The 280910-nt window shown below is 39.7% G+C and overlaps 6 protein-coding genes and 1 long non-coding RNA gene across 13 annotated transcripts; 4 read left to right on the top strand and 3 right to left on the bottom strand.

The window, feature by feature from the left end:
- The first annotated feature begins 2467 nt into the window (after positions 1 to 2467).
- arrdc1b (arrestin domain containing 1b) lies at positions 2468 to 40935 on the top strand. The gene is made up of 8 exons (XM_061062069.1): positions 2468 to 2665; positions 22006 to 22116; positions 28881 to 28931; positions 33736 to 33890; positions 34158 to 34340; positions 35261 to 35437; positions 35789 to 36236; positions 37109 to 40935. Exons 1-8 carry the CDS (start codon positions 2548 to 2550, stop codon positions 37171 to 37173), a joined length of 1308 nt encoding a protein of 435 aa, XP_060918052.1. The 5' UTR covers positions 2468 to 2547; the 3' UTR covers positions 37174 to 40935.
- Positions 40936 to 41728: 793 nt separating this feature from the next.
- On the top strand, positions 41729 to 49523 carry slc31a2 (solute carrier family 31 member 2). Its single transcript, XM_061061642.1, has 4 exons — positions 41729 to 42142; positions 46364 to 46430; positions 47147 to 47369; positions 48991 to 49523. Exons 1-4 carry the CDS (start codon positions 42137 to 42139, stop codon positions 49157 to 49159), a joined length of 465 nt encoding a protein of 154 aa, XP_060917625.1. The 5' UTR covers positions 41729 to 42136; the 3' UTR covers positions 49160 to 49523.
- Positions 49524 to 50141: 618 nt separating this feature from the next.
- niban2a (niban apoptosis regulator 2a) lies at positions 50142 to 84552 on the bottom strand. The gene is made up of 14 exons (XM_061061641.1): positions 84284 to 84552; positions 77097 to 77227; positions 71915 to 72043; positions 71718 to 71823; positions 70426 to 70593; positions 61917 to 62032; positions 58044 to 58148; positions 57770 to 57932; positions 56094 to 56281; positions 55201 to 55356; positions 54830 to 54943; positions 54454 to 54561; positions 53226 to 53337; positions 50142 to 53135 (listed from the first exon to the last, which is right to left on the bottom strand). Exons 1-14 carry the CDS (start codon positions 84336 to 84338, stop codon positions 52210 to 52212), a joined length of 2577 nt encoding a protein of 858 aa, XP_060917624.1. The 5' UTR covers positions 84339 to 84552; the 3' UTR covers positions 50142 to 52209.
- Positions 84553 to 85609: 1057 nt separating this feature from the next.
- On the top strand, positions 85610 to 114996 carry stxbp1a (syntaxin binding protein 1a). Of its 2 annotated transcripts, XM_061060666.1 has the most exons (20): positions 85610 to 85763; positions 97067 to 97116; positions 97658 to 97739; positions 97824 to 97900; positions 98837 to 98915; positions 99208 to 99311; positions 101233 to 101381; positions 101895 to 101979; positions 102092 to 102222; positions 102311 to 102418; positions 102516 to 102576; positions 103157 to 103222; positions 103309 to 103389; positions 103478 to 103616; positions 104132 to 104241; positions 104491 to 104592; positions 104953 to 105038; positions 106604 to 106758; positions 108199 to 108356; positions 112704 to 114996. In XM_061060666.1, the coding sequence occupies exons 1-19, from the start codon at positions 85727 to 85729 to the stop codon at positions 108306 to 108308; spliced, it is 1812 nt and encodes a 603-aa protein (XP_060916649.1). In that variant the 5' UTR covers positions 85610 to 85726; the 3' UTR covers positions 108309 to 108356; positions 112704 to 114996. The 2 variants fall into 2 exon arrangements, with proteins under 2 accessions (XP_060916649.1, XP_060916650.1); XM_061060667.1 differs by lacking the exon at positions 108199 to 108356 and having other exon boundaries at positions 85611 to 85763.
- Positions 114997 to 115077: 81 nt separating this feature from the next.
- Positions 115078 to 128758, bottom strand: akna (AT-hook transcription factor). Of its 2 annotated transcripts, none has more exons than XM_061060664.1 (22): positions 128159 to 128758; positions 126602 to 127355; positions 126203 to 126506; positions 124945 to 125019; positions 122472 to 122628; positions 122169 to 122269; positions 122015 to 122074; positions 121803 to 121921; positions 121562 to 121697; positions 120745 to 120908; positions 120406 to 120570; positions 119951 to 120194; positions 119431 to 119537; positions 119053 to 119294; positions 118794 to 118932; positions 118149 to 118295; positions 117929 to 118068; positions 117587 to 117706; positions 117307 to 117411; positions 117048 to 117146; positions 116718 to 116856; positions 115078 to 116163 (listed from the first exon to the last, which is right to left on the bottom strand). In XM_061060664.1, the coding sequence occupies exons 1-22, from the start codon at positions 128520 to 128522 to the stop codon at positions 115911 to 115913; spliced, it is 4134 nt and encodes a 1377-aa protein (XP_060916647.1). In that variant the 5' UTR covers positions 128523 to 128758; the 3' UTR covers positions 115078 to 115910. The 2 variants fall into 2 exon arrangements, with proteins under 2 accessions (XP_060916647.1, XP_060916648.1); XM_061060665.1 differs by having other exon boundaries at positions 115078 to 116130.
- Positions 116049 to 117154, top strand: LOC132991788 (uncharacterized). The gene is made up of 2 exons (XR_009676266.1): positions 116049 to 116179; positions 116697 to 117154. It is a non-coding gene; the product is annotated as an uncharacterized LOC132991788 (long non-coding RNA).
- Positions 128759 to 144090: 15332 nt separating the features above from the next.
- whrna (whirlin a) lies at positions 144091 to 274750 on the bottom strand. 5 transcript variants are annotated; one of them, XM_061061636.1, is made up of 13 exons: positions 273095 to 274750; positions 211421 to 211639; positions 206146 to 206271; positions 177008 to 177291; positions 174463 to 174499; positions 163331 to 163543; positions 161933 to 162154; positions 156397 to 156471; positions 155359 to 155409; positions 154239 to 154824; positions 153303 to 153469; positions 150140 to 150262; positions 144091 to 145071 (listed from the first exon to the last, which is right to left on the bottom strand). In XM_061061636.1, exons 1-13 carry the CDS (start codon positions 273836 to 273838, stop codon positions 144889 to 144891), a joined length of 3030 nt encoding a protein of 1009 aa, XP_060917619.1. In that variant the 5' UTR covers positions 273839 to 274750; the 3' UTR covers positions 144091 to 144888. The 5 variants fall into 5 exon arrangements, with proteins under 5 accessions (XP_060917619.1, XP_060917621.1, XP_060917620.1 ...); XM_061061638.1 differs by having other exon boundaries at positions 177008 to 177216; XM_061061637.1 differs by lacking the exon at positions 155359 to 155409.
- Between the last annotated feature and the right edge of the window lie 6160 nt (positions 274751 to 280910).

Genomic DNA, 280910 nt, shown 5'->3' with positions numbered 1-280910 from the left:
CAAAAATGTGTTAATGTATGATTTTATTCTTGATTTAAGATTATTTCAAACAAAAAATGTATGAAACTATGACAAAATAATAATTTTCCATCCTTCCTCATGAATTTAGTTATGGAGAAAATGAATAGCTGGGGACCAACTTGATCCTTCTGAAGCACCTTTGGGAGTCCCCTGACTGCACTTTGAGAACAACTGCAGCTTTAAGCCTGATGCCCGATTTATTTCTTATTACTGAACAGATTTTGCCCAAGAATAAAATTTTATAATGTTTGTTTCTACAGCATTGTTATTATTTCTATCTCAATATTGATCATTTATATACAATAATTGTGTTGCAAAATAACTGACAATGATTACAGTTATTTGTCCGAACACGTGTAGTGTGGTGGAAATTTTACTAAACGATGAGATAAACAATAAAGAAATCACTGTCGAGACAAACTTGTTAAAAAGGGTGTAAGCATCAATCTTGTTCAAACAAGCTGGGTCAGAACAGTACACACAAAAAGTGAGCAGGCCGACTGACTGACTTTCTAACACAATCACAATATTTAGGAAAATATGACCTTATCCTTTAGCAATTTTCTTAATCCTGTGGAAGGAAGATACATCCTGACTAGTCTATCCAGATAAGAAACATACAGAGCACAAAGCACAGCTACAGAGCGCAGCTGTACTGATAAGTTCACATGATATATTCAGCAGAAAGTTCACTCCTTTACTGAAGGCAATTACTCTGATATATGAAGAAGACAATGAATTCTGACGTATGGTAGAATCACATATGTTATAATACATTTCAGATTGGTTAATTTAATTTGCTTAAAGAAGAAAATACATTTTCCATTACACATAGTAACATCTGCGGTGCTCCAGATGTAAATTTGCCTCTGGCAATTGTCCACCAGGTGGAGTCATTGTTGTAGTTCTCTTCTCAATGTGTCTCAATATGACACATTTAAACAATTGAAATTCACAAGTCAGAGCAGCATGTTGAAGGTCAGTGAGTGTTACAACACAATCATCTTTGTAACTTTTGTATAAAGGGAGGAGAGACTTGGATTAAAATCATGAAGAATTAAAGCACAAAATCAATAACATACACTGTGTCTGTCAGCAGAGAAGACATGAAGGAGTTTTTTGTTGTCATGACACTCTCAGTAATGGCATGAATTCACCTCGGCCTGATGCTCAGCGTACCTGGCATATGGCATGGACATCTTATCCCGTTACTTCCTGACATACGATGCACTCACTATCATCCTCACAGTGTCAACATGACTCATCACCAAGCTGTTTCAGAGGAGCTTTTAGAAACATGAGTAAACATAAAAACCAGGGAGTTTTTTAGACCTGATTAGATGTCACCACATACCAGATTTCCATGGATACAGGCAGTAGCTTGGCAACGCTGGTGTTTGTCTGTCACCATGGCAACATCTGTCTCGGGGCATTTATCAGGAGCCTGGTGGGATGATGAGAGAGAGTGGAGAGTGAGTATTTAGAATCTCTTCTCTCTCTGTGTTCTGATGCAGTTCTTGAGGGTAATTTTGTAAAAAAAAAAAAAAAAAAAATGTATTGTCAATGCAAGCTGTAAGTGTGTAGAGTACTTATGAACGCCATCAGTGAACGTTTAATGTGGCAAAGTCATCACCAGTTTCATATCTGCCCCACCTGCTGATGCTGCACATTTAGACAGGAAGTACAGTCAGCCACAGGAAGATGTGTCTGAAACGGAAATTGCAGATTCAAATGGGAAGTTTATCAGCTATGGGAAGGACTTCGAGACCTTCAAGATGTGCTTCGAGCATTAAAATTACTTTTTATATATACATTACTTATATGTTTGTGTGACTTGTATCCCACAATGCAGCAGTTTGAATGGATCATACATAATCTCTCTTACTGCTGTAAACGGTAGCTTAGACAAAATGGGAAATGACCTATACTTACTCCTTGCTTAAGACTCAGGCTGCATGCACTACCCGAAAATAAAGTATAGAAAAGCACCTTTTGAAGTGCAGGGATTGCTGTTGGTGCAGTGTCAAAGAGTTATAAGGTTTGGTGCAAAGTGGCTGACTCTTTTGTTAGCCACAACCCCAGGTTCCATTAAAGCTTCAATCTTACTGCTAACTGTTTTGTCCTAAACTAAAAAGTCATGCCGTCTCATGACTGGAGGGAAGGAAATTCTCCCTGTAGCCTACAATGCGCAATAATTTATGCGTAAACTTCCAATTTATCCAGAATGCTGACATATGTTCTTCTCTCATTTCATTATTTTATTTATAGTTTGCAACACAATTATTACAAGCAGGTTTTAATATCCTATAAAGTTCCCTTTTAAAACGTCTATTTACGCCAAATGATTTTACAACTGAATTGTAAAATAATCGTCAAGGTAAAGCAGCTATCAATTCATTCAACGGGTCGTCAGCGTGACGTCACTGGTCTCTGAGGGAGGGGGCTCGCTTGGCAGCAGGTGAGGGCGCAGCATCACCTCCTCGCTGTGTTCACAGACGCAGAGCGGCGGAGGAGCGGAGCGGAGCCATGGGAAAGCTTCAGGAATTTGACATCACTTTTACCAACAATAAGGTGGTTTACGGTCCTGGGGAGTCTATAAGCGGAACTGTGAAGATAAAAACCGGCAGTTCGCTGCAGTTTAAAGGTAAGCTGTCCTTCAACATGTTGTTTTTTTTAACACAGGAAGAGGAACATTTTGTGTCTTACCAACGCCTGCTCAAGTGGAGCGCGTAATGGCTGCATGTAAATAAACTTTTCCTCCGTGATGGTGGACACATGAGGAAGACACGAGGATTAAATTCCGACTGCGTGGTTGCTTCTCGCTCGGTGTAACAGCTCTTTTTTGTGACCGTGGATTTAGGCTCTGTGGTGCGTTCATGACGGATTTTGGTGCTTCTGCTTTGGGGAGTGGACGTTTCCCCATGCGTTAGACTCTTCCTTTTAGAGACATTTCAGCTTGTTGGTGCTGCTCAGTTTAGACCAGATCTTTTTCAAACCACATCCTGGACCTTACACTGCTTGTTGCAACATGTTGCTTCCGTTGTAGCCTGACTAACAGTTTTAACCAAACAATAGAAAATGTCTGGAGATATTGTTTGAGAGAAGCATCCAGAAAAGCAGAACAACAGGTGTTTGTTGGTTTTGTCACAAGTCTGTTCGTGGTTTTCTGTGTTCAAACTCTTATTACCAACAGCTCTGGAAGACTAGTGCGAATAGTTCATGATGGAGGGTAAAGAAGGTTAACGAGGTGAAGAGCAGCTTCTGGAGTTGCCTTGGGAAGAACACAAAGCATCTATTGTAGGCCTACGTGAGGGACTCTAGTGGGGATTCTTGTCTGATAAAAGAGGGCTGCTATCAACATGAAACTAAGCACTTTTCCAAAGGGAGTTTTGCTAGTAGATATGCTAATTGACAGAGACAGAATGCATACACAAACAGGACTTATTGAGAGAACAAAGATGCTAAGGTGATTTTTTTTTTCCTTGCAACAATTATTCCCCATCAGGATCTCTCAAACAGGATCAACATGCAGAGACAGGTTCACATGATGCATACCTTTTTGCAGAATGATTAGTAAGTTGAAAGTAAACTAAAAACAAAAAAATGATATATTTATAACATTTTCTTAACTTTAAGGACAATTTGTAATTATTATGAACACATCGAGTGTTATAAGCAGCTATTCAGCAGCACTCCCACCTGTATGTCTGGCATGTTGAGATTAATTTGCCATAATGCAGAGGCTGACCTCGGGCAGATGGTGTGAGAGCAGAGGTCAGAGCTCCTGCTGAGCTCTGTTAACACTGTAAGGCCACACAGATGCAGCTCATCTGTAGCTACCTGACACTAGCCGTTCTTCCCCAAATGAAGCCTCTGGCTGCTGTGATGGATTTGGTCTGTCCTTGGAGCATACAGACAGCAGGAGAGCCTCTTCACATCAATGAGTCAACCGCTCAGTAAAAGTATTTAGAGATGCTGAAAACAGCATGGGAAGAGATTTTAAGATTTTGGGTTGAGGGTTTTGGAGTAGTTGTTGTATTCCCCGGTGCTCAGCCCCTTTAGTTTCATTTTTCTGTAAACTAAGAGAGACAAATTGCACACCTGCAATAACACCTGGAAACCACATTATGGTTTCAGTCCCCTGCACGTACATCTTACATCGACTAGTGTCGTGCCAATAAGTGAAAATGAAGATGCGGTACTTGTCAGTTAAATGTGTAAGAAGATTAAGCCAAAACCCCCACAGAAAAACATATGACAGGAATCAAACAATTCACTTAAATTAGCTTTTTTGTTGCCACTCGCTGCAACTCTTTTACCCTGTTTTTGAAATAACACTAATGACAGAAATAAGTCCCTACAGTAGTGCTGTATCTCACTCAAAATGTGTCAGTTCAATCAGATTTAGGACCTCAGGCAGTTCATCCATCTTTCGTTTTTTTTTCTAGTTTAGTGCCAGACCAAACTCCTGAATGAGCCAGTAAAGGTGTTATATTTACCTCACGGGTTCAAGGATTTTCCAAAAGTCTGACATTAAGACATTTTCAGTTGACTGTTCACATGATGTTTCATGCCACTTCACTGTCATTTTTATCGGTATCTCTTAACAGATGAAGGAATTCTTCAGATAGTGAGTTAAAGATAGTAGCAGCTCGGCCTGCAGCCCCTGAGGAATGCTGAAGCTTGTTGAAGAAAGACAGATTTTGAGCGAGAGATGGTTTTTATTCAGTACTTTTTACCTGTTTTAACGACAGGGTTTGCTTTTTTTTAACTCAATTGATTAGTCGACATCCCTTTAACACTTCTCGACTTGTTCCCAGCTCAGACAAAGTTCTATCACAGCTTGTCTTTCTAAATGTGATCTCAAAGGTGCTGTTGTTGTTTTTGCCCGTACAAGTCCCAGTACTCCAGTGGAGGAGTCTTGGGCTCCATCTCGGGCTTTCAGTGTGCCCATCAATGTACTGTAAATGCAGAGGCTGCATTATGTGTGCGGTGACATCACCCCTCTCAACCGTGGCTGTGGATGATTCCATCAATCAGGCGGTTTGAATCATTCTGAAGCAGAGAAAGATGTGGCTGTCTGCTCTGTTAGAAAGCGTCAGACTTTCCTGTTTTTGTTTCTCTGGTTGAGAATAAAGAGGAATTGTTGGTTGCTTGTTGCCTGGACTGTCAGAATAGATTTCTCAGTTAACCAATTCCCTGCATTTATTTGATTAAGGACGTCTCATTAAGTCTAATGGTGAGTCACAAAGATAATAATCTGAAAAAACCATTTCCACATTTATTGAATCTTTTATTGATGATGCAGATTAAGAGTGGGAATACTCCACGGGCCATTTTCCTATCAAAACAACAGCAAAGCTTTAAACTGAAGAGTGATAACCCATTTTGAGCAGCAAGATTACATTTATCATCTGCTGCTCTTGTTTAGCAGGGCAAGACACATTTTCAAAGTGGACACAGTCAAGTGTGTTTGTGCCCTTCAAATGTTTATATCCATTCCAAAGATTGGGACGCCATACTGATCCAAGCTGTATGGATTGCTGTGTAGAGTGACTTCACATAACGTTGAATTTCAGTCAAGTGTGTACAGGTCATATGCTGAAATAAATACACAGGTATATTAATAAACAGATAAAAGCTCTTTTAGATGCTGAATATGGTGGAGGCCTAACAGTCAGCCTCCCTCTATTATTGATGATGCAGACCATTAGACGGCATTTCTATTGATCAGCTTCCTTACAAAGACAGCCGCTAAAGAATAATGAGCCACTTATACACATTACTTACACGTGCAGTGTGCAAAGTAACCGCCTTGAAACATTTATTAGTAGAACCTATGTTTGTAGTGCATGACTGAAAACATACAGTAGGAGGAAGTTTTGTGTTTCTTATTAAAGAGGGAGTTTGTGCTGCTGATGGGGTCGACTTTCATGTTGGAGAATGGAGTTTGTGCCCCTCCATATAATGATTGTCTTCTACTAAATTGAAAACAGTAGTTGAATATATTGTTATAGGTGGGGCGGCTGTGGATCAGGTTGTAGTGCCTGTCATCTCTCAACCGGAAAGGTCGGGAAGGTCAACTCCTGCAGCCACTTGCAGATGTGTCCTTGGTGCAAGACATTCAAACCCAAGTTGCTCCTGCTGCTTCGTCGGCGTTCTGTGAATGTGTATGAATGGGATTAGTAACTTCTGATGGTTATTTTACAAAGCAAACCTCTGACATCAGTGTGTCAGTGTGTAGGTGTGACCTGCGGTGTAAAATCACTTTGAGTTGTCGGCAGAATAGAGAAGTGCTATACAAGCTCAAGTCCATTTAATAGCTCTTGTAGCTCTTGTTTTATGCAAAGACTTTTAAGGAAAAAACAATTAAAAAAAACTTGCTGGGAAAGATCCAAAATGTCTTCATACAATCAAAGGGTGCAGAATCACCCAACAATAAAAACAGCTTCTACCTGCATACATTTGTAACACCTCATCTCATTTTAGTCCTGTTATCAACACGAATACACCTAAAGATATGTCATCTACAAACACCCTTTTTCTGATGTTGATGTGGGTTATTGACAGAAAACACGCTCACTGTGAAGCGGGGGATCCCTCTGCGTTAATGCTGCTCAGTTATAGATCTGAAGCAGCCGGTGCAGCCAGCCTGTCTGTTTGGTTTAGTCTCCTCCTGCGTCTAAAAGCATGTCCAGTGTAGTCACCTGATACAGGAGATGTTGCTGTTTTGACTCAGTGTCTCAGCTTTTATGGACATTTCATCTCATGTGGGACATGCCTGTATTGACAGATTACTTCAGGCTCCTGGTGAAAAGCAGGGAGTGTTCGCTTAAACAGAAAGTGGATCGTGTGAAGTGAAATTTCACTTGATCTGTCGTCCTCCTTATTTGTAGTCCTTTTATTCTTCAATCTATTTGTCCATGTAAACAGTGAGGGACAATGAGACATTTAGACGTGTCGTTGTTTTGTATCTCAGGTGATAGGAGGAGATCTCAGTTTAGCTTCCAGCTATGCAGAAACACAAACATTCACTGTAACCCAATCACCAAAATAACACAACCAGCTTTATGTAAACAAGGCAAGGTGTCTCCTCAGGTTCACATGAAGCTGGCCACAGGCATCTGCGTACACACACACACACACACACACACACACACACACACACACACACACACACACACACACACACACGCACACATTACCTGTGCCAGAGATTTTTTTTATCTTGTATGTATAACAAGTAGTTTGTGAAATGCATGCATAGAGACCTTTTTCAAAACTGTATATCATTTAGACTGTGGCTGCAGCTGTGGCTCAGTTGGTAGAGTCGGCCTTATGTCAACCGGAAGGTCGGGGTTCGATCCCCAGCTCCTGCAGCCACATGTCCGATGTGTCCTTGGGCAAGAAAATTAACCCTGAATTACTCCTGCTGCTTCGTCGGCAGCGTATGAATTTGTATGAAATGGGATCTCATGGTAACTTTAGATAGCAGCCTTTGCCATCAGTGTGTGAATGTGTAGGTGTGAATGTGTAGGTGTGACCTGCGGTGAAAAAGTGCTGTGAGTAGGCAGAAGACTAGAAAAGCGCTTTACATGCTCAAGTCCATTTACCATTTACTTTACTTGCTTTTTTGCACAGCTTGCGAATAAGACTAGTTTCAACCTATGTTATCCTATTTAGCCTTGTACATATTAGTCTTTGTTTATTTGTTTATTTTTGTGTTTATTGTTGATATTTAATATTATACCTTTGTACAAAGATAGCACAGTTTACCAAAGTAAAATTCATACCTGGCCAATAAAGCTGATTCTGATTCTGAACCTTGTTGTCATTGCAGAGGACAAGTATGTTCAGCATGTAGGAGAAGTGAGACAATAGTTATGTGTGAAGTACTGTAATTATCTACAGAATAAACAGGAAGAGGTAGATAAGAAAACACTACAAGTCGATTACTAAGCCGTCTATCCATCCATGTGGAAGAGGATTTGAATTTATTTAAATTAATTTCCATTCTGTAGTCGTCTGAATTTGTCCTGACAGCAGCGATCATTTTGACATGGACTTTATGAAAGATAATGATTGTAAGAAAACACAGACTTTTAGGTGCTAGTTTCTGTTAAAGGAGGTGTTGAAAGCTGTGAATGCTAAACAAGTGATGCAAAGGTCTTTTGATGAATACAATTGTGAGGCTGATTTTGTTTGGAAAATGATGAATCATACGAGGAGAGGAGTCTGACTGATATTCAAATGGAAATGATAGCTGAGCCTCGATTTATTAGATTCAGGTATAAAGTTACACATCTCACCATTCATACTCTTCCTGTCTATTGTCTATGCTGTATCCTAAAGGTGCACTTTCCCCACTTTGTTTACGGAGATCAGTTTTCTTATCATAAAAGTAAGAAAATACCCCACGAGACACCACCAGGGCTATCTCACATTGAGGTTCATACTAATTTGAAAAGAAGTACATATTACCTATTATATTACCTTTAGTAGCTTCAGTAAAGTTCTTCACTCCAGTGTCTCTGTAACCCTTAAAGAACTGCGTCTCATCTAGTTCCACCAGAACTGGGTACTCATTTTGGAGGGATGTGTGTCTCTGCAGCAGAGACGCAGGAAATGATGGAGGAGATGCTGGATGAGTCAAGGACGAGCCACGTGAGACATGCATTTTTTTGGGTTGTTGCTGATGTAGCAGGTCATGGATGATCATCTGTGACTTCAGTTGATCTCTTTAAGGCAGAGAGATCAGCTGAAGGTTGAGGAGAAACTGAGCTGAAATGGACCCAGCAAAGATCAATACCTGCAGTTTATGAGTATCTGTTCCTCCTGGCTCATGAAGGCTTCCCTGCAGGCCGGGTTTCTGTGTGAGTGTCTAGACTCTGGGGCCTGAGTAAATGATGACGTCACTGCCCTGAGGGTGACTGACAAGAGATCTGTCTGAGAAAACAGATGAGCTGCACTGAGACCAGGAGGCTGACACATCAAGAGGAGTCATGCTTACTACACTAGGGCTAGGCAATATGGACCAAAAGTCATATCTTGATATTGTTTTACACAATATATATCTTGTTTTTATTTTCTGTAAAAAAATAACAAAAACTCAGTTCATCCACATCGGCCAAATTCCTAATGTCGCACGATGTCAACATGTACATGAAAAATAAACTACCTGTCATGAAAATATTTAATATATTACATAAAATGCTCATTAAATGAATTACAAATGTTCATTTCCAGCATAACAAAAAACATCCTGCTGTGTGTGTGTGTGGCAGGCATTTTTTTGAGTTGTGCTCAGAGAGAGAGAGAGAGAGGCGGAGCAGAGTGAAGAGGGTACGGCACTGAGAGGAGAAATCACTGGTTGTACTGATAACGTCATTTTAACACAACTAAAACTCATTTGTCTTAGCCTACATCTTGTTTGAAAAATACATCAGTATATCTTAAAAAGCTTGTCCTGTGATTGGCTGGCCAACAGTCCAGGGTGTAACCCCGCCTCTCGCCCAATGACAGCTGGGATCGTCTCCGACCCCCGAACGGGAAAAGCGTTTTAGATAATGGATGGATGGATCTTAAAAACATGATATGTAGCCCGGCACTGATTCTTCCACATCAGAGATTTAATAAATAATAGTGACCAGAATAAAAGATATAGCTAAATATAAGCTGTTTAATTTTTATCAACACCTCAATCAAATTGTATTTCAATCAGCACAAAAAGAACAACACATGTTATATCAAGACACTTAAGAAAACGAGCAGGACTAGACTGTACTCCTTGTTCTATTATTTAAAGAGAACCACAGTGAATCCACCAGGAGCAAGAACGAGGCATCATTTGGCATAAATTGGAAGAAAAAAAGCCATGAGTAGGACCAGACTTATGTTGAACAGGCCTCTGCTGCGACTGTGTTTGGCCTTGAAGATGGGACAGAGGGAGAAAGAGAGACTTTCTGCTTAATGGGATTTGTTGTCTGTGTGTGTGGAGTCTTTGTTTCCTCTCCTTGTGTGGCATTGTTTGTTTTCACTGGCTCGTAATGCATAAATGAACCGAAGGAAAAAAGCAGTTTTAATCCTTCTGATTGGCTATCTTTGTCCTGCAATGAGAAACGTGACACATGATCACTCAGTGAGTCAGAGTGACTCCATCCTCTATGCTGCCCTTCTCTGTGGGCGGGTGGCAAAGACCAACATGTACGCCCTCATTCCTGTATCCAGAGATGGGATGCTGTGTTGTCAGACGGGAGTCTTTGCACCAGCTGCTCTCTCTCCCCGTGGTCTTCGTCATGTTAATAATAACTTTCCTTTGACCTCCATAACCAACACGCATCCTAAACCCTGCACTGCTGGTTATTTAGGTCTAATATAAGAGGATTCTGTCTCCCTCCCTCCGCCTGATAAACAGACACAGACACACCCCTGATCACTCCCTCCTCTTCCTTTCTGGAAAAAGCTGTCCCACTTCCTGTGCTGTGTCGAATGAATTTGCAGACGTCTCTGTGGAAGAGGGGAAAAAAGACCCTGATTACTGCAAACAGAGAAACTAAAGATAGAACACTTGTCTGCTTTGAGATAAAAAGTTAGTTTATGTTTGTAAGAAATGTTACGTATCATGTGCTTTTAATATCCCACATAGTGACTGGTTCATCTCGGTATAGCATTGGAAGTTGATGGTAAACTTGGGTCTTATTTCTACACATTTTGGGGTCTTATGATGTTGCTGCATCGTTATCCTTTGGGATAATTGTTCATCTTCAAAATACCTCCAAATGCATTAAAAGTCTGCTGAACAGACATTCTATCTGTTAAGAATTTTTTTTAATAATATTCTCAGCATCCTGACAGAAATGCATCTTTTACTTTAAGAATAAAACAATCTTCATGAGACCAGGACACGCCTCCTTCAAAGTAACCAGATTCTTTGCATATACATAACGTCATTAGATCAGGCTTGCCTATCCCTGCCTGGTTAGGTAAGATGTTTTTTTACTTTTTTGGTTTCAGTGTGATGGATCCAAACCAACCATTTTAAATAGCAGTCACATAATACCAAAGATAAACTTAAAAATCTAGGCTGAAATCTTGTTTTTCTGCAGGGCTGCAGGATGTGCAAAGAGGTGCTGAAGAGGTCTGTGGTTTTGGTGGATGTGGCATGAGAAACCATGCTGTATAACTCTCTGCAAAGAAAACAGATTATATCTTTTATGGCCTATATTTAAATGGGAACGTGTGTGTGTGTGTGTGTGTTTCTTTGTTCCAGCTCATGTGAGGAAACAAAAAGTATCAATCATCATTCCATCTTTCTACCACTTCGACTTCACCCTGCTGCGTATATTCTATCAACTTCTCCTCCCCTTGTCGACATTTCTGAACAAAGCTTGCCTCTTGACGTTGTAAATTATTCTATTACCTGTACCTTTGCAAGTAACACACACACATGCATTGGCTAGTTCTGTCTCCCATCTGCTGTCTCAGTAGAAAGTTGGTGGTTTGAAAGTTGTCTGGTTGGCTCACAGGAGAGGTTGATAGGAATCCAAAGATGAGCATGAACAGCACTCCCCTGTCTATTATAATTATTCAATTCCTTTGTCAAATATGAGAATAAGTAGCTTTTCTGTGTTTATGTTGGATTTTAGGATGTTGTCTGTGCCAAAACACAACAGTGTTGACTGTTGTGTGTCATTTTTTTTTTTTTTAGGAAGGGGCTTTTTCAATAATGAACACATTTTAGTTGACTGAGGTTTCAGGATCAAGAAAATGAAAGTTGAACTTGAGTGAAGCATTTTTATCTTTGCAAAAAAAAAAAAAAATGTCAAGCCATTAATCGATACCGCAACTCAGGAACAGATGACCTTACCAACTATGACTGTATTTCCAATTTTAGACACTAAATTTCAGAAACTAATCGTGAGTGCTCACCTTGAATATTTAGTAAGAGACGCCATGTGCTGTGAGGTTGATGTTGTTTTGAATCATGCACAGTGATGGTGTTGCTTATTGTAGAAACATCCATATTTGGAGCATTCACTACTGTCACGACTTTGTGTTTTACAGGAATCAGCTTTATTGGCCATTCATGTAAACACATACATGGAGTTGGACTCTTTTTTTGTCCCACATGAACTTCACACAAATAGACATAAAATAAATCAAGAACAGCATAGTGTAACAAAGTCATGTCAAGTAAATGTCATTTATATGCTTTGTCCCTGATCACAAATCAAACATCTGTCCTCTATAAAAAGAGAGATGCAGTGGTTTTCCCACACTTGATTTACTGACTAAATATTCCCAGGCTCTTTTTGCTGCTGGTTTCAGGTCTGATTTTGGTTTCAGGTCTGTTGTCCTGACATAGTTTCCTTCAGGCCTCAGGCCGTCAGCAGCTGTTGTCATTGAACCTACTTTGCTTTAACTCAAGAAGGTCACTCATGACAAAACCCCTGGAACTGTGTGTGTGTGTGTGTGTGTGTGTGTGTGTGTGTGTGTGTGTGTGTGTGTGTGTGTGTGTGTGTGTGTGTGTGTGTGTGTGTGTGTGTGTGTGTGTGTGTGTGTGTGTGTGTGTGTGTGTGTGTGTGTGTGTGTGTGTGTGTGTGTGTGTGTGTGTGTGTGTGTGTGTGTGTGTGTGTGTGTGTGTGTGTGTGTGTGTGTGTGTGTGTGTGTGTGTGTGCGTGCATTACACACTGTCAGCCTTTAAAAGAACAGCCGCAACACCTGTCAAAGCTCACCTTTTCAAAGTTAAGCTCATGAAGATACTTCAAGCCTGGAGTTTGTCATTTTTGTTACATGAAGCCAACAGAAACCATAATGAGAAACATGTTGATGCATATTTTTAAACATCTATCCTGTGTCAGAGGTCACATGTAGCCACACCTTATTAAAAAAAAAAACCTGCTTTATCAGACCCGAAAACACAATTAACAAATAAACATCATGCCTTTTTTAAGAAGAATCAAAAGCTGTCATTGAGACCTGAACTCAATTGGAAAATGTTTATTCAGGTAATACCACAGCTTCCAGTAAGGCTTACTTTCTGGTCCTCATTCTGTCATATTGTGGATAGTTATGATGAGCTGTCAGTTTCAAGCTGATACTGTAAGACTAATCACAACATCGGAATAGAGAAAACATGTCTCTAATATTACAATAATTACCGTGAGTCAAGAAATAATGAAAGTGAGCTGTAGGAAAAACTGTAAGTAGTGATCATATGAAGCTAGATGATTAATAATGTAGAAAAAAAAACAGCAGAAGAAGAGAGTTGTTGACCTCTCACTAAACGTTGGTCTATGATTCATAACTGAACATTCTGCTGGCCTTGACTGTGATGAATAAGAATACAAAACTTTGCCTACACCCACTTTCAGCTACTGTTTATTTTTGTTGCAGATTTTTTTGCCGAGTGTCTTTGAACATCTCGATCCTAAAATATTAGATTTTATGATTCTAAGATGAACATTGCTTCAAGACAGGATGAGGCATCGTGTATCTGACATCAGCAGAATGAGATCAGGTCAACCGAGGACATCGCTGATTGCAACACATGAGAAGTCAGCTTTATTGTAGATCTCTGATCAAAAGTGATCCTGAGCGGGTGGAGAGGAAGTGAGAAAGTGATTATTGACTTTTTGCCTTTTACATAAAAAATGTTATGGTCGTGCTACAAAATGTAAATGCTTTGTTGTCTTGTAAGACTGAACACAAACTAAGTGTGTGTCTCCTCAGGTCAAGACATCTGTCTGAATTTAGTATTTCTGTGGCATGATGGGTAACGTGCGAGTTACTGTGCAGTGAAGGGATTACATGACTGCTGGTTGTTTTATGATGTAACTTGTGCAGGGATAAGCCTCTTACACATGCATGCATAAACACGGATGGGTGTGGAGAGTGTGCATGCAACACATTCCATAAACTGGCTGAAGTGTCCAAAGCTCGTCTTCCACTGTTGTAAAGGAGTGTGTTGTTTGGTCCACGGTAGAATGTGAGCAGAGTGTGAAATTAATAACTGTACTGCAAAGAAGTGATGAGAACTAGTTTGACATGGACTTAATGAGACTACATTCAAGGGGATGCAGACCAGTCCTTCATTAGATATTACAATATTTGGTGTTTTTATGATGGTGGTGAGAGACCTATGACTCCAGAATCTGCTCAGATGGGTCGATACAGGGACAGCTAAACCATCAGATAGGAGTGAAATCACTGTAACAAAAACACAGCATGCAGTGAAGAGCTACGAAGGCATTTGTATTTGTCATGTTTTTATAAAGATTGATGTAAGTTTTTTTTCTTAAACTCTTAAATTTGCCTAACCCATCTCTACATTATTCAGTCTATGTCATGCCCATTATATGAAGTCTCTAATATTTATTCAAACATAGCATTATGTAACTTTATGGTGTCGTGCAATAATCAGTTTGAACTGTTGATTGATGATCTGAGTTACATGGTTCTTGGGATTTGGTGGGAAAACAAACAGAACAGCACCAACAGGAGGTTAAATGGCTGAGTGTCTTCTTGTGACTTTTTAGTTCCTGATACTGTACGGTTGAAAAGCTCAAATAGAGGGCATGAAGCTGTGCATTCATTTGAACTTCCCTTTACTGAATCAGCTCTAAATGCTGTTACAGATCTCCCAGAGAGAGGTAGCTCAGACATGTCTGAACGAACAGCCACTGCTCTGTTCTACCGTGGGGGGGATTCCCTTACAGTCAGGAGCGATAGATCATAAGATCAGGTGTCCGTGTTTGACATGTCTCTTTGAGAGGCATTAGAGACGAGGCGAGGGAGGGAGATGATGGAAAAGTGAGAGGGACTAATTGTTTGCAGCGATTAAAGATTTAATGAAGGTAGTAAGTGTAGCATTGGATTACTGGTCTGCGCTGAGGCGAGGTGAAATGAAATGGACATTTTTGTTCTTACGTCTTCAGGGAATAGAGGCCCACCTCCCTCATTGATATGGAAATAGATGGGACAAGAGAAAATACATTAACTTCAGATTCTTCTAGAAAAGATCTTTACGGTCGAGGCTCTGACCTTGCTCTTAAAATGAGTCTTGCAGAGACGTAAAAAATAAATATCCATATAGGCATTGGTGTTTCCACATGAATAATGCTAGCACAGGGTGATTTGTCCTTCAAAGCTTAACCAGTGAGGTTTGAAAAATATGCATCTTTTTTAAATTATCACCTTAATTTAGATGCATTCATTCAGGCTGCATAAATGACCACAAATAAGAATTGTGGGTTGGTTGCAGAAAAAAAGAAAAAGCCCTTAACTCCATCCAGGACCTGCATCTTATCTGTTGTCTGAGCATCTGTTTGACCCCTGTCCTTTGTTCTGCAGGCTGAGCCTTCCTTTTAAGGAGTATGGCCTTGTTGTTGGTAACACACTCCTGTAGCAGCATAGTCCAGATAAGTATCCAGATAAGCCCAGGTTTAGTTATACAGGTTTGAAGAAGGCCATGTTATGTGTTATAGTGGCACTGTGTCAATAAAGCATCTGTTTTCACAGAGTTACTCAGTCAGATAGTGTGCCAGGCTAAAGGCAATTTCATCGACCTAGAGAAACAGCCTGATGCTCGTATACACAGGGGAAAGGAAATTGATGTTGAGTCTTGTTGCTGTTTTATTGACACATGCAGAATCAACTTTGCCCTAAGCATTGTAATTAACAGGTGAATTATCCTTTACATCGAGTTTAAAGGCTTATTATTCTTTATTGTTAAATCATATCTTTAGTACAGTGAGATTTATACATTTTTTTTCAGCGTTGGAAATCCAATTTGAATGAATGTCATTGGTGTGTTATTATGACTAGTCACATTATGGCTTAAAGAGACTGTTAGGTGACTACATTTTTGCTTGGATGCAGCAGTATCATGACCACTGTGTTACGTTTGAGTTTTAGGGTTTGGACCCCAGAATGCAGAAAACGGAAACAAAAGTCAGTCTTAAGATGTTTTAATGTAGTTTGTAGCAAAATAAAAGGCTTGAGGCAGTTGGTGACAATAGAGGACGGGCTGGCGCAGGAGAACTCAAAAACAGCAAGGCCAAACAGAAATCCAAAACAAGGATGTGAGGCTCACCGGCAGGCTGCACACAAAAAGAGGAAACAGGTCAGTCCATGACACAAGAACAAAAAATCACGTTCGAAGTTCTTCAAGGTAAGGCTAGTAGTGTGACACAGTTACCGACTGCAAAAGGAGTTGAGTCTCGATCTGTCTTTAAGGCCTGAGAGATGACCTGATGAGATTCAGGTGCTCCTTGTTCCAGCTCAGCCAGCCACGCCCTCCACTGCACACACACTGCAAGAGAGAAAACAGAAAACAGAAGGAGGGGAAACAAACACAAAGTGACACCAAATGTATCAAAAACTAACACCATGACATCTGAATGTGAGACGTCATAAGTAAATGAGAAGTACAGTAAGTGTTCATCCTAATCTGTCAATGTTTTTAAGCTTTAAGCACACTCATTATTAAACTTTATATTACAATCTTAACCTGATACCCTAGTTTGAAAAGCTGTATCCTCTACATGTAGGTGTTTTTGTTTTGAAGCTTTATTGGAATAAGAGTGGTCTAATACTCAAACAGGCAGAGACTGCATGAGGAGTTCCACTGCCTCATTGTTATACTGGAATGTATACATGACGTCTGAGGAGCCTTTTAGTGCATGTGCTGAATTTTGATTCATTAAATCAATTCAATTCTCTAAATCTTATTCACACTCCCGGGGCCCATGAGGGTGAAATCCAAGTGGTCGTTGTTCTGGTGGAGAAGTTGAGGGGCTTTGTTCTCATAAAGTTCAGACCTTGAAACCAGCTCACTGAGGCTCCTTTGTGCTTCCAGCGGTCAGCTGAAACTGGACTCAGTGTAATCAGTGTAAATAAGGAACCGTCATCATCAGCCCCAGCCTCCCCACCGGCTGCTACAAACCCCCCCCCCCCCCCCCCCCCCCAAGCTGACTCACTTTCCCATGAACTGATGCAACTGGCAGCAAGCTCGGAGTGACTGGTTTTATCTCACAGACACGGTTCTTTTTCTTCCCAGGAAAGTTATGCTGTTGTTTTTTGAGTCATCTTTCTCACTAGATGTTTGGTATTGATGTTTCAAGCCACTGTGCAGTGTGCAGCACATCTTTCTTTATAGCATTAAGCACTTTGTTTTGGAAAGTCAGAAAAGAACAGTACTGCATAACTGACACTGTATCTCAGGGAAGTCTGCCCTGAAGGACAAAATTCCTCTGCGGGGAGAGGTTGAAGAGAAAAGTTGAAATGACTTCCCCAAACAATGCCCCAAAGACATTCTTGTAGGCAAAGAACGGACACAACAGAGAACTCACTTCTGATTGGTTGACAGGTCACAGTGAGTACATGATTGCAGTTACAGATAGCTGTCACTGGAGAAACAACATTTTTTGACAAACGTAAAACACCATGTCTTTTCTTGTTTTTACGACATATAAGCAGATAAAGATGCACAATAATAAGATCCACACCCATCCACAGGGCAAGTGGAAGTTAGTTGTTTCTTTTGTTTGTTTAGGTTTCTGCCTTTCATTGATAGGGCAGCTGAAGAGAGACAGGAGATTCGAGTAGGAAACATTAGGGCAGACATACATTAAACGGTTGCATGGCAGTCTTAGCTAATGGACATAAAGAAGGGATGAGAGTTCTCATCGCATGTTTGACTCTATAGCAACCCTGTGTGAGATGTTCTGCCACCCAACTGCATAAAAACAGGATAGAAGAGACGCACAGCTGAATAAAACAAACAATAAAACAACAAACAAACCTCAAGCTAACCCCTGACTCAACCAGGTACCACACCGCTTTGACACCCACCCGCATCCTCCCTGACCCACCAAACACCCTGCTCTAACCCACATTAGACAACCTATTGATGCAATAAAACTCTGCAGTTGTGTCGAAGCAGCCAGATCAGGAGACACCATCGATTTCACTTTCTTTCCTGGATCTGTCTGCCCACATGGTCTGATTCGTAAAAATCTAATGAGTAGTAACACCAGGATCATGTCCGCCTACAGACTGCCTCATTGAACCGTTGAGAGGGCCTGGACAGACTCCAGTATGTTGGCAACAAATCCAGGCAGCTGCTGAGTCAGAGTGTGCTCTGCTGCTGGCTTCCCTCTTACTACCGAGTGTCTGTCTCGCTCAGGCTGGGGCTCATGCTGCACAGAGCTAGCCTCTGGCGTGGATTGCTGTACTGGCTGTAACAAGGTGTGATCTCTAGCTGCTGCTGTGGAGTAGACAAGTCAGGGACTGGCAACTGCACAAAACCTAAATGCATCTTGGGATTTGAGTTGTACTGCAGGATGTCTTCTTCTGTGAGGATTTACTTGATCGGTACATTACAAATCAGAAAAATGAAAAACTAAAGGACTCTCTCCTCAAATTTATTAGGAAATAGATTGAGTACATTTCAAAACATTTCCTGGACAACCACCATGTTTTTTTACAGAGTAAAAACCTGGAGCAAAGACAAAGAAGCAGAGCTGAGGCAGGTCTTTCAGCCTCCTTGAAAACAGCTAGAACATACTCATCATTTTCCACAATTTCCCAGTTTGGGATCAATAAAGTAATTCTATTCTATTCATCTGTTGTTAGATCAGCCACACTCCTAATTATGATGATATGATAAAATAAAAATGGAAATTTAAAAATCCTCCCCGTACAGTGTGTCCCTGTAAATATATGATCCATTTAGATCTGGACCAACTTTTTTTCACCAGGCTGTACTGTACATGTTTAATTCTGCTGTCATATTAACATGGGTCTTAATATATTGTAATACGGTTGGGGTTCGATCCCCAGCTCCTGCAGCCACATGTCCGATGTCTATGAATGTACATGAATGGGATTTGTTAATACCGATGGTCACTTTACAGTTGTAACATGAGGTGTACAAGCGCTTTGAGAAGTCAAGAGACTAAAAAGTGCTTGACAAACTCAAGTTCATTTACCATTCTTAATGGAACTTCCAGGGCTTCTGCAGCGAGCCTCAAGTAGACACTTGAGGAACTGCAGTTTTTAGGACTTCCACATTGGCTTCATTTTTCAACATTGGAGGTTGCCACTTGTTCATAACTACAGCTACTGATGTTTCATGTATCATACATGTCATATTTTATATTGTCCTACAGTATTAATTTAACAGGAAATGGCCGAATTTGAATCAATTGAGCGGTTAAAGAGGAAATTCACACATAAGATGACCGCTGCAAAAAATGTTAAACTCTCTCAAGGTTATACTCCGACAAGGTCGAGAAGACTGAAGGTTATTTTGAGGGTTTCAGCCTCTATTTCCCACATGGTATCTGTAACATCATCCTGATGTGTGGATGTGGGTCTCATAATAAAACACATCATTACTGTTCTGGTTGTGGTCCATCTGGCTACATGAGTCCAGCTCATTACTGAGCTCATTACATCCAGTCAGATAGTCTATCTGCCATCGCACCCAGTGACACAACTATTCACCAGTCAGCTCTGCTTCAGTCACTCGTCCTGCTGATATTAACAGATTACCCATGAGCTGACTTTTCATTGGCTGAGCACTTTATATTTCCACAGCTGTAAACAGTATCTTTTTTTTTTGCAGTAATGGCACATGTTTTTGTAATATTTGTGTATTTTACACTTCTGTTGTTGCTTCTGTGGTGTGCAATGACTCCAGAAAGCTAACAGGGTGCGTTAATGTGGAGAATAAAGGTATTATTGTAATCCATGAATGAGACAGATGGCTGGAGGAGCAGATTGCGGGGTTTGATTAATGACCAAATAAGTGGACGTTAGTCTGCATGACTGAAGGACACCGCTCAGTGTTGTGGTCCTGGTCTTTGTTTTTACCGGCTGCAGAGGTCCCTCCCTCTTACTCCAAACTGTGCCAGCAGTACTGCCGGTGTGGAGAGCGCAGCCATCTGCCACCATGAATGTGAGTGTGTGTGAGTGTGTGTGAGTGTGTGTGAGTGTGTGTGTGTGTGTGTGTGTGTGTGTGTGTGTGTGTGTGTGTGTGTGTGTGTGTGTGTGTGTGTGTGTGTGTGTGTGTGTGTGTGTGTGTGTGTGTGTGTGTGTGTGTGTGTGTGTGTGTGTGTGTGTGTGTGTGTGTGTGTGTGTGTGTGTGTGTGTGTGTGTGTGTGTGTGTGTGTGTGTGTGTGTGTTCTGTAATGCCAGCACAGGATCCTGCATGTTTGAGAGCCTGTGATATGCCAGCACAGACAGTGGAGGGATATATTTTGAAATCAGAGCCTGTGTTTGGTTGGATTTTTGACCTTGCTTGGACTTCTCAAACTAAACGGTTTATGGAGTAGTTACCAAATGATTTCAGTAGCTTTGTGTATCAAAACCATTCTTCCTGCAGGGTTGGATAATTTGACGACAACAGGAAGATACCGTATTTAGTTTTTTCAAAGATGAACTTCTGGGAGGGGGGGGCTTTTAATGCCATTATTAGAGAGACAGGACTGTGGGTAGAGTTGGATATCGGGGAGAGAGAGCTCGGGGAATAAACTTGACTTTGACTGATGATTTCAGTCAGTGTTGATCTATAGCTGTTTGTCTTGAGGAAAAATCAACTCAACTCATACAACATTTAGATTACATTTTTCCTGGAAAAAAAAAAACAAACAAATGATAATTGCAATTTTTATACTTGATAATAAAGACCGAAGCGCAGACACTCGCGGGTCACACTGGGTCAGCCGAATGATCATTTAGAACGATACTTAGCTTATCTGATAGTCTGACTGTTGTGTGTTTATCAGGACACTGAGATAATGCTGAGGATGGGTCTGTTTAATCCTCTGGCTTCTGTCACTGTTTAGCTGATGTGTGTGTTTGTATACGTTTATTATCGAAGGGTTTTCATTTCCTCACAGACAGATCAACAGAGAGACAAGAGGGTGGAGAGGAGATAAGGCTGTGTTTCTGTCCTTGTTGGTAGACTGCTGATGTCTGTCATAGAACGTAACCAGCATCAGATTGTGAACTTTGGATGGCTCGACTGTATCTTCCTAATCTTTGATTTAAGAATAAGCTGATGATAACATCATTTGATTTCCCCAGAACAGAGGGCCTAGAAAGACACGTTGCATAACTTCAATGGTTTTGCGTTAACCTTATCTACTTGCAGCAAAATTGAAAACAGTCATCTCTCGCTTACCTCTCTTGGCAGGAAGGATTTTAAAATGAAGTTGTATAACAACCAGTAAAAACATGAACTATTGTTTTTAGCAGAAATATGACAACAGAGATGCTCAACTTCAACCTCTACTGAACACAATCAGTCCTCCCTGTTTCATCATCATTACTGACCTCGCAGCAATAAATCTGTCTTATTCCTTGTTGTTGTTGTTGCTGCTGCTGCTGCTGCTCTGTTTGGCCTATCCTTCTTCCTGCATCTCCCTCTATCCCATAGAGCTTTCACACTTGCAGAAAAGTCCTGAAAAACTCCTGATACTCCAGGAGGAGCTGTATGTTTGAACACAAACAGCCATATATTTAACTCGGACTTTACCTGGAGCATCTCCTGCCAGCCCTCTACTCCTTTTCCCGCAGCAAGTGATATGCTGCCGATGTGAGAACGCAGCAGGATAAACATGACCAGCACTAAAGGCCTCTAATCATTAACTTAGGCTCCCCTTTGAGTGACTTATTCTAATGCTCATCTGTACATTGTGTGCCCGTGGTTGGTTTCATACTATGGTGTCACCACTGATTGACTGCAGGTACATTAGACTACTACTAAGAAACAACAAAGGACGGTTCTGATATGTATGGAAAAGTCCAAAACCTTAATGAAGAACATTTGACACAATATTCAGAATGACTGCATCACTGACATGTTTCCACTTGGTGTTTCCTCCTCTTGTAAAAATGCCAGTTAACATGTAAAGGATTGTTTGTTTTCAGACAGTCCATTAACTCTCTCTATTTTTTTCTCTCCTCTTGTTGCAGCCATCAAGGTGAACTGTCAGGGCTCGTGTGGGATCTCCAACAAAGTGAACGACAACTCATGGACTCTGGAGGAGCAGTACTTCAACAGCACACTGTCGGTTGCTGACAAAGGTAAAGACATCAGAAGCTTGAAGCTTTCCTGCTGCTTCAATGTGCTTTTGCATTTATTGAGTCCTTAACAGGCTTTAACTTTCAGCCAGTTTTGTACACAAGCTGAACAAACTCAAACTAACAGGCGTCTAATCCAGAAAGTTTTTACTTGATTTACAGTTACTAACATACAAGTACAATTTGAAAATCCTTTCTGTATTAACAAACTACATTTGGGGGTTACAGGCTTTAAATGTATATGCTGTAAAACAAGATTCACACATATTTATAGTTATTGTGTATATTTGGTGCATACTTACTGTAATGTTTAAAGGCCACTGATTTCCTTGACAGTAAGATAGAAATTTAAATTCAGTCTAACTGACTTGCCTTAAGGTAAGAAAACACTCAGAAAAGAGTCCAAAACTGAGCATCATTTATTAGTCACCAGGAGAACTATGTCATTTGGTTTGCTGGTGTGGCTAACATGAGTAGTACTAGCATCGCCATCCTTCGCTCCTCCCTCCAGATTAACGTCCACATGTCTGTGCTCGCTCCGGTCGATATTAAAGTTTAAACTGAAATACTTTTTTATACTTGTTTTCTGGATCAAAATATGGCCATACCATGCTGTTCCAACGAGATGCTATCCGTTCACTATGCTTGTTTACATCTGGGTAGTAGAGCAGGGAGAGCAGGCCCATTAACCAGAGCTGCAGCAAGTCTATGGCTATTGGGAGTGTGTGCTTTAGAGTTCCAGCATAACATTTGACCGGCATCAATATTAACAATTTGTATAACCAACGAGTACTTCTGGTGCTGACCAGCGAGGATGATGTTTAACCATTAAGTCAACCAAACACACAGATTTCTAGAAATAGGTTTTCTAATTTTCCAGGCAGCAGATCTTCTAACATATTTGAGCCTGCTGTTGAAAATACTTTTTAGACTTTTACCGTTGCGATAATTCATATATTATATATTACACTGAATGAAAACCAATTACTTTTCAGCAGAATTGTCTGACACTATGAAATGGAATTGTTCTAAAATAATAAAACAACACATCCCACACAGCACATCGGGGGCATGAGACTGTTATTCCTCTCCTATGAGAGGACTGAAGTGTCAGGGCCTCGATATCTCTGCCATAACAAAAAGTATGAGGTGTCTGAAGCCTTTCACCATATTTGGTTCATGGGAAATCTGCAGCAAAAGGCTTAATCTCCGAGTGGAAGCAGCAGGTTTTTGCGGCCCTGTGGTAAGGAGCTAAAGCCTCAATCAGTCAGAGTAGTGGTCCCCTGCAGGGAGGGGATGTACCGGCCTCTCTGCACGCTGCCTCCCAGAGGCACATGGTCATTGGTGTCAGCCTCTGTCTGGTAAGAAGGTTGGACAAGCACCACCGAGGACAAGTTTAATGATTTTCCTCCCAGTCTCTTGGTACCATCTTGCTCTGCTGCATCTAGGCCCCCGCTCACCCGCAGAAAGCTTACACAGCCTTTTGTTGTGAGCGTGATCTTCCATCTTTTGTGTGTGCTGCCGATACCGCCCACGACCAGAAGGTGAACTGTGCTGTTCATGCATGAAATCTGTTGTAAAATGCAAATGACATAGTTGAACTTAATGGCAGTCACTGAAGCATGTAATCCATGCTGGCCAAACTACCAAGAAGCAGTCTGATGTTTAACCCTCAGTATTGTACAGTATGTGCTTCAGTATGTTGTATACACCAATCCTTTGTTTGGCATGTTTTGATGCTGGAAAGTATATTTAATCAAGTACTGCATTTAAAAAAGTATGTTGAAGTGCTCATGTCATGTACTTGGGTTTTTATTTAATACAACTTTGACGCCACAACAAGCAAGCAACTCTCCCTACACGACCACATTAACATAACACTTGTTAAAGCATCAGTTTATATAATCCAATAATAATGTATAGAAGGACGCTAGCAAGTGGGTTCATGAAGGCAACTCGAGCTGCACTGACAAACACATCTCCTACTTGAGCGGTTTCTTTGAGCTTCAAGGTTTTCAGTCTCTCTCTCTGCTCTGTTACCTCCACCGCTGCCCTGCTGCACCTGTACTGGGCTAACACTTTCAGTCCCACTAACATCTTCCTGCAGGCTCCCACAGTATGAGTTAAAGATATTATCTCATCACTCCTCAACTTTCTGCATGTTAAACACATCTGCGAGGAGTGATGAGTTCAGGGCCCAGTTGTCAAACACAAACATTGTTCTGTTGCTGCAGTAAAGATTTCAAACAATTACATGTGAAATACGAACTCTTCAGCGGCAACACATTTCAGTATTTTGACCTGATAGTTGCTTACTGTCTGTCTGCTGTTTGGTTTAATCTGTGTTACATGTACTGTGTCTCTCCGGAGAGACTGAGGGCTTCCCCCCTTTATGTTTCATTTTACATTCTTATAATGAGCATATTGTTATTACTAGAACAACGTCATTTTAAATGAGTTATACCCCAGTTAAAACGAGAGTAAGTAGGACTATTGTTGGATAAGATACCCGACAAGAAAGTGAAGACGAAGCTTCGATGGCACAGTGTTCTCAAACTTAGCAAACATGAACATCCAAAAACTTTATGGTGAATAATAAGAGAAATGGAAAATAGAACTAGTATCAAGATTTTTAACAAAATTCAAAACATAGTACGGACAGAAGAGGCCTTGGAATAAGTTTAAAACATATTCACTATTTCTATTTACACGCACGCACACACACACACGCACACACACACACACACACACACACACACACACACACACACACACACACACACAGCTCACTCCAAACACAGATATAAATAATTCATTACACATCCTCCCATGTGCTCTCCTTTATCTCTGCCATTTTTCCACATCCCATTCTTTTCCGAAAATGGGCTGCTCTGCCCGAAGGGACGAGCGGCACAGGGAGTGTGAGACGAGGTGACAGAAGACCACCCCACACACACACACACACATACACACACACACACACACACACTCTAACACAAAGCAAGCATCGCTCACTCTGGCTGACTGATAATGTGGTATGCTACAGATGCTTGACGGTTGGTGGGGCGAGGAACAGTGATGTCAGCGTCTGCTCTTCATCCTGTCTCTTTTCTGTGTTAATGACCTTCAGGAAACGAGGATCTCCCTCCCACCGCTGTAGTTTGATGGTGGTTACCCTGGAGACCTGGTTTACAAACTGACAGCTTTATATTATGATCGGGCTGGAGACAGACTCACTGTAGCATACTTTTATACATTAATTAGATAGTTTTATCTCAGTTAAATGACTGACAACAGACTACGTGAGGTCTTATATAGGTCGTCTTGTTATCTTATCAGACAAGATATGATATGATAAGTGAATTACTGTTGTAGCAGCCATGATGCAACTTGAACGATTGCATTCACAAGTTTCTCCGATGTTTTTCTCACTTTGGTGTGTTCATGACCTGAAAGCTGTTACGTGGCAGCAACATGGACCCTACCAAGAAGACGTGTTATATTTTACTGCTGAAAGCTTTTAAACAAAGCTTCTATTTGTATTTGGTGGTTTTTTGGTAGATTTTGTCTCAGACTTGTTGCTGCATCTGAAAATTCCCTAAAGCGACTCAAATGTATCTCACCTGACTAATAATGAGTGTTCACTACTTTTCTCTCTAATCTACACTTCTGTTTGTTGACAGTTTTTAAATGATATAATCCTTATACCATATTTCATGTCACGATTTCATGTGAGGTCTTGCTTTAATGTGAGTTGGGTTTTTTCTTTTCAAACTCAAAGGGGGGGGGGGTCACTTTAAATTTTTGGAACAGTTTTTCAATAGTTGTTTTACCACTTGAATGCAGCTGTGGCAGAAACAGAAGGTTGGGGATTTCTGGGTGCAGAAAGATGTCCGATGTGTCCTTGAGCAGGTCACTTAACCTCAAGTTAACCCATAGCCTGCTTCGGCGGCGGTGGTATGTGTATGAATAGAATTAGTTACTTCTGATGGTCTCACTACAGAGCAACAGCTGCCATCAGGGTGTGAATGTGTAGGTGTGACATGAAGTGTAAAAATGCTTTGAGTAGTCAGAAGACTAGAAAAGCACTATATAAGCTCAGCTCCATTTATCTTTTGCTTCCTGCTGTGTTTCCTTCAGACATTACCACTTGTACGTGTGATAGCTGAGATAACTCACATTAGCTCACTTTAGGATTAGGAGTCTCTCACAGCTGGCTCTGTGTATGTTATCTGATATACTCCTTTTTCTTTTATTAACTTTGAAAGTTGTTGTTTTTTCATTTGTACTTAAGATAGCTGACCCTCTGCTGCTGCAGTCGAGTAACCTTTCTGTGTACCTGCACGGTTCTGGTTGAGAGCATGACTGCTTCCTCTAGCAGTAAACATAATGCAAATGAACACACACACACACACACACACACACACACACACGCACACACACACACACACACAAACATTCTGAGTACTTCCCCTCAGGAAACTGAGACCAACGAAAAAAAATGGGCCGGTCTCTAATGAGGTGAGACATGTCGCTTGTCAAGAAGAATCTAATGGGGCTGTCAGCTCTCCAGGGAATTAATAACCCGGCTGATTCAAGGTGTTCTCAGACTCAGAGGAACCAAAAGGCACTTTTTGCTACCTTTTTTTTCTTTTTTAAATGTATTTAACCAGGTTATTAACCTTTTGAGATCAAGATTTCTTTCACAAGGGTGACCTGTCCAAGAGGGCAGCAGCACACGTCATAATAACCATGAACCTTATGCTCTTGTTAACAATGTGACTGACCTGAGAAGTGATATTATATATAATATTTGCTGAACAGAATCTAATTAATGTGGCTTGAGAATGAGTTAGAAGATACTTTACAGGTTAATTTGACTTACAGGGATTCAGACAGTCCTGGATTAGATATGATGGGGTTAAGATATTTGGGGCTTTGAGATATTTAAGAACTCTGTAAGATTGGGTTACGAAGCCTGTTGGACAATATCGGGAGGTAGTTTTTCTGGTGAACTTGAAAAATAAACTGTAAAATGAAATGTATTGGTGGAGTACCGAGTCACGCTGATGTCATCTAAACACTGCAAACAATATGTTAACCACACAACATGTGAACAAGTGAGATAAAAGGGATTACAGTTCAGAGCTTTCTTCATATATTTCAAATGGTAAACCTAACCAAGTTTAAACACCTCTTCATGCTTCAGACCACTTCCTGTTAAATCTTCAGGATGCCACTGATATTTCCTGAAACACAGAGAGGCTTCTTTAGTTTTGTCTTTGTTAACAGATAACATCTGAAAAACATTGTGCACACAATTACTGTTGCTCTTCTGGAGGTTTCCTTCTTTGCAGTGCAGCTTGGTTGAACTCTATCCTGATGTGTATAAATATTTTTATTCATTTAGCCTTTTTTTTTTGCTATCTTTTTCTCCTTGCATTGTTCACCAATCAATCTGATTTAAAAATCAAATCCCACAATGAATGGATCCTACTAAGTATTGTATATGTGGGGTTAAGCTCAGTCAGTAGAGCAGGTGCTCTGTGTACAGTTTCTTAAAGTCTGTCACACTAGTCACAGGTTTGACTCCTAGTCCTGACGCTACCAGGTGCACGTCAGCTTGTCGACTTTTCCTCCCCATTTTTCAACTCTTTCTCAAGCCGGCCTACCTAAAAAAAAAAAAAAAGGCAAAAAGAATAACCTAAAAGAATCCTAACTACAGAGATTCCTGCTGTAGATACTCACTAGCTCCCCAAATGTATACAGTATCATTCTACAGCTTCAAATGTTCCAGAAGAAAATCCACTTATTCAAAGTACCCAGCTGCTTTTGTCAAATGGATCACGTATCTCTGACCACCATCTAAAGATTTCCATGCCACAGACGGGGTAGACGGCATGTATGAGTATCCAGAACCTGATATGTCTGATTCCCCTGTGCCACAGAGCTCCATTGTTGTACCAAAACGATTAAAAACACATCAGTGAGACAAACTGTTGCCCTGGGGGAAATAACCCTTCATTATCACAAACACAGCCAAAAGACTTGCTGTAAATACTCACTAGAACACTTAATGAGCTTTCTATTGCAGCGTTAACACACATTCTGAAAGATTAACGTTTTCCACCTGGTTGAGCTGTGTAAACTTTAAGCTTCAGTATACAGCTGTTTTAGGAGATAATGCTCCTCATTTTAGGAAAGTGTTACAGGCAGGGTAGCCAGTGTTACTGGTTTTGATACCAAAGAAGAAGAAAACAACTGTAGAATAAAAATGGCCGACTTATCCCTTCATGTGTTAGAGAAGTTTTTCTACAGGGATGCTGATCCATAGTTGTTGTAACAGGGGACAAGAATGCACTCAGTCTTGGGTCGATCACCGCTGACCTCAATGGGCTTGTAAGTCATTGATTAACTTTCCCTGTGAAACTTTGCCAGCTACACAATCAACAGTTTGTCCCTCTTTCTGACGCTGGTTCTTTGGTTTCGGTTGCAAGTTTTGTTCCCTTCAAAAGACTTCTCTCGGCTCAGCTGTCCGTCAACAGCCAACTCTGTTTGTCTCAGAAACTCCATCCCACTGGGAAAGTAGGTGACACCCCCCCCTCTCAGGCTTCACCTGGAAATCTGACGTTAACTATTATGTGAAGTCTCAATAATAACCAGAACACAAACCCTGAGAGTTTTCATTATTTGTGCAGCTTTAAGTCTACTTTGCATTTGATCCGTTTTACTCTAATGTGTAACTGATAAGTGTTCCTCTTTTACAGCATCTCTGGCGGCAGGCGAACACAGTTTCCCTTTCCAGTTTGTCATTCCAGGTGAGTGTGGGATTAATCATTACATGTCTTCCACCCTTATCCCTCCACGTCAGGGGGGCACACCCTCAGTTCCCGTAATAGTTTCCTAATGGATCTGTTTTATCAGAGCATGCAGGTTTGATAACCTCTGAAAACGTGGAACTTTTCCAAGTGTGTGTACTTACAAAGTGTTCAGCCCAAAGCCCTTTGTCGTCAACACAATGCAGAGCTAATATAACAGTGGTGTGAAAGCTCATTGTTAATGTTTGATAGATTTGTGAGGAACACGCCCCAGTGTGATAATCAGTCATTATTTCACTTCCTAAACGTGGCTCAGTTGATTTTTCTTGATGAGCTGAACATACGTGGCACCTTTGAGGACACAGTGCTGCGTCTGTCTGGCATCTTCCCCTTTCTGAGGCGTGGGTGGGGGCACAGGAGGGGGGGTGGGGTTATTTTTAGTCCACTCTCCGGTTGTGCAGTCACTGTTTAATTGGTCTTCATGCCCCCGTGCTTCGCCCTCCCCTCCCGTCAGGCCCTCAGAATGCAGTGCATCAGCACAGGGCATGTTAACTATCATGTAGCGATAAGGAGCTCATTGGAGGATCTTATGTCTCCTGCTGCCCCCTGCTGGTGAAGCAAATAGACTGAAATAATGGTATCTTTAAAAAAGACTTGCAGCAAAATCCTGAGCTAAATTGGATTGTAATAAATGATTTCATGGCACGTGAAGTTTTGATCCTAATGAACAAAAAATGTCAGCATCAAAACAAATAGAAAATACTTTCACTGATAAAGAATCTTGATTATTTGCTATGTTTGATTAAAATTTAACTTAAGTGATGTAATTTAATAAAAGCGGATATTTAATAGAAGACAAAAAATCACAATTTTGCTTTGTAGTGAGCAGGTGAATCTTTTGTTTTGAGTTGCTAAAAATGACCAGAGATGCACTGATTGGTCAAATCAGGGCTGATATAAATATTAATTCAATAACAACTATGATGATACGTTTAAAATTGTTGCTAGTATGTCTGCATGTCACTGATCTTTCCCAGAGACGGTGTAAGACTCCTACTCTGCCAACATTTTCTTTCACATTTGACCATGATAACAAATCACAGCTCGACCAGCAGGAGATTTAATCTGCTCTATAAAAAAAAAAGAAATACCTCATCTCTGAATCAGCTGATAGGGCAGATGGAGGACGATACCAATATTCAGCAGATGCATAGGTGCATCACTAAAAACTAAAACTAAAAAAATCCTGCAATTGTACTAAATCCTTTTAAACTTAAGATTCAACTCCAAATAACCGCCTAGCTATTTAATTGTCATGAATAAACAGAACCCCAAAGGCAAAACTCGCTTCCTGTCAGGTAGAATCTGCATGAAATTTGATTTGAATCATTGCCAGGAGTTACATGTAAATACACTTTAAGAGCATTCCTACACTGTGACAGAGAGTGTGAGGCCTTCAAGATGTTTGAATGTTTGTTATAGCTTTTGCTGTCATACTTATGATCCATCGTTTTTTTTTAAAGGGAAGTAAAGAGTGAATGATTTAGATAAATACACCAGGAATACTGGAGTGTTCACGCTCTCGCATGTTTCAGAGAGTTGATTCAACTTCATGGCTCTTGTTGTACTGTAGCACTTTAATTTGGCTGTATTAGTTGTAGCTTTTTTTAAACACTTAACTGAGAGGATATTTGTCAGAAGGAAACAGAATTGTATCAACTGGAAAAAGCTAAAATATGAGCAGGTAGTTCAGTAGCTGTAATGTTAGCTTGTTTTATAGCATAGTTCCAGTTATACGGTTTTATATGGAACCTTTATGTCTAACATTTTTAAATAAGTTAAAGGCAGGGTTGGTCATTTCTTCCAGATACACTTTTTAAGATTTTGGTTGAAATTGTCTTTAGGTCCTGACAGACATTGATATAATATTAATATATTAATATTCATGTTCTCTGAAAAAGGAACAAAGAAAATCCATCATCTGTATCAGTTGTAAGCCTGTAAAAACTTTGACCAATGTCTGCCACGAGGTACCAATCTGATGAACCAATCAGACGCCTCCCTGTCTCCCTGCTCGTTCTCTACCCTTTGCGTGCACTAGCCCACACTCAGAGGGAGGGGCGTGGCTTTTGAGGGAGCACAGAGGGAATGCTACTTTCAAAATCATGCTAGTTTTTGAAAATGACCAACCCTGCCTTTTATATAACCTCTACTGTATTGGTAAAATAATGAAGCTTCACAAGGGACGGGGGAAGAATTAGGATTAAAAAGAGCTGTGGATCATCCTGCTGATGTTGCTCGTGATCTAGGAGATGGAGCTTTGGGTAATGTCATTGTTGTTGTTGTTGTTTTTTTAATAAGCTCTACGGGGAAGTACTAAAATCAATTCTTACACAAGCAGAGCTCAGTTACCAGGATTTGAGTCATCAGCTGTTGTTGTGGCCCGATCATTTTTCACTGAGGGAACAAAGCAAAACAAAGAGCAGAGGAAGGAGTAGGCTGAGATGAAGCACAGGGACACTTAGAGGGATAAATAGGGTTACATGGTGTGTGGCCTCATTCCAAAGGGACACCAAATATTAGTTCAGGAAGCATTCAGAACAAAGCAGAACACAGATCATGAAGATGTGAAACATTCATTGAGCACGCCTGCATATCATGTAAGCATCAGTGTTTCATACAAATTAAAAATGAACAACCAGTGAGCAGATGATTATCTACGTACCCCCCCCCCCCCACACACACACACACACACACACACACACACCCCTCCTATCTCTGTGTTGATGTTCTGAAATGAGGCTGTCAACTGTGATACATTTCAGAACATCAGTGCTGAGCTGGGACTCGGGTTTGGGATTTGGGGGGGTGTTACTGGCTGCTTTGCTGGGATCAGGGAGGATACTGTCAGACAAAGTATGTGTGAAATGTTTGCTGCTTCAGCTGACAGCACAGAAATCAAACCGTGTGTTACCTTTAAAGTTTAAAGTCTCCCCCTCCCTCACAACCCATTTACTCCCTCTTCTGTAGACCTCTGGGAAAAGGTTACTGCAAACATCTTTCTTTAAACTGAGCTGAATGTGGATAAACAGGTACTTCACCAGTGTTTGAAAAGTATTTCAATACCAGCATTTGAATGTGTGAGGGAACAACACTGAGGTCATGCTGGCAGCTCCGTGAGACCAATCAGCGTTTAGATTCCCTGACTAACGTGAAATGCATCAAAATGATCGATCCAACCTCGACTGTGAAAACTGGCATTTAAAAAGTTGTTTTCTTCTCATCGTCAGGACCGACTTATCAGAGCTTTTTACTTTTTACAAATCTCCTTCCTGATGTTCACATTTCATCAAACTTAAGATCTTTAAATTGTAATCGCTGGCTTCAGTGGAATTACAGAAAAAATTGGCTTCCCTTGCCAGAGAGGCATATCTAGATGCTGATTGCAGATTTGTTCTGACATTTATAAACAACTGTTCTTCGTTACAACCAACAGAACCCCCCTCCCCCTGCTGGCCATTAAGTAGAATGCAGGTTTAGGCACACTACAGATGTTAACCTTGTAGTGGCACCAGAGGAAATATCTGAATCAGCAGATTCATTTAAATGAATCATCTTGGGACTTTACTTGTGTAGCCTACTTTTGACTCTGGTACCTTGACTTCTTATGACCTGCAAATCAAAGAGTGCTTACCATGATTCTAGGTGCAAATATCCATTCTAAAAATGTAAAACAGCAGGTCTTTATCTGAGCTTCAAAGAACAAGTGAGGCGACAGAATCCTGGGCCGCTGTCAGCAGCCATGTTCAGGTCTGATGTGTCTCCAGTGTAGGTCAGCTTGGTGTTTGAATTTGTTTTTGCTACAAAGCTGTCTCCAACCAAACAACAAGCTGCCACCTCTTGTGGTTAATTCATATTGACAGCAGCAGCAGACTCATGCTGGAGCAGCCGCTCGCCTTGCTGACGTTAACATCTGAATAAGGATCAGGAAAAAAAGGGGACACATTAGAAAAAAAGGGGGCTCAGCATTTCTTTTGACAAAACATGAGTCACTTTTTTGTACATCCTGTTTGCACTGTTGTGCTTTTAGTAAATGTTTTCCTCTTTTCTGGCTTTGAACCTCTCTCTCTCTCTCTCTCTCTCTCTCTCTCTCTCTCTCTCTCCTTCTGTCCGTCTGGCTGCTTCCTCCCCAAATAGTTATTTTTATCTCTTATCTCTCTCCTTAAATTTCCTTCCCTGCAGCCTTTTTATCTGCCTGTTTCCTTGTCTTCTCTGCCCTTTCCTTTGGTCACACAAATAATCAGTGTCCTTCAGTTCAGGATGAGATGTATCATTCTGAACGGTTCCTTACATCGTGTGACAGCTCGGATCGAGGCCTGACACAGAACTTAGTCCTCAGCCTTTCTGAAAAAGATATCAGATCAAATTACATTTCAACCTGATTTATTATCTTTTTAAGCTTTGCATGACTGACATCTTTTGTTAATGTCTAATTGTCAGTTGACTGAGCTTCTGGTGCAAAAATACAAATATGCACATAAAAGTACCAATGTGAATCTGTGTTGGATGCTGAACAATAGTTTATTATATATCCTCATTATGTATTAATATGGGTTATTATCAGGTTTTGCATTACTCACAGTCACATCCAAATCATGTACACTTGTTTACCTTTTGATCAAACAGTTTATGGCTTTCAGAAGTTCTCGTGTAACATGTAAATTTACTTAAGATCTCAGTGACTATCTTCAGTATCAGAGTAATGTCTGTTTTGTCTCCTTCCTCTGTCCTTCCTTCCCCACAGTCGCCGCCCCGACTTCCTTTGAAGGCCCCTTTGGCAAGATTGTTTACCGTGTGAGGGCGGCTATTGACACGCCCCGCTTCTCTAAGGACTACAAAGCCCAGAGGCCCTTCTACCTACTCAATCTGCTCAACCTCAATGAGGTGCCTGACATTGAGGTCAGTGTTTCTTAATCTCTGCCAACATAACTTAAATGTTTCTGTTCAGTTCGCTGTGTAAACCTGGGAGTAAGAAAAGTTGTTCACAAAGAAGCAGAAGAGGAGGAATTGAAAGTAAGCATCATTCACTCTCTTCCTGTCATGACTTTTAGAGTCTCCTAAATCTTTGGAAGAGAGTATAAACCATGTTTAGCGCAGCTCCAGCTAATGATGCCCTGACATTTTCTGAATTCAAACTTTCATACCGCTGCTGCTCTGTCTCCGCAGCAACTGAGTTACGCTGTGACCACTAAGAAGTTCAGCTACCTCCTGGTGAAGACGGGGACGCTGATGTTGAAAGCTCACAGCGACCTCAGGGGTTACATCCCCGGACAGGTCATCAAGTTAGCCACTGAGATCCACAACAAGTCTGGGAAGGACACAGGATGTGTACTGGCCAGTCTCATACAGGTAAACAATCGAAAATAATAAGAAAAGGTGTAAGCAAGCAAAGCAATGTTTTTGCATGGTGTATTTGATACTAAGTCAATGAAAAGAACCGTGTAAGTAGAAAATTGGTTAATTTGCGTGTCTGTGCAAGTAAAAAACATTCAACTGAAGCAAGAAATTAGATGGACGTTTTGTAAAAAATAGCATCTACATTATTCTGCCATTCTAAATTTGTATAAATGTTCATAAAAATACTTATTTTTTTAAATCTTTCTTTCTTTTTGTCTGGCAGACAGACCTCAAAAACCTTTTGAATGAATGCTTGTTGCAAATTTGTATCGTCATATTTATCCATCCATTCAACCATTATATTGCTTTAAAATCACAGCAGATGTGTTTTTATATATTGGGTTCATACCACTGTAGTTCACTAGATTACAGCTGTTAAGTGCCTTGCTGGAAACAGTAAAATTTCCTCCCACCTGTGACTGATGGAAAGGCTCTCCACAGCTAAAATAAAACACTGGTGGTGGTTTCTTCAAGAAATCTTGGTACAGGTAATGTAACAAAACTGGCCAATCAATGTGGCTGCAAGCAAAAGTAACGCTCATTTAGACATTGTCCCTGGAGAAAGTGATAAAGTAAAATGATCAGAGCCTCTCTGGATGATGTTACGAGCCCCATAATATAAGTGTTAAATTCAACCACATATCTGGATTTTTTAATACTAAAGGAAAGAGGAACTTAAATAAACATTAAGGCCTAAAACTTAACCATTCACAGAACTATCCCTTTAATGAGATGTCCAAACAAATCTCCCTATACCTCAAGATAACTGTAATGGAAGTTTACCTGATCTGTTTTAAACTCAGTCATCTTTAAATAATTAATAGGTTGGTAAAGTAGTTGGGTGTAACTATTCAAACTTCTTGTTCACACAGAAAGTGACCTATAAGACCAAGCGGCATGTGTTCGACCTGCGGACCATCGCTGAGGTGGAGGGAGCCGGGGTGAAAGCAGGAAAACATGCAGAGTGGAGGGAGCAGATCATCGTCCCTCCTCTTCCTCAGTCAGCGCTGGCCGGCTGCAGCCTCATAGATATCGACTATTTCATTCAGGTCAGTGAGTGTTCTGTTTCATATTTGAATATAGACACATTTCTGAGATTTATCTCCTTAGTTTCTGCAGTTCTTTATCATTCAAATAAGTATAGCATATTGAAAGGAGAACACTGTGTAATGGTTTTGTTGCGCTGACCGCTCCCTCCTCCCTAGAGTCGATGCTCTGGTGGGTTGCCATGTCGTGGACAATGAAGCTTCAGCGTTTAGCCAGCTCTGAATCGTTCTTAAAACCTTTCTGCGTTCTAACCCCTCTCCTTTTGTAAAAAAGCATCTTGAATATTATCTTAGAAACATAGCGCTGAATAATCATGAACTGTGCTCTCTTTATAAATCCTGTTTGCGTTCCAGGTGTCACTAAAGTCTCCAGACGCAGTCGTCACTCTTCCCATCTACATCGGGAACATTGCTGTGAACTTGTCTCCATCAAGACCCATCCCTTCCAGAGTGACCACTGCACCCAGCGCGGCAGGGGTGACACCCAGCGCCCCACCGGCAGAGGAGGACCCAGAGGAGGGGCTGTGTGCAGGGGGCGTGGCCAGTGAGGAGATTCCCACAAAGAGTCACTCTCAGCAGGACCCCTCAGGACAGCCGGTCACCATGTCCCCCAGCGCCTTCAGCCACGCACCCGGAGCAGCCCTGCCACCAAGCCACAGGCGGCCTGACTCCTCCGCCCCCTTGTTCTGTGTGTCCACCGGGGCCACCATACCTTTCTTCACTGAGGGAGACGTGACTCCTGTGCCCACTTCGTGTTCTCTCATCCTCCCTCCAGAGTATAGCAGCTGGGACTATCCTCATGGTTAGTTCTTTAAGAATCTCTGACAGATGAAGACATGCATTGATACATTTAGGGGAGCACAAGATACTCGTTTGGTAAAATAGTGAATTAAATACATCTTAAGTGTAGGTTGCAGTAACAACAGGAAGTAATCTTATAATCACAACCATTTCCAGTTAGAATAAAATAATATCACACCAGAGCCTCAGTACAAAGTTATATCTCTATTACAGATAACCAGATGAAGTACCTGTAAATCCTAAAAATTCCAAAAATGCAGCTTTCTAATGGTGCAAATACTTGAATTTCTTTTGGAGAATAAGGCATGTAGATAAAAGAAAGCAAAGTGTTTACTGTGTGAAACAAAGTGACCTTGAGGTTGCTGTTTGAAGAGTGCACAACTTTTGTCTTTGTCTGAAGTCTTCTTGAGGGAAGGCAGCTGAAGTTGCAGAGTGATACTGTACACACTGTGTTACTGTGAGGGATGTTGTATGCAAACAAATCACGGTTAGCCATGACAGTTATTTACAGCTTTTACATTTTGAAAGAAAGTAAGTGATGGATGACCTCAAACTGTGCCCATGTGTGATAAAGCATCTCGTCCTTTTACTGTATATGAAACGGCGCTGTACTGTAACCATGGAGACTTTAACTAACTGTGATGTAAGCTGCTTCATTTTCAGGGTCCATGGTTCAGTGCTGCACTGGTTTGGTTTACTGGGACACTTTAATGGATCCATTGTACAAGAACACTTGTTTTCTTACAGTGATGAGGCCACATTTGTGTTGTGAAAAAAACCTTCACTTCTGCTTTATAAAGTAAGATGGAGAGAGACAGGTGGAAAAAAAGGTGAGAACTTTTAAACTTTATTATTTGTCTTTGTGTGTTACAGAGCCACCACCAACTTATGAAGAAAGCTGCAGTAGCGCCAACTCTTCTTTCAACAGTAGACAGTGAAAAAGAAGCACCATGGCCACACCCACTCACACCTGACTGAACTCGCCTCTCAACCAATCAGGATGGAGACACGCTGGGTTTAGGAGGATGGACCATAACTCCACCTCAGGACTTCCCAAAGACTGTTTCTTTGTCCTCTAATAAGTGAAAAAGGGATCCTATCTTATATTGAGTATAAGTTTGAGTTTCACCTCGTGTCCCAATGCTGTGTCAGACAGAGAGGCTGAACATCACTGTGCCTAAAGGATGTGTGTTGGATCATCGTAGAGCATTTACAACTCTCAGAGTGGGTTTGTTTTTTTCATGGGGCAGGTTTAAATCTGTTCACCTTTGTTTCCTTTTTCTGTGACTTTTTGCATCTGGGATGCCTTGAAAAAGATTTTGGCCTCCTGAAGGCTCCTGTTTGAGGAGATCAGACATTCAGCCTTTTTTTGCAGTCCGATTGTGCACTTGTTATTGTGTCCACTTCTGTCTGCTTGTGTCTCTCACCGTCAGCAGGGCAGAGCTGTTGTCACGCTGGATATTTTAAGGAGATTGGCTGAAGTTGTGATTAACAACAGGTTACCCCCCCCCCCCCCCGTGTGCAGGATTTCTCTGTAGTATATTAATAATATAATATATAATATATAACATAATATAATATTGTAATGACCTTCAAAAAAAGTCTCTAAGTGAGCATAATTAAACAGACAAGTCATTAAATCACAAAGCTTAAAATGAGCAAGGTTTGGGGAAAAACTAGGAAAGACAATCATTCAAAAAAGTTTACAAGTTTTAAGAAGAATAAGTTAAAAATAAAGCAGGACTTTGTCCACAGATACATTTACTTTAAGAATAATTTAGAATGGATCACCGATGCTTTATTTTTAAGAAAATGTGACAATGCCTTTGAAAATAATCTGCATACACTGTAGGCTAGTAGCATGCTTTCCTGCTAGCGTCTTTTAATTCTACCAGTCAGAAATAATATGATCCTACACACAGGGGCTTTAAAGACAAATAATATCAGAGCAATACCTCTCAGTTGTGTAATGCAAGTAGCTTTTAAAACAGTAATTTAATATATAAAAAAATATTCTTTCAATGTTGAGAACATTTAAACTATCTTAGATAAGTTACATATCATCTCTGCACCACCTCCCATTTCTGGCTCATACAGCTGAGAGGTTTTTGCTTTGACAGGTTTGGTATTCAGAGGACGGTGTGACTGCAGATGAGGCTCATTATCCTGCAGCTGCACATGAGGACTGCAGCGCTGACGCCCCCTGGTGGTCATCGCTGGTACAGGTTTGCTCTCCACTTGTCTGAAGCTGGAGCTCACTAAACTACTTTACTGAGTCTGTGCTTCTGAGATGCACGGACTGAGGTCTGCTGTATGTTCATACATCGCATTTTCTCACAACGGACAAATTGAGATCTGAGATGAGTGTTTTCTAGTCTCAGTCTGAATGAGATTGTTTTTCTCCTGTTTGTTGCCTTAACCTTCTTTGAGTGTAACATTAGTGAGATGAGAATCCTCTGACTTTTCAGTCAGTGCAGATGATAAACATACATTTGCACAATGCAGCACTTTTAACCATTTGAGTGCATGGGTTTCTTTGTGCACGTGTATAATACGTGTGTGTGTGTGTGTGTGTGTGTGTGTGTGTGTGTGTGTGTGTGTGTGTGTGTGTGTGTGTGTGTGTGTGTGTGTGTGTGTGTGTGTGTGTGTGTGTGTGTGTGTGTGTGTGTGTGGGGTACGTAGATAATCATCTGCTCACTGGTTGTTCATTTGATGCTTACATGATATGCAGGCGTGCTCAATGAATGTTTCACATCTTCATGATCTGTGTTCTGCTTTGTTCTGAATGCTTCCTGAACTAATATTTGGTGTCCCTTTGGAATGAGGCCACACACCATGTAACCCTATTTATCCCTCTAAGTGTCCCTGTGCTTCATCTCAGCCTACTCCTTCCTCTGCTCTTTGTTTTGCTTTGTTCCCTCAGTGAAAAATGATCGGGCCACAACAACAGCTGATGACTCAAATCCTGGTAACTGAGCTCTGCTTGTGTAAGAATTGATTTTAGTACTTCCCCGTAGAGCTTATTAAAAAAACAACAACAACAACAATGACATTACCCAAAGCTCCATCTCCTAGATCACGAGCAACATCAGCAGGATGATCCACAGCTCTTTTTAATCCTAATTCTTCCCCCGTCCCTTGTCAAGCTTCATTATTTTACCAATACAGTAGAGGTTATATAAAAGGCAGGGTTGGTCATTTTCAAAACTAGCATGATTTTGAAAGTAGCATTCCCTCTGTGCTCCCTCAAAAGCCACGCCCCTCCCTCTGAGTGTGGGCTAGTGCACGCAAAGGGTAGAGTACAAGCAGGGAGACAGGGAGGCGTCTGATTGGTTCATCAGATTGGTACCTCATGGCAGACATTGGTCAAAGTTTTTACAAAGTTTGTGTGTGTGTGTGTGTGTGTGTGTGTGTGTGTGTGTGTGTGTCTTTAAAAAGAGCTAATTAGGACAAAATGTTGAGTTCCCTGCGTTCTGTTTTTACTCAAATTCCATTGTTATTTTAATCAGCATATGTGATAAATTAGCTTTGGGACATTTGTGAACAGGTGCATGGTGATCATATTTTGATCAGATGTTACATTATTCCCACATTTATTTTATCATCCTTAAACTGCAAAACTCACAAAATTAAGCATTGAAGTTTTTGTTTTATACACAAATGAAGAGTTTGTATCATGAGGTTTATAAAAGTTTTTTTTTTTTTTTTTTTAAAGTTCATGGCTTTGAAAATTAGTTTGGGATGAGTTTGAAAGTTTTATACCTAATTTTGCAAACATTTGTCATCTGGTGTCGTATTCTAGTGACAGAAAATATCTTTGTTTATATTAAATTATGTGAACCACATCACCCAGTTCTGCTGCATGTGTTGTGAAAGCAGCAGCACAAACTCATTATCTCTCTTCTATGGGGAACTAATGCCACTGGGAATCCTGAGCACAACTGCTGTATTTGAAGTTTGTATGACTACTGATAATGTTGGTCCTATTTTACCACAACCCATTCTGTGAATTAAAAAAAAAGCATTGCTGGTGTCGGCTTCTGACTCTCAATCACGTTTGTATGTTTTACCCAGAATGTGTTTGTTTTTCTTCTGTTTTTACAGAGAAACTGATTTTACTGTTGACATTCACTCAAACTACCATACTCTGACTCGACATGATTGTGAATGCATGCCTTAAACCATCTGAAATCCTGCAACGGCATTCAGGAGCCTGTGATGGACTTCATTCTGATCCACTGGGGATGATGTCAGGATGTGCATGTGCTGACCTTCCTAATTTCGTCTCCTGTGGATAACGCAAATGTAGCTTCTAAAAACAGAGAGAACGCTGGACCTTAGACCTGTTGAACTTTTTTTTGTAGAAAATATGTGCAATTCCTCTCGTTTCCAAGAACCCTGCAGCAGCTCCTTAAAGTCATCTCACTCTGCCTTTGTTGCATCCAGTTCTGTTGAATTCTCTCCACCTAAAGGTACTATAGCTTTATGAAGCCTCACTTGTTCTGTGTCATGTCGTCATTCTTTCTCCCTCACACATTGATGAGTGGTGTCTGGTTTTGTATTTTTGTACTTGTAAACCGTTTATAGGTGCAGTATGCAGATACTAATAGAAGCACCTCAATCAGTAAATGTAATATTTCAACTTACATTCCAAATTTAAAGTTTTACTGTACAGTATAACAATAAAAGTATATGACATGTGTCTGTTGTTTATGTGGATAGAAACAAATTGTGCTCCTGACACTGTGGCTCAGTGTTAGTCATCTCTCCACTGGAAGGTTGAGGGTTCGATCCCCAGCCAATGTAGTCACATGTCTACTTAAGAGAAAACATTAAAACAGGAAATCATGTTGACAAAATAATTAGAGCTGGATTTAAGTGTAGCCTATATAGGCATATCTCATTTGAAAAAAAAAAAGTGGGTAAACTGCAGGAATCACCAAAGAAAGTGAATGGTGAGAAAATTCAGAGCTGTCCTTAAATCTGCATGTTCAAAAATACAGAGGATAAATGTTATAATAAGGGGTAAAAGGTTGTTTCCATGGTGACACAAATCAAAATAAGACTTGGATATATATGCTGTTTGTTGATGCAGTTGCAGTAAATCACATTAAACAGGGAGACATGAAATAGGAGTTACTAAATTAATATCCCTTCTTACAAAGCGGCAAGAGCACTTTGGTTATAGGACATCCCCAAATATTAGAAATCTATATCTTCTAACCAATTTAAAAATGTGCCTCAAGTAGGCCTATTCACCATTAACTAGTCTATAAAAAGAGATTATGTTTCAGAGGCGTATCAAATTATTAACTCTAAAAAAACAACATTTGAAGTTGTCGTGATGCTTTAAGCCTGAAGGCTCACTTTGTGGACTGGGGCTACATTATTTATTTTACAGCGTAGGGAGAATATATACTTCGGGTGCCTTCGGCTGCCTTCGCCTGTCACGTGACCCATGATTTATCCCGGAGGAATTTGATGCGCATGCGTACCTTTGTCTGTTACATTTGTAGGCTCAAATAAGCAACATTATTACGGATTAAACACACATTTACAATGTCTGTTCCCGACTTTATCGACATCGACGATAACATGTGAGTGTCCGGACGACTTCAACTCGGCTTGAAAGAACATTTAGTCGCTCGGTGTTTTTGTTCCATGTCGCTTATGAACTCCACTTACCGTGAGCCCTCTGTTTATTGTTTAAAGTCATGAGGTAGCCTCACACGGTAGCCTCCTACTTTCCGCTGCGTTGACTGAAGAAGCTGGGTCACTTTACAAATGGGACGTACTTGACTTCACTTCAACAATTGGAGCCCGGGTCACTTTGGGAATGGAGAAGTGTGGTCTGTAACTACACAAACTGTGGTGTTAGCCTGCGCTCAGGAGTTCACCGTGATGTCCGTAAGTTGTGTTTCTGTACTCTGTTGCACTCTCTAATATAATGTGTGTTGCTTAAACCCGTTGTTTTTGCATTTGAACTATTCTCTGTATGTCAAGTCTGGCAATGAGATACCCGGTGTTTGCAAAATGTGATACAGAGAGAGAGTGAGGGATAAGGTCACTACACATTGGCACATTTAAAAGACATGTGAAACACTTTGTTCTAAAAGGCAAATGTGCTGAAATATTGTAAGTACGACAACACAAAAGCTAAGTCTTAATAACTGAATTTGCGTGGACTAATGTTAATCGAAATTCAGTCATTTCAGTGAATGATATCTGGTTATTGCCAAGTCCTATAAACTGCTGCATGTGCTAAGCAATATGTCGTTACATTTTCCAATTAACTAATTGCTTTTTAGAAACTTATAATACATTTTTCATTCCATTCAAGAAGCCTTACATTTGAGTATAGTGTATTAGAGACATTTTTGCTAAATTGTACTGCATGCTGCATTTATTAGAGACATGCATTATGACCAATAGGATACAAAGTGTGTGTGTGTGTGTGTGTGTGTGTGTGTGTGTGTGTGTGTACTAATGTTTCAATCAGGTTTTTAATGCATGAATGAAAACAAACACTTTCGTTGATCTTAATCTGCATTTTTATTTTGAAGGGTTTTTTTGTAAAACATGAGATCAGATGATGTAATGTAACACCTCAGCTACTATTTACAGCATCCATGACAATTGAATTAAACTTGGATGCCTTAAGCAAAGTCTTTGTAAATGGGATGCATATGCTAACGATACAATGAATAATAAATTGGATCTGGCAGGTGTGAAAAAACCTGCAAACACCATGTGGGCTACAGTAAGCTAAACCCTGATGGAGTGTTTTTGAAATGTACAGACTGTGACTGTAGCAGACGCACTGCTCTCACACTTTGTGGTCACAACACTCTGCACCTGGAACACTAGCACTGTATCTGGTTTCCTCAAGCAGCTTAGAAGATAAGCTCTCAATGATCACCTTGCCTGGCCTTCAGTTGGATTGTTGACGCTCATTGTCTATATTTGACTTTCCCTGAGATGTTTTCAAGCTGCCTCAAAAACGTCTGTCCTCCGACACTGATACCACTCACATTTAGTCATGTCTCTTACTAACATGCACAACATCTTTTCCTCATTTTCCATCTCTCACATTTCTCTTTTTTTTAAAAGCATAACTCATATCCAAGTAATCTTTTGGGGTTTGCTTGTCATTTTTAATAATCACAATTTGTTCACCATGGTTTCTGAACACCAAGAAGTCATCATGAAACCTGACAAGTCAGACTGTCTTTAACACCATCAAGACAATCATGACCAACAGTTCTATCAAAACCCAAGCATCAATCACACTTTAACAGCCCAGTTCCCGATGTAATGAGAGATAATTAATAGAATTGGGAGCTACAAAAAATTGAGATTCTTATCTTCTGAGATTTTAAATCGATTCATAACTTCCAAAAATTGATAATCTTTTTGGTTAATCAGTCCCTCTCTGCTAAATGCTAAAGCTAGCTTGTTAACTCAGTAGAATGCCAAATAGAGCAACAAGAAATTCAGCCAGTCTCACAGATGACTGAAGTAGATCCTGAAGTATGTACTTATTCAAATATAGAATCATGAATCAAGAAAACTTTTGAATCAAAAATTGATTCTGAATTGAAACGTGAGTCACCCAAAGATTCCCAGCCCTAGTAGTTACTGATATCAATGCTGGCTGAACCGCTGGCTCAAATTAGCTGTTGTAATTGAACGGCCTTCTCTTATCACATTTTAATTTTCTAAGCGTTTACAAATTGATATAGTAAATGACAAGCTGACATCCTGGTTGATGCAGCGTTTGTGTTTGTTTGCCTCGTGACTGAAACAACTTGTTTAAACTAGCACAGCATGGACCGGACCTGCCACATTTTTAATACTCTTATCAAATGTCAAATGAGGCAACATGACCTCCTCACATTGCTTTTTGTCATATCAACATTACAAAACCTCCATGAATTGATGTTGAGGAAGCAGCAAAGCAGCTTTCAAATCCATTGAAAGTCTTGGACTAGAGCAGTGAATCCCAAAGTGGGGCCCCAAAGTTATCACAGGGGGACTGGCCAAGAAATAAACAATACACACACATTTTGTGAGCGGACTTCCAGGTAAAGCTAACAATAAATCTACTCCAGACGTCACATCTACTGAATCAAAGACAAGAAAACATGAGTCATATCTTGAAACACTGAAGTTAATATTCTGTATTTTTTTTGGCAGACAGTCTTTGAGATTAATTCTAAGTATGTAGGAGTGCAGGAGCAAAGAGCTTGACTGACAGTGTGATTAGTGTATATTGATGTATGTCTATGTGTTGATGTGAATGCTGGGGGTGAGGTGGGCGGGGCTCGGAATTATTTTCATCTTCCGAGGTGTGGCAGAAAAAGAAATGGAGCCACTGAACTAGAGCATGTTGGGAACTGTGATTTTTTTTTTTTTTGATCCTCTTGTGAACGGACGAGGTTTGGAGGTTTCATGTTCTGTTGAGACTCTTCAGCAGCCTGTGAGTGACACTCGTCTCTGGACTTGGATAAGCAGGAAAGAGGGGAGAGAGAGAGAGCATGGCAGAGACTGGGCACAGACTGTTTCACACACACACACACACACACACACACACACACACACACACACACACACACACACACACACACACACACACACACACACACACACACACACACACACACACACACACACACACACACACACTTTGACACAAACAGTACATTCCTCTGTCAGTCACACATCTACAGCAGCCAGGCAGAACAGATGGTGGACAATGCTTTCTGTTATCGTGGGGCGAGGTCAGCTGAATGGAACTTTGTCAGGATTAGTGTTTAATTGAATTTAAGTCATTCAGAGATGATATAAAGAACAGAGGAGGTTTTTGTTGTTAACATAGCATGGATTCTTTTTTTACAAGTAGTGTTAATAGGAAAAAAAAAATTCAGACATAAAATAAATAAATAAAATGTGTTTATAATTTTTCATCAATGTATTTCACTTTGCTTTAATGATTGCTTGACTGGAGTGAGCTTTTATATTTTATATTTCTTGAAAGGTTTATTTTGGGGATTGTTTATGTCTTTTTAGAGAGAGGACAGGGGATATAGTCAGAAATCAGAGAGGGGGTGGGGGATGACATGCAGGAAAGGAGCCACAGGTTGGATTTTGATCAAGATGCTTTAGTAGTAAAGAAACAACTCTATTAAAGTATAACATGTTTGCTCAGCTGTGACGCTCGATCACTGGAGCTGCAGACTGTGCCGACAGAATGTTAAATATAAAGATGACGGGATGTTTGATGAACAAACACTTGAAGGGTTGTTATCAGGATAATGTGTCTTGTAAAAATATAACATAAACCACATTAAAGAATATTACAAAAACATTGGCTGGTTCTAATTAAAGACGTGTGTGATTTGTCGATTAACAACGTCATCCTCGCTAGTCGACACCAGAAGTATTAGTCAGTCAAATGTGTTATTAATGGTTTTAGTAATTCAGGCCCACACACCAGCTAATTGGATGGATGGCATCCTGTAGCGCGGAGCCGTTTGGCACTATGTTTACATAGATAATGGAGATAAAGTTTTGTGTTTGGGCTGTGTCAGGTTAAACTGGAATATAACCGTTACAATATGTAACCAGTACAGGTAGATGTTAACCTGCAAGGCTGACTGAAGGCTTGTGGAGCTAGCACCGCTAACGCTAGCCACAGTCTGCAAACCAATTTGTTAACCTTTTTACCTGCAGACGCTGTGATCCCGTGTCCTGTGGCGTTACTTAAATTGTGCTTAGTTTTGACTGTTTTCAGAGTTTGTTCCTCTCTCTCTACTAGTCAACTAGTCTGAATTTAAATTTATTTTTAATCGACAGGGGAATTAGTCACTGGGAACATCCCTTCTATTGGTATTTCTTTGATATGTCCATATTGGCTGATTATACAGGCAGATAATGATATCAGTCGACTGTACTTTTTAGTATTTTGAGGGTCTACGTCTTTAAAAAAAAAAAAGGAAAAAGAGTAAATTGGGCTTATATCAAAGGCTGAGATCAATGTTTCTGCAACAATGAGTTCTGCGTATGTTTTTAAGTTTAACCATCACAGAGCTGTGTAGAGGTGTTAATGATGTTCTTGTTTTTCTCTAGATGACCTTTGAGCTGTCTGACAGCGTGACACTGCTGTTTGACTTCTGGGATGTGCAGGGACCTGGAGGTAGGCGGCCAAATGTCAAACCAGCATCCTCACACAGACCAGCCCTTGGTACTGACAGACAGTAGTGGTAACTGGGAACCAGTTCATCTGCTTAAAACATACGGTGGTGTTATGTCTATAGACTTTACTGGTTCCTGATAACTCTGGAGATGTTTATTAAATATCAGAGGTGAACATTAAGGCTTTCATTGTGAACGCAGCCACAGCTTCATCTGCATTAAAATAAAGCTGAAGCCTCCACCTAATGGGTCAAATGTAAGCATGCTGCGTAGAAAAGCATGTTTTGTTTACATAAAATAATTTCTCTGATTTGTTGTGATACATCCAGACGTAAGCGATGGGTTTATTACCAATGCTCACATCTCCATGAAGTTACTGAACCCTGCCAAGAAATAGTCCAGCACAGAACTTTAACCTTTGTCAACCTTTGTTTCTGCTCAGAAAAATACATGACATGTTAATAAGTGAGTTTGGGGGAGGGGGGGCTTGTAGTTGGATTCCTCTTTAAGCAGAGCCAGGTTAGCTATTTCCACCTGTTAGCAGTCTTTAAGCTCAGCTATGCTAACCAGCCTTTAGCTCTAGCTTTACATTTAGAGCGTGGATATGAATGATCTATCACTCTTCTTATGTGACTGAAAATGTGTTTTTTTTATTCTATACAAAGCATTCAGTCAGTGCATTTCAGCTGTTACCGTCATGTGACCTTGTTTCTTCAGGGATGGTGCTGTCGGTGGTCGTGGTCTTCTTGCTGACCGTCTTCTATGAGCTGCTCAAAGTGTGGAGAGTGTGCCTGGGGGTGAAGTCTAAGCTGGCCCAGCGTCAGGCCCTGTATGGCCACACTCCATCATCACGCTGCGACGACAACTCCATACTGGAGAGCAGCCCCTCCGCATCCTCGCTGACCCCTTTGGACTCCCATCCTGATCCAAACAGATATAGGTCAGGCTCCTTGTGAAAAAACAATAAATCCAAGTAAACCTCATCTCCTTAAGGAGAATTATAATTCTACAGAAAAATGGGAAGCTGACCCTAATCAAATGATCAATTGGAGGTTAGAAATTGGAACATGTAGTATTTTAGACATAATCCCTAATGTATTCTTCATTGACTCTTTGTATGTAGTAATGCATGTTTAGGTTCAGGTGCACCACTGAAGTAACTCTTTATGTTGAAGCTGTGTGTGTGTGGTGTGTGTGTTTATCAGTGTGCCTTAATTTCCTCTGAGTTTATTATTTCTCACACTCTGCAGTAGACGCACGCTAGACTGAACGTTGACCTCAGTCTCTGTTCAATGGTTCACCACCTGTTCTGTCATAATGACTGAGCCCAAAACAATATGTTACCTAGGTCCTTGATTGCATCATCACGATCTAAACGTCCTGACCTGAGTGTCCTCTCATACACACACATAGATGTATGACACATTAATAATGTAAAAACAAAAATGTCTTAAACCATTGCAATATTATGTAAAACTAAAGATTTCCTGAATCAAAACTCACTGTATATATTGTATTCTGCACTCATAGTTCCATACATTACCTACTGTGTGGAGGTATGGGGAAACACATACAAAACCAACATTAATCCCATTTCCATGCTACAGAAAAAAGCTATAAGAATTGTAAATAGATCTGATTATTACGAACCAACTAACACACTATTTATTAACATACACGCTCTAAAATTCAGTGATCTAGTAGATCTACAAACTGCTCAGATAATGTACAAGGCATACAATCATTTGCTTTCCAACAGTATACAGAGGTTTTTTTAAACTAGAGAGAGCCGGTATGAACTAAGGGGAATAGGTGTGTATAAAAAACCAAAGGTAAGGACAAACTTGCACATAGCTCTGTGTATATGTGTGTATATATATATATATATATATATATATATTTATTTCTCGTTTACTGCACATAGTTCTGTTTACATCTGTTAGTCCGATCACTGTCCACTTATATCTGCTCTTTATATATTTTGTATTTTAAGTTTAAGTTGTATTTAAATTGACACTTTATATTTAGGTTAAAATGTTTCGTCTACCTGCACTGTTGTTAATTTACTGCTCTGTGTGCCTTTGAATTGCCCCCTGTGGACAAGTAAAGTTTTTTTCAATTTGAACATAAAGAACAGGTGTATTTCGGTAAAAGGGGTTAACTTGTGGAATACTTATGACATGGAATTAAGAAAGTGTAGTTCACTTTCCAGATTTACATTTTTGTTTAAAAAAGTGGTGTTTAACAAATATAAAAGGTCGGTTTGATTATTTTTTGTGAGTGTGACTTCTGTTTTGTTTTTTTGTTTGTTTCATTTGTTGTGTTTTGAAAGAAATTCTTGGAACAAATTTTGTTCTGATATGTTTTGGTTTTTTTTGTAACCAAACTAGTAGTGTCTTAAATAATGAGATTTGTAACAAGGGTAGGTGTAATAAGCTAAAGCTTCAGCCTACACCTTTTCAGTCAAAATGTTTTTGTTTTTTTCTTGTGACTGAAATAAATCATTACTACTAGCCTACTACTATTATCATAACTCGAGTATCCCTCTCCTTCTTCCTCAGCTTGCTGATGATGCACATTATCCAGACGGTGCTGCACTTGATGCAGGTGTCTCTGGGCTACATGGTGATGCTGTGCGTCATGTCCTACAACTTCTGGATCTTTCTCGGTGTCATCTTGGGCTCTACTCTCGGTTATTTCATCTCTTTCCCTCTCCTGGATCAGATCTGATGGCATGGAGGGTTCACACAGGATTCTGTAAACAGGAAACCTGTAGACTGACTGTTGTTCAGTTGGTCTTAGCGTGTGCGCTACAGAATGAGCCACACAACACTAACTGTCCAAAACGCAAACATCTGAATGTGTTGAGACACCAGGTTCTATGGACTTCCTGCGGTTTATGTATCAGGATTTTTTGAACTCCGAAATGCTTCAACTGGATTTACAAAGTCTATGGTGAAAGGGACAAAACTCTGCTTTAAACGCAAAGTCTAACTTATGCACTCGAGCAGCACACGTGTGAAAATGGATTGTAGTCTCCAGGGGAGCATGCAGCTTCTTTCAAATGTTATTAAAATAAAATGAACAAAGCGGAGATCTGTGTTTGAAATGTTCCACAGCAGAGGTTCAGAAAGCTTTAGTTTGGGAAGTCACTCATGCATATAACCATTGTTTCTTTGTTTTGTTCATTTCTGATCCTCAATGACAGAGCTTGTTAACCACTACACATTTCCCTGTATTTAACTCAACAGTTCAAAGGTGTTGTGACTCTGCAGATCAGTCAAAGATTAATGCTTCACCTAAATACTCGATACGCTTTTGACACCTTCAAAGTGGAAATGAGCGAGTTAGATGTGTTTTTGCATTGAGACAGAAGCAGACTTTAGGCTGACATTAAGATTAACTGGTCACAAGACTTTATTTAGATTCAGGAACTGGATCATATGATCGTAGCTTGTAAGAACTTTTCTGATGTGTCATCTTGGTTCACTAACTGATCAGTGTCGCTCTCACAATAATGTCAGGGGACAATGAGAGCTGATCATGTGCTCCTTTAGAAATCATTGATAGAACTACAAAGACAGAAACCACTGTGTGCCTGTCCAACATTTTAGAAGTATTCATTACTAAAAGACGCCTTTCTACGCTTTAGGGACAAAGTATTTCTATGACTAATTCTTATTATGATACATTTTCATATCACTTTAAAAAAAAAAAAAATATATCAACATATCATCTTGAACAAAAATCGAGAACACAGTTGATGAACGAGCTTTATTCATCCATGTTTTTCTTTGATATAATTCAGGAAGAAAAAGAGCCAGAAGAGGACAATAAAGAAGCAGAAGCATGGTGGTAGTCAGTGGTCCTCCACTTTAATTAACAGCTCTAATGTTTGAATCTAAAGTGGACTACTCAGATGTGCCGTTGAGGGAGTGATGAGGCGATTTCACAACAGGGAAGTGACTCCTCAAATGAGCAGGAATTGAAAATGTTTCATCAGCGTTTAAAATGACACTGCAGCTTTAGTCGGTCCACTAGAGATGTACAGTAACGGAGTCTAACTAATCTATCCGCTAGAATGAGTGACGCTGGGGACAAAATAATGTGTAATTAATTTCACGATGCTCGTTTTTCTGGATTTCTAAACAGGAAGTGATCAGTTTGTACTCACAGAGGAGGTTCAATGACAAGGTGACTTGATTTGTACAAATTTCAATAAAAATGGAGATGTTAAAATATTGTTTGAACTGTATTTATGTATATAAATATTACACTCTACCCTTCCATACATGAATTAACCACATGGTGTTTTTGTATACAGACTTTTAATATTTCTTCTCCCTCTTAGAAAAAGGACACTTCCTCTTTTCCTCAGGCCTCTCCCCTTGTTTTCTGTTCCTGGTCAGATATTTGTGTGAAGTCTTTATTTTAAACATGGGCACCTCAAGAGTCTCCTTTTGGTGGGAAAGCTGAACATGCATCAAAGTTTGTCAACACCGAAATACAATTTAAGAATGATCGTCTCAGATTTCCCTGAACATTGTAGCACGTTAAGGATGTCTCTACAGGAAACTTCCTGCCAAATGAAGCTCCTTTAATATAAACACTTACCAAATATCTCCCAGGTAACTGTGGTTTAAGCCTAATATTTATTTACACACTGCTACAGTACAGAGTTCATTATCTTCTTTTTATCATGAGTCAGTGCTGGATTCACAGAACACCTGCGTCTTCTTTATTTACAGACAAAATAACCAAATGTTTCCCACAGAATAATTTCATCTTATTGTCTTTGTTTTTTTTCTGGTTAAATCTTTACACATAAGGATGTAGGAGTTCTGTAAAATTCAACTAGTCTGTTCACTTTGTATTAAGTTAGAAAAAATGAAGTTACAGTTATATTCAGAATCAACATTTAGAATCTCGCTCGTAATTACAAGTTCATCAACATCCTCAAGTTAAACTCTGGTTGATTGCAGATCTTGACCTTTGACCCACAGGTAAAGAGTGGAAAAAAAGTGTAATTTCATTTTATTTTTTTGCATGGTAGTGAGTGAAGTGAGCTCAATGATCAGATCACAATGAAAGTATAAAAGATTCCTGTCAGGTTGAGTATGTAGTTTTGAAACATAAAGGCCACTTGTACAGAAAAGTATTAGGTCAACACACTTCATATCTTTAAAATTACAAAAATAGAAACCAGTATTTCTAAAAAATAAATGTGAAAATGAGCGATGCATCTCCCCATGCAACATTTAAAGGTTGACTGTAGCGCCCCCTGCTGCTCAGGAAGAGGAATGCATTCACCTGTAGTAAAGTTAAAGGCACAATCCGTCATTTATTCAACTGTGTTGATGTGAGAAATCATTTCAAAATAAAGGCCTTGTTTTTTGTTGTTTATGTTTACAGACGGAGCTTATGTAAACATAATACAATACAATTAAAACATGAATAACTTAAAAAAAATGTGATTATGACTTTAAATCCCCGGATCCTTGTGACAAAGCAGTGAAGTGATAAGTTGAATACAGTGACATACAACATCAGAGAGAAGCTTTCTTTAAGATTGAATAACTTGCATATAGAGAAACCTATCACCACAAAAATAGTCTAGTAAAGGTGGTTAGAGTGTGCAATATGAACAACAATAAAGAGAAGGCAACACTTAAATAAAGTCCTTATCCATTCCACTTCTCTCCCACTACATGGGACGCACCCTCTGCTGTTTTTTACATATCCTCCTGCTGTTTCAGAGTTCTGTTCAGAGGATCGTCTTCCTACGCTACCATCACCTCCACTTCTACTGGGTCGATGATTTTGTCCTCTCTGTTCAGACCGTTAGTGAGTGGCTGAGGCTCACCTTCATCCAGACCCTCATTGGTTGGTGACTGGAAGCCGCTGTCGCCGTGTGAGCTCAAGTCCGTTGCTGACACTGGCTTCGGCGACGACTCACTCCCTTCACTGTCGTCTTCCTGCGCCGCCGTCTCTATTTCCTCGATGGCGTTCTCGATGGCCGTTTCCTCCTGATGCTCCGGATCGGCTTTCTTCTTCGTGCTTCCTTTCAGATGCTGGAGAAGTGACTGCGTGGACGACTTGTCGCGCGGGGACTTCCTGGGGACGTCCTCCACTACGGTGGTCACGTGTGTCACGTCCTCCTGCACCCCGTCCTCCATGGTGATGGTGCTGATGGTCGGCTCGGTCCCGTCGGCCTCTTCGCTCACGTTCTCCTCTGACTCGGGAACAGGAACCACCATCTCCACCACCGGGTTGATCAGGTCTCTGATCTCGTTCACGCTGTCTGGAGACTTGGGATCATCAAGTGGGCCGAAGACATCCTCCTCTTCCTCCTCCTCTTCCCCCTCCTCCTCCTCCTTCTCATCCTCATCATCCTCTTTGGCCTCAGACACATCAGCATCCTCTTCTGGGATAAGATCCACCCCTGGGACCTCCAGGCAGGACTCGTAGGCTAGAGGAACCCCATCCAGCTGGATCATGGACACCACCTGCCTGCGTCTGCTCACAGAGCCTCCTCCGTCAATCTTACCACCACCTTCAGGTCCCTCTATCTCATCAACCCCAAATTTGGCGGCCCAGTCCACCTGAGAGTCTTCTCCGAGGAGGACCATGTTGGGGTCGCTGTTGCTCAGAATGATGCTGTCCCTGTAGAGGTTGTGTCTCCTCTGGACAGCGGCCTCCTTCACAGCTAAAGAGGAAGACAAGAAAATCAATCATCAGTTTGTTAGACGATGGTGAAATACACTTTGCTCACTTTTTATTTTTTTTTAGTCCTCACCCATCATAATGTCCTTAGAGACAGACTGCAGCACCACCTCCTCGAACATGTTTTCAACCAGCAGGAAACGGGAGAAGTCCTCAAAGATGAGCTCTTTAAAGCGAGGCAGCTCCTGCAGATGAGATGAGGTGAATAAAGTTCAATCAGTGAGTTGATTTCCCTGCACAACATTATCAAATTAGTGTATTTATATATCCTGATCCATCTTGTAGGCATACGTCCCTTTTGCTAAGTGCTCACTTGTGTTTTTTTAGTGGTGTAAAGTCACACTCATCCACTGGCAAGGATGTAGCTAACTGAAGGAGGAAGAGCAGCTGGACTACAGTGCCTTTTACTATTGTGTTTTTACTGTTGTGTCTTATTTGTGCTGCCACAAAAAAGAGCTGTTTAACTGCATTGTGTTGTTTTATAATCATGACAATTAAGATCTATTTTTTTATTCTAAGTAGAATAAAATTGACATTTCTGGGGGGTTGATTATTATGTAAAATAAGTCAGAAGCAGAAGTTGAAAACGCTAATGACACGTTTTCTTGCTCTATGTTTGTTCATTTGTTACATTTTCTTTGTTGCAACATAAAAACACTCTTTCTGATTGCATTTTGGGTGATATGGATTTCTTATAATTTTTTCTTGGACCAAATAGATCTGTGAATGAGGTCTGTTAGAGACAAGGCTCGAGCAAACAAAGGCAAAGGTTGGGCGGTGGTCCGGTGTGGGACAGGCCTAATGGGTGTCTACATACAGTAAGTCACTGTTTCTACTCATGGCTTTGCATAGAGCAGCCGTTCAGTACAGTCACTCTTATGAATAATCTAATGATCATGTAATACTGTAATGCGTCGATTCCAAGTGTTTACACTCCAAGACTGTTGAACAACCTTCCAGAGGGTCTGAGAGGAGCAGTCTGGCTTTAATATAGTGCTTTTTAGTTTTATGGCTATAATGTATTTATTTTTATCTTACTACAAGCTTCGATGTTTCTTTTGTGTATTCATTTTATTATCTTATTGCTTTTATGTCTGGTCTTTTAATACTTTTTTTTCCATCCTTTTATTGTTATTTTATTAAATTCTTATTGGTGTGCATTAGTCTCTCAATGATTTTACAAACTACTTTTTCATCAATCACTTTTTCAGTGATATATAAATAAAGTTTGATTAATTGATTAATTGATTAATTGATTGATTGAAGTGAGGTGATGTGTGGCTGTGTTTGGTGCTACTCACAGATGAGAAGGATGGTGACAGCTGCTGCAGCATGTACGGGATGATGATCTGCAGGAGAGCCTCTCTGAAGAACTTCTTTCTCACTGTGCTGCTGTCATAATCGTATTTCTGACAGGGGAAGAGAACAGAAACACATTCAGGCCTTAAGGTGAATTCACTCTTTCATTTCAACACGTCACTTCTCCCTACTTAATTATTAAAGATAATACATTTTCTGGATCATTCTTTACAAAAAGGACCTCAGTTTGTTTACACTTTTTGTTCAAAGTTTCTGTGTATTCAGATCAAAATGAGCTACAAATCATTATACCAATCATCTATCCTACTTTGACCAACTTCACCATGTCCTTCAATCTTTTAAGTGGTTTTTCTTTACCTTGAGAACTCTCTCTTGGCATCGCTGGATGGTCTTGCACATGTCATCATCCCCCTGAGCCTCCAAAGACTGATTCAGCAGTTGCTCAAAGGTGTACACTGCGTTGTCCATTTGCTGTCAAACAAATATATTAAGTTTTATTTCATACAGAAGCAGAAGAAAACAACTGATGTTGGATGTGAAAGTAAACAACAGCTGGGCCTCAGATTATTTATTGTTACAGATTGTGATACTCATTTTGTCCAGCAGGTGTAAGTAGAGATTTCACCACAGGCAGGACCACATCAGAAGGTGTTTTCATGCATTTTGACAAGGCTTGTGTACATGTTGATTTTTGTGTTATGTAAGAGAAACCTCTTGTTGAGCCTTACCTCCCTCATGATGATCTGAGCCCTGCTGACAAACACAGAGGGGTTGGAGACATCGAATCTCTGCTGCAGCCCCTCCAGATTGAGCTGCTCCATATTTTCATAGCAGCTTTGCATCTTCACCGGGTGGAAGGCGAGCATGGACAGCCTCTCCATGTGCTGATTGAAGGACAATAGAGAAGGAGGATAACGGGGGATCAAGTTGGTGCAAGTTTTATACAAAACAGAGTAAAAGCTAAGGACACTCCCTGACTTCTAATAAGGATCACATACAGCCAAGAATTCAACAACACACTGCCTCTTATGTTCTCTCATAATCTTTTGATTATATGGCCTCAGACAAAATCCTGAACTGAAGTTAACCCTAACCCCCAATTCATCAATCTTTGGATTTGTTCCTGTTGACGTGTATCTCTGTGACACAATTTATCTGGAAAAAAGGCCAACAATCTTTGTGAAAATGGCTTGTGTAGTATTGTTGTTGTTGTTGTTGTTTTTGCAGCCAATGCTGCAAGTAACAGATTTAGGTTAAAGCTCCTTTGAGGAACTTCTGTTTTGTGTGATTTTGTCGCCCCCCTGTGGATAAAGTGGTGTACAACAATATATCCTGCTATCTTTTAACTGTCACATGCATCACTCAATGTGTGTAAAATGTTAAAAAAACAAAAGGCTGTTTCTTTAGCATGCTGTAAATCGTAAAGCTTGTATAGAAATAAAAACTCTTGTTGTTGATGGACGTGTTTTGCTTTTTGTTATTCGCTTTGACCTTTATCATAAAACAGCTAATGACGACTTGTGTTACTTTGAACACCTATAATATAGGTCTACATATGATGTATAAATGTACAGAACAGAAGAGTTTAAGAAATATCTGAAATGTAAAAAACATGACTCACATCTCCAAGTTTCTCTTTGTCCCCTCCGTTTATCGAGTTCTTGCTGATCTCCACCAGCTCCCTGAAGAAAACATCCCGGACCTCGGAGAAACCTCGGCTGGTGGGGTCCATCAGGGCCTCCAAGATGGAGCTGATGTAGGGCTGGACATTTGACCGTAGGGTTTTCTCTGCTTTGGGCAACACCAGAGCTGCACGCCAGCATTGACATGTGGAGGATGACATAAAAAAGTGAGAAAAATACCGATACAGATGTTGTTGGGGAGTCAGTCAAAGTACGAGGGACCACAAAGGCCTGGCTCTGATGAACTCTTCAAATATTTGATCACAATAAGCTTAAGTGTATTGTTTACTACCAGGTTGAAATGTTTGGTATGTTTGCGATGACAATTTTGTTCCTTCAGTGGAAGCCCTGTAAGATACACCCAATTGCACAGAACATGATCTAATTTCATCTAAAAAGAGGCCGACAAAATACATTCCCCAGCCTGGATTACGTCTCAGATTTCTGCATTTCTCTCACGTTACATGTATTTGCATAATTCTGTGCAGCTGATTTGAGCCTCTTGAGCCTTATCTGTGGGATAAAGTCAGAAACAGCTTTGTACAGCACAGGTGAGGGAATGCAGTCCTACCACTTTAGCTCAATGAGACACAACATACATGAAAATATGAGCAGCTTGTGCCAAGACATCTTTTGAATAGAAAGCTGACAGGCTCAAAGGTAATCAATCAGAATGAACAGGTGATAGGGGAAAAACAAACATGCTGAATTCATACTGTGAGGAGAACATGCAGAGTGTAAAAACAGAGGTGTGAAATGATGATATTAGAGGGAAGTTAATCTACAGAGGAAGTTTAAAAATTTAAAAATAGAAACACTTGTCAGTAACTTGAGACGTGTGGCGTTATTCAGTGACCAGGTCAATCTACTTAATGTGCCAATAACCCCTGAACCAGAGAACCCATGGCTTCATCTCAATGAGGTAGACAATGAGGAGTGTACTTGAGTTCTTGACGATCATATTACGTCGAGCACAAAGTGAAGCAAGTCCTTTTGTATTCTATCTTGTTCAAGTGCAAAGCCTCTTTTTCATTTCTTACTTCCTTTACATTGCTAAAAGTACAATCTGTGGAACATATTCCTTTGAGTAGAAACTCACTCTCTCACAACACTTCTTTCTGGAGCCTTGTTACTTTTTATAAGTCAATGATTTTCCAAGATCAAACACAGTTTTCAGTTGTTATTTATGAAGCATATCTGCCCTGTAAGCTTTGCTCTGGGTATTTTGAGTGTGTAAGTGTAACCACATCTATATCTCCTGATTTAAACTGGGTACATTTCCATGATGGTACACCAATGTCTGTCTACTTCACAATGAGCCATAGTCAAATGCTTCATACTCCTTATATGGAAAAAGTTCACTTTTAAGCCACTTTTTATCTGCAGGATTGATGTAGAATAATATCTGACTGCATGTTGTGGAAAATGCAAAAGTTGAGATTAAATTATTTGTGGTATTGTGACGGAAAAACACATTGTGCAAAAAGTCATGATGGACTGTCTGTGTCTGTTATTTGTATCAAACTGATTATGACTGGATGAAAACTATTCACTGTGCTGTTGAAGCAGAAAAGAAACATGACAGAAAGATTATTGGGCGTAGATCTTGGGTCACCTCGGATCTTGTTGCTGACATGTTCTTTAGACGTGATGATCTGGTCCATATCGGTTCGCAGTCTGGCGTCCAGTTGAAACCTCTGGGACTCACAGGTATCAACCATTGCATCATACCGGCCGGTGGTCTGAGTTAAGACCTGCCTGTACACTGCATCAGAGATCTGGGGAGAGAGTCACTCGTCAAAATTATTGGTTTGGACTTGTTTGAGGGTCTCCTGTGTTCATACAGCATGACTGCAGTGCACTGACTGTACAGTATGACAGGAACTCACCAACATCCAGTTCCTCTGCCTCTGCTGCATCTTCCCCTTGAGGCGAGGACCAATCACGTTTCTCAGCTCTGGATGGAGGGTCTCCATCACAAGGTTAGCAAGAATCTGTACACACAAAACATAAAGTATGTATGTTTTAATACACTTTAATATCTATTCAAATATTTATAGTCATTCTTATGTGTATATAATAATTATGAAACAAAAGAGGTCCTACTTTCCCCCTACATTTTGTCTACTATGTATGAGCAGCAGTGTCAGGTACATGTTTTTACCTGTTACAGGATACCTTAGTAACTGTGGCAATGTGCCAATGGGGATTAGTAAAAAACAACCAATATCCTCCACCCAAAGAAAAACAAAAATAACCCTTAAAAAAGCAGACCCTCTTTCCTTTGTGGTTCCATGGATACAGTGGGGCGCTTGAGATGACCCACAGGTGGATACACACAGGAAACCTGGTTTAACTGGCACTGCCCTCTTCTATGACAAACACACATAATACACTCCTGCACCTCTCTGAGCTTTGAACAAAGCCAGACTAAATATTTGATCGAAAATGTTGCTCGGTTATTGACGGCCCTGACAAAAGCGTTTTTTGTAAACGAAAGAATGGAAAAGGCTTTACAAAACAACAGGTATTTCAGCTTGTTTGCCTAAAGCCTGTTTGTCTGGCATCAATACTTTGTAGACAATATGAAAAGAAAAACTGTATTTTTAATCTTTTATATTTCAGCCATCCCTGTTTATATTGTACACCTTTATAACAGTTTCTTCCACTGAAGTCCTGTTATATTTTGCAACTAGTCATCAAAGTATTACATGTTTATGAGCTTGAACTAGAAAATTTGAACTGCTATCATAATAACATGCAAAATCTTCACATTTTATGGTCACTGAGCTTAGATTTATTTGTTTCCTTGCAAACACTAGCATGGTTAGTTTGTGTTTTTTTAGGTGTTCAACTTAAATCTCCCTGACATTATGTAAAACCACACTTATTGTTTTGAAATAGGCAAAATCAATATGAGTGTTTGTGTATTTATTTTGCATTTTTGTTTGTGACTTGCCGCGCCCTATCCTGCTTTAACATCTGATATCTTACAGTGGGTTTTGTCATTTGTGCCTAAGCTTGACAACATAGGCTATCCAAAATTTCAAGCAATAAAAACTAAACTCATTTAACTCCAGAGCATTTTCATTTTCTAAAATCATTATGATGAAGTCTTTTCAAACCAAATAAATAACATTTCTTCAGGAAAAAAAATAAAATAGGCTAGCCTATATGTAGGCCTACCCCTGTAAATGCTCTACTGTAGATGTATGAAAGAAGCTGTTTAATTGGTTAATTGGCTCTGCTAACAGCGGGCGGTCTATTTAAACCGTCGAAGCCCCGCCCACTCGTCTGGTCGACGCTTTCAAACAAAGCTGTGCTAAACTTCTGCTGCACACACTTAATTATCGCCTGATGCTAATTTAGCATTTCATAATACGGCATCCCTTCTAACACACAAACCGAGTTACTCCAGGACCGTTATGTGGAGGAAATAATTAGTAAACTGCAGGTAACTCCAGCTGTTAGCTGTCTCACCTGTGCACTACAAGCTAGCTGCTGCTAGGCTAGCCTATCACCTGCCCTACTGTTGTCTGCCTGAGAGGACTGCTTCATGAGCTTCTCTGAGGTAAGTGTATAAGCAGTTTATTTCATGCTTTGGCTGTATATAGTTTAAGTTTTTCTTATATTTGTTTTCCGTGAGTCTAACTGGCTGTATCCACACATTTGACTTGACGTTGTAGGGGAAGCACAGGTGTTACTAATTACATGAGGTGCAGTGTCAATCACTATTTTATTAACCAGGTAAACTGAGGTGGTGTTAAGTGAGTTTCTGAATCTTATTTTTAATAACATAAAACAATTTGACATACTTTGTAACCCCATTAACTCGGTTTCTCATAACAAAAAGACGGTAGCCTACCTTCCTTATTAGTCTTACTTCTTCAGAGAGAAAAACAAACATGTTTTTTTTATTGTTTTTCTTCACAGTTAGCAAATTCTTAGATGTAAACACTAAACAGGTGCAACCACACCAAGGTGTCTGTTAAAAGTTGGCTACATTTGGTTAAAGAGTGAATTTCAACAAATGTAAATGTTTAATGAAGATGTGCTTCTACATGATAGTTATTCACTTTTTAATATATGGCTGGTCAGTATATGATTCAATAGGGGAAACATCGTTTAAACCAGAAAACTGAATTCAAAATTAAATATTTGTTGTATGAGTAAGCTGCATTTAAAGGATATATTTTGAATTGTTGTGCTAGTAAAAACATGGGTAATAATATCTGAAAAATAATGAAGTCTATAGTGTCCCAAAAATCTGTGATGTATCAGGGAGACATGGCATGACCCTCAAACCTGAAGCCATCTCTAATTTAAAATTTACACATGATTTTACATGTCATAATGTCTTTAATGAAAAAGCCCCACTGTGTTTTAGTCAAACATTTGGCCTTTATTAAATGCATTGTGACAGCTTGTTTCACTATTAGTTGCATTTAAACAGCTGAGCTCTTGTTCTGTGTATGTTCCCATTTGATTTATAAATCTCATATTTGTATAGCCTATAGAACAGATGGTAATCTGCAGTTTATTTATATTTCTCCAGAATAAAAGAAAATAAAACATGGAAGAGTGACAGGTGTTTATTAGTTTCTGAGTACAGCCCTATCCCGGCCTACTATGCACACTATTGGCTGGGACTACTGTTTTGTAATTGGCTAATATTTCTAACCTCAATTGCAATACAATACATTACCTTATTAAGTTTGTACTTTAATCTTCTCTTTTAATATCTCTAATCGTTATTTCACAATTACAGTATCGCACAGCAAGTACAATACCATCCTACTTGGGAGTAAAATACTTTCACAACTTTTACCAAGGTTTAATCTAAAGTGCAGATGTAGAGTACATTATCTAATTTTAATTTGATATAATGTTGATAAAAGATATTGATCATTGTTTTGTACCTGTTGCTGAGTAAACAGTGTAGTTACTGCAAACTAGGAAGAAACCTTTACCGACAGGAAACATGAAGATTAATGAAGTGACTGCTGTAAACACAGAGCCACTATTAAGCACCAACAGGAGTCTGAAAGGGTCCCATTCAGAGGGCAGACCCCTATAAACAGTGTACATGTGTCCTTGTGAAAGCTGGTATGTTGAGGGGTGGGTCTTATTGCTGACAGGCTCTTTGAAGGTCTTGTGTTGGTGCATTCTTGTACTTCAGTGTGAGAAAAGGGTGTGTTCATGATGCAGATGGAGTGTTTTCCTGAGCTATATTCATTTAGAAACCTGGATGTCATCCATCACTGTAGCCTCTCAAAGGTTGACCTATGACCTGAAAGTGAACCTTGGACAGGAACTTAGGAAAGGGTTCTGGAAAAGCTCTTTAAACTGTCACCTGTAGCAAACATGCAGTAATAGGAGGAAAATAATTTCTGTTTCAACCCTACTTCCATGTAGAAAACGTAGCTCAGGTCAGTGGCTGGATCGTGATAAATTAACGTAGACCAAGGAGGTGGTTCCTAATGAGATTTGAATAACCTAAATTAGGTTGTCAAACACTAATACTGCATTCAGGCACTCCTTTTTATTTTCTAATGCCAAACTTGTCAAAGTGTTTCATCAGTTCATAAGCATCAAACAACTAATAGTGTGTAAATACTGCACCAGTGGGAAACAGAGGCATCTTCCATGGCAATGTTTGACTTTAAAGAAATAACAGGTCATGGCCTTTTACATCTGACTGAAGTGATCCAGCCTCTAAACTGGGACACAGCTATGATGTAATGAATCTGTGAGAGGCTGACCTGTGGGGGCTCTCCACACATCATATCCCAGGTTCCATAGTGTCCCTTGGCTTGTCTGTAAAGTCTCACAGTGTCAGTGAAGGCTGGTGTCTGAACCGTGGACTCCTCTGGCAGTCCTGTGTGGGACCAAAAAAAAATCAGATGTTATTGACATAAAAGAACGATGTCTTTATGTTTGGCAACTGCATACTGTATAATCACTGGAAATATGCTGTATTGGATGGAGGCTGTTTTTTGTTGTTTTTTTCTGCAATGCAACATTTCTTTGTGCTGGTTATAGAAAACTCTTCTGCAGTTACTTTAAATATGTTTATTTGGCAGAAGGTGATGAAAAATGTGGGCATTTGATTTCTTTTTTGCAGATTCCCACAATAACAGAGTTTGCAAAGCAGCCGAGTACAATGTATGAGACTGCGTGAATTATAATACTGGCCAGATATTTGTTCAGTTCCAGTTCCTGGAGCGTAGGGAAACACATGCCCCTACAATAGGCCACTGTGTCATCCCTCAAAACAGGAAGACATTGGCCTGCTGGACAGATTTCATGTGGTTTCTATGGTTACTGCCCCTCCCAGCTGACACGACAATAGAAGCAGCTTACAAAGCACCCGGCAAAGTGCGGGTGCTTTTAGGAAGTTGGTTTTTATCATGTGGTTTTGTTAAAGTGATGAAAATACACTCGTTTCAGAGCTGCCTCTGCTGCCCTATGTGAAGGCCACTGAGTGACACTGAGTGCTGAAAGTCAAACAACCAAACAAAAGAGTGTGAACAGGTGAATGGAATAAAACACACACATTATTAACAGTTAGTCCATGAGAGGAGCTCTGTCTTTAAATGGTTTTGTCTTCTTCTGTGGCCACATGGAGTCAGTATTTCTGATGCATGCATGTCTAATTAAAGGATAAGTTTACTGCCAAGCCCTTATTCAGTGGTTTAAGATGGTCAATAATAAAGCAAGACTTTAACAATAAGCATCCACATCAATACCTTTTTAACAAGCTTACACTCCAGCTTTAGCTGTTTCCTGTTCCTTAACACCTTAAGTAAATGTTGCAGTTGTAAGATTTATTTTTGCCATTTTGCTCTGGTGAAATGAATATGAAATCCCCTTCAAGTGGCTACTGTATATGTGAGGAACTTTAATTGAATGTATATTTTAGCACCTGTTGACAAAGCAATGTCCTGTAACATTAGAAAGATCCTCACAATATGTTGGGTCACAATTTGGGGTCAAGATTAATTTATTTTACATCTTTATTACCTTTTTTTCAATGTTCATACTTTCCTCTGTACCCCTGAGTGAAGAATAAAAAAAAGCTGTAATGTGGACATTACTGGCTGATTTATGTGGCTAATTCCTCTTTGAGTTGCGAACACGAGAGACAAAAATGTAGAACTTTCCTGCACTGCCTTTGATTGATGATAGGCTGGTTTACCCGCAGCCTGCCTGTGAAGTCTGCTATGTGCCAGCAGCCATGTGCATGTGTGTGGCTTTATTTCCTTACAGTCTGAATGAAGTTGTTTTGTCTGTGACTCAATGAAAGGCTGACAAAGACAGGAAGTGACCCAAAAAGTGAAGAGGTGGGGAGACAGAGCCAGACAGGAAGTTGTTCTAGCTCCAAGCTTCCTAAGGCTGCATTCTTATATGAATACTTCCTCACCGTAGAAGATTTAGTATGTTCAATTATGTTCTCATCAAATGTATCCCAATAATTCCAGGATGTTCCATTACTTCTAGTCTAAGTTTCCATAATGCAAGCATACTTTTAGGATTCTTTGACCCAAAATCCTCCAAGAACATGTCTCATAGTCATGGCTGCGCACTGTATATTAATGGCCAGTGCATTTTACCTTCTCAGCCCAGCCTGTCACTTCTGACCGTGCAACCCGCCCTCATGGGATTGCTCTGCTGCATGCAGTTGTGCTAGCTAATTTAGATTTGTAGAAATCTCATGCATTACCATTGCTTAATTCCTCAAGCAAAACTGGTCAAACCATCCATAAAAAAAGAAAAATACAAGCAAATCCCAAAACAATAGAGCAGACATTTTCAAACTCTGTTGCGCACTTCCCAAATGGGAAGTTAAAGGGGAGGTGCAGAGGGAGAAGGTGAGATTAGGGAAGTATGTGAGTTGAATTTTTGTTAGAATTTGAGAAAATTGTTCTCCTTTTCTGAGATAAATTAGTTCAATCCGAATAGGCTGACAATACAAATATTTAAGAATTTAGTCTGACACATCTGACAATATTTTATGTTGTTTAAACTATTCAGAACAAATGTTCAAAAACATGGCCCAAATTAAGATCTATGTCCTTAAGTTTTCTTCAGTATCAAAGTAATGCAGTTAGTCATTTCCATGGCAACATTGCAAAAAATGACTCGCAATTTGTCATATTTTGTAAAGGATCTTATTTGCAAATATATGTAGAACCAAATAAAGGTTATGAATAATTATCCCCTGAACTAAGTGTAAGCAAAGAACAGCAACATGATTCAATTCAGTTAAGTTATTTCATGTTGTTCAATCAGTACATATTTGATTTAACATAACCCATCAATATTATTCCTACATTTCTGGATCACTGATCCAGTAATTTGAAGTCCATTAAGACACAGATGTGTCAAGGTGGCCTGGACGTTCTAAACATGCTGCTTTGCTTATAAGATTAAAGGAAAATATTTCATGGTTAACTGTCAGGCCTGTAAACCACTACACATTCTCCATGTGTATGAACCAAGACGGATCAAGGAACAGATTACAGTTTCTCTGGTGTCTGTGTGTGTGTGTGTGTGTGTGTGTGTGTGTGTGTGTGTGTGTGTGTGTGTGTGTGTCTGTGTGTGTATAAATAGCACATGTGGCAGCACTTACCACGGTCCCTTTATTTGAGGTATTTCCCTCCCTGCCTAGTTCACCACGCTCTGGTTGTGGGGATTTTTCGTAGCAGCCATGGAATAGTTCCCAGGCCTTCACATCCATAAATATGTGTGTGTATACTTCTCTACGTTTTACAAATCTTACATTTTAGAGCCCATTTAGCATTTGGATCTCACACATGGTCTGATTAGCCTTCAGTTTTGGTGCCACCTGCATGTTTTTTTTACATTCCCTCGACATGCATGAGTACGATTCCCCTATATGGTGCAGTCCTATGGAAACCAACCAAACCTGAGTACTGTAAACATTTATGAAACACAGCATCAGCCACAGACATCACAAGCACATAGTGGAGAGGCCTAGCATGCAGTTTAAGCAGCTATAGAGTGGATGCTGCACAGACCTTTATGGAATTATTTAGCATGTTAGCATGTCTGGTTGTGATGCTATATAGAGTAGAACCCACTCCTCTGTGTGTGTCAAGCCTGCGTTAAAACGTTTCCTTATTGTCTTTTGAATGATCCCGTTGCAGGTCTCTTCTTGCCGAGTAAAACTGGGTTGACTCCTGATAAGAACAGAGGGCTACTGGCTGATTGTAGAGGCTGTGGGGTGGAGAGCTGGCTGTGATTGATGGCTCTCTCGTGGCCCAGCAGCAGCTCAGAGCAATCTTTGACTGCTAATGTGATGCAGCATCAGCCTGGCTGCTGCGAATTACTGCCTTCTGGTCAGGCTGCAAAAAATGAGCCCATCATCAGGGCTAAAATGCTATTTTTTCAATTGCTTTGTTTTCAAAATGTATCTATGAATTGTAAAATAATGCCAGGGATGAGGTCTTAAGTTAATCTTAGTTTGTTTGTTTTTCACCAGTATTCAAACCAAAAAATATATTTTCAATGATGTAAAAGAATCCAACAAACCCAAACAATTTTTCTTGAAAATGCTATAATTTGATTATAAAGGGAGGTCTTCAGTGTTTAGTAAAGTTTCCACTGTGGGCCTCTTGGGTCATGAAGTTTAACCGTGCAGGTTAATTATGTGTTGGAGGTACAGGGACATGGTGACTCCACTGTCATCTACAGAGCTTAACAACAGAGTCTTTACTGAAAGTCTGTGATCCACAGAAGTCACACTTTAATTGTATTGTCTTATCTAAACTACTTATTACATTTGTGTAAACAAAGTTTACCAGTAAAGTTATACTTTGCAGATGTCTGGTTTGTAGTTTCATATCGAGTAGATGACAGAGAGAGTCTTGCTCTTTTAGTCTTTTAGGGTTTATCTCTGTGTTGCCAACATTTAGACTGACACGTTGACCAATCAGATGGGCTCAAGCTTTATGATGTAGGGAATCATGAGTCACCTGTTAGTTCTGTTAATCGTCCTGTTGAATCAATGCAAAGCAGCAGCTGGTCATTTTGTTAGCTATTGAAGATAGAACAACAAGCGCTTTAGGAAATTCAAATTCATCTTACTGTAAGTGTGTCTGTGTGAACATTTATCTAGCTGTAGGCACTTATCTAAACTAGCTGAATAGTGTCAGTGTTCAGACAGAGAAGTACTTTGCATGTGCTGCCAGCTGCTACAGCACCTTACAGTGCCATAACTGGTATGCTCTTTAACATCCGACCTATTGAAATCACTCTTTACTTTTATATCAATATAAAAAAATACAATTATAATTTAGGGTTAAAGTGTAAAGGTGGGGTGAGCAATTCTGGAGGAGGACTTTTGATATTATGTATATTTGTTGATACCATTGGACCATAAAAACAATATAGAGGATGGAAAGATTTAGCGCAAACAAGGAAACAGCAAGTGGCCTATGTTACTACGGTGTTGTGGGTTAGCAAACAGTGCTACAGTTGCATCACTGCTAAGCTATCCAGAAGGGCTTCTTAGAGCCAAAACACCAGCACCATGTGTAAGCACAGTGAATTCCCCTGCGTCTGGAGGGACTTCGGGCCATGTTAAATGCCTGATGTCTGAGCCTGATGTTAGAAGAAAATAATATAATAATTTTAGTTTTTCTTCTGATTTGTCCTTTCTGTGCACACATAGGACAGACAGCTAGCATGAGAACATATAGAGTTTATTTGATTATAATCAATCACCCTTCCTTTTATCCCTTTAAATTCTGCCCTGTCAGAACTTCACTAGTACAAGGGTTAGTGTGTGTGTGTGTGTGTGTGTGTGTGCGTGTGCGTGTGTCTAGTGAGTAAAGAATCTGCAGGAAGGTCAGGGGTCAGAATGTCAAACCGTTTATCTCCCTCAGGAAAAGTCCTTTACAGATTCTGGTTTTCCTCAAACACTAACATGACGGAGGTGAGACTAGGCGTGTCTGCACAGGCCTAAAAAACACGAATGCCAATCAACGCTGACACCAGCCGTGGTGACAGTAAAACAGAAACGCACTCTGTTCCTTACAACATATTCCTGGAGCCAAGCCTCAGAGCTGGAATGTATGACAGAGTCTCTGGCGTTTACTGAGCATGTCCAAGCAGGTAGTGTTGGGAAGTAAAGACTGCGCTAGGATGCGGATAGAGGCTGAGTTCGTTTAACAGTCACAAACTGTGTGAGCTCTGAAGTTGGTGTTTGGCTTCTTATTCATGTGCCAAGTGGCTGGCAAATTGTTTCTTAAGAATTGAAGCGCTGCTTATTGGCTCTAGCTGTCGAGCGAGCTGTGGATGTTTTCAAACGCTGATGTCAGACAGCGTTGAGTCGTGTGTCACGTGTGGTTAAGCAGAATGTTTGAAATTCATGCAACATAGCTGGTTGGAGTCGTGGTTGGCGTCGTGGTTGGCAAAGTGCAAAACACGGCTGAATCAGGTTGAGCCACTTTGTCACCATGACGATGAACTCAGAGCCAGTGTGTAATTTCATTTGAAACATGGTATGACATTTAGTGTAGCTGACAGCTGTTCATGATTGTTTCTCATACCACAGTGGAAAACAAAATTATAATGCACACTTGCTTGCATGGTCTTGTATGATTGGCGTGATTTTAAGCTTCATGATCCATGCTATCTACATTTAAAGCACAAATAGTGCTGTGATATATGTGGGAGGATGTTGAAATGATGTTAACACATATCTGGTAGACTAACTGCATATATTTAACCTTTATTTTAACAAGGAAAACTTAATTGAAATTAAGATTTATTAGGGTGCCACAATGTAATAATAATCTCAATAAAAAAATGCCAAAATCTTACAGGAAACAGGGAAATTAGCAAAGAAAATTACTTTTAGAACTACCCATGAAGTTATCATAAACTGGTGCTTAATCAATGATAAGAGCTGAGAGCAGCAGCACCTGTCTTTTTAGCAAACAAGTCCAATCATGTTACTGCAGCGGCTGTTTGTTTATCCCTCAATCTCTACTTTAGTATTTTCAATCTCATCTTCCCCAAGTTTCCCGCCTGAATGTTCGATAACACCCTCACTCACACCCTCACTCACTCACTCATTTATTCACTGACACACACACACTCACTCCCTCACTCACACCCACAAACTCACTCACTCACTCACTCATTTATTCCTTCACTCGCTCGCTCCCTTGCTCTCTCACTCACTCACTCACTCATTTCTTCCTTCACTCACTCACTCATTTATTCACTCGCTCCCTCACTCACTCACTCACTCACACCCACATTTGTGCTGCAAACCACAGAAATTAAACTTGAATTTTCCTAAAAACAAACACAGAAAATGGACTCGTGACATTCTGCAAAACTTTAAAATGACAGCCAATGAAAAGTCGGTCGGTATAAATTCTCCACAGTTAAGCTTCGGAAACAGGCCAATCAATTATACTTATTTAGATTCTTCTTCACGAAGGCCAGAGGTGTCGATCAAAGTTGTTTTGCTAACCTGAGAGAAACAGTATGACAACATGACTAAAAAAATAAATGTCATTATGTTTGAACGTCCTGCATGTGTCTGTCTCAGCACAACGACACATGAGTCATGCCAGCACAAGAAGAAATCCAATGAGCAGATCAAGTGTAGTTCCCCACCCTAATAAAACAAACATCCTGTAATGTGCAACCAAACAGAAAACCTTCTGCGTTCTTTGTTTGAACATTTAATACTAAAGCCTCTATTATCTCCCCTTCCATGTTACAAAGACATGAGCTCAACCTAAAGTGAATTTATTAAAGCACACAATTATTAAGACTTTTTTATGATTAAGGCATAATAGGCATCCCCACACTGATGAGGGATGCTATTACAGGGCTTCTTAACTTAACTATGTTTGCTGAAAAAGTAATTGCTACCTGTGTTATGTTCACGGAAAATGATATTTAGAGTGAAACACTACTTTTATGTACCACCCTGGATCCTAGGGTGGATGACAGGCCTACAAAGTGTAGTCCACGTAGTCAGGTCAGTGGTTTACTTTAGTCAACAAAACTACTTAAATTAAGGTTATGGAGTTGAGTGCAGTCTTATTGTTTGTCTTGCGTCACTTTTATGTGGGACTACTGATGGAAATTAGTGACTCACTAAATCTGGTGCAACCATCTGCTCGTTTTTCTTTGAATAAATGATCAATGTCATTACCCACTGTCCCCTGACCAATCAAAGAAATGAAATGAAATAGAGGATGCTGTAGTCTATATTGGATAGACTATTTGAAGTGGAAAAACAAATTAAATATACTTTTGGTAACATCATACCCAAGCATCAAATACCATCATATTAAAACTGGTCTTGTACCTAAGTGAAAGCTTTTTTCTTTAAATCAAGAAAGAGTGTAATTTGGTGTTTTCCCCTGAACATTTTCTTCTCATGTTACTCATAGAAACATGATTTCAAGGTGACATTGATTTATAATGATTCTGTCTGTTATTGGTTTGAAACATTTGTATGTACGTTGAAATTACCAATTACAATTTCCCCAAGCCCTAAGTTACTGCTGCTACTTTTTTCTAATCACAATTAAAAAAAAAAAACAAAGTTATGAAAACATTTTTTTTTTAAATTGTTAAAAAATTGTGTTCATTTATTGATTAAACAAAACATTTCTATAGATTGAATAAACAATAAATCGGCTGAAGTTTTCAGCACTTAAAGGAAGTTTAACATGGAATCTGTGGACATAGTTTATATTGAACGAGCAACAAGTCTTACAACAACCTTAAATATAAGCCTTGTTGTGTCATCGGGTGAGTGAATGAAGTACCTGCCCTGTCCACTGTTTGAGTAGTACAGGTTGTCTTTATGGGCTGTAAAATGTGTAATATTTGTAGCTGTGGTCCAATGACAACAACATGTCACTCTCACAAAGACAAATAAAGAAACAAAAGAAGGCTGCATCATTCCTGCAGCATCTCACAGTCATAGATCAACGTGCTCACTCTCATGGCATTCAAAGGTTTCACACTGTGACACACACCCTCAGATGAACCTCCAACAATGGTAGACTGGCAGAGAGAGACGCGTCTTTATCAGGGTGGAGCTCAGAGAGAGACACACTCATCAAATACTGTTCATGTACTGTTAGGTGTAGACAGATACATGTATTGTCTTATCATCTTTTACACTCATCAAAGTTTTAGTTAAGACCTGAATGACATCCACCTTATAGGTTTCTAACTAGTTCTAGGTCATTGAGTGTGCATTGTTACCGTTGTTACTGTGTCGGACGCAGTCCTGCAGCACAGCGTGCCACTTTGTCTGCTCCTTCTCCGTCATCACACAGAAGTAGTAGTGGCGGGCGTACGGGTGCCAGAGAATGAGGGGGAACTGGGTGGCACTCTTAATAAATGGATGGCTGCCCACTTTGGCCTTGATACCTACAGAAGTGACATGACAGAAGGAGAATAAGAACATACATGTGGACTGCTCTGTTCTGACAATAAAAAAAGAAGACAACACACAAGCAAAGTGCATTGAGATGAACAATGTAAACAAGGTTATGTAAAATATCTGATTTTAACAAGTAAATAATGTGATGGCCTTTTCCCTACTTGAGTCTTAACTTTGGGTGAATGATTTGGCAGACTTAGTCAAAAATTCTTTCCAGGATAAGTTTGAATCTTTGAGTAAAAGAGAGACATGTACTCAAGGCTAAAGTCCACTTGGAGCTATGACTCTGGATACAAGTTTCTCCAAACTATTCATACTTAATTATTTATCTATATAAAAGAGGGATTCTGGGGCTCTTTAACATTTAACATTTAACAATATTTGTACATGAATGTTTGGGCTAAAGTGAGATTGCATGTCAGGTTAACCTGTCGGTGGCAAAATAAGTTGACATACTTTCAAAGTTTTTCACAAATTCAAAGAAAGTGAAGGGTCACACTGCTCTTTGCAAAGCCACCAGTCCAGACTTCATTGGTGAAATCTGTGATTGCCAAATGACTGCCTCAGTCAATGTGTTAGTTGTGTTTCTGTTTTGTGTGGGTCAGCATTGATTTTTCTTAAATGGTTACTTATGATCCATTACAGTATTTGTGTAAGATACAATGACACACACACAAAAGGCAAAAGCAGGGTTCTGTGGGTATGTTTTTATTCCGATGCAGTCCGGTGACTTTGAAGAGAGCAATGAAAAAGCTGTTTCTGTTTTTTGAAGAAAACATCTTACTTCCCAATAAGAGGGGAGCAAACCTTGTTTTTAGAAACAATTTAGGAATGACAATCTGAGTCAGTTCAAAACAAACACTTTAAGGGGCTGTACCTTGATTGGGCATATCAGCTCTCAAGGATTACATTACAGTCATAGCAGCCTGTTTCACTACTGCAGGTTGAATCAATCTACTGATGCAATTTGAAAAGGTTTTTCATAAGACCTCAAAATATGTCAAAGCAGCCACAAGTGGATCTGCTCTATACAAGTCTATCTACCAATACTTATGTTTGTTAATGTAATATTTGTTGTACCTATTCCGTGTCCTGTCAATCTTTAACCCACCTGGTAGGCTGTTATTAATCAGCTCCATGTATTCTTCCATAGAGTCCAGGGCCTTGTACCCAGCACAGTTTATGGTTGTTTTCGGGTGGAGGCCTCGATCATGTGCCTATTAGAGAGACAAAAAACAAGCTTTTTCAACAAAAGTGCAAAAATTACCATTTAAGATAAGTGTGAAGTCAAGCATGAAGTGCACTCACAGCTTTGCTCTCATAGAGGCTGATTTTGTAGCTGTTTGGTACAGATACAAAGCGATTCCTGAACTTGCGATTCTCCTCCAGATGTTGAAACAGATTCCCGGAGAAGATGGATCGGCCTGCCAGAGGGTCCTGTGTATTCCCAGAAACACCAAAGGGTATTGCATTGCCATTTTTGTACATGTCATTTTATCCTATTTCTGCAGTTTTTTGTGTTTTACTTTTGTGGAGTGTTCCCAGTCTGCAGTGGCACAAAGCATTAAAGCTGCATAATTTATATATGAATTAAATGGTGTTACATTTCTATCACAAATAAAAACTGTCTCCATCCGATCTTCCTCAAGTATGCAAGAGACCAGAGGCTTTATAGAGTTTGCAAATGTGGGAGAGGTTTTTGTTTGGTGTTTACTAAAGGATACACACCACCCACTTTGTTTTCAGATTTCCTGTCTTAGATCAAATAATGCTGTGACAGAAAGTTCAGAGAGGAAGGAAAGCACAGAGTGGAGTGGCAGAGCTGAAACATGTAGTGTTGGTGTTTTCACAAAAACTCAAGAAAATGTACCAACATTTTTTGAGTGAGCTGCATTTATGAATGCAAATGGCTGATTTCTTCTCACCCAAATTAACCTGGTTAATTAATTTTACTGTCAGCCTCTTAGTAAATGTTCTGGGTGAAGTCAGGGCGAGCCGATGTGCCGTGACAACACAACCAAAAACATTCAGGAAAATTCCCAGCTATAAGCAGGCATCATTCATTGATACTGTGAATACATTTAATAACACCTAGCATTGATATAATATCCTGAATTCCCCCTCTGGGAATCAATAAAGTGTTATCGTCATCATAGCGGGAGACTCTTTTGCTACGTTCAACTCCTGATTCCCCCCCTCCAATCTCACATGGAAAGTGTCCAAATGTGAAGTGCATATTTAAACAAGCAACACATTTCAGGGGCAGCCTGTCCTGAAATTGTCAGGCGTACATGTCTTTAAAAACGGCTTTAGACAACAATTAGCTGCATCTTTTTTGCTTGAATAGTTAATTATCTGTTTATTTTGTGTTATTTACAGGGTCAAAGCACTATGCATTAGATTAAAATAGATGATCATTCTCTTGCCTATGTAAGGTGGACTAACAGGCACATATTACTTGAAACAAAACCTCTTTTTTCTAATCGTAATTTTGCCTTTATCTTATTTAGTCCAATGTTGAAAGAAAATGGATAGATTGGTCAGTGAAAGAGATCACATCAGTTACTTTTTTGTTTTCACTGATTGTGAATAAATTATGTCATAAGAAAACATGAGCAGATGTCCTCCACATGGTGATGATGAGAGCAGATTATTTGCCTTCATGAATTCCAAACAGCATCTCTGTTCATGTGTGAAATGTGGCCCACTTTCCCTTCACTGACTGTAAATGTGGGACTTGAGTACATTGAGCAACCAAAATAAATGAGTGGAACGCAAAAACCTAGAGTGGTAAAGCAAAGGTCTCGATTGTTAGGAGATGAACGTGGACCCCAAGAATGAGCTCATTCATGCATCCTGCCAGAGAGAGCTTTGTATTCTTAACAAAGCCTACATTGATACAGGTTTACATTATGCACTTAGGCAGTGATCTACAATCAAAGAAAGTAAAACAACGATAGAAGCTAGAGAGATTTCTGTTTGGTAAATTTGAATAGTAAAGGACAATTTTTAATCATGAGACCCATGTCTTTGGATTTCTCAATTTGAAATGATATATAGATTTAAAACTAGCATTACCATCGAATATGACATTTTATCCATAACAGTTTCAGCAAGATGGATCTAAAGGCTTTTAACATGGAATATAATGATGGGTTTGGGGAACTCGGGTAGTGTTTGGCTCCTTGAGTGCTTAGATCTACAAATATTGTGACTTTAATAAACACAGTTAGGTGGGAGTTACAACCAGTTAGACTAAGACTGAGATTAGATTATCTGATTTTAAAGGGGAAGCTTTTTTCTTCTCAAAACATTTGATTATAAACATCTATCAGAGTTTACAGATGGACTTCCTGGTTCAACTTTGACCCATTTTCCTGTGCAACTAGATTTCATTACCAACCTGTCAGTCTTTCCTTTCTACTGTTATCTTTAAATTGAGTGGTTTAGATAATCTTTAACACTTGTTGTCTTTTCTGTCTTTACTGTCCAAGGGAAGCATAGTTGAAAATCGAAGCACATGGTTCCCCACCAACCACTTCACGTTTCAAACAAATTTTCCCCACTCAGCGACACACCCACTGAGAATAAAACTCTGATTATTGGAGACTCCATAGTCCGAAACGTGAAGCTAGCGAAGTCAGCGGGCATAGTTAGGTGTATACCCGGGGCCAGAGCGGGCGACATCGCATCTCATTTAAAGTTGCTGACAAAGACTAAAGGTAGATTTGATACAATCGTAATTCATGTCGGCACTAATGACTCCCGACTACGCCAGTCGGAAGTCACTAAGGTTAATGTGGAGTCGGTGTGTACTTTTGCTAAGACGATGTCGGACTCCGTAGTGTTCTCTGGACCCCTCCCAAATCAGACCAGTGATGACATGTATAGCCGCATGTCATCACTCAACCGCTGGCTGTCGAGGTGGTGTCCAGCACACGATGTGGGCTTCATACATAACTGGCAGTCTTTTTGGGGAAAACCTGGTCTGCTAGCTAGAGACGGCATCCATCCCACTTTGGACGGTGCAGCTCTATTATCTAGAAACATAGCAGAGGTTATTAGTCCAAAACCTTGACAACAACACAGAGTTCAGACCAGGAGGCAGAGCTGCAGTCTTACACGCTTCTCTGCGCCTCCCTGATCTTTTTACCGCCCTCCTGGCCCATATTCTGAGTTTCTATCTGAATTTGCAGAATTTTTATCAGACTTAGTCCTTAGCAGTGATAGAATAATTGTTGTAGGTGACTTCAATATCCATGTGGATGTTGATAATGATAGCCTTAGCACAGCTTTCATGTCACTATTAGACTCTATTGGTTTCACCCAGGGTGTAAACGAACCTACTCATCATTTTAACCACACCCTGGATCTTTTTTAGCTTATGGAATTGAAATCCATAACCTTACAGTTTTCCTAGAAAATCCTCTTCTATCAGACCATTTCCTTATTATATTCGACTTTGTCCTGCCAGAATTATCTCTGGTTGGAAGAGGTGTGCTCTCTAGAAGTTTGTCGGATAGTGCTGTGGCTAGATTTAAGGAAGCTATTTCAGCTGTTTTTGATTCAGTACCGTGTTTCAACCCAGTTGGAAACTCTTATGATAGCTTTAGTCCCTCTCAGCTAGATCAGTTTGTTGATAGTGCAGTGGATTCGCTGAGAGTTACTCTTGATTCGATTGCTCCCCTGGAACAGAGGGTTGTCAAGCGGCGGAGAGTGGCTCCATGGTTCAACTCAGAAACCTGTACTCTAAAACAATCGTCGCGGAATTTTGAAAGAATATGGCGCTCGACCAAAACGGTAGAATCTCGTTTATTCTGGCAGGATACTCATAGAACATATATGAAGGCTCTATGTCACGCTCGAGCTGCCTACTACTCCTCTCTAATCAAGGAAAACAAAGGCAATCCTAGATACCTTTTCAGCACTGTAGCCAGGCTGACAGAGAGTCATGGCTCCACTGAGCCTTGTATTCCTTTAGCCCTCAGCAGTAATGATTTCCTGAGCTTTTTCAACAACAAAATTCTAGACATCAAAGACAAAATTGGTAACCTCCTGCCCTTACCAGAACTAGGAAAAGGGACCACATTACTCCTGTCTTGGCTGCTCTGCACTGGCTCCCTATACAGTCTAGAATAGAATTCAAGATCCTTCTTCTCACTTACAAAGCTCTAAATGGCCAGGCACCATCTTACCTGAAGGAGCTACTAATGCCGTACTGTCCCTCGAGAACATTACGGTCCCAGAATGCAGGCCTACTAGTGGTACCTACAGTCTCTAAGTGTACTATGGGGGGTAAAGCCTTCAGTTATCGGGCTCCTCTCCTCTGGAACCGCCTTCCAGCCGGGGTCCGGGAGGCAGACACAGTCTGTATTTTTAAGAATAGACTTAAAACTTTCCTTTTTGATCAATCTTATAGTTAGGGCTGGTGCTGGCGTAGACCAGCTCTTAGTTATGCTGCTATAGGCTTAGACTATAGGGGAAACTGGCACCTTGAGCTCCTCTCTCTCTCTCTCTCTCTCTCTCTCTCTCTCTCTCTCTCTCTGTGCATATACAGTACATCATATTACTGCATGTATCTATCTGTAAATCTCAGTCACTAACCACCTACTTTCCTGGGAGCTCTTGAGCTCTCTTAGGCTCCTCAAGATCGTTGGTTGACGGCCTGCCAGAACAACCCCCTCCCCACCGGATCGTTGGTTGACAGCCTGCCAGAACAACCCCAACACCCCCCCCACACACCCCCTCCCCACCGGATTGCTGATGGACGGTTTGCCTCCCCCCACCCCCTTGCTCCCTATCCCTCTTCCTGCATCTTATCCCATCTCTCCCCCTATCCCTTTCCAAGCCCGGCGCAGTCTAGGCCTGTGAAGACTGTTTCATCATGAGCCGGGGATCCGGCCGAAGATTTCTGCCTTTTAATAAGACAGTTTTTTCTTACCACTGTAATTTTTGCTGCTTTGCTAAAGTGCTCATGATGGATAGGCCGGATCTTTGTAACATAACAATAAGTAAGGTCTTTTACCTGCTTTTTGTAACATAACAATGAGTAAGGTCTTTTTACCTGCTCTTCTGTAATGTTAACAGACAAAGAGTAAGGTCTTTTACCTGCTTTTTGTAAAGTGTCTCGAGATAACACTTGTTATGAGTTGACGCTATACAGATAAAAATTGATTGATTGATTGATTGATTTTCCAACTTTCTTTTTTCTTATCGTGTGTTGTTGCAAGATTGCATTTAATCAGATGTCAGAAATTACAATACAATTCTAATCAATATAAATAAGAGTTAAATGTATTAAAAAATAAAGCCCAAATTGTAAACAACAGAGTATGTATTATTCTCCAGTTTCATATGGGGTTAAATATATCACAAAGTTAATGAGTTATACATTCAAGTAATGACATCTATATCAAAGCACAGTCACTTTTAAAAGCCACATTTTTGTTCGGTCCTCCTACAGGGTTTATTTCTGACACAGTGCACTTACCTTTCTGTGAAGCAGCTGAGACTGTGTTCCTCTTCCTCCTTCTATCTCAAAGCGCACACTGTTGAAAAGAGCGACCGCATACTGCTGCTCGTACACATCACTGAACTCTTTCATCACACCTCTGGTCCTATCTGCTCGAGCAAACAGACACAAAAACACAACAGGATCAGGATGCAGTGAACACTTATTAAGAAAGCATGAATACGGTGAAGAAGATACTTTGGTTCAAACAACACAGATCTGAAAAACATTTCTTCAAAACATGGACAGAAGAATACATGACTTTGTTAAAAAAAATCTCTGAGGATGATTTAATCTATTTTGGGCATAATTTTCAAACTTTCTATGATTTCAGTTTGAATCATTTTGTTAAATTTCAGCAGAATGTATGTTAAGTGTCATACTGTCTGTAAGGCCACAATTTTCACTGCTGCTATCTCGCCTTTATGAAAAGTTCTATATGATAACATTTACAACGGGCCTTTTAGAAAGAAACATATTGACTTTTGGAAATTGCTTATCTGAAACAATTAACATGTTTTATGAGAACAGTAACGGTCGTGCATGGCTGACTGGTTCAGTTTGGTCATTAGTTAAACTTTAAAGATGGAAGGCTTCAACATAGTCAAAATACAACAGCAGTACAATGATGTTTGAATGTAAGTAGAGCCGAGCAAACGCTGTCATCACATTGTTTTTGAATACTATCTTTTTTTAAACTTTTATTTAAACCTACTTTGTATTCAAACCCCAGACTCCGTGCCTATTCTGGATTTTCATTTTATACATGTCCTGTCAAATGTAGTCAGAGCCAACTTTATAAAGAATTGATGATAATTATTTACTAATTTCATTAACTGTATTCTTAATGAATTATAAGATTTATTGTAAATTCTTGCCTTATTTTTTGTTGGAGTATGGAGTCCCCATTTCAGTCTCAATTAACCTCCATGTTTTTCTACATTGCATAGATCCTTTCCAGAGCTTGACTCTGCATTTCTTTTCCACTGTCTGCAACCAGACTCCACACAATAAGCCAAACAACCTGCCAGAGCGGACAGGAGCTTTTCCCACGTTCCAGTGCTGGAAAAAGGAGTCAGTTTGCGAGCTGATCACCGTGTTTGACTTGGTCAGCATCAGACAGTGTTGACTATGATCTGTTCATGGGACTAACAACACAGGAAGGAGGGAGCCGGCCTGGAGTGGGAGTGCAGGAAGGAAGGAGCTGACAGGACAGAATAAGCAGGGAGAGAATGTGGAGGAGACAGGACAGGGACACATACACTTATTAAAAACACCAAGTCATACCAGGAGGAGATGGGTGGACGGGTCACAGGAAATATAAAGGGAGAATGTGAGACAGCTGAAACAAAGGATATACTTAAATGCACTGTTACTGAAATCTAACCATCAAAGCACTCACGCACAGAGAGGTACACTTTCAGGGAATGGAAGCCGGCTTTGAAGATAAGATTGACTTTGTAAAATTAATCAATTAATCTGTTCTCAAAGTAAGACATCAACGTATGCTGTATGAATCTACCTATAGAGGAATATTTATTATTATGTCATGTGATCTTTTAACTATCCCTATTTTGATGTTAAGCAAAATCTTATAGAAAAGATGTGATTTTTCATGCAAAAAAAGTCAGAAGTCTCTCAGGACCTTGGTACTACTACTCTGATTTTTTCTTATTTTTTAAATGCCAGATACTGGATATTATAGGAACTTTTTCTGTTTGGGTGAATTTCCCCATGTTGAGTTTGTCTTAGATTCCAACTGTGCAAAAAGACAGAACTTTCCACTCGTTGTCTTACTGTGCCAAAGTCAGCAGACCAGAACCCGGCACATGTACAGCCTTTTGGCCACTTGGAAATTATAATTTTGGGAAGGAAGACCACATCATAAATCACACTCTAAAACCTCTGTTCCATACTGTTCAGGCATGCATGCCAAAAACTTCAGTTATATCATATTATCCATTCCTATTGCTTCTTTGATATTTCCTGACACTCCTGTCATGCCAGAGCCATAGAGAAAAGTGAAGGAACATTGGGAGGGTACATCAAACCACCTCTACATTAATCCAATATCCACATCATCACCGACCATTGTTTCATCCTTCCAATGTCAAGTCCATCCCATAGAGACACTTTGGAAAATGACAAAGGATCACAGAAACCTTTAAACTCTCCGACTGTCTGTACTGAATGTCATGGTTATTCATCCAACCTCACCAACATGGTGTCCCAATACACAGAATTACAGACGTTTCCATCCCTAGAGCCATGCCATTGGCAAACAACAAATACCCCTTTCTCAATATGTTATGATACAAGGTGGAGACTATTGCTGCTGAAAAAACTAAACCAGTTGTTGGTTAACTTAATCAAGGATATAAAATACATTCTATCTTTATTTTATATTGCATTTTCTGATATTTTTCTTGTGTCAGCAGACATTGGAGGACTCTCCCCTCCATAGGAAAGTTACAGGAGAAATCTTGATCAGATGCCTGAATCACATCAACTGGCTCCTTTGAACGTGAGGAGTAGTGGCTGCAGCTCCCTCTGGATGTCTGTGCTCCCTCCATCCATCCATTATCTATACACTGTATCTCATTCAGGGTTTCTGGGGGGCTGCATCTGATCCCAGCTATCATTGGGAAAGAGGCAGGGTACACCCTGGACAGGTCACCAGTCAATCACATTGCTTCCCTACACCAAGTAAACTAGCTCAAGTATCGGGATAGACAGTAGTATTGGCATAATATCAGTAGTTGTGGACATTATTTGTACCAGACAATTGTGGGTCAGGGGGGGCTGAATCCAAAGTCAAAGCTTTCCATTAGCCAGTGGGTCTTGTTGATGGTTGAATTGTGGTGATAGCATTTGATGTTGATGGAAAAGTATGAGATTCAGGAAAACAAGTAGTTCACTTCCAATCTTCTGTAGGGTTTCTGGGCTCTAACCTTCGATAAGGGGAAGAAACTTCCTCTGAACCATGGGATACAATCCAGTGTTTTCCAGGGGAGAGCCATTGCTTAAGACTATGGTGAGCTGACCTCCAGCTTAACTCTATATTCAATGTTAGGCAGAGAAAGCAACTTGAGGTCTCTAAAACCAGACACTCTTCTCCCCCATTGTACTTCGATAACATTTCCATTAACATTTGAACCCTACTGACAATCTATTTGACTTCCTGCCACGAATACAGACACAGTTCTCACTTTTATTAGGTGCTGGATAGCTCATAGTAACCAGTATCATCCACTAGATTCTTCTATGGATACAGTTGTAAGCCCTTTTTAAGCAGAGGTGTCAAAAGTATTGACATTCATTACTCAGGTAGAAGTATAGATACTAGGGTTTAAAAAGACTTCTGTTGAAGTTGAAGTATCAACTCAAGTTTTTTACTCAAGTAAAAGTGTAAAAGTACTGTTTTCAAAACTACTTGAAGTATAAAAGTAAAAGTAATGTAAGGGGGGGGAAAATGCCATTAAGGACAAATGCTTAGGCCGCGCCACAGGGGCCAATAGTGCTCTACCCCACCTCCCCAAAAAAAACATTTTTCTAAAGGCCATAATGACTATAATGTTATATTAAAATGTTAATGTTGAAAAATTTGGGATGAACCTGTTTCAGCCGCATTTATGCCCATTGAAAATTAACACATTTTAGCACAATGCAAATACATTAAAGAACCATATATGTGTACTACTGCATTAACATGTGTTTCATGGAGCGGAAGATATGATGACTAGTTGTCTATAAGTATTGTAATGGTGCAAAAAGTCAAACTTCAGAGGCATGTTATCAATAGCCTTTATTGGAATGTAAATGTACATCCAAGCTTAGCTGCAGGAATCTGTGAGGGCAATGGATGTAAGATAACAAAACTGGACAAGAAAATTGGTGTACCCCAGGGCAGGCTTAGTAACAATTACCCTTGTATGGTTGTCTCTGCTACGGACATCTTCGTACTAGGCTACATACATCTGCTGTTTCCTTGTTGGAGTGTAACGTGATTTGTGTCATGTGCAGGTGAGATGGATCGCGTACAAATCAATAGGGTGTCGGAATAGTATATGTTTATACTTCTCATCCAACCACAATCAAATTTACTCTATCCGGATGGCGCGATTTATCTGTCTATGGATTTATCTGGATAGGTTTTTTTTTGTGTTTTTTTGAACAACGACAAGCCGGAATGAAAACAAGCTGAAATGAAATAGGAGTAACGAGGCTATTTTTAAAATGTAAGGAGTAGAAAGTACAGATAATTGTGTGAAAATGTAAGGAGTAGATGTAAAAAGTCGGCTGAAAAATAATTACTCCAGTAAAGTATAGATACCCAAAATTTCTACTTAAGTAAGGTAACAAAGTATTTTTACTTAGTTACTTGACACCTCTGTTTCTAAGTCTACAAAACATTTCTAGATTGAATGAGCAAACTATAACGATCTGTCCTTTTTGCTTTACTTCTGATGTATCTGAGGTTTGGCAATTGTTCTGAGTCTCCTTTCAAGAACTCTGGGATAATCTTTTCGAGGACACTGAGCAGAGTGATACCACAATAAACGACCTGAGCAGAGTGATACCACAATAAACGACCTCAGCTTTCTTGCAGGGATATTAATGAAGCTTTTGGTTTCAGATTGACTGCTCAACTGCAGAAATAGTTGTTAGGTTGGGAATCCTCAAAGAACCCTTTCCACTGCCTTATTATTGCTAAAACTGCCTTGGGATAAATCAAACATCCTTCCTAACCACCTGAAACTTCTCCAACACCTTGGTTTTTTGCTTTGGCAACCACCAAAGCCACAGCCCTCAGACCTCCCAATATCTTTTGTTGCCTCAAAAGTCCTCTGGGCCATCCAAGCCCCAAAAGGCTTCTGCTTAAGCTTGATGACCTCCTTTGTTGGTGGGAACCTCAAAGTTAATCAGGTGATATGACAAGCTCTGACCTTCTGATTCCATTTTCCTAACCTTTAAGATTTCTTCCATTGGTGGGCATTGAAGACCTCAATATTGGCCAAACATTCTCAGTTCACTCCAAGTACACTTTTGGATTTACCGGGTTGTCCTGGTTGTCTTCCCATCCAACTGATCCAACTTAGCATCAGTGGATATCAGTGGACTGCTCTGCTGGTCTCTTTACCCAAGTGGATATACAGCCGCAGATCTGATAATACAACCACAAAGTTGATCTTTGCTTTTTGACCTTAGGTACTCTTATAATTATTATCCTTAGCTTAAATATGCAGTTTTTTATGGTCAATTAGTGAAAAGTCAGAGAAATCCAATAGTGAAATACAACAGGTACACACAGGATAGGCATTGTGGGGTCAGGAGAATTGTCAGCTTTGCATAAGGCAAACTATCCTGAGTGTGAAAAGAGATAATTAGATCAGTTTGTATTGAAGCAGCATTAAGATCAAAACAGAGCTGATTAGCCTTTTTAGCAAAACCTTATTTTTTCACAAACAATTTGTATTATTATTAACAGGTAAAAAAACATGACTAATCACTCCCTAATTCTCTGTGTGCATATTGCTCTGTGTTGCGTGGGCTCACAAGTGAGAGTGTTAGTTTCTGAGAATGTGCAAGGGCTGCAAAGATGATGAAATCACCTCGTTGGGGGGTACAGACTTCAAACAAGACTCTCAGTGCATAAATGCTGAGTAGTGTTAACTCTCTATCTCTCTTTTACACTCACATAACAACTTCAAACTTCAAACATGCAAACAAGAGAGAGCATAAGACCGGTAGAGAATAACGGGAAGTGAGGACACAGAGGAAGGGGGGTGTGAGAGCCAGCCAGGAGTTTCACCTATTAATCTTCTGACATGTTTCTACCTGCTTCACTCCTGCAGCTTCAACCTTTATCTTCTTCTCTCCCTCCTAAACTGACTCATCTTTTCATGTGTAGGCCTATCTTTTTCTCAAAAAGACTCAGCAGAAAATATTTCAAGTTTAGTTTGTATGTTTATTATCATTCTGTTGTTAATTGTATCACTCATTAGTTGTTAAGTTATAGAAGAGTTGTGCAAAATGTCATGCTGTTTCCCTTGACCCAAAGTTATGTCTTCAGATTGTAAGTTTTGTCCAAACAGAAATAAGAAACTCAAAGATTTTCACAATGTTATTTTTCCTATTTAAAGCGAGGAGTAGTTCTCTTTCTGGTTCTGCCTTGATCTCAAGAACATATTCTTTGACAGAAGTGGTTTCCTCGTAAAAGTATTCACGCCCGCACAGGCACTCGAATGAGGTCAAAATGCCTCTGAAACAACATTTTCTGCCAAGCATAAGTCTGGAGGATCCAAATACCAACTCCAAAATAAAAACAAGCTTTTTTCCCCCTTTTCCCTGCCACGATTGGGACCTTGGATCATGAATTCTCAAACAACTTCATCAGTAACTGTCTTGTATTGTAATAGAAGTATCAACAGATTCATAGACGTCTTAGCTCTGCACGCTTTCCTCTGTGCTCAGCAGTCCATGCCTTGTACAAATAACCACACAGATCTGCACGCTTCACAGTGGGAAGCTTCTGCGACTAAAATAGCAGTCAGTCCCAAACGTACATAAGCATGGTCCCTCTGGGAAACCTACTTATTATCTCTGAGAAATAGGCCTGCAACAGAGATTAGGATTGAGGGCAACTCTTTGAGTAGAGTAACAATGCACTGATAAGACTGACAAGCTTTGTCCTCCAATGTAACAAGTGACATAAACTGAGAGGGATTATCTGATAAATACTGATAGATCTAAGGTGAAAGCATTAATCTGATGACAAATTCTGAAGGGAGATATCTGTTGTTTTTTCTCTGCATGTCAGTATGACAGCCAAGTTAGAAAAATTTGTCCTATCAACAATAAAAAAAAGTTCACGAAACTTCTACAACAAGTTAAAGACTTGTAAGACTTAAATACAACTACAAATACTTGAAGTTGAAGCTGCATGAGATTACAAACTAGACTGATGAGCAATACATTCATATATTTAAGTAAAAACGAATTATATAATAGCTGTGACCATGGGAAATATAAAACCTCAAGGAAGTTATTAGCCTACAGATTTTAACGAAAGATCAAATGCTTTTTGAGCATGAATAAAATAAGTTCTAGGGAACTTTAGTCCGTGGGAAACTGTCATTCTCTGTCTTAAACTGCGCCCCTCTTACCTGTAATCATCTGCTTTCTGCTCTCATCCAGGTGAGCGGAAACAACGTCCCCCATGGTTGCAGGAGAGCCTCGCAGACCCACTGGTCACGGGTGAATACACAGAGGGATATCCGATCAGAGTCGCTGGTAAAAACTGCTTCACTTCCCCCTGGAGAGGCGCACTGCTCTGGCGCTGCTGACTCTCTGCTCTCCCGCTTTCTCCAAAGTCCGGAGGAGGAGGACTGACGCAGGCTAACACTCCCCGCCTGTGAGGAGCATGTTTGAGGTGAATATTAGGCTTGTTCACAGCGGCAGCAGGACACACCCTCTGAGAGTCATCACTGGTCCGACGTGTTCAGTTGGCTCTGCCAAGGGTGGTGCCTGAACCAGGAGCTTAAGGATATGCTTAACCTATTCAATATTTACTGTACGTGTGAGTGTCTTTTGTTTTAGTCCGACTTCTTTCATCTTAAATCTCAAAATGCACCCCTTGTTCTTTAGTTGGCTCATTCATAGATTAGCCTAAACTATTTGACTAATTAAAAAAAAAAACGTAATGTGATGATTTTTATTCATTTTAAACAATTGGCAACTATTTAACCCCAACCTCAAGCAGTTATTAGAGGCCTGCATTGATAAAACCACTTTTCCATAATGCCCGTGTGTTTTCCTGTACAGAAAGAAATCTGCTGCCCCCTACTGGACACTCTTATTATCTCCTGTCAGTATCCAGTTCGGTCTGTGTGTCCAGTGCAGATTACATTAAATCCACCAATAGATTGAACCTGTGAGACAAATCCAATTAGTCACTATATTTAAATAATTATATGTACTTGCATGCATAATATACATATTTCAGTATTTCATTTTTAGTGGAATAACATGCAAAACATCTCTGATTTAAACCGAAGTCAAAGTCCATAAATGAGTTAAACGACCTCCCATAATGTAAGGAATATTTGCAGTTTTTGAAAAATTTGATTATTTATTAATTTATTCGAACCAGTAGGCCTTCTCATTTTAAAGTTTTAAATCTTACCATTTGCTGCTTATTTCTTTATATGCTAAAAACTGCAGAGCTATATCAAGATGGGTGATGGTTTTGGATTTTCACGGGAGGTTTCTTTTTCCTCTTTTTTAAAATGCTAAATACCTTCAGAGAAAAACTGAATTGGATCCTTCTGGAATCAATATCTTAATATGTTCTCTAAAGATGGTAAGGATTCATTAGTATATTTAGGGATTCATTTCAGCCTTGTCGAAGGTACAATGCTATATTGTGAGACTGCTTGATAATAAATTGCAGTTGTAGGCCGACGTCCAACACCACCAATGAGGGGACGGTGCGGAAGGATACGCAGTGACGTTTCCTTGTGGAGGCTCCTCCGCTGCGATGTGAGGTGATCACAGAGAGGAGGGAGGAAGCAGAGGAGGAACACTCGGTACTAAGACTCAGCAGCATCATGGCACCTATCGGATTAAAGGCGGTGGTCGGCGAAAGTAAGATTTTTTTTTTAATTAGTTTGTTTATTATTTGATGTGTTGAGCTGCTGCACTGTTGTGCGTAAACGTGGGTTTGTTATGTGTATGTAAACGTGTGTGATTTTGAAGGATGCGGATGTGGGCTAGTGCATCTGGACGATGATGATGATGAAGGTTGTGTCGTTGGTGTTCCATTTTATCCCATTGCAAACCACAGCTGTGTGGTGTGGGAGCTGTAGATAACCTGCAGAGGCTGGTTTGTCTCAGCTACACTGCGGTGCTGATGCGTATTTGTATTTCAGACGGCGGAGAGTTGAATGGATATAACAAGCGGTAATTGCCCACTGAAAATGAAGGCAGAATTCTTCTGAAGGCTGCAGAAAGCCTAGAAGCGAATGCACGCCCTTTCAATCTCCAACAGCGGTAATTCATAAATAACCTGCATTGGAGCTGCAGCATAAATCCTATTGATCTGTAAAATGCTACAGAGATTTCTCAAGCCTTTGTTAGCTAATTATCCAATCATCTAATTTAAGTGTATCGGTAATAAAGATGAGATTATCACTCTCCATCCACGGGATTCCCTGGATTCAGCAGCGCCTCACCCCTCTGCTGTAGCACGAATCGGTTGCGTAAAACACCCTTTCTCCACCAGAGTACCTCAGAGCTGAATCAAGCTGCGCTCAGCGCCGCTACACATCAATGGCCGATTGTAGCCAAATGATCCAAGACGGGAAAGTTATCTATAAAAAATAAAAAAGGCCGCTACGCGAGAAATTCCGCATTATGTGCACGCATACACATGCTTCCACCTACAACGATCAGTCGATGTCCTTCATCATCATGCCCTTTACCGATCAGTCTGTTAGTCCTGCATCATTAGGAGGATGTCTGATCTCATTTAGTCATTTAGTCTCATTTATTTGGGCTGATGCTCGCGCATTGTCGCTGTGTGGTGCTGATGCAGGCCTGAACATGGAGGCGCAGCGCGATTCTGCTCAGCAGGGTCAGCTGGGTGCAAGTGATGGTGGTCGTGTTAATGTCAGACAGGCCTGCAAGTGAAGTCACACAGACCTCTGAATGGGAAGACAGTCATCCAGAAGCCTGTTTTTATATTTTCCTACACTTTCTTCAGCTGCACGTTCTTAATTTTTTTTAATTTTTTCTCCCAAACATGCCATGCCCATGGTGCAGGATTTGCTTCATTTGATTTCTGTTGTCCGGTTTATTGATTTGGTTACACGTTTCACTACAGAAATCCACGCAGTCGCTTTAGAATGATCTCTCTACCCCTCTCCCTCTCTCCCCCTCTCCCTCTCCCTCTCTCTCTCTCTCTCTCTGTCTCTCTCTCTCTCTCTCTCTCTCTCTCTCTCTCTGGCAGTTAGATATCCAAATCTCCAAATTCCTTAAATCATTTGAGGATCGTCACATTTCTTAACTGTGTGCCCCCACCACACCCCATCAAACACACATACACCTCCTCAGTTGCAGAGTCTTTCTGCTTTGATATGGGTGGGTGGAAAGGTTTCTGTTTAAGAATCTGGCCTCCCACCTGGACTAACAATAATTGCTCTCCCAAAAAAAAGTAGTTCACTGCAGTATAATCCTAAAAAGATTATATAATATATATCATGAAATGTTCCTGATGTGGCTGTGTAGCAGGACTTGGGGTTAGACTGAAAATTAATGAATATAGCTTTGTATTGAATCATTCCTCTATTAATGATGCGTGACCCATAGCTTATGGCTGACAGTTATGAAAAATTTTGCTCGGAATAAGGAATTTAACCGGTATAAACGTGTAATAGAAGAATAAATTATCTTATTGTAATAAAATGATTCATTTCCACTGACAAGACTAATCTATTCTCTGGCCTTCTAAGAAGTTAGAGCATTTTTAAATTTAATATGATGTATGAAATCATACTGTTTGACCAAGTTCTTAATAATATGTGAGGTGATATATAGAATAGTTGTGATCCCAGTTTTGTATTTGTTAACTCTGTATCAGTGGTAGTTAAATACATGATAGGATCTTTTTCTATTGAGGCTACATTTTTTATTTAAGGCGACAAGACTAAAAGGTTAGACCACCACACAATGCAGCTTCATACACCAAATATTCCGGCATGTTCTGCATTATTTAATTACTTAGACTTTGCTAACTCTCTGTTATATAACCCAGTCTGAAAATCTAAAGGCAGGGGCGTGCAGGCTGTCAGTGTCGGGTGAATCTCCCAGAACAATGTAAACACGCGTGCATGTCTCCCAGTAGGTAAAGGCAGAGACGCAGCAGGCAACACCTGCGCTCTGTTTGGCTGAGGTGAAGCTGGGACGGGATTGGTGGAGGCGATGGGGGGGGAGGAAAAGGGAGGGTGACACCATCATGGGCCCTCTCTGCAGCAGTGGATGTAGCAGCCAGGATGAAGAAGGGGGGATGGGCAGTAAAGAGAGCTTCACCCTCCCCTCTCATGACTGTATATGAGCATCAGAGAAACGGAAAGTAAGGCTGAAGGATGAGGGGGCTGAGCTGGCTACAACATGAGCTGACACATATTTTAATCACAACAGTGCTGCAGCTCAGGTCGATGAAACTGAGGGAACACAGAAAATGAAAACCAGTGATTATTGAGAAACTGCACGTTGTTTGTGACTCTCAGGATATAACAGTTTATGATTAAATGCACAGAGATATGTTTATATTAGTACAGGTGCTCAGGGTATTCTGTCCAATCATTTTGTTTCCCTTAAAGGAAACATTTTGTCCTTTTTATGTTGACCCAGATAAGACTGTATCCTCATATTAATTGAAAGTTCATTGAGACATAAATTAAAGTCATAAGATGTAGAATCAATGGTTATGTAATTTTCTATTTTGATTTACTGCCTTAAGTAAAAATTGATGATACAAATGTTTACAGATAAAGCAAATAGTGAGTTTAATTATAAGCAAACCTGTTTCTTTTTTGGTCCAAATTTGCCTTTATTATTTAGGACAGCTGAATAGAGACTGAGAGGAGCATTGATGACATGCAGCAAAGGGCTCATCACATCAGTCTACCGAAACACATCTGTCCCAGTGAATCTATCAACGATTGCCCAACATTACTTTCATACAATCACCGTCTCCAGCAACTCTATGTTGTCTTGACTACACATGAAGTACAGTCAAACTGACGTTAGACATCCATCACATAGCATTGATTAGCATCCTGTAGTTACACAATATGTACAAATAACTGGATCGTGAATCTTACACTGCTTGATTGAGATGAAAATGGGAAGGGTTAATTATTTGGAAAAAGATCTGATTAGCTCATTTGATTCTATATGGTTCCATAACAGTTTTCTTCTCAAACCCTATAGCAGGACTTTCATGTTTTCTGCTTGGTGTTGCAGTCATTACCTGTGTAGCCTCACAGCTAAAAGGTGATTGATTTGAATGTGCATGGGTGGGTTCTCTGTAGAACTCTGACTTCCTCCCAAAGTCCATTGCCTCTTAGATCAATTGGTCGTTCTAATGCTGTCCATGAGTGTAACCATGAATGTTTGTTTGTGTCTGTATGCCAGCCCTGATCGTATGGGAACCTGCTCAGGTGTACTCTTAAAGGATGGATGGATGGACTTCATGTTTTTTTTGGGCTAAAGCTGGCCTGCTAACACTGATAGATGACTATCTAAGTAACAGAAAAAACACTATCTTATGAAAAATATGTCACACTTCCTTTCATCAAATCTCCTGTGGTTGATTCGGCACATAAATTGAAACCTTGCCGCATTCAAATTACGGTACTTTACCAGTTACATTTCAGAGCAAACGTTACTAGATCCATGAAGTGTAGCCAAGTTCCAGTTGGCTATCCAAGTTTTGCTGTATTGCTAATCAAACATTACCAACACTAGCAAAATGCAAAGTGTGTGGACAAGTTAGCTGGCTAGCTTACTTCACTAATGTGAACTATGTGTTCTGTATTAAGAGGATCAGTGTTCAAGAAAAATGATGCAACCTTACTAAGGAAACTAGAGGAAATAATATGACACCTGTCAAGCTTTGGTGTCATGTAGATCCTGTTTCTCTTTTTGGTGGATTCCCACTCATAATTACATAAGCACATACGTATCATTTATAATAAGGATTATCTACACACATAGTCTAACACACACTTTGAAAATACTAAGTACAAAACTTGAGTCAGGTCATGGTTAGTCTATATAAGCATATAGACTGGATGTGGGTGAAAACAGCTAGCCTGCCGGCGATATCCAAATTAAAGCCTGGGCCAGTGACTATGCACCTTCATAGATTCTTTTTTGATCTCTGGAAAGAGCCGAGCAAGCTTTACCCTAATTGTTCTATCCTTACTCTTATACACAAATATAACACTGATGCTTATGTTCTTATTTTATCCTGAAAAGGAAATAAACGACATCACACACAATCTTGACTTAATCCTTAATGTCTACTAATACTGTATGTGATGATGAGTCTGTTCACTTTCCCTTGGAAGTATCTGGAAGCAGGCAGCTGTGTACCCATTTCTGTGTAGTGCTTAGAGAAAAGAGAAAGGTGAAACAGAAGGACATATGCATGCTCTTATTTGCAAATGGACGCAAACACACGGGCACGCGCATTTGATAAGCTCTCCATTGACCTTGGAAGCATCACTGAACCACAGCATCACACACACCCGTCTGGGTTCAGAGTCTGACGCAGTGACTGCAGCCGCTGGGCCTCTGTAAATCACACACACACACACACACACACACACACACACACACAGTGCCAAACAAATCCATGGTTTGATGTCATGTCCCTGTGGTGTCCCAGTGGTACAGTGCATGGAGGGCTGGCTGAAATAGAGCTTTCTAAAGAAGGGTAAGAGCAGCTCATGATCTTAATGAATTCCCCCTCTTTTTAACTGACAAAGAGTGCTGTGTCAGAGCTGACACATCCTCCTCCTCCCACTCCTCTCAGCAGCTCGTAACGTCTCACACCATCCTTCCTCATTCTCCAAACATACAGACATGTACAGTGTACACATATTTCTTACAGTAAAAATCTACTTTTAGTACACAGGTGCAGTTTGCATGATTGCGTCAGCCGTGATTGCCGCTCCTTTGATGAGGTAAAACAAAAGGAGCATGAATAGAAAAGACGGCTTGACATGAAGACGATTTGTCACGTCGGTGTTTCAACTGTCTGAGAATTCAATATACTGCACAGGATGATATTGGTTTGGGATTTTCTTCTGTACATTACCAGCACAGCTGAGCTGGACGAGACTGCAGAGCAATCAGAGCTACAGTCTGAGCTACAGTTAGTGTGATAGAGCCTGCAGCATCCCAGAGGATACCTGGCTTCCTCAGTCTATTATATTGTGTCTGAGATTTTCTGTTCTCTGGGTTTCTGGGAGGTTTTTCATCCCGGTGCTAAAAGAAAAGACAGAGTAAATAGGTTTTGAATTTATGAGTTAATTTTTTATGACTTTCCAACTGATATTATCTTCCAGTTTCCCCCAAAAGTATCTCTTAATGATACATCAGTGACCTACATTTTAAAGAGAATAACCACAATGTTTAGTTTTTTTCAAAAGATGGCAAACCCCTCCCTTACTATGTCTGTAATCGGTGTGTTCTTATTATTACTTTATGTAATCTCTGGCTATAACCATACATGTTTTACACATTGAGCCTCTTGTATTGCTGCTCTAAGAAATAATAAAAACCAAGCTGGTCAGCACAAGCCTGAATCGTACATGTTGAAAATATATATCATCTTATTATATAAACAAGAACAGCTTAATAAATCATATCTTAAAAAAATAACTCCTACTGAGGGTGTGAAGTAGGAGTATGCAGCAGCAGGTTTTGCTGAATAGTCATTGATTAGTCAACTGCTTGTTATTGATTTAATTACATAAGAAAATAGGGCAACGTTATTATCTTAGCAGATTTGTATGTGAATGATCTGCAGTGTTCAAATGAATTGTGAAGCTAATGCAATAAATAACCTGAGAGAGCAAACTTCTGAGTTTGACTCCCTGGCCTCTGATGATGACATCTGTAAAACCCTTTCATATCAGGTGAGCCACATGAAGAACACACACAGTCTGCAGCATTGGCAGTAATGAAACCTTGTTGCTGCAGTAGTATGTTGATTAGATAAGGACATCTTTTAATCTGGGTTTACCCTCATAGACCCTCCTCACTGTCAGATGAAGAGAGGGGACTGTCACCTCCATGTGTGTCTGCAGTGTGTTTCAAAACACTCTGCATAAATGTCTTGTTTCTTGTGAAGTTGTAAGAGAGATCTTTACCCCTCTTTTGTGTCCCAGCACGCAATAATCTTGTGTTTTGAGGCATTAAAAGCATGTTAATATTTTGATGTTTTTTTGTTTTTGAACTAATATTAATTGATGCTGAAACAACACTAGTAGGGTTATTGGGTTTTTACCAGCCCAGACACATGTTAGTGTAGGTTGCATGAGAATAAATCAGAATAAGATGATTCCATTATCATCAATTTACAACCCAGACATACAGACAGAGCTGCTGGCAGAGGTCTCATGTCTGTCACCTCCTGTCAACCCCTCAGTGAAGGTCATGTGAAAGGGTCCTTCTTTACATGTTTAAGCTGGGTGACATGCACCTCTCCTCCTCGGTCTGCATGACCGCTTCCTTTGACTGGATGAGTTTCGGAGGCACGTGAGGCCAAAACAACTCTTTTTTTTAGCTTTTCTCACAGCCTACTTGTGCTGGTTGGGGCTGGTTATGGTGTTATGTAACCGCCTGTCCGATGAGCCTGCGTACTTACATCAGGCAGTGAAAGCAGACCTACTGTGGGTTTCAAGTAGAGCCTGACAGCAGTATCGGCTAATTTATCGCTGATATGCTCCGATATTACTGGATTTATTCAACAGCAGAGTGTGTTTTATGGATTATAACAAGCATGATCACTAAATATCAAACAGAGATCTAAGAAAGATATCGGCCGATATATCGGTCTCAGATTTTTTCTCTCCCCATTAACAATATCCGTTTCGGCCACAAAAATCCCATATCGGTCGGGCCCTAGTTTCAAGGTTGGTCTTTAATGTTAGGGTTCTGATTTCTAATTAATTTAATTTAAAACAGTGCTTAAGATACATGAAACAGTCAGAAACAATTGTCGCTTGCCATGTAACCAATCAACTACACTGATGAATCAATGCTTACATTTGACTTCAGCTTTTTATATTTTTATGTTTAAGCAAATTAATTTGCCATATTGGAGCTTTCAGCACCAAATGATTGTTAATCTATTTATTTTCAAAGTTAACATCTAGTTAGCATTAATTGATTTCTGATCAACTCTTTAATAAGTTCATAATCATTATTACAAATAAGTCTGATAAAGTCTTATTTTACCATTGTGTAGTGTAGAAAATAATTAAATCTGTGTTAAAATTGAACTGTTACCTTCATGTTCTTCAAAGGCCTTTTGTATCTTAAGTATCTTTGCTAACGCTAACGTCGTCTCATAATGCATTCTTACTATGTTTTTCATTGACTCTGATATGAGAGACTGTGAGAGACCTGGCTTCATGACTTATTTAAGTGCTTCATTAAAGATAAACACCAAATGAGTCAAGCTTAAAGTCTCTTTTATTCAAACAGTTTAAAGAGCCTTTGAACTAAAGACTGTTGAAGGCTGTCATCGTATTTCAGTGCGAGCCCTGAATGAAATGTCCGCCTGTCTCTTTAAGATCAGTCGTGTCAGATTCTCTCGAGAGGGACGCTGCTGTGAAGCTGAGATCCAGAGAAAAAATGGGTCATGTACTCATAGGTGAAAGTCCCTGAAGGGGGCATAACCGCGAGTCAAAGGGAGAAACTGTCAGCTCTTCACTGCTGCATCATGTGCAGAGCCACTGAACCTATCAGCATTGTCTTATAGCACAAAACATGGCTTCTTTTTTATTGGTAACAATGACAGTGGTCAGTTTGTTGGAATTAATCCGAATAGCAAAACATTTATTTTTTACATTGTTTGTGCCAGTTCTTTTTTTTTGTGCTTTCAGTCACTCTTCGTTTTCCACTCTCTCTCCTCCAAAAGGACGAGAGGATGTGTATCCTGTTTGACTGGATGTGAGAGATTATGAGGTGTGTGTGTGCGCCTGCCTGTTTGGTTGACACAGCTGTTGCGCTGTTTTTTCAGGTTCCTTCCCTTCTGTCTGACTGCTGGGTTCTTTATTGTTGTGCTTGTATCAGAAGGTCAAAGAGGAAAAATCAACAGCACAGTCTCAGACGTCAGCACCCGTGCCACACGCTTGACTTTCTGATGTTCGTTTCTGTGATAACTCTTGAAGGAGGTAAAAGGAGTGTGGAAATAGCTTTGGGAATGGAGTGTTTATTTTTCTTTACCATTTGCTCTATAACTTTCTCTCTTTTCCAAATCATTTTTAAAAGTGAACCATGTAGATTTGGTAGTCAAATTTTAAAGTTGGAGAAGTGAAACAATTTCTTTCACTGTTGCGACCCCTCACCATAACTTCTATTTTTTTCTTCCAACAGTGTTCAGGGGAGCACATTTTCCTCTGAGGACAGTTTGTGTATAGAGTTATGAACATTTACAACAGAATCTGTACACTTCTCCAACTTTCACATTTCTCTACCCAAACTCCACAGTGCAAAAGTTGTTTTGTTTCTTTGCAGTTCAGCTGTCGTGGAAGATTTAATCCAGTATTTATTTAGGAGTATCCCCTTTAAAAAATTTTTTGACGGAGAACACATTCCAGTGTTTCCCCTAGGTTTACAGCGTGGGGGGCCCCAATATAATGGTAGGGGAAACACTGCATTCTAAAAAAGGGGAAAAAGTCATACAGTGTCATGATTAGTTCAGTACCTGGAGCTGCTTTTATCAGGAAGCCCTTATCAGAAAAATGCTGCAGCACAGCACCCGAGGAAACACAAAAGCTGCTGCAGGGTAAAAAGGAAAATAAGTGACGGATAACCCCAGAGCTTTTTGTTTGTAGAAGTGTCTCCTTCTGAGGTGTGGAGCCGCTGCTTGGGGAAAAAACAAGTCGAGCAGATTCATCAGCTCCTCAGTCAAAGTTCTCAGTCTTTAATAAGCCCAAAAGCCCTGAGTGTCAGGTTTTTGTTGTTTTGGTTTAGGTCTGCTGTGCCGTTGTGCTGACACAGCAGCTTTAAGAACAGGACACGGAAGGTGCTGGTAATAATAGTCTGAAGCCGAGTCGGGGAATCTCTCTGTCATTTAGTGAGAACAGAACTGGGACTATTCCAAGTTCATACATCCCATAGGAGGTCAGATACAGTTCCTCTGACTCAAAGGAGGTGCAGGTTGGAGTCTCATTGTTCCAGGATTCACTAGGTCAAATTCCAGTCATATTGTTCATACAGTCTGTAGGCCGCAATTAAAGGACCAGTCTGTAGTTATTTAGAAAGCATTCATTTGAGCTATATTCACATACACCTGGATATCATTCCCTTTATCTCCTTCCTTCCTTCTTATAAATCAGGGTTTTTACAAAGTCTGACGCTTTGAGCCCTTCCTCTGACAAAATGGAGACAAACATGTAACACCTTAACACCCCTTACCAATAGAGCAAACTGACAGACATTGATATTACGTTTTTTTTTCCACAGCCATCATTATTCTCCATTTTACAGTACTTATGTTGAGAAACAATCATGCTTTCCTTTTTAACTCTATAAGCAGATTAACAGTTCCACATGTTTTCATGCTTTGGTTAACTAGCTGTAGCCTTAGCTCTCGTCTTTTTAAGCCACATTTTGACTCCATTAAAGGCGTGTCAGACCGACCATTAACAGTTTATGTTTTATATTACTTGATTACTTTAAACTTTAGAAAAGTAAACATGATGAACACATTATAAAGTTATTAAGCTAATTATCTCCTTGTCAGGGAACACCAAACTGAGTCTTAATTGTGGCCTCAGATTTGACCGTAGACTAGTCTATTAAAAAAAAGGACCTATCCCCCGCCAGCTATTGTCTTTGTGACGTACCGTTTTAAGCTTTGAATTTGGCATCTTGGTTATTTTGGTGCCAGACATGAGCTAGTGGATGTCCATGACTACACTATTATCCAAGTTGAAATATGGTCTTCACAGTAACATGTCAATTGTGACATTATTTTGTTTTTTTTTAGCTAGAAAGCTGAATGTTTCTGTATTCGATGTGTGTTCAGCAGTACTGTTTTTTGTATGAGTCCTTTTTAATCTGTGGTAATCCATCAGTATCTGTGTTGCCTCAGGTTTATGCCTGGGCCAAAGGGCTTAGCGGTTTAGATTCACTGCGATCCTGCATGATGTTAAACAGTAATTCACCCTAAATGGATTTATCTTAATACAGCTGGCAGATGGTTGGTACAATGATCAGGCTAATGTCAGAGCCACGGCATCAAAATGACCACCGCTGCTTGATCTCACAGTGGACAGGATTATTTCTCCTCTGTGGATCTTTGAGACTACAGAGAAACACAGCAGCATCATTCCCCGACAGTCTATGTGTGTATATTCACCGCTGTAGGAGATCTGTGGTCATTAACCTTGTACAAGGCTATATTTGTCCTTCACATGTTTACTGCCCCCCAGTGTTGGAAATGCATTGTGGGATGTTCAGACTTGGACCAATGCCAGTAGGGCAGGATAATGTAAGAGCTGTTTCCACTGCAGTTTGTATTTATTGTTGAGTTGAATTAGAGTCAGGTGAGCCAATGGAGCCCTAACATTTACATTTTCTCTTGAGTGCAGTAGTCTATACTCATGTGGCTGAATTTAAAGAAGCCTGAATTATCAGTGTTAGTGGTTAGGCCACAAGTGTTTCCCTCCATTGCTAGCGTTGATTCATTGCTGGGAGCACTGGTAGCCCATAGGGTTAGGGTTAGGCACCTATAGTGGTTAGTGCGCGCCCCACATTTGGAGGCTATCGTCCCCATGGCTCAGCCTGGGTTCAAATCCTGTGGCTCCTTTCCCGCATGTCATTCTCCAATCTCCAGCGATGTTAGGCTGAGCAGATGATGGATGGATGAAATTCCTGAAACAGTTGTTGAGGTATTTTTTTCACTGTCTGAATTTCTAATTGGGATTTAATTGGATTTACACGATAACCAGCTTTTCTGATTTATGCAAATATGAGGGAGCAGAGGCCTTCTGCTTTAAGGATGATGAAAAAGCCCTTGTCACTCTGTACGAGTATTATGAATATTCTCTGATGAGGAAATGCTCTCCATCATTTTATCACTCCATCATATTTTCATGCATCAGTCAGAATACTAATTTTCATTTTCTTTTCTTTTACAGAGATTATGAATGATGTGATCAAGAAGGTGAAGAAGAAGGGAGAATGGAAGGTAAGAAAATAGCTCATTATGGGTGTACAGTTGCACCGATGGGGCCACCAGTGTGAAAGTCTGAGACTAAAACTGATCAGTGAAGTAACAAAAATCCCCGCAGCCTCTTCTGCAGCTTTGCCAATCATTCCATTTAATGAATTAGTTTGATGCTTTAAATTCTAGGAAACAAAACCTGTCAAGCCACAACTGATTTGCAACTGTCTGCAGGCTTATTCAGCATTTTCCTCCCTGTCTAGTATTTGAATAATGATATCACTGAAACCATTATGTAGTTTTCTGCTTATCTCTATCGTCTGTGTTAAAGATAAGAGCAATCACTTGATGATTAAATTAGTCAAATGACAAAAATATTTACTTGCAGAAGTGTTGTTAATTAACTCCTCATAGGAAAAGAAGCACCTGTTCCAGCTTCTCAGTTCTGTTTCAACATTGGGATGTAAAGCTTTATTATAAGGAGAGAGCTTTATTGTGGGAATATTTAATGTGAGTAATTAACTGTATTTGAATAGTATCCAACTGACGTACTTCCTGTTTCCAGGCGCTGATCGTGGACCAGCTCAGCATGAGGATGTTGTCATCCTGCTGCAAGATGACAGACATCATGACAGAGGGCATCACCAGTAAGACACCTTAAGCTCAGCTACCATTACATCGCTTAGTTTGTGTGTGCGCGCTCTTCTTTAACCGTTTACCTTTTCCTCTAGTTGTGGAGGACATCAACAAGCGACGAGAGCCTCTTCCCAGCCTGGAGGCCATTTTCCTTATTACACCCACAGAGAAGGTACGGGTGAACACTCTCCTCTCTCTCTCTTTCTCTCTCTCTCTCTCTCTCTCTTTGTCTGTCTGTCTCTCTCTGTCTCTCTTTGTCTGTCTGTCTGTTTCTCTCTCTCTCTCTATCTTTCTGTCTCTCTCTCTCTCTTTCTGTCTGTCTGTCTGTCTGTCTCTCTCTCTTTCTGTCTCTCTCTCTCTTTCTGTCTGTCTGTCTGTCTCTCTCTTTCTCTCTTTGTCTGTCTCTCTCTCTCTCTCTCTCTGTCTTTCTTTAGTCTATAGTTTACATTAAGAGGTTTTGTATTAGGAGAACAGAGAAGCCAAACTCACAGCTGTTGACTCAGCTGTAGAAAAATGTGCTTTATTGTGAATACATTGAATTTAGTTCAGTGACATCATGGTATATTTATAAGTGTAATACATTACATACTGTAGGTCTTTTACAGACAGAATATACCCCCACCTACATTTCTGCAAAGTGTTCTAAATCAAAAGATTAAGTCCTACTGCAAACATTTAAGATACACAAATATGTAAAGGATGTTTAGCTCTTCAATGCAAAAGAAATTAAGAAAAGACATTAGGAAAACATTTAGGAAAAAAGCAAACGAAACTACAACAGTTTAGTGTGTTTTCAGTTGTTGATCATATATTTAGCTGTTTCAACAACATGAAGTCTTGTAAGTAATTAAATCATTTAACTGTTATTTTAAATCCTTTTGTCTGTTTTTTTAGGCTCTATAAATATAAGCAGACATTTCAAAAGCTGCTTAAAGCTATTGAATCTTGTGGTTATTCATTCATGACACTTTGGTGACATCATTCATTATAGTAATGAAGCTTCAATGTATTGAAAAGTGCTCACTTATACACATGAACTGTCATAACCACACCCACATGAACTTTACAAACGTCTTCATGATCTAATCAACTCGATGTATTGTTCCAGTCCGTCCAAACCCTCATCGCCGACTTCAAAGACCCTCATACAGCCAAATACAAGGCAGCCCATGTGTTCTTCACTGACTGTGAGTATCCTAACCCAAACCTGCTTCATCATTCTTGGATGAAAAGAAAATGTCTTTTTGTTCAACAGTTTATGTTTGAAATGAAATAAAAAAGGATTTGAACAAACAAATCAAACTCTGTAGTAATCAAGTGAACAGCCATATCCAGGACGCAAACAACACACAAAACAGACATATAAAAAGAAGTGCTTTATATTTTAGCATTGAATCTAAATCATTTTTATTACATAAAAATCTCCAGCTATGAATTTATGAATTTCTAACCCTTTTTTAATCAATGTCCTGTGTGCAGCCTGCCCTGATCCTCTGTTCAATGAGCTGACAAAGAGCCGCGCTTCCAAATACACCAAAACTCTGACAGAGATCAACATCGCCTTCTTACCCTACGAGTCGCAGGTAAATAACCATCTGTGCATAACTAACTGATTCTGCTTCTGTAAGAGAAACACTGATAGTGTTGGTTATGATTATGTGCTATGTTTACATTTATTTATAAAACAGAACCATTGATACATATGTTCTATATACTGTATGTAAATCTTTCTACAGTGCAAAGGCTTATTTCTGTCTTTGTAAACCAACACAACATTTTACTCATCAGGCTCCAGGATTGTTTTTCCTTCCTTGTCGTTATTCACCTTCCTTTTCCCGTCCTCACAAGCAAGAAATATAAGCTGGTTCATTTGCTTTGTTAGCGACTGTGAGTGAAAACCAGAGCGAGAGAGAGAGAGAGATTTTAAGATGGAAAGCTTTAGCAAAGGGCAGAGAGAGATCGACTAAGACACGTAGGAGGAGAGAGATGCAGCAAAGGACGCAGACAGGAATAGTAGCTGTGAGGTTATTGGTTGAGGATGGCTAAAAAGAAAGAAACACACATTTTCACTCAGGTGGCCGCTTGGCACATCGCTGCTGACTCACCAGTTGCTGTGTTTAGTGCCAGACTCACATTTATAATCGCCTTCCCATTCTCACTTCCTTTGCGATCTTTTCAAATTCCTGCCTCCATCATGTTTTTCCTCCGGTGCCCCTCCCCTGTCCATGTTTTCTCTCTTTTTTTATCCCACCATTCCTCCGTCCCTGCCTTTTGAATTTTACTTTTAAGGTCTCTGCTCTTCATTTTCTCATCTAATTTTTAATTAAATAATTTCCCGTCCTCCGAGCATATTTTTCCAAATTTTCCCTCCCTCCCTCCCCCAGCCTTCTCTCTCTCTCTCTCTCTCTCTCTCTCTCTCTCTCTCTCTCTCTCTCTCTCTCTCTCCCACATCTCTCCTTCTCTCCTTCTGTCCATCCTCGTCTCTCTCATTCTATCAGAAGATGCTGCTTGGCCCACAATGCTTTGCTCCTCTCCTGTCTACTATGATTAATTCAGAGTCAGTGGTTTTCTGCTTCAGGCAAAGCGCTGCCTCATAGCCCCGCCCACAGACTGATGCTCTCAAATCCATTGGATGAGTCAGGATCCATACAGCATGCGGTAGCCAATTGTAGACAGGCTAACATAGGGACCCTTCTGCAGAGCAGTAAAAACTGGTCATGTGACTGGACAGATGGGGTGGGAGGAGGGAGTAATGTAGGAGAGGAGGAAAGGAGAAGAGAGAGAGGAGTTAAGGACAAACAGTAGAGGAAACATTACAAGGCAGGGGAGGAGAGAAAGATGAGAGAAAAGGTGAGGCAGGAGAGGAGAGGAGGTCAAGTAGAGACGATGAGAAGAGGGGATGAAAAGATATGGGAAGAGAAAGACGTGAACAAATTAGATAAGGAGGAGTGAGGAGAGGACAAAAAGGAGAAAAGAAGAGAGGATACTACACACGAGCAGCAGAGAGAGAGGAGGACAGGAGAAGTGAGGCTGAGGGAGAACATGAGGCGGAATGAAAACTAAAAATCTGAGAAAATGCAGAAAAAACTAAAAAAAGGACGAAAGGAAAGGAGAAAGGAAAAGAGACGACAGCAGTATACAAGGGTCAAATGAAAAGATGAGGGTAACCAGGAAATGAGAGGGGAGAGAAGACAGATGGAGGAAAGGTGACAAATGAGAGGAGAGGACAAAAATGAAATATGAGTAAGAAAAATGACAGAAGGCAGGATCATTGACAGATGAGAAGAAATAGAGAAGGATAAACGATGAGTAAAAGATAGAAAATTGGAGGATAGAGAGGAAGAGGCAGAAGAAAGGGTAGATGAACCAGGCTGTGAGAAAGGTAAGGAGGCAGACATTAAAGACCAGTAGAGAACACTTCACCAATGACAGTGCACATTTGAAAAATCAAATCACCTAATGGCAACAATCAAACTGTCTTTGTGTGTGTGTGTGTGTGTGCAGGTGTACTCTCTGGACAATGCAGATGCTTTCCACAGTTTCTACAGCCCCCATAAGACGCAGCTGAAGAACCCTGTGATGGAGAGGCTGGCTGAGCAGATTGCTACGCTCTGCGCCACCCTGAAGGAGTACCCTGCTGTCAGATATCGAGGGTGAGGGTCAGATACCGAGGGGTGCTGCTCAGGTGCAGCTGTGGGTTCTGTCTGGTTAGCAAAACCAAACGTATCAAAGCCCTGATCCCAATCTCCACGCTAAAGCCTTAGCACTGAACCCTCACAAACTTAAATGACATCAGACGTGCAGTTTGTGAGTCCCTGAGGATTTGAGGAGGTGTAACAAGACGTGCCATTAAACGTTACAAATATTGATCTCAGCATTTTTTTATGTGTATATTCTATAGCTGACTCTAGTAGTCTATAGTCATGCTTGTGTCTTTAACTTGTATACAACTTAATATCACCATTATCAAATATAATTCTAACAGTACTCATGTAGCATATTTGTATTTTCTCATTAAGATCTCTGTGTGAACTGCAGCTGCCAGAGGTTTAAATAGTTTAAACAAATTTTTTTTCAGTCTCCTCTATTTTTATGACTCATCTTCTTCCTTTGCTGTAATGAAATGAAAACTCATCCATCCATCCTTCTGCCTGTCACCCTGTCAGTGAGTACAAGGACAACGCCACCCTGGCCCAACTGGTGCAGGACAAACTGGATGCCTACAAGGCTGATGACCCCACTATGGGAGAGGTGGGCTCAGCTCTTTTTTTCTAAACCTGTTGTCTCATAATCTTTGTCTCTTTAGATAACCTTTATCTTTGCCTTTTTACATTTCTGTACCCTTGTGTCTTTCTCTGTGTAGGGTCCAGATAAGGCTCGCTCACAGCTGGTCATCCTGGACAGGGCGTTTGACCCGGTCTCTCCTGTCCTTCATGAGCTCACCTTCCAGGCCATGGGCTACGACCTGCTGCCCATCGAGAACGACGTCTACAAGTACGACAAAAAAACCACACATGGCACATCAGTAAAAAAGGTAACTAGAAAAATAGTTCATTAAGGAAAGAGTGTCTCTGTCCTGCAGGTATGAGACCAGTGGCATGGGGGACTCTCGTGAGAAGGAGGTTCTGCTGCATGAAGACGATGACCTGTGGGTGAGCCTGAGACACAAACACATAGCCGAGGTGTCCCAGTGAGTACCCTTCCTCTCACTTTAATATCTTTGCTCAGGCTTTGGATACCTTTAAATGATAGAACTCTCTCATGTTTTACTGCCTCTCTGTCATCAGGGAAGTGACACGCCAGCTGAAGGAGTTCTCTGCCAGCAAGAGGATGAACACTGGAGAGAAGGTGAAGAGGAAGCAGCTAGAGGAAATCTGAATAGTTGAACGTGTGACTGTACAATTATGTTGAAAGATATTAATAAACTTCTTAATGTGGTTTCTTTCATTATTCTGAACTAAAAAAATGTATGTTCATAGCTTGAGCTTGCTAATGTTTATGTACTTTAGACATTCAGGAATAAAGTGATTAAGTGTCATTTAATAGGTGAAAAATTTAGGTGAAAAAAATTTAGGTGAAAAAAAACAGGTGCTGAATGTTAGCAGAAAGACTGTGAACAGCTAGCCTGGTAAATCAATGACTTGTTTTAACACTAGTTTTATTTATGGATTACTTCAATGAGATCATTTAATTTAGACAGATTTTGTTCTGGTCTGCCAGGCTAGCTTCTCTCCCTTCATACATTTCATATGTATACAATCCAGATGGATTTCAACAACATGAAACCATCCTACTTTGTGTTAATGGAGAAACTTGTTGTTCTGCAATAGAACCACTGCCGTCATAAAACTGGTCTTTCATCAATAGTTCATTTTTGTCTTCGATGTCTTGTACTGGTGCTGAGATGATTTTGCTTCTGTTTCAACAGACCACAATGAGAGATCTGTCCCAGATGCTGAAGAAGATGCCTCAGTATCAGAAGGAGCTCAGCAAGGTGTGTGTGTGTTGATTAGTGTGTGGTTGTTTTTCTGAGTGGTTGAATATCTATGCTGATGCTGCATGCTTTGTGTTTTTTTTTAGTACTCCACCCATCTGCAGCTGGCTGAGGACTGTATGAAGCACTACCAGGGAACAGTAGATAAGCTCTGCCGTGTGGAACAGGTGAGAGAAAACAAGAAGAGTATGCTTTTAAAATTTAAGATGACTCTTAATAGATGATGGTTAAAAATGACAAACATGTCTGTGGCAGGATCTGGCTATGGGAACAGACGCTGAGGGTGAGAAGATCAAAGACCCAATGAGGGCCATCGTGCCCATCCTGCTGGATGCCAACGTCAGCACATACGACAAGATCCGCATCATCCTGCTCTACATTTTCCTCAAGAACGGTAAGCAGCATACAGGTAACGGAAAGAAATCACATCAAAGCTAGAGGGATAGATTTACAGAAAGAGAATATGATGTTCATAGGTGTTTTAAATATGTTACATGTTTTGTATGATCTATTTTTATGTACAGAGTCCAAGACAAATTTCCCTTTTTGGGACAATAAAGTATAGCTTATCTTATTTTATCATAACTTGAAAGTAAAAAATATATATATTTGTTAAGAATGACCTCTCTCTCTCTCAATGTAACATGACCATATTTTTACAGCCTAGAATAGACAAACCAAGCCCAGGCTCTGAAAAAAGCCTGTGGTATTTTAGGAGATATTTGAGAGAGCAGATATCCGTTGGTTGACATCAGAGACCTTCACACGGCTCCACAAAGTGATGCATTCTTTTGCTTTTGCTTTCTTGTCACAAAAATGAATTCCCCTTCATCCTAAACCAGCTGGACAAACTGAATGAAAACCTCCATTCTCCTTTATAAGATATGACCTTGGTGTGTGTCTGTTCAGGTATTACAGAGGAGAACTTGAACAAACTGATCCAGCACGCTCAGATCCCCCCTGAGGACAGTGAGATCATCACCAACATGGCCCACCTGGGGGTCCCCATCATCACAGACGTAAGATCCCCGCTGAGTGATTTCTCCAGCTCTCAGTCTGTCATTGTCTTTTGATTTCTTATGTTGCCTCTGAGTGTTTTCTTCTTTTTCACCACTTCACTTGAAACATATGAGCTGTATCGTCCTCTTGTCTGCTGTTCTTATGGATGAAAACCATGTGAAGGAGATGAACAACTTATTCTGGCCTCCATTACTGTTGTCCTTTTTACTCTTTCTGCCTCTCACCTCCTCTTCTCCGTCCTCCTTTAGTCCACCCTCCGCAGAGGAAAGAAGCTGGACAGGAAGGAGCGTGTGAGCGAGCAGACCTATCAGCTGTCCCGTTGGACACCACTGGTCAAGGACATCATGGAGGTGTGTTTTAAAGCTTTCGACTCTATTTGACTTATCTTACACAATGTTATACTTTACTGATTTACTAAGCAAACCTAAAGTGGGCGTCCTATGACAACAAAGTCATTGATCTGACATGATTCTTTTGTTATATGTGCACACAACAACAACCTAAATTGAACATCTGTGTAACCAGGATGTTTGTAAGCAACTATTTTTAGCCCTTTATTTGTGCAAAGCCTACTCTCCGATGGTAGAGCCACAAATGGTTGCTAGGAGACATGACACACTGTGAAGCCCCTATCAAACTCTGTCTACATGTGAGGATAGATGGACATCATTGGTGACAAAGATGTGTTTTGTGTTTTTGTCCCCCTGCAGGATGCTATTGAAGATAAGCTGGACACCAAGCACTACCCTTACATCTCCACCCGCTCCTCTGCTTCCTTCAGCACCACTGCAGTCAGGTAGTTTGTCAGTAAATACACCTTTACATACACAATCACACACAACGCGACCTTTGTGGGATTGTAAGGGAATAACGCTTTTAAATCAAACAGACAGAAATGATGGTGTTAGATCAATAGTGATTTGAGGAGCAGATCAATTCTTGAGAAAAATCAAGAGCAGGGAGGCGATGCCGATGACTGCGAGGTTAGTGAGTTGTGATCCCAGTGTCAGGATAGCACAGGAGACAAGATCTTAATAATTAGACTTTCTACTAATACCAGAAAAAATCCAAATTGTAAAACTGAAAAGTCAATCACTGCGGAAATTTCCCCCTCAAAAACACAACAGCTTGAATATCACTCTTTGAAACGTTCTGCCTCTATGTAAGCAAGCTGACCTTAATACAAGTTATCAATATTCCCAACTCCACAAGCACATGAATGTGTCTGTTAGTGGGAGTAATGAAGCCACTTTGAGCCCCACTAATCCTGAACCTCCAGTCTGTGTGGAGGCTGCTGGTGTGTGTATTGATTAAGCTTCAAATTATCCTGTTACAAACCAACACGACTCATTTCACATCCCTCCCCCACTGACACACACACACACACACACACACACACACACACACACACACACACACACACACACACACACACACACACACACACACACACACACACAATGTCACGATGTCAAAGAAAAGCTCCACTGATGCAGTAAAGGCCTGTTTATGTGGGGATGTGATCTCTAATGTGCAATATGGCTTAAAATCATCATAAAGCAGCAATAATCGACTTGAATATGACTGTTTGTAACATGATGGTGGATGCTCATAATGCCAAAGCCACAAACCTCTATTACCAACTTTACAATTCCCTCATCTCATGCTCATGCAGTGGTTGTTGGCAGTAAAATGAAGCTGGTAAATCCCCTGCAGGTTAGCTGTTGAGAAATAGGTGAAAATAGTGGAGGAATTAGCTGTTCCAGAGACAGGTATCAGGTATAACAGACCCAAATCATAGTAAAGAGAAGTCTGAATATTAGCTGTAGGTGTGTCCAGACTTTATGTCTAACTGTGTGGCCATCCATCCATTGATTATCTATACTACTTTTCCTGTTTGGAGCCAATCTCATCTGTCATAGGGCAAGAGGCGGGGTACACCCCGGACGGGTTGGCAGTAAATCACGGGGCTGACATATAGAGACGGAAACACATTCATGCTCAGGAACCTGATCAATTTGGTGTGAGGTGAAAGTGCTAACCACTACACCAGCGTATATCCCTGATCCATTAATGCAGTAATTAAATCTCTGTCCACATTTTGAAAGGACCTGTGACGTAAAACATGTTGAAATGTTGATAAAGAGATTTAGCTTAGCTGATGATGTCATACTAGTGGAGATACAATACTATTTTAGGTGCCTATAAATCCTTACATGTGTCAGGACTGTGATAGATATATTTTTTCTTAATCCTCTCATGGTGGAAAAATAATATCTATTTGAATCAGAAGGTCTCTGTTCCTTAAAACCAATATAACATGTGATGAACTTTTATCAAAACACTTGTTTACATTTCTAGTGCTCGGTACGGCCACTGGCACAAGAATAAGACTCCCGGAGAGTACCGCACCGGACCACGTGTCATGGTCTTCATCATCGGGGGCGTGTCCTTCAGTGAGATGCGCTGTGCCTATGAGGTCACGCAGGCCAATGGGAAGTGGGAGGCCATCATTGGTAAGTAATGCACCAGGAGGCGCCAGAGAGCGCAGGGCGAGAGCAAGAACGGGTTTATATAATATCTAACAGTTCTGGACACGACTCATGAAAGATGTACTCACTAACCTTTAAGAGTAGTTTAACAGCCTCTGATAATCTTGTTTGTATTCTAACCCACTGTAGTGACGTACAGGTGTACTCCAGGATGCTTTGACAGCACTGATGAGTGGTTACAAATTGTAGAGCAAACTTCTGACCACACTCCACCATCCCTATCAGCAGTAAAACACTTTTTAAAGCAGTGTGTTAAGTTACTCTTTAGAGCAACACAGGGTGGACGTGTCTTCTAGAAAGTGTAAAAGCTGATCAAATCTGCAGCCTTATCCAGCCACCACGTCCTTTGGGGAGGTTTTAGAGGACTGTGCGAGGTTGGACCAGCAGCTGTAGGTTCACCAGGTTCTCTGAGGAAAAGAGCCACTGAACCAGAGCTGACCTAAATATAATAAAGATCGAGGGAACTAAAGGAAGTGAGGAGACCGGACAGAAAACCCACAGAGATAATAAAGACACATTCATAAAGAAAAGACAACAATTAAAGTTGATCTTCTTTCTGAATTTGATGTTTTTTTTAAGCACAGGATCAAATACAAAAACCTTTGCCAACATAATATCTTTCAATAATTGCTTTATGATGAGTTTCTGTGGATACATTTCTGGAATAAAGCTGCCCTTTTTTTTGAATTAGGCAAAAGATGATCACACATTTAAAGTCGCTATAGAAAAATGTTGACATAGACACATGATTAAATGTGGTTTTGTTTGGTCAGTCATCAATTATGAGGAATTTTCTGTAAACATATAGACTGTCCCTTTTTACATACAAAACAACAAATTGCAGGTTTGTCAGGTAGAACAGTATCTTTCCTTCTGTGAATTTCGTGCACCCACATCATGAATCCCACACGACTGCACATGATTTTCATCAGATTTGCAGCCCCACACTGAGCTGTTAGAGCTTTAACTAGTACGTGGACGGTGTAGCTGCAGGGAGTCGTAACAACCTGCCTTCTGTGTGCAATGTGTTACGTTAACTTAGCCCTTTGTTATGCACCTCTGTACTGTTTATTTCATGTCTTTAAGCTTTGCAGTCAGTCTGTGTTATTAATGGAAAAGTGTCTGTTGTTTTTTGTTGTGCTCTGCTTCAGCTGTTGTCCTTTTTAAAAACAACTGTTGTCTTTGAATTGCAGCCATGCCATGTCTTTTCTGTGTCTGTGTGTATTCTGTGTTTTTGACACAAGGCGAGTGTGTGTTTGCGTGTGTGACCTGCCTGGTGATGATTCTATCTGTGTGTGTGTGTGCGGTTGCTTGTTTTTAACCCCTTTGTTTATGCAAGAGTGGGGGAGGGGGCGTGGACTGTGCTGAGAGAAGAGTGGTGAAGCCGCCTCTGTTCCTCCACAGGTTCCACCCACTTGCTCACCCCCACCAAATTCTTATCGGACCTGCAGCACCCCGACTTCCGAGAGTCCACTAGGGTGTCCTTTGAGGAAGCAGAAGCCTCAGCCGAGTGAGGCAGAGAGAGATTGGGAGGGAGGGAGAGAGAAATCACACAGAAAAAAGTAAAGGCAGCCGCACAAAGAAGCCCTTTCTGAACCCTCACAGTATAAGGGCCTTCTCCCTGTTCCTTCTTCTTCTTTGAACACTCAGTACTGTTTTCTGTAACTCCACCCTCCTCCTCCCCTGTAATCCTCAGGGATGGGCATCCCCGACCTCCCCTCAATGCATGGACCTCTTCATCAGGCCCCAGTCCCTGTTTTTCTGTCAGGTGTTAGCTGCCTTGACCCAACAAGAAGGCTGAATTTAAACCTCACCCCACATGCAGACCTCCAGAATTTACCAAGACTGTAAAGAGCCCAATGTGGACTTTCTTCAAACATTAAATATTCTGCGTAGGGTGCAGACTTCTTCAGATTTTACTAAACTAATATCTCAAACCAGGCCACTGTATGAAACGTTTACAAATTACATGTAGCCACGCCTCAAAGCATTCCCTGTCTATTCTTCCCCTTATATCCAAATTACCTCTGTGCTGTATTGAAGAATACTTTAAGCTGTGATGAAGATCATAAACATATTAGGAAAATGTTCTGAGGTATTAGATCAGCTGAGATGAAGGGTCATTTCCTCTTCTGTTTTCTCTGTCTGACTTTTACTGAGTTGCCCCCTGCTGGCCATTACAAATAATACATGATATAGATCAGTAATGAATTGGCTTCACTTCTGAAATCAGGAGGCTACATCCACTTCCTGAGCTTACATATCTTATGGTCCATAAAAATATAAATATATTAAAAATCTAATACATAAAAAATACTTTCACCATGTAAGAACAATCTTTATATGTTACAACTATTTGTGCAGGAGCTGTTTGTATGCAGCCTTGCAGTCTTGTGTCCATGTAACCTTGACATAATAATGCTAAGTATGTCACAGAGTGTCTCGGCCTGTAAGGCCTCAGGTTCTTTGGAAACAGCCCAGGTTCTGTCTCTGATGAAGAGTGGTCATGCCTGAGGGGGTTGTGACCCCATCCCTGCTGCCTCCTCCCATCATCTCAGCTGGGTGGATTAAATCGCTCCTCCACAGCCACCCAAAGGCCCTTTGAGCCCGTCGAACACTAACTCCTGATTTAATCTACCCCCGAGATCCATCTTTATCAGTTTTTAGTCGTATTCTTTTTGTAGTCAACACCTCGCCAAGACAATCACCTTGATTTTCTTACTCCTTTTTTTTAGGACAGGTCCTTGAGTTGGATTTCAAAAAAGGATTCTCTCCTTTTTCCTTGTTTTTTGTTTTTTTTTGACTCCCAGTCCCCTGACCTGGTCCATGTCACTTTCTCTCAGACCACCATTACATGCTTACATGTCTCATGGCTCTTCTGCAGAGGGCGCTGAATAGAAGCACATGTCATCCTTATCTCGATAATATCGTTAGGTTGCTGACTCACAGGGCAACTTTGGTGGCAACTTGAAAAAGGAAACAGTAATAAGTTCAGAACAATTAAGTGCAGTTGCCTCGAAAGTTGTCCTTCGTATCACAACCACTTTGATGCCTCTCTGCGGACAGAGCCGGGGAATGTAGTTATGTTCCACCTGATACGCTTTAGCAAACCAATCAAAGTAAAGATGCTGCACATACCCAACAGCTGCCACTAACCTCCCCCATGTGAACAAGAGAAGCTCCATCCTTTGCATTGGTGTATACCTGAACAGAATAAATAAGTTTATTTACATTTAAAATAATCTGTTTACAAGTAGAAAATGGTAATCAAGCATTTAAGTCAAACAAAGTGATCGATCATTAAAAGTAGTTTTTATATTTTTTATCTGTCTCTATGTTCTAATACACATACAGTAGTTATAAACGGTCACTGAGATATTTGCCAGTGTGCAGACTCTGCAGGGTGTGAATGTGTTAAATAATCTAATCATCTGCATGACATTTGCAACCTTACTGAGGTAAATTGTATGAAATATTAAAAGTTATAATAATTGAATCATCCAGATATGTTATGGGTCACATTTGGTTTTCATTTTGGGCGATGTGTGTTGTCTTAAAGTTAAGCTTTCTTTAAACTTATAAAAGTTGTAAAAACTGTATTTGGAAATGGATGAAGGATTTCTGCATGAGATGTCAGACGTCTACATGGTCAGCTTCAGAGCTTCTCCTCATACCTTGGCCAAGCGTTTTAAAATATTCAGTTTTATTTAATCATATATCTTCATACAGATATAAAGTGCTAACAGTTAAAAACATATGGTTATTCTTAAACACACCTACTTGGTAGATGTAATAAATAACTGCAGTTTGCATTCATACCCATGACTGCCTCATTGTTCATTTCTGTAAAGAATTGGCTAATTGACTTTTAAATACTCAACCCCATATAAACACACATTCCCATCTAAAGCTGGACTTTCTTTCACCCATGAAAGACTGAATGTTGCAGACCTGGGTAGCTCCCTCATCCCTAACTAATCTGCTAAAGCGATATCGTTTGCAAACCAACTTTTTGGTTTTTATGGTTTTCTCAGTAAGCAGCTCTCACCATCAGCAGTATGGCTGCCCCCCCGCATACTGCTGCATCAACACTTCCTGAGCAAAATGGCCATCACTTACTAAAACAAGTCTTTGTTTTTTTTATGCTATTTTGGTCTTAGTCATGTACAGAAATAATCTAGTGACTATTGACATCAAAGTCACTGTGTTGTGTTTCTACGAAGCTGTGTGTTTAGGTAACAGCAGAGAAGTAGGTGAAGCCACTCCCACTTAACCCCCCCCCCCCCCCCCCCCCCCCCCCCCCCCACCACCACCACCACCTATACCCCTGACACTTACGACCCCCACATCAACATATTAACCCAGCTCCAGATGGGCTTGCCTATTTTCTCTGCTGTTTGTACCTAATGTTCTTCCACTCCCTGTTCTGACCCCTCACAGGCTCCAGCTCAGCTTTACTGAAGACGATTGAAAGTAAAGCTCCCGATCAAACCAGAGTGGAAGAAACACACAGCTTTGCAACAGAAACAAATCAGTGTAGCTGAAATGCTTTTGATACTGTCGAACAGGTGTGAGGAGTAAATCAAACGAGTCGTGTAGTCATTCATCTGTATATCAGGTGATTGAGCAGCAAACAGAACTGGACGAAGGTTTGCTTTACTCCACACATCACCACCTTTCATGTTTTGAAAAGTCAGAAATGTGTCTTCAGCTGTCACAAGAGTTCATCCCTGTGTTAGTACGGCGCTAGATTTGACATTGACATTCATGTTTATGGCAGAAAATCGACCTAATTCTATGGTGTTCATGACATGTAGGGTAGATCTGCTGTTGTTGTTTTTCAGCGTCCTGCATGCTCTTTACTTTAAGTCCACCTCTTTTTCTAACACCTGATTGGCTGTGCATTGTAGAGTGGTGACGCGTTGCAGGATTTCAACCAGCCCCCCCGAAGCTTTTAACTCACACATTCATGCCAGTCGTGTAGTTTCATTATTTTATATGTGCTTCCATATTCGTCAGCTGCATGTGAATTCAGACCTGTGTTATGTGTCTGTATCCAGCTGTATGTCTGCAGACTGAAGGATTTAGAGTAATAGTCAGATCTGTGGATGTAGGGTCTAATGTACATAATATTACGTTTGTTTCAATCCAAATCCTAAATATACATCCTTGTCTTGTTGCTTACATTCCTGACGTTGGAATTACATTTGTGCCAGTAATTGATGGCCTGTTGTCGTATGCACCATTATACAAAGTGTGCAGAACCAGTGAAATTTGATTGGCCACGCTCACACAGGCTTGAAAACTGTTCTTAACAGTAATGAAAAAAATATTTTTTGATCAAGGTTTTCTAGAAGCTATGCAGATTTATTTTCTCTCATATTTGTAGTAAATCATAAAAGCATTTTACTCTGAATTTATGATCAACACTGATAACAGCAGATGGATAGACTACTACTGGGGATTTGAACTTCAATGAAAATCCTTAAATTAAGACATCAGGGGGCACATTCATGAGGGGGAATCTACATTCTGATTATTTGGAGTAGCAAAATTTATTACAATTTCCTCTGCAGGCTGTTGAAATTCTTCTAATCATTGCCTAAATAATGTCTACCTAACAGTATCAAGGACCATCTATATCTTAAGGAAAATCACCTGAACTAGTTTGCAAGTTTTACAAAAGTAGTTCATTATCTGGGCTATAGTGTTAGTCGTTATAACTTAAGACTACTCAGTGCTGCTAACATCACTTCCATCATTATGTCAAACCACCTTCATTGAACGTAGCTGCATCACAAGAGCTGAAAACACATTTTGATCTGTTCCCTTCCTAAGGTGCTGATCTAACGTTGTGTATTTCTGTGTGTGTGTGTTTGTGTGTGTTTGACAAACGTGTGTGTCTCCAGGATCGACCAACATCTTCACCCCCACCACCCTGCTGGAGCAGCTCAAGGCCATGAACAAACCAGACGAGGAAGTGACAAGCTAAAATCCTCCAACAACATCTCTCTCCTCTTTACCTTAACCCCGCTGCCCTTTGACCCGTCTGTCCCCTGTATCCTTCCCCAAAAACAACCCTACGTTCATGTGTATGCATCTTGCTTGAGAAGACAAAAAAAGACATCTTAGATGATAAAAAATATATGTTGTATCAAAGAATAAAACTTTTGCAAGTATTCTCATGTTTTACAATGGATGCAACTAAATGAACTTATTGAAATAGGTTTAAATATGAGAACAGAAGGCCATTTAAAACTGAAAGTACCAAAATGTAATATTGAATGCTATGAAACCTGCTAGAATGTGTAAAGGTAGACATATCTCATTCCTTTGGGTTTCCTCCTTGCTGTGAGTTTTATTGGAAGCCGATGGAGGAGGGATGTGCAGTTTGAGAGGTTGATGTTGTAAAATATATCATATCAGTCAACATGCAATATATTTAAATATATCATCAGAGAGGACCCACACCCCCCCTGCCCATTTGAGATGTTCGTATTCAGTAGCATGCTTGGACTTTGTGTGGACTGTTAATGTGTTTGTATCCAGTGTGGAGGTTCTGGGAGCCGCAGATTTAGCATTTAGCTTTTTTTTCCTTAAAGAGCTTAAATACTTCTATGAAAAAAAACTTGTTTTGAGTATCAAAAAATAGGCTTTCATATTTATGCAATAGTTTAGGTTTATGTATGATATCTGGCAGCCACAGACTAAAGCTCTGTCTAATTTATATGTTGATGGAGATAAAACTGTTTGGAACATTTGGAGCGTACAGTAAGATATGGACAACTAGGACTATGCAACATGAGTGGTAGAAGAGTCTGGGATGTTTCCAAACAGTTTTTTTGGGGGGGTGGGTTGAAACCATGCTGCACCCTAGCCACTGTAGGCCTTGAGCACAAAGAAGTTGCCTCTGATGGTTATATTCTAACAGACTTGGAGAGTCAACCTCTCTGCTGACGATGGTGAAATTGGCATGAAAACTTTGTTGTGATTTGCCAAAACAGTGAAGAAGCTAGTGATGTGCAAGAAAGGGTCATTTATATTTGTAGTGGGTGAATATCTGTTGAGGATAAGATCTTTGTTGGGCTTTCGGTGTCCCTGGCCTCAATTAATATAGATCTGTACAGACCCATGTGCTGCTTTGGACGGCCTTTATTTCAGGACAAAGTGCAGGTTCCTTTTTTAAACAAGTGAACTAAAACGTTAACGTGGTATATAAGAGAGGGGAGAGGGTCATGGTGGTAACTTGTAGTCTTACAAACTACAGATTTGATTCTTTTGGAGGTCACAGTGGCAATGTTACGCAAATGTTTGATACTCGAAACAAACCTTTTCAGAGAAGTATTTAGTTAACACTAGATGGAGCAGATGTTGAGAGATGGAAAACGCTCTGTAAAAAAGCCAGAATCATCCCCCCCCTCCGCCTGTTGAAACTGTAAAGTATTTCCTTACCACAACATTTTCCTTTCTCTGGACAGACTTCACGTTTTAATGTCAAAGAGGCCGTTGCTTGCTGATATTTATGAATAATCCTACAGGGCCAGTTGTATTTCAGTATTGTGTCAGACTCAGTCTTATCTTTGGTTAGTAACGATGTTTAATTGGGCCATGCACTGAGTAGTGTTGTGTATATGCCATATGTTGCTGTTTTAGCGTCTCACTGTTGACTGGTGATATTTCTAACTGTGAAGTAGTGATACTTTTCCTTTCAAAAAGCCAATGTGAAGCCTCTGTGTTTGTGATGTTTAGCTCTAGCTGTTAGTCGTCAACTGGGAAAAAATAACTTCTATCTATTTTCTTTGTCTGTTTCCTCCTCTGGTGCAATGTAAAACCCTCTGATGGTGAATGGCTTTGCAAAAAAAAGAAAAATGACACTCACCCTTTTGACTTTTTATTCCCTTTCCTTCCTGGCCAAACAAGTTGTATATTGCACTATAATGCGTTTTCTGTGATGCAAACGCTTGACTTTGTGTTTATTTATTTATTTTATAATTTGCTGTTGTATAGGGTTTACTCAAATCAACGGAGTTATTCAAAAAGTCTAAATAATTTATCAGAGAAGAGATAATAATGTTACATTAGTCTGTCCTAAAACTGTTGAACTAATCGGGATTGTATGTTTGCGAGTGTCGAAGCACAAACAGTACTTCCATGTGTACCTCATATGTACTACGGCTGTCTAATAAATTGGCTTCCATCAAAGTAAGTCTCAACTCTTCTTTGAATACCGTCACGTTAGAGTAGATTCTTCAAAAATATTTCAAATAAAAAAGGACCCAAATATTAATTTAGCACATTTAATAAAGGATACAAAAGTAAAAAGAATTAAGATAATAATTCACTAAGAACACCCACAGTCATATGTTAGTTTTTAAAAGAGCCTAATTTATAATTCTACAAAAATAGTCTTATGTTAAAACTTCACATGAAGCTCGTCACCTACGATAGATCTCATTCTACGGCTCATATTCTGGCACTTAAAGGCATGTGACTAAAAATGATACTTTACAAAGCTTATCAAAAACATTACAATTAAAAAATTCTACAAACATAGAATAAATTATCAACATACGAACAGACTCATTTTGAAGATATCCAGTATCCCATGTCATTGGCCACATTATTATTATGGTCATTGGAAAGCACGATATCCGCTTGTTGACCTTTTTGTAAAATAGCTCCGTGGTGGCATCCTGTAAGAACAGTGCATTTCAGTCACAGTGCAGCACGCTACTATAGTTACATTGAAACAGTTTACAGGCCCTCTAAAATAATTAATTCACATTCTTGCATAACAAAACGTTAAAACACTATTGTATTATCAATAAACGGACATGTGGTCAATAAATAGCTCAAAATATCAGAGTGTGATTCACAGAATCTTTATCAAACTGAGCTACATCAGTTGCAATTCGTAGAGCTACCTGAGTCTTGATGTGTAGAATTTATAAAATACATTTTTTAAACAATTGAAGCAGAAAAAAAAAGAAAATCTAAATAGCAGAAAAGTTTTATTATTCATTTGGTCCAAACCTCCCTCCTGACATCTCCAGGTTGATTGATTGGCTGAGGTTAACTGGTGTTGAGTTTATGTCTCAGTCTGCAGCGATCCGACTTCAGTAGCTGCAGGAAGCACTGAGCAGCTGGTGGTAGTGCAGTCCTGAAGCCAGCGAGCGAGCCATGTGTCCGGAGGTGTGCTTCATGTGCCGGGCTGCTCTGATGGCTCTGTTCAGAGAACCATCTGCACAGAGCTGACGGTCAGCAGACAGGGAGCGTCTTGTCCTCGTCCTCACCTCCCCCCGTCCTCTGACCCCTGAGGATGTGCCAATGCTGTTGCTAGGAGACACGTAGAGGGGCAGAGAGAAAACCCTGAAACAAGGGGAAGGTAAATGACGAAAAAAAAATAACTAAATGTAAAGCTTCATGTCTGCTAAACACAACATTTTCAGCTAGTGTAAAGTTTAAACAAAACAATATTACTGCTGATACCGTATGATAGTTAATGATAAGTAACTTGTTTGAAAATAATTTCAGGGCTCAAAGTTTATGAGGTAAGAATAATGTACACCAAGAAGATATCTGAAGTCAGAGCACTAAAGCAAAAACCATCAGTCGGCTCCATCTTTTTTTACTAAACTGTCTTACTCTGCACTGTGGGCAAGAAACAAGTGACTTCTCGGTTCATATTGGACGATATGCAAGCTGATGTATTTTAAAATATGTCAACAGAACTGCGCCTAGCCAAAAATAATATTATGACTTATAAAGCCTATTACAGTTAGGCTAATATATAATCAATAACATGCATCTATTGGCAAACTTTGTGTATTACATACTGTTTTAATGTAAGTTATAGTATGAAAGTGTGTAAATAAACTTTTTTTGCACATCATCACTTGCAGGTGCAAGAGCATGTTACTTACAGGAGTGGTGGAGGACACACTGGCATGCAGTGCAGCGGTGAAGCTGCAGCTGTAAAGTACTTGCTGCTCAGACCTGCAGGGTGGGACTGGGCTGGATGGCAGGTTGTGTGTTTGCTGGAGTCTGAGACTCTGTGACAGTCTGTGAACCACAGAGCAGGTCAGGAGCTCCATCAACACATTAAATAATTAAATGTATTTCATTTACTGCAGACTGATTTCTATTCGGAGCACTGTCACTGTGCAGAACTTATTGCTGCTGATGCTTAAAAACAAAGTCTGAGTAAGTTATGAATTAAAATAGAATTCTTATAGAAAAGGCCTGAGTCTAACCTGGGTCAGCGCTTCTGTTCACATCAGGGCCTCCACAGAGATGACAGTGGTGACAGTGAGAGGAGGGGGGCGCCTCTCTGTTGCTAACAGCTGGTTTGTCTGAAAAATACAAAAGCAGCAGAACAATTAAAAAACAAACAAAACTGCGAAGGTGGATGTACAACATTAAAGACTTGTCTCTTGGTTGAAAAGAAAGATAAGTAAGAACAAACAAAAGCAGGACAAAACAAAGGATGAAGGACTCCCCCCCTCCCCTTACGTGCAGGTTGCCCCCGGCGATGTGACAAACACTGCGGACAAAGAGGAGCTTTATGACTTCTGCTGTCAGGTTCATCTGCTGTTTCCGACACCCCAGGGTGCTGCCCTGCAACAAATGCAGACACACTCATCAGTGGCAGTAACACGATCTTTTCTGACAGATTTGAGTCTTAAATAAAGTCTGATAGTCTTAACACTTTTTGTTTAAAGACTGTGTTGCCATGAATAATACATAGTTACATATCTGTGTGTGTCTGCAGTGTGGAGCTGCATGTTCTTACTGGTCTGTGTTGTGCTGTGGACTTTATTCGTATGTAAACAGTGGCTGTCTCGTGCTGCAGCAGATGTTTGAGTTGATCTGGACACCAGAGGTGGAGGTTCAGGTGTGGACAGCTCTGCACCTGTCAATGAAAAAACAGATGCACTAAGAGATGCTATATTGCTAACTGTTTGTGCTTTCTTAGGATGAATATGCTTGCATGTTTTTGTGTAAAAGTGCATGAATGTTTTCTATGTGTAATTAATTATTTTTGTACAACTACATTGAGTTTAGTGTCTCATTCTCTTTGGCATGACAGAATGTTAAATTCTCATGCTGGATTAAATGTGTTACATCGACCTACAGTCATCAGGTTGTGTTTTCTGTCTGTGTGCAGAGGTCACTCTCTTCCTTGTTGTTCGTCTTATTGTTGACTCCTCGACCTCATCAGCTGCATGTCTGTCTCTTCTGCCCCTGCTTGCTTCACTCCAACGCTCACCAGACCTTAGCAATGGGAGGTCAAATATAAATACACTGCGAACAAAGACAAAAAGCAGACAACTAATTGGAAGACAAAAACCGACCTGGAGGGACGTGTAGAGGTGTGTGTGTAGTTCTCCTGTGTTAATGGAGCTGCTCTTAGAGAACTCTGAGGCCTTTGATTTTTTGAACAGCTGTCTAGTTTCTCCTTTAGTCTGCTCACCTCTTCCTGAAGAGCCTGGATGGCAGCACTTACATGTAAAACATACAAGAGCAAGCATGAAGAAATCTAATTAAATGACTTGCATTAAAAGTTAGATTTACATTTAGTATCACAGAATGTTTCAGTTTTTCACCAACACACATTTCCAAAGCCAAACAAAGTCAAGTCCAGTACAAGTGAACACTGAAGTGCTGCACTGTGAAAATATTCAAGTTTCAAAGTGAATCTGAAAGTGTCCTTGAAGGTGCCAATGCAAAACGTAACACAAACTCTTTGAGAAAAAAAAATCATGCAACACCACACCAAGCAGAAAACAATACCTCCTAATATGAAATGACATTCATTAGCAGCCAGTTCTGTAATAAAATACACAGAAGAACATGATGATAGGAACATTAATGCGTGTTCGATGCTGTAAAGTCATCTTATAGGTTAAAACTAAGAAATATGTCCAGCAGTCTCTGCAGGGAAACGTAAAGCTGACATTATTTGCACAGCAATCACAGCTGCTGCTACACACACTCACTTGCGATTCTCCACCTGACTGGAGCTCGGTGCTCTGAGAGAATCTCTATGGTGATAGCGTGCAGCGGGGGAGGAGCTGGAGCTGTGGAGGGAGTTGATATATTCTGTGTACCGGTCATAGTGTTTGTCTTCAGACGCAGCTGCAGAAAACAGAGAAAGAAAGCACAAATGAATATAAGCTATATATAAACACGGTAAGGCCTGAGCATTGACATAGAGATTTTTAAAAAAGTACATGATCAAACAACTTGGAGACTCACTGCTGTCACTCTGCAGCCCAAACTCACTGGTCTCACTGTCAGCTCTGCGGCGCTGTGGAGAGCAGGAGAACATGCGTCTTCTCCGCCCCTGTCTGCTTCTTTTTGGTTGGTCATTGCTGAACTGGGAGCCTCTTCTGTGCTCCACAGCTGTTTGACTGTGTAACTGGGAGCAGGCAGGAGATGGTGCTGAGGCTGGGCCTGTCTGAGGTTTTCCTTGGTTCCCCTCTCGATGCACTAAAACACTGCTGCACGGGGAGGACAGAAATCACATGAGACAGGATCAGTAATAAAGTGAAGGGGGGGAGATTGCACATGAGGGTAAATTTATGGTGCAGTAAAATTGTGAAGAGGCACTGAAGCAGTTTTAGACTTCCTCACCTCTCTGCTGCCCTCTGGTGGAGAGGACTGGGAGCTGCTGCAGGGGTCAGGCGGCTGCTCTCAGATCCAACAAACCCACTGTCCATCTCCGGAGAGACAATCCTATCCTGGTCAACGCAGCACAATAAAACTTGATTGTTTACACCAACAGTCTGAACCCAAGTTCATTAAACATTAATCTGACAAATAACAGAGTTATTAGAGTTCATGCAGGGATGGCACACAATGGCTACAGTCTTGATTAATGTGTCAAATACATTAAGTAGTTCTCAAAGAACAAACTTAATTATTTGTACTGATATTTTGACTGTGCAGTAAAACAAAAGAAAATGTTACATCCTTGAATCCTATAACTGATTCTTGCAGAAAAAATCAAATCAAATCAAATCAAAATAATTAGTTATTAAGGTCTAGATTTAGAGAAACAAAAGGCTGTACAAATAACCAAATATAAGGCAATCACTCACTAAACTATTCCTCCATTGAAAATGATAAAAGCAGCATCACATAGTTAACTGACCTGAGAAAGAACTCTGCTGATCCCCGTTGGGAGTTTCGTGGTCCTCCTTTCCAACGCAGTCATTTCTCCCAGACTGCTCAGACTGCTGCTGTGGGACTTTCCCATCTCGACACTTCTTCTGCTACTGGAAGAAGGAGAAGGAGGACTAATGGACTGACTGGAGACCCTGCCTGAAGGAGGACTGGGCCTACTGGTCAGCTGTTTTCTGCTGCAAATAGGGGGCGAGTCTCGATGAGTTGATTGCCTATCAACAGACATGAAGATAATTTAGTCCAGCTAGTGCTTTCAAAATTAGCTTCCAGGTCAACATCTGCGTGTGTTTTTAAAGACAGGTATGTGTGCATAGTTCTTTCATTTAAATACATTAAAAAAGTGTACTTTACAATCTAGTAAAATAACTACAGGTATATTCAACAGCAAATATTACTGTCTAGTCTGCTTCAGTGGACACTTACCTCCGTGGCAGACTCTTGTGACCTTCCACATTTCCTGCCCCGTGATTCTGTGTCCCCTTTTCCTGATCCACAGGCTGCATATTGGTTCTTCCAGTAGCAGAAAGAGAAGCTCCGTCTTTCTGGCCATGGTCGATACGTTTTGGAAACTCCTTGAAGCTTTGGTAGCTAATCAGAAGAATTATTCAGGATCAAATGATAAAAAAGTAGACAGTTCATTTTTGTTCACTGTTAGAAGCTCAATCTGCAAAGAGTACATATCTGTTGACACAAATGAATTCTTCCACAGGAAAGGCATCGACAGTCAGAGAAACAATCTAAAATACAAACATAAGCACTCACTGATCCACTGGTTTGACAAAGTCTTGTTCAACACATCTGTGTTTGCTGTCCAGAGGTTTGAGGTAGATAGATGTCAGAGTTTCTTCTTTGCTTTCTTCACTAGCTGAGCTCTCCTCAAGCACCACTACCTCTCTTTGATCAACCAGTGAAGGTACATGTTGGCTCTGGAAGGTGAGGAATTACATCATTATATCTTATAGAGCTGTTATTTCATAGAGGGGGTGTTTTTCATAGAGAGCTTCATATGACTTGTTTCTCGCAAGCCACATCCTTAAACCTGTTTCAACATAGTTGATAAAACAGAGAAAAGATAAAAGTATTTACATTTTAAAAACCTGGGACCAATGAGAATCTGGCATGTTAGTTTAAGGTATAACTAAACGATGACTTGATTACTAGAATGTTAATTATTTTATTTACATTACATCTCACATGATTTCTATTGTGATTAATTTTATTTGACAGGTTATTGTCAGTGGTTGAATACAACTTTTATATTTCCAGAACATGACTGTCTCTGTGGGTTATTACAGGGACAATGCCGACAGTTTACAGTAGAGTCTGAACGATTAAACAACCAGCTGATAATAAGGGCTGATATTTGCGTATCAAGTGACTTTCAGCATCCAATTTCATCTTCAGTATGCGCAGATATAACTAGATTTATTCATCAGTCAAATAGCATTACATTTGAGTTTCATTGAATTACACGAGCAGTTCTCTTTGACCAGCAGAGGGCGCTATATGGATTACAACAAACATTATCACCTCCCAGAGTGCAATACTACAGATGTGGATGTTTGATGGATAGTTGTACCTTTGGCTGAGTTAGGGGGACAGAAGGGACGAGGTCAGGTTGTGGAGTGGGAGGAGCCTCACAAGTGATCTGCTCCACCTGCTCCTTTACCTCTTCCATACTGAGCCCACACTGAAAGATCAGCCCCTCCAGCTCCCTGATACACATGTGCAAGAATACACATGAAGAAGAAAAACAAGTGCACATTAGTATCAAATATTAAATGTAATCTAAGGTGTATTTTTTTGTTAATAAGTATTACCGTTCAGAGTCAAAGTGGCCGATTTCTGCCCCCTGCTGCAGCAGGACTTTGTGCTCATCTCTCGCCATCAGGTAGCCCCTCTCTAAAGAGTCGAGCCCCTCAGCGAGCTGCGACACACCCTGAACGAGAGGATAATCACGTCATTCTCTATATGAGCAAACAAGTCGACTTTTTTCTTTTAGCAGACGTACACATGGAGTTGTTATTCTCACCTCCATCTGTTTAACAGATTTGAGTTGTTTGGTCTTGAGGAGATCTTCAAAAGTTTGCAGCTGGAAAAACATCAAAATCATTAACATCTGTCATCTGATGACACAGTGTGTAGGATTGTTGTTCTTTTTTAGAGAGTTTCAATTAGTCATTTACTTGCTGGATGAATTTTTCTGCCTGACTGTAGAGAATATTGGCCAGCTGCTGTCCCAACTGAGGGCCCGGGCTGCTTGTGGAAGGACAGGCTGAAGGACTTCCTGCAGTGCAGAGGAAAGAAGAATTACTGTAGATGATTCAGATCATACTGATCCAAAGCAGCCAAAAGTTTGGAGGTTTGTTTTTTGAGAGCAATAAATCAAGAGAGCAACCTAACTTAGATGGCTGAGGAGCAACTCATTGATTTAAATCATAAATGAAATGTTAAATCAGAAAGCAAAGTGGAAAATTGGATGAATTTACTTCGCTGAGGGCTCGGTCCGTTTGGATGAAGCGAGGCTGAGTTCATCTCTGCCCTTTGAACCTGAGGAAAATCCAGCGTCATGACCTTTGAGGGCTCCCGGTTTAGTCCTGACTGAACCAAGTGGCCGGGCTTTGGAGGGTCTGAGTACAGGTTCACCTGGTGGAGGAATGGAAAATGAGAGCATACATGAATAAAACAGTGATCCATATCTAAAACCACAGCTTCTACATTTACAAGTCTGCTGATATTTCACTATGTGCTATGCACAGAATATGAACATCAGTGACTTCACTGTCACATTTCAGTCAAGACTTTTGTCAAGGTCATAGTAGAGCACATTTTCTACTATTGTTGAAAATATTGTAAAAAATTCAAATAAAAGCACATCCCAATGTAAGGCCCTAAGGTCTCTTTAACTAGCCTAATGTTGCTGCATGTTTTGACAAATAGCATCAGGTCTCAGTTAGAGGCCTTTATTAGTGTTGAAATAGTTTGTGGATCAAAATGAAGACAAAATATATAAAGACATCTGTCCAAGAGAGAGGAATAATACTAGTGAGTGTACAGGCAGAGAAGCCGGTCTTACAAAGGAAGATTCAATTATTAATTTAATAAATTTGTTTATCAAAAATTATTTCCCATCTTGCTGAGCACAAGTTGTAGCTTGTCTCATTGTGATAAAGGAAGGATCATTTCACAGAGTGAAATAAATAAAAGCCTGTTACTGTACATGAGTTTTATTCTATAGAAATCATTTCTATGTTTTATAAGTTTGTATTTTCATATTTTATCACTTTTTTTCCTCACTGAAGATTTTATTATCACACCATACAGGGAGCCAACATCTCCCCCTAATGTTGTAAAGCAGTATGATTCCAATAATCTCTCTTTCAGACCTCCTCAGTCTCAGTGAAGCCATGACATCAGGTACACTGGGTGCCCCCCTCCCTCCCTGTTAACATACATGTCAAATTAATGAAAAGGCTGACGAAAGAACGCCCCTCACACACGGGTTGTCTAAGCAGTAAATCACAATGACCTTAAAATGACCTCAACAGTGCCTTTTAAACACACACACTCACACACACTCACACACACACAAGCACAAACACAGATACACACACACTCACACACAAAGGATGGAACACACATAAAAGCTCATGAGCAGAAATTGAACCCAGTGTGCCCCGAACTGTACGCTGCTCTTGTTTTTCTTCACCTACTATTTCCTGCATCAAACAACATTACCTCCTGTAATGAAAGTGAACACTGTATCAGAGTGTAAAGCCCCTCCTCCCAACATGTCTGTGACTCTCTTCTAAAGAGGGAGGGGAGACAGATGGAGGTTCAGTGCTGTGCTGAGGGAGATGGAGGGGAGGCGGGGGGCTCAGTAAGCTGATTTTAATTGGTGCTGATTGTGTGTGATTGGGACTGAAGCTCGCCTCCGACAAAATCGACAAAATCGACAAAATCAGTACACTTCAAAAGTCCTTCTGCTCTCCTCCTTCATTGATTTGTTTTCTCTCCTTTCTGAGATTTCTAATCAGTGCTGTCTTACTCACTGCTCTGTCTGTGATGTGCTCACACTGTCTGGACCTGCCATGTTTGATGTTTGTCGGTCTGTCCTGTAGGAATACTGTTCAAGAAGCTAATCATTCATTACTAAATATTTCAATGAAGGAACGAGTCACTGTTGCTCTAGAATATTTTAAAAGTTTACTTTTCAAATGTGCTGTTTTCTCTGCACTTACATCATCATAAATACTTTATTGTTGCTCAGTCTGTCTTTTTTGACTTCTTCTGCATAGCCTCAATTTTTATTCAAAAACAATACAACTATCAATTGATTATTGATATGTTGCTTCTGAGCATCCCTTTTAAAGAACATAATGTATCAATGCCCATTACTCCTCTACTTGATGAGGGCATTGTGATAACTAAACATAAGATACACAACTATAACTATCATATTGTTGGATAATACCTTCCATATTATCACACAACAAATAAGAGAAATGAACTATGGAATCTGAAGTTTGATAATATTTCTTCTTCTGAGCTCCTCATGAACGTTAATGTTTTGAATCCTGAAATATCACTGACCACATGGAGAGTTTTCACAGCTATACATGACTCTCTGCTCCTTCCTGGGTTTGTTTTACAGTCCTGATTAACTTTGGTGTGTGTACTGTGCAGGGTGAACACATACACCTGAGTACCTTTATTCTAAAGACTACAGAAAGCCCTCCACTTCTCAACACTGTAGCTGCTCAGTCTTTCTGTTTTAGGACATAACACACTAGCTATGTGTGTTTTCTCTCACCAAGCTTCCCCATACCTGTGAAGAGTTACAGTGACCTCAAATTGAGAGCACATAAATCTGTATGGCATATGTGGTGTTTTTTTTAAATCTTGCAACAATGCACCCCATCAAAAAGTGATAAATTGTAGCCGGATCCCTGGATTAACTACCTTGGCTCCCAGACGCAGACGATCAATGGTGTTCTTTGCCTCGGCGTGCTTAGTCAGCAGAATGTTGTAGTCTTCCTGCAGCGAGAGGAAATAAGAAAGTTAGAGGGAGGAAGAAGAAAATAGAGTGCAGATGAGAACAAAAGACAAGGTTGTTGACTGGTTAAGAACATGGCATAAAAGTTGAATGATACGGGCCAAAACACATGGGGAGGTCATATTTATAATGTTTTGAAAAAAAACCCTCACAAAAGCTATGTACTAGAAACTGGTAACTTTAGTAACTCTTTGTGGTTGGTGTCCTTGTTTCAAAATATGGCATTAAAATCTAAAAGTATAAAAAATATATCTCTGGGGACATTTTTGGACACACTGTAGACAGAAACACGAGTATTTATTTTAAAGGAATCCACGACTTTGGAAGAGGCGAAATGCAGAAATCAATAATGTTGATATTTTCCATTTCATTTTGGCTGATTGTAGATGCTAATACTGATTTATGGACATTTATTTCCACATAATTACTCAGACGATTATATTTTTCTGTAAAAGTATATTATTGTCTGCTCTTTTTGAGATGGTCCAGAGACAGATGTGGAGGTGGTAGTTATACGCACATCACGTAGGTGCAGGGTAGTGCAAAAACAGCAGGCTAAGGAAGACGATATGCCTGCACACTTGCTCAAATTCGACAAAAAAGTGTTAATTCATGAATCACAGCGTTTGATGAATTAAAACTTTTTGTGGCATATGAGCAAGTGTATAGGCATATCTTTTTCCCCAGAGACAGGTGAGTACACTGAATATAAAGCTTAAAATGTGAAAACTATTTTAACCTTTGTTGAATGTAAAATGCAAAAAATGTATTTTATGCAACCTCTTTAAAGCTGCATGCCACCACTGAATGCATCAGAGTGAAGTGACCAGCATTAGATCTCATGTCGAGCCTTGATTGTCTGAAAAAGGTGACGTTCTGATATCAATGTGTCCTTCTCTTATCTAAATCATGAGGCTGGTGTTTTAAATATTAACATTTTTATCTTTAGACCATTTTAAAAATGCTTTGTTTTTTAGGTAACTTTTTAGCACTGGGTTTTTAAATGTAGCCAGCATAGTGTAGTGTAGAATAGATATAATATAGCAATAAGTAAGGTCTTTTTACCTGCTCTTTTGTAAAGTGTCTCGAGATAACACTTGTTATGAGTTGACGCTATACAAATAAAAATTGATTGATTGATTGATGTCTAGTGAGTACCAGTACCTGCAGTTGTTCGGACAGCACAATGGCCTGCTGCTGGCTTCTGAACTCCTGAGGCACAATGGAGAGGGGGGCACAGCTTTGTGCTCTGCAAGAGCCTGATGGCTCAGGAGATCCATCGGGGGTGTTCAGCAAGACTTCTTTCACGATTTCAGCAGGGGATTTAAACACTACAGGAGGCTCAGGTGAAAGGGACTCTCTCTTGACAGAGCGTCCGCTCTTGGGGGGCGTGTAACCACCTTTGGGGAAGTGGACCCTGGGCTCCACCTTGGAGAAGTCAGGTGTACGGTAACTCAGAGGCTCTCTCCTGGATTACATGAATGACAAATTGAAATCGTGTAGCAAGATTAATGAGAAAGCTTAAATACATGATGATAAAAAAAAAAAAAATAATTCACTTACTTGGATTCATCCACTTTAGCTGCATCGCTCCTTGATCTGGGTGCCCTCAGTTCTCTGTCACAACTTGTGGTCTGCCTTGAGGAGTCTGCCCTGCCTGTGCTGAGGCAATGACTCCTCGAATGTGAAGCAGGGTGCTTCTTTGTCTTTCTTGGAGAAGGTGTAGGTTGTTTATGATGTTTACCTGTCTTTACCATTCCATTTAAAGACCTGTTTGTTTCCTTGCTTTGACAATTTGATACGATATCTTCAGAAAACATGGCTACTGGCTGAGGAGAAGCCCTGAGCGTTACCTCAGGACGAGGACTTGATTTGAGGCTTGTGTGGCTTCTGGGTGATTCTTGAATACTTTCTATGGAGCTCATCTCGGGCAAAGTTTCAGCTTCGATACCTGGGGCGGCAGTGATTTCCTCAGCAGTGAAATGGAGAAGGTGGGGAAAAATTTGTGGGTTGACAGATGAGGCAGGATGGCAGTGGTGATTTGAGACACCAAAGGTTTTCATGGCTAGTAGGTGATCACTACTAGATTGTGCAGAGCTGGTCTTCACAATCTCTCTTTTAGAGGTATGGCTCTCAGTGAAGCTATTCTCAGCTCTAGATTTCGTTCTCTTAATGTCACTTTTCTTCCCTGCTGTCTCACAGTCTTGCTCCTCCTCCGTCATATCCAAATATTTGTCGTTCTCAGGAAGAAAGTCTTTCCTCTGCGTTATCTTCTCATTTACTGAACATGATTTAAAGTTACCCATGAAGTCATCCCCTGCCAATGACACAGACAGATAGAAACGTTTTAACACAGTGCAGGAATAACTACTGCATAGCTTTTAGGAGGAGGATATTTAGGAGCAGAGGGATATACTGATATGAACGTCCAAGCACTATATGAATATTATACTGTGAACTTTGAAATGAAGTAGGAAACATTTTGCAACAAGCATTGCACTTTCAAAATGAGGGAGAGGATTAGATGTTACAGGTAATTAGACTTTTAAGTGGAATAAAACATAAGAGACAACAAAATATTCCAAGCACAGTATTTTAAATATCTACACAAGCATGTTGCAGGAGGGCTTCAGTTGGGGAAAATATACTTTGTATACAGTGTATACTGTGTACAGTACATGAAATACAGCTATCATATGCATGCTTGACAGTTTGAGATTTCTCCCTGTACTTTTTGCCGACTGTATTTGAGAGCCTTCTGTGTCCGTTTATTTCTTTTGTGCAAAATAGAGCCTTGAAACTCGCTTAAGTGGTGTAATCTAACACAACAATCATGAAGGTGGAAGTGTTTTTGACAGTGTTACCCCACTTGTGTCATGTCAACATTATGTACAGTTTGAGTTGTTGTTGGAATAAATTATATGTTTTAATTCACGTTAGACTTAAAGTTCTTACAACATACTGTAAGAACTGGTGATTGACTGGACCTGTACAAAAGAGATATCATTTACATCTGATGAGGTCAACAATGTCAAACAGGTTATAACGTGATAGTAAATACTTCAGTTAAGGTTTAAGCCCAAGAAGTTAAATAAGTCAAATACAGGGTCTAAGACTCACACAGTGACAGCATCACATCCTCTGCTGGTGGATCGATCTGGGACAGAGCTCTCAGGTTGCTTCTCAGCTCCCTCTCGTACTCACTGAAGTCTTCCTCCTCTGGTGTCAGGGGTCCAGAGTTAGCAGAACATTCTGCGTCTACGTCACCACAAGTTTCCACCAACTCCACATCCTCCAGTGCTTCTGACAGTCCAATAATGCCATTCTCATCCATCTGGCTGAAAAAGTCATCATCTTTCTGTGCCTGTTCTTTCTCCTCATCCTCCCACTCATCCTCAGATATCACGGAGCTAGGGGATGAGGTGCGGACAGGGGCGGGGGTCCAGAAGAGTACCCCTGCTGTGGTGTTCTTTCTTGTCTCCATTTTGGCCAAATGTTGCCTCCTCCAGGTCTTAGCTCTGACCTCAGCTACGGTCTCAGCCAGGCACAAGAACCTTCTGCATGGTTTCTTGTAGGTCGGGCTCTGCAGTGAGGTCCACTTTAAAAACCATGACGAAAGACTTTTACAGATTGCAGGTCATGACAGTAAGCTGGTCACAGTCCAGAGGCACAGCTAAGGAGGACTTCAGTCTTGATGAACAGGATGCCTTTGGACGCTGTAGATGAAACACAAAGTAATATCAGCTACTTACAAGAACTGTGAAGAGGAAATGAACTCAAAAAGAAAGTAACAAAAAGAAAATGCTCAATAATTTGCATTTGGAAGAACAATTTAACATGGCAAACTTTCATAGGAAAATCTTTTTTTCAGAAGGAGATAGAGTGTGCCCCGAGATGATCTTTCAATGGTCGAACCAGTGGAAATAATACATTTCAAAAGATTTATGGCCTTTTTTTAAATATATGTTTTGGCCTTTTTTTGCCAATTTTAGAAGGGGCAGAAGAAGAGTGACAGGAAATGTTCGGAGGAGAGAGTGGGGGATGACATGCAGCAAAGGTTGGAGGTCAGATTCAAACCCACAGCCGCTGTGATAAGGACGACATCCTCTGTACATGGGGTGTGCAACATTACAACTAGCCAACCCAGCAACCCAGATTTATGACATTTTAAGCAGAAACACAAAAGCGCTGATTCCAGCTTTTTATTTGTGAATATTTCCTAGTTCTTTTGGTCTGTATCGTATTTGATTCATAAAAGTAATAATCTAAATCTTAATGGCACAACATCCGGTGAAAAGTCTGCCATGACTGCAGACCAGCACGAGACTGCTGCTCACACACATCAGTTCTCTGTGAACAAACACTTTACACTGCAGGCATCAGTTCCTTTAAAACGACCCTTACTCGTTATAAAGAGTTTGGTTATTATTCTTCAACAGGAGGGATTGCTGCTGTGTGAAGTCCTAAAGGCCAATAAGAAGAATTCAATGCATCATGAGAAAAACAATTATGTGAATCAAAAGTCAAAGTGATTCAAAGCCATACAACTACTAAATAACTCAGTCATGTTGCACTTTATTGACTTACCTTGAAGCGAGGCTGATTAAACACTCCACACAGATTTTCATTTAGAGGCATTCATGTGCCATCCATCCCATTTATTGGCAATAGTTTGATGTGTGAAGAAAGGCCTTAATGAATTATTATAGTTAACTGAAAGCACAAACAAGCTATCAGCTGGAAGTATGAGGTTAATGACTCATTAAAAGCTCTTTTCTTCTTCTCTGCAGTTACGTGACGTTGTGTCTAGCTGTCTCTGTCACATCCACTGATGAGCTAAAAACTTATTTTGTTTAGAGTTTTGTTCAAATGTAGTAAATTATCAGTTGATCAATCCTTTAGTCATTACATTACATTTCAAGGCACATGATTAGTAATCAAATATCTTTGACTTTTTCACTTGGTACAGCTTTAGAATGAAGAATTATTTCAGGTTAGTTATAATTCCTCTTAAAAATGTGAACTTGTGGCGCAGTAAAGCCTAGCGGTTATGTTGCGCCCACTGTACAAAGGCAATAGCCCTCGTCACAGCGGCCGTGGGTTCAAATCCAACCTCAGTCCTTTGCTGCACGTAATCGATCACTCTCTCCTCCCAACGTTTCCTGGCATCTTCCCCATCTAATTAAGGCAAAAAGGACCAACAATATCTTCATTAAAAAATGTGAACTAAAAATTTAAAAATCTATGAAATACTTTACATTTACAATCATGTAGTGTCTTTTATGGGGGGGGGGGGGTTGAGGCACTTGGGGCATGGTGACAGTGTTAATATTCAATTTAGCCTGACATCTTCAATAAAATATAGACTAGTAAAAAGTAGGGGTAAGTACTGACTTCCAAGATGACATGAATTCCATGTTAGTCAACAACAGATCAACATTCATTCATTTTCCTCTTCTCAGAAGTTTTGCCCTCAGATTGCACAACTCTGCATTTACAGTTCTTCATTACATGATATACATGTAACTGAGCTGGGATCAGACTGCTAGTTCACAAAATCTCAATATTCCCCCAAGTGTTTGCTGAGAGCTGCAGCGCTCGCTATGGCAACTACACAACAGGAGCTGAGCTTAGCTTACCAGCATGTGCAATAAAAATAATAAAACATGTCGGTCAAGTCTCAAAATACAATTAGACCTATACTGCCAGAGCCTCGCCATAAAAAACTGTCTTTTACAATGCAATACAGAAGATCACTAATTTGATCTATGGATGTATAGTTGCAAAGCTACATAACCTTCATACAGTCTGTGTCAATGCTATTAAGAATACATTCTCTTAATGGACGTTTACATTCAAAAGACACAGCACCAAATTCTCCAATGTCATCAAAACTTTAAATTATAACTTCACCTTATGTCTTATGTTGCAAAATGTAAGTATCTTATTTCAGTTTTTTCTCACTATATTCATGAGAAGTAAACCACTTTCTGCAGGGATCACATCTGAATGAGTTTAGATCCCCGACAGACAGGGGATTCTGAGATTAGAGTGGCAGCTGATAAAGCGATTTTTTTAGCTTGACAAACACTATTCTACATGGGCAATGACTTTATTTTGCACCAATACAACTATGACAATGTACTTGAACTATTTCACAAATGACTAAATTCAGTAATATCTAACATTATAAGAGAGTCAAGCCCTTGTGGTGCAGCTGTCTGGTCAGCTGTGAGGCTCTACATGTGCTTCACACAGTGCTGAATATTGTAAACTATAGATTAGATCACAAGCAGCTGAACAAACTACATCATCAAAATAAAAACACTTTAACTTGGATCAAAAAGACACTTAATGGAAGGAAATCACCATAAAAAAGCAACCATTGATTCTGTAGTCTGTACAGTAGCACTCAGATTCTCATTAAGAAAAGTGGTCTCCATGAGCCTTTTTGTCAACAACCTGATTAATGCAAGAAGATTACAGTGTCTTTTATCCAACACAAGAACCTAACACACACACACACACACACACACACACACACACACACACACACACACACACACACACACACACACACACACACACACACACACACACACACACACACACACACACACACACACACACACACACACACACACACACACACACACACACACACACACACACACACACACACACACACACACACACACACACACACACACACACACACACACACACACACACACACACACACACACACACACACACACACACACACACACACACATCAGGAGAGTCTATTTTCCTCCAAAAGCCAGGCACACTTGTGTATCCAGAGACACTTGTTTCGATTGTATGAGAAACAAACATAAGGCTTAGTGTGTCGCACTGACAGACCCACGTCGTGTTCTCTCTACGAGCCTTTCATACACAAATCAGCAGAGAGTCTGCATGCTGGCCAACACAGCAAACCTGCCATGCATTTAAAGCAGGCCACAAGGAACGAGAGCACAGCCTGTGGGATAAACAACTTCAACAAGCGAGGTTTAAAATGTAACTTTCTTTAGACAGAGTTAGAGTGCACTTTATGATTATGAAATTCTTTGTTTCCTGCAGCCTCCTTTTACACCCCAGGCTTTCAAGGGAATCAAGACAAGCAGAAAACTAAGCCAGAAGACGATAACATGTCTGGCATTTCTTATTTTAAATTGTATTCAGGGGTCAAAAGTAAATCCAAAGCAGGGATTTTTAAGATGCTTGCTCTTACTTCAGTATATGGATGCAGAGAAATAACACACTAATGTGTAAGGGGGAAAATTGATTCCTTAGATTATTTCTACATTTATCTATCAGCTAAAGTTACACACTGCTGAGTGCTGAATGTATTGATCGGGAATTTATTGAGTTTACCTTCCCGACCGAGAAAAATTATAAAACAGACATGCACAGACAAAGGTACACAGACAGACAGACATATTTGGGCAGTTTTAATTTTGGAATATTGTATTTTTTATGTCATGCAATTTTTACTGATTTTTTTAAAATTTGAATTCAATTTACATGTTGAAAATCTATCCTATCAGGTCACCCAGCTTTTTAAAATTCTGATATACAAACTAAGTCTTGGTGAAACTTTTGCTAAAGATATTTTGAATTAAATAGGAAAATCACAAGTGTTTATTATCAAATGAATGATGGTTTAATTTAATTTATCACAATATTAAGTCAACACGTTACTTTATAAAGCCTGTATTTTTATAACTATGACGTGTCCACATTTCTACTTTGAAAAATACATACGGTATACCGTCGTTATAAAAAGACGGGATGTTTGACCTGACTTTGACTTCACTACAGTTTTGAACACAGGACTTCTGAGTCCCCCTTCTGTAAAAACATTTCAAGTTGGCTGATACTTTGCGTCTGTCTCATACACAGTCAGGGATGGGTATTCACAATGACACTAACTATATGAAGAGTAAAAGCAGAAGACGAGCAGGCAGCAATAAACAGAACCAAACCAATTCTAATTGACTAACTTTCCTGGTGGACTTCTGAGCTTCGCTACGCTACGTATAAAGCAAAGGAATAACTCACCTGTTACTCTGCTCGTACTCCCTGTTTATTTCGGGGAGAACTAAAGACTTATCTGAGCAGCCAGATGGGAGGAATTAAGCTGCTCCAAAGCCCTTACAGGGGGCTTCACCGATTGTAAACAGACAATGATGATCAGAATACATTCAAGACAGGAGGCTAGCTAAGCTCCTCAGACAGACGGAGAGACAGCAGCACGGCTGTAATCACCTGACTGTCAGCCGAAGTAACACTGCATCCGGGATGGACAGCTAGGTTGTGGATGAAGGAGGAAGAGACACAGAAAGCAGAAAAGAAAAAGCAATGACAGAATGAGTGAGGGAAAGGTGACAAACAGATAAAAGAGGGAGGGAAATGTCTGCCAACCTCTTAACTCATCCCCAAAGCTGTCACTGAACCAGTCAACCAATCCAAAGGGGACACCACATGAATTTTCACAGGGTTACACCGTCTGAATTTCGATTACAGTGGACAGAAGTGTAGCTGGAGCTGACAGAGAGGCTACCAAAGCTACAGTGAGCAGTTCAGGACGGCCTGGTGACTCAGATACGACAGCTAATCTGCTTAGGAGGAACAGGAGCACTGAGGAGTCAGGAAACGTTGTCTTCAGGGAACGTGGGAGAAGAGGGACTGATTGAAGATGTGGTATTATTGAAAGAATATTGTTAAAATTGTGGGTGTATTGCTTAATCACTTCAAAGAAAGAAAATGAATCAATAACATCAGCAATCAATTCATATTTTTTGTAATTTAAATGCCATTCTCACATTCCAGTTTCTTATATGTAGGATTTTTCTTTTTTTAGATAGATGAAAATTCAATATCTTTGAGCTTTGGACCACTTGTTGACAAAACCACTTTGGAGATTATATTTTGGCTCTTGACTTTTTTTTGTAGGACATTTCTTAAAACTAAAGAATGTAATGACCTCTGATCAAAAAAATGAGCTATCCTGTTAGGTATAAAGGGTGCTTTATAATATTCTTTAATTATTTAATTAAGTTCTGGTCTAACCTGTTCTTTGATCAGAAATAAGATTTTCCTGCACCATTTTTTTCTTCCTGCTGATTTTCATACCAATACTTTTACTAATGAACTTGTTGGCTGCAGAGAATAAGTGCATCCCTATCAGTACATCCACACACCTGTATGGCATGATTTCTTGCAAAACTATTTTACTTTTGGGTTAATAGATTTGAGCATATTAGGAATATCTAGATGCTAAAATATGGTGTTATTGATTTAGATTTACATAGCTCTAATATATTGGCCGATTAAACAATGTAATTGGTACTTGTCCTGATAAACTGGGAACTCTACAACAGCCTCTTGTTCACAAAATGCTGTTACATGTTTTTCTCCAAACAGCCAGTTTTCTCCAGATATTATAGGCTGGTAAACACATATCAACACATTGTTTTCTTACTATTTGTGCAGACATTTAATAGTACAGTGTGGAGTGAACAAACAGTTTCCTACACAAACCCTGTGATTGTGAAAACACATTGTCTAGCTCTGACAGCCATGTGAGGAAACACGTTTCCAACACTAAAAAGTCTCTGTTTCATCACAGTCACAGGCAAACAGCGAGGGAAAGTTATACAGCAACATTTTAGTTTCCATAAAAATAAAGAAAGAATGGAGGCTGTGCTGCAAAACAAGCCCATGTGCTTTACAACAACGAGAAGCTTTAGCATTTTCAACTAGAGGAAAACTGAAGGAAGACTTGCTCAACAACATTAGAGTAACAACAACTGTGAACCAGTCAGTCAGGTTGGTGGGAACACAGAGCAGAAGAGATGCTTCTACATCTGCAATGTTAACAAATCAAAACAAAAACAATGTCGTGGCGAGGCAGCAACTTTGTGCCAACATTAATGAATCTCAGGCTTACCTTATATGATATAAAGATGCATGTATTCAGTCGGTTCAGCAGGCAGGATTTTCAGACGTCTGTAGAGATTTCAGTGGCAGACCTCAGAGCCTCACAGCACAGGGACCGGTTGCCTTGAAAACCGCAAAACTTAAAAGAGAGAAGACCCACCCCCTTGTTACCATGGACACCACAACACAACCAACCATTAACAGGTTCCTTTGAACACTAACAAACTGACGTCTTCATAACACAAACAAACAAAACACAAACAATATAAAATGTCGTATTTTAAATGTTTACATCGCTGGTCATCAGATTTAGGCTCATACTTGCAGTTTTAAAGTACGGTTTTCATTTTTTAAGACTTTAAATAGGTAATGACCCCAACTTGTCCATTAACCGCCATTCATTCAGAGGGAATGATTGCACCCCGGAAGGGGCGGGGCCGGCATCGTCTGGGCAAAGTACCCGGATGAGCTGCTCTCATGAAGGTTTGTGTCTGTCGTGAAATGATGAGACGCAGGGAAGCTAACAGTTAGTGCCAGAAGTATCGTTAACACTCCTCGCTGCAAACAAACGTCAAGTTACTATGTTAAAAACATATTTCAGCCAAGTACAGTTACACATGTTAATGCTGGAGGTATTTACCGAGTTAATTTCTCACGACTTAAGCCCGTGTTACTGATACTTGTAAGGCTAATTACCAGTCTTGACGAGTGTGGCTGAGACAAACTATGCGGATATCTTTAAGTCCTGAGTTTTGTATTTCAGGCATTTATTTTTCTTATAACTAACCTCCTACAAGTTTTGCCTTCTCAAAATGATTCTCTGACCCTTAAATTGAACTTTCATAACCTGAGTCAAACGAAATCAATCTCATTTATTGAGTCTATTAACGAGATGTGTTACCTGACAAGCTATATTCAGGACAAACTTTCAAATAGTGCCTTAGGAAATCTTGAAGTTAAAGACGGAGTGTTGATTGGATACGAGGCAGCTCAGGGGGCGGGATTTACTAGAGGATGCAGCTGAAGAATTGCAGTTCAAAAAACTGGCCACAGGAGGACACCAAATCCTCACTTTTCTATATAATTTTACAATGAAAGAGATGGGCATCATCTAAGGGTAGTAAGGATATGTTGTATACGCAGACATTCACAATGTTTTTTTCCCCATAATATTCCCAAAACACACTGTAACCAATCATTTTCAATGAGAAAATACCTTATGTTTATTTTTTTTTATCCTTCTTTAAAATAGAGAGTCCATCAAATAATCTAGAAAAGCGGTTGAAACAGACACACACAAAGATAGATGGTTGTTCAGCTAAAATCAATCACCCCTCCATTATCTAAGGACATTCCTGCAATAATGTATCACAGGCACAGTTTAATGGCCCCTGGACATGGCCCAAATCATGGTCTGCATGGCTCACAGATCACTGCCTGCAGGCTGGATTAGCTTGTTGCCAGAGGCCTGAATGATCACTGCTTTTAGTACAATAAAAAAATCATAGGTGCAACCAATCAGACAATATTTATCATCTGTGAAATTATGGAGCATGCCTGACTATTACAGTTCATAAGAGCCCAAAGTCATCTGATAAAAGATGAAAACCAAACTATATTAAATGAATAACACACTTGAAATTTTTACATTTGAAAAGCTTGAAACATATTTGCTTAATACATGAATTAAGCATTATTATTATCACTCACATAGATACAATCAGTATAAAAGTTGCTGAGTAATCAACTTTTAAGCAGTAATTGCTCCCCTGCTAGAAACTCTTTTACCTCCCATATAACCACAAATAAGATAAGGAGCCACAAACATGGACTGATGATTCAGTAATCCACCCACAAATGAAAGCTATTGTTTTCAACAGAATTGTATAGCATTTAGTTTCTTGTTTATTGCACTTGTAGCTATGTATTTTTATTTGTCCTTTCAATGGACTACAATTTCAAACTTGTAAATAACAGATTTTTGAACAAAAAAAGCCATCTTTAAAGTGCCTGAAAGAACAGGAGTGAAGTTTACAAAAGAAAAGAAATAGAAAAAAATGCACCATAATTTTAGAACCTACACGAGTGCAGGAATTGTCTCCCATTAAGACACATAAGAGAGCTGGTCATGGATGTCAAGTGATCATTCCTGGCCCTTAGCTGTAGTTCAAGTTTATCCCAAAAGGAATTAGATGGGGCTAAGGTCAAGGCGTGTTGAGGACTTCCAAAGTAAGCTGGGAAAAGCCTTTCTTCGTGGGCCTGGTTTGAGCACTGAATCACTGTCATGTTAAAACACAAAGAATTTTCTGAAAAACTTTTACCATAGGAAAACTGAGATATATTTTATTAATCTAGCATTACAACCATAACTAAGCTACCATATTCACACAGCATCACTCTGTGAGAGAAGCTTTAATGCTGTTTTCAAAGGATGATGTCATAAGCCATCCGTACTGGGCTGCAGTTCATAGAATTTTTAAAAAGTCAGACAAATTCTTGTCTTCTACTCTGTCACGATAAAATATGCACACTGAAATAATAAAATATTTTGATGGCATGGTAAGTATGCAATAAAAATGTTGTTTTAGTCTGAAATACTATCTACTGTCTTCTCAGTTGCTGATCATTCAGAATGTTGGAAATTATAAATACTATAGATTCCTTATGTTTACATAATGTGCAACCTGTTGGTATGATAGTCTAATAGAAACCATGTGAATAAAGCCAGGAAAAAAATCAAGACCAAAGTAAAACTGCAGGCCTGTCAACATACCTCCTCCTCCTCTTCAATGCCACGTTTTATTTATTCAAAATGAGAAAAGACAGCGTGTTAGTTTTTGTGCAGTTATCTTTATTGAAAAATTAAACACACTTTCTGTATAAAGAGCATGTCATTGTACAACACTGCTTGTTAAAATGTGCAGGAGGCAGGCAGAAAGACCGATGGACTGACTGACCGACTGACTGAACAAAGCAAAAGAGCCGAAGAGAATCGCAGGGTGGAGGAATGGACACCAACAAAATGAACTTGTGCAGCTAATAAAGCAGGAGGCACACTCAGTGAGACAAATTAAACATGATAAATAGAGTCAACAGGTGGCGCTGGGTGCTTTATGAGTCTGACCTTTGAGGAAAGCAGCAGTTAAGGGGTGGTCAGGGGGGGGAGACACCTCACTACAGCGCGAGCAACAAGTTAATGTCTGAGCTGTAGTGTGTCATGTTGGACACAAGGCCAGCACCTCTCCGTCTCGACGTCTGATAAATGAGCCTGTCAGCAGCTTCCATGGCATTCCTCCATCATCCCTCCCTCCTGGATGCACCTTTAATATCAGGTCAAAGAGAAGGCCGAGCCGCCATCGACGTGTCTACAAGTCTGGGTCATCATGGAGTTAGCTCATGGAGAATTCATAAGATAAGGAGGGATAGTGCTGCAGTTATATCATAGTTTATATATCTTTCAATAAATAAATGAAGGGTTTACATACAGTAAGAATGGCTGTTTCCTTTCATAGAGCTTTACTCAACCTTTTACACATTTGATTTGATGTGAGACATGTTTCACTTTATCAACATTTCACCTGAGCAACCTGCAGCAGGGAGGGGTTTAGTGTCTTGCTTAAGGGAACTTTGGCATCATTGGAGGCATATGAACAAACAATATCATCAAATAGGTAAGAACTCAGTTTCAGCTCAGTATGATAAATGCATCTCCAAAATCTCAACATTTCATGTCATGGAAATACTTAGTTTAAAGTTTTATAAACGTTATACGAAGCTCAGTGGTTTCTTGTGCTGTCCAAAATGTGCCCCTTGTTTTGATAAAGGGGACTTCTTCTTTAAATATACAGGTTTGAAATGAAACCATTATTCTCTTAACTTGAGACTTTATTAAGGTCAAGTTGTAACTCGGCTTCTTTTGTTTGGAGAAGTTTTAGAATTCAACCCATTTCTTTTCTATGTAGTCAACAAATCCCATCACAAGACCAAAAAAAAACAATGATAACTTAGCCAACAATATTTGTCTATTTGTCCAATGACTGGATGACTTACTACTGTATATTGATAGGCCGTGCACAGCCTATATGTTCTCGTGTGCACAGTTGCAGGAACATACCATGAAAAATAAATCAATAATCCGTGGCACAAAGAGAATAACTTTACTGTAGTTTATAGTGAGCCAACAACGTGTGTCACCTGTAGCTCCCTCAGGTTCGCCCAGTGGGCCACGGATTATCGATCTATTCTTATATTGATGTCAAAAACAATTAACTCGCATCATGAGCCATATTTATGTTCTTGATGTTCTTGGTTAACATGTATACTAAGTTTTATTTCGACTCATGTCCTCACAGTCTGCCTGCATTTGTAAATATTTACTAAAACACCAAAATTGTCCTGTATATGGAGATGCATATTTAAACAGATTTCTATCAACATTAGAAGTAAGATATTCCCCTCAGTGCATAAAGAAAATGTATCCTTCAGTTCATTGAACCGTAATAAGGAAATCTAAATGACATGAAATGTTAAGTAGGATGGTTTCAGGAGACCTATTAAAGATTTGTATCATTTCTATCAAAACACTGCATTTGATAGAAAATGATTAAATCATTATTTGTCTTCCTCTCCTCTTTCCTCATCTCCTCTCCCCTCACTCAGGAGACGTGTCATGTGTAATGGTTAGACTTTAACTCAAAAAACAAACGTTGTCGTCTGTGCTGCTGTGATTCCTTGCGCATTAGTTCTTCAACGGGGAGTAATTCCACCGAGAGGACGCGCTGCAGCTCTCATCTGCCTGAATGTCTGCTCTACTTCCCTCTGTCTTGTTACGGCCCCTGGTGACTCACACACAAACACACACACACACAAAAACTGAAGCATCCTGAATTCTAAGTCAAGCGTTTGCATTACATGTTATTTATATTGTTTGTATTGTGTCCTGAATATATTTATCTGCAGTGAAATCAATGGATTTATTCAAAGTCTCTGTCATCTTACACGCAGAAAATATTTGTTTAAATGCCAGAAAATCAAGTGTTTAATGCATGAGCTTTTTAAATAAAATAAAAATAAACTGGTGACTTATAACTGCAGAGCATGAACTGTTGATATTTAATGTTGTTTTTCAGGAGCAGGTTGTCCTTCTCAAAAACAAAAGTCAGACTGGCAGTGGATTTATTGCCTCTTCACTCACTTTTTTTTAGTGGTAATGTGTCCCAACCTTTATGTAATGACTGTCTTTTAGTCGTTGCCCTTTAGGCAGAAGAAATTGCTAATAAAAGAGGGCAGCGAAGCATTGTTTTCAGCCTTGTGTTAAATAACTCTAAGTCTAAACAGTGAATCAAATGTTTTTTTGTCTCTTCTGAACAAAGTGAACCATCACCAACTCCTCAGCTCTTAAAAGTTTTTAGCCTCTTTCAGCTTTTTTTTTGGTTTCAGCAATAGTCCAAGGTGTGTTAAAACAAGTTTAACCTAGCATCATTTGTCCAAATCTGACAGCTTGACATCTGTTTAATCGGCCAACACATTCAACACATCCACTGTAAATTAGTTTGTAATTTAACAAGAAACATGCAGCAGCAGCTTGTGTGGCAACATGCCTGTCAGTTCAACCTCTGACTGATGTCAGCAGAAACTCGGCTCTTCAGTCTCTCTCCTTTGTCCTCCTGTCTTCGTATCATTCATGAAGGCCCAGGACACAAGCAAGATTTCATTAATTGACGCTGCCTGCACCCTAATTTCCCCTAATCAAGTCTTTCCATTGACTTTTTATGCAATCAAGCTACTTTTAAAATCACTTGGTATTCTGTCTGTACACACGGTCAGCCTTAGTGCTCTTACCAACACCTTTTTCTGCAGAATCAGGCAGCATCTTTAGAAAGCATGAGCACATTGCATTGTACCTGTCCAGTATCTCAGATACATTAAATGTGCATCTAATTGTTTAAAGATATATATTTTTGGGACATTTTTGCCTTTATTGGATAGGACAGCCGAAGACAGACAGGAAATGTTGGGAGGAGAGAGTGGGGGACGACATGCAGCAAAGGGCAAAGGTTAGAACCCATGGCGGCTGCAAAGAGGACTATAGTCTCTGTACATAGGGCGTGCAACATAACTGCTAGGCTATCCGGCGCCCATGCAACTAATTTTTTTGCAAGGATGTGACAGCAGCTGAAAGGTGGGTTAATATCTAACTTGAGAATCAAGTCATGTCAGAATTGGTAACAAAGCATATTTAGAAATTAGATTCTTTAAAAAATGTATCTCAGGAGGAGATATATATTTGAGGGGCATAATCTGTGAACACATATTGAATACGAGTTTCTCACTAACATTGAATGTTTTCTTCCAGTCCAGCTTGACATTTGAAGATAGACTGCAGGGATATAAAAACAAAGCATGAATTTGGTGTTCTTTTCTCTGGCTTGTCATCCGAATGATTCAGGAGTGTTTGATAGCAATTTCTCACAGAGCAGCTCTGCTGGCATTCTTCACAAAGCCCAGACTACCAGACTGCTGTTTCACTTCCTCATGTCTCATACAGCTGCTCCCTCTATGACATTTGCATTTGTCTTTATTTGCTGTCTGTTTGTTTTGAGCTTATTTTCCTCCTTTCTTCCATTAACTTCAGACTGACAGACACCACTCATGTTAAACACATACATAGCACTCATCCACACAAGCCTGATCCAAGTCTGCAGAGTGACACATGGAGGATGTTTACTGCAGCTTCTCAACACGCTCGTCTCTTCCTGAAGAAGCAAATCATCTCCACAACAGTCATCACAGCTCATTTGTTACTTTAGTCACTCCATCATTCTCATTCCCTTCCTCTCTTCCTCTCTCTACCTGATTGCTTATCTCCTAATTGCTTTTCTATAAGCGGATGTAATGTGTGCGTGCATGCAAACATGCAGCATGTGTGGAGGAGCGCCTCTAAAATCTTTAGCAGTGTTGTCCTCTAAATGTCTCATTACTCCCCTCATGGGCGTAATTGCTGCACTAAGCACGGTTGCATTAAGACCCCCAGGGTGAATATGATTAAAAAACTATAAAATTGCTAAATAAAAGCATCAATTGTAATTCAGCAGGGGGAATCCTAGGAGAAGAGCTGAGTAGCCTGAGCTAAAATCATGAAGGACCTCCACACCTAGTGGGTAAAATCTGAATACTGATCTTTTCTTAGGGGATTTGAACACAGAGGAAATCAAAATTTTTAAAATTGCTCTGTCAAGTATTTTTTTTAGTATCTAATGTTTCTGTTTTCATACACGCATTAAACTCCTGAAAGTTTCCATACATTTTCGGGTGAGCTGCATTGGTGAATGTAAACCGCCAAAATGTTCACCCTGACTTTACCTTGGACTTTTTTCTGCCAGCCACCTTTTAAAATGTCTGTGTGACGTCAGCTGAAGTCAGGGTGAGTTGCAGTGTGAATGCAGTTATCCAGGTAAAATCACCAGTGCATTCTTTGTGCTCATAATCAAGCGGCTTTATACTCTTTTCTGCGCACTAGTTTGATTTCCTCCCCTCTTTTCTTTATGTTGTGAATACACCAATTACACGAAGCATCGATATAAAGGCACAAAGCTGCTATAGTGATAGACTTTGTTGTTTTGTCAGTCATCTTGGATTTCCAAAGCATCATCCCTTGCCTCCTGAGACCTCACCCCTCCAATTCAGAAAGATTTAAGGGGCTGTCCTGAACTTTACTAGATATTTTCAGGACTCCTTCAAAATATCTAGATCATTTCAGGAGCACTGCTCCGGATATTCTCGTGTCCTGGCTGTTCACATATGCACCTCACAGCGGGAGATTATCCCTTTCAGACGGGAGGGGGGGTGGGGGTCTCCCAAGGTAAGACATTACATTGAAAAAAAAAGATGTGGAAGTATCGGACGGAGCAACAGAGTCCGCTATACGATGCTATAATGAGAATATTTGTCTTTATATCGGTGCTATGTGTAGTTTGTTGGAATCACACTATCAACAAAAGAGCGGAGAGCAACACACTGACTAACAGAAAACGCAATAATAATAATAATTATTCATTTTATATAGCGCTTTTCTAAATACTCAAAGACAATTTGACAAAAACAACTTACACAATGCAGCTGTTTAAGTACGTGCACAGAGGTCTTAGAGGTTTCATACACTCGATGCAACGTGCAGTAGTCACATTATAGAAACCTCACTCCCCCTCCCATTGGCTCGAGGTGAATCCTCCTGATTATATCCTGCTGCTTTCTCAGCTCACTCGGACTTTCTGCAGAAAAAATACAAAGGTTGCTAGCAGGAGAAACTTCACGTGAAGTCAGAGTGAGAAATTCGGCTGTTTGTGTTCACACATACAGCTCCAGCAGTTATCAGTAGTTTTCTGCAAGTGTGAAACTGCTATGGAACAGTTTTCATATCCCCCCAGCCTGCATTGGAATCAATTTGTGCAGCCTGTTGTTCAGTTACTGCTGCATTTCATCTCCTTGATATCATCCAGTGTTTCCTATTCATTTCCCAGAGTGTACAGAGGTCCGTACACTGCTTATGAAACATGTCCTACTCCAGCTGTTCATATTTATCTGGTTAATTATGGATTGGCTTTTTATGTGGAGCAAATGTAAAGTCAACAAGTTTTGATAACAGAACGGTTTTTAAATATTGAATGCAATAATGTCACACAGAGGAGCCTCAGTGCTTAAATTAAGAACTGCAACTCGTCTTTCTTCTGTGAAATGTTTGCAGCATGGCAAGCGGTTGGGTGGCTCATTGCATGATGGTAAAAGGCTTTAAAAGTATGTCAATGAGAAACACTTTATTTTAAGGTTGGCTGTGTTAGAACAATATAGTGCAAACTTGAGAACAAGAGGGGACAGTTGAGACTTCAGAGAGTAACTATCTTTCCCACTCCTTACCAAACAGTGAAGCAGAAAAGATTTGCTTTTTTTGCGGATTTAAATAGAAGATTTCTTTTTTGAGGTGTCTTTATCTTTGTATGACAGACGCATGTTGTTTCCTTATAAAACAGCATTTTCAAATGTCGCTGACTAAAGCCTTAAACAGAAAAGATACACATGTGAAAAGGAAACAGGAATAGTCGCATTTATGTCCACATGATGATTTCTATCATTGACAATAAAAATCTGACAAATCTGAGAAATAAAAGCATGTAAAATATTTTTATGTCAGCCCAAAGTGGCTCAATCCATTTCCTTTTGTGAAAAAGTGATAAAACGTAGACAGGCCAGTAGCATTAATGTCAAATTTGTAGAATCCTGTATTGTCAGGATAGCCTCACTAATCATCTCTGTAATATATAACTATATGTTGATGATGCAATAAGTTTAGGGGGTTTATAATTCATATAGGATCTTTATGTGTACAGTATATATATATGCATCTGTATCTACATTTGTTCATTTGTACATATACAAAGTGGAGCATGAATCAGTCTTAGATGAGCAGTTGTCTCTCACATTGAAGCAAAATATAAATCAATCAAAGTGACCATGGGGGGGCGGGAGTGCTACGATAAGTCTCGGTGGGTTTCAATGGTTGTAAGTCCACGATGTATAACACTGAAAGGATGAACGAAAGGTTCACAACTTTCCATTTAGTGCATAAAGTCTCACAGTGGGGAGGTAACATGTTGAGGAGAATCCTTGACGAAGTCCACAGCAGAAGTAGTACTTTGTAAATCAGAGGAATCACATATCCAGATACGAGGAAGGATTTATGAGAAAGAAGAAGGGCTCAGAGATCAGTTAGTGGTTTGTTTCAGTCTTCAACAGTTGTGCCATTCAAATCAATAAAAGCTTAAATTCTCTTTCACTCCTGTGGCTCTCCGACTCTTCCTTGTCATCGTCCTCTCTCCTCCTCTCCTCAGCTATAGAGCCACATTGAACTCGGTCACCAGGAAGTCCACGTGGTCCTTCTCTTTGGTTTTGAAGGCCTCAGCGATGATGCGTGCGGCGTCCCTGTGCTCACGGCCCCTCATGGAATTACCATTAACCTCCAGGATCACTTGACCCACTTTGAGCTGTCCGCAGTTATGAGCTGAGCCCCCCCTCTGAGAGAGAGAGAGAGAGAGAGAAAGAGAGAGAGAGAGAGATCAGGGGATGGACAAAATAAGAAGGAACTACGGTTGTCACAATATCAGTAATTAAAATGTTGACAGGATACGAGTGAAAATCAAATGATACTGTTACCTGTTTTGATATCACCTTGGCACATAATCTTGGGTAATTTCTTGTTTTTAATTAGAAAAAAAAGGAAGCAAACATCTTCACACTGTCTCAATTGCATAAATCCATTGGCAACATTTCAGTTCTGAAACATTACAGACGACAAGTGCTCTTTCTCTTTCTTTTACGACAGCTTTGGGTAAAAAACATGATGTGCGATTGTGGCCTGCCTATGTTCTACTGTTTGTTCAGCAGTGATATGTGTTTTTTACTTGTTCCTCTTACAGTTTGGCATCCTAAATCAATCTCCCAGAGGGCAGAAGCTGACACTCGTCATGTAGGAAATGAAATGACTTAACTTAACAGAGAAGTCAGGAATTTCCACAAAGCTGTGAGTGTTGTAGGAAAAAAACAGGGAGTTTGTATTAATCCTATCTTAGATTAAATGCAATCATCATTTCAAACATTTCTTAGGTAAATATCTTGAAGTTTAAAAAAAAAAAACTAACTGCAGTGCAGATTCAAGGCTGAGCCCCCCCACAAAAAATCAATTTGCTGAGGCAGCCCACAGGCCCTACAGAGAGTTTTAGACTGAGATCCCTGGTTTTGTTCTATCACACCAAAGTTAACAGGCTTTATAAATACCCTAGCTTAATTTGAAACATCCTCCTATAAGTAGGTCAGGTACTGTAAAAGCATACAGAAATAGAAACAGAGGGAACAGAAAAAACATTCACAGACATCAAAATACACACACACACACACACACACACACACACACACACACACACACACACACACACACACACACAGTCTGGTCCTGAGAGCACACAATGAAGACTCTGCAGTCAGTACTGTATGCAGTATCCAGCAGATGTCGTCCTTGAGCACCAGCATGAAACCAAAACAACTCGCGCTGCATTGTTGTGTTAGCATGCTAATGCTAGCGATCTTTATTATGCTCGTATCTTCACACTGCATGTAAATTTACCTGAAATGAGCGTGATCTAGAAACACAGTTAAGCAGTGAGTACAGTATGTTATTCTTCTTTTCTCTAGTCCCTCAATTAAACAACTTTTATACACGAGGGGAGGAGTCAGCCGGCCGTCCTGACGATGTAAACAAAGTGAAGATAGGACTCTGAAAACTCTGAAAACATCACAGACAGTGGGACTCGGGTGTTACACCCATTGTAGACAGTCATGACTCACAGAGTTATTTTCAGAGGATATACTTGATTTATATTATATTTAAGTGTGAAAAATCATATAGAAAGCCTTTAAATTGATGTCGATATCTTCAGACAGATATTCACTAGACAAAAACTCACAAAACACACAAGAGGTCTCAGCTGGTTGGCAGTGAAATCAGAAGCAGCAGATTGCTACCCAACAAAGTGCCCCAAGTGTCAGTGTAACTTTAAAACACAATCAGTTCAAGTATCTCCGGCCACAGGCTGAACTCCTGCACAGAGGCACTTAGCCCCCGTGTGAAGAAAGGATCCGAGGCGTCTCTGCTCCGGATGATCGCTCCAAAAAATACATCATCTGAACACTTGATGCCAACCTGACTCATAAGTCATGTTTGTTAACCTTACCGGCTTCTCCTCTACAACCATGAATCCGAAAGGCAAATAAAAGTCATGACAGCTGTTCCTCCCCCCTCACTATTTCTGAGTGGAATTTGTCAGCAGGCTTTCTGTACATCAAGACAGTTCAAGCATGAAGCTGTGTGCTCTTTGTCTTAAGACAATGAAATGTGCTGTGCATGATGTCTAAGATAATAGTTTCTCCACACACAAAAACTGCTCTGCTGACCTCTGGTATCATGTCATTGCAGCTCGAGCAGCTTGATGCAGCGGCTCTCAAATTAAAAACATTTCAGTTTCAGACAGAGTGGACTGACAGCGACTGCTAGTTGAGGATCTCCCTTGATTTGTTTTGCTGCTGTTGGATCAACCACCTTCTCCTCTTCCTGCTTAGTAAACCTGACAATCACAATGCAATCAAATATTTCTAATATAGCAAGACTGAGGATGGTTTCAGTTTTGCACAGTTGACCCTCCGCCTGAACTGTAAAGATTTATCATTCTTTTCACTAAACTACCAGTGTTAACTCTACCAGTGTTTGACAACTACCTACAAGAACTACTGAGGCTTGTGGTGTACAGCTGTACCTTTAATAAAGGACGGTTGATTGATTGATTAAGCTTTTTTTTAACCAACCCATCTGCAGGAACAAAAGCACAATGTTCCATATCCTTATCTTATCACCGTTCCACTTTCTCTCTTCCCTGACTCTCAGTGACCTCAGCAACTCTGATGACTCAAACACCAGAAGTATCTTCCACACCAGGACTGCATCATCACCTCTCTTATTTACTCAGCCAACAACAATTACCCCGAGCTAGTGCAGGAGCTGGGTTGTCATGATGGGAAGATGGCGGTGATAACGGCCTGTCGCTTCAGGAGGGGGTGATGGGAGCTGATAACGAGAGGCAGCAGCGTACTCATCTGTACTTCATCCTCCGCGGCCAACGATTGAGGCGACCTGAGGTGAGTGCCCTCACGCTTCATGACTCCACTGTGCTTACCTCTGATGCTGCACAGAGTGTTGTAAAGGGGCCTAGCTTTGATGTGATGCCATCATGTCTTTCAGATAGAACCAATACACTTTGGAAAGCCAGAAAATCGACATGTTTATTCTTGCTTTTAGGCCTAAAGAAAAAAACATCATTCAAATGTGTTGACCTGAACCGAGGAAGTACAAGCCTCAAGAGTTTGTGTGCTTTGCTCCAGGCCCGAGTAACATTGAGTTTGCTTTATTGACGCTTGACGGAACAAAGTTTTCACAGCTTACTTTCGCCTCAAAACTGAGTTAAGTGGAAAATCTCCTCCCAGTGACCCTCAGGGTCCCCCATGTTATTAATGATTCTGAACAAGTGTGAAGCTACACGGTGTTATTGTTCAGGGATGCAGCAGTGGTGTCATGTTCCTCATGGCTTTGTATCGCCCGTGATTGATCGGGTTTAGTCCTCAGCATACAAAAACGTTATATTAAAACTATGCAAATCCAAAAATGTTAAATGATATTTCAAGGCTGAGAAATTATTGTAACCTGATTAAAAATTTTGTCTACTTGGCTGAATGGTTTTTATTCACTTAAACTGTTTAAATGAGCTCGTAAAATGGACTGAAACCTTGTTTCAGGCAGCATCATTGGACCTCCTCGTGTCTCTGTCCTTATAAACCAAATCCCCCAGGGAGAGAGAGGGCCATTTCCTCAGTTATATCCTGTGGCAATCAGCTGCATTTCTATCTTTATTAGTGTCTCAGTCTGCACAAATGAGAGGTTGAAATATTTCAGTCACTTCCTTGCTCTTGCTAAAAGTATGGAAGCTGCATGAGTGCAAACAAAGCTTCAGGGATTATTCATTTTAATAACTGAGATACATCCATCAGCTTCTTCTTGAGAAACTTGAGCGGTTGGATGTTACAGTTATTTTTTGGCCCGTTCCACATGATAGAAAAAAATCCACTCAAGTAATACCAGTGATACTCTCACCCAGTCTTTTCCATCTTATCTTAATCCTCTCCCTGTAGGAGCTCCTGCTTTGTTGTCTCTGAGTGAAACAGCAAAAGGTATCACGTACAATAGTGCAGAGAAAAAGCAGCTCTGATATAACATTGGGCAAGCTGTGTCCTCACTTCAGAGGACAAGAACAGAAACACAAGTTGAAACGGATGAGAACCTAATATCCATACTCCTAGGGTGTGGACTTCATGCACTGATGGGAAAACAGCAGTTTGGAAAAAAACCCACTTTTTTTTATTCTCCCTATGTAACCTTTCCCACATTGATGTCCCCATCATTGACACAGCCGCCAAACACCAGAATACTGCTTCCACCCACAACACCAGACCTCCTCCTCCTCTCTCTCTCATCATTACAATTCTTTATCATTCCTCCTCTCCTTATCAACATCTCTCTCATTCTTTGCATCCTTCACTCACGCTCACCGTCCTTTCTTCCAGTGCACCCTTTGATTTTGAATGTGCTGATTTTCCGATCCTTTTATCCCTCCCCTCGCAATCACGGACCCTTTTTTTATTTCAATCACTACCTCTGTGGAGTGGGAGGCTGAGACCGCTTTGAAAAGGTGTTGACTGTAGTCTGGAGCTGCTGGCCGCTCTGATCTCTAAATTATAAAACCCTGGTGTCTGTGGTTAGGAAATGATTCGAGCCACAGATAGTCCTGAGCTAATATCAGGCTTTGTTGACTTGCAAATTGCCCTAATAGACAGATAAATGCACACCCAGTCAGAGCTGTAGCTTTCTTCAGACCTGACTAAGTTCTACTTTCTAACTAGGCTGTCAATATTTGGATTTCACTTTGCAGAGATAGGAGAGTTTCATTTGTTTGTCAACTTAGACACACTGCAGATGTAAAATAGATTGAAACAAGATGAAATAAGATTTGTTTAGTCAATTTTTCCAAATAAGTTGTGCAACTATTTTCAGTCTCATCATTAAACCAAACACTCTTAAATCTCAACGGTCTTATCCTTAGCATAATGTTCCTCATTACATAATGCTACATTATGTAATCTCCCATGGGTGCTGATTCTGCCTTTTATTACAACACATCGACATCATAGCTACTGTTCATAAACATTATTGCAGTGAATCGCCGACATCTCCAGGCAGACGAGCCTTTGTGAAAAGGCCTGCAGTGTGAGAGACCCCGACAAGGACAAAATTAGCAGCAACATTAGGAGCAATCTTAGAGAAAGTTCAGCTGCAGTGTGATTCCATATGAAGCCTTACGGGACATGAAATCCCACCTGGAAGTTTGGCCCATGGAGCATCATTAAAGGCACAAAACACAGCCAGTATCAACAGGAGAATAGAATAGGGGGTTCTATTTTAGCGTTACTCTTTCTCTGGCTTACTTGTATTGTGACGATCCGTGGCAGGGGCTGGCGAGTGTTGGCTCCACCTTCAATGGCAATCCCCAGGGTGCTGGCACTCTTTGCAACCCTAACTAGTGTAGAAGTGGGCTCCAACAGGCCCGGCTGCAGAACAAGAGCAAGAGGAACACAAGTAAATATATAAGAAAATTTTTTGCATATTTATGACCCTGAGTATATTCTGACATTGCTCAACCTCTCTTTGTCTGCTGCCCCTTTGTGCCACGATGAATACATATGCAGTGTTTTACATATATTTACTGCCTGTGTTTACCTGTAGAGCTTTGCTTTCTCTGAGCACACATGCCCAACAGCACTCCCTATGGATATAAACATTCATAAAGGCCATGACTGTATAGTAACCAGTATTCACTCCTTGTTACATGAAACATCCAGTTCACAGCTTCACAAGTTAGAGGACAAAAGAAATACAAGCTTCTGAATTCACTCCTGACATGTTCTGTCATTTAGTCACCTTTATGCTAAGCTTCTGTTTCACGGGCTTCTATAATGCAAAGGGAGTTCAGTTCTCCAAAGCCTTTTTAAAAAAATCTTTATGTTTAACATGTTCAAGGTTTTCATGTCCACATTGAAAGATACTGTATATATAATTGCTGCACGATCGGTAAAGAGACACACAAGATAAAACTACAGCATCCTCTCTTCCATTCTAGTTGGGGTCCTTCATTGTTTGCATGTTGCAGCCCCCCTTTCTCTGTGCACCATGTTTTCTGTTGATAACAGAAACAAGGAATATCCGCCCTGAAATACATTTAATAAATTAAACTGTTGTACTAGATGGTCAAATTTGAAGGCTGCAATAATTAGTTTCTTTGGCCATTACGACACGCTAGCAAACATCCAGCAAACACGGGAACATTAGAAGTGAATTTGAGATGTTTTTCCTGTTCATGTACTCCATTTGGCTTTACTTTGGTCTGCACATATTACTTTCTAAAATATCTGACCCTTACGATGCTAATTGTCAAATTTGAGTGTTGTTAGATGCTTGTCGGCAGTGTAGAGTGGGTTTAGCAAAGCAGAACAGCTTCTAATTCTTGGCTATTGTGTTTATTCTTCAAATCTTTTAATTTGAATGAACCTTATTACATTTCAGGCCCAATACTGTACTTGTCTCATCTAGAAGCTGTTAATAAGAGAAGATTCAATAAGCCTTATGTGAGCAGTTTTTGTATGACATCTGATAAGAATAAGTTATTCCAAATTTCACAAGAAGCATCGTTCATATGTCTACTTGGACAGAAAAGTCTGGAAACATGTTTAAACTTTTCAGTAAAGGCTTACAGATGAAACCTCCACACTTACAGTAATCTCAGGTTACAGAGGCTATTTCTCAATTTAATTCTGTTAAAAATGAACTAGCTGGTTAGCTCCTCATCATGTCAGCCTTCTCTTAAACATGTTATGTGGCTTGCAGTGTTATCTTCATTGACTCTGAGCCACTTTCGCATACTCGCTCACAGCTGCATAAGCAGTGAACCTGCTGTGTGTTTGACTGACATGAGGACGAGTGGACTATAACAAGGCTCAAACAAATGTCTTCTTTACGTTTATTCTGGGCTGTTTTATGAGCACATACGTTTTCTCTTATCACCACACTCCTGTTTGACACCCTGGAACAAACAGAATGTAAATCACTGACGCCTAAGCAATAAAATGATGCTTTTAATGATACAAAGTCAGTTTAGCCTTTCCATTTTCTTCCCAATAATTCAAATCTTAAACAGACTGTGAATCAAACAGCCCTACCATCATAAACATTTAGCCCGCTCAAATCCTTACGTGTTATTCCTGCCATCAATCAAAGCAAACCACAGAGCGGCTTCAGAGTTTCATTACACTACAGTGCAGTGAGCAATGGAATAAATGATGGAGCATGTGACTGAATGAACGACATGAGTGAGGGATAAACAAATGAGTGAAACAAAAAGACACACTGTGTGAGTAAACAGAGGGAGGAGAGAAGAGATCACTGTTAGGACTGAGAACAGATTCAGTAGGAGGATTAGTAATAAAGCACATCCATTTATCAACCTCTAACTCTTAGTATGTATTCAGCTAATGCACACATGTTTATATATCTACACTTGTGAGGACCCCCAGTGAAATAACAAGTTTTCTACACTTATAACCGAGTAATGGTAATCTGGATTAGTCCCAAACTGAACCATGTGACTCAGTATTAATGCACGATCAGCGCTTTGAAGAAGTGAGGAGCCAGGACTTTAATGTCCCTCACAACAAGTATGTGTATAGATGTATATACTGTATATGCATGTATGTGTGTGTATGTATGTGGGTGTGTATGTGTGTAGGTATATATGTGGTGGAATTTCTGTACCTATGTATTAAGATTTAAGTGTACAAACATCATTATGTTTATTCACTGTTCTCTGATAGAGTTCAGCTGTGACTAGAAACCAAGGACAGTTTAGTGTGTCGAGGGTCTTCCCCTTTATATCTGCATGTTTGGTAGACTTAGTGTCTGTTCCAAATTGAAATCACAGATTAGTTAAGGTCAGTGTGACCATGACGTCAATAATGTATTTTCTATATATTCAAAGCCTGTTGAAGAGTTTGAGAGAATTGGCATTGCAGGGACACAGCATCAGACGTGTGCTTGCTGCTCCATCTCTGCTCCGGAGTATTCCTGTATGTATAAACTTTCATCAACGTAAGCCATCTGAGTCATCTGAGTCTTAATGTGTGAAGTCAAGTTCTTAGTCATTTCCTCAACATGTTCAGGCATCGGTGTGGTGTATCTGTATTATGTGCAGGCAAGCCTTACAACTTTTTATAACTGTCAATCAAATGTAACGATGAGTATATATCAGCTCTTCCTGTAAGCATGTTCTGCCTGTTCAGTGACAGGCAGTGGATATTAGCATTAGCTATAAATGCTGTGGTGTACTGCATTGGGAAATTGTTGTTCAGTTCTCTATGTGTACTGCTTCTGTCCCTGCCAAATCCGCAGAGGGGAAAAAAAATGGTCCTCACAAAGATAGAAATACAACAGCACACACTCCTAAACTAATCGAACACATTTGCTATTCCACAGAGTTTTACAATTAATTAGCTTATCTATTCATGTTCTTCAAACATCTGTTCTGATTCACCCCCTCACCGGTTTGGAGGGGTTTTCCCCCCCGCCCCGCTGCGTGTCTGGAGGTTGGTGTGTGCGTGAGGAATTGGGGCTGCTGTCTTTGCTGATGTGTCCTGACTCAGCTATGTCCACCCCGCTGTCCTCACTGAGGGTCTGCCCGCTGTCTGACAGCTGAGATAGGGCGCCACCTGAGAGACAACAGGCACACATGATGATGGAAATCACAACACAACACAGCACAGTAAGTAGCTATTAAATCTTATCGAGGAAAAGAGTTGTTGTTTCAGTCTTTACTTTTTTGAGTTTTGCGCATATTGACACAAATAAAGGGAAGTACTTCAGTTTAAGATGCTGTCATGCTTAGCTGCAATGAAAGAACAGCTCAGATTTTTAGATTTGTGCCGAGGTAGATTAGATTGTAAAATTTAATATGAGATTAAAAGCTTATTGAGATTAGTGTCGTTTTGCATTAAGGGGTATTTGTGCACATTATTCTTGCTTATTGCTCATTTAAGCACTTTAGGGCCAGTATTTTCTTACGTCACACAGAGACAATACGTCTCAAAATCTCAGTAAAAGGAACCCAACTGCACTCCAATCTGAATGTTTCATAATCACTACAAATACTTAAATCAAGATGTTTAAGATAGCTGACATATCAAATATGTTTGCTTTTCTTGGCATGATAAATTAACTACAGCATGGGTTCTACAAAAAACTGGTGTTATAGTCTTGAAATTTATTTCAAAACACAAAACTTGTGAATTAATATTTTGTGTGCTCAAAATATTAACATTTTTAAAAAATATTTTCTAATTTTATTCATTGAGAAATATTTTTGAATCATGCAGTAGTTTAAAAATAATTACGTGCAGCCCTACATGTACATTTTATTAATTTCAGGAAGTAAATGACTAAAATGTGACACTCTCAGGTCTTTACTTGAACACTCCTCACCTCGAGCTTGAGGCAGCGGGCGCACCTCGTTAACGTCGGGCTCTGCGTTGGGTCTGTGAACCTCCACTGTAACAAACTGCGGTTTAGCACCAGGAGAGGACGCTTTGGACATGGAAACTGGCTTGAGAGGCAGAGATGGGGGTGGAGGAGGAGGAGCAGGGAGTGGAGGTGGTGGTGGCGGTGGAGGTGAAGGGGGAGGGGGAGTAGGTTTGGTGACTCTGTTTGGGGACTGGACTCTGGGGAAGGGGCCGATGCTGTGCTGGATGACCTTTGACAACTGGGCAGATGTAATTTGGTCCTTCTTTGAAGGAACAGGGGGGTCTCTCTTTCTGACCACTGCGTAGTCCCGAGAAGTGTCCTTTGGGTGTTCTCGTTTGTGGTGCAGAGAGGGCGAGGCTGCCGTGCGTCCTGGCTCTTTGCTGTGGTTGTGAGAGGTCTGGGCTGTGAAGTACAAGCCTGAGTGGGAGGATTCAGACGAGGGGCATTTGTTGAGCTGATCTCGTCTAGTCGGGCGCCTCTGCACCCCCGGTGGGGGTGGAGGCTTGAAGGAGGGGGGAGAGTCAGCTGTGGTGGACTGTACGTCATCCTGAAGTGAGAGGATATATTCATCAATGATTGCTAGATTATTTGTAGATTAAGAGTGTGATGGTGTATTATTGAACAGAATACCATAATAAGAGCACACTGCTTACACACTGCCCATTGGATTAAAAAAATCTATTTCTGCATATATTAAATGCCAAAGGGTGTAATGTTAATTAATCTATCAATGTTATTAACTACGAGACATTCTAAGAAGCCATGAATCACATTTGGTACATCAGTAAAAATCTGTTCAAATACACTTTTTAAGGGCCCTGAGATAATCCTTCATCTTCATTTTAGTTTTATGTTAATTAAAATGAGTTTTTCTTTACTAATTACATTTCTTTATGTCTAGATGTAATAACAGATGATTTGGAATAGTTTATCCAGATTTTAAGATGCCTGTCTATTACACTTGTGCAGCCAAAATCGAGAAGGGTTTTGGGGTTTCAATATCTGTTACAGTCACAGTTTTGAAAATTGACATTGTGCATTACAAAAACAGTTTCCAAGGTTACTCTAGATATGGATTCACCTTTAATTTGATCCTATGTACTAACTCGAACCAGTGTGGTGTTTGGTTTTCCTGAAATCAAAAGGAATATCTGCAGTATTTGGAAAAGTTCATGTTTCGATAACCACAAAGAAATTGCCATTTTAGGTTAAATAAATTAAACATTTTTGGGTGATACATCGCTTTAAGACATGGGACAACAACCAGATATTGTATTTTAAATATATATAAATGAGGGATTAAAAAGGAAAAAAAATATAGAACATTTTTAGAGTCACAGATTTTGTACCTATTTAAACATGCAAAGGAAATACATTTAAAATCAAAGTCTGACCGAGTGCTTATGTTTGTGTGCTTCCCACATAGACACAGTTCTAACCACACAATACCAACCAACTTGAAGATGTTCAATGCATCCAAACCAGGTTGGACATGTTGCTGCTTCCGATGTTTTCCTGTGTTTCAAGGTAAGAGTGCTCAAACACAAACTGAACAGTGGAATGAACACTGAGACATGAGTGGCTCCAATGGATGGAAAAATACATAAAATGAGCTCCAAAAAAACGTAATGTAAAAGTAAGGTATGGTTTGAGTGACAGGTAGACTAAAAGCTTTCTCCTTGAACTCCTGCACATTTTGTGCAGCTCAAAACAAACAGATGAGACCTCTCAATATCTCTGGTTGCTTTGGAAACTGCGCAGAGGTGCAACCAAAAGCCTCTTTTTCTTACAGAGACAGAGGGAAAGGAGGAGGAACAGGACAGGCGGCATAAAGAGACCTCTACTCTCCTAACTCACAACAGAGAAAGGGATTAACAGAGCCAAACTCTGTCTTCTATCTCACACTCTCTTCGTTTTACTTAAAACTCTTGTTATACTCCATCTCAGGTCACAAAACAAAGCCTGCATGTAATCTCAAGTATGTTCATCCATCCTCTACACCTCCACTCCTTTCTTTACCATTATCTTCAAACCCCTCCTCTCTTTTCCCCTGTGTTGCATCCATCTCTATCAGGCCAGAGCAGGAGCCTGTGCCTGCCTGTATGACTGCCAGGCTCACCAGAGAGATGTCGGTCAGCAGCGTGTTCAGACTCTCCGGAGGATCCCCCTCATTACTCTCGGCCACGCTGTCGTTCTGAGGGACGTGGAAGAGAAATGGAGAAAGAGAGAGGAGAGGTGATGAGGTAAAAGAGAGAAGAGGCAGAAAAAAAAAGCAAAATTAGATTTGGTGGATGTTCCTAGAAAAAAAGACACAGTGCCAGTAACTGTGATTATTTTCTTGTCTTTAAAAGAAAGGCAAGCAAATAAGGCATCCACACATGCGCACACACACACACACACACACACACACACACACACACACACACACACACACACACACACACACAACAGTACTATGTCTTCTTCCATGAGCTAAACACACATGCTGTGAAATCGATACAGAACCATCAGCTCAGTTCAAAGCAGGATTTGGCAGCCCAATCCCAGCAGCCTGGCGGAGAGGAGGTAATTTGCAGCAGATCTGTGAGTGATTTCAGAGCAGAGCAGCTGAGTTCAGAGAAACGCTGCCCTTCATTTAACTCTGCCACTAAACCAAAACAAAAGCCCCATCAATTTGGTTTAATTGCACCCGTTACTGCACGGGGAGCAATTACAGACAATTTATCTATCACAAGAGTCAATCGACTTTGTACATGCGGAGATGCTGCTGTGCACGGTAAGCGTCCAGAGCACGCTGTGTTTGCATGGATGCTCCACAGAGAGTGTGTGTGTGGGTGTCTGTGCACGTGTCAATCAGTCTACCCAGGAATCATATTAGACAATTCTGAAGAACAGGATTTGCATTCAGTGCAACTGATGGGTGTGATGTACATTTTATGCAGCATTGTAAAAAAAAGAATCCAGAGGTGGCGGAAATGTTGGCTGCTGGGATAAGACAATTAATGCTAAAAAGGACTGGTTATGATGGGTGGCTGAGTTGGTAGATTGGGTCGTCTCTTGACCGGAAAATCGAGGGGTTCGATCCCCAGCTCCTGCAGCAACATGTCTGATGTGTCCTTGGGCAAGACACTTAACCCCAAGTTGCTCCCTCTGCTCTGTCGGCAGCGTATGAATGTGTATGAATGGGAATAGTTACTTCTGATGGTCACTGTACATAGTGTACTACCATCGGTGTGTGAATTGGTAGATGTGACCTGTGGTGTAAAATTGCTTTGAGTAGTCAGAAGACTAGAAAAGTGCTATACAAGCTCAACTCCGTTTACCATTTACCATTATGACAAGATGTGAGATGAGTGAAAGAAGGGGAAATTAAGGTTTCATGCACAAAAAGCTCTTCTTTGTTTTTGTGTAAAACAACTCATTCTGCATCAGTTGTTCCAACACCTATACTTATTGTCCGTATCTGGCTTTAATTCTGCCTAAAAGGCTGTTGAGTTTACACAGTATGGAAGTCAAAGCAACTAACCTTGTTTGTAATTTATTAGCCCAACAAATGAACTGCATGGTTTCAGCTGAATAATGATGTGATAATTACCAGCAACGACAATGTTGAGCTGACAGAGTTTATGTAAGTCAAGGCTAGTTAAATGCCTGCAGTCAGTGTTTTTCTTCAAATAATATGTGTAGTATCATCGTTACTTGTGTAAGGCCGGGCATTTACTCCAAATTTTGACCAAATTGCACAACTGGTTTTCAAATCTGGCTGAATTTCAGCTTGATTGCTCGTTGTTGGCCATGCAGTGTACAGGGGTGCACGAGGGACGATCAGCTGCTTCAGACCAGTCAGATAAAATTCTGACATGTTTGACATTTTGGTTGTATGAGTGCATACTCTCACAAAGTGAAAGCAATGCGACAAGACAATTCTTTAACTTCAAGGCTTTTTTTCCTGAGTGTGCCTGCGCAAAATGGCAGACAGCCTCTGAAAGCCCCATATCAATAATAGCAAGCAGGTCTGTTTGTTGTGTCTTCCTCCTCCGATCAAGAACAATATAAATGAGAGAAACATGGGCAGGAAAACGCTGAGGACCTCCAGCAGCCAGGGAAAATGTGTTATGGTTTAGTTTGCTTGTTAGCTTCGATTTGTCGGTGATACTGAGTGTGTTTGCGTGTGAGAAAGTGAGAGCGTGTTTGACTGTGTTTGTATGAAGCTCAACATGACCGCACAGTATTTCTGCAGCTCTGGCAGAAGTTCATTTCCCCCTGCATTCAAATCCTCAATTGACATTTCAGAAAATCCTTATATCAATAATTTTAATCCTGGAATCAAGACAACCAGCTTCCTGAATACTCATGAATATCAAACATTTGATTCGGCACATAAAAACAATTGGAAAACAGAGGAAAAGGCAAATGTGCAAGACTGTGTACATAATCTTTTCTGAGAGTAAAGGAACTACACGTCCAAAAATCCATTGCAATTCCAACGAGACCTAAAAAAAACACACATGAATGACTTCAACTTCCACCTGTGGCAATTTTCAAAGGAAACTTTTTTGACAAGTGTTGATTCTCTGTCCTGATTAAACATGTTCAGTGTGAGCACTGACAATAAGACTGTCCAGTGTGAGCACATAAACAGTGAACTTTAGTTGTTCGATGTAAATGATCCACTCGTACGCTGTGAGATGACATTCCAACACAACATCTATAAAATCGTACAGTGTATGCCTGCCATAATAGAGGTACTCAGTATCATACAGTACCAAGGATTAGATATCGGAATCAGTTCAAGAAAGGAAAAATATATTGCAAGACCTCAAGACCAAAAAGACAATTACAAAGCATTTTTAATCCCTTCTGGTATGACATCATCTCTACAACATGACTCCTCGGATTCTACAGTGGTTGAAATTTCTGATTCCTGAGGTCTATCTCTGTGTCTACCTCTTGTCCCTGTTGACAAACTGCGAAGTAAACCTTCTCCTAGATGTATGGATGCAGTCTGACATGACACTCAGGTAAGTTATTCAAGGTGCATTGATGATCTAGACTTGCTATGTGGTCATCTTTAAAGATAAAGACTGCAATTTATGTTCAGGTTTTTTGAAAGTAGCTGAAAATGGCTAATCTTGACCATGTCTTTCCCACAAGAAAAGATGTCATCTACACATGTTTACATAACAAATATAACACTAACATTGTGAGTGGCTGTTATTTGCGATTTAGCTGAATAATCTAAAACCAACATTTGTTGTAGCCAGTAGGCCTAAATCTGAATTCAGGCTGCAACTGTGTTAGTTTCTTTAGCCATTATGATCTGGTGTTGTGTTTGATTGTTTACCATATGCATGTGGACGTGCATTGGTATGCAGCTGAACATATACCAGGCTGTGAGTGTGATTCAGAAATCCAGTGTTATCCTCTGAAACCCACCCAGCTCTCTAATCTGCTTAACACAGCAGTGGTAGCATTCACCCATGGGTCCAAACACACAGATTCATAGGAAGAATACTGATCACACACACACACACGAACACACACACTTCATGGAGGAGAAAGCACACAGGCACAGAAACCCATCTGAGGGATCTGAATGAGAAGGAGTGTTTAGTGGTAACATCTGCAAACAGCTCATTTTCTCTGTCAGCTTAAACAATGTGTGTGTATGTATGTGTGTATTTGTGTTAATGTATGCAGGCGTCTTTGCATCAGTGATCTTCATACACAATCAAACATTTGGTTGCTGACATATTTACTACACACAAACACATTTGGTTTGAATTGTTGACATGCGAAATAGACATAAACAGAACTGAGGTTGATGAGTGGTTGGGCAGTCTCGCCCGTTTTTAAATAAATACTGATCAGATCATTCTAAATAGTGAGAATTCAGTTACTTCACTAAAGGGCTGAAACTAAAGCTATAAACTATCTGCTTTTTTTGTAGCGAGAGTCGCATTGGAGTATAATAGTTTCTTCTATGGGATGACTATGGTTATTCTTTACAAATAAAATACTTAACTATTAAAAGTAATAAAAACTTAATTAATGAATTTTACATGCAATAATTCTACATTTGATGCCTACAGATTTCATATACATTTATTTGCAATCAGCATGCTTTACTTTTGGAATCTGGTTATATGTAAAGGTGATGTTATACCATGTCAGACAACTCAAGTTTGTATCATTTAAATATTCATTGCAGCAGAACATAGTTTGTGTTTGGCGTCTAGGCTCCGACCTCATCTCTCCTCACAGTTTAAATTTACATCTAGAAATTTGAGGAGTGATGGGATGATATCTTAAACCCCCCCAGTCAGAGTCTACAGGTGGATGCTGGGGTGGTGGTGGGGCTGAGCAAGAGTGAAGTGCTGGTGCAGGTCAGAGCTGGCAGTGAAAGAGCAGAGGGAGAGGGTTAGGGTAGCTCGAGTTGACTGCCTGAACTAGTTCACAGGCGTCGTCTCATTCTTTCAAGTTGTAATGGTTTTCACTAGTACACATTTTCTTGTAGTAAGGAGCGTTATATTTTTATAAGCACAGCTTAATTTTTTTTTTGTGGGGGTGCCAACTGCAGAGAAAATAGAGCCTTAGTGGAATTATTTTCTTGGCAAAATATATGCAAGACCATCTGTTTAAAAACAAAACAACACACATGCACATTCAGTTTAGAAAAAAACATTGTATTCAAACATGTTTAAATTCCAATTGTCCTTATAAAACTAGTAAGAGACATTTAACTCTGTCATAACACGGACTATGAGGTGTGTTAATCCTTCATACTGTGGAGAAACATCATTTCTTTAAAACCTTCAAAGTTCTTATTAAATCTATGTTATAGAAAAACAAACTGCAAACAAACTCACTGCAAAACCACAAACTGAGTAAGAGTGAATGTGTATGTGTGTGTGTGTGTGCGTGTGCGGGTGTGTGTGTGTGTGTGTGTGTGTGTGTGTGCGCGTGTGCGTGTGCGTGTGCGTGTGTGTGTGTGTGTGTGTGTGTGTCTGTTAGCTTGGTTCAAATCTGCCCACAGCATTCATTACTTTCAGTTCCTACCTCCATCATATCTATCAGCCAGAGCAGCCTTTCCTACAGATGGGGAGGGAGAGGGGGAGTTTTTTTTGTGTGAGATGGAAGTGAGGAGCTTATTGAGGTGGAAGAAAACCACAACCTATCAGATATCAGCTGAGAGACATTTCAATCTCAACAGGAAAGCACTGAAACGCGTCGTTGTTCGGCCTGACAAAGTCCACACCAGAGCAGGATCTTTGCAGCAGCAGAATCTGTTATAATCCATTGACATGTATCACACCAGCCTCTCTGCCTCTGCCTCTCACACATACACACAGAGACATGCACACAGCCAGCAGAGAGGCAGAGTGAGCAGACAGCCAAACAGAGAAGGGACCGATCACAAACCAAACAGGCAGGCAGCGATGAAGGCCCGAAAAAGAAACCGCAGAAAGAGCAGCACTTTGAATATTTATTTTAAACGGAGAGAGAGCTAGCAGTTCCACTATACAATATCAAATGTTACTTTACATGTGCACCAAATAACTTTCATTATAATAAAAATAACTAAATAAATCTTATCTTACATGCATTAAATCAGGAGAAGCCAGATAATTATCAAAGTGATGAACAGAGCCTACCCGTGCAGAGCTCAGGGTGGTGTTGGTCATGAAGCTGGCTGAAGACGAGGTCAGGGTGTCCGGATACGACACCATTGAGAGGGAGTCTGGTTGGTGTGCCGTTGCTCCACCTGTCCCCTGTCTTGCTTTGAGAGCCTGGATTTCTCGTCGCAGCACCAGCCCGTCAAAATGCTCCAGGTCCTGCGGTGTGACCAGGCCTCGCACCTCCGACAGCAGAGAGAACTGAGGGAGGAGGAAGAGGGAGGAGAGCGGAGGCATGATGTTACATACTTGGATGGGTCGAACCAACAAAGTCTACCTTAACACTAGAACTCAATTACTGTAAATCCTGGATTTATTTTTATTTAATCCTTAATGTAACTGGTTTGGCCCTACAATCACAACAGGGCCCTAAATCTCTAGCTAGACCAAATCCCCTAGTGGTAGAATGAATTACCAAACTCCATTCAATCTGCAGAGTCCTTGAAGAAAAAGCTTAAGAACACCTTAACTGCACTTAATGATTTTAATGGGACTGATGATGATGACTATATTGATGAAAATACGGTAATAATGATGATGATGATGTTCTTAAGGATGGTGTTGCTGTTGATTAGAATATTCATGACAAGCTGTCGATGTTGATGATGATGATGATGATGATGATGATGATGATGATAAAAAAATCTATGGCATACACCCTGTGCTTTGCCTCTTTCAGTCTCTGTCCAATCAGGCTTTAAGCTGTTTTATTGGCACCGACAGTGTTTCTCTCCTTCATGTTTCAAACATAAAAGCCATACGTTGAGGAGGTAGTAAGGATCATATGTAAGGGCTTTTTAAAAAAATGTATCTGAAGTTTAATTCTTCTGGCCTTGTCTGTTTTCATCGTAAACATCTATGGTTTAATAAGTTCAGATGAGTTTATAACTTTCATTTATAATGCTGGTGGGATTATCTTGAAGCCATGATCAAACTCTTATCTTACTTTAAATTAATTCCTGTTGTGCTTTTGTACAATTAAAAGGAACTACACCTCAAACAAGCCCTTAAGACAGGTTGCCGACCTGTCGCTCTAAGTCTCAATTCTTTAGATATAATACAAGAAAGCTGGAAAAGCTTTCTGTGGGAGTGTGAAACAGCAATGTTCCCCAGAATTTGGCAATAAAAAAACACCTTTGATTTATTGTGTGTCTTTACAAGGTGAACCTCTGCAGACTGTGAGAAAACCCGGTGACTTTTAAGAGCTGGGGAGGATGAAAAAAAAAAAAAAAAGGAAAATCAGCCACGAGCCTGAGCATATATCTGAGAAGGGCTTAGACAACTTTGATTCAATCCTCACTGTATCAAACACTGATTTAATAGGAGTACAGAAGTCTTTTGAGCCTTTTGTCTTTCTCAGACTCCGTCAGCCTTCACCTTCGCATGTGTGTTAAGCAGCTCAAACAGCGCCACGACGAGCTGCTCCACTCCGATGTGTCCGTCCCGGTACTCCTCCACGTAGTAGCCCATCGTCTGCCGCTCCGACTCTGTCAGTAGGTGACGAGCCTGCTCCTCCAGCATGGCCCGAGACTGGTTCACCAGGCTGGACAGGGTCACTTGTGAGCCCGCTACGCCTTTATAGAACCCAGACTAGTGGAGATGGAGGAAAGGAGGAGACAAAAACAACAAAAAGGAGATGGCATTTTCAGTTATTTCACTTTTAAATCATTTATAGTCAGTATTAAATTCAAGTTAATTATTCCTTTTTTTTGCAGGATGGGGACAAGAGATGATCATGAAGGAAATAAAGAGTTAAAGAGCAGAGCAGGGATTGACAGCAGCTGTAAAAAGGAGAAGGATGAGGATGAAGGGTTAGAGAAGGATGAGAAAGGATGGAGCATCAGATAGAAAAGAGGTAAATAGAGATGAAAGAATGGGGAAAACAACACTCAAAAGAAGAGGGTTAAAATGAGGTGGAAGAGGGACTTGTAGCAGTGTGGTTGAAGATATGAGGGAATATTTGAAGAAAAATCAGGAGGGAAGGAGGACAAGATATATTGAAAGAGGGGGATACAAAGTTTAGAAGGTGGAAAGGATGGAGGGAGGATGCAGAGGAAGAGCTGAAGTAAAGGTGTGGATGGCAGAAGGTGAAAGTTGTGAAGACAAAAGAGGCAGATAAAAGAGGAGGAGAATGCAGGAAAAGAAGCAGGAAGACATGATGGATTGGTAGGAAGGAGAGGGAGATAACCACAAAGACCCAGAGATGTAAGAGGAGCAGGAGGAGGTTAGAGGGCAGACAAAAGCTGGCAAAAGATCAGGGCAGAAGAAGAACGACAAGGACATAAATTACACCCACATACACCGAACTAACCATCAGTCTTCTCATCCCAAATGTATAAATTACCATCCTGCTACCTTCTTCCTGCAGCCCTACACTCATCCATTATCATTAAAGCTTTGTGGCGCTCACACCACAGCTTGCAGGCAGCAGGGCAGAAACTGTCCCGCTCACACATGTGGGTGGCAGGTTGTTGTTTTTTTCTGTTACAGCTTTCATTCCTGTCCCCGAGGTACCAGCTGGCATTCTCTGCCAATCAGCAGGACGACAGTCAGAGACACACAAGCTGTCAATATCACTTCTCAGCTCCATATCTGCTCCTTTTTCCTCTCTCTGCGTGTTCCTTTTTCTTTTCTCGGTTATCTGCTTCCCAGCATGCAGCTTTTCTTTAATTAACTCCTTAATCAAAGAAGCTGCTTTAGAGTCACAGCTTTAGAGTCTGTGAGACGGAAACAAGAGGAAGAAAACAGACCCACTGTCTCCCCCCTTCCCCCCCTTTTCTACTCTTTGCCTCCACTCGTCCGTCTGTATCATCTGCAGCATTTGTCCCAGGTCTGAGCGAGCCAAAAACTGTTTAATGTGCAAGGTGAACTTTAGAGCTACGCTGCCTGAATCTTAATTGCCTCAATGCTAACCACAAAAATATCCTCTGAAGCATCCTCACCCTGGTTAGTTTAACTCAAGGGCGCCATTCTGTGAACCAAAAGAGCCACGCGAGTCATGTGAGCAGTCAGTCAGTCAGTCCCTGGCTGTCGCATTAGAGGGCAGATTGGCACTTGAGGAAGCTAATGGAATCGGTCGTCACTCAACTGGAGTGGAACACCTGCAGTCTCCTGCTAATGACGTCTGCAGGAGACTGCAGAGAGGGCGCTTTTACTGTAAGAGCACGATTCACAGTTATTGTACATCCAGTCACTCTGGTCCGTCTGTTGGATCCGGTCCATTTATGACATCATTCTCCGGCTGGGTCTGTTAAATAGCAGATAAGCTGATTGGCCTTTTTATCGCAATGACCAACAACAACAAGCGTCCGCATCCAATCGATTAAGAGCTGATCAGATAAAGCCGGAGCAAAATAAAGGACAGAGTTAAGGCTAGGAAATGTCACACACCTTAACTCTTTCTAGGGATGCAATGAGACAAAGTACAAAAAAGTAATTTTTCAAAGAGATGTGAGACTACTTTCCTTTCATGCTTACTTGCACAACATCTCTATTAGTCTCAATATAAACTCCTGGGACACAAAAAAACACTTACATCTGTCAGGGTCACAATAAACTATCTACTGTACCTCACTTTTCTGTCAGCACAGCTCTGAATCTTTTGACTTTAATAAAAGGCTCCCAGAGAAACAAATACACAGCTGTCCAAGCGGGTTGAGTATAAAGCCCACATAGTCATCAGAAACCTCTTTGCACCAAAAACACAAATAGGGTGACTAATGCTCCCAATTCAAGCAGGTTCCTAAAAATAAAATAACAAAAAACCCCTGATGTGCAGCAGTGACCCTGCTGGTTTGAAAAGATCTCTCCACTAAAAAGTGAACAGCAATTCAGAAAACATGACTGTGACATCTGAAAACAGCAACAACAGTTGTTTATGAAGTATTTGATTTATTATTATTTATTATTCACAAATTCAGAGATAAGCAGCTTCTCATTGCCAAACATGCGTAGTGTATTTCAAAAATCCTTCATATAAGACCATATTTCCACGGCCATATCGCCCTGACATCCCGCTCAGGGTGGGAAGCTCAAACGTTGTGTGTTATGTATGACATGTAAAGATTGCATAATCGAGCAACAGTTTCCATATGAAAGATTCCTCATTGATAAGAAGAGACACAGACGAATGATACTGCTAGTCCAGAGCGACATCAGGTCATATTTTGAGTACAGTAATGTAACAGTGGAGCTTTAAGAGAGATGAGAACAGTTAATGAAACGTTGTAAGCTCTAACCTCCGGCTTTACCTCAAGCTGATGTAAAAAGATGAGCATTAATATCTAACACATATACACACCTTTCTTATCATATCAGTGACTCTCAAATGTAGATTAGCTATACGTGACTGAATGCTAATGTTAGCTGTGTTCGGAGAGAAGATACGTTTTTTAACATAATATGGCCCAATGTTGCTCTGGATTGTCATTATCTGAGTTTTAGTTAATCACAGTTTAATGAAGCTAAACATACAGAACAGAAATTCTGAAGGGAAGACTGAAAGTTAACTTTGGCTTTTTAACTTTCATCACTAATTTTGACAGACAAGAAAAAAGACAACACAACCTTAGGTGTGTTTTGTTTTCCAGTTCTTCACCTTGATGGTCAAAATACTAAACCACTAAAGCAAAGATTTGTCTTAACTTCTCACCCCCTCATAAGTTCTATGTTTGCAAAATGAATTCCCTGAAAGACAGTTGAGGAAAGATTGCGATGCCAGCAATTGCAGAAATAGATTTTTCATGTGTGTGGCACAGATTGTTTCTGACCTCTCAGGGCAGATGTTCTTATTAAAAGCTGAGGCCTACACAGAGCACATGTGTACTTCACATTATGGAATATGATTTTGTGATTTACATTCAAGGAGTTCAATTTCTTTAGAAAATATATTTCTCTGACTTTGTTTATTCTAATGTAAGGTAATTAATGACACTTTGTTGTGTTGAACACAAGCTGGTACATGTTAAGCAGCCGTTACAGGAAGTGTCCGTTTAATCTTTTATAAGAGATGTTAGTTCTTTTATAAAGTTGCCTTTAGCTTCCTTCTTCTTACATTTTAACATGTAAATGTGAAATGGTCCATTTAGTTAGGTTTAGGCAGAATTATCACTTAGTAAAGTTAAGAAAAAATAATTGTGTGTGTTTAAAGAAGAAGTGAACATGTACTGATTATCTGTATCAGACAGGATCTGTCTTGTCTCTGGTGGGAAAGAATTGTCTGAACCCTAAATCAGCCACATCAATCACATCAAGTGGACTTAACGCTCCTTCAACTATGTCGCCTAACTTCCCACATGTGGAGCAGCTGGAGCTGTTGCTCTAAATGTTGAATATCGATTGCCTCAACCCTGGGGTGAGGATAATCGAACGTAAACCTACCGACTAAAGTAGACCCCTGAACTAGCCCATAATTACGAGGGTTATTTATGAGTTAAAAAACACTATTTTTGTATGTTTGGGTACAAACTGCATGAGAACAGATAGTTAATTATCTCAGATTAATCAAATTATAATTGTGGGGTGCTGATAGCCTAACAGTTATGTTGTGTGCCCCATGAACAGAGGCTAAACTACTTAATGCAGCGGTCGTGGGTTAGAATCTGACCTTTGCCCTTTGCTGCATGTTACCCCCCCCACCACTCTCTCCTCCCAACATTTACTATCTATGTTCAGCTGTCCTTTCAAATAAAGGCAAAAATAAACCACACACCCTTTTCAAATGTATATATATACTTGTAAATATGGAAATACTTGTAAGTCAAATTCTCTGCCAATTTTTCTGTAAGTGAAAACAGAAAGTCAGACAACATCTATTACAGGTTGTTTTTGAAGTTGTTCCCAGGTGGACTCCCTGTCTGCTTTGATGGATTTAATATCCAGGTGATCAATGAGAAGAAATGAGTTTAGTGACAAGATGTCACAACAGATATTAGGCTGCTACATGAAATGGACAAACCCTTCTGGAAGCTGCTGTTTGATGATTTCCTTATTTGCAATTCAACCACCAACATGACTCGTTGCATTGTTTGATATTCGTCCAAACCTAAATTGGTTAAAACTAAGTGTTTTCAGCCATGTGGTGACGTCATCATGTGAGCTGGATTAAGATGTGTGTAGTGTAGTGTGTTGGTGGTGGATTTCATTCAGCCATTTTTCACATAATGCCTGATTTCTTTGATATAACTCCAACTCTGCTCGTCTTTAAAGCAATGGGAATCCAGTTTTGTGTTTTTTTTTTAACCATGCTGTTTGTTAAACCTTGGAAAATAAGAAGACTGTCAAAGAAGTATGAAGCCACTGCAAAACACAAGATGTCTAAGAATGAAACTTTTCTTGTTTGCCAGATTGCTGTTCAAAGTAGATTTTTATCTCGGTGATAAAAGCGTCTTCGGGGTTCAGAGTGATAACTTTCAGTTTTGAGCAACAGCAGTTTTGCTCTTTAGAAGTTTATCTTTGAATGCCTTGAGCTTTCGGTATCAGCTGTTCAAGCTTTTCAGCTCGGTGTGTGTGATTACTTTTTGTTATTATATTATCGTACATTTATAGGTAGTTGGTTTTATATTGGGGTTTCAACCTCCTGAAACTAATTGAAATGAATCCCTGACTAATTAGGTTCGTAAGGTTTTAAAAAAAAACAATCATCCTTGTTATTTGCTGTAAAATATTTGTCGTTCCTTTAACAACATTCATTTGTACTAGATCACGGCCCAAATGGGATCAGGGCAGTATCAATGACAGAGAATTGCTTTTTCTGACCTTAATTAATTAGCTTATCGGTCTGCTTGGCCTTTGGGCTGCAATTACAGGATGGAAGGAGAGCAGAGGAGAGAGATATTTTGGAAGGACAGACGATGTGACCGCTGGGATCATTTGAATCTACGGGCAGCAAAGACGTGACAGGAGGATGCAGAAAATAAGATCACAACCCTCTTAGCATGTTTAAGCAGCACAATCAACGGCAGATCATTCAAAGGGAGATTAATATTTATGCTGCAGATGTGTTGACACAACGTGAGTCTTGCAGTGGTGGGGAGGGGGGGGGGGGGGGGGGGGGGGGGCTCTAACAGAGGCTGTGTGGCTCACATGGAGCAGCAGCAGGACTGTGAATTATCACCTCCCTCCCTGCTGCCGTGCCCTAAAGCCCTGCTGCTACATATCTTTCCCTCTTAATGGCCCTTCTCTCTCCCCTGTTTCTGTGTATCTCTCTCTCTAGCTCTCCCACACACACACACACACACACACACACACACACACACACACAGGCACAGAGTCATGCATTCAGAGCAGCCACCTACATGTACTTCAGCTGTCTTGGCTCATTCTGAGCTTGTACACTGTGCCTCTCATAATACAAAATGTGGTTTCATTTATGTATTTCAGTCCCCTTCATGCCAAACAAGGAGCATTTGGCATTCTCACATTCTTCTTGTGGATTTCTGGATACTTTTGGCAGGGCTTCTAAGTTAAAGCACCTTAACAATGAAATGCAAAAAGTGAACAAAAGGTTGAATCGAGGTCAGGACTGTGAAACCAGACAAGCTCTACATCAAATTCAGAAAACCATGTCTTTAGTGACCTGTCTTTTTCTGCACGTTGTGTTGCCATTCCCTTAACTACACTTATACTTGCATAAAATATGTTTTCATCAATTTGTAGTGTGTGTGTCCTTAGAATGAAAATACAGCAACTACGCAAAAAGCCATGTTCATTCAAGAAATAAATTAAAAGCATAGACTGTATATACAGTAAGTAGTGGATGTAGCCACACAGTCTCAATTTAAACACATTCTTAAAAACCTTCAACCTGCATTCATCCTTCATTTTTTTTTTTTAAGTTTGAATTGAGTGCAGGACGCTGATCAACCAGACAAGGTGAGTCAAGAATTAAACTACAAAGTAAGGCACCAAATAACCTAGCAGTAATGACAAGCGCCCGATGTACAGAGGTAGTATTCCTCATTGCAGTGTCTGTGGGTTCAAATCCAACCATGACCCTTTGCTGCATGTCTGCCCCCCACTCTCTCATCTGTCTCTCTTCAGCTGTCCTATCAATGAAGGCAAAAAGGCCCAAAAATATACTGACTGAAACTACAAAGTAATAGACACGTTAATTCATACTTTCATAAAAAGCATAGACTGTATAATGAGTAAGATGTGCATGTAGGGAAATGCATAAGTGATCCTTAAATGTATTTAATTTCCTTCTTAGTGTCCAGTAGGGGGCGACTCAACTGGTTGTAAAAAGGCGTCCAGTATGTTAGCTGATGACAAAATTAAAAGTTGATTTCCTTACCTCAGAAAACATTTCTCTAATAAGTTTATGATCTCAATGGTTAGTTTTAGATCCATGTTAACACAGCATGAAGTTTACTTTGCAAATAAATAATAGCCCTCATAAGAATCTGTGCATGCATACAGATGGTAATGCATGCACAGATACACATATTAAAATGTACACAATGCATATACACACCATGACTCCCACTGCTTATAAGTGTTTGTCTGGGAGATCAGAAGACCCCATATTACAACATGTTTCAAGGTCGGTCTAAAGGACACAGGTTTTGAATGGATACCCAGCTCTGTTGAAACAGCATGATACAAGAGCAACAATATAAAGGTTGACACCGTAATAACAGGTCTGGATCAGAATCACTTCAGTGACCATGAGCAGATGATAGAGGGATGTAGAGGGCAGTGAAGCAGGAGGGGGGAGGGGGGGGGACTATCTATCTATCTAATCTATCTAATCCATCCATCCAGCTATCAGGGGTGGGAGTTGCAGGGTCAGTCATGGTACAACATGATAGGAGGTAAGTGGTATGATAACAATAATTTCACAATACAGCAATTCAGGGATAAATAACATATTGCCAGACAATCAGATATCATGATGTACCATTATCTGATTAACTAAAGACTACAAAATGTATTTATTCACTGCAATCTGGAGTTTCACCTCTTTTCATGCTTCTTTTCACCATTCTCCAACATCATTCATCTTTCTTCTTCTTCTTTTATCACTGTCTTTCCGTCAGTCTTTCTGTTTATCTAACAACCTAACAACATATCCATCTTATCTGATGAAACTAAGGGATAGATAGAGCTCTCCCCACATTCAGAGATTTTTAATGACCTGTCAGTCTGATGTCTGACAGCTGATGACACTGTTTATGTGAAGGTTTGCTTTAATAAATGTTGTATTTAATTTTCAATTTTTTAAACTAGTAGGAATGTTAAGTTAAATACTTGAGGTATAAATCTCTTCTTATTCTTATATTTTATATTTTTAAGTGCTTATTTACCTTGTATCTATTCTTGTATTGTTTTATTTGCTCTGATAACCTGCTGCTGTAACACCACAATTTCCCAGTTTGGGATAAATAAAGTAATTCTATTCTAAAACCTGAGTGGATTGAACAGTGTCATAAAAAGGTTACTGATCCCATCAATGGAAATCAGAGCAGGCTAAAACAGCTAAAAGAGATATGTATCATTATAATAATAATAATAATAATACTAGAGGCATGGATATAGTTGGGTTGCATTTTTACTAATCAGAAATGTCCTAGTATGTTTGTAACTATAGCAAATTTGAGAACAATGCCATTTCCTAAATGTAAAAACAATGCAGTGTTTGTTAACTAAATGGTTGGTATTGAGAAAGTACAACAACTTCTATCTAATAATAATCATAATAGTCATAATTCTAACTAGGGGCAAAAGAGAGAGCAGCTTTAGTCCATTAAAATTCACAAGGCAGCAAATATTGACATTTCTCAAGTCATTTAAGCATCTGATAAGAATGAAAAAGTTACAGTTCTAACAGAAAGAGAGCAAAGGAGGTGACAGAGGAGGGGACACTGTCTAAATTGCACCAATGCATTGGCAACATTTATCATTTACCAATACATTTGTGCAATTTAGACCGTGGCAGGAGTTTACTTGCCATTTTGGTCATTAAAAACAAAAACAAATTCTTAATTTGGGGTGCCAAGGACTTCTATTTTTGTTGCCGTGGTATCCAAATACTGTAGGTATCCATATCATTAGGTTTTTGCATCCTAGTTAAAATCTTGCATGGTGACAACCCGATCCAGAAGTGACAAATACACTACACCTGCTTTTCTGAGCCCACTTTGCTATAAGCTCTGTAATGTTTTTCTAATCTAGTTCCACCTCAAGAGCCGCTGTTGGGCATTCCTCGCTGGTCTTTCAGTTTTTCATCAGACTTATTCCTCATACTGCACAAGAGGCTTGATAGGAAGTTTTCCTGTAAATGCTTGGAGAGGATGAAAGCAACCAAGTGGTCATAAATTATCCGGGCTGACTACTGGAGGCTGCGGAAAAATCACACATGTTCTTTCAAATACAACAGTGTGTAATACTGCTTGTAATACAGGCCTGACATCCTCTGATGAAATTATTCATATGCTGTTGGAGCTGCAATGCTTTTACTGACACCACTGATACTGTGTTATTGTGTGTGTGTAATTTAAATGTCAATAGAGGGATTTGTTGAGGCCATCTTCACCTGCAAAATACCCGACTGTACTTTCTAATTCACAGAGATGGAAGACACATTTGGAAGAGTTGCTGCCATTTTTTTTACAGATTTAATGAACAGACAAATACCGTAAATGTCTGAGATGTTGTGTTAAATCACTCAGCAATATAGCATTTTATTCTTCAGTGGTTAAGTTGATGAGTTGAATGAACATTTGTTAGTTTGGTGAGTAGAGAGATTTTGTAGCCTGCATGTCATGGGTATACTTCAACATCTTTAAGGGCTTGTAGATACTCCTTTGGTTCAGAGATCATGTTCAGTTACTGTTGCCCCGACAATCAATCTTCACTTTTTCATCCGTAAAGGGCACCGCTGACAAAAAAAAAGGGCAGGTAATCTTGGCCGCTGCTGCGCACGTTAAAACTGTGCTGTAGAGCACCAGGTTAGAACAAAGGCTTTACATTACTTTTAAAACCTCTTTGGACCAGAGTCTGCAGGAAATGTCAGGAAATGCGTCTCACATCCATTGTCTCTCTGCATTCCCTCTTAAAGCTGGAGCAGTACATTGCATCCCTCCTGTCAGGAGAAGACTGTCCATCAGGGCTTCCATAATGAAAAGTGAGCTTTCCGTCTCCGCGTCCGCTCCTCAATCTCGCCCCCTTTCTCTCTCTTCCGGCAGCTGCTGTCTCTTGCAACTCCTCGATCTTAATATTTCTCCTTTCCCACACAGTCTCTTACTCTGCAAAGTCACAGTCAAAGTCAGCAGTAATGGCAGTGGAAGCACCGTGTATGTGCACTAAGGATAGCTTCATGGTATAGAGAAATAAAGCAAGGGCAGTTTAGCTGGTAGGTTGCAGTTGATTGTCTGGTGGCATTAACAATGTCAAGACAAGGGATGCATAATAAGCGTCACTTCAGCGTTGTCATCAGCCTCAAATTAACCAATATGGCAGGCAGATACAATGAGGTTTAAATTATGCAAAGGGATAAGACATTAACAGATAATTAAATGCCATGCACTATACCATCCAACACAGTAGGATGCAGTATGGACCTTAAAAACTGCTGCATGAAAAAACATCAGTCCTGATTTACATGTAGACCAAAGCTGAAGTCTAAAATGCCCTCTGAATGTTTGCATAATGAAAAGCACACTATCTTTTGTCTGCATCTGCATGAAGGCCAACACAATATACGTTACGCATTATAATATTCTAATTTCAAAACAAAATAACCTTCATGGTCCGGCTTGCATATAAGGTAGATAAAATCACATGTGTCTATCAGTACCTCAATCAGCAAGCAGCCAAAATGAGATTGAAAACATAATGCATACCAAGCGCAGAGAATAATGTTAGGGGATTTGGTGAAACTTAGTTTAGATCAATGCTTTACAGTTGATCTCCAAAGACCAAAAAATGGGCTTTTCTGACCATATCTGATAGCAAAAATATGCTGATAGACAGATACCAAACACTGCTGATCACAGTCTTACTTCTAAAAAACCTATCACACCCAAACTTGCTCCCTAAATTAAAATGACAGCACTAGTGCTCCTTCAACCGACTGCAGCATTCACTCACATATAGCACTGCAGGAGCACGATGCACAAAGCTGGGACATCCTCTCATCTTTGAATCTCAGAGTCCAACCTGACATCGTGTTTAGTCCCAGGTATAATCCAAAAAAAACCCCAAACATTAACAATCAATGAGCCTTTCTTAACTTTCCTTAAATGTGTGACAAAAGTCTGACCTCAAAGTGTTCAGTGATCACTGATCCCTCGTCAACCTTCAACACCACTTCTCTGGACCGAGGTGGAGTTAACAGACAGATAATCTTATCTCTAGAAAAACACTTAACGCACCGTCCTGAATGTAGTCCACACACACACACACACACACACACACACACACACACACACACACACACACACACACACACACACACACACACACACACACACACACACCAAGAGGAAATGAGTTCTTGTGAATCTTACCTTTCCTGCCGCAGAGGCTCCTTTGTCCATCGAGAAGCTGCAGAGAAACAGATGAAGAGGACGGATTAATCACACGGGGACAGACTCGTCACACATGCACACAGACACATAAATCCACTTGTTCACTAAGCGCACAAACATGCATATTCACATGGACTTTACTTTGTTCTGTGCATTCTCTCTGAGGATTGGACAGCTCTTAGTCACACTGATACACATGCAGAAATATCATTAAAGAATTAGTATGAAGTCCAAAGATAGTGAGATTTATTTTCTCTACAATAAGATGCTTGAGCTTTACTTTAAGTTATGCAGTCTACAATCCATATGCTCAGTGTTTCCCCTTCTTAAAAATTCAAAGCCTACATGGATAACAAAAGTCATTACTTACTTTATTTTACAAGCACTTTGAATTGCCTTGTTGAAATAATAAACTTGCCTTGCCTTTATTACGTTTGCCTGTAGGGAACAAAATTCTGGTCTCAGGACAAAAATGTTTGGCTGCAATTCCTTGAGTAGCCACTGGGCAAAGTGTGAAGCAATACTGAACGGTGTTGGCTATGAAGGTCTTAAAAATGTACGACTAAAACAAACATGAGAAGTAGCAGACAAACTGATGAGCATTTTCTCTATGTGTACAAAGAGGAGACCTTTATAATGAGATTTTGCTGTAATGAAGAAGAACACTGTAACAGTTAACAGTGAATAGCACACTCACACGTGCACACACACGTGCACACACACACACACACACACTTTGGAGCTAGAAATGGAAAGAGGATTTGAAATAGCTTGACCGACAGCTTTTCATTTTTTGGAACATACTTCTCATTTATCAAAAGATGATAAATGTACACAACCACAGATTTTTCAAATTTCATCACAGCTTTAATGTTTTTCACAGACATGACAGAGACTGCTGCACAGAGAGGTTTATTTTCTTATAGGAAACATAAAGTGCCCTGGTCTCCCAGTCAGGCTTTTCATTAAGTTTAAAGCACAGACGTCAAAATGCATCTCACAAACACACATAAACACTCTCTCGCTCTCTCTCTCTGCAAACATAAAAGGAAGCGTTTGAAATGTGCTTAATTTTTTCAAGCTAGAAAATCAGTCCGAGTGAAATGGCTCGAGTAGATGATTTCACATCGTTAAGTGCTCAAAAAGTATTAGGCTGTAAATCCATAAGTAAAAGTGCTCTGATTTCCATGCAACAAATAAAGAAAAATGTAAAATGAAACCTGCAGAGTCCAAAAACACTGCAGTCCCACCTGCAAAACTCATCAGACTCAACGTAATGTATGTTTGAATGAAGACCTTTTTTTGAGATTCAAATTCAATTATCCTTGTTGACTTGTGAGACCAACGCATCCATTCATTCTCTCTCCATACTATTTATTTCAAATGGCTCCTCATTGGCTGCTCCTTTGTACTAACAGATAATTGACAGTCATGGCATATTTTTTTATTTTCAGCTGGAACATCACCCAAATGTTCAACTCATTTCTTTTGTCATTTAATACAAATAAAAATATTTACATGTATTTATAAAATGTATGTATCTTTACTGAAAGGAGTGGGAGTCCTACATTTAAAAAAACAAAAAAAACAGTTTAAGTTCTGACTAAAATCCTTACAAAACTATCAAAAAGTGACACAAACTGTTACATACTGCAAAAGAGAAGCTACAGGCTACAAAGTCGCATTGTCTTTTTCAAAAACACTAACAACAATGTGAAATAAAAAACACCTTAGATCAAAAATGAATCATCAATTTAAATGCTAAATACTGTCTATAGGCCCCTTTGTTTTTTTGAAGAATCAGAGAGGCATTACATGTTCTGAGTTGTTGCACTGTTGGGTTATGTGATATTGACTTGATGAGAAAATTGTTCTGGCATTTACATCAGACTTTAATTTGGTTGTCGGGGATCACCTTTGTTTCAGGTCACGAGCTGCAGAGGAGTTAGCTCAGGTGTGGCATTTTGACAGAGGCTTTGGCATTTTTCCCACAGAGCTGCACTATTCACTCTTCAAAAATACGTGACTGAGAATTCTGCCATCTCAAAGATGGATGTCTTCAAATAAGAGGTGGCTAAAGACTGTGTTATCTGAAGTCTGAGAAACAGAGGATGTTTTCTTCATTATCTCTGTTCAGCCTTTTTTCCTGCTACGATACTGAGTTTCTTCACTTTACAAACTAATATCACTGAAGTTAACATTTTGGGGTTTTTACTCATCTGTTTTGATTATAAAATCTAAGAATTAGGGGCGTGTCTGAGTTGATGGTGATGGGCAAAATGTAGCCGTTTACCAAGAGGCTTAAGTCCTTAACTCTGACTTTTTGCCTATTACGACAGTAAGGTTGAGTCAGCATTTTACAGCAAGGTAAAACCCCACTTTGATAGGTGATGTCCCTCACGACACTGAGTCCATGTTTTCCCTATTTTGTTCCACTATAAATGTAGTAAAATCACTAGAAAATCAGAGTAACAGCACTCTTTTTGGGTTTGTATGAGTTGTCTTGAACCAGACCATCACTCACCTTGCCACGCTGCTGTTGGCCGAGCTCTCAGCGATCTGTGAGCTGGCGATCCACTTGGTCTCACCCACCACTGTCCTGGCATGCGGCAGACGGCCCACGTCTTTCACCGTCATCATCAGGTGCCGCGATGACTTTAGGACCCTGACGGCCTCGTCATGCGGGATGCTCAAGAAACTGCGTCCGTTCACCTCCAGGATCTGGTCGCCCACCTGTTTGGAGGGAGCAACACACAGAGGGGCGGTGGAGGGGACTGAGCGAGGTGGCAAGGGTGGACCAGGCAGAGGCTGTCACATGCAAAGGTTCAAGTTCAAGGTGAAAGACGTAAGGTTACATAACAGATGGAGGTGGTGGAGGTGTGTAAAATGTTAAATAGATCTTGGTGACATAATAAGCTTGTAGGTTTCTTCCTTACAGAGAACAGAGATAATTACACAAAGATGAAGGTTTTCTCTGCTCGCTGACAGGATCAAGACCAGAACTGTTTAATGTGTAATTGAAAAGGTTTTCACAGGTAATTTCACATTCTATCAAAGGGCTGAGCCAGGAGGTAGCAGGAGAAAGACGCCACCTTACACCGTACCACCTGTCTGCTATAATGAGCTGATGTATTGTAAGCCTCACCCTTGAGGTCAGCCCCCCTGAATGTGTAGCTGGAACCATCATTACTGATTAATGAAGCACTATTTCATCCTCAAAGTGAGCTTTCCCATGTATTTCCCATGTACTTTATATCTGCTATGCTTGATTTCATCTCACAGGTATAAATCATATTGTTGACATAATATGGCCACTGCAGCTCCATCTCCCTCCCCTGCACAAAATAGAAGCCAAAGTACCCTAACGACAGGTGCTGACTTATTTCACGTGCCATGGTGACATCATGTGGAGACAAGACATACATAAACAGGATCTTGCTAGTGGAGCTGCTGGAATGACACACTGCCTCTTTGGTTTACCAAAGCACAGATCAAACTTTGTGATTAAGATCCCTCAGGTCGGTACAGTCTTACAGCAGGACATATTCCTGTGTCAGTTTGAAGCAGGCACTTCACAGTTATGGGTAGTTCAATAACTTTTGTGTTAGGATTTTGTAAAGATTCTTCTTTATGTTCCTCATCTACTCTACTAATAGGGTGAACAGTGTCAACAGAGCTGTCATTCATAACATCACATCTGCTCCTTTTCACATCAAATAACTCATTAAAACTAAACTCCTCAGAAAAGTGAACAAATAAATCAGAATGATAAGAACTAACTTTCATGACAGAAACTAGGTTTGAAAAAATCATTTGTTGTGTATTCCCTTTTTAAAGTTTGCCCATGTTCCTTTTGTTGACATGAAGAAGGCGGGGTTTATGACCTATTCAGCAGCCAGCCAGCAGGGTGAGCTACAGTCACCTCCCTCCCGATTGTTCTGTCCATTTTTTATATAGTCTATGGTCTGCAAACATGGATCATTTCAAATAAAGATAAGCAGCCATTGCAGTCTGATCATTAATAAACCTTATACATACACTTTAGTGCACCTAAGACTTTAACTGTATATTGAAAGTGACCAACAGGTCAAAGGTCAGACACGATGGTAACTTTTAGTCCTTTATTATAATAGCACAAATATGATCTTTATCTTCAGACAATAAAGTCAGGTAGTTTGGTTCAGCCTCTCTCTGACTCTAACTGTATCTGACACCCTAACAGTGTCAAAAATGAGTCACACAGGAAATGCTTTGCCACGCCCCCTTTGTTAAACGACACAGACTCGCCGATCTCAGACATTACTTTGGCTGACATTTAGGCTTGATGTAGTCTTTAGCATTTTAAACAGTCCCTAAATGTCACTTTTGTTTCTTTGTTTTATTCCTTTTTTTACTCTGCTCAGCCATCCAAACTTGCAATAATTTCATAGTCTGACAGAGCAGTCGCCAATTCAAGATTCATTCTAGATATGAAAGACATTCAGCATTTCATGTTTCAGTTTCTTGGGTGTCTTCCAACATCCCGAGATGACCCGATTCTATTTTGCGTAAAAGCCTCTACCTGTATCCGGCCCTACAACAATGAAATTTGTATTAATGAAGTCAAGCCATTTGATTGCAAATGCAAAGGGACACATAATCAAGACGGTACTTACACATGAAATCAAACAATCACTTCTAACAAGCACTGTGGTGGTGAGAGCACACACGGCTGCCACCGCAAAATCCTCTCACAAGCATTTAGTCAAACTGACAGGCTGAGCCGAACCCTCAGGGATGAGAGACAGATTTTTAAAACAGATTACAAGCTGTTTATTCCAGCTGTTTGCATTACAAGAAGGCACGAAATAGCTTCTTATGGAGTGTTTAAAGTGTTTGACAACCCCGGAGCTGAGCTTATTGTGAGCTCAGTGGCGTTTATCTCACTTTCACTTTGATTTGACACAGCTTGAGAGAAAAACTGACTGTGTGAAATTTACACAAAGAAGCAGACACAAATCATAACAACATTGAAATTCTTTATGTTAGTATCTGTGTCAGCTAAAGAAAACATGGCAGCCAGACTTCAGAAATTAAATAAATGTAATTTGAACATGTTCAAAAAATTGTTCAAGGTTTTACTGCAGGCTACACAGCATAGTGTAATATGTATTATTTAAGGTTTTGTTCTACTAAATCATTGAGACTTTCCTTATCAAACATATACATTTTTAAGCCTATTACATCCCCCATATTTACATATGAAGCCATCACTTGTGGCTGTAGTTATGATGATGAATGCAAGGAGGCGGTACGGTACAAAACAAAAAAGAGCCTTTACATGTTTGAGGTGTGGGCGATGGATGGGTCAAACAGGAGACTAGTTTTCAAAGCAAACCTCTTTTAAGTCTAAAAAAGTATCTCAACTCATGTTCACAACTTAGGTAGCATAACTACTTACTTTGAAGCTTACTTTTCGAAACTTAAAAAAGATCTCATGAGAAACAAACAACAACAGTTTTAAATCTTTTTAAGTTTAAGTTTAAATTTTTCCCAAGGACAGACATGTAGACATGAGAAGGGGGAAAATCTTACAACTTTATTGGGGGGGGGGGGGGTAGGAAAAATGTCCTTTGTGATCGTATGGGCTGCAGGACTTGTTAAAACCAACTCACTCAGCAATGAAGGCTTGACAGAGATCAGAAAACATATTGTAAGTAACATAAGGGGCGGTGCAAAAGCTCACCTTTAAACTGCGACACACTGTATGTTTTTATTTGAGTCTGAATCCACAAAACATTCACAATTAATAAAAACAATACCAAGGCTTTGATAACTTTTTTGTGCTCAAAATGCTGTAATGCAATGTGTCAAACTTTAAGAGGCAGTTGTGCGACTACATCTGTCAGAGATAACATAAATTGATGATAAATATTAAATACTTGAAACCAGTGCTCTCTAAAAAGCAATCCACCGACTGTCTTAAAATGAGGACTAGTGAGTGAGTGAACAAGGGGGAGATTTTTGAAAGCCATATGGGACACGGTTAAACCAAAGCAGCAAACACTGTAACAGAGACGGACCAGGCTGCAGAGACGGGAAAAGATGTGCAATAACAGAGAAATAGAAAAAGCTTTTGAGGGAAATGTTGTAAAAACCTGCTCCAAATTGCACACAACCTTCAAGCGTCTACTTATAGCAGGAAAGAGACATGCTGGATTACAGGGAGAAGTATCTCAATGTCCTTAAATGGCCCCATATAACATCTGACACCCGACCAAGGCAGCTCATAGAAACTCTCCATCAGTATTACTTTGCTTGATGTAGATCATCTGGCAGAAAAAATGGGAGAAACTGCCAGAATTCAGGTGTTGTAGAAGCTTGCCCAATATATATAGACTTCCTGTTTAACTGCTGCCAAAAGTGCAGTATTGAAGAATGGTTTATATTTGGAGATTTAACCTTTTGAATAATGTCCACATATATAAGTTTATATGGTATTGCTGTCTCACACTAAAGGATGACATGCATTAACGACATGTTGACTAAGATGTCACAGTAGAAGCCCAGGCATAAAATGATCAAATGATATTGCGCGCGCTGAGTCACTGTCACACTGTCAAGAGACACTTGAAAAGAACAGAGCCATCATTAATGCTATTAGTAACACTTGAGCTTTTTCTACGATGAGGAGTCAAAATGTCTGCTGTGAAAAACCCCCGTCATTGAGTCGGGTGATATTAACTCCAGCTGTTGTTGTTGCATTCACAAAGACACACAATCATTTTAATCTTTTTGTTTGGGCATTCTGTTGGAGTATGGAGGCAGGGCTTCATGACAAAACGTTGATTTTTCCCCCCCTCAAGGATTAGGGCAATCAGTAATTCTGAATAACAACAGGATAGACACATACCTTCAGACCTGTATAGTTTGTCAGCACCAGCTACTCAGATCACGCTGATTATCTCCTGTTGTATTATGAATGGAACTTTGAGACTTATTTTTGGGGATTTTTATGTCTTTATGTAGAGATAGGACAGTGGATAGAGTCTGAAATTAGGGGACAGAGAGAGTGGGGCATGACATGAGGGAAAGGAGCCACAGGTCAGATTTGAACCTGGGCTGCCCGCTTCGAGGACTACAGCCTCTGTACATGCGGGGGGGGGGGGGGGGGGGGGGGGGGGGGGGGGAACCAATTACAGAATGAAAGTTAACTTGATTCTTCTTCCACATAAATGATTTGTTATTGTAACAGATGAAGACAGACTAATCAACATTTATATGGGGTTTCCTCTCTGATCATTTCAGGGACCAGCAAAAATATTGTTTTCTGTTTTATGAAACACAAAACCCTTACAACCTGGGGTGCTGGTGACGTAGTGGTTAGTGCGCGCGCCCCGTGTATGGAGGCTGTGGTCCTCAAAGCGGGCAGCCCGAGTTCGAGACCGCATGTCATTCCCCACTCTCTCTTACCCTGATTCCTAACTCTGTCCACTGTCCTCTCTCCAATAAAGGCACAAAAAGCCAATAAATAAATGTTTAAAAAACCCTTACAACCAAACTATGAATGTAAAGAATGATTTTGCCGTTTATCTGCAATAATCTGGTGAAATGATACATATCACGATACAGGGGTAACAGTTTAATGTATAGCGGCATATTGCAAGGAAGAGGAATAAATTGCACCACTCATGATCCTGCTTGTTTGGTAGACTTGTGTTTTATAAGTGACTTCTTTGTGCATACTTTTGTCCTTTTAAAATGTTTTACTCTTATGAAAGATTAAAATAGGTGAAGATCTATTATGACATGGCCATCTAGTGGTGGGGGTTTAAACATGACACAAAATGAACCCCTGCTCGTTGCACGTTAACTAAAGAATACAGAGTTTGAGAATAGATTCAGTATTTTTAAGAAAACATCAGAATTATATTTTTTTTACAAATTCTCCCCCCAGACACATACAGCATTGTTTGGTCAAAGTTGAGCCACTTGATTGTGCTGCTGCCCCTCCAATCATCATCGACGTTCCTTTGCTTCTCTCCTTCTCCTCTCATTATTCTGCTCTCCCTCATTATACTTCTATCGCAGAGTAGATGGGCCCTGTCCTGAGTTGCAAGCACTTCATTTTTTGTGATCAATGTCTGCTTCACACCAGTGGCGCCGCCACAGCGCTGCATTCTGGGCAATTAAACCACAACCATCGGCAATGATGTTTACGATTAAAGCTCTAATCAATGCAGCCGTTTTATAATAGCCTCACACATTCTTCATAAAGAGAGGAAAACAACTCCTGCTGCACAGTGCAGTTCGATTGACCGCACTTAAATGCCACACACGTCCGCACACTAAAACCGCCCTGAAACTTCCAATTATAAATCCAAACTTTTTTCAAAGTGATTGTCCCTGTGGCTCTGAACACAAACGTGCACGTGGCCAAGGAAAGGCAGAGGAGTGTGAAACACTTTCAAGTTTTATAGCAGCTCTAAAGGACTAACAAATGAAGTATGTAGACGTGAACAAGCTGCCTTTCCTGTAGTGATGTCTCACTTGTCATATAAGGACTGAATGAGCTTTTAGACAGATGATGCTGAGAAACATGACTAGCAGAACCTCAAGCATTTAAATGATCAAAAGTCAGTTTGAAGGACAAGGCTGGTGATAATCTGTATTGAAATAGCATCGAGAGTCTGTGCTTCATTTCAAAGTGACTGTATCTTATGTGATGAAAATAACGTTTTTTGTGTTAGCTTGAAGTGAGACTATAATGTATAGATACATGTAATAGTAAATGATAAATGGACTTGAGCTTGTGAAGTGCTTTTCTAGTCTTCTGACTACTCACAGCTCTTTTACACCGCGGGTACACCTTCCCATTCACACCAGTTCAAAGAGCTGAGGCTGCTTTGTAAAGTGTCCAACAGTATTAACTAATCCATTCATACACAGTTATATGCCACCGACCGACAAAGCAGCAGGAGCAACTTGGGGTTAAGTGTCTTGCCCAAGGATACATCGATATGTGGATGCAAATCATCTGATTACAAACCGTTTTTGATTGCACGTTTGTTGATTTAAAACAAAGAGCAGAAAATGAAGTGTGAAAATGAATGCGAGAGCTCAAATCCATCCTGTTGATATCAGTCCTTACATTTTTTCCACTAAAGTCTTAACTACAGTCAAGCTCGTCTTACAGAGTAACATCCACATCCACAAAGAATACTTTCATTCATCTTCTTATGCATCATTAAGCCGGATACTTTGTAAAATCAACAACAGTGAACTTTTCTATTCTAAGCAATAACTGGCAGCAAGAGAGTGCAATACATTCATCAGAAGGCAGATTAATGTATTCAACTCTGCTATATAATCTGCAATAATACCACTCATTTACTTATAACCTCTCCAACATGAGTTACAGAATGAATAACACAAAAGTCAGCAAAAAGATTAAGCCAAAAAAAAAAACCGACTACAGAACCACTTGGAACCATCCTCTCTCCCCTCTCTGCTGCTTTACAAATAATCCTTAATAGACAAAGATTTTCTTCACTTGTCGACAGTTTTAAAATGCAAATTAAAATGTATCACTTGGCAAGTGGTGAGTGAGGAATTATATCCCCTCTGAGCTTCTGCTCAAACTAATTGCTTCCCACAAAAGATCTTCCTTCTTCAGCTCTCTTTTTTTTTCTTAATGCTTTTACCAGATACATTTCTGAACATGGTGGTCAGACGGTGCACTTTGATCAACTATAAGACTTTAAACAAACAACATGTGCTTGTTGAAGCTTGATCTACACAGATCTATTCTACACAGACAATTTGTACTTCATGAGTGTATGTTAGATCAGTCACCTTAAAATTACTTTACATTAGATTAGTAAATGAATTGGGACCATGAAAAGCAGAGTGCATGCCATTTAATCATATCAGTGCATGCGTATTGTATCAGTAGCGATAGTCTCCGATCAGTTTTTGGAGCTGACTGAAAAAACTTTGTAACAAGTTATAGTTGTCTTCAGGTCAAATGCCCTATAGCCTCCTTTATTTTCTGTCATCCTCATTTTTGTGCAGTTCCTGGTATGGGTTTACAAAGTCCGACTTACTGGTCTAACCTTTAAATTCTATGGTCACGGCCATGACTTTAACATCACAAACAAGAAGGTTTACTATTTTAAAAGAAAGGGAAGGAAGGGGGGTTGTTACATTTTGAAATAGGCAACTAGAAACAAAATGTGTTTTTTGTGTTAATATGAAGGTGAGTATTTAGGTGTTAAACAAAACTGTGTTATTGCTGCTTCAATGTAGGATGTTTTTGCTAAACATAAGCAGGGCCCCAGAAAGCTTTTCCCCTTGTCCCCCCTTATGGACGTCCTCAGCTCTAAATGTGCACAAAGTTAATTAGACTAAACAAAGAAAGCATACACATCCGCACTGATGAATCACAGGAAGTTACCCATTGGAATCTTACATGTAGAAGTTAATTAGACAATAATCAAGCCACCATTTCACAAGAGGTTTTTGATTTTTCCTTTTTGTGTGATGGTAAATCATGCAGTCTGATATATCCTACAACTAAAATAAAAACAATACTTATCGGAGGAAATGTCATGACACAAAACAAAGCAGCATTCTTGGAATTGAGCGTCTCCACTCAATAGAATTCAGTCTTCTGTGACTTCATGCTTTATAACCCGCAGCTACCATTTCCATCACATCCTGAAACTGCCTGAAAAAGTGTTGACAATGTTTGTAGAAACTGGAAAACAACTAAATCAGCCGGCTGAATCTCATAAAGCACACTAATATGAGGACATTACGATGGTTTGAGTAACTCTAAAACGTCAGATGGATTTATAAGGCAACTTTGAGTGTTGGATGAAAAGGAAAACAGAAGAGAAGAACACACATTTGCATCATTTTATATCAGTTTGAAAAAGTTCTGCAGATCAGTGTTGGAAGACAGAAGAGGCGAGCAGACCATTACGCTCCCATTGAATTTTCTGACTGGGGTCTTTTGATCAGGACTATTGTCAAAGATTCTCGTGACATTATCAGAGCTCTGTGATGAACAGTCGGGGTCAGACGGCTCGGGGCTGAATGGTGGCCGACACAGAGGGGGAGATGGCAGATAAATTGGCAACTACAGACCACTGATCCCTAAAGCTACACTAAGAGCAGGGAAGGACTTTTATCTGCTCCTTAAGCGCTTTTTTCACTGCAATGCTTCCTTTTCTGCAGCTCTCTTTCAGGTTTGTGTGTTTGTATGTATGTATGTGTGTGTGTGTGTGTGTGTGTGTGTGTGTGTGTGTGTGTGTGTGTGTGTGTGTGTATGTGTGCCCTGCTGGTCAGTAATACATCCAGATTATTCAGAACTGCAGATTACATTTTAGATTTATTTTGAGTGAATGTATGATAAGACATTTTGCTTCCTCACTGTCTTAACAGTTATGTTACTTCTGTCTGTGAAGTTAAGTTTCAGTCTTTATCTATATGGAAAACATTAAAGTCTTGCAATAAAGATATTTCTTGATTCTTAGAGTGTTAGAAAGTTCCTAAAATTAAAGTGTCAAAATACATCAGTACTCGACCTCTAAAGAGCCCTTTGCTCTAATCTTTATTTTTCCATCATTTACATAACACCTGATTTTTTTTTAAACAAGCTGAAATGGTCTTACAGCGTTTGAATTATTTTTCCATTTTACTGGATTTAGCAGGTTACAGATGGAGAAGATTACATCAAACATTGTATTCGTTGTCTCAGATGTGAGGCATATAGTTCAAAGAAATCTATCCATTATTTCTAAGCACCAAAGGTTACCGTGTTTGCAGGTCATACCATGTACCATAAGCTCACATGGTACTAGGTTTATGTGTCATTTTTAAATGTTTACAATAAGGGAGCACTTAGCAGGTAGACATTGAGCAGCTCCTAAATTCAGGCTTAAATCTGTTTCTCTCAAACATTTCTGCAGCTGCAAGAGTTAATTTCCCCAGATTGTACAACCATGGAGGTATAGTGAATATTTGGCCGCTATAACACTTATTGCAATATGTCGACAACCTTCGCTGAGTAAAACCAACCCCATGTTAACGGATATAGAAAGGCATTTCAGGTATTTATCTCAGCTTTCCAATACTGGAGAAACCCTGCTTCCTGCTCCAGCTATTCAACTCTGATAACTTATTAGTTTGAAGCCACTGTAACTGTAAAACCAGTCTCAAGGGCGAGCAGATCTGAGCTTAATTCTACATAAAGGAAACAATCTATGAAAAACCCCAGACTAAGAAAAAGAGTGTGTGCATTTAAGACTGAAAAAACAATATTCAAGCTTAAATTAAAGTCATTTTGACATCCAGGATTAATATAATTGCTCCTTTTTTAACTACATATAAATTAATCTATAGATCAGCTACTCTGGCAGTCTGAGACTGTGGGCATGCTCTCAGACAAAGCTTGAAAAAGGTGCCAAAGAGGTGACTTGTTTCATTTTCTGGATGCCATTGAGGTCAGGATTATCCCGGGCTCTTAACAATAGGGCTGGGAATTGCAGGGAAACCATTAATGCAATACGTGATATGGACCTCGATAACATTAATAACAAAGTACAACCTCGCAGACAATCATATACGTCACAATATCTGATTAACCATAGACTAAAAGGCCCCTTAAAAGGAAAAGTTTCAGGATAAATGAATCTATTCACAGCAATTTAGAGTCTTTTTGAACTCCTATCATGCTTCATCACTTATTTTCACAGCTGTCAGAGTTTGTCCCGTCCTCTTCGTCTTTCATCCTGCTGTAAACTTCTTCTTTTATATTGCCCTCATTCATGTCTGAATGTGTGAGAAGTCATAAAGACGCAGTGAGTCAAATTGGCAGGGAAATCTTTTCAGATCGCTGCACTTTTTTCTTTATTTAAATGATGCTTATTTGGCACCAGTGATACGACAATTGTATCATCATTGTATCAAAGTCAGAACACTATAATGGAGTATCTCTGTTTTGTACCAACCCTTCTCAACTATTTATACAGGAAAGACTCATATTGTTGTTTGACATCATTTCTGTTTTTTATCAGATATCCTTTTCAATACTGCTGATAAAAAGACGATTGAAATAGTCTTTCACATTCATTCCTCCTTTGAAATCATAGATTCAGAGAGCAGTGGGTTGCAAATTTCAGTCATTTTTCTTAACAGAACACCTTAATCAATAATCGATTAATCATTAACATCCCTAGAGAGCTGCAGGTATCCATCCTATAATTTGTAACCAAGTTTGTTGTAAAAAAAAAAAACAACACAATTTTTATCCCAGGTTTCACCCTAGAAGTTAATGTGTCTTCATGGACCTGCAGATCAGCCAATCAGGGCTCACCTCATGTCTGAGTACAGACTGTGTTTTGGGTTTTATTTCAAAGGTGACGTCATGCTCCTTTATCACATTCAGGGACATCTTCACACTACGAATATGTGTCTCTAATGTGGCTCTAGTGATTTTATCCCAATCACACCAGCATTCAGAGCTGCTGAATCAACCAAGACACGACTTTTTTTTTTCTGTGAAAAAGTGAGAAAAGTGTGTGGGCTGTCTCTAATCTCTGCCTCTCGTACTTCAGCTCCCCTGATGTCTCTCCATTGCCTGTGTGTCTTGGCAGAGGGAGGAGAACAGCGGAGAGATTAGATATCGACTCTGTCCAACTGCTTCTACCTTTGTCTTCTTAAATGGGTAAAGCTTGTAACAGATTAGAGAGTGTAAATGAACTGTAGCTTCCTTAGACATGAAAAAGGGATGGAAACATGGAGCGAGCCAAAGTGCAGAAAACACATTTATCTTCAGTCTGAGACCTTCAGTGGGGATAATTCAAATGTAATTATACCTCTTTGCTCCTTAACTTTGCTTTGTAGAACTCCTTACAGCTTTTAACAAGTCTTTTTTGGATGTATTTTATAAGCCAAGCAGTCTTCATTTTAATAATGAATGGTATTCTCCTCATGCTATCCTTTCTGTCTGTTATAGTTCTCTCCTTCAGACTCTTTCATCCAATTTCACTCCCTAATCTTCCCCTCCTCCTCACCGTATATATCTCCCCCAAACTTCTTACTCCTCCAACTTTCGTTCCTGCGTTTTATTGCTTCTCTTTTGTCCTCCACCTGCACTGCAGACTTTTACTAAAGAAATGTGTACACCAATATTAGCCACGTCAGTAACGTTTCCCTCTGAAAGGTCATGTGTCACCCCTGCTAACAGCAGACTTTGTTCACATCGTACAGAGGTTCAGTTTGATCTCAAACAGCAGAAATGAGACAGAAAGCTGAAATTGATTGTTTCCTGGTGCACAGAGGCACAGTCGTGATCTGCAGGTTAATATGCTTTTTTAAAAAGGTCACCACATTTCTCACACTGACGCACACACACTCCAGAGAGGAGATCATTGTAACCCTCCGAGGTCACAGCTTTCCAAAACAGTTCAATTAAAGTCAACACTTCTTAAAGTTTTATGTAGAACAGCTCACAACATCTAGAGACTAAATAGATCCAGACAGGCTTCAGGTTGAAACTTTTAAGAGTTGAAGTTTCTATTCTAAGTAGACAGAGGGGTTATTTCTGGTTTATTATGTCAAAGTACAAAGCTCTTTAATCTTATTTTATAATGTATTATATAGTCTGAGTTTTGCTTCCAAAAATAAGAAGGTACACATTTCCCACAAACTGGATCATAAGAAGTACTCACCCCTGTTAAAAACCGTCCTAAGTGTTATTGTTCTTAAAGTCATGTTGTCACAAAGTGTTCAATTATGTAATGAATCCATTTCTCAAATCATTGACTCAAGTTTGCCTCATTTTAAACTTAGAGAAGAGGTCGGTTCAGCCAAGCTAAAATACGTTACAGGTAAAAATAGTCCAAAGGTAAGCATGATAAATAATATAGATACTTAAGAACTTGGATTCAAAAATGTCTAATATGAAAATATTATAATAATGTATTGTTTTAGCAATATTAATTCTATTCTTCTAGTATCTATAAGGTCTACCCCGTTTGGGGTCACGGGGGGCTGGAGCAGATCTCAGCTGTCATTGGGCATGAGGCAGGCGGGTACACCTTGGACTGGTCTCCTGTCAGTCACAGGGCTGACATGTGATTGACTGGCATTTGTTGTGACAAACAACCATTCACACTCACATTCACACCTACGGGTAATTTAGAGGCACATATTTACATAACCTGCATGTCATTAGACTGTGAGATGAAGGAACCCACACATGCAAACGTCACACAGAAAAGCCAAAGTCCGGCCGGGGAATCAAACCAGGAACCTTCTTGCTGTGAGACGACAGCGCTAACCACTGCACCACCCTGCAGCTTGAATAATAACTGTGATACTGCAACCAAAACACAATGTTAGCACTTCATTTAGCAATCAAAATTAACTCCCAACAAAAGTCTCCCTTCATGTATGCTTGATCTTGGATACATTTGGCTTTTAAGATATAAAACAACATGTTCTCTTTCCTGAACCAAAAGAAAAATTGTTTCCTCCATCTCACCTTTTGTGTATTATCTATTTGCACACACAGGGAGATAAGATATAGTACTATACACTATATACTATACATAGTAAGATATTAGGGATGAACGTGTTGAATGTGTTTGAAAACATTTCCATCTTTCAGACCAACTTGATCTGCGTAGCCGGCCGGATATCTGAATGATGCAACTCTGACAGCAGTGCTGTGCTGTGCAGAGATTCAGGATGAGTGAAGTCTGAGCGCGTTTAAGCCTGACTGACTGATCCTGTCTGAGCATACTAATGATCCAACACACAGCCAGACTGCATCTAATAATCCCTCCAGCACACACTGATATGTTGTTCAACTGTATCTGAGTGGCAAAAAGCTCAGATAAGTGAGCAAAGAGTGAACTCTTTCTGATGGTTTTCAGCACGAGTGAACAAAGAACCCAGGCTGGGTCCCCATGAAGAAAAGTCTGAGCTGTATTTTAGGGTTTATAAAGCCCAACAAAACCTCACAGATGTTACCATAACATCTGTTCTTAAACAGTATAGAAGCAATTTACAATAAAAGCACAGAAACTAGAGAAAGTTGAAAACACTATGACTGCATGATAAATAACTCAAAGGATTGATATATAATCAAAGTCTTTATCGGATGATTAAAATATAAGTCTTCAATTATTTATTTTCAATGATGTATAACAGGGTCAAATATGCACTGAATCTTTCTTTTCTTCTTCGTTATATTTACTCAAAATCACCTGAACATATCTGTTTGTTTTTGTCTGAGAAGACTTTAAGACTCCATAATGTGATTGTGTTGTTATTTGCAGCCCCTCCCTCATCGAAAAAGACAATAAAGAAATGACATAATGCAATATTTAAAGACTTCTTTATAATAAGGCTTTGAAATACATTTTGTGATAAATGAACTCTTCAAGATTGTCAGAAGACTCATTTACAGCTTGCAGTTCATGCACTTTTTCTTTTTTGCATTTTTCTTTCCAGAGAGACGTGTCAGGCTACTGGACAGAAAACGTCCTGAAATGAGCACAAAGCTTCAGAGGAACACGACAGCAGGTCTGGAAACAGCCCTTTGACACTAAAGCAGAGGTAAGTAACGAGGTCTGAGCCTTCAGGTCAGACAACCCTCAGACTGTTCATGAATGAGAATGAATTCTGCTTTTTAAGCTTCATTGAAATGATTGAAGCTTCACTTATATTTACGAGACACGTCACTAAATTCTTAATGAGAGTTTTAGAAGTTTGGACCTCACCTAATAAAATCACAGACGGGATGCTGATCACCTACTTTGACTTGTTTTAATCATCCAAAGAGATTCATGTCTTCAAACATTTTAAGTTTTGGCAAAGCGAGTCAAAACAACATTTCCATTTCTTGGAGATTATAAAAAACTAAAACAACCCAGCAGAGTATTTCCCCCATAAAGAGACCATACACAAATATGAACAAGGACACATTTTAACAGAATATTTTGGGATACAAAAATATTGTTTAAGTTTGATATATTTAAAGTGTTTCAAGTGTCTATTATACTCAATACTCGTCAATACTTTGATTCTTTGGATACCACATGATTCAAAACTACACAATCTCCATTCTGTTGATGATCAATAGAATCAAAAAATACCAAAGCTGTAAAATGACTTTAGATTTTCAGTCATTTAGAAGCTGCTGCCGGTCATAAGGGATAGAAACATGTATGCTTTTTTTTGTAATTAAAAACAAGAAATTACTGCCATTTATGTTGCCATGGTAATTACACAGGTATCAATATTGTTTGACTTTTACAATCATATATAATTTCTAATTGCTGGTATCTTGACAACCTTAATCCATCATAGTTCAAATGAATTACAGATGATCTCTGTCATACTTTCTGGCAGAGCCTGAGGCAACAAATGAAAGAGTTTCTTTCATGTTGACCTGCCTTGAGGATCTGTTTGTGGTCAAATAGGTAATAAACTGACATCATCTGTCCACAGTGTGCTCTTTTTCTTATTCTAGTAGAAATTTAAATAATAATGAAATACTCACTGCCCTGTCTGTCAACCCATTATATTTAAAGTTTTCTCTCTGACAGTGGAGTGGAGACTTCTTTCTTAAATGTGGGCCATTAAAAAATGATTAGTTAAAACCTAAAGAATAAAATAATGAGCGTTATTACCATTGAGGCTCTTTACTATAATTGAGCATAAAGTATAAATAGCCTTCTTCAAACTTTGACTCGCATGACTCACTAGCAGCAATCAAGGACTGGATGTTAGACCACTTTCTCCAACTAAACTTTCATGAAGCACACAAGTTCCACACAAAGTAAGTATTCAAATTTGTTCTTTTATAACCTAGAAATGTAACCAAAATTAAACCTGTAGTGTTGCACCAATGATGCACGATGATACTCCTGTTTCTTCATAGACGTTTAGGTTGTATTTATAATGTGATTTCCATTTTGACTGTTTGTTTGCACTGTACATCCACATGTAAATATGGCTTCAGAGGCCTTAGCCATTAAGTTGGAGTTAAAGTTTTGGTAGTTAAAAAAAAGTGGGATTTGCAATTAGATTTTCAGTTTTTATTATTGACAATGTCTACTTTGTTTCAAGAACAAAAACTCCGGCATTGAATGCAAATTTAATTATTTAATGAAATGTTTGCCTTGATAAAGTTTAGTGTTTCAGGAGCTTTCACACCTGTAGCTCATTTGCTTTGTTTTGATTCAGAAGGAAAAAAAGCATTTATCTCTTGGGTCGTTCTGTATCTGTGATATTGTAAAGCAGGTCGAAGCTTACACCAACCCAGGGTTCTCCTTAGACCGTCATGTCACAGCCCAGTGCATGGGCTCACAAATGGCGTGCGTTATGGGCGCACTTGAGGGGAAGGATGTTATTGAGTAAAATAAATTCACTTGATTAGAAAACCTTCTCCATTCAATGGGACAGAAAAGAGAACGCAGGGTTCTTTAGCTGGCAGGTTTGTGTTTTATTTCAAATGAGATGGCTCATGTGCATACTTCAAATAAATGTTTCCTCCGACATGAGCATAAAAAATGTGTGTAACCACAGTGCACTGTTCAAAAGTCCTGAGAAACTGCCACAGAGGACACAAATGGGATTGGGTAAGCGTTTGTTCCATCTGTGTTATTGGATACTGCCTGTGAGATGACTTTGTTTATTGCTGTTGGCGAACACGACCAATCAGAGCTCAGTTACCGACTCTCTCCTCCGCACAGAAAATGTGCAGTTTGCTTTTATAAGACACTTCCTTCTCAAAACTCACTGAGCTTCTCCCATTTGTCTCCGTTCCACATGTGTGACAGAGCAGTCGCTGTGACTTTGTAGTGTGAGCCAACAGAAACGTTACAATTACTCGCATTTGGCTCAGTGGGGCGATTGATAATGTGGGGAGAGCTCTGCAGGAGACACATCACAGAGATACAGACGGGCTGTGAGGCCGCCTGCTAATGTGACACAACATCTGAGTGTTCGCATATCATATATGGGTGTATATGTGTGTGGGTGTGAGGATGAGTACATTTCATCATCTAATGGGGTTTATTCTCAACGTACAGTAGCATCTAACACAATGGGTACAATGTGATATGGTCTGTCATAGCTACTCAATCATCTTTTTTGTTTATAAAAAAGTTAAACTCAACACTGTGTCTGATTATAATCCATGCAGTGGTAGTACCATTTTTTAGTGCAAAGTTGAATATAGCCATCTTTCAGTAGGAAAAGTCTGAAGGACAGCATTTTACTTTCTACTACAGAAAAAGTAAAATAATGGAAGTCACAACAATTTGCAAAGAAAATATTTTACAATCAAATCATCAAACTCCGAAACAAAGATCCTCTATGAATAAGTTCTACATTTGTATTTAAGTTCATTGAGAAGCCATCACTTGGATTATTTTCAAGTACTACTTTATATCCATATTATCTGTACGACCTACGGCAAAAGATTAAATAAGTTAATAAGCCATGAATATTGATAAAGGTTACAAAAGGGTTCATGCATGACATCAATCATTCTGGGGTTTTTTATGATTCTTGTTTAAAAAAGACAAAACTCATACTGATATAAAACAGTTTTATAAATTTGACAGTTATCATTATTTTAATGCTAAGTAAACAGTTCTGTACATGTTTTAGTTTTCAAGATACTTTGAGTAAATCTGTGCCTTCTTCATTGTTCATGCTTCCCCTGATGTAATTTCTTTGATTTCTTTGAGTATCTTTTAATCTAAAGATCTCTGATCACCATAAGGAGTTCTGTTGTCACTGAGTTAAGAGTGTTGTTATCTCTCTAGAAACCTATTATGTGGCGCTAACTTTCAAACGTAGTGTTCAGAGGCAAAGACTTACATTCTCTTATTTGAGTGAACAGTGAATATTGTGATGTTGTTATTTCCCTGTGTTTTATGCAGGAGTTTAAAATTGAGGGGGGGGGGGGGGTCTCTCAACCTCTAAAAGAGCATTGGAAAAAAGAGCATGCCCTCTGCATGCTGACATGTTTTTATTATGTGAAGTGCAGCAGTTGTTATTTACTCCTCTGCGGTCTCTGGCGGTTCCTGAAATGAGAAGGCCCTGTCAACAGGCGAGACTTTGATCAATGAGCCTCTAGGTAGCATCACTCCATTCTGTTTTCTTTGTGGCCCGCTGTTGGTGCATTTATATTTGGATCTCATTTTTATTAAAGCAGGAAACAGTGAGTATCCTTCTCTTTTACTCTAGCACCACAGGGTTTTTTTCTACCGCTATCGGCACACAGTCATACAGTATATCTATAATAAGCACAAATAAATGGTGTACTTTGCCTTTAAAGAGCCTTCCAGCTGTGCAGCTAGAAATATTCTAATGTGGAGCCCATTTCCACTTCACACAGCTGCAGACACACGGAAGCAGAGTTTCTTTCTGCAGAAAGGATTTACTATGGAGAACAGAATTGATATTTCACACAGCTACAGTTTGGATCAGCATGTTTGCACAGTGTATGACTTTATAAATTGTTTATCTCACAAGGACAAATGACAAGGGAAGGACATAGCAAGCAACTACCTGTTGCATCATTTCATATTCATTTTCAGCTAATGTCAGGTGGGCCCAGGACCGCCCTCAGGCAGGTACATAAACACTGGAGTTTACTACATAACTTCCATGGATGTATTCAGCTACTAAGGCTCATACAAGGGTAACCTTCACAGTATGTACATTAACATTGATGTGATGCATACAGTATGTGTGATGTAATAAATGATAAAACATGATGGCACTCTACAGCTGATTTAAAGCCTTAACCTGGTATCGAACAGGTTAAGAGTAAGTAACCATGGCAATCTAGCCAAATTAGAAAGAGAGCCAGTCAGCTTTGTGACACACAGCTTAAACTCAAGTTATTTGTGTTGGAGTGAAGCTTCTCATGTTCACAACAAATGTGTTTTTTTCAAGCAGCAAATAAATGTCTGTTTTACATTTACTATGTTCATATTTCCATAAAAGTTTAAAGTTTGTTGGGTGTTCTATATCTGAATTTCACTGACCTTAAAAAACATCCATCATAGTAAGAAAGCTTTAAAAGCCCCAGGTCATAGTTACATTTTGAATGTTTTACACCAAGGCTGCTGTTTGTTTGCTATATTTTAAAACGTCTCTCTATGCCTGTTCAATCCCATTTGGATGTTTTCTTCAACAGTTAGAAGAGTTCCCCTCAAGGGACAATGAAATGCATTTTCTCTTTCAGTCTTGACAAGTTGTCCTATCGGCAGTTGTTTGATGTGTTACTTCTGACATGTGCTGTGAGAAGATTTTATTCCTATCCAGTGTCATGCTGTGCACACATTTTGCTTTTTCTTTGCTCCTCTACTCATTTGTTGTAAAAAACAAGTTATGCAGATAATCCTTTTATCAGCTACAACATTACACTGAATGTTTAGACTCTCATGCCAAGCTTGACTATGATTCTAAAATCACAGCGAAACAGAGCAAATAGTTGCTGAACCAGTTTCTGTGATGATAAAACATCTAGCTAAAACAAAGAATTTCCACTACCACTGTTTAAAGGTGTAGTATGTAGGATTTTTACACTCAAATATCTAAATGATTATTATTTTTAAATGACCTATCCTGCTGTATGTCATTTTTAGATGAGTACTTACATTAGCTCCAACAATTATCAAAGCCAGATAAATCCTTATTTTAAAGTTGTAACATGTCTTTTGTGGCGGCAGCCATGACAGAGCCGCCATGACAGGCATGACATGTTGCCATGGAAACACCAGATGTTACACCAAAGACCCTAATATAAGGAAGCCGGAACTGCTATTGAAAGCTGCCGTACTGTTGCTGTATACCTGCTGTGATGAAAAAAAACGTCATGTAAGTTATACTTGGATAGGCCTACATCGTCTGTTTCGCCCGTTAGTCTTACCGATAGTCAATCTCAGAGTTCGTTTTCATCTGGGGCGGGGGTGGAGTAGCAGACAGAATCACTTCCATGATTCCCCGCAAGCCATGACATCATCTTTCTCATTGTTTTGATTGAGAGCCCCCTGGTGGCTCATGGCTTAAATGTGTCAGTCAGATGAGAGAGCACGGTGGGAAAAGATATTACTTTGGAAACTTGCATTTCATTCTCCTTGTTTCACATGTTACATTTCCTTCTGACCCTGTGATTTTAAGACTGTAGATAGATAGAAACAACTGTTGAGTGGGAGCCCAGAAAGGATAAGCAGTTATGTAGAAATGCTAGATTACCCAGAAATGATCTTGAGATCAGCATAAGCATCATGTTATTCCCTAACTACCATTTTAATAAGAAATGATCTTTTAAGGATTAACTTAATGCATGTCTTTAAACAGAAGCTGAAGAGAGCTGAGAGAAGGTGTCACAAAGAAACCAATGCATGCAGGTTAATTTAAAACCTGTTACGGCAGAGCCAGCAGGACACAACTGAAGCTGGTATTTTCTGTTCTATTTTTTTACCCTTTTATTTCTTTCTATGAACCGGCTGCAAACTAAATTGTACTGAGCTCTCTCCTGACCTTTTCAGTGGCTGGCTAGTTGTGCTTGGAAATGCTTCCTGGCTGAGTAGAAAACTGAACAACTGTCTTTAACATCAAAGGTTGGTTTGAATCAAATACAATCAAAGATAATTTTCAGTGATGATCAACTTTTAATTAGCTGATAAAGTCCAAAGTCTATTTTAAACCTAAAGGAAGTATAAATTCATGTTTACCTTGATTTTGCTTTTTCTTTCTTTTTATTTTTTAAATTGCACCAACCTCAATTCTTAATATAAACATGGATGTGTCGACATTTGGTTCGTAGATTATTTTGTAAATGTGATGGGGAATGTGTATTTTATAGTCAGTGTAGTGGATATGCTGAATGAATGCAAATATACAAATTCTGGCCACAATGAAGACTGAAGTATGAAAAGATGGGACCAAAAAATGGCACCCTGAGAAATTCCAAGCTTCATGTGTCTTTGAGATCCAGTTTAAATTTAAATTGACCTCTTTTAAGATGACATTTCCCATATCAAACATATTTAACAAAATAGAAACACGTTTGGAGTTTTAGGTTTCTTTATTGTGTGGGAGAGTAAAACTACATCTTTGAAGTTTTATATTTTGGTAAGGGAGAGAGAAACACAAACACACACACACACCTGAGCAGGGTCCTCGCCAAGTTCTTTTTTTTTTTTTTGTCCTGATTTGTTTTGTGCTCTTTCAGCAGGATTGCTCTATCATCAGACAGGATGGAAATCACCTCTGAGCAAATTGAAAATGCTTGGCCTTAATCCATCTACGTGTTTGGCACTCTCTTTGTTCAGTTTGTCACGGTCCCTGTGTTTGCGCAGTTTATTAGTGTGTGTTTGGATTGGGTAAGGGAGAGAAAAAAAGAAAGAGTAAAGCAGAATACATTTATTCTAACCTATAACCTGCAGCCATTAGCTTGATCACCTTAATTATGAGTTCGGCAAACGCTTGATGAATCCACAACAACAGGGAAAAGAGGCAGTAAAACGATGTTACAGAATTTCACTGTTGCACTGTGTCCTCTCTGGATACCTTCAGGTGTTGACACACAGTAGGCATGACCTTTTAGCCTGGGTTTTAATTTCATTTAACAGAAACAGGCAGATGTCAGCAGAAGGGCACTGGGCAGGGCTGACCTTTCACTCTATAGATTAGAGTGAGTAGGCTGGGTGATGCGGGGGAGTTTGGTGACTGGACAAAGTCTGTCCTTGAGTTATTTGAACCTACACAGTTACTCAAAGGCATTTACAAACATACCATGAGGACCACACTTTTGTCAATATGTGCCTCGGTCATTGTCATTGTGCATTCCTGCTGCAGAGCCACATTAATGCTACACACATGCCAACATTCAACAAGAAAAGATTTTATGAGGCTTCCCATCAAAAGAGGAGGAGTGGGGCTGCAGGAGAGCGGAGTGGTAGGGTAACATTTACACAGCGCAGCTTTCATTTTCTCAGGCTCTGAAGGGCAAGAATATGACATCTTGGTGGTGTGATGATTATAGAAACCCAGGAGCAATAGAGGCCATCCATCATAGTCATACCAGCCAGATGAATACCAGAGCATGCACACTGATAGTGAAGATAGTCCGCTGCGGGGTGAAGAGCTGAAGCGTAAGCACCACAAACTGGGACAGTTATAAGCAAACATCCTCTCCTGCTGAGCAACTGACAATCAGAGAAGTTTTGGATTGTAAGTTCATGACCTGAGGATGTTTGTAACATTATTTTGGATGCACAACAGATCACACCGAGTTATTACAAACAGGGCACTTCAATTAAGGACTGCTTGCATGGAAAATGGAAGATGGACTTGAGCTTGTATAGCACTTTTCTAGTCTTCTGACAACTCAAAGAGCTTTTACATGAGAGGACACAGTCACCCATTCACACACTACCATAATACTCATACACCACCATCGAAGCAGTGGGAGCAACTTGGGGTTAAGTGTCTGTGGCTGCACGAGCTGGGGATCGAATCCTCCCGACCTTTTGGCGGAAAGACGACAGACTCTACCAATTTAGCCACAGCCGCCCCTGCATTTGTCCGTGATTGAAAAAGGTTAGCGATCGTTACCAAAGAAACAACACCTGGGTGACATGGGTCGTGAGTTAGGGAACTAACAAACATTGTACTGGTCACAAAAGGGTACAAAAAAAGTAGGCCTTGGATTTGAGAAAGGTAGCAGAAGGAGCATAGCCCCCCTAAGCCACCCACTGATTCTATCATAATTATAGACAAACACAACATCGGAGCCAAAACAAAAGAGAAGTGCTAGTCTCTGGAATAGGGTGGAATAGAAAGTGGCTAGAAGAAAAACATCAATTCAATCACACACTCGACTTAGATTTTTACTTGAACTGAAAATACAGAAAGCCAACTGATGGTATCGATTCTCTGGAGACACACAATTGAGACAGGAAACCCCAACCTCCCAATATAGCCTCCCAGCCCAGGTGATTGTCATCAGCCATCAGCTGAGAGAGAACATCACAGGTGCAGTCAATAGCTCCTGATGAGCAGGAAAACACGTGACCTAGTTCCTTGGAATCTGTCAAAAAGAGCAATAAAATGGTTTGTACTATAAATATCAAGGTCTTTATAAATCATTCTTTAGTATTCTTTAGGTCCTGGTTCATTTTGACTCTGTCAGGGCATAACTCATTAAATATCATGAAAAAAAGTTTTAACAATACAGGCTTTTTTGGTGATTTTTCAAGACTGTTATCATAATTGTCCCTGGCCTTTGCTACTGGGGAACAACCAGTACATGTCATATTCAGGACACGCCAGGAAAAAAAAAGGGCAGCAGCATGATTTCAGTACCAAGGACAGTGCCCACCACCAATCAAACTTCATTAAAAGTCAAGATTTCACAACAGTATGAAAAACATCAACAGTACCACATACGTATCCCTTATGCTAACATTAGCAGAGCAGTTAGCAGCCACAACTTGGGATCGTTGGTGGACGGCCTGCCCGAACGCCATTCTATTCCTTAGTGTTTTTGGTAAATGCCTTTTTTTGTCAATATTTCTAAAAACTGGCCTTTGCACCAGATGTTTGTTTTCCTTTTCCTGTTTGCAGTAGCTTAAAAACCTAATGGATCACTATGGAACAATCCTGTTGGCCAACAGATTCAAAAGAGGACAATGATCTAACTCAAACTGTATTCTGCAATCCATAGACGTCTCATTGCATTAATTATTCATTCAGAGAAATCTTTTCACTCAGAGTTGTAAATGTTTAATGACTAGGTCCACTTAGACAAGCCCCTTCAACGATTACCAGATAGAGAGCACCATACCTTCAGAACAGAGGTATTAAATACTTTCTACCTCACAGGACACATACTGTAGGGACGTGAATTTTAAATAAAAATGAAAAAATGTAGGGGTGGGACTTATTGTCCCCCTGTATGGGGCATCTTGAAGAGTTTGAGTCCTAGGTGAACTGGCCCTTTAAAACCAGCTGCTGATTAATCAAGAGGCTTTCAGATGGTCAAAGTCCGACAAGCAGCCAATTTCTTCAGATACTGAAATGAAAATTATATAAATAAAAGAGGAAAGGAGTAATCTTCACCATTAATAAAAGAAAGTGGTATTTTTTGGATTGATTATTGTATGAATGATGAATCATTTACTAGTTTTGTCAGTGTTGCACTTGCATAGCTTTACATAGAATTACACAACTATTCCAAATTCTAATAATGACTAATTTTGAATGACTCATTGTACCTTTGCCGTTTCGAAAAAGCCTGTTGTACTACATATGAAGTCTGAGCTATATTATCCAATCCGTATTAACAGGTGTTGGTGTAGGCAGGAGAAACAGTCAATGTGGACAACACAAAACAGGCAGGACGTTTCTAATGGCTTATACCAGCTCCCATCGATGATTGATCTGTATTAATTAACAGATATCTGCGTAAAAGTGAAGCTAACAATCTATTCTCCATCCAAACATTTACACTGCTCGACTCAGTGTCACAAAGTCAATCAGCGAAAAACACTTCTCCTCTTGAGGATATAACTGACAAAGCTCGACACTTTAGTTTTTATAAATCTGCACAATGCTGTTTTTATTTCAACAAACTTAATCCCTGTTAATTGCAAGTCAATCACACATAAATTGATTTATTTCTGGGCTCATACCGCTGAAGTAATCCTGTGTAATGTACTGTTGATGAACTGAAACAGATTAAAGAAAGATGGCTACTCCAGGATGTCGAAGACCAGGAAATGAGGTAAATGACACATGGAAAAGGAAGTCTTCCCTGGAAGTCGTTTAACGCAAACTGCTGGCTTCACCTGAATTACTGAGAAATTTGCATCCGTTCCCAGAGGCATGTATTATCTATCAGACAATGATAGACGATGATTACCAATGAGATACAGATCATATCTGCACAAAAAGTCTTATCAAGGGTTAAACTTTCCATTAAAGACTTTTCTACGGGAGAGTAAAGTTTAAATCCATCCTCAAAGACAAAATACATTCTATGTATGTTTAACCAGTCCGTGAGGAATTGATTAAGGCTCTTAGGAGGCCTAGCCATGCATGGATCTAATAGCTCATGCAAGTCATAAAGTTTAAGATAACCAAACACTATAGATCCTCTCTTAGCACACACTCTGATCTCCTTGCAGAAGAAAATGTGTCAAATCTAAGATCAGTGCAGTTTGTCCTCCTGCTGAGCGCTGAACCCTGGAGACGGCAGAAGCCTCATCATCCAAATGTTAACAGCGCTGCTATTTGCTGGTGCAAAGATAGAAACACTGACAACAAGGCATGAATAAATCAACATTAACATCGTTTTAATGTTTAACACATTTTCTGAAAGTGTAGTTTTGACTTCATACATAGCTGGGTGGGCAAATGTTTCTTCTCTACAGAGCCCCACTGAACTGTTCACTGAGGTCTTTACTTTATGTTAAAGAAACAATACATTAAAAGTAACATAGACTAATTTCTGTCCAACTTAACATAATTAAAAACAATGACGCCCACAAATGAACCACATGTAAATCAAACAAATACAGCATACACTGATATTGTAGAAGTGGAACTAAATTCTTTTACAAGCTGCTAACAACAAAAGTATCGCCATGTGTTGAGTTAGTTTGAATAATATAGAAAATCAAGGTATGTGGTGCCCTGTGGGTTAAAAAGAGATTTTTGTGGGTTTATTTTTAAATCTTATGTTAAAGATGGATACTAATCATATCAACTGAAAGAGTGCATCTTCCTTATAATGATCAGAAAGAAGTTGACTATCTAAAGATATCTATATAACATTTAAACATGAAAGAGTCTCAAACTGGCCCACTGTCTTCTATTTGATGGATCTGTGCAAACATAATTTAAATATTAACACCCCATTTAATCGATCATTTTATTTGTACTGTTTCATTTTGTCACCTGTCTTCAGCAATAACAGGATATAACACATGATAAGGTACAAAGGAAGTTCAAAACCTCTTAATATGAACTAAAGATACTTTAGCTTATTTCCTTTTTATGAATAAAAGTGATGTGAATTAAACTCAAAAAAGGTTCCTAATCTGTTAACGGTAGGCCTAGTAGTTTTTTTTATGGATGAAGATTACAACTCCCATAATGCTTATCAGATGATGTCAAACTAGCAGCAGAAATAACTTCTACTGTAGGTGTGAAATTAATTGGCAACTCTGAGGCCTTACAGTATCTCACAATGAAAAATATTGAAGGTCACCTTCAAAGAAGCTTTCAAAGGTGACATTTTTCTGTAGTAAGATTCAGCACGGAGTTCAAGCTTTGATTAAACAAGAATCTCCTTTTACTGCTCCACATTTTTCACATTAAATAGATACAACATTAACTGTAATTAATAGTGTGATGTAATCTAGTAAGAGTAAATGATATGTTCAGTTTTCTTTAGTAAACACAGTAACATTAATCATGTGCATACATAGATCATGTGCATGTTGGGTGTTTGAAACAGTACCTAACTGGACCTGTAGTGGCTTAATAGATTTTTTCAGACTTGTTCATTGGGGCTCATAAATTCAAGGGAATTTTATGGATATCCCGCTGGACAATTTTTCCAGCAAACATATTTTAATGATGTAGCCTTCAGCACTCACAATGCCAGAGACCCCAGTGAATGTGCAGCTGAAGTGAACAGGGATGGTTATATAGAATAATCATCTCCTTGGAGATATGATATATTCTACAGACACACACCTGACCTATTTTAATGGGGGGCTTGTCTACAAGATTTAAATACCATGACCTGAGATTTAGTGTTTGGATGTCACACCAATTTCCTGCCTACCTGTATGTGTGTACAGGGAGTGTGCACATAATGCAAACTAGGTGACTGAATGTGGTAGGATGTCTGTGACTGTACTCGCTCTCCCTTCTTTCTCTCTTTCTCGACCTCCCCCACACTTTGTCGAGTCTGTGCCTGCTGTTTACCCCTGTACAGCCAGCTGTGTCCAAAAGCAACACCCTAGATTTAAAAAAACAGGTGCAACACATCTCACCAGGCAGATACATGAACTTTATTTAGATCTTTGTTACATTCATTGAAGCCTAGACTCAAGTAGGAATGTGTGTACTAGTGTTGAAATTTCTACTTCCTTTTTAAAACATTCCAGTTTTTCATAATGATGAATTTCTGCTCCAAATACTACAGTGCCTAACAGAGAAAAAGGGGGGAAACTGGGGCAAAAAAGAAGCTGTGTGAGCTCTGAAAATCCTGAGCCACACAGTTTTCAAAAGACAAGAAATAAAAAAAAAGACCTTGAGGTAGGTAAAGCTGCAAAAAATAAAATAATAACAATATAAGAAACTTTGATGTCACCTATAAAAGCCTTTTCTACCTCCAATCTTTTCGTTCCCCTCCTCTAATAATAAAAAAAGCCTCACTGGTTTCTAATGAGACTCCACATTGAGATGCTGTTCTAATTGTGTGCGCCTGTGTGGGCCCTGTAATAGGTGACTGTGTAATTGGCTGCTTGACAGGCTGATCACTAACAGGCATGAGATGAAGGGCTCAGGGGAGGAGACGTCCATCCTCACTCTCCTCCGTTGCCATGTCACCGTGACAAACACACATCGGTAAGCAAACCAGCCAAATCTGTGCTCTCTAAGGATGCCTTCCCGCCTGAAACTGAAAAGATACGTGCGCACAACATTTTGTATTGTACATCTGTCCTACATTTTGAAACAGGTCAGTGAGATTTAATACTGGAGGTATATGGTGCAAATGGAGGCTGAAGTAGCACCAAGAGACAGGGCAGAAAAAAGAAAAACCTGCAAATGGGGAAAATTAATATAGCCTTATGTGACTCTAGTTCTTGGATTAATCAGTGAAGTTAATGAACTATGTAGCAGACTTGATCTCTGCTAAGGAAGAAATCCCTTGCTTATGTAAAGAAGCCCTCCATAAGTTAAAAGAAATGAGGGAATTGTCACTGATCTGCATTTCGATCATTATGAAAACATTATGGATTATCAAAATCAACCAATCCCAGCCCAGTGACATCATCACTGTGCAGCCTCTGCATTTAATTCAAAATTCTGCAGGATTTAATAAATTAAGTGGCTTTAATTAAACAAAAATATTTCATTGCATGTCTTCAAGATAACAATATCATATATTTGAATTCTAGTACCTTCCAAGAGCTGCCTGTGGCTATGAGCTTTTATAAAGTAAGAAAACAGGTGATGATTGGAAAGCTTTATAGGCTTGCATAAAGGTAGAATAACGGTCATTGATTTCTCCTTTGAGTCCATTGAGTCCTACTGTACTTTGGTCATCAGCATGTAAAGTTTTTCTGTAAAACAACCTGAATGATTTTTCTACAGTTTTTTAAATTGAACCATGTGTTTTAAAGACAGACGTTGCTAACAACGGCAAAGACTAAAAGGTGCATTGTTTACAACCTGGTGGAGCACAAAGAAATGCTGAAAGAAGCTCAGAGGTAGCACATGCCAGACTGCTGTGATTGATCGATCACAATGTTGGTCTGAATGTCGGCCGTGGATACAGGGATAAATGTGTCTATATGCATCTTTCTCTTCCAACAGTTTGTTGTCTGTTTAAAGTTTGACAGCTGGTTTAAAATGTAATTAACAAAATATCTGAGCCGTTCAAAGGAACACAAAGCCCAAAGTGTCAGCCAGCATCCAGTGCCATCGATGTTAAGAAAAGTGTCAAGAAAATTATTATCTTTCAGTTCATAATAAACAACAGCAGGGGGCTGTTTTTGAACTCAGTGCTCATTGTTAATAACTGGGGGACACTGAAGCTGTTTTCAAAAGATACACTTTGTATTTTGTCATAAATTATATTATCAACCCTGAACCTCAATATATCTTCATCATTCATTAATGTCTTTATTACTAACTGCCTCCTTTCAAAGGGAATGCAACCATTACCAAGAGAAGTTCAAAAAGGGGTAAAAATCTTTAACATTTTAAGAGCTTATCTGTTGACTGCAACATTGATTGCTTTTCAGGACTTGATGTCCAATTTAAAGGATGTAAAGTCACAGCACAACAAAGCCAACAAATGGCTTTTGTTACTTTTTAAAAAAAATGTGTTCAAAAACCTTGAAGCACTTAATTCTGACAGCCCATATGTTGAAATAAAAGAGCAAAAAAACAGCTGGAAGCATGCCCTTAAGTAGTCAGAAGCATGATCGTTTAAAATAAAGAAAAGTGTTATTGTGTGGTCATGTCACTGTGACAGAGGCTTTTGAAAGAAATTTCATCACTGCTCAGAGTTTCACAAGCAAACAGTAGATGTGAAAAGGAAATCTAATCCTTTAAAGAAAACAGGCTGCAGGCCCATCAGTCAGAGAGATCTTATCATAGCCAAGCCCGTGCTGCTATGCCCTGATCCCTGTATGCTGCCCTGCACTCTTTTTATACTCTATTAAAACCCAACCAGCTGCTCTGTACCTGAACCCCGTGCTCTGATCGGCTCCTAAAGAGAGCAGGGGAAAGAAACATCTTCCCACTCAGGAATCGGTGCTTTTGTATGTTGAATCAAAGTTAGACTGTGTGAGTGTGACACTGTGGTAGAAAGAAAGACTGAGCTGATACCTTGAGTCCTCCACACTCTGCTGCCGATCCTTGGTCTACTCCGGTGATGTAAATTCCCAAAGCGTATTCTGCTCCCCCTCGGATCATCAGACCCAAAGACCGGCCGTCATCCAAAACCAGGTTGACCTGTTATAAAGAAGGCAGAGACAGGGGGGTTAATATTAAAAACTGTCTTTACAAGAAACGTCTTTAAACTCAATGTCAGGATGACATTTCAGTCTTAACTGTGTTGCTTGACATGCTTCCAGAGTTGCCTGTGCTGTCGGCCGTTTACACTGAAATGGTAGATGAGAAATCAAATACATGGAGGGAATGACAGCCCGGCTCTGAGCTGGGATTTGATGGCAGAAAATAAAGTGTTTCAGGAGCTGCTTAAATGTGATTACTCAGAGCCATTAATGAGGACCCTGAATCTGTTCTGATTGGAGGATGGACTGTTTGAAATGGTCAATCAGTTTGTTTACAAGGCTCCTCCGTGTCAATCCCCTGATAAGCTGAGCCGACAACATCTGATGCTGTTTGAATTCAAATAATCCACTGACCAGAAAAAATTAGAGGACCACAAATTATCTCTGCTAGAGCAGCCAATTAAATGCATCCTGCTGCCTGGAGCTAATGATGCTACATGACTGATACATGACAGTGCTATGTGTTAACATCTAATTAACTTTTAATTTCATCTGGTACCATATGTATTCCACTACAGACTTCCTTAATATGTGTGAAAAGCTCTTTTACTTGTATCATATTCTATCTATTTAAACAAATGAAACTACTTTCATTAAAATGTGTGTGGAAACAGACTGATAGAGGCAAAGCTATAATTGTTTTACAAAAACAAAACAGTGTCAAAAGTGTTAAACTGCGTCAGTACAATACATGCATGGTCTTTATCTTCTCGAATCAAGCCTCTAAATATCCCCATTTATGCAGCTGATTGGATTTAATGTATTTATTAGCTTGTCCAATGCTCCTTCATAGTATAAAAGAAGCTCTTAAATCGCTTACTTTAAAAACTCTTTATGCTTTATATTAAACTTATTCAATTCTTTTTAGTGAAAGCCCACTTTGATATTGAGTTGTTGCATGATCCTAAAACAAACCTGTGCAAAGAGTCACCTTGCTTTTGATAAAAGAGGTTCACTTTCTATCTACAGACTGTATAAAACAGGGACTTAGTGTCAGTGACATCACCTGAAGAGGTCCAATGATGGCTGTCATCATGTTGGAAATGCTATCTTCACCTAACTTCCGATCAATCGAGCAGTAGGTAATGAGGTAGAGTTGAGGAGGACCATTAGCCACCTGGCAAACAGCTACAATGCAACCGCCTGTCAGTCAACTCAGCCCATTCCTTATTTATTCCTTATTATGCAAATGTATGTATCAGTCTAGCCTAAATGTCACCAAATGGATGAGTTACAAAACAACTTACCCCATACAGTTTTTACCAACAAAGAAATGAGCTCTAGAGACCAAACCCATTTTTTGAACCAAGCTGCAACCATGTTTTTTTCTGCTGTCAAACTTTGCATTTAAACATGGGACCTAATTGGGATTCCTTGGCTTTCTCACTCAGCCTCAAGTTGGCACTCAAGAATCTGCTGTTTTTTGCACTTCATTTTTCCCCCAATGGGGGGTGCTTTTTCTTGAAAAATAGCTCATTACAGTCATTCTTTGAGGCATATGAAACACTCCTCACACTGAAGCCCATATTCACACTATAGCATCACATAGACACTCTAAATCTTCAAGTTTCTGGTCAGATGTGTGTGGCATTTTTGCGTGAAATTCTCTTTTTTCCATCCAATTCTTCATGAACTCGAGCAATGGTTGCAAGTAAAACAAGGGCAAATCACCAGTTTGTGATTGAATGAAACCAGTCCATCTGAAACATACCATGCCAAATAAATTAACACATATTGTCCTTGTTATGATCCTTGGTTTGATTTTCAGCACTTCACCTAGACTAGTCTCCAATCCAATAGTGAAAAGACTTCCTACCTGTGAATGGCTGATAAAATATTTGCATAAATGAGCAGATGTACCTAATAAAGAGGCTGTGAGTTTATATTGACTCCACAGCAGCTGTCTTGGTCTATGAAATCCTTAAAAAAGCCTTTAAAGGCCTATCTTCAGTCTTAAACCAGAGGCTATAGTGTTTGATGAAGGGTTCATTTGTCTGATTAAACTGTGCTGACTGATTCCAGCACGTACAGTCCCTCTTTTTTGTCTGGTGCCTCTGGGTCAAGTCATCAAGGATGTCTTAACTCTACAATGATTTAATATGGCTCTAGAGCCTTAAATTCCCTCAGTGGAATCATCTTAAGCCAGAGTCAACATTAAATGTGAGGATTTCCAAATCTTTACTTGATATTCCTTGATCAAAATAACTTAAAAATATATCAAACATTTTAAAGCATCTCAAACTTACGATTTAAACCTCAACCAACTGCAAAAATACACAACTCAATCTTAGCATCAGAAGTAAAATGTATTCCCCAGGCTTTGCTTTAAACATTGAGCTTCCTCTCATCTCTAACTGACAACTCTTTTGATGACCCCTACTCTCCATTTTCAAAATATCTACATTTGGAAAGCAAAAGGACCACATTGAGGTTTATGGAGAGAGGTTCAGGCGTGTGCCAAACTTTAAATTGTACATTCTCCTCCAACACAATGAAGGCCTTGATGAGTTGCCATGGTCCTAATGGAGCTGTCTCTTTCCAAGATTTAAAACGGTTTTCAGTTGCACCCTGGCCACTAAAAGAGGAAATATATGCAAATGTCTGTTTTAAATAATGTCGGTGCTATCACTCTTATTCCCCTGCTGGAGAATCTAATATCATCTGGCACAGAGATCTTAATCCCGGCCAATGCGTATGGTGCTGCAGCTCCTCTCCTTTAATAACCACTGTCTGCTTATTGAAGGTAAGTCTCCTGCTCCGTGGGAATACAGAGGCGTCATGTGCCCTACGACATTGATGCAGGACACGGAGAATAGTTTTAATTAAGAGACTCATCCTGAAGCCATTATGGCTCAGAGTGTCTTTTGGCCTCTTCAGTTATCATGGAATCATTTCAGTCTCCTTTTTCACTTGAAAATGAGTCCCAGTGGTGTCTATTTTGTAAGCAGTGAAATGTGAGATGGCCTACGTCAAGCCTTTGTTTGGGAGAGACCAGAACAATTAATCACAGCAGGGATGAATCATGAGTTGTACTGCAGTCATCACAGTGAGTGAACTGAGCCACTTTCCCATCAAATGTCTTGACAGCCGAGAACAACACCTGTAACCATGGCTACAGTGTGCAACTTTGGCAGCTTTGAATAGAGTTTCTATTAATCATAACACTAAAGACAATGATTTAGACTGTGACTAATTGACTTGACTCTCATGAAACTGTGAAGTGGCTTACTCACAGACACACAAATCCAAAAAACGTATTCAAATGTATCAGCAAAAAGATTGTGATGTTTGGTCCTCACTAAGGTCCAATCCACAGTTGTCCAAATGCTACTACTACCCGTGATTTAAGCCCTCAAGCACACCTCCAGCTCAGACACAGTAGACCTGTTATATCCAGGTAATCACTTCCTGATGCTTTGTCACAACCCTCTGGCATCTCATACACACACATAAGGTAACCTACACAACCAAAGATTGTTGGCTGTGGATGACAAAACACTGCCAGAAGTTTAACTCTTAGTTTAATGCATTGCAAAACTTTTTGATTCATCCAAATACTTCATAGCTGCAAACTGTTCTGATAGAAAGGGGCTTGATTGTCTCTGATTCAATAGATACCATGCGAAAAGTTCTAGCTCTCTTCCACCTCTGACCCATAAAATGCTAATACCCATTAAACAAATTAGTATCCATTTCTAATTTAGATCAATATAAGTCTGGTTATCATTGCTTATGTAAAGAGCAAAAAGGAGCTAAAATGGACAGAATTTTACGACACACTGCATTGGACTCGTATTTTCTAAAAATGGTTGCATGACACTTATACGGCCTGTACTAATCGAGCTGAATCACTTTAGATTAATGTGCAGCGCTTGGCCGCTAAAAATTGAAAGTTCTGGTGTAATGAATCTTTTAAACTGCTCTGACAGTTCTCCCCTGCAGGTCACTATGCTGTGACATGTCGACGTCTGTGAGACAGAAAGTCTAATTACTGTTTAAGTTTTTCTTTTGCTGCTAGAGTGTCCATCATCCGTCCAGGGACTGGATCAGGAAATTAGTCCACACTGAGAAACTGGCAAATATGATAAAGCTTATTAAGGTCAAAGTATTTGACTTGAGACTAAATAAGTGAAATGAAATCAAGTTTGGTTTATAAATGAGTTTTTCTTTTTCTCTTTACTTTTAGCCTTTAAGACTGTTAATAAAATCACCCCTAGTAATTAACTCGACTTTGTGAAGTATTTAAGAACCACTGAAACTGTGTTTTGCAATTAAAGGCATTGTTCTGTTCACACTTGACTTATTTGTAATCTCAAATATATTCTGACATCACATTTGGTGGGTGGTTTTTTACATCAAGTTTTCCAAGTTAGAGTCAGAAAGCAAGAAAACACTCCTGTTAAACATGAGCAGGGCTGACAACACCCCACTGTTAATGTTTATTTTGAAACTGATGTTTATTGCCTTGACACACCCAAAAGGCATCCTGCTGCAGAGAAAGTTATGTTATGATGAACTCCAGGTGAATCCCGGTTGGAGTCTGAAGACACAGCACAAGTAAAATGACTTGATGCTCTTCATTAGCAGAGTAAGACAAACACTGCTTAACCAAGCTGAATGTCAGCAGCAGAGTTATCATCTCAGTTTGAATGTCGTGTCCCAGCGTGGCGCCTGTTACAGAAGCAACACTTCAAGTGCCTGTGGGGAAAGTTGCAAATGTTTCTCAGGAGTTTTGTTTTGGTGTTTATGACTTCATTTTGGTGTTGCTATTTTTAGCCCTGCTTTACTTAACTTGCATTTTAAAATCTTCATGAATATTTCATTTCGATATTTTTTTTGCATCAACTTCCAGAGTTGTTAAATTATATGGTGGCAATAAAAAGTGTTAAAGTGAGAAATATATGTGAGGCAACAAATGTTTTACATGAATAAATGCCAAGGCCAGCCGTTAAAGAATGTAAAAATATAAATCTCCACAAAAAATGTGATGTGTTTATTTATATTTCCCCCCTGATAGTTTGATTTAAATGCAAGCTGCTCTGTTATTCCAGTACCCCAGTGTTTTTGTTTTCCATGTTTAGCCTCACCTTCTTCTCGTCTCCCTCCTGCAGAAGCTGCATGTTGCTGCGTCTCTGGCTGTCAGTTCTTCTCAGGGTGGCGCTCCGATGCTCAGGCAGGTCAGGGGGAGGGGACACACCTCGGCCCTGAGGGTCAACCCAGGTATAAACATGGTTGGTGACGTATCCGCCTGGAATCCGCCCGACTGAGCGCACAGAGAGGCAAAGCTTTTTACTGCCCTTCAGCACCTGAGGAGGAGACGGGAGGGAAAGAGAGTCAATTCAAGCCACATTTTAAACACAGGTCAGAATGTGTTTTTCTCAGAATATGAACATGAGAGCAGTTTCAAAGAGCAAAGAGTTCCCAGAAACCCACACTACTTCAGAGACCCACATGAATACATGCATGGGTACACACAGTGTGAGGTTGTTGCAGTGAATATTAAAGTGATATACACCGTTAAATTTGGGAGAAAATTAAAGATTACAGAGAAGAAACCAATTTTTTCTGTGCCCCAACAACAACAACAAAAAACTCCAAATGACCAAACACCCATGCACACACACTTCCAACACATTTCAAGTGAAAATTGCTGTTGGCTGTGCCTCATTGCCTTCTGATAGCTTGCTGTATGTAATCCCTCTGCAGATCAATGTCTTCCCATGTGTTCGTTGGTCTGGATAAATCAGACTGAATGGTGTGGAAGCTCTTAATGATCAAACAAGCTTTGTGCAGTACAGATACAAACAGGACCCATTCTGAAAAAGATGGTAAACACTACAGTGTAAAAAAATGAATATTACTCCAGGACAGGGAGCTTTCTTCAGGAGTTAAATGCTTTAGCTCATCAGAGAATGATTTTCTTTAAAAAGCATGGAAACGTCCTATGTCCTTGTTTTCACAGTAAATAAAACTTCCTTCCATGTCAGAGATTTACAGTATGTGTTTTGAAAGAATCTTTTTTATCTAGTGACTCTAACCAACACTTACTAGTGATCTTCATGTGCTCGTACAGAGAGCCTTTAAAGCGAGGCAACAATGGGAGGTCAAAAACAGTTTCTTGTGTCTGGTTCAGATTGGAGGTCAACATGAATCCCGTGTAGACAAGCTTGTAGAGAAATCTCATCTCAGTGGCTTGTAGAGGATTTTTACTGAAATCTGGTAAACTCTGCTTAGGGACAGAACCAAGGCTTGATGTAGAATAAACACGTTTAGAGCAATCATCCACACAAAAAGCCAACTTCAGTCCATTTAAAATGAATAGACGATATGGGCTGCCGGTGGCCTAGTGGCTAGTTTACATGCCCCATGCACAGAGGCTGTAGTCCTCTAAGCGACCAGATTGGGTTCGAATGTGACCTGTGGCTCCTTTCTCGCATGTCATTCCCCACTCTCTCTCTTCAAGATTTCCAACTCTATTCACTCCCCCTTCTCTCCAATAAAGGTATAAAAAGCCCAAAACTCAATCTTTAAAAAAAGGAAAGGACAATATATTATTAACTCCAAATCCCTCAAACCAGCCCCTTCTGGACCTCGGCTCTGTGTTGGGTTCCTGAACATTTGTGACAGGTGGCCTAACACCCTCTTGGCAAAGGATGTCAGTACTGACCTTAATTCAATTTATTGAAAAGTTTTCATAACTTGTATCCCTGAAAACTGTGAACACAAAGTCTTAGCTGGATCAAGACAGACATTTCAGTTCAGTAGAAATCTCCTCTTTCTGTCTTCATGAAGATCTGCTTAATTTTTCTTCTTACATAAATTACATAAATTATATTCTGAGGGTTATGCTGCTAATGAGAGTTATTCTAAACTGTCTGTTCATTGTTGCAGTTTTTCACACAATTGTATTGTTGCTGTGTTATGTCTCATATTAATGCTGTTTCTACATATAGATATATAATTCAAGGTTCCGCCCTCCTCCTTTGATGCTCCGTAAGCGTGTTTGTATTTAATTATTCAAAAGTTATTTATTAATTTGGTTTTTAATGGCTCAAACACAACACCACTGCGTCTCCTGTTGTCCTCTCTGGGGACTGTGTGCAAAACTCTTCTCAAAATTGCACTCGATCCCTTAAAAATAAAAAACAAACCATGATAAACATATTGAGTCCCTAACCCTCACATTAATCCTCCTATATCTGCAATCTTTCAACAACACTTGCAGGAAACTGCTAACCCTACTTCTGTTGGAATGTGTTTAAGCAAACACTGCTTGCAACTCTAACTCAAATTATTTCTTGTCAGAGTGCGGCGTGTTGCAGAGGAGGTCTGTCTCCCAGAGCACTGGGCTCAGGCCGAATCAATTTTCACAATCGTGATTTGTGCTGAGAGATAATAACTTCAATTCTGGGGCAACAAAACCCTGTCAGCACTGAGGCTCAGTGACTGGAGTCATCACTCCCTCCCTCCCTGCCTCTCCCACCACCTTCCCTCTGTGTGGACAGCATCAATGCAGAGGTGTAGATATAAGTTCAGCAACACATTGCCAAGCATGACACTGGAGGTCTACAATCGAACAGAGAGAGAGAGACAGAGATGAAAAAAACTCAAATGCAGAAAGAACGGCAAAACACAATCAGCGGGAAGTCAAATGGAAAATAGCCTGTCTTCCTGATTTAATTACTGTGTCATAAATTTTGGCAGTATTGATGACGAAGGTTATCTCCTTGATTTGAACAATTCCCATCACCAGCTCATGGCGTCTGACACATCCCTCTGAGCCATCAGCAACGGCAGGGGGTCATAGAAATCGAAAGGCAATCAGGGCTGCACAGTGTGCAGCCTGGACATGCTAAATATGCTGCAAAAAGAGGAAATTGGGGTTAAAAATGTACAAATAAAATAAAGTGCATGAACGTATTAGTGTCTTTGAAAGCTAAGGGAGTCGTTGGGTTCCATCCAATATACTACTAATGCAAAACTGTTCATTGTGAAGCATTAAGTGCATGCAGTAGAATTATATTAAAGAACTGGGACACAGCTAATTATTAGTTAGACATTTGCAGTTTGAGAGGCAAATAGAAAATTAAATTGAATGATTGGGATTAAAGAGAAAGCTTTTAAAAAGGAATTCAAAGATCTGTCAATGAACTGCATCACCAAGTGTCCCAAGCAACTTTCAAGTGTAATGATTGGCCTCTTTTTTAATGAAGTAATTGTTTAATCTATATCTACAGATTATATATTAAAATGTAGAATGTAGAATGTCATATTCATAGGAGTCTGGATTTCAGCATGGGAAGTTTTTGGTTTTCTGTTGAAGTATATCTGTGGTCCGAGCTGACCGATCAGGTATCAGCAGGCTTTGTTGAGGGCAGGCAGAATGTTATCCGTGCTGATGACGCACAAGCTCCCAGAGATGGTATTGTAACAAGGATTTATTAGTCTCTATAATCAATTAATCTGTATTTGTATAGCAGAAATTCAAACAAATATTGTCTCAGAAACTTAACAAAAAGGGCAAGTCTAGACTTTACTCATTGTTATATTATCTACACTCAACATGACTCAACATTAATCCATCATGAGCACTAAGCAACATTAATTAAAGGTACAGTGACAAAGAAAAACTTCCTTTTATCAGGCAGAGACGTCGAACAGAACTGGGTTGGAAAGTGATATTAAGGGATGGAGGGATAAGAGATGGATACTGATGATGATAATTATAGATATTGAAGTTGAGCAGCTCTACACAGATACATAAACTAAAGTAACAATCCACTATAAATCTAATATGTCAACTTGAGCAGCAAATCTGCTTGATGGTGTGTTGCAAAAGCCATTTAACTTTAAATTCCGTGACTACTTAAAAAAAACAAATCAGAAATGATTGAGGACAGACCTGACAAAGCATGATCTTTTACATTTTACAAATCTGACTAATGATGTTGTCATTGAAGCAATCTTAATTTGCATTAATAGAAAGTAAATCAGAAGACAATTGGTTTCTTTTTTGGGCTCATACTGCTGAAGTGATCCAGAGTGAAGCCGCTGTATAAGACACGCAACTTTGTGATGTAATGGAGCAAGAAATGCCGACGTCTTTGTTGCAGATGTGAAAGCAGCAGGGTAAAGGAACTTGGTCTTTAACCCTAACCGCTGGCTTCATCTGATTTACAGGGGAAATCATATATGTTCCCAGAGGCATTTATTGTCTATCAGATGATAATGATGATGATTGTCGATGGGTTATACGGTTGGTGGTCTAAGCACAGTGGCTTCTTTCATACATTCAATCAGCTTCAGAGCTAACTCTTATTTATGATGCCAATTGACTTTTTCACTGTGTATGTTGGTCTGAAAAAAGAATGCAAATGAGCATTGTTAAGGCTCAGTAAGATTAAGGAATGCAGGGGGTATGGTGCACCTTAAGAGAAACATAAATATAAAGGACAATGGAGGTGATGGAGGGAGTGTGGTGGAGCAGGCTGCATCTTTCTGTGAATAAGAAACAGTTGTAATCGACTGCACAGCCACTGCACAGCCACGGCACAGGCACAGCAGTCCTAATGCATCGTCCTCAGAGGAAAAATGCTGATTGTGACTCTGGGCTGATGTAGCCGGGGCCTGCCTGCAAGCCGTGCAAACAGCTCTGTAAAAAATGGAATATATAGCAGAGCATAATGGGAAATGGCATCTGCAGGTAAACTGCTTTCAGCTGATGCAGTGAACAAAACAATACGTTCTCACGAGCAGCCAGGCAATCCATTTTATACACAAAAGCTGACTGCACAAAGCCCGGGCTGAAGAAGCCATCCAATTTGATCACTTTGTAAATGCATGGTTATAGACTGGAGGAGGTTTAAAGGTGCCTGGTGTTAGGGTTATGACAAGTCATCTATTCAACTATGTGAAGGCAGTCTGTCCTTTCATGAAATGAAAAGACCAGACTGTGTGCCTTCACTGGGTATAAACTCAATATTTGCATAAGGAGGCAATTAGAGCAAACCCTGATTCTAACAGATTCATCATACTATCTAAATGTTCCACTAATTAAAGCAAATGGAAAAGTAGAAACCCTTACGAATGAGTTATTCTTCGTTTAGGAGTTACAAAGTCTTTTTATATTGCCAGTTCATCACAGATATGAACACAACGGTTCTGCAGTGTAAAACACGCAGAGGCCTAATGGTGGTGCAAAGCCGTTCCACCACTGAGCCAGCAGCTGAGGTCGTAACAGAGGGAACAACGTCACTGTTAAAGGTAAGAGCCAGCAGGGTAGAAAAAGTGCCGTGTGTGCATGTCTGAGTGTGTGTCTTCTTAGTGAAGCTTCTGTTTGTTTACACATCGTGCCTCTCTCTCGCTTCCGCATCACCATGATGCAATGTAAGATCACACACAACAATGCACAACAAGAAAAATGGATTCACTGACTGCAGACTCACGCATGAGGATCTTTGTTCTAAGAGAAGTTCTTAATATTTGCTAAAAACGTTCTCCAGAAATGCTCAGAATATTGTCTTTAGTATTGAAATGAAACACATTTTTGCTGATCTTTTGATATCAACTCACTACATGAATCCTAAAAGAATAGAATAGAATAGAATATATTTTTATTGTCATTGCTATAAAAACAACGAAAAACAGTTTAGCAGCTCCTGTCATTTGCAGCACACACAGACAAACAGCACATACAGATGGACGGTAAGACTGATTATGTAAAGACAAACAAAAATCACATCATAAGAAGCAAACAGTAGAAAGGCTCTGGAAAAGTGCAAATGGTGCAGAGCAGGTGTCAGGTTCTGGAAAGTGCAAAATAGTGCAGAGCAGCTGTCGGGTTCTAGAAAAGTGCAAAATAGTGCAGAGCAGCTGTGGGGTTCAAGTATTCCTAGTCATAAAGAGCTTAGTGCTGAGTTTATTTGAGTTTGTTTGCCTGAGAGGCAGGAAGGCGGTTAGTGTCCAAAGTCCTGATATCTAGAGAGAAATAGTGCTTTGTTAGCAACACTGAACCTCAAGTGGAGTTAAACCCCTCCTGCTCTTCCTGATGTTCAATACACAAACACAAATTCTCAGCTTTAACGAGAGCTCAGATAAAGCTCTGGATTGGACAGGTGGATTAATGAGAGGTAAAAAGCAAACCATCCTCCGGTCTTCCTTTGTGCTGCTGAGGAGTTGGCAGCACAACAAAACCACTCACTGCTCATTGTTCCAGTTGATTGCACTCTCTATAAGTTGTTGTCAAGATACATTGTGTGCAGGTGAACCAAACTTCAATTAGGAGTATAATCGCAGTAAACAGTTGTACTCAAACTCACGAGCACACAGATCAGATGTATTTATGTAAAACAAAAGCAGAAACACAAATAAAACCGGTGGGCAAATTGCCTTTCACTGCCGTCAGAAAAGATTCATCAACCACAGGGGATCAATTTCACACAAAAACTCACAGAGACACCTGGGAAATGAGTAAGAAAAAGTTCTACTTTTTAAGCAACTTCTTACCTAGATTTTCCATGTGTGACATGAACAGTTTGCGAATCACTTACACTCTTCTTAAATGTTCTAATGAATGTTTAAGACCTTATCAACCCCTATTAGGTAAAGTATAATATTTACATTTTTAAACATATCTTATCAGCTAATTTGTTTACACATTACTTCAACCTCATTGGCTTAACCATCATGTATGCTGTATTTGAATTAGAATGTTGTTATCTCATTTGGAAACCACCCCTGAGGGCAATTACAGAGATGAAATACTAAACTTTTCAAAATGTCAACATTTACTGGGTACATCTTCTTCAATCTGGGGGCATGTGAACATGACACATCTTTAGAGGAGGATGCCATGTCCTGATGTTTCAGAGTGTTTAGTTTATGACATTTGATTTAAAAAAAAATAATTAAAGTTGTGCAAGTGTTATTGTTCTTTTACCTTTAAAGATTTACTTTTGGGCTTTCTGTTCCTTTAATGGAGAGATAAGACAGTGGATAGTTGGAAATCATGGAGAGAGAGAGTGGGCAATGACATGTGGGAAAGGAGCCACAAGCGGTATTTGAACCCGGGACACCTCAACCTCCATATATGGGGCGCGCACACTAACCACTGTGCCACCAGCGCCTTGCATTATCTTTTAATTGCAAGTGTCATCTCATCAGGGTTTCATATCAGCAGAAATGAGTGTGGGGGTCAATAACAATATTTTATTTAAAGCCTATAAAGGTTGATGTGGACAAAATGCTGATGTTATCGTGCATCCAATCATCATCCAATCATTTGCTAAGAATAAATCCAGCCTGAGAGCAAGATAACAGAACATCCTCTATGAGTCACTAAACCAAGTACGGTGACAAATTTAATAAACGTCATCTTTATGTAACTTTATGTATCATATTCACTAAAACTATCAATAAAATGGGATAACTGAAAGAATACGTCCAATTCATCATAGTGTGATGTCAGTGAAAGCACCACATTTCAAAACCCAAACACACTTCAGTACCTCGAGTAACAGCCATCACTGCTGAATCCTGCAGTGCAGTAAGACACATCTTGTGTAACGCCCCGTTCACACGTACAGACTGTCACACTGGAGATGTAACAGGAAGTCATTTATTGTGGATTCAACCTTGAAGGCATGCTGGTCCTGCTCAGCACTACTCACAGATTCAAAACACCTCCAGCAGAGTAACTTTTGAAGGGTTCAACCTGATGTTTAGAGAATGTCCTCTAAAACATCAACTGAAGGACAACGTCTCCATTTTCTTTGCATTCTTTTTCTTTTCACACACTTTTTTATTACCAACTTTGACAAGCTTCTATAACTTCAATAAGAAAAACAATTATTAACTTTCCTGTGTAAAGAAACTACATCTTCATGTGCTGGTTCTGCAGCAATATGCAATAATCAATGACCCAACAGAGAGGCTAATGTAAATACTGAACACATGCATTATGCTATGTTGGGCTTGTTGGACACAGAAGAGTTTGCATATAGTATTTACAAAAATCTAGCTCAATTTGAGACATAATCGTGTTGGTTTGTAAAGTACATGACAAATGACAAGTACCAAAAGACGGGTTATTTCCTATTTAAATTAGCTCAAAAAAGGTAAAGGCTAATGAAAAAGGGATGCATTTGTTTTGGCACTGCGGTATTGCGTGTTCAGTGTGTGTTTGTCCAATTACAACAGCCAGCTGTGACGCAGGGCCTGTTGTTCTCTTGGGAACAAATGAGCTGAAACAGAACTGGAATGTGTTTGTTTGATGGCTTGTTGGAAATCTGAGTGCGGCTGGGAGGCAAACGGATCTGTCAGCGCTGCGAATGGATCATAGCCATCGATGCTGTGCAGCGTTGGCACAATTTTCAAAGTCCGATCCATCTCTCAGCCGCGTGTGTTTGCGCCTGTGGGGGAAATGGCCAAGCGTGTAACCGGCAGCCAGCGTGCCTGTGAGACCCTCAATGAAGAGTTTCCCTGACACTGAGCGAGACCAAAGAATAAACGCAGGAATCAAATGAGCTCGTTTTCACATCGGTTCTCTTTGCATGTGTCAATCTGACAAGTTAACCCATGATGTGCCAGTTAAACAGTGCACAGTGCAGTCAGAAAACATTATACAAACAATAGTGTTACATCATGAATGCTGCTAAACCAGTGACAACAAGGCTTGAGTTTCAGTATGATGTACACTGAACTCGAAGACTGAAATATAACCAGCATGATTCAATGCACAATTCAAGTGCCGACTTTGAACAGGTGTGTTCGCATTCAACTTGAGTGAAAAGTTTGGGTGCTAAAAACCATTTTGTGCTCACTTCTAAAATTGAATGCAGCTTCAGAATCTCTGTTGGCCAAAGTGTAATTTTAATGTAATAGTTCATCACAAGGAAAACAAATGAGACTGACTTAAATGTTACAGCAGGAATAAAAAGTGTCATCAGTAAAGACATGGAAAACTGTCAGCAAAGAAAAACACCAATGGTCTGATGACAATGTAGGTCAGAGTGTAAAAAGAATTAAAAATAAATTTGTATTAACACTGTAATTTTATTTTTCATGAATTTAGAATCACTGTTAATATTTAAAATTAAAATATTTGGGTTCCTTTGCCTTTAAAGACTTGCAGGTTGTGCCTACATGTTCCAGAGTGCATTGCGTTTGAGGAGCTGCAACCTCAGCCTATACAGTACACTCTGGAACCAAAGATTTCACCTGAATAGTCAGATAAGACACTGTACAATGTCCTCTATCCACTACATTCTCTGGACTTGTAGAACAGGATAGGATAATACTTTATTGATCCCCAGAGGGGAAATTCAGGCATTGAATACAGAGAAGGGACATAAGGGACATATATAAGGGACCAATCAGTATAGTTTCTGGTTTGAATCTCAAGCAGAGGCAGAAAGAAGGAAAAGACAGAAGAAGTCTGTATAGTTCTTCCTGGCTCCCATCAAAGTCAGATTATGCAGCTGTGCTATGAGCCTCTTCCAAGGAAAACAGAGAACATCAACAACAACTGCAGGCTTTTTCATACTCTGTACTCAACATGAATGGCTAAGGACGAACAAATTAAACATTTTCCCTTAAAATAAAGGAGACGTCTTCTAAACTTTGCTACGTCTTCTTTAACATAAAAGCTAAACTGGAAGTGGAAAATGTAGACCAACATAAACTGGATTTCTGTTAACATGAATATGGAAAGTAAGTAAGCTGCAAAGTGAACCAGAAAGAGTGAGGGCCTGCAATTCTGTGAAATTTGATATAACATGCAAGAAAATTATTCTGATGACCTCTGTGTTCCTTTTACATCAATTTAACTATGTGTAATTATATTCACTGTTTCATTAAAGTATTAATTTTCAGTGTTTCCAAAACCTCTTCAACTTATTTGGTGAGTTAACTTAAAGTCATCATGGACAAAAAAAGGCTGCTGTAAAGAAACAAGAAATCTCAGATTCTCAACATACTCTTTGTTCTGTGTGGTGTGTTTGTGCACTGTAATGTCACATGTTAGAGCATACACATGTACATTTGTTGAACATAAAGAATCAGTTTAGAGCTCAAATGAGGTAAACACTCGGGAGGATTAATGAGTAATTGACAAGGCAGCCAACACAGAGACTTAATGGAACCAAGTCATCAATCACAGGGATTAGCAGGAGGAAAACATCCACAATGCTCCTTCTAATCCCTCCATTCCCCCAATCCATCTCTCACTCCGTTTCTCTTCTTTATTTGAATAAACACCCAGACCACCTGCACACACACACCGAGACACACGTGCACACATACTGTATATGAACACAATGAAGCAAAAATATTACAAGGGAGACAATGACAGACAGCATGTGTGCAGGAATAGATTTAAATTACAGTCATCAACAGATTAGTACAAACACTGTAATTACTTTGCACTTCTTCTGCCTGTCTATCTTTTCCATATTTCCATCATTTTATCACACTTCAGGAAGTCAATCTATAACACAAGTGACACAATGAAGAAAAATCCCCAATGCTGCAATAACTTCTCATTTTAATGCGAACACATAGAAGATTTATGCTGACAGGCTAGATAACGAAAAATGAGTAGACGTGTAAAAGTGCTGCGTCACACAGACGACAGTAGTTTTCAAAGCTTATAGCTCCAGATGTAAACACAGAGCATGAATTAAAGTTAAGAATCTTAAAAGAACATTTACGTTTGCTGATTTCAGCTTCTTTAAAAAAAAATGTTCTGCTTTCTTTTGTTGAAGAATGACTTTAAATGAAATATGAAAAAATTAATCATCAATCAATTAAACATCACACCTTAAAAGTGACGTACAGCAGAAATAAAACTTTCGGGTCATTTTATCGGTATTTTGTGACATTTCATCATTTAAGATCTTTCCTCTATGGGCAGGGTTGGTCATTTACTCCAGATACACTTTTTAAGATTTTGGTTGAAATTGTCTTTAGGTCCTGACAGACATTGATAACTCATGTTCTCTGAAAAAGGAATAAAGAAAATCCATCATCTGTATCAGTTGTAAGCCTGTAAAAACTTTGACCAATGTCTGCCACGAGGTACCAATCTGATGAACCAATCAGACGCCTCCCTGTTTCCCTGCTCGTTCTCTACCCCTTGCTTGAACTAGCCCACACTCAAAGCGCGTCACAGATGACAGAGTTTATACTGAGAGTTTGTTGTTGTGAGTAATCTATTATGATAAAGTTTAGTGTTTACTTAATGCTGAATGAGACAACGTAGTTTCTATGCAATGCAAGAGATGAGGGGGCTTGTACAGTACATGTAAGTGAGGGGCGTGGCTTTTGAGGGAGCACAGAGGGGAGGGGCTGGGTGTAGATGAAGCACTGAGAGATACTTTCAAAATCATGCTAGTTTTCCTAAATGACCAACCCTGACTTTGTTTGACATGTAAAAAAAGCTAATAAGGAGAATAAAACACTTCACTTTTCCAATCCCTGCCTTTAACAAATAGCCTAAAGATTTACATTTAAAGCCTGAAACTGTTATTTACACATGGTCTTCACCTAGCCCTTTTTATTACTGTGTTGTCAAATACACAGATTTTGTGTCACAGCCCTCTGCATGGTATATAGACGGGGATGATACCCTTCAGACACTGCCTGAGTTTTCTCGATAAACTCCACTGTACATCCATCCATAGAATATGACCCCAGAAAAAAACTTTAAGTGACAAAGAAAGACCAAAGATTTCAGGTTGGTGAGGGCCTCTAGGATATACGAGCCAAACAGCAGGATTTTTACAAAAAAGATTGAGGTGGGATGGTTGTTGGATGCTAAACCTTAACAAGCAGACCGTTTCACATGAACCACTTGCCACCACAAAACAGACTCGGGCTACAATAGATGCAATAGGGTTCCTTGTGTGTCTGAAAAAGAAACCTGAGAGTCCTGCAAAGCTTGAGTGTTTGCCAACCAGGGATGAGAAGTTGTCGATCGCCAATATATTATAGTTTGGAAAATGTTTAGGGAGTTCAATCTTGTCTTTTTTTGTTCCTCCTTTGTTATATCATTTTTGAATTTCTGCAATTTTTGATTTCTAATCCTCTCCTTCCTTCCTCCCTTCCTTACAGCCCGTTAAAGCCCCTACATCCAATACTTTAACATCAATACAAGTAATTGTCATTGCTTTCCTGTCAAATGCCAATCCTTTAAATACATCCACGTTTTCCTTACTATGTCTTTAAGTTCTGTTAAGAGGCACATGTTCCCTTCTTATGCAACGATCCACTTGAGTTATGGTCTCTGTAACTGACTTGACATGTTCATGTTACTTTACTCACACGTGTTATCATGTTGGATAGGAGAAGTTCAGAGGTGGAGAGAGGGAAAGGAATAACATCTCTCCAGTGTCCTGTCCCCTTTGAACATCTCATATCTGGTCTATGACAGAGACCACCGTTGATTACTTCTTCATGTGTTGTAATTAGTGTTGATAATGTTCTATTATAGCTTTGTAATTGCCTATTCCCCACCCACTGCTTCTCCTACGCTACAGGCCTTCTGAGAGGGTTCATCATTGTTTCTTGCTTCAGTTTTTTGTTCCTTTCCAGAGTGTTTATTTTGTCCTAATTTACTCATTTTTATTTACTGATTTTCTAACATTTTGTTGTTTGACTTTGTTTGTTTTTCTTGCTAAATTCCATCCATCCTTGTCAGTTTTTGCCCTTATTTTCCATCTGTGTCGTAAAGCATTTTAGGGTGCATGTTTTTTTATGAAAGGTGCTTTTACAAACCATTAAACTTGAAATAAGTTTCGGCCTTGAGATATTGAATGTGCTAATGGTTCATGCAAAGTGATTTCGCTTGAAGTAATTGAGATTCCAGGAGAAGTTGAAGTGTTTTTGCTAAATATATCGACAACTCTGGGACTCTGTTGGAAAAATCACAGCAACGACACTCCAAATAAAAGGAACCACGGCTAAGATTATTGAACTACTACGCTGTGAAAAAACACGTCTTAATGCTTCACCAAAAGTCAAAAAAGAATACAAAGAAGGCTGATAAGTCCAAATTACACAGTGTCCAATATAGACGCTTGAAATGTTCAAAAGGAAAGTGTCAGGGTTGCTGGTGCTGCTGCAGATCAATCAACCCCCTGCTAGCTCCTTTACACCAGCTAATTAATCAAACTGCCTCCTATACCTCCTCTCCTCCCTCACATTTCTCCTGTATTGAACGCCATATCTCTCAGCGGCTGTTATTTACGACGACGCCTCCCGGACACAGATGCCCGACATCTTTCACTGATATTTACTGACAGGGCGCAACAGAAAGGGAGAGGACAGATAATGACAGCAGTGGATGCAGATTCATTGCTCAATCTTTAGTCGGTCACATTCTTTTTTGCTCCTTTTCATCTGAAAATAAAATAAAGTTCTCTCTGTTCTGTGTTATGAAACTGGGAACAGCTGCACGCATAATTCTTGTTTCTAAAAGCATAAGCACTGAGTAGTTTTGATGAGTCGGGCCTTATTTTGAACAAAGTGAAAAATGAAAGAATGATTTGGTGCTAAACTTTTAAAAAGCAGCAGCAGACATGGGTTTCATTCTTTAACAACAGAGAACTGAAACATGTGCATGATCACAGCGGAGCCCCTTTTTATTTTGCATCTGTATACATTGGCTTTGATATCTGAGAGTTCATCCCTCATTACATTTTAAAAAGGCTGATTTTTTTTTCTGCCTGCAGGTGTTTGCAGCTGCTGATGTTGTTGGTTACTGCTGCTCACACTGGATCGATTTAGTTCACCTCTTTACACGACACTCATGATGTACCTCTGTGTTCTCACCAGAGCTCTGCCTGGAGCCATCAGAAAGGTCTCCCTTTTTGAGATTTAAAAAAGGAATGATCACTGAGTCTGCAATGCAATGAGACTCCCTAAAAGATATGCCTGGACATATCTTTACAGTCACAACAGCTGAGCAAATATTGGGGGGGGATAACAAATATAGAATAGCAAACAGATTTACAAATATGAGTCTCTCTTTTTCATGCCACCTGTATATTTTGTATTTTGTTCTTTTTTTTGCAGAAACTTTCATAAACAATGTGATGGAGAGTAGAAAAGTATCTTTGTGAGATTGGGGTCATCATGTGGCCTTTTATAATGTACTTTACGTTATAGTTCCTAAACCACCACACGCCTATTTAGCAAAACTTCCTCCTTTGTGCCAGAAAGAATATCATGTTCTTTTGCTGTCCTTGTTTGTTTTTAGCAATATATGTTTTAAAACTATTTCACAAACTTCTTTTCCTTTCTTTTGAAATGCTGCACCAGAACATGTAATATTAATTGGTTAACACATTCTTATAGTTGTTTTACATATAAACTGCAATAATGAATCAAACTTGACAAACCTTGACAGCTAAAACATGACCAGTTTAATTTGTTCAGAGGAAAAAAAAGAATGTCCATATCTCTGATGTGTCTCTTGATGTACACAGACTGATTAATCATCAAAACAGTGATTTATAAGATTGTACAGAATTTTTTGAGGTATCATAAAGTAAACACAAAAAAATGTTTTTATCAGGGCACAGGTGGCCCAGTGGTAAGTTTGCTTGCCCCATGTACAAAGGCTGTTGTCCTGAAAGTGGGCGGCCCAGTTTCTGATTTGACTCGTGGCTCCTTTCCCGCATGTCAATCCCCACTCTCTCTCCCTGATTTCCAACTCTATCCACTGTCCTAATAAAAGCATACAAAGCCCCCCCAAACAAATCGATAAAATATATGTTTTAATAGTTATAGATGAGTTTTATATGAACATAGAACTAGAAAGAGCTGATGGTTAAGCTTCATCTAACCCAGCAGCTGAGGGAGGAGGAGGGTAAAATCAGATGCTGAAGGACACTTTGCGCTGACAGCACACATACATTCTCAGCTGAACATAAACACATATTAGGGGTCAAACAAGCAATTCTGTCAGTGGGCGTCCTCTCTAACCAGCAGACCACCTCACTGCACACAAATGTACCCACAGTTTCTTTATCTGAAGGCCTTTTTCATCCACCCTCATTTCCTTTACAGACAGTCCTGCAGCCAAAGGGACATGAATTATGGAAAGGCAGAAGTACAGCACCTAGGCAGGAGCTGGTGCATGTCTGAATAGTGTTGAAGACGGTCTCATTAGGCGCTGTCTGTGTGTGTTTTACTGTGTTTGTATGTAAGAGTGTGTTTACCTTTGTTTTCAGGCGACTTTGTTTGTGTGTGGGAAGATCAAAAGACCGTGGAGGCAGGAAAGTTTCCACTGGTGTACCTGGATGAGAACTTTTTGATGCCTGAAGAGCCATCACACAACAACTAAGGTAAACACTCACATTATTCATCACTATACATGAGTTTAACTTATTCAGAATTTCTGTTTGCAGACTGAAATCAAACTCCTTATTCTTTTCTGTTACGTATGAATTCAGAGCAGGTAGGAGAAATGATTTCATTCTAATTAATAATATAATATGAGTGGAATCTTATTAGGAACCATGTATTTCATTAGTGTCAAATAAATTAGTTACACGCATGCTGAGTGCAGGAATTGTTTTTTTTTTTTTTCCTGCATCTAGTCTGCGAACCAAAAAGAAAGCCTTACTGATTGTAGGTATATGCAAATGAACCAACAAGCCTTCTCCAGGAAGGGGTTCAGAGGAGAGACACAGATTATTATCAGCAAAATAGATGAGGGAGGTTGCAGAACTGGTCGAAAGAGTGGCTTCATTTTAACCAGTGTTGTTGTCATTCATGCACAACATTTAAAAAAAACAGGTGTTGAGTAAAAGAACCCCTGCAGACATGTATTAAACTTACAGATAGTGCTAGTAATGATCATTATGGGGTCAGATATTGTATTTCAACAAAAAGTTAATTCCCCAATGATAAAAGAAAGAGTTATATTTGCACATTGTCCCTCAGTTATAGAATACATAATGCATGTCCATTCAGCAAAACGTCTGACATTATTTGAATTTCCAACACATGAACATTAAGACAAAGCATGTTCAGTTCAGTGGGGAATGACGTGGGAAAAGAACCACAGGTCGGATTTGAACCCTGGCCACCTGCTTTGAGGACCAAAGCCTTCGTACATGTGGCGCACAAACTAACCACTAGACCTCAAGTGCCCCGACATTCAATCAATGTTTTGATCGAAAACGTTTTTAACTACCACATAGCAAACGGTGGAGGCGTGTTTAAATATGATTTTCAGAGTTTCAAATAAGTGTGGGACCGAGAGTCCCATCTATCCCACTGAACAGCGAGGAAGCAAACAGCTCCAGGCTTTCATCAACATGCCCGTCAAATAGCAACCTGAACCAACAGGAGGTCTCTGGGGGTCTGACATAGAATGACACACACACACACACAAGCACAATACAAACACTGATTCACAGGCTAACACAAACGTAACAGTTCTGTTTCTCAGTGTTTTAATATGCAGGCACACACACACACACACACACACACACACACACACACACACTCACATGCATCATGTATGCAGCATTTGTCCCACGTCACCTTTGAAGTGCACAGCAGTGCTATCATGTGACACTCCAATAACAGAACAGACAATTACTCAGACCTAATATTGTAAGCCAGTGAACGATGAAATAACCAAAGAGTCCTGTGGAGTTCTATTGTGTCCATCATTTTAAAGAGGTTTGTTTAAGAGTAGGTGTGTTTACACAGAATGAAATGCACAAAAACCTTTTGTGAACAGGATCCCATGACAGATAATAACATGAAAATAATAAACATGGGTTGTGTCTGAAATCACACACTCATGCCCTACCCCCTGCGTCCTAGTGAGTTAGTGAGTTATACCGTCATTGACGTCATTGCTGTCGCATAACTAAAACATGCAGCTCAACACCGGCCAAGGATCAATAATGACGGTAAATAATTGCATGCATTTCAGTGATAACTAATATTATACTGAGTGTATTTTCACAGAACAATTTAAAATAATAAAATATTGAATTTATGATGCGTAATGAAATATATTTCATTACGCATCATAAAAACTAATTTATACATACTTAAAGACTCTGGTCTCGTGCCTGTCATCATCATTTGGGAAAAAAATAATAATAAGGATAATCCATTGAGAATCCTTCACTCTTTATTAAAACGGCTTCTAGAATGAGTAAAATGCCTCCAAATATGAACTATTTTTGTGTTTCTCTGTTGCAAAAAGGTTAGAACCACAATGAGCACAGAATATACTGCCATTAGTGACCATTATTGGTTGGACGCTACTTTTCACGATGCATCGTGGGATACAATGAATGCACTATAAAGAGTATGATTATGCTTTCAGACACCACTTAAATATGTCGTGTTCACTATATAGTGAGAAATGTGTGATTTCAAACTCAGTCATGGACTTTCTTAAAGTTTTTCAAGAAGAGAAAAGGATTTGGTACATAGTATCTACTGATACTATACTACATCTACTTTTACTACTGACAGTCATTAAACAAGCACAACATACCATCATGCATTGGTTTGATCTTTGCCGGCTGCTAGCTGTGAGTGGATTCAAAGGTGTACAAATAAAGAAGAATAGACTTCTCCCTCCCTTCTCTCCTAAAGTCTCTAAAGTAACAAAACAAACAAGTGAAATATTTCCCGAGCATAACATCATTTTCCCAAACATCTGCTTTAGAGAGAAACTGTGAAGCTGCAAAGCGCTCTTGCATTTTTTCGCTGCTGCATCATGAACACCAACATCATCAGTCATTCATAAATAGATTAGGTTATTTGTTTTTCAATGTAATATTGATGCAATCTTTTAAATGAAATCATTCTTGTGTTGCAGGCAATTCCTCTGCGATATTTACTGTAGCATATCAGAATCCTAATCAGCTATGCCATGACGCAATCAATATTAATGAATGACAGGATGCTGGATGCCTCCACTGGACCAACAGATTGAAACCAGTCTTCTTTTTCCTCCTTTCAGTTAAAGTAAAGAGATGCAGAGACAGTCCTGATGTAGTTCCAGGGGAGGCATGGTGAGTTCTCTTAAAAACTAAGGATAAAGACACTACAGGGATAGCCAAACATTACAAAAGCATATAGTTAATAAAAAAGACTGATCATCCTCTTCCAGGAATCCCATCGAAGTCTCTTGATTGACTTTCTGTCAAACAATCCGGGCAGGGCAAAATGAAGAGCTGCTACAGCTGCATCGCTGAAACCAAAAGCTTCAAATGAGAACAGGCGGCTGTTTTTAGATCTCCTAAATAGGATCTTTGTTCCCCATGCGCCTTGCAAGTTAAGAGCCATTTAGTGCTTTAATTTAACATGAGTTTATGAACACGTTGAAGTCTTTTTTATGGGGTCAGCAGTAGCCTGTGTGAGCAGACAAAATTCTGTAGTCAGCACCAATAAATAACCAACGCTCAGGAGTGAGCTGGAGTTGATGCCAACAAGGTCCATAGGGGATACTTAAAGGCCACCGCCTATTAATATATACAGCCGAGTTGGACAGGTGGTCATGAATAATGCTGCCCACCTGCATCCACCCTGCGATGATCAGGCAGCAGCAACAATAAAAAAGATCAGTCTGTAACAGCAAAGTAGGCCTCCGACTATCTATATGTAGAAACTGAAGACAAAAGCTCAGTTAAAAAGTGCAATTGAAGGCTCAACCTGGCTGCTCCTTTTCTATTTTCGAAAAGAAAATTGAAACCAGTGTTCATGTTCATGTGTTGTACAACAGACAACACCAGAAAAAGAAACTGAAGTGGTGGCCTGATTAAAAAAGAAGAAATCAGATACAAACATCGTGGCTGGGCTGAGTCATTTCAGAGAGCCTCAAACAATAGAGCCTGTGTGTCAGAGACAACAAGAAAAAAAGGTCATAGTTTTAGGGTTAATTGGGCAGCTATACTTTCAGTCTATCATTGTTCATCACAATACTAGCTATAATACAGCTCTTGAGATTTTGTCTGGATGTTCTTCAAACTCATTTGTCAATGTGAAGTAATTAGCTTCTCTGCCCCGCTATTAGGAGCTGTTAAAGCCTCGAGTAATTTGAAGTATCTGGCCGAGCTGTTCCTTCTAGAGTCTAAGTCTTTTATCATTCATGGAATAAAACAACACTGACGGAGCTCCCGGCCAGTAACACACACTTTTATTATCTTTTTTTTTTTAAATCTCATTTCCTGTTCCCGCCCCGAACATTGGGGGGGGGGGGGGGGTCCTTTTCACTCTTTTATTCAAACTAAAATAGTTTGAATAAAAGTGTGTCTTTTAAGATGGATATACACATAAGGTAGGTCATGTGTTTATGTCACGTGTTCATTCATTTGTCCAGTTTGACAGAGGCAGTCTGAGCAGACACTCATATGAACCTGATGCCGATCCTGCCATCCTACAGGAAAAGTCAGAATTGAAATATTTACCTGACTGGAAATCAGATCCGGGCCCGAAATAACTACAGCACAGCTTCTTGTTTTAAGTTTATATTGCCAAAAAAAAACAGTTTTTCTATTTACCACCAACATTTTAGAGGCACTGATTTCATGCAAAAAGCAAGTAATATTTTCTTCAAACTGTGTGAAGGGTACCTTTTCAAATTTGAAGTTGTGCAAAACATGCATAGATAAGACATTTATATAACTAGCTTCAACTCTAATTATTTCCTGTTTCTGTTAAAAGAGCAAAGCCTGTGAGCGAGTCCAGGCACAGATCTTTATTTTGCTGCTACTCACACATAATCAAAGCTGTTCAATTCAATATTCATTCAACAAAAAGGAGATGTTCTGTATTTAAGCCTTCAGTGCTTAGCCTTCTACTTCCACTTACAATGCAGTGCTCACCGGAGAGATCACTGCTGCCAATTCATAAGTACTCATGCATCCACCTGAAGGCTGCGAGACTACTTCTCCTTGGAAGAGAAATGTTGTCGTCAAACCCCACTGCTGTCCTGAGCTGGGTTTACTCTGGTGGGAAGAGAAAAGTTCAGTGCTTGGTTGGCAAATATCAAATCTGTTCATGTTCTGCATTCAGATAACAACCTGTTGGATGACTGAAATGCACACAGAGTGAAAAATCTGGACTGGATAACAAAAATAGTACTTTACCATGATGATATGTTCCTATTTTTCAAGAATCGTTATATAAGCAGTGGGGAAACTGATTCAGAATAGAAATGTGTGGCAGTATTGTAACAATAATGCCAAGTATCAACCTATTATCATAAAGGTTATTAAGGTGTTAAATCAAATACAAATAGAATGATTTAATTGTAATATCAAATCTCACAGTGACTGCAAAGGCTGCTTAACGTTCTTTATGCAACATAGAGTATAATGCAGGATTAAATTGCAATGTCGTCTGCGTGCTTGACGGTCCCAATAAGTTGCAAGAAAAGAGATCGCAGTGAGATGAAAAAAGTAATGGTGTATCGCATTTGATCTCGGAAGTTGGAAATTCCAAGTTTCCAGTCTGATTCATCATCAGATATTACTCCCCTGAAGTCAGAATTTGCACCTGAGAACCTTCAGTAGCCCCAGTTAAAATCCACCATGGCTGCGTCATGCATCAGCAGTAACATTTAAGCTGTAACTATTGTGTTTATTAGCAATGTAGTCCTCTTTTTGTGTAATTAAATCAATCACACCGATAGTATCGTGCTAGTTCTATCTGTGGACATGTTGGGTTATTTTTCGCGCACAGACTATCACGTAGTGTGTTATCACCTGGTATAAGTTAACAAAACAAAGGTACTGCTGGTGGTGCTTGTCCGACTTTTTTCTTTAAGGTAACGCAGACAGAGAACTCCTCCCAGGACCTAATTTAAACTTTAACAAAAGGTAATAGTTATAAAACTAAGAATTGTCCAAAATAAACAAAAATCTTATAAGATAGTTTGATGACTGAAGGATCATAATAATACTGTATCATTCCAGCTTTGATGAACCCCCTCTGCACATTGAATTATCTTGATGAGGTGCTGTGTAACCACCATTAAACATTGGGACACACATGAAGCAGAATATGAAATTAATTTAACTGATCTGAGATCTATTGTCACAGATATTTCATAAAAAGGAGAAAACCTGTCAGATCCTTTCTCTGGCCCTCTTTGACATCTACCTTTGCACACTCCATGACATTGTTCTGGGGATTCAAAGGCCTCTGAGATCGCAGCACTGCAGTAACCACCTCAGGGCATCCAGATCCTGTCAGACAACCCCCCCAGCATCCTGCAGTGAAGCTCTGTCTTATGAGCGCAGCGCCATCCGCAGCTGTTTTTCATGCTTTCAGTGCTCATCTATGCAGAAAATTAACTCCAGCGGCCACACACACACACACACACACACACACACACACACACACACACACACACACACACACACACACACACACACACACACACACACACACAATCTAAACACAGTTGCCACCTCCATCCATTTCCCTCCATCTCTCTGCCTCTGACTGTTTCTCATGGACGTACAATCGAAATGACATTTCCTATTCATCATCATCCCTTTAAACATCCGTCTACGCCTCCATATCAGCAGCAGTCAATCATCTGTACACTATTCCATTTGAAGGCATGCATCAGCCCTTTTCAACTTATTTACAAATCCAGTTTCTCACACAGCGTTCTATTAGGCTGGCTATACAGCAGGTTTCTTCCCTAAAAGTCATTGAATTGAAAATCAGTAGAGGATAACATCAGGTTATTTTAAGTATAGAAGCACAATTCTAGAATTAAATAGTCCACAGAACTCAGGAAACAGCAGGCTCGAAGGTTTAACTGAAGCAACATCCTCTTGAATGGGGTTGGGCAATCACATCATCTCAAAAGGGATAGCAATTACATTTATATGGGTCACTATAAAAAAAACTTCTGACAAATATTAATATTGATCAATCTAAAAATCTATCCCCTCAGCAGAAATAGAAACAACATATCTGATATACGCATATCTGACACTAAAAAAAGCCAAGAAATTACTTATTTATTGTGATTTTCACCTAACCCTCACTTTTACATCCTGGTCCTTTTTTAAATCCATTTGAAAGGTTTGAGTCTAGTTTTGAGTATTATCAGCAGCTCAGCCAGCAGCCTCTCTCATTATTTCCCCCACTGAAAGAAATTATTATTCAGTATTTTAATGTTTTTTATCTTTCCTCAGGTAGAAAGGTATACCATCATCTGCCAATTTTTATTTGTACATCACCAACTCATAACAAATGTTCCCTCAACACACTTTACAAATAGAGCAGGTCTAGATTGTATTCTCAATAATATCAGTGATAATAATACATGTATGTCTATAGTACCTTATTAAACACAGTTCCAAAAGCTTTACACCACAAGACAAGGTAGACAATCAGAGTAAACAGAAAACCTAGTAAAATGTTGAGCGTAGGAGCAAGATAAAGTACAGTCAGGTTACATAAAACAAGCTAGTTATTAAAATACTATACAATAGGCTTTCTGTTAAAGTAGGTTTTTAGGAGTGATTCAAAAGACGGCACTGATTTAGCCTCAGTTCCTCTGGTAGGGAGTTTCGAGACCTGTGTGGCTACAGAAAATGCCCCGTCACCTTCAGTGAAAAGGCGGGCTGTGGGAACTGTGAGGAGGCTTCTACTGTACCTGAGGAACATAAGCAGTGGCTAGGCACATAGGGTAATAGTTAATCTGTGATGTAGGAGAGGAGAAAGTATGTGAAGTGCTTTAAAAGTAATGAGTTTAAAAATCAATCCTATACCTAACCGGTAGCCAGTGAAGAGATTTGAGAATTGGGGGAAATGGTCTCATCTCTTAGTGTTGGTTAGTCGTCTGGCTTCTGAGTTTTGGATGAACTGAAGACGAGAGATGGATTTCTGACTAGTGTTTGACTTCAGAAAAGATGACCTTGGTTGTTTGGATGAGAGCTCTGAGTCGAGAATATTACTCTGTACTCTTATAATATTATTTACAGAGACCCATCATAAATCCAACATGAGCAAAATACTTCTCTACAGTTGGTTACATTTGGCAACAGTGGCAGAAAACATCCTTTTAACAGGCAGAAACCTCGAGCAGAACCAGACTCATGGTGAATAACCATCTGCTTAAAATTCATAGAGGGGAGTCAGAAAGACAGAGACAAATAAAGACAAACAGGGCAACGTATAACCTAGGAGTTATGACTTCTGCCTAATGCACAGAGGCTGTAGTGGGTTCCAATTGGGCAAAAATGGCCCAAAAAACAACTTTAAAGGTTTTATTTGTGATTTTTCACACTTAAATATAATATAAATCAAGTATATCCTCTGAAAATAACTCTGTGAGTCATGACTGTCTACAATGGGTGTAACACCCGAGTCCCACTGTCTGTGATGTTTTCAGAGTTTTCAGAGTCCTATCTTCACTTTGTTTACATCGCCAGCCTGACGGATGACTCCTCCCCTCGCGTATAAAAGTTGTTTAATTGAGGGACTAGAGAAAAGAAGAATAACATACTGTACTCACTGATTAACTGTGTTTCTAGATCACGCTCATTTCAGGTAAATTTACATGCAGTGTGAAGATACGAGCATAATAAAGATCGCTAGCATTAGCATGCTAACACAACAATGCACCGCAAGTTGTTTTGGTTTCATGCTGGTGCTCAAGGGCGACATCTGCTGGATCAAAAAATCACATATAAAGCCTTTAACAAAAGATATACACTGACAGAATCAATATTGATCTCGGCAAGTATCATTGTAGGATTTATTGGGGACTAATGGTCGGTTCTATATATTTCATAATTAAAAAATATCTTCATAATATTCCCAGGAGGCTTAATCAGCTGATCCTGTAAGTGCAGTATCTCTTGTTTAAATCTGTCCAGACATCTCTGTTACAAGTCACGCCCCCTCTCTTCCACTTCATTTCCTCTTATTATTCCAGCTGCCCTGTGAGCAGTAAAAGCATTAAAACATTACTCATACAAGTGGGCTCCTTCAGGAGTTTAGTCAGCTTTGGGCTCCGTTGCATTGGACTGTGATGTAATGAGATGTAGGCCAAGAATAATAATTTTCTTAGCTCAAGGTAAAGTGCATAATGCATTACGTTTAAAATACTAATAAATAACTAAAGCCCTGAACCATTAGCATATCAAATCACATTCAACTTGGAGAAATTCCAGTTTGAGCTCAGCCTCAGTACCCACTCTAGCACTAAACATCATCTCTCGAACATTTGCCTCAGCGGTGAGAGTGATGCCAGGCAGGTCTTTACCGAGGGAGTGTGCACATACAAACACACACACACACACACACAAGCGCACATACATGCACACACACTCACACAAGGTCTGTTGCATTCTGTTGTCAGCTGTCTCTGTGAGCTCCTTTCCTCCTCCTCCTCCACACACACCCCTGGCAGTGACATGTCTAAAAAGAGGTGGGTGGACAGGGGATGTAGAAACAGATGGGTGCTGGCAAGAGCTGAAAACCCAGAGTCTGACACTAATGGGCCTGAAGAGAGACAGCGAGGAGCGGTCCCATCTGGGCCTGATACCGCTGAACCAGCCAGCAGCAGATCACAAATTTAGAAATCCAGAATAACATTTTCAGTCGCTGAAACGGAGTCAGGCTGCACAAACTGTTAAGTACCACTTGATCTGATTTTACAGATACGACTTGATTTCAATAAGTGTGTCAGTGTGACTTTACAGATCTGGTTGAGTGGATGTTAAAGACTCTGATGCAGGTTGACACACGCTTAGTTTGAATGGGTGTGAGTGTACAACACTGGAAGCCATTCATTTCAGTCCGTTTGTAAAATTAGCTGGTAGGGACTTAAAGGTTGCTTGAAATTGGTAAAACAGGTTGCTTTGTAAAGTGACCATCAGAAGTAACTAATCCGATCACACACATTCATACGCCGCCAACAAAGCAGCAGGAGCAACTTGGGTTAAGTGTTTTTTTCCCCAAGGACACATCGGACATGTGGCTGCAGGAGCAGGGGATCAAACCCCTGACCTTCCAGTTGAGAGACGACCAACTCTACCACTGAGCCACAGCACAGGAGGTGCGGAACAGCAAAGACCTCTGCTGTGCTCTTTTATGTAGACCTACTACGCCAACAAACAACAATGATGAATAAAGATTTCCACATTAAATTCAGGCTAAAAGAACGTTCGTTTCAATACAAACACACAGAAAACACTGAACACAATATACTAGTTAAACTCTGTTAATTGTTGACAATACCTTAATAAGTATGACGACTCACCTTCTAATCTATCCAGTTATTTAAGGGTGTTTGACAGGCATGTTAACCAAACCCCAATTAAAAGCGCTTTGAAGCAGCGTTGTAAAAACAGCTTTTTTCAAACAAGATTTATGAATATACATGTGTTTGTGAGAGAGCACCATATAGATGCGAAAGGATAAAATGCCTTGCCCTTAATATGAATTCTGAAATTTAATAAAATGGAGATATTTGGATTACTTTGCTCATAAAAATACGAGAATACGAGCTGCTCTCCAGGGTTTTCTGTGTCTGAACACGCAGCAAACTGAAGGATCTGAAGGAAACTTTCTGATTCCTTTCACATACATCAACCTCAACATGAATCATAATATCTAAGATTTTGAAGGAATAGTTCATTGTGAATCAGTGATGAAGCCGATCTTCTAGACAGTATTGAGTGGTTCTTTTGAAAAGCTTGCACTATGTCGGGGGGTTTCATCATGTTTAAGATGTCATCATCCAATCAAAATGGGAAAAGATTAATTTACAGCTCAACTCTTTTTAAAGAATAAGGTCCAATTAACACTCAAACAAATTATCAAAAAACTGGAGACATCTTTTACCAAAATGTTAGTTCTAAATAGGCAATGTGTTTAAAAGCTGGACTCCTGGTACTGAAATCTATGAAGATACAGATTAAATTAAGTTCTAGTAAATTTAAACATCATATAACGAAACCACAATGATGCTAAACATTTTAACAGAAATTGAGAGCATTTTCATGGCAGTGATTTTAACATGTAATAAAGAAACCTGATAAAAGTGGATAAGTGATAAATGTAAGGATGGCTGAATTTCATTTAGCTGCTTGAGTTTCAAGGTCCTGTATTCCTTTTTTCTTGCTCACCGTGATGCTGTCATGACTTACAAATGCACTTGAATCGCTGAGTCCTCATTTATGCTTGCACCTATGCTATCCCTGCTGTGACATGTAAACATCTCTGATTGGAATAAAAAAATCTGTTGATTCAAAACAGTAAGCTCTTGACTGACAGGGTGTCACCTGCATGACATTAGAATTCTTGTTGAAACATTTAATAAGACTTTTTCTCCATTATTACAAAATATTACCTATTAGTCTGAATACTAGTTAAACTGAGTATTTAAAGGATTTTATAAACTTTCCTGCAACATACTTTAGTGAAATCTAATTCATCTCCATTAATTGGACACATTTTTTGTGTCCAATGAATGGTGATGTGCATTTTAGTTCACAGCCAGAAAGAAATGGGGCAACTAATTTTTGATACTGAGTCAAGTGGAAAAAAATCAGTGATCACCAATATCAGGTCGCTAGAGGGACTCTTGCATTTATACAATAAATCATTTCTACGAGGATTGGGAACCAGGTTTGAACTCATTTCTGAATCTTTTTTTTTTTTACATTTTTATATACTGTCAACAGATTCCCTATCTTCACTGTGATATATGAGCTGCAGTGCTGAGAGACTCATAAAAAACAGACAAGCAAAATGATGACAAACATCCCAAGCATTGATTTTTGCATTGTGGGTTCTGTTAAAAAAGTTTGTACTGTATACTTACAACACATGTAGCTATATGATTTATTAGTAGTAGACTGATATCAGCCAAACTAATGAGTTGTGCTGAGTGTATGTCAGAGAGTCAGTGAGGGCAAAATTCAAACAAAGGTGTTTATATCTTATATATATATATATATATATATATATATATATATATGACGTCAAGCGGAGGTAATGTCCTCTCAAGCATCTTGCTAAGCAAAGGGTAAACATGAATATTAATGGACCATAATCACACTAATATGCACATGTTGCCAATGGTAAAACCTGCTGTTGAATTAATTACTGTGTTTGGTCTTTCAGTTTTGTGGATTGAACATCCATGTTTATAATGTCTGTAAATTCTGGGCTGCACAGATCTAGGGGATTTATATCTTTACAAAAAGAAACTTTCGGAGCAACTCAGAAAAACTTGCAAGAGCAACCATAAAGACTGAGTTCATCATTATAGCTGTGCAATAGTCAGTGATGCCCTTTAGAAATAAGGTTAGAGTCTGGGTCTAGAGATGTGACTCAGCAGGACACATGTCATCCTGTGACTCACTGCAGGATGATCACAGCCAATTAAGAGACCAAGTCTGCTAAAAATAAATCACAGTACAAACAAGCAGACACGCTGCACAGAAGACACACACACACACACACACACACACACACACACACACACACACACACACAGTGACATTTACACACATATTCTCAATAAATATACAATATGTCACTGCAACAAAGAAACAACAGTAAAAGTCATTTGTCTTCAGACCTATAGAACAAAACAGCTCTTCAGTCGGACTCTTTACCCGTCAAACCTAATTTTTCTGAAGTGGGGGCACGAAGGTGGGGAACAGCTTCCTCCCTCTACCTCTCCAAAATAAAAAGGTTGTTAAATTTCACTTAATTATCCCTCCCAGCTCGAGATGAAGATCCAATTCAAGGTGGCTACCGGGAAAGAAACAGGTACTGTAGGTATCTTGCTGAACAAAATGCAGACATGAACTTGTATAGTTCTTTTCTAGTCTTCTGACTACTCAAAGTGCTTTTACACCGCAGGTCACACCGACCCACTTACACTGATAGCAGATGTGCAAACTTATTGGATATGTGAAATCTTCAGATGAATGTACGTCCAGCTGTTTTGGACATTATAGTTGCATATTTGATATTTTATTTTTAATTGATGTGTCTTTTATTCACTTTGAAATCAATCACTGAGGCACACATGAGGTCTACAGAGGTGTGCTCCTAAAACAATCTGGGACTAAATACACTGAAAATAAATATTGAGCCTGTGTAACAAAGAAGAGTTTTGTGTTACAGACTTTGGTGTATGAAATTGTGTAAACTTTCACCCTGGTGAACACATGGAAGAGTTTGTCTGCAAGGGCCGTATATTTTTCTGTGCTCATACCTGTATGCCCAATAAGCTCTGATGGTTTTGGGTGGTTAAAAATGTAATCAAAAACATATTTTACTGCCTGTTTAATCCATTAACCACTGACTTCTCAGTCCTGTTAATAAGCCACTGGAGGCAGCAAACGATCAATAAATTCTCCAGTTTTGGAAACCTGTCAACAATCTTGTCATGCAGGGGTCAATTTTAGTGGCGGTCACATTACAAAGTGTTGGCAATACTTTTGCTGGCATTTCTTCTAGGTTTGCATGCCAAGGTAAGACAAATTTGGTTTGCATTCATTCAATTAAACATCACAGCAATGGTCATTTAAACACCCTGAAATGTCAGCCAGCTGCTGAAATGCCTTTGTCAATAAACTCAACACTTAATGTGCTGATACATGGGGCAACCTTTTGGTCAACATGTCAGGGCAATGAGCCAACACTGAAGGCCTTTACTCAAGTTGCAAATAGCATTTGTTGCAAATGACTGGACTAAAAACAAGCTGACTGTTTCAGGCCATATTTTAGCATTTCTCATGACTCAAAGAACTGACATCCTTGGAGAGTTTGATCCCCTTTTGAAAATAACTCCATACTTCATTTACTTACCCATTATGATCTACTCAAGTAAGGCATCATACACAAAACAATCACATCCCTATTCTATTTCTCTTTGCAGCCATCTTGACTGTAACAGAGCTGGGAGGGACAATTAAGTGAAATTTAACAACCTATTATTTGGGAGGGGGAGATGGAGGTAGGAGGGGAGCTACCTTTATGCCTCCAGACAAACCTGATCTGGTTCTACTAAGTGCACTTGTGTAGTTTATACATATTATTCAATTTGTATTCTGCTTAAAGGAATATCATAAAAAACAACTATTTAAACTGCATGAACTATTGTGTCATTTCAGGCATTTGGCTTATATCCACAGCTGCATGAATAAAAGAGGGGGACTGAGCTAAACGCTAAGACCCAGTCAGTCAACAAAAAACAAGCCAGAGCTGCCTCACAACAGATGTCACCTCATTTCTCAAGTTAAACAGATAGAAAGAGAACATGCTGCTGGGGAAGGCAGAGAAAAAAACACTCATTTAGGCGTATAAAAACCAGGCTAGCACAAACACCAAACATATAGAACATAAAGTCAGTTTGATGCTGCCTTTCATGCCCTGTGGGAATTCTGAATGTCTCTTTCAGACATTTCAATTTAATCATGACATTTCCTGAAATGCTTAATTCAGCATTAATCTGTGGCGGGAGAAAAAAAAAAAGCATCTTCCCGTCTAGAAAGCGCTGTGATGTTGAAGAAAATCAATGTGTGAACATGTCACTTTGATTTCTTATTATGAGAATATAAGACCGTGTACTGTGAACATTTGAAGTAATTGGCCCAAAGAGCTCCTGACAGTGTTTTTTAATGAGACACCTGTGCTTGCCTTCTTGTAAAGGGGGATTAGAGCTACGCTGCTTCACTTTACAACTAACCTAGCCGTGCAGAATCCAGGCTGAGAGTCGCAGGAAATCTCTCATTTTAAATGTAGCCTGGAATTAGCCTCAGATATGCCTGCCTGCCTCAAACTGCCTGAATGTTTGCTTATTTTATTCATAATCTCTTGAAGTGCAACATACTGTATTTTATTCTGCTGAGGGATTAAATTGGATAGCAGGCACGCCATGATTGAATCCAATATGTATGCATAGTGTGACATAGTGTTTATTAAAAAGTTATTCCTTTTTGAAACAACAATGTAGATACTAACTAATAAAGGCACCTTCAAATCAAGAATGAATGCCATGCACCTTAAGGAAACAGAATTTCACCTTTGTGTTTCCTTGATACTTTGCAGAACATTAAACTTTTGTTACACAACAGTACAACCAATCTGTCATTTAAGCTCCAAACCAAGAAGCCTTCAGTACCAAAACACAGGTGAAAGGTTTTCTGATATCTTAAACATGGGGCCTTGTTGTGAGCTGACCTAAGCCCACCACGTTCTCAACACAACAATGACCCTCTGACAGCAGCTGATCACCGCCCCCCTTCACACGTCAACAAGTTGCTCTGAAAAGACATCCACCCTGTTTCTCTCAGCTGCACTGCCAGGGTCAAAAAATTGTGTTCTTTATTGATTTTAAAGCTTATTTAATAATTTGTACTTTATTTATGATTTATTATATCTCATTCCTTTAATTTCACTTTCCATTGCTGGTGATTTAGATTATGACTGAATGTTGAGAAAACTATTTTCTGTGTAAAGGCCAATTTCCTAAATGTGGCTGATTCATTATTTTTTGCTTTAGGCCTCCTACACGTCCCTCTGTTATTCATCCTGAACAAACGTCCGGCAACTATTTCACCATTTAAATTGGATCTATTATTAGTGGTTGATGGGGGGGAGCAGGATTTGCTACACTTCTGTTACAGAAGGATTACAGAGGATGGATCTGGTCCTGTTTAAAGGTGATGATTAATGTGACACCATTAATGAAACTTTTCATTTGCCTTTTTGTCACCGAGAGGTCAGAGTGCAGAAACAACCAGAAGAGATTTCCTGAGGGACATTTCTGCTGCCGTACATTTTGAGTCCTTCTGTGCAGAGGGCGTGACCTGACAGAGGACATAGAAACCTCATCCAATACAGATCGGTCTGCTTGGTTTATGAGATCCTGCATGGTATGGGTATGACATCAAGTCATAACACACATCTGTGTATTAGACGCTGTTAATCAGAATAAATAGAAGAAGGGGTCCAAAAAGAAACGCTTCCTGTACATCATAATTCTGAAACAACTCACTTGAATGCTGAGGATCATTTGTCCCAGCAGGAAACTGTTGGAAGGCTACGCTAACATCTCTCACGCTGAGTGATTAAATGTCTTAATAGGCCTCTGTTGTTTCAGATTCTCTCTCTTTCTCTCAGTCAATGTTACTGATATCTGTGTGTACTCGATTTAAAAAGAATCTCTAAGCTGATAAGATATTAAAGGTATGACACGTTTTTAATAACCCGCATGTCTGGATGTTTCCTGCCTTCCAGCAGCTTGATGTGAGGAGGAAATAAAGTGTTGTATCTTTCATAGCCTAAAGGCTCATTTACAAATTAGATGAGCAGCACCATGACTGGCAGTGAATCTACGTGTACCTCTCCTCTTTACCTTCTTTTGGAGTACAATATTTGTGGATTTGTTGTTGTAAAAAAAACAATTATTCTTTTAACTGACGGGCAACATTTCATCTAAGATTCTGATCTGGATTATTCATTGTGACAATGACAAACATGGGGAAGCAACCTTTACTGTGGCAGACTTTAAATAGTCAACTTAACCATCGGTGATTGAAAAGAGTCCAAGCTGTGAAGGGTTTTCATTGGTCGGCTGGTCTAACAAAAATAAATTGTCATAGTGGGAGCTGTATTTTGTCATTTCGGACTCTGTAAGAATGATCCAGGGGTAACACTATTTTCCTGATGCTTTAAATTAGTTATAAATTAATTTAATTGAATACAGTAAACGAGAAAGAACCATTCTGGATTAATGTGACACCATTAGTGAAACTTTTCATTTGCCTTTTTGTCACCGAGAGGTCAGAGTGAAGAAACAACCAGAAGAGATTTCCTGAGGGACATTTCAGCTGCCGTACATTTTGAGACCTTCTGTGCAGAGGGCGTGACCTGACAGAGGATAAAGAAACCACTGGCTTGAAGCTACAACTATGAATCATCTTTGGTTGGGGACAATCCTTACATTTAGAGAACCTTCAAATTATAAACAATATTTACTTAACATATGTTCTGTTTTAGGCTGTTGATGTCTGTGGAGAAACCAGGATCCCTATTTACTCAGGACAGTGAATAACATGAAGAGTAAATCTCTACCTCTTTAGGAAACCTTTTCTTTTCAACACCTCAAAATTTTCTTTTATTCATTTATTTGACTGCTATGTGCAATGTAAGGAAATCACAGAGGATTTATTTGTGTTATCTACCATAGAGGTGTCAGCTTCTGTTGGACCCAAAGGAAAACAAGAATCACTGTAGAAAGTTTGTGTCGCAGATCAGCACGCTGTCTTGTAGTTTATTCTGATTCGTTATGTCTCTGTAGCTCAGTGCCAGACTGCACATTTGTCTGCAGGCAGGTGGGAGCAGGTGCAGAAAAACTGAACAGCTGAGAGGAAACCTGACTTCTTTTTAAGGGAAAATGGGAGGCTGAGTGAAATATAACACAAGGGTCACAGTATATTATGTTAACAGTGGATAGGTCTCCAAATGTTGCTGTCCTACTTCCTATATTTGACATTTTACAATGACTCTTTACTGAATAAAAAAAAACTCTTCATTGTTAAGTCAAACCATTTTGAACTGGAAGTCATCCTGAAACAGTGATTTGATTCATTAGTTTGAATAATGTATCAATTTGGGACTTTGCCATGCAAATGCTTTTTACTTATCAAATTAAACCTCGGTGATCCATATAAAGAATTAAGAGAGCTTGCCAAAGATAAAGAGGACCTGCAGCCAGACGCCAACTACCAACACAAAGCTTGCAGGAATATCTCACATGACATGGGTGTCACAGCGTCCTGTCCAGTGATGAAGGGAAGTCACACAAGAACACTATTTGAAGTTACAAGGGACAGTGAATGATGGGAGATTGAACAGCTTGAAGTTTTGGTTTAGTAAATGTTGCCAATATTTGTTTTTCCAGTCAGCATGCTCACAAAAACCTGCAGGTCACTAAATTGAAAGTCAGTTTAGAACACATAAATATCACAATATAAAAGATGTGCTCAAACGGAACATAATAGAAGAGCTTTACATCATGTTGTACTTGATATGCAATGTCTCAATGTGCTTTTTTTTAAACATAATGTCAGTACAATGTGTACAATAGTAGTCACAAGCTTGATTGTTGAATGCAGTGGTTCTCGTCTGATGGGACCCTTAAGTGGGCCACGAACGTATACCTGAAAGAAAAACATCTCAAAAGTCTATGAAGCGCGTTATAAACATATTTGTTTTGTTCTTACTCATTTAGATTAATCTAAACACCATATTTTATTAAATAAATTGAATTGGTTTAACATTTTCAGAAATTTGGGTCGTGATTTGGCATTAGGGCCTGTGTCCACAGACAGCACTTTTTTTGCGCTGACAGCGCCCATAATCGCCAGAGTGCAGCTCACCAGCGCTCAATGTTGCAAGGTTACGAAAGATCATTTCTGCTTCCCTCTGTAAAGTCTGTAGGGGTTTTAAATAGCTGTGTGCTTAATATTAGCTTTAATTCAAGGAAATATCACTAAGAAAACATGAAAAAAATTTAAAGGGGTCATGTCCTGGTATATTTTCTATTGAGAGCGCTGTGAGCGCAGCGACATAAAACAGCTGCTCAGCTGCCACTGAGGTCATTAATGACGCTGAACCCTGAAGACGCTGAACTACATTTGTTTTGTTTAGAAAATGGGAGCTGCAAGCACATTAAACAATGTCTGTGGACACAGGCCCTCAAGGAGTTTGTGGTGGGTCATGAGACCATACCAGTTGAGAACCACTGGTTTAAAGGTCATGATTGAGTTAAATGTGCATCGGCCAGTCTCTTGGATGTGTTTTAGAGGCAAGTTAAACCATGATGTTACCAAGTAACCAACCAAATGTTTTTCACAACAGGGTATGTTTTATGTTACATTAACTATGATAAATAACTTTTACTTCTGGTAATAAATGTGTTTCAAAAGGAACTGTAAACCTTGTGCAAAGTTACTGACATGTTCACTTCATGCCAGCAGTTATCTGCAGCAGCTCATGTGGCTGTAAGTACAGTGAAAGAAAAAAAACTGTATGTCAGGTGCTGTATAGCTTTGCTAAGTGAACTGTTTTAGAGGCCATTTCTCATTTGTAGCTCAGTGTTTGACACATTGATTCTTTCAGTTTAAATGGAGGCTTGTTTCCTGACCCCTGAGCTTGGCCCGTCTTCTGATGCGCAGAAAAATGTGAAGTGGGATCAAGAGGGGCAAAGAAGAGCTAGTCCAGCAGACTGAGAAAAACATGTTTGAATCAAGTACAGAAAAGACATCCATTCTGCTTTGCTACAAAACACATGGGACCTGATTGTACACAGGGATCAGCTGTGTTTGATCATCAGGGTTTTAACTCTTCCACATTTAGCTTAATGATTGATATATAGAGTCAGTGTTGAAAATGCAAGGATTACATTTTGCCTCATTCATCAAGTCATGTACGGTGGTTTCAATCTGTTATACTGCTTAATAGTCCAAATTCTAACACTGCAATATTAACCAACTACAAATTTAATCAATTATACAATCCTTGGAACCCTTCTTAAAAAAGTCCTTTGGTCACATCTTCATAAACATGACCATCTGATGCTTTAGTCTGTCTTTCTGAAATCAAACATGTTGGATTATTGGTCGGATGATGTAATCAAAATACTTTAACTTACATGTGTAATTAGATCTTTTCAGTAGCTTGCAGTTGTTCCAAATGTATGCACTGTTAATAAAGCATATCTTTATTTATACTTTACTTTGCTACTAAAATTGTACACTGAATGAAGCCCATTGACCAGCACCACCCGTCTGTAACAAAACCACAGGTAACTGAACTCAAAAGCACGACTCAAAACACAGTCTTTGGTTGGGGGAAAAAAAACAGTCTTTACTTCTTATAAGCAGACAGAATCCAAAAAAGTGATCCAAGAGGAAACAAAAGGCTTGTACGCTTCTCACAGGGGTCAAAGACGAACTGGCACAGAAGGAAGGGAAGCCACAGACTTAATACTAAGGTGAGGGGGAAGAGATGCAGCTGGGAACAATCAGGGCGGGGCAGACAATCACACAGGTGGCAAACACATGAGGGCAGGAAGTGAAGGATCTGAAATGAGAGGAGAGGTTAGTGACCCAAAACAGAAAATAATACAAGTAGAAATTAAAACATAACCTAAGACACAGAGCTGGACATGACACCATCCTATTTTTTCATCATGACCAAAGTGAAGTATACCCAGCAAGTGCATTAGTCGTACTTATTTATTTACGGCTTTAAGAAATAAATGTGCAGGGAAGTTGTTGAAAGTAGCTTGGCTAATTAAGTAATTGGTTAACGTTTCCTTCTGGACTCTTTCATAAATAAACAATGGCTTCCCAACAATAAACTGAAGACAAAAGGTGGAGTCAGTAGCATTTTTTGTTGCAGCTTGTAAACACAACATTCAAACTGGACCCCTCCTCTTGAGCTCATCTCCCCCCAAAAGCACACACAGTCATTGCAGGACTTATAGTGTATCTTTTCCTTATCGTACCTACACTGCAAGCTACCCCAGGCTAGCACAAGCTAACCGTTTGGCACCTGCCTGTCAAAGAGAAAACAGACCAACTCAACTTCTGCAGGTGAACGCTAACACAAGGTTCAGCCTCGTTTTAAAATGAGCTAAACCTATAATTATATTTTATCTTCTTTGCAGCTACATCCTGGAAGTCATATTCACCAATCTGAATTGCGTCCAATCACTGAACTGAATCCACTCCTAAACTCAAATGCACACTGTCATCAGCTGTGGGGAACACACCAGCTCCCAGGAGCTCCCAGCCGACAAACATCAAAATACAGGCAGAGGACAGATTCTCTGCAGATACAGTCACCACACATGGAGGCCCATGAGTGATGACTGAGCAACATTACCTTTTAAGTCTTTATTATTATTATTTTTTAGGAAAAAGCTACTGACTGTCTCTTTAAGTAATGATTTAATGCATTCAACATTTGTATCTTAACAAACCTTCCAGGACAATATAATACAGACCGAACTGGATTTGTTTTGGCCACCAACAAGTTTTCTGTTGCCTTCCCTTTCATTCGGTATGCTAGCAGTAATTATTTAAAGCTAATTAGCTATGACCATGCTCCAGTGATTGGCACCACTACAGAGCCCATTTAACACCTTGTTGCTCTCCTACACTAAAACAAAGCTTCAGGCTGCGTAATTTATAGACTGTGAGAGTATATTGTGCATGTGTGCATCCAGATGTGTCAATTTTGCATCGTTGGCCCCTGTGTGCATGTGAGCGTTTGTCTGTATTGATGACTGGCCCCTGTTGCGCTAAGCTGAAGATGGTTTCATGACCCACATTGCCACAGCCTAATCTATTCCTCACCCTGCTGGTGCAACCTAATGGCCCAACACGGGGGAGTTGGTGTGCATGGGGTGTTTTGCCCCGGCACAGATATCGACCCTCATCGACAAACTGTGGCCTGAGAGCCTGGCCTACTTCTGCTGGTTGCATTTAGAGAGACACCACACAGTTCAGGGCGCACGCCGATATGAAACCAACATAGCATGTGTTTCTACTCTGCTGAACAAACAGGTCCATGACGTATCCATATCCATACACACATGAGCATCTGCACGTTTCTACATGCGAGGACATGTGTGCTTGGACACACTTTCTTACTTTGTATTCAGGAGGTAACATACTCCACTTTGTTGTTGTTTTTGCCTCTGCTAAATATCTAATCTGGTCAATTTAAACAGGCTTTAAACTGCTTGTGTGAATGAAAAAAAAAAGATTAAAATGTTTGTATTTCTTCTGCAAAAAAACAGCTAGGCATATTGTTTGCTTTGACTGTAACAACAATGATAAACTCTTACTTAGCCAAGATGATTGGTATTAAAAGGAACATTTCTACTGATAGGGACATACAACACTTTTAAAATGACTGCATAAGTGACATCAGCAGCTGATTCAGGTTTCCTGCCCTGTGTCTGTCAGTTTGTTGCTTTGTCTTTACATCCCCAGTGTTTAGACACTGCCACAGATTGGTGTTGAGTTAATGTAGATCTTTGTTGATTTCTCTGTCGTAGCTCTTGGTGTCTTGAGCATTACTCGTTTCCTTTTCTAATTTCCTTTTGCAATTTGCAATGATAAACAGGCTTAAACAGGATGAATTCATTTGACTTTTTATGCAGATTGACAAAGACCTCTGGAGTCTGATCAGGAATGAAACTGAAGACATAGTTAGTCACTGCAGCAGTCTGTGAAACAGAAATAATAGGCCCCAGAATGCCATCACTGAACAATCAGGATCAAGTATTCAACCTGAAACACAAATCACTAGGCTATAAATCTCAAATATACCAGAATATGTTTGCTGGATTTGATCAAATGTAGGGGCATTCCTTTATTGGACATGATTTTGTCAGCATGAAAGCTCAACTCTCTTCCCAGAAATGACAGTTTTCAGTGGATTCACCATTCCCTCACGTCTTTACAATGTGTATGAGCATATGCACGTGTTTGTAGGATAAAGGGTTTAAAATTCATCTTCTTAATCCCTCTCTCTGTGTGCTGATAAACTATGGAACAACAAGAAGCCAATAAATATTAACTACAAAGTTATCAGTTTAGGACTCAGAAGTCTCGTCCAACTAGAATCATATCGTTGTAAAAAGGACATTTCACATTCCCTCTGCTGATATCATTCTACAGCATTATAATGTGCTCCACACAAAAGCTTCCTCCAGCCTGTTTTTTTTTTTTAGTTAAGCTGATTAGCTGCAGGCTGTGTGTGTGTATGTGTGTGTTTCAGAGTGGATTTTATAGTTGATTAGTATTCCCAAACATGGTTCTGAACAGCCTTTATGATCATCTGTAAAGTCTCTACCTCAAAATATAGTCAGATATGATTACAGATAACAAATCACTGAGAGAAAAAAGGGACAAAGAAATCACCTGGAGGAGGAACAGTGCCTTTTTAAAAGAAATATTTTAATAGTATCCAGCAACTCAAACTAACTCTGATGTACAAAGTATTTAAGATGAGCATAGAAAATGAGATATGAGGTAGGTTTGAGACGAACAAAGAAAGGTAAAAATAAAAGAAATAAATAAGCAGCCAGCTCCCTTTTTACCTAATCCTGTTTAATTAACTCAAAAGCCTCCAACATTTCATCGCCGTAGACAGATGTGTGGGTTGGCATTTCCAAAAGCCCTTCCTGCCTCTGCTTCTATCCAACACACACTTGTATGTCCATCTCTTTGCCTCTGACACTTATATGTTCCTATTCTCTTTGTATATCTCTCAGACAGCTGGCTGGAGGAGGACCAGCTGCATGGCATGCGTGTGTTGGTCTCTGCCGCCTCACAGGCCCTTCATGCAGCACCACTTAACTTTGAGTGGCTCTTAAACCACAAGCACTAAAGGCACACACACTCTCGCACACTGAGATCACACAAGGTGAGCCTTGCTCAATCAGACTTTATATAGAGCCCGTGGGTGACATTGTAGTCGCTAAATGATTAATCTAAAACGTCGCCTTGTTCCAGTTTTTAGTACTCTCCGCTTACATATTGAGAGACAATGAGACGTTTGAGAAACTTTTTCTGAATGTGTCCCTCTCTGCTACGACAGCTGTTGAAGAATTAAATGCACAAATGCAACATTTACTTCAACAATGTCTGACTAAACAATGCAATCCCCAGAGATCCCTATGTTGGAATGATCACATTAACATCAGAATTAAACATGTTAACAGCTTGGTACAAATAACATTTTTAGTCTCTGGAGCTCTTTCTTCATCCAACAAGTCTGCCTCAGTTTTTTTGAAGGGTTATTTTGGGGCTTTTTATTTAGAGATAGGACAGTGGATACATTCAGAAATCTGAGCCAAAGAGAGAGAGAGAGAGTGGGGCATGACATGCAGGAAAAGAGCCAGGTTGTATTCGAACACGGGCCGCCTGATTGGAGGACTATGGGTTCCTTACATGAGAAGCATGTACCACTACGCTACCAGCGCCCCCCACAGTCTGCCTCAGCTATTGAGAGAAATTCTAGTCAATTCTAGTCAGAACTAACCAATGCATTTATTAGCATTGGGCATAAAGAACTGTTTTCTAGAACTGTTTAAATTTAAAAACATTTGTTGAACCCTTGCTTTTCTCAGGCACCTCTTGTCCAAATTTGATGCTTACAAATAGCAGAATCACAGTGGCTATGTCCAGTTATCAGAAAGAGTCTATAGTTATGTCTGATGGCCGGCTTTATGCAGCAAACAATGCAAAATAAACTGGTTGTATCAAGTCAGGCTTTATCACATTAGACTTTTCGGCATGTATTAAAAATAACACAAATGAGAATGCATTTCATCAGTACAGTCTGTCACTGGTATTCATTCATGTCCTCACATGCCCTGCTTGCCGCAGCAGTGCTTTTGCCTTTGCAAATTTTGCTTAAAATGTCCTTACTTTCTTCTGTGACAAAATGACACCCACAACTTCCAGAGTAATGACTCAAATGTGAAGCACTCAGTGAAAGCTAAACAGTGCTACTGTACATGATAGCAGGGAAACAGACAGACACCATGAGTCAGTACTTGGAGTGGGTGACGACATTGCTAAGTGCCAACAAGAGGCTTTAATGATATAATGAAGCTGACATCTGCATCACTTTGCATTCATTATGCCTCACATGCACACCAACAGCTTCTATGCGTTAGTGCAGATCTATACACCTTTGTGAACACTATCTAAAGTAACTGCTTACATAAAATACTTTCAACTGCATCAAGTAACTGTTTTTTATCCCAATGTGGCATTTTTCCTTAAAACTAAGCTCTCACTGAGTCAGCCTGTGAGATACAGCAGCTGAAGTGACCGTCTAATTGGCTCTCCAGGGTCTACTTCCTGTGCTCCTGCATCTATTTGCCAAGTAAGCGTTTATCGGGTGACTTGCAGGTCAAAAGGAGTCTAGACATGTAGTATTAAACTCGGCTAAATTTACTTAAAAAATGGCTTTTGAGTTGTCTAGTAGTTCATTTTAATGAAAGCTTGTGCACTTCTTGTTGCATCATCTAAAAGACTGCTTTTCCACAGAAAGTAATAGTGTGCTTCAGATTAAAAGACATTGAATTGCTTTAGACAGAAAGATCAAAGCAGACTGTATGGCAAAGTTTTCAACTATATTTGACCAGGCTTTACCCAATACGGCTGACAAATCATTACATCATGCTTAAACAGATCATGCTGCTTATGTCCTACACCAAGCTCAAGTCAGGTGGCTAGAGCAACATGTATCACCTTAAAGTCAGTACAAGGACAAGAGAAAGGATTTAGGCTATGTCCAAAAATCAAATTCAAACTTGATTCAAACTTTCATACTTCTCATGCAAAGTATGAAGTTTATCATTAGATTCCAGATTCATAGAACGCAAATGTAAGAGGTCAGGAGAAGTCGCGTATACTACAGTGGCTATTATTTGAACTACTACCATGACATAAAAAAATGATTCCATGATACAAGAATATTTCCATTTTGCCTGACCACGCAGATCTCTGCAGATAAAATAACAGATGTTCTTCTTGTGCCGCTTCTTCGAATCTTTGTGTCATAAAGTCTAACACCTTTATGAAGAGCAATGACGTTAATAGAAATATTTCTGAATCTCTTCGTTTGATTTCATTCATACTTAATTTTCTCTACTGCACTCTTATGTTCATTCTGTTTCCTTTGAAGCCAATATAGGCTAAGAAGTTGTTGGCTTTTCGTCAGCCTGGAAAAACAACAAGTGCCTGTGTGGGCGTGTGTGTTTGACAGACAGATTGTAAGCAGGGTCAGACAACAGGCATGAGTCAAGAAAAAAGCCTTCCTAGTGAAACTGACTTAACGTTTCCTCATCCATCCTCTTTCTCTCCCAGAGGTGTCATTTAGAAATGCCTCCAGGCTGGTCTTTCTAACCTCAGTGTGTGTTTGCTGTCCGACTACACACACACACACACACACACACACACACACACACACACACACACACACACACACACACACACACACACACACACACACACACACACACACACACACACACACACACACACACACACACACACACACACACACACACACACACACACACACACACACGAAGTTCACAGCTGTCTGGTCCTCTTGCCTTCAGTTACCCAGCTGCCTCTGCTCTCCCTCAGGTCCACAGTGATGGATGCATCCAGCGAAAAAAGAAAACCACGACCACAACAACAGCACTATAAGGTTAGCAGCATCTCTGCAAGCCACACAGCACTCCTCCTGAGTCGGCAAAGAGCAACATACAGGTTTCTTTCTGAACTGGGTACTACTGCTGCCTTTTGTTCTGCTGACTCTCTGTCTCTCTCTGCAGGTGCGCTCTGATTCTGTGTTTTATGTTTCCTTTGATATCGAGGTAAGACGGCATAAACAAATATTATCAAAAACCAACAGAGGGCGAGCTGTCAAAGAACAAGTCTTACATTGTTTGTGATTCCAGAGTGACTTCTTTCACCTGGATTCATGTTTTTCTTTTAACCCCCATGTTTAATCAGGTAAATGAATCAGGAATAATCAATAGTCAAAGACCACAAGAGAGCGGAACCAAGAGGTATGGGTTCATATCAATTAATATATCTGGAGGTCATGAGAACACAGGCAATGCAGATCAAATGTAGAAATAGGCAAGCTTCAATTTGACCTAATGTAGCTGTTTACACAGGGCCATGCATCAGCTCATGTTTCACAAATGCCCACAGCCGTGACCCAAACCATATTTTTAGGCTTCGATCTTGTTAGTTATTGATCTAAAGGTTGATGTACTGCTGTCATACTGCTGACAATGCAGGTGTACACTGCAACACAAACACACAGTGTTACTTAAAATCACATCCATTCCTGACATACGCACACTATCAACCATCAATCAATTCTCTTTCCCTCATCCAGAGTGGTTGCAGCATGCTGACCAAGGTATTACAGCCATCCCTCTAATAATAAATGTTTCCCAGCTCTGCCTGGGGGATCCAGAGGCTTCCCCCCATCACATAAATACTGTATATAAATAATCCCTCTAGGAACCTCTGGGGCTACAAGGGTGTCTTCCTGGTTAGACATGCCCCGGAAATCTCCAAAAAGAGGCACCCAGGAGGTATCCTAATCAGATGCCCGAACCACCTTAGCAGTCTCCATAAAAGCAAAGAAGCAGCTGCTCTACTTCCAGGTCCCTGAGGATGTTGTAGCTGGTTTCTCTTAAAAGGAGTCAAGTCTTGCAGAGAACACTCGTTTGGCTGCCTAAATCTGAGAAAAAGAAATAACATACGCTGTTACAAAGGAATGCTTATCTTGATTTACATTCCATTGTTATGCGACTTTGCAAATGATACATATTTGAGAATTGGAGTTTCTTTCTCCAGCATGATTATTTTTATCTTAATATTTTACTTTTTGGGGTCAAACTGGAAATGTAAATCACTATATTTCTTCCAGAATAATTCCCAAATCTGTCACAAAAATATGCAGAATAAGACGCAACATTGACTGATAAGCAGTATTATACAAGTTCCTACATTTATTATTAAGAACCCCAATAAATGGATCTGGGATGATCAATAGTCAAAGCTACACCTGGGTTTTGGCCGACATAAATGAGTCATTATGGTTTCACAAAGAATTGTGGAAACTACCATGTCTGTGTGTATGACCACAGTTTATACTGGGCTGAGCAGAAATGTGTAATGGGCAGTGGATGATGTAATTGCTCCACTGGGGGAGTCGGTGATCAGAAGTCCACTATGCTATTATCAGAGGCTCTTAGAGAGCAATTTCTCCCATGAAACCTTCCCTCCTCCTGCTCTGCTCAAACAGAGAATGAGAGTTGACAGAAGGGCCCGGCCTCTCTCTGGGTGATGGGTTCTTCAGACAAGCAGGGACTAATAAGAGACGACAGAGGGTTCAAAGCAGAGTATCGTGTGTTGATATATTAAAACACATGTGAAGGAGTTATCCAGCTGCTTTCATAACGCTTCAGCTGAACACATGAGATGTAAATGAAAAAATGTCCCACAGAGACACAACCAGGACAACCAGTAATGGAGTTTGCGGGGGCTCTCTATGGTGGGTCGGCGTCTCACAGCACAATGTATTGCCATTGGTGGGAGAAAATTGTAAGTGCAGTGTGTTTTGATGTGTGTATTTTAAAGTGTGTGCCTTGCCTGGGAGAGGTGCAATAACTCTGGATGCGCTGATAGCCTTGGGCTCCGAGAGTGAAGGTAATAAAGCATGAGAACTCACCCAGTTCTGACAAAGGCACCACAGAGACCGGTTACATCTCCCTGACACTTGACCTGTCCTGAACCCGAACTTGAATCCCCTCCAAACCCTCACACACACATTTCCTGTGCAAAATCTTGAAAAAAAACACACAGCTCCAATGCTGACTAAGCCTGACACCACACTCACTCAGTGGGGGTTAATGGGGTGACGTGCTGAGGGTGAAACCTGCATTACAACCTGGGCTCGTTGCCATGTTAGACCTGCACACAAACCTAAAACACATATCTTTTTGTTCTGTATGAAATGACTCAAACCAGGTAAAAGAAAGTTTCTTCTTAAAAACAGAAGCTATGGGAGGGGAAGGACTATGAAAATTATGACCTTGCAAGAGGAAACCTTGACATACATGACTGCACATTACTGCATTTTTAAATACTATTTTTTATTTTTACTTTAATTATTTTTGAGAGAGCATAGAAGGATTTTTAAAGGGTGACTTTTAACATGTTTGTTTGTGTCTTTGCACACTCAAATTACATTTCTACTGCTGTCTTTAGTCTAAACTAAATCAAACCCTCTTCTAGTACAATGTGATGAGAACATCTGTGAGAAAAATGCAAATTAGCTGCTGATATCTACCAGAATGTTCTTTAAATATGCCAAAGGAGAGCAATACAAAACTGACAGCTAAACAACACTTGCACATCTACACAAATGTTGCATAATGTGCAGTGTCGTTATAAAACAAATAAAAGCATTTTTTTAACTATTCAAAACAAATTTTTTTAAAACTAATCAACACAGTTCCTGGCAGTGATTGAAAGTACTTTCCGTTTGTTAAATGGAAAAAGGGAAGAATAAACAGTTCAATGTAAGCATTGAATGGTGCATCGATCCTTCTGTGGTCAGTAACACATATGTTTTGTATTTCCACCTTACTCTCCTCATCACAGATCACATCAGCAGAGGTCACACAGAGGACTCAACTGGACACTGGTGATAATTGTGTATTGAATTCTGACAAAACCCACCAGCTGTGGACAGATGAAAAGGTCCAGCTCAATCTCCTGCTGTTGCTTTACTCCCCCCCACCCCTTTCCTCCCCCACCTTCTCATCTCTCTTGTTTTACTTTTTCCAATAGTTTGCTCTCAATCTAATAGCATGATACGTTAATACATTCGCTGCATCTGGAGCAGAAATAATCCAGAGATGAAATAATCATCCCCTCAACATGGAATCAATTATCTGTCTGCGGCTGGTTTTAGGTCTTCAAACATGCCACCTTGCAGGGAATGATAATCTGTTCAGAATCAGCATTTAACGGGAGCACAGCAGCTTGGTTTGACCCTGGGAATATCAGAGGAAAATTGATGCGCTATATATACTTGCAGCTCCCATGAACCAATGGGGACAGAGCTTTGATTTCAGACAGTTTGATAGAGGACATGTTGGAGATATTAGATAAGGCCTCACAGCAGATGCTGTGAGGGTAAATTAAGTGTTGCCAGCCTCCATTGTATTATCCTTCAGTCTTCCATCTTGCCAAGACCCTGCACTCATCCTCTTCTCTCAGGGTAATTGCCTCTGTAATGCAGTGCAAGCAGAGATTAGGCTTGACTCCCATGGTTTAAAAAGAAGGAAGGATGTGGATTTTATGGATGAGTAACTACCTAAAATACAAGTTTAGCAATGTTGTGTAACTTTAACTAGGGCTGTGCGGTGTGGACTAAAAGTAAAAATCTCAGCTGTTTCCACACAGCAGCCCATTAACTATTTAAATCAGTTTTATGCTGCTTATGTTAGCTGCTTTTTAGCAGGTGTTTTCATGTTTCTGTGGTCTTGTGCAACTCTCAGAGCAACACTTCTCCCACTCAGCTGCGTGCCTCAGCTTCAAAATGGTGGAATAATTTAATCATGCCGCTGCTTTTAGTTGCCTCAGAGTTTAAACAAACTTGACAGCAGACTAGGTCGGATGCTACAAAATAAAAGGACCTTTTTTGGGAAATGAAACCTCACTATTTAATGAGTGGTTGCATTTTCTGAACATTTTTCTTAACCATAATTGGAATGTAAAGATATAATTTGTTAATATACTCCACCTCAGGCGTATGGGAAATCCAACTCTTTCCGATAAGAAGGTTTATGCATAGCTTAAAATGGAGTGAGTGAACGCATCCTTTTCAACTACACCACCGTATACTACTCTTTCTCAGCGCAGAAAGCATTGCAGACTTTGTATCTCCAGTTTACAAGTATCTGTGCATCACTGATGACTTCAACCTTACTTCTGCTAAGATGCGTGACTTTAATTCCTTGTTTCGGTATTTGCACTATAATTACATCTTAAAATGGTCTCAACATTTATTGTAATTTTATGCTGCTGAGTTCTTTGGTCTCTTGCTTTTATTTGATAGGACAACTTAACAACAAGCGCCATTATCGGGAGTTGAACCTGCAACCAGTCCAGAGAATTATAACCTCAGTATACAGGACTACTGCTCTACCAACTGAGCCAACATTCAAGGCCAAGGCTGCAACATCATCCAAGAGCATTTAAATGACCATCATCTTCAAAACACATTCTTAATCTCTGCATCACATAATCATGTATCAATGAGTGCAGGATTTAGAGGCTTCAGAAAAGATGAAGACCCATTACACTCAAAGAATATCTGCTGTTCACATAAAGGGACAGCAGCTATGGAGATGGAGAAGATCAATGTGGCCACAAAGCACTCACACAATCACATATGGATTTTCGTTCTGGCTTTTTCACTGAGGAACTGAGGCAGAACACTGATATCCAGAATTCAGCCACAATGGGAACAAAAACTCTTTTACACGCCTTCATCCATCAGACTAATGGATCTCCACCTGTGTATAAAAAACATGTGCCCCTAATACATCACTAGACTGCTCATCCTGTGTGTAACTCCATAAACCTTTTTGACATGCATCAATGCATGCTTTATGTCCGGGTGTCAGCGTTTGATTGTGCATCTCTCTTTGAAATATGTCTGTGCACTAGACACCAGAACAAGTTCAATTATCCTTGTATTCTACTGTATATGTATACATGCTTAGATCACCAACAAATACAGACATACATACAGCCAGACAGACAGACAGACTGAGAAACTGAGAAAGCAAAGCAAAAGCCAAAGAGGGATAGCGGTGTAATTCTTAAAATGGCTGGAGAAAAGAGGTGGAAATGATGAAAGAAGGTCCAGTGCACATATAAAGGCTCTGACATTCTTGTTCTCTTTCTTTTCTTTGATCACTATCCACAACTCTAACTTGAAATGATTTTAGCCCTCTGACAGAAGTAAAGGCAACAAGGTATAAAAGTACCTTGAAAGAAATTAGACTTTTCTGAGTTGACTTGGAGTCAAGTGTCTGACACCTTCATTAGTTTTATGATCAAACCCACTTTATTACATTTTGGTTACTCTTAACTTTGTCCTCATTGTATTTATCAACATGAATAAATATTTTACGCAATTTCTGATCCATCTTTTTTTTTTCTCCTTGAGTCTTGTCAGTTGTAGTGACAAGAAAGACTCAGGTGATTCAGAGCTGAATCAAAATAATAACTTTTAGCCTTAGCTGTACATGTGTGAGTCTAAACTTAACTGAATGAGAAGTCAAGTTTTCTCAACAATTTATTTCATCGTGTGTATTTGACTCAAACGGGTATTGTGTAATCTAAGACAGCTGCTCTCCTTTGTACAAATGATTTAGGAAGACAGTTTTTTGTCTATCTGATCCTTGAAGCACTGCAACGATCAGTCAGCAAACACTAAACGTGATGAGCAGGATGATGATGGGAGTGTCACCCACCTAGGGGAAGGGTTACTGCCCTTTGTGATGTCACAAAGGGAAAATCTCCAAACGGCCTTTTTTTTACACATTTTGTAAAAAAAAAAGTTGAGCACGCAGAAAATGGAGAGGATGGACTTTTCTCATGATTGGGGGGTTTGTAGACAGGCTAAGGACACATTAGTGTTACAAAAACATGGTGAAGTGATTTTTGCATAATAAGATAAGATAAGATAAGATAGTCCTTTATTGATCCCCAGTGGGGAAAAGACCTTTAAAGCAGCAGGTGGTTGATGAAGACAAAATCACTTTTCAAATAGACTTAACTTGTTTTGCACTGTTTTGGGGCATTTTAAAACATACATGGAAATAAGTAGGGTTGAACTGGTCAGTAACTTGAAAAATAATTGTGACAAAATCATGATTGTGATTTTTCCTTATTGCCCAGCGCTACATATAGCACCTCGCAGCTGCAAAAAGAGACCTATTGTTTGAGTCAGCATGCAAGACGGTGGATTCAGAACTTTAAGTTCAAGCAAAGAGCAAGGAATTATCATATTAGACGCCTAAAATACATGTGGTGACAACACAACATTAAAGAGTCTGGACTAAAAACTAAGATCCGCACTAATAGAACAGAAGTAAAAGGACTTTGTTCACAACAAGGTGATATCACTCTCTCTTCTTAAATTATTCAAAAACAGGTTCCCTCGTCAGGCTCAGTGCCCATCACGTAGCTACAAAAGATAAGAGGACATGTTGAATGTCCATTATGTGCCTGATTTGTGCTTGGAATAAACACCTAATCTAACAATTACATGCATCACTTAAAATGTGCAACCCACCATGACGGAGCTCAAGTTAACTTATCATTTTCTTCACACCTCCTCCCACATTCTCCACTCCTCTTACTTATCATTACTCTGTCTTTTCAAGTGTTGAACTAGTGGTAGACAGCAGATGGTGAGAGAAAGGAGGCGGTTGTGTGTGAGAGTTTTTCTGTGTACGTGGACAACAGATAGGTAAGGAGTAAGGCAGCTCCACAGTATCAGATGACCAGCGAGGCTCCTCTCCGATTGTCTCAAACATAAAGAGACATCTGTGCCAGCTCACAGATCGGCCCTCACTTTGTGTGCTGTGAAGGACTTTTTTTTTTTTTAATCTGACAAACAATAGAGGATTTGACTTCAGCTGGTGGTCGCTATCTTAATATGGGGATGATTAAACCAATTAATATCTTAATTACTGGTGTGATTTACACAAGCCAATAACTCTGCTCTGAGGACTCCCAAGTGTTTTTACTCTCCTGCTCCTCTGATAACAAACATATCAGAGGACTTAACAACCTCACAGGAAGTCCTATTCATGTGGGGAGATTATTTAAATCGTCCCCTCATGTGCTTACGCAACTCTATTAAACCACTCTTTCTTCTTCTTCTCCGGTAAAGCAATCCCTGAATGGCTGCTTGCATCAGGTGGGCCAGTAGAATTTACCAGAATTTGTGTAATTCATTCGGTGTGTGTATTTCTACTGGTGCAGCAGAACCACAGAGCTTTAATCCCACAAAGCCAAAACCTTTTCCGGTAGCTCCTATAATAACCAATCCAGTTACTTTAATAAATAGCTGTGCAATTATGTACCACATCTATTCTACTATTCTATTCTACATCTATTCTACTCATATTACAGCTGATTCATGCTGCCTTAACTGAAAGAAGTCAGACCCTGCTAACATCAAAAACATTTCAACTTTATTAACTGACATCCACATCACCAAAGGGGATACATTTCACACTGTGGGTACCATTTATTCAAAGAGAAATGCCCTTCCTAACTGGTAGTTTCCACACTCTCCGTGTGAGCAGCATTCATCTCCTCTGTGCTTTTGTTTTCCGTCTTAACGGTGCGCACGGCCTACACCACTGGGTTCCTTTATGAAGGTTTCAGCCATGAGCCGCTGGACTTCAGGTACACAAGATCACAGGAGAACTACAAGATCACGCAGTTGTAGTTGCATAGAGTTGCATGTCAGCTAGGTGGGGGCTGTTTCTACTGTATAAATCCAATGATGAAGTGGCAAAACAGACTGTGGATTATTTTACGGTTTAATCGCCGAGGTCAGACAGTTACAACAAAACACAAATTGTTCACAATCACGGACTGACAAAGTTTCTATGTTAACAGACTTGCTTATATTCTGCTAGAAGGTACATCCTACAATTCCTTTCTACTTTGGTACATCCCTATAAGGTTAGAAAGAAGACATCAGCTTGACTCGTAAATGTCAGACATATACATTTCATTCATTACAACAGACAGTTGGCTCCAAATATAACTCTGCTGCTATGAGATGTTTTCCATAGATATGGTTACAGCTACTCAAACCTAGAATAGTTACTCTTTTTTTTATGGACATGTTTTATTGCCATTTTATAAGGTTTCGGAACACATAACAATACAATGACATCCTACAAGTTTTTTTATTTATAAATTGTCCACTTTCAGATGTTTTGGAGTTCTTTCTTTCTAACCTTCAGACTAGTTCAGTAGTCTGAATCAAAAGTCTGAATGGCATTTAAAGGGGAAATAGTTGCTAGGAACAATAAGAATGCAATACTGATGTTGACTAAGATACATTTTCCTGCTAATCCTACAGTACATAAGAAATAGTATTTTCACAGGAACAGTGGTCCTGCACACCTGCAGAGCACCAAACTGTACTCCTACAACATCCAACAGGTCAAGTTTGTTTCTGAGCTCTCTTTTACAGGTTTCTATAACACATGAAAAGGATCCATCTCTCAAACAGCTCCCATATTCAAGACTCTGTGCAGGATAATAATCACCACTGAGCCTGTGAATGTGTGTGTGTGTGTGTGTGTGTGTGTGTGTGTGTGTGTGTGTGTGTGTGTGTGTGTGTGTGTGTGTGTGTGTGTGTGTGTGTGTGTGTGTGTGTGTTAGCTATACACATCTCAGTGTCTCTGTGCCCAGCATATAATTATACCTGTCAGGGAGCAAAAAGAAGGAGCCAAAGTAACAATGAACCTTCCAAATCCTCATTGATATTCAAAGCAGAACTCGTGTAGTTTGAGGACTCCCACCGTGGGAGAAAAGGAGCCTGAGAGAAAAATATCCAAAAAGCTCAAATCAATCATAAATTGAGGTCTGAGTTCATGGCAGATGTGCGCTTGTGTTACAACCTCTGATCAAGGTTACTATCCTACATTGTAAAATAAAAAAATGCAACAGGCTGCAGGGCTTCACAGAGAAGCCTCCGTTTATCATCACCCACTGGCACAAACTCCACTTAAAGAACAGATTACTTTGCTTGACTTATTTCCTCGCTCTCAACAAGCGGTGTTGATTGCCTCCATTCTAGCACAGTCTTCACTTACCGTTCCTCATTGACGACACAAATGTAAAAGTTTATCTCAAGTCAAGTGTTTAAGAATGTATCAAGGTTACAAGACCATCTTGACAAAAGCCTGCTGGTATATGGGCAAGCAATGTTTCAGCAGACCACTACACAATACAACAGATACTGCGAGTAGAGACGCTCTACACCAAAATGAAAGATCAAGATCATGCCAGGTCTTTTTTTTGTGTGTAAAACATGCAAAACAACGATTAAACAGTGTCAGTCAGATATTCTCAAACAGAAAGCTGATGTATCCAAAGAAATACCTGCATGCATTGTTCAGTGCAAAACCCATTCAATGACAATCCAAGATTGGTAAGGGTAACTGATAAAAACTTTTACTGACTAGTTTTTGTGGCAGCTGTAATACCACTTTAAAGATAAGTATACTATTATGCTGCTGGAGTGAAAGCTTCATTTAATAGTGTTTATTACTGTGTATAAACCGGCCTCAAATTCAAACAGTCCCATACAGCAGTCTTGTATCAATAAAAACATCAGCAGCACCAAAGACTACACCTTCCAAAATTACTATCAACCTAAATTGAGAACTCTCTCAAGCACATTCAGAACTTCAGAAAGTAAGAGTTCACCACATGGATGTTGTACTGCATTATTTTAGCTTAGGGTAATAATAAAGTGGATGTACATCCATAGGCATTTCAGTGGTCTCACCACAGGCCTTTAATAATAAAATCTAATTTCTATAAAAGTCAGAGCCCCCCAGGGATAAATAGAATAAGTCATTTCCTGTCTGCAGATAGTAGTGACCAGGAAAGGAGGATTCAGCTCATTGACCGGATATTAACGGCTGCTTCCGGTGATGAAGTACTGAGAGACCAGGTGATGGATTGGGGACACCTTCTCTGTGAACTGAAGCATTTGGCGGCTCCATTGTAAAGCAATTAGACCGTTACGATAGAGTCACTCTGGCAGCAGATCTGTCTAAGAGACCCCAGGTGGGCTAACCAGGGGAGAATAAAAAGCCTGTCTTAAGATGGACATAATAATGAGAGATTTGACATCAAATGAGGGGAAAGGGGAGAGTTTGTGCTGATTTAGTACCAGGAGATGCTACCAGTGACTGAACTGAACATGTGTGAGGAGCATACAGGAGGGGGCATGGCCTTTAAGACAGTAAATTAATGTTTAGAAGGTAAAAGCTATAATTTTCTGTCTGACCAGTTGAAGGTTAAAGTCTTTGTAAATACGAAAGTATGGAATAGTTATAAAGGAGGAAGAGAGAGAACTGCTTTGTGAAGGACAAGAATAAAACTCCCGGTCTAAAAGATGAGCCAGTGAAGAAGTGTAACAGACTGCAGTTCCTTGAATGGTCACTTGAGGCTTGCTCCAGAAATGAGGCAATCCCCATGGGCCCCATGTTTAAACGCCAAACTTTACAGCACAATTACATTTCTACAGGAAGGTACAAAGCCTTTAAGCATTTAAACTTACTCTGCAACAAATGTCTACATTGATAAGTTTAACATGCCAAAACACAAGATATAAATTTACCCCTGTCTAATGAATTAAAGTATGAGAATTTAAATTATTATTATTTCAGAAGGAAACGTACTGTAACAAAGGAGCTGCACTAATCTTCAAGGAATCACATTTTCAAGAGTGCTGCACAGTCATTAAACATCCTGTTATAAATCAGTTATTTTTCAATATCTATCATATTCTTACCCATTTTAAGTTTTAATTACATGTAAAAACATCAATAAGTGGATTTTCCATGCTATGAACTGTGTGTTGCATTTGTCTTTGCAGACAAACTTTACTATTCATCCATATATCTTCCTGATTAAAACCTGGAGAGGCTGGCACTTTAATAATGTATGTCGTTGAACTCAACCCATACCTGAACTGAACACTTGGGGGGGAAATAGTGTGATCATTTTAGGGCTTTTTCGTTGAGATTTATTATTTTAAGTTGACTGATTTAGGTCAAATGTCCAGTCAGTCCTCGACCCACAGAACTGGATCTGTGCAGTGGATGGAAATTATATTCTATCCTTGAGGCGTAAAGTTCAAGCTGCCAAAAATTTGAGAAGAATAAGCGTTGACCCTCAAACCTTCAGCCATGACTGGGTTCATGCTCATACAGTCAAACACACATTCACTACTGGAAGCCGGCCAGTGCAAGCCGTTGGCCAAGTCATTTTTAGCCAATGGAGCAAAGAGTTGCTAAGTGTCTTGCTCAAGGGCACCACAAGGGTAGTTTTCAAAGTACCACCAGTGCACTTTGTTTTAATCAGATCGACCAAGCTGGTCCAAAAATTCAATCTGTTCCACTCCATTACAGACCACTGCTGTTGTTGCCTGGAATGAATAAAACTGCATTTTAACGGTCTACTTCACAGTTACCTGAGTTACATTAAAGATGCAATGCTTGACTTGGTTCCAAAATCCCAAACCAAGACTCTTTACAGTAAACCTCAAAACAGTGGCAACCTATGGGGGATTTTGGGGGGTTTCTTAGTGAGTATAGTCTTAAATAACTAAAATAAAATTAAGTTCTTTGGTATTTAATTCTTCTTATAACAAGTAAAAATGTGCACAACAGTGAAAATCATATTATAGCAGCGCCAACTTCCAGTCACTAAGATTTGGGCGTATTTGTGCACTAAGATATATAGAAATTGTTGATGGCATTTTTACTGTCATTCAAAATAGGGTAATTGTCATTGCAGTTGCCAAAGCTTGACAGTCATCGACCTCTGAGCCCTCCAACACAGTTATCATCATAATTCAAAAGCCCCCCTCTCTCACTGACACACTAAATTCCTAGCTCAGCCTACAAGAGTGTTATTATCCGACTAGAATGTAAATAACTTTTTGTCATCTGAAAAAATCATGAATTATAAATTATTATACAATTACTGCCAGTGTTAAAGAAAAAAGGGCAGAATAGAATAAGCCCTGTGTGGCATCAACAACAAACGCTATCAATGAACCAAAAGAGCAAGCATTTACCACCCAAGTCTTTTCAACAAGCAACATTTGAGAGACAACCAAATGGTCCCTTCATTTTATCATGAACACATTTTTGCAGCCCCCCCCCCCCCCCCAAAATCACTGAATGAGAAATATTCACTAGAAGAAAGAGGGGGCTTTGTATAATAGAGACTGCATTCTCTTAGCCGCTTACAAGATGTACCTTTCACACAAATCAGAGCACAGCGGACACCCCTTTGATTTGTATGCACATAAATAACTGTACGAGTGCACACCCACCTAATAAAGATCCGCTTGTGATACACAATATGTGTTAATGTAGACCAATGGGGTTTCACAGACTCTAATAAAAGGGACCATAGTCAATCAAATAACTTGTTTGGTCTATTTAGTAGGTATTTTTTAAACTAGGAGGGTTTGTTGAGCAAGCATGCTCTGCCCTTTTTTTCCATCAGATATTACAGCAGGAAGCTCTCAAGAAGATAGCTAAACTCCCCTCATTGCCATTTGATGAATTAAGGGTTAAGTGTTTTGCTCAAGGGCACGTAAGTGGAAGTTGCTGAGAGCTGGGAATGATGAAAGAAATTATTCACTTGTGCTGTGATTTAAGCAGCATGACATTTGTGCTGCTGAGCTGTCTAACCTTTGGGGCGCCTTAGGCAACAATCAGCTCTGTGTTTACAGAGAGATGCACTCCAAACTTTGGAGACCCGGTAGACAAATCTGCTGCTCAGCACTATCACCTACATACAGTATAACACGAGTGCATTCACAGTAGCCCAGAGGCCAGGCCTAAAGGCACTGTACCATTATTCTTTCAAGGCTGCTCAACACAATATTGAATCAGCCGAGCAGCTGCAGTACAGTGTCACAGCATACATTGACTCTATCACACATCACAAGTGGACTACTGCAGGCTTACAGAATCTGGGCCATTTCATCTCACCAAAGAATTTAACAACTTACACCCATTTTGATTTTTATTGTGTGGGACTTTGTGATACAAGCAATTACAGCACATTGTCCAAAGAGGTCATATAATATTTTACCATCATCTCACATCTGATGTACACTCCTCCTAATTTATAGAACGTATAAACAAAACCTTAGTTAGCTCAAGGGAAGTACATATAACTCCAAATAACTCCACATCTCAGATTATAAAATGACCCCATCATTTCTTTTAAAAGGCTGTTTGGAGATAGCAAGACTTTTAAACTGATCCCATTGGGGAAGTTTCCTTGAGCTGCTTTAAGAGAGCCCTCCTTCTTAAGGCACTCTTCTCTTGGAAAAAGGAAACATGAGATATATTTCTGTTAATGCACTTTGCATATTATTTGTGCAACTTGTAAATCAGACACATAGGGCACTCAAACTTTCACCTGTCAAGCTCTGAAATGATTTTCCTGGACTGTTTGCATTTTTTAGCCTTTTCCTTTTTATAGGGTAGCGTGAGAACAGTAAATCTTGACAGAAATTCTTGACAGCTGGCCTGTCTTTACAGAAAAAAACAACAACGAGAAAGCCTTTGCGTCAATCTGACCCAACTGGAATGTATTTCCTCATACATAACCAAAGATGTATTACAAGCTGCCAAAAGCCCCCAAGAGCTGAAATAGAACAACTCTGACATTTCGTTAAGATGTTCCAACATGATTTCCGGAGACAAATGTTATCTTTAATTTAACTAATATTGACTATCCTAAATTATTTCAGAGACACTATGTTTGTGGTAAAGCTTCTTGGACAGACATGTCTGTAGATGCACTGAACAATCAGTCAATCAATCAAGTGTTGGCTTCCAGCAGTGTTTAAAACAGTAAAACATTGAATCTTCAGCAGTTTACTATCCTGAAGATTTTCCACACCAGAACCAAAATCTTTTTAAGGACAAGTGGATTGAACACCGTTTGACTTGGGCAAACTATGGGATTCAGTTTTTGTGCAGCAAACTTTGTCATGCAGAATGGAGGAGCCAAATGACACGTGCAAAATGATCACTTAGGGCGGTTTGTGATGCTCCAACATCCTGTTTCAAAAGGTATCAGAGAACACAAAAGACCTAAGAATTAGATTGCACGGGCTACCTTATGTTCACATAAAGCGCAGTGTGATCATGACCGTTTGACAAACATACAAGTGGCTCTGCTTCTTTTCATGTTCAGCCAACTTAAGATAGAAAAATGTTTGGAGGTCCTGGTGTTGGAAACATGGAGCAAGACAAACTTCTTTAAGGACTTCAGGATCCGTTCTAGGCAATGAATCAATTAAAACTGGACCCAAGTTTAATGAAATTTCTATCTGCCTGCCACCATCTAATCAACACTGCTACCATTAGAAGGCTGAAGAGCTGCCTCAGGCCAATCAGCTCCCATTTCTCTGACGTATGGCCAAGTCTTTGCATGTCAATGTGCCTGGCAGCAACCCAATGAATTAAGACCGGCCAGGACTTTATCTGTTTTTTATCTAATCCTCCCTTCCTCTAGTCCCTTTGCAGTATGCATACAGCATCAATGGCCCCAAGAACACAAATCTACTCTCTTATTGGAATAAAGGAAGAAGGTACAAATACAAAGTAAGACAAGAGGACGACAGGTAGATATGTCCGTCAACAAGGTAATTCCAAACTTTCTTGTCTTGTGTCTTCCTCTCTTCCTTTGTAGGTCTTTGTCCTTAGGTGTCCCCTATGCCAGTATTCTGCCTTTACTTCCCAGACTTAAAACCAATTAGAATAAGAAGTCAGAGACAGGAAGTTTGCAGCTGATGGAAAGGGAAAACTGTTGTCTTAGTGTTGTTGTGGCTCTGGCTCCAAAACAACAAGATTTATGTCCCTATCGCCATCCCATCACATCTCCTGACTGTCCAGCACAAGTAAAAGATAACTCTAAATGCTGACTGGGTACCTAACCTTGGCAGCGGCTCCAGGGACCAGGGCCAAGGCAGGCTCTTAGGCTCTCTCTCTTAGAGGAGAGAGTCAGAGACAGAAAGAAATACAGCTGTAAGCCCTTGATGTGTCCCCTGGGCTAAACAACAATCTGCTGCTTTCAGAGGCCATCCCTGAACTCATCAGGCAACACAGGTTTGCTAAAGTGGAGCGGATTAGGCTTAAGTAGAGTTATACAGCAGAGGAAAACATTGGGAATGAGTAATGTGCTGAAAACAAAATAAGTTGCAAAGACTTGTAGCAAAATGTGCTGTTTTTGTGGGATCAGTGATTTATTTTGTGTGTCAAAGGAGAAAAGCAAAGTGTCTTAAATGCTAATTTCTGTCTGACTTAACGTGCAGTACTGTATAAAGAATTTAGCACCTCATTTATTAGAGTGAGTACCCTGACTACTGACTCCTTAACACAGTGGCCAAAGTTTGAGTCTCTCCTGGGCTCTCTCTCCTTGGTTTATTCGTCTTACTATAAAAGACAAAACGCTCCTTTAAGTCTTCACTTTTCATACTTTGTTGTTTCCTGTATTGATATCTAAAGAACCTGATGATCTTAACACCTGCCTTTTTTTGCTGGGCGAACCTGAGGAAGACACAGGCAGAAAGCGTTGTTCGCTCACAATTAAGTTATTTTCAGTGTTCCTGTAACCATGCACACCTGAGAATGTGTTTATGCTGTGCGCAGGGTACCCTGTTGGCCATTTAGATTAAACCTGCCTTTTTTCTTTTCCTGCCTTTGTGAAACACTTTGTGTCTTGTGTTTTGAAAAGTACCCTTCAAATAAGACTACTATAACATTTAACTTCTAGCAGAGCTGGATCAAAATCATTTGTAGTCATGTTAATCCATTGAATGGTTTAGTCTCTACCAGTTCCTTAGAAAAATATGTTTCATAAGCTACTAAATTTTCCCCCTTCTTCCCAATCAACCCTTTTTCTGTTTGGTGTTTTTTTTGCTGGGTGGAGAGCATGCGACAGGTTTATCAGAGCTGTTTGCACCAAGAAAAGTGCCTAATGCTCAAATGCTGTAAACAGGGTTAATGAGAGTGCTGACTCTGAATGAACAGAATTTTTTAGTTTGGAAACTCTGTGGGAAAAGAGTTCAGTTGGGGGTAAGGAGACTGGATCAGATGTGATTGCTGTCACAACTGGATTCATCAAAAGAGCGTCCAGACAGCAGCAAATTCAAAGGTGACATTTCATCTGTCTAAACTGCCAGAAGCTGAAAGTCACTGAGCTTTTTCCAGTCATGTCCTGGAGTGCAAAATGTCTGTACGTTTTAAAAATTAAGACTGCTTCATGCATTAGGATACATAATACATGACGTGAAATGTATAAAGAGCACTTGTTCAGGCTTGAAACCCTTAATAAAGTATGTTACAGTGCTGTGCTATGTTTTGTAGGAAGTACTGAGTATTACAGATTTAATTATTGATTACTTTTGTCATTTAGGCTGTTCAAACAAGAAGTAAGTGTTTTTAAATCAATTTACAGTTCAATATTCTGTCTACAATTCCCTTTGGTTTAAAAAAATGTGTTGTATAACATGCTGTAAATTCAATATCTGTATCATCTCAAAGAATTTCTTAGAAATAAATGTCTGTTACATCAATGAATGATATAACACAATGTTGACTGAGCCTGTAGCCCACTCCTAAATGCCCTTGAATTTACAGTATTTATAACAATTACTTGTTTGCTTGCCAAATTCCTATTTAAAAATTTCAAGCACATTGACATGATTTTCATCACCATGGAGTGACTGGTCGGTCATAGGCCCCACATTGTTGCTTTTGAACTCACTTGAGAGTGTACTATTTTTTTCCGGTCTTTACTAGAATCGCAGATCAATCGTTACTTATGTCACTTTGGAAAAGTCTAAAAACAAACAATTATCTTCATAGGTGCTGTAAAAGAAAACAAAATCATCATCTTATAGACTGTTTTTATAATCTTCTAACTCTGGGTGGATTTACAAAACTCTCTGAGATGCATGTTTGCTCATTCTCTATAATTCAAGAGACTGCTGTTTTTGTCCTCTGTGAAAACAATTCAACATTGAACTATTGTTTAAGCCTAAACTATGCTCTTTTTCTAAACCAGAACTTCTGTTGCCTTAACCTTAGTTAGTTAGAGCACCAACATCTAACCACAGTGTTTAACATTTTAGAAACGTTTTGGAACGACTAGTTTGTTAGAAGGGTTGGGAATAGTCCCAGCTTGTTAAATTGTAATTTCCCATGGGGTCATAAAAGTAGATCAAATAAACAGAAACAATCAAGTTTGGTGATGTTAAGATAAGGCCATGCTTTGAACTAAAAAAAAAAGTAGAACAATGTTCATCTCCCTTCAATTTGCGTCCTTCATTTACCCCAACCTGCACGTCTCAATACTTCATCAAACACAGAGCGCAAGGACAAAACAATATATCTAGGGGTTTGCAAATGTAGGGTCATATCATCTTACATCAACCCAGTCGAGATAAACATTTCACATACCGAGTATCAGTTATAAATCTAAACATCAAGCTCAAATGTCACTTGCCTTCTCTTACAAAGAATTAAACAAAATACCGTGCTATTGGATTGTATAATATTTGGCTACACAAGGTGAGTTTGTAAAGATGAACACACTTTGTCTGGTGGACTTTAAAAGGTTAAAGTGATTACAGTTCTAAAAGCCTGTAATAACATTGAGTCTAAACCGAGAAGGTATAAAAATAACAGACGCTACCATTAATGACCTCGGGGGATTTTTATCTCAGACAGGCTTTCTTTACTGTTGGCTTTCTGCCTGCCCTGTCAGCCTGACAACAGCTGAGCAGAAGGGAAAACAGTATGACTGGTAATAGGCAAAGCTTAGTACCATACCAGAGCAATCATGGATTTCTTAGAAGTGGAATAAGTGGCAGAACAATCGTGGAGCAAGGATTAACTGGCATTGTCAAAAAGGTAGATAAAGAAAAGGACTAGACAACACACATGAGCTGCACACTTGTATCCACCTTTGCTTTCACTCCCTCTTAGTGTCCAAACTGATACGACTACTCAAAGAAATGACCTGCTGCCTTAAAGCAACAAAACTCTTCAGTTATTCATCTACAGTACAGTGATCAATAGCCTCTATCTGCAGAAGAGAGACAACGTTGTATAGAGAAAATTGATTGGAAAACCATGGATGGTTAATTTTGTCATTAGTATTCTATCCAGCTCAGCTTGATACCACATTCAGTAAGAGGTCCAGAGACTTTCGGCAGCAGTCTTGAGTAAGATTATAGTCCAAAGAGCAGATTCTGAGAAACTCCAAACACAAATTACTCCAAAATGCATCATCGAGTTGTGAATCTTCCTTTGAGAAACTTTGGCAGTACAGATAAAGCACTTTAAGTTACCAAGTGTTTTGTGCCACAAAAATAGAGAAAAATACAAGGATCAAATTCAAGTGTGAATATGATCCAAGTACATGTTTCTTAAATCTTGGGGGCTGGACTATGAAGGCACAGTCAGAGGACCTGTGCTGCAGGATTAAAATATATATCTAATGTTCCAGAGACCTTGACCCGGTAAAGCCTACTATGTATTATTAAACAAGCAACGAGGGGATGAAGGCAAATCAGTCAGAACATGCTCTAATCTCTTTCTAATGATCAAAATCCTACAGGTGCAGGATTTTGAATTATTTCAGGGTAGGTGCCCCTCGTAAGGCTGAGCTCCACATAAAGTGAATTACAAAAATCAACAAGGGAGGAGATAAAAGTCTGTACAACTTTATTGAGATCACTGAGGGTTAGAAAGGACTTTTAGCAATAATCTACGTCTATTTGAGGGAAAAAGTAGTGACCTTTCAAAACTACATACAATTAAATTTAAAAAAACTATAGATATCTACCCTTTTGTGGTTGTTTCTCTTTGTCTAAGCAGTATTGTGTCAACTAATTTACTGAAAACAGTGGATGTAAGTTAGAATAGGGGCTGCATTTGTAAATTCAAACTATTATTTTTCCTTTATTTGTGTCGATTTAAGTCTTATTGAAAATGATCAAATCTGTTGTCCAAGAGAGACCTGATCAAGAGGGCAGCATAATAGTATTGCTACAAGCAGTGCACTTATTGTAATACTGAATTAATAGAGTCAGGTACTACTAAAAAATAGAATATCAACATGCATCTTTTTACATGTTGGGAATTGCTAAAATATCATTTCCGAAGAAAACTCAAGGAGGAGGAACATAAAGGAGTAAAAGCATTGAGTATGAGTTTGATTTTCAAGATGCTTGAAAATGGACTTGAACCTTGTTACAGACCCAACCCCTCTTATGTGCGAGCAAGGGCAAAAAGCATGAACAAGTACAATCACAAAATCGATCAGAAAAATTGGCGTGTAGAGCACAGGGGGAAAAAAGAGGCAAGAGCAGTTTTGCAAGAGAAAAAAACACAGATTTGATTTCAGCACCATGGACAGCTCATATTGCTCTCATAAAAACCAAGGACCTCACAAGGTTTCCTTTAAATCAATCCTCACTGTGCACAAATCAGACATGCTCTTTTATCACCCTATTTGCTAATGGGCTTTCTTTACACTATGCTGCATTGACAATAATGCACTATATGGGCGCAATCTAAATTCTGAGTTTATAGCTTCTGAGCACTGGAGCCAACACAACTAACACACACACACACACACACACACACACACACACACACACACACACACACACACACACACACACACACACACACACACACACACACACACACACACACACACTTCCATGTACCAGCTGCTATGAGGGGTCCAGTTACATACATGCTCTGTAGTAGTGGTCTCTGTACGGTGTACATGTACACAGCTTTTACAACTAAGGTATCAAAAAAAAATGATATCATTGATTAATCTGCGCATTATCTTCACTTTTCAATGATTGATAGCTTTGGCTAAAAAATGTCAAAAAGATTTTAAATGGCTAATTCAATATTTCAAGGGCCAGAGATGTTTTTAAATTGCTTCTACTGCGAACCAACTGATCAAATCCAATGAATTTTCATCTACAATAAAAAGCTTTCAAAGTTGCTTCAGACAACAAAATCCTGGTAAAATGAAATAATACAAAGCAGGAGTCCTTATAAACAGTAGGTATACAGCATGTTGTTATTATAAACAACAGGCTGTAGATTTATATACAGCATGCTGTTATTATAAACTACAGGCTGTAGGACAAGGACAGTGCAAGAAGTTTCCATAACTGTGACAGACCTCTGCATTTGCATTCTGCAGCGGTGTGCAGGTTTAGTGCAAAAGAAAAACACTTACCTTCACCGCTTCAGCATGAGTGACTTTGTCGAAGACTTTGTCGTTGACTTTCATGATCTGGTCACCGATCCTGAGACCCTCTTTTTCCGCCAGGCTCCCCGGTTCCACTAGAGACACGTAGATGCCGACCCCGTGCTCCGAGCCGCCCCGGATGCTGAAGCCCAGGCCCTCGTTGCTCTTGTGCCGCTTCATGTTGACCTGCCGTATCTCTCCAGGCGGTTCGTGGATAAAGTTTCTCCCGAGCAGCGGCACCAGGGGAGCTGTCCCCTCGCTGCTGGTGCTGAAGCTGTCCGGAGAACCCCGCAACGCGACCTGGTACTCAGGCTGGTTGTTTGGGGAAAAATGCCCCGAAGGAGTCGGGCTGGCGCCTGGGAAGTCCCCCGGTGGGGGTTCAGCGTTGCCATTGCTTGCAGCTAAATCCGATTTTAAATAGAGGCCCTCCGAGGTGTACTGCTCGAAGAGGAGCTGATCAGAGCGGGGGATGACCAGCCGCAGCATGGGCAGAAGTTGCCTCTTGCTGGGCGCATTGAGGATGACGTTCAGGGTCTGCACCAGGTCATACACGTTCCGCTTGGAGTGGTAAACGTTGAGGCAGTGGATGAACTGCTCCCTCTCGAAGTCATTGAGCAGGAGGTTGAGAGCGTTGTGCAGCTTCTTCACGTTGGCCGACAGAGTCCGCGCACTGGAGGCCACGGAGTTGGCCGAGGAGCTGAGCGACATGCGCTCCAGGTCGGTGCTGCTCATCCTGGCGGTGAGACCGGGACACGGCGCCACACTGGTGCGGGGTTAGAGAGCAGGCATTGCGGGCTGGTTGCACGGGATTAGACCGGCGCTTGGCATCACGACCACTGGAGGACGTGCACTCCGTTTATATCCATGTTGTCGGGCTCAGACAGTTTATCCACTTATTACTCGATATTTGCCGCACAGGGCGATGAGAGGAGGAACTTCAATAGAGTCAAACAAATTCCGTTTCACATTTGACACACATTAATTAGCACTTACCGTCATTTCGATATCAGTAATTGAATTGGACAAACTTCAGGAGCGGAATGCTGCGTCAGGACTGGACATGCAACAGCCTGGTGGACACTGTTCCCGCTCCGTCGCAGGGCTTAGTAATGAGCCACGTAAGGATCTCAGCCTGCGTGGCATTAGCTAAGGTCTAATTTTCCAGGAGGTCAGGTGGCTGACGAGCCTCCGCTTCTCTGGTGTCTCGCTCACCGCCAACACACACATACACACACACACACACACACACACACACACACACACCGCAGCAGTAGCTCCACAATGAGGAAGAAAACAGCACAACTTCAAGCGACTTGTAGCCTACTTGTTCCACTGTTGGAGCGGAAAGAAACGATAATTCCTCGGCGAGGAACAATAAGTTAAAAAGTTATTTTTGTGCTCCTGCTCAGCGTCCCGTTGAGTTCATATATCCCGCTCAGGTTTTAGTTCCAAACGACGTCAAGTTAATAACAAAATATCCCTCCAGCCTTATTTCACGCTCGAAGCAACATGTAATGTAACTCCAGCCGGTTGTTTGTTTGTCTTTTTCTTTAATATCCGTCTGAAGTATGAATGTGAGCTGCTGCTCGGTGTCTCCCCTTCCCAGACGTTACCACAGCGACGGAGTGCGGACTGGCGTCTCTCTCCCCCTCTGACCGTCCTCTATCAGGAAGTGACGCAGCCACGAGTAACCAATCAACAACTCGCACTTTAGACACCAATAAATAACCAAACAGGTGTTTAATTTGACATTATGGTAGCCTACATGTGATGTGCTGATTGGGATTTTGTTTTAAGTTCTAAAATATCTAAACAATGCTAAAGCTCCTTTGTAATATAGATAAAGATAAACTTTATTGATCCCCCATAAGGGACATTTTTTTTGTCACAACAGCTCAAGAAACAGGAATGTAATTATCAAAAATAACAATAAGTTAAAAATCAAACATATGTACATAAGATAATAAGAAGTTAAAAATCAAACATATGTACATCATTATATAGTTAATATAAATAATGAATTGCAATTTTGTACTATTTTAAAGGAAATTTTAGCAGCTAGCTTGTACAATCTAGTCCTATAGTACATCAGCATTCAATGTGTATGTTGCATAATGTTCACTATACCATAAAATGCATATTTTTTTATCTACTTGGAAGGCTTATAAATTTGTAGCAAGCATATTTCACTTCCTCTGTTCATCTGAAACAACTACTGTGAATCATATTTAATGAATTCTTCCAAATCAGACCATTAATGTTATAAGACCAAATGATGTCAGAGAGGGACCTCTGTAATGATGCTCTATATTCTAAATTACATTACTATAAGATTTGAGTAATTTAAAAGTCTGAAGACCAACTTTGATATTATTTCTGGGCCTGGTTGTTATCTGTTTGTAGAGAAAACATCACCAGGAAGAATACAACCTGTTTTTATTCCCTGATTGCATGTAAAGAAACATCAAGCATCATAATGGTCATAGTCTCTAATTTATGGGTGATGTCTCAACTTAGAGAAGTATGTCTAACTTTTCTGAGATAACTTCTGTTTGCAGTTGTATTTAGAGAATAATTTGCAATATTACTGTAAAATCATTCATCTTCAACATGCCATACTCTGTAATCAGTTTAATACACATATCATTGTTTGTTTTATTCATGTAATTTCTCAAGAGATACCAGTCTTTGCCTGCAAGTTTTTGCCATGATTCTTCACTCATGACAAGTTGTGGAGGTAGAGGAGAACTATGTTGTTACCAAAGGGATTGGTAACATTTGTAAAACAGTTATATGAACTGTGAATGATGCAGTTCAGTGCTCTGAGGCTACTGTGTTGACAAATGGCTCTGTGTAGTTTGAACAGAGTTTAAGAGCTGAGCCTTCTTTTTAAAGCTGAGAGTGATTCCTTCTGCTTTTTTAAACAGTAACTGAAGTGTTTAAAAAGGCTGACCCGAGCAAACTGAGGACCGTCTGCTCACTGGAAGAAGACCCATTGTGTCATTTTAATTTCAAATTGTGACCAAGTGTGTGTGGGCTGATAGAATCATAATGTCAAAGAAATTAACAAAGCTCAAAAATGGATCAACTGACTTGGAAAATGGAAAAAGACTTTGGAAATAAAAGTGGTCTTTGAAAATGAATCAATGAGATAGAGAAAGCAACTGAATATCAGAGATGCAAATGAGGTTGAAGCCGAGCTGACCGAAATCGCAGATGAAGCCTCCTGAAAGTGACACAGCAGAGCTGTCAGCAGAGCAGCAACCCAGGCAGCCGAGATAAAAGCAAGAGCATCTGATAGCATGTGCATGGTTGCAGAGGACTTGGTTATCAGTTAATGATTTCCTTCTCCGAGTATTTATTTTCAATCTTCCTCTCATAAACAAACAGCCATAGCTCAGTCACTAACAGTAGTTCATTTCTTCTCATAATAAAAAGGATTTGATTTAACAAACTTGTTAAAAATATCATATTTGTTTTGTCTTCCTTCGAGTGAAACTAAAATAATTACAAAAAGAAAATAACAACGGCTTTACCAAGGTAATATGAAAAATAAGACAAAACAAAGTGCTTTTCATCAAAGATTAAACTACTACAGAACACCCATTCTTTGTCACTATGGTCACTTTAACCCTCTTTCTTTTAATCCATGAGCAGCAGACGGTGTTGTTCATTACCACCCTGAGAGCAGCAACCAGTCGTCCCACTGCACTCCACTGCAAGATGTGTGGGCCGACGTTTCTCAGGTTTATATGAATTAATTAATCAACCTCAGATTCAGGGGTAATGACAAGGATGACCTACTGACCTTTAAGACTCAAGGAGATCGTGTGTTTGAGGCCATCGCACCAGTCCTTTGGAATTCCCCACCCATCTCATTAATTAGCAGCTGAAAAAGTTTATATCTAGACAGGCCTGTGGGTAATCATGTCCACCCAGTCTACCTTTTGATCTATGTTTTACTGCGCCAATTATTGTTCATGGTCATAGCAGGAATTTATGCTGTCGGTCCATGGACTACTCACTTGTTCCTGTTTTGAATTAAAGCACTTTGTGAGCGTTGTCTGTGAAAAGTGATATATAAATAAACTTCACTTACTGACTTACTTAGTGTAATGAATGGCAGAATAAAAAAACACACCAAAATGGTCCATTAGGACTTCTGCAAAATGATGGCACAATGTCAGTCATTCCACAAAGCAGAGAGCAGCAGAGGAGTAATAATATTTGAGCTTTAAAGATGGTTTACAATTGAATAATTAACCAATGACAAAGTATAAACTAGGTAAGTAAATAATATTAGAGATGCTTCATAGATGTTTAAAAAGCAATCTCTTTAAGATTTCATTAACTGCTTAATACATTATATAAAATGTTGATACGTGTGCAAAATTTACCTGCTAATAAATACACTAAACACAATATAAATGCAACACTTTAGTTTTTGCTTCAATTTGTCCTGAGTTGAAATCAAAGACCTTAGACTTCTTTATGGAACCAAAAGGCCTATTCCTCTCAAAATCTGTTCTCAAATATGTTAGTGAGCGCTTCTCCTTTAAATCCCTGTCTCCTGTCACTATGTGTGAGCAGGAGGTCCAAGAGACAATGTGTACATGTGTGTTTGTGTTTGTTTGTTTGTTTGTTTGTTTGTGTCTCAAGATGATCGATCCCAGTAATTAGAGTGGGAAACAGTGGAAAGCCTAACAGTACAGTTTTATAATGAACAGAGATACCAACGTAGCAGAGCAGCAAAAAGGAGACACAGGAAATATACCTGGTAAAGAGACACTAAGTGAGTGAGAGAGCAAGAGGCATTTAAGACAATTACTACTTGTTTCAGACCACCGCAGAGCTAATGATTTTGGCTATTATCACGGTTTTCAATTTTAGCTGCAGAAGCTTTGAGATGAGCTACCAGAGATTGACTAAGAAGATTCTAGTGATCTCATTATTAACACAATTAAAGAGTTAATAAAGAGCTGGCCGCTGTGAATCAAACTGCTACATTAAGATAACTGCCTTGTGTGTTTGAATGTGTGTGTGTGAGAGAAATGCAGCCGGACTGTTAGCCTATAGCTTCTCCTTTAACTGATTAGCATAAACAAGACACCTCACAACAGGAAAAGATTCCTCTAAAAATGAAGAAGACTACCTTCGCACTATTAAATTACCACATTTCATGGTTAGCTGTAATCATTTTGAAGGCTTAACAAGGCTTAAATACTCCACTTAATAGGCTTAACTGCGAATGACTAAAAGCTTAACAGAGTCATCAGTTTTCCTCACATGGAAGATAAACGGGCTCCAAACAGGTGGGCATTTAAACAACAGCTACCTGTGTTTACAGCAGCACAAATCAATATGTCTACATTTACAGTGGGTCACATGACTTGGTGTTATGTGGAATGATTAGCTCATAGTTATCAGACACTGAATTACTCTGCATTACCTCTCAGCTTTTAAGGGCCTTTTAGCGTCCTTCACAGCCTTTCTGTTTTGGCTCAGTCCATCTATGATCATAAACTTTGCTGCAGTTTTAGAAGGGACCAGAAACATTTTAAGAAGTAGAGCAATTGTTTGTTTTAATACTTTAAGGTCAAGCAAGTGAAGTGACCTTTCAATCTCATCATTTGTGCTTTTTGCTAAGGTGAAAGAATTGTTCTTTTCCCTGTGCCACTTTGGGTTTTCTGGTAAAGGAAAGAGTTATATTACATGATTCAGCAAACTCTAAGATACATGGTGTTCATATTTGAAGTCAAAGATGCTACAGTAGGTGAATGCTTCTCATAAAACGTTTGAAATCTCAATATGCTAACAAAGTAGAATCCTGCATTTATGAATACAGCCATGTTTCCCTGCATATAGTCTTCCCGTTCATTGCATTTGTTGGATTATGGTTGTGTATTCCAGGTGCCCCCTGTGAATCAGGGAGTAGAGAAGAAGACTCCCTTGTTAGACTGTTAATTACACAAAACATGCACAAGAAAAACAATAATAGTTCTGCAGCACTATTAGAGGTCAAAAGCTATACAGAGAAACGTCTATAGTGCTGTGGATATAACACAAATAACTAACCAACCCCAGCTTGCAGTCATGTCACCGAGTTTCCACATAAAGTCAGTCCCAGGTACTTTTCAACAAACACAAATGTTTCATCAATCCATTAAGGAGGTCTAATTATCTCCATACAGTCTATATAAAGTACAATGAATATTATTTTTACTGTTCAACTCTTGTTCTAAAAAGTAACTTCTGTTATATTCATTTATCATGTGACTAGAAAACGATGACACCTTGGAGAACTCTGGTGAAACTTGTGTGCAACACTACAACTACAGTTGGTATGGAGGAGATTGAATTTGTGCTTCAGGTGTTCCCAATTCAAATAAAATGCCCTTCAGATTCTTTCGTCTGGAACTCTATAAATGTGTTGCAGTAAAAAAATTGTAACATTCAAGGTGAGCAGCTGCAGTTTTTTAAAAATTGGTTGCAGAAATGATAAGCTAAAGCCAGCAAAGTGCAAATCAAGTTTGTTTAGCGCAGCGAGCCTGAGACCCAAAGGTGCTGTATTGGAAAGAATTTACCCCTGACCAGAGCAGGGACCTTTTGTGGATGGGAAATGATTGTCCCTGGAGTTCCTACAAATGACTGATCCCAAGGTAAAGTTCCTGCAGTGGAAATCTGACTTACCTTGTATTAAAACATTTAATCCATGTCGTACTGCTCAGGTCAAAGTTCACGTCCTTTCAGGTGGTAATCCCCTGGATTTCCTTTGATTTTTTTCTCCTTTTTTAAATATCTCATTGTCCTTTCAGCCCAACAGCAGCAAAGAGAAGGGGACCCACTCAGATCATTATGGTTTCTCTTAAAACTCATGCTTGAATATGTCAGAATATAGTGTTACTACATTTAAAGAAAAGGTATCATCATATCACAATGACCACAGAAAGTTGGACATATGAGAATCTTAAGCATAGAGTTGCTCCTCATCTGCATGTGTGAGGTCTGCAGGCAACAGGAGAACAGTGAGTTAGAGCAGACACACAGAGTGTCTGAAACCATTAACACTCTGAATGGAGTCACACCTTAATGATCCATGCAGTATTACCCTCTTCACACTGATGAACTTCAAAATACAATTCTGACTGATCATATTAAAGGAAAGTGTTTCATTCAACATTAACCGGATAATGATATATGCATTACTGCCTTTACTTACATTTTTAAAGGTCACACATTGGAATGTTTTGGCTTTTAAAAAAAGTTATTAAATTAGTCAAGAATCACTTGAGCATCCCGAGATGGAGTCATTGAAGTTGGTTTAAAAAAGAAGATTGAATGTTCCTTCACTGAACCGACCAAGAGAGCTGACTCTCAACATAATAATAATAATAAATTAGATTGATATAGCGCTTTTCTAAATACTCAAAGACGCTTTGACAGGAAACAACAAAAAACAAAGCAAAAACTAAGAGAACAATACAACATAAAAGTAGTGTCGAGGGAAGAGGATGAGAGTCAGTGATGAAGAGGTGAGTTTTTAGGGATTTCTTGTAGGAAGTGAGTGTGGGGGAGTCTCTGATGTTTTTAGGGAGAGAGTTCCGGAAGGTGGGAGCGGCAATGGAGAAGGCCCTGTCCCCCCCAGGACCGAAGTTTAAACTGAACACTACCAAATTTAAAAAAGGTGATGCAGGGCTGCTGAAGGGCGCTGTATTGATCGCATTTGAGTTGCTTCCATTACCTACCTCATTTAACAACAGAGAGAAGCTTTGCATCAATATGACAGTCTTTAAAAAAAAAAGGA

This window comes from Labrus mixtus, chromosome 17 (assembly GCF_963584025.1).
Source record: "Labrus mixtus chromosome 17, fLabMix1.1, whole genome shotgun sequence".
Lineage (NCBI taxonomy): Eukaryota > Metazoa > Chordata > Actinopteri > Labriformes > Labridae > Labrus > Labrus mixtus.
This window is presented reverse-complemented; position numbering and strand designations above follow the sequence as displayed.

Coding starts and splice junctions, on each gene's coding strand:
- arrdc1b (XM_061062069.1), top strand. CDS start 2,548: ATGGGAAAGCTTCAGGAATTTGACATCACTTTTACCAACAATAAGGTG. Junction 33,891..34,157: donor ATGAGGTGCCTGACATTGAG/GTCAGTGTTTCT, acceptor CTGTCTCCGCAG/CAACTGAGTTACGCTGTGAC. Junction 34,341..35,260: donor TACTGGCCAGTCTCATACAG/GTAAACAATCGA, acceptor TTGTTCACACAG/AAAGTGACCTATAAGACCAA.
- slc31a2 (XM_061061642.1), top strand. Junction 46,431..47,146: donor GGATGTGCAGGGACCTGGAG/GTAGGCGGCCAA, acceptor TTGTTTCTTCAG/GGATGGTGCTGTCGGTGGTC. Junction 47,370..48,990: donor CCTGATCCAAACAGATATAG/GTCAGGCTCCTT, acceptor CTTCTTCCTCAG/CTTGCTGATGATGCACATTA.
- niban2a (XM_061061641.1), bottom strand. CDS start 84,338: ATGGGGGACGTTGTTTCCGCTCACCTGGATGAGAGCAGAAAGCAGATG. Junction 58,149..61,916: donor TGTGTGGAGAGCCCCCACAG/GTCAGCCTCTCA, acceptor TTGTGTGTACAG/ATTCTTGCTAACCTTGTGAT. Junction 56,282..57,769: donor TGTCAGCAACAAGATCCGAG/GTGACCCAAGAT, acceptor GCTGGCGTGCAG/CTCTGGTGTTGCCCAAAGCA.
- stxbp1a (XM_061060666.1), top strand. CDS start 85,727: ATGGCACCTATCGGATTAAAGGCGGTGGTCGGCGAAA. Junction 102,223..102,310: donor ATCGAGAACGACGTCTACAA/GTACGACAAAAA, acceptor TCTGTCCTGCAG/GTATGAGACCAGTGGCATGG. Junction 103,390..103,477: donor AGCTCTGCCGTGTGGAACAG/GTGAGAGAAAAC, acceptor TGTCTGTGGCAG/GATCTGGCTATGGGAACAGA.
- akna (XM_061060664.1), bottom strand. CDS start 128,522: ATGGAGACAAGAAAGAACACCACAGCAGGGGTACTCTTCTGGACCCCC. Junction 127,356..128,158: donor GGATGTGATGCTGTCACTGT/GTGAGTCTTAGA, acceptor TGTCATTGGCAG/GGGATGACTTCATGGGTAAC. Junction 126,507..126,601: donor GCTAAAGTGGATGAATCCAA/GTAAGTGAATTA, acceptor CATGTAATCCAG/GAGAGAGCCTCTGAGTTACC.
- whrna (XM_061061636.1), bottom strand. CDS start 273,838: ATGAGCAGCACCGACCTGGAGCGCATGTCGCTCAGCTCCTCGGCCAAC. Junction 153,470..154,238: donor CCCGCTGCCTCAAGCTCGAG/GTGAGGAGTGTT, acceptor GTTGTCTCTCAG/GTGGCGCCCTATCTCAGCTG. Junction 145,072..150,139: donor CACGGATCGTCACAATACAA/GTAAGCCAGAGA, acceptor TCTCTCTCTCAG/AGGGGGGGCTCAGCTCATAA.